Below are 288,358 nucleotides of genomic sequence, written 5' to 3' on the forward strand. Positions count from 1 at the left end.
ACCTGACCTGATTGTAACCTGCAAATTATTGACTTGAACATAACCCAACTTGAATCCGTGAATGATCCAACTTGGAAATGACCCAACCTGATTATAACCCGCAAATTATTGACTTGAACCGAACCCGGCTTGAACCCGAGAATGACCCGGCTTGAAAATGACCTTACCTGATTATAATCCGTAAATTATTGACTTGAACCGAACCCGACTCAAACCCGAGAATGACCTGACCTGATTCTAATCCGCAAATTATTGACTTGAACCGAACCTAACTCAAACCCGAGAATTCCCCTAACCCGTTTTAACCCGTGAAAACCCGAATTAAACCCGACCTATTGTTCACCCGACCCGAATGTAACCCGACCCAAACTCGATAAGAAGTATGACCCTACGTGACCCGACTGAAGCATGACCCAACCCAAACCCGACCCGCATAGGTTATGGAATTAATCTAAATTGACCCGACCCAATTACCCGAATTGACAGCTCTAATTGAGATCAATGGAATTGACTCCAATTTGAGGAGTTTCATATTATCTAACAAAATATTTGGAATAATTAATGGTAAATACTTCTATATATATAGAATGATAATAAGGGACATTGATATGGATTAGATTCGATTTTACATTTTTAAAATTTTTTTTAGCTGCGTAATTAGGGTTTATGCTATCATATGGATTTGTAAAATTTATTTTGTATAATTGTTTTTACACGGAGTACATGATATATTAATATGGCAAAATTATTAATTTGTTTTTTCTAGTATGCATTGATTCCTCCATATTTAAAACTATAATTTTTAATAGGAAAACATCAAAATGGTCGAAATTTTGCTCAATTGAACCTCGATTAGATTGTATATATAATAATGAAGTAATTGATTATTCAACCTGACCAAAGATTTGATCTTTTGATAAAAGAAGCAAATTGCCCCATTTATCCTTATTGTTTATTTGATTATGCAATAGATCCTACAAAGTTTAGTACGGAGTAATAGTTACACACTTTTATAGCCATTGTAATGTTTAAATTACAACCTTACATTTGTTTAATTAGTACTCCGTACTATGCATAAATCTACATCGTTCATCCAGATGATTAATTAATACTATAATTTTTTATTCAAAAAACTCTGTTAATCTTTACCTGTTTTCTTTTCAACCCAATATGTATTCCACTTCATATTCAAGAAATAAGAAAAAAAATCTCCATATTTCACATAAGATGTTTAAAAAATTGCAATTAAAGATTATTTTATGAAAGCTTTACGAAAACTGGATCGTAACAGTACACTAGTTATAGTCAATTGAGTTTGATTTAGAGCAAGGAGGTGTTGTACAATATCATCAAATTACTATTCAATTGTTTTAACTCTCTTAAGATAATACTTCATAAATTATAATATTTTAAACAGTTTAAAGCTAGTTTTTTACAAAGCTTGAGATGGAGACTCGAAAATTTAAAACCCAACTTAAGACCTAATATAATTAATAATTATAGATTTTATATTTTTTGAATGGTTCATGTTAATTAACCATTTCATTTAACTAATTCAAATATATTTGTGATCAAGGGATTTATTTATTTATGTGTTCAAAAAAAGGGATTATTTATTTATGATATGTCACATATGTGCCTCATGGAGTCATGGTGTCTCCCTCCTTAGAGGTTAGAGCGACGTAACTACTACGAACTTACGAAGTATAATAGTATTACTCTACTGGGATATTGGGCCAGAAAACAAGTAAAGATGAAGGCGAAGCTACGGGTTGGGCCTCTTTTGATTATATGTCATTGACCCTTAACAAGACCTCACTTATATAAGAAATTTATTCACATAGCACCCCAATTTTTTGGGATTGAGCCTTTACCAAGTAAGTGATGACAATATCTGTATTGATATATTAATACAAATACTCCCTCCGTTTTAAAATACTTGCTTCATTTCTTCATACGCGGAATTTTAGGAGAAATTGGAGAAAGTAATAAAATATGGAGATAGTGAAGTTAGTGGAAGAATAAAAAATTATAAAAACCCAAAAGTAGTGGAGAGAATTTCAGGAGAGAGAATAAGAAATTAATATTGTTGGGTCCACTTGGTGAGAGAGATTAATTAAATATTGTAAAAGCTTTTCAAATAAGAAAATGGAGCAAGTATTTAAAAATGACCGGAAAAGGAAAGTGGAGCAAGAATTTAAAAACGGAGGGAGTATTATATAGGGAAAAATATATATATATGGATTGTATTCCTGTAAATAAGAAGTTAAAAATGAAAAGAAAAAACAATAAATAAACATTTATTACACCAATTTACTCTTGAATTGTCGACAAATTCCCAACTTCATTCTACAAAATGAAGTATATTAAATACATATTTGCAGCCAGCATATAGCATTACCCAATTTTATATCATCAATAATTTTTATTGACAATCAGTAAATCAGTTTTTGCATATTTTGAAATGTTATCCATAAAATTATACTTCTAATTATACGGAGTAATTACTAATCTTATGGAGTGGGTGAAAATTTTTACATGTAATCAAGTTTACATAACGGTATATATGTACGATGTGTTTAGAGTTAGGTGTATCTAAACATACTGTTTTCTGCTCATTCAATAAATTTTCTCATTTTAAAACCTTCAACCAAGCAAAAAACATACGTTTAGATGTACCTATTTTTTTGTATAACTGGGTTTATAAATTGTAGAGTGGTTCTTCGTAGCTAAAGTATAAAATTATGATAGCTCAATTGGTTAGAGGCTTAGAGCTGCCCTCCTGATTTCAAGAGATAGTGGGATCGATTTTCATCACCCATCCTGTGGTTCTCTAAACACAAAAAAAAAAAAAAAAATTATCATCACACACCTTGATGGTAAACTGTTGGCTAAACCTATTTCCTTGCATTTTTGTACTACTCAGATATTTTAAAGCACAGATAATTATGTTATTTTATTTTACGTGGACTAACCATAGCCTGTTAGACTTAAAAATAAAATCGAAAATGGCACAGTAAACGTTAATTGGTTGCGCAAATTGTTATCTAGTCAACAGCCATTTTGGTTCACTATTTTAACTTATCAGTGTTATCACCTGATATAATTTATTTATTTATTTATAACTATAGAAATTCTAACTTATAAATGGGGTCTGACTCCTGATAAATGCACCAAAAAACACTGCACTTAGATAAAAAAAATTACTACCACTTATTTGACGTGCTCCAACAAGAAATTCTTGACACTGACCCACAAAATTAAAGGAAAATGTTGCTAATTGTCTATTATTAATCAACAAATTCATAATTTGTACACAATAATGTTGTTTTTGATGTTGGATATTCACACTAATCAGCCAATAACATTAACATATGGTTAATTTAGTCAAGTTCAACATTATAATCAAGTGTTTGATCATCACTTCTTGTTGAGAAAATATTCGTCAAGAAGAATTTTGTCATTTTGGTGCACGATTATTGTAGTGTAGTCGATAAATTTAAATAGGTCACCAATTAGGTTTATATATGTAGTCATGCATACTCTTTTCTAACATCAGCTCATAATTAAAATATTTAAATGAAAAATAGGATAAAGTATTTTTTTTATTTTTCAAATGACTAGTGAAAGTAGTGGGTTTTTTTTTTTTTTTTTTCTTTGGTTTAAATTTATTGTAAATTAATTTAATTTTGTTAAGGCAAAGTAGTGACAATTCATTGTATAGCTTTTAATATGAAAATCTGTATTAGTGGACATAGTTTGATTGTACTTCAGGCGATTTATGAGCTAGTACTTTTTTTAGTTAAAGGTTTGAGATATATTTGGAATCAAAGTTTGCATGTCTACTAAAGCTTGGTGTCCTTTGTGTTTCTAAGATCTCAGACAAAGAATTCAATTGACATATGCTCTTACCAAGCCTCTAGAATTGCTCGCTCATTTAATTTTAGCTTTGTATTTTTTAAGCAGTATTTTTTTTTATGTCGAAGGTTATTATACTTGTTATTTTATTTTCAAAAATTAAAAAAGCCAAATATCTTACACCATTGTACTATCATTCACGAATTTAAGACTTACTAAAATACAAATAACATATACAAGTATATACACAAATATTGGCCTTATTTACACAATTTTATGTAAAGGATCCATCCCCTCACAAAGAGTATGAGCCTTTGGAAATGGTCAACTTTGTTAGTTGAGGATGATTGGCTCAACACTCGTTAAGCCATGTGAAATATGAAAGGGTTTTTTGTTTTCTTAAATAGGGTTTTTTGTTTTCTTAAATTAGGCATGAATTTGGCACACTATTTCTCCTTTTTAGCAATAAACACTCTACATACACATGATATATGACACCAAGTATATCATTATATCCCTTCAATTCAAATTTTAAATCTTTAATTTCTTTTTCCTTACAATTTGTGTTTTATCTTTACTCGTAAGTGCCACAAGTCAGAACTTACCTTAAAATTTTACTCCAAAAACAAAATAAAATAAATTCTTACTAACACACTTATTGAAAAGGTTCTTGCTTACTATAGCTGAATAAAATAAGTCATCATGAAGATGAATATTTTATCAACTTCGGTTTGTTAATAATTTTAAAATAATACATACACTACGTACACTCTAATTAACATTGTCAATGGGATTATAGTGGTCACACACGCCCTAATCCATGCATAGTGTTAGTTTAGTATGGGTTTTGTATTTTTTTTTTCTAGAGCAAAAGCCATATAATGTCAATGAGATTAACATTTAAAGGAGTTATTAACAGAAAATTATGATTGAAGCAACATTGTTTCATTACAAATGCGAATTTCACGAGTAATTGTTTCTTGTTCAACAACAAGTCTTTTTTCCTTGTGGGTTTGTTCAACCTAAAGTAGTTGGCTTCAACTCCTATGTGTTTTTCTCTGGGTTTCCACAAATCGAAGCATATAAATTGCTTACTTTGAGAATGATTGCTTGATTAGAAGAATGACATTGCTTTATAAGCATTACTTATGTAATTTCTGTAAGATAAGACACATAAACAAACTCTGTCATAATTGTCATCTTTACTGTCTATGTACAATTTCTAAATACTGCAATAATTAATACTTGGTAAAAAGTGGTTTGACTAAAGTGAATTGCATCTATTAATAAATTCTACCAAAACAAACCACTTTAATTTGTGCATTCAGTGAGTATAACAAACAATATTATAGATGAGATTTGATTTCGAATCTTAAGTATTACACCTAAAACTTTAATCAAGAAAACTAGTTGACACCGGACAAACTTTAAAATTTGAGTCCTCAAATGCGAGTACTCACATTATTATTTTGTGTAAGCTTTGTTGATAAGTCAAAGAAGTACTCCATAAAAGAGATTCTTGATTTGAATGTGATTTCGTAGTGTAATTATATTGCATTGCTTGAAAATAATAAGTTTGTGTATCTAGCTACTCTATAGTACCTAGTGCCCTAACCCCTTATGGTATATTATCATTATAGGGTTTACCTAGATCGTTTTCTACACAGCTTAAAAAATGTTGAAACTACTACTTCTATACATAAACCATAAATATCATCCAAAAGATGATCATTGTAGAATTATTCTTCAACCACATATTGACAAATACTATACGATACCAAAAACACCATTAATAAGTTAGAATTAAATGATACTCCGGTAGTCCGGTAGTATTCCCATAGATTTTGTCCAAAACAATAGGGCGAGTACTTGATTTTTTTCATACATTAACGCTTATTATAGAGAGACGAGAGGATAAGAAGGCACGATATATAAAGTACAAGGAAGACTTAAGTTAAGAACTAAAATTGATTTGGTAAACTAAACATAAAGCCTAAACAAAATTTGACCCCACTTTCACCCTCCCACTCCACACCAATATGCACGTCCTTCTTCCACTCCACCCCCCCCCCCCCCCCCCCCCCAAAATAAACCCAACTCTTCAACTCCACTTTTTCTCTCTCCACTTTCCACACTTCACCTCAACATCACCAACACCCATTTCTCACCCCTTATATAACCCACCCAAAATCATTTTATAACACCCAAAAAAACCAAAAACATTTCACACACACCCAAAAGAAAAAAAAATAAATAAATAAAAATTCAAAACCCCAAAATGACTCCTTTAAGTTCATCAGAACGACGTATAAATGGTATCAGAGCAACCCTGACAATAGCATATACCGCCTCATGGTACTGTTCTATTATCATAGTCGTCCTAATCTTGTTCATAACCTTAAGGGAGGAGAATTTCAACCCTTACGACGACAACGATCATCATAACTATTACTCTACTAGTAGTAACAACTTAAAAGCGATGAAAGGTTCGAGCTTTCATGAACATCATCGACCGTGCGATGAAATATACGTTGTTGGTGAAGGTGAAACTCTTCATACTATTAGTGACAAGTGTGGTGATCCTTATATTGTTGAACGTAACCCTCATATTCATGATCCTGATGATGTTTTTCCTGGCCTTGTCATCAAGATTATGCCTTCTCCTTCTATCAATACAAACAGGAAACTTTTAAGTTAGATTTTTTTTTTTTTCTATGATAAAGTTTATAGGATTATACACAAGAAAACAGAGCACTCTGTTTCATAGATGTATACTTTACCCTTTTTTTTTTTTTTGGATTTTGCAGTGTTTATGTAAATAGCATTAGAAGGGTTAAAATATTATGTTCTGAACAAATAAAATTAAATACGGAGTATAATTTATTTGGAGTAATTTTTGAGATTCTCTTATCTCTTAAGGAGTACGTATTTGATTTGTTGCTCTGTTTGGAAAAGATATGATAATTCATAATTGGACCCCTTTGTCCATTATTTATTTATATAAATTTTTATTACCTCTTCGTATTTTAAAAAGTGTTATATTTTGACTAAATACGTATTTAGAGACACGATTTTGACCCTTAATTTATCAAATCATATTTTAATTAATCATATTTTAATTAATATTATGGAAAATTGATACAGTATCATGAAAATATACATTATAACAAATCCAACAATAATATCGGAGTATTATATAATAACATTTGTTTTTTTAATAATATATATATATATATATATATATATATATATATATATATATATATATATATATATATATATTAAGTCAAAACTATTATGTAAATAGTGAAAAAAGTCAAAGTACAACACTTATTAAAACACGAAGGGAGTATATTTTTATATAGTGTGAAAATAAAACTTATTTACTTCTTCAGTCGATACTTACGTCTTATATTCGATATGTGCTTTTTTTTTTTTTTTTTTTTTTATAAGTGTAAATGACTATGGGACAAGTAAATTGGATGAGAGTGTACATATAATTTTATTTCTCTTTTATTTGTCTCCCTTCCAAAATTGACAAACATTGCAAATGGCACCTTTACTTTTAGTTGCAAAAGTTGATCATGGTGTGTATTGTTTTGGTCACACAAACTCTGAACCGCTAAAAGAGGAATATTTTGGTTAACATAACAGTATTTTATGTATCTAATCAATTTTTATTTTTTTTTAATTAGATGACATAAGAAATTTCTATTAATATAATTCTAATGTCTTTTCTAACTTTAGTTTACCCCTTTTTTAAAGTTTGTCGCATGACTTTCATTTTCCATGCCTTAAGTATTGCAAGTAAGCATATAGAAATAATGAAATATAGAATGCTCCATAAGTCCATAACATAGAATAGGAAAGAATATGGTTATGACTAAGGGCTTGTTCACATTTACTAAAGTGAGATAAACTAAGCTAAAATGAATATATTATGAGAGATGGGAATTAAGAGCTGAACTGAATTGAACTGATTGGAGCTGAACTGGACTGAAATTAAGCTAAAGTGAGTAGACCCTAACCGTAGCCACATAATAAAGTTAATATTTTATGGAATAGAAGTGTTTTTTTTTTTTTTTTTCATTTTAAAAACTATTTTTCTAATTTTACATACTTTATTGCACTACATTGAAGAGTAAAGAGATGTTGAATTTTTAGATATCCGCTAACTCTTACTTCGTATTAGCTATTCGAAGTACTATTTTTTAAAAAATATACTTCGTATATTGTGACAACTGTCAGACCCTGTTTTCATCAGATTATTTTTAGTTCAGTTCAGTTCAGTTCATAATTTTCTTCTTTCATAAAATATTCATTTAAGTTCAGTTCAACTCTGTTAAGTTCATTTTAGTTCAGTTCAGCTCATTTTAGTCAGTGAAAACAGATCCTTAATTTAAGTTGAACAATCTATAACAGGTCAACTTAAGTCGTACTTTCTTTTTTTTTTGAAGAAAACTTGAGTCATACTCAATATTTGAGTAATGAGTTAGTTTTTTTATTTTCAATTATAAAGTTCGCGTAAAAATAATACTTCGTAAGAAATATAAGTTTATTTGAGTCCTATGTATACATACAATCTATATTCTATATCGATTACTACGATTTTAATATGAAATAATTGGTACACACAAAGACATTCATTGACGTGAATGTTATTCGAAGTATTGATTAATAAATTTCCATAACTGCCTCATTCAAATAATTTCAACACGAGAAGACTAAAGTATTATTTATACGAAGGTATATATTTTATGGATAACACTACTTAGATGCCTTGGATTAGTAGGATGGTCCTTGAGAGTGATGCACATGTCTTGGTATATTCCTGGTCAACTTTTTCAGACCCATATTCTTATATGATTAGTAAAAGTAGAATAATCTTTGTAGACTTGTAGAGGACAACGGTCCAATTCTTTAGTCCAACTGAACTTAAGAAAAATCATCATTTAATTTCGCAATAAACAAATAAGTACATTAACAATGGATAGAGTTGTGAGAGTTATAGATAACTCAAGCAGTTAGATCTTTTCTCTTGGTTCTAGAAAACATCTAGAAAACAACTTAAAATCGATTCTCATCTCCGTCCTTTATGAATCTCTTAACAACAAAAAAAAAAAAAAAAGTAGCGCTTTCAATTCAGAAGAAAATAAATAATATAAAAAGGCTCATGATTTTATCATTTTGGAATTATCATTGTGATAAAGTGGGCAAGCACTTCGTGAATGTTTTTCAATTATGATGCCATGAAAATTATTACTTCATACAAAATAAAATCATCATTTGCTTTTCAAAAGATCTTTTTGGGAAGGTGCCTCCTTGTTTGCATCTAAAAATAGATAAACAAAATGTATCTTGTGTGGGGAAATCAAACTATTCTAATGGAGTAGTACTATGTCTTTTTTATATATATATATATGAAACTAAAAATCATATACAAATATACAATATGTATGGAGTTGTCATATTTTGTTTTTTTTGGTGCAACGAGTTGTCATATTTTGTTGTTGCTATAAAAACAACTTTAAGATTAGAATTTTATGATACAAATATAAACTAATGTGGATTAATTAAAAGGAACACAAACACACAATTATCACTTCTTTAAGCCCATACTACTATACTATTATACTATTGTACACTATAATTGGAGTGACATGAAAAAGTTCATGTTTGGGCTCAAATTGTATATTTTAGCCTATATTAGGCTAGACTAGAAAAGGCATGCACCAGCCCAACTTGATATTAGCAATTTAGCATGCTTGAGTTTGACACACACTTTTCTACCCGAGAATCCGAAAATAGGCTCGCCCTGCTCCCTTGGCCCAAAATGGGACACTATATCGAAGGTTCAATCTGACTCGTGTTCACCTCTATATCATACTATCTCGAAATACTTCTTAAGAATTAATTTTAATTTGATAAATAAATACCCTTTGAGGAGAAATATCATACTATATCGAAGTACTTCTTAAGAATTAATTTTAATTTGATAAATAAATACCCCTTGAGGAGAAATAGCATATCATACTAAGTCATTTCTAAGAGTGTCGTTTATTCTCATGTATTTCACATAATAAAACTTTAAAAACTATTTTTATTGTAAATTGAACTAGACTAGTTTTTTTTTTTATCTCCTTTCCTTTCTAAATTTAGCTAATGGCCACTTATTTTCATAAAATATGATTTAAAAATAAGGTGAATATAAAGACCACCTAAACATGATCAAATTGACTGTATCTCATCACCCCAATCATAATATGCATTTGAAGACCCAAAAGTGAAACACAAGTAGTGATGATGTTGTTGAATCGATTTGCGATTTATTTCAAACCGAGTCGATCCCAACTTGATAATTGCTAGGCTCAACAATAAGATCAAGCAAATTAAGAGCACAGTGGTATTCCCTCCCGACAAACAAAACACCATTTGGGAACTCATCTACTGATTTCCTTTCACTAAAATGGGTCAACTTTTTTCATGAACTAATTATGTCCCAATCCACAAAATGAATGAGGCAAACCCAATTAATATTTTTTGTTGACAAAATTTGTCAATTTAATTGCAATATTGTAAATCAGTGAACTTTTTTTTAAAAACAACTGTTTATGAACAATATAGCTACTTAATCATAAAGATTAACTTGTATTTTCTCCAAAATAAAGTATACACATAAATATAATCCTCTGTTTAAATTTGTTTTTTTTTGAGAGATAATCCTCTGTATAATTAAGAAGGGGAATTCTTGTCCCTTTTAAATTTAGAAAATCTTGTCCAATTATGCTATACATAAGCATTAAATACAATCTTGAAAATTGTTTAAATTTAGAAGAAAAAAAAAAAAAAAACCACACACACACAAATTACACTGATTTACGCGTATTTTGTCATAAATTTCTAATTATATACCATTTTCAAAAGTATATTTAATACTTTTATGTAATCCTAAGCATTGTATTGTATATTCTTTCAAAAAAAATAAATAAAGAATTTTACTATATATAACATTTCTGGGGAATACGGCCGAAACCTCCAAAATTTCTCAAAATGTGAGGATATTAACATTTAATTTTAGAATTTTTTTGACTTTTTTTTCACCCGAAAATAAAAATTGCCAAAATGTTTACCGTTGTCCCTAATACCCTCCGGGAGTCCAATTGGCTGGCTGGAACCATCCAATTTGCCTTTAAACGACCAATTTACCGGTTTACAATTTGCACCAATTTCATTAAATCAAGCCTACCACGAACATTTATGACAACATAGAATGATCATATAAGGTTCCAAACGGAATTATATGACCCCCAGATGTATCCCCTAAAATCTCAATGTCTTTCGACACCGTGCCCCGAAACATTCGAAATTTCTCAAAAAGCGTGGATAGTAGACTTTAATTTTGAAATTTTTTGATTTTTTTTCGCCCAAAAATAAAAATTGCCGAAATATTTACCATGGTCCCTAATACCCTCTGGGAGTCCAATTGGGTGGGTGGAACCATCCAATTTGCCTTTGAACAACCAATTTGTCGGTTTACAACTTGCGCCGATTTCATTAATTACTCAAGCCTCCCACAATCATGTATTGACATCATATAATGATTATATATGGTTCCAAACGGCATTATATGACCCTGAGATGTATCCTATAGAATTTCAAGACTTTTCGACATCGGGCCCCAAAACCTCCAAAATTTCTCAAAAAACGTGTGGATATTAACCTTTTATTTTGGAATTTTTTGACTTTTTTTCGACCGAAAATAAAAATTGCCAAAATGTTTACCTTGGTACCTAATACCCTCCGTGAGTCCAATTGGGTGGGTGGAACCATCTTATTTGCCTTTAAACGACCAATTTACCGGTTTACAACTTGCTTCGATTTAATTAACTCAAGCCTAATACGAACATTTATGACAACATATAATGATCATATATGGTTCCAAACGACATTATATAACCCCGAGATGTATACCCTAAAATCTCAAAACTTTTTGACACCAGGCCTCGATACACCCCAAATTTCTCAAAAAGCGTGGATTTCAATTTTGGAAATTTATGACTTTTTTTCGCCCGGAAAAAAAAATTGCCGAAATGTTTACCATGGTCCCTAATATCCTCCAGGATTCCAATTGGGTGGGTGGAACCATCCAATTTGCCTTTAAACGACCAATTTACCAGTTTACAACTTGCACTGATTTCATTAACTCAAGTCAACCACGAACATTTATGACAACAAATAATGATCATATATGGTTCCAAACGACATTATATGATCCCAAGATATATCTCCATGAATTTCAAAACTTTTCGACACCGGACCCCGAAACTTCCAAAATTTCTAAAAAAGTGTGGATATTAGCCTTCAATTTTGGAATTTTTGACTTTTTTTTGCTCAGAAAGAAAAATTGTCGAAATATTTATCATGGTCCCTAATATCCTCCAGGATTCCAATTGGGTGGGTGGAACCATCCAATTGGCCTTTAAACGGCCATTTTATCGTTTTACAATTTCATCGATTTCATTAATTTAATCCTACCACGAACATATATTAAAACATATAATGATCATATATGGTTCCAAACGACATTATATGACCCCAAGATGTATCCCCCTAAAATCTCAAGCCTTTTCGACAGCGAGTCCCGAAATCTCCAAAATTTCTCAAAAAACGTGGATATTAGCTTTCAATTTTTTTTGACTTTTTTTCGCCTGTAAATGAAAATTACCGAAATGTTTACCATAGTCCCTAATACCCTCCGGGAGTCCAATTGGGTAGGTGGAACAATCAAATTTGCTTTTAAACGTCCAATTTACCGGTTTACAAACTTGCACCGATTTCATTAACTTAAGCCTACCACGAACATTTATCATAACATGTAATGATCATTTATGGTTCAAAACGGCATTATATGACCCCGAGATATATCCCCTAAAATCTCATTTCTTTTTGACATCGGGCCCCGAAACCTTCGAAATTTCTCAAAAAGCGTGGATAATTTAGCCTTCAATTTTGGAATTTTTTTGACCTTTTTTCGCCCGGAAATAAAAATTGTTGAAATGTTTACCATGGTCCCTAATATCCTCCGGGAGTCCAATTGGGTGGGTGGAACCATCCAATTTGCCTTTAAACGACCAATTTACCGGCTTACAACTTGCACTGATTTCATTAATTCAAGCCTACCACGAACATTTATGACAACAAAGAATGATCATATATGATTTCAAACGACATTATATGACCCAAGATGTATCCCATAGAATTTCAAGACTTTTCGACATCGGGCCCCGAAACCTCCAAAATTTCTCAAAAAGCGTGGATATTAGCCTTCAATTTTGGATTTATTTTTTGACTTTTTTTAGCTCGAAAATAAAAAATGCCGAAATGTTTAACATGGTCCCTAATACCCTCCGGGAGTCCAATTAGGTGTGTGGAACCATCTTACTTGCTTTTAAATGACTAATTTAACGGTTTACAACTTGCAACGATTTACCGGTTTACAATAGCCAATTTAATTAACTTGCACCGAACCCGACTTGAACCGAAATTGACCCAAACCCGTTTCAACCCGTCAAAACCCGAATTCAACCCGACTTGCATTGTTACTAATCTGAATTCAACTCGACCCATTCCTAGCCCGACCCGAATTTAACCCAACCTGTTACAAACCCGACCTGAAATCAATCCGACTTTTTATTGACCTGACCCAAATTCAACGTGACTTTTTATTGATCTGACATGAATTTTACCAGACCTATTACTTCCCGACTCAAAAATTCAACACGATCAGTTACTAAGCCGACTCGAAATTAACACGACTTATTATTGACCCGACTTAAATTCAACTCAAATTGTTCCTGACCCGATTTCAAATCACCTTAAATGCAATTTAGACCACGTTATTATTGTTGATTAAAGCATTTTGTCTAGGGAGACCATGTCGGTCCAGCCCAGTAAAAGAAAGGAGCATCATCCTCAAATTTAAGAGTTAAATATAATATATATTTGTTGTTTGGTCAATGGAGATAATTATCTTCCTAAATTATAGATGATAGTTTCCTAGTTTATTGCCATATATATTATAGTTAAAAGAAATAATTAGCTTGATAAAAATGATAATTATCTATTTGTAGTTAGTTGAACTCGAATATGACATGACTTGGAAATGACCCGACCGAATTGTAACCTGCAAATTATTGATCTGAACATAACGAACCCGACTTGAATTCGAGGATGATCCGACTTGGAAATGACCCAACCTGATTATAACCTGCAAATTATTGACTTGAACCGAACACGACTTGAATTCGAAAATGACCCTACTTGAAAATTACTTGACCTGATTATAATCCGCAAATTATTGACTTGAATGGAACTCGACTCAAACCCGAGAATGGCCCAACCTGATTCTAACCCGCAAATTATTGATTTGAATTGAACGCTACTCGAACCCGTTTCAACCCGAATTAAACCCGACCTATTGTTCACCCGACCCGAATGTAACTCGACCTAAACCCGAAAAGAAGTATGACCCGACCCAAGCATGACCCAAGCCAAACCTGACCCGCATAGGTTATGAATTTAATCCGACCCGACCCAAACCCGACCCGTTTTGACTATACAGAGCATATACGGTGAAAACCGTAAATTATACTCTGTATTGGTATTTCACTCTTCAATTTTGACTGCGTAACACTGTAATCCAGCCACCTTTGTTCAACTTTAAGAGCGTGACTTCCACACACACTCTCTCTCTCTCTTTCTTTCAACAGTCCTCTCAGTGGTGCTACCTTTGACGCCGATTCCTCAGCTTTTCTCTTCTACCATCGGAAACTTATATCCGGCGAAATTCCCGCCATTTGCGCCACCCTTGTAAGCCGCCTCTCCCTTCTCTCTTTATCAATTCTCCGCCTATTACAAACAAGAAAGAAAATTTGGATACCCAGATTTACGAATACATGTTCTAATATACTAAACTATGATTTCTGATATGAAGTTGTAATTATAACTATTTAGTATGGTTTGAAACATTTTGATTGTATGCCAATGTGGAAATTCTTCAATTTGATATGAATTTGATGTGATATGATTTTATTGAAGTATGATGATTATTTTTGAACAAATCATATTGGTAATTTAATTGTTTTAAGTGGTTAGATTGTTGTAAACCCAATAAGAATTATTGAAGGGTTTTTGAATTTAATTTATGTTGTGGTTTATGTATTTTAGTTCGTCTTAGATGTGATTTCACTTTCGGAACGTTATTCTTGTTCAGTGAGATTAGTGAAGTACATGAAATTAAAATTTAAGAGTGTCTATGGAAAGTTTGGGTTGAAATTGATTCTTATTTCGACATAGATATACAAGATCAGTTTTTAAGACGAGGGTAGTAAAAAGATAATTGAGAAATAGATTGAATTTGGGAAGCTGTTATGTTATTGAAATGTTGGTTATCTATCCACTATGGGTATTGAATCTAATCAATTGTAGAATGCAAATGGAATCTTGTGGTTATGTCGATCTTGGAATGTGACTCGATGCTGTAAAATTATGCCTTTGAATATGTTTATAAAGCAACAATGTGGTCATAATTCATTGGTATTGTGTAATGTGTTGTGATGTCTTAAGGAGGGAACTTTTGCTGGATGAACGTGTAGAGAGAGAAGAAAATCTAGGGGAAAGCGAAGGGATTAAGTGAAATGAGGTTGATGTGATAGATAGGGATGATTTGTATTTAACTTCATGGAAAAAGGAGAAAAAAATTTGGGACGTCCATATGAGAGAAGTGTGAAAACCATTGCTGATTGAAGTACATCATTGTAGATTGAATAATGAATATGGGTCATTGGTTGACTATTGTAGACTTGTGTCTGGCACTGGAAATGGAGATTGCGGCAATGCCAATGTTTGATCATAAATTGAGAAACAAAATTATATTCAGAAGCTAAATGTTCCTTATATTTTATTCATTTCATGCATAAATTGGGGTTTTAAAATTTCACTATTCAATTCAAGGGATTAATTTTCATTTTAAGTTTGGAATTAACAAAGTTTTGATATGAGCTTGGTTTGTTAAACAGGTACTGCAAAAGACCCCATTGTGCTATTATAAAAAAAAATGGAGGATGAAGTAGAGCAACAGAGTCAATTAGTAGGTACAGATTTTCCTATATTTAACCTTTTTTTTTTGGGATTAAGGCTTTGTTGCTGTTGTTGTTGCTATTGTTGGGATATGTTTATGCAAGACTGTTATGCATCTTCCAGTGTCCCTTTTGAAGTTTCTAGTGTTGCTTTCTTCTATGGGAATCAAATTCTCCTATTGCTATAACTTTTATGCCAATTTTGACTTATGTATGGGATTTCTGGAGAAGGGAGAAGGTCCATGTGACTTAGACAGACAGGGTTAGTGAAGCTTTGAGTTGAACCTTTGGGATTGGAGGTAGCATTTTGAGCTCTATGGAGTATATTTATTTTTATATATGTATTTTTTTTTCTATGGATTGTTGCATTATACTATAATGTCTGATTCAATAATTTTCAATTTTAAATTTGAGTCAATTCAACGTTGTTTTACTACCAGATTGAAAGTTTTATACTACCTGTGAAGTCATGCTAGGAAATTCTGTGGTACAGTCCTATGAATCATTGTCTTTTAGATTCTGGAGTTCTATCTTTTTAAACATCTCAGATTGCCGTTCTCCTATGTAGGTGAAGATGGAGAGAATGATATTGTTACTGAGAAGGCAGCATTTACTCACGAGGAGCCACATCAAGATGGTACTACCCCCCCAAAATCAGATGCTGAAATTGAGGTTCTTCATGAGAAAGTTACCAAGCAAATTATTAAGGAAGGCCATGGTGAAAAACCATCCAAATATTCCACATGCTTTGGTCAGTATTCTGTCACAGCCTTCCTTCTAAAAATGCTGATTTTGCTGAGCATTCAATTTGTTGGAAAATATTTTTCTTCATTGTTCGTATAGATGGCAATACTTTCACCTTTCATTGTCTTAAAGTACCATACCATGTCTATTATAACTTCATGACACTTGATGTTCTTCTTTTGAGGAAAACTTAAAACAATTTTACTGGTACTCTCCATTTTTTTAATCTATATATTTAGTAATCGTATTATTTTTTTTATGATACTCTTGGTCTTGAAATGCACCTGTGACATAAATTGATAAAATTTTGTTTGGCACATCTCCGTTGCTCTAAATCGTGATTTTATGTGTCATTTTTTTTTTTCACATGGCTATTTTACAGTTTCAAAATAAGGTTTTGGTAGTTACTTAGTACTGTACTTGCGGAGAGTAAAATCAGCTTCTCATTTCTCCCTTCATAGCCCTTATATGATTGTGTATTTCTCCCCTTCTGATAGTGCATTATAGGGCGTGGACTGAGAGCACACAACACAAGTTTGAAGACACATGGCTGGAGCAACGGCCAGTAGAACTAGTTCTGGGCAAAGGTATTTCTTTTTGTTTGGCTATGAGATGATATATTAACTTGTTACATACTAAATGCTGGTTTATCAACTATGCTTGCTTTGGCTCTGGTGTTTTCCAATCAGACTACACTTCTTTGATGAAGGTAAAGGTTACTTCAAATTTTTGTTTAATTAAGGCACCTAGAATATATTGCAGCCTCACTTTTTTACAACTGGATGCAAATTGAATTATATATTACAAAAAATCCTGCAACGCGTTATTGGACAATGTTCTGTTTTCTTGCTGAAAGTGAATTAAAGGTTCATGTAAGGACTTAAGGGGTCATTGAAAGATTTGAATGTATGACTTATGAGGCACTGACTTGAAGGTTTATAACACCTGCCACTGCTAGCTTGTCTATTACAGTATTACCTGACTATCTATAAGTGTATACCTGTATTGTGATATAAATTTCATCATCCTATTGTGGTTACCATCTCTCTTTTCCCACCTCACACCTGTGCTTATGTTACAAGCACATATCAAGAGCTGCTGCACCTGACTTCAGTGCATGTCCATGCATGTATTCTGGATTTAGACTCCATGAACTGTCCCAATTCCAAATGCTTAGTGTCGTGTCTCCCTGTCATCATTGAAATTTGTTGAAGAAAATGTTATCTGATGTGAACATTTGTGGCATTATCTCACTTGTCTTAAGCTATAAATGTAACAGAGTTTCTGAAAGCATTTTAGTTGCAAGTTTTTGTATTTAGTTGAGTAGTTGACCTTGATGATATTCTTCCACTCATCTGGACTGTAGATATACAATACTGAACAGGAATTATTGTTTTATTTTGACAGAGAAGAAAGAGATGGAAGGCTTAAGAATTGGTATCTCAAGCATGAAGTCTGGAGAACGTGCCCTTATACATGTTGGTTGGGAACTAGGCTATGGAAAAGAAGGAAGTTTCTCCTTTCCAAATGTTCCACCCATGGCAGATATTATTTATGAAGCTGAACTCATTGGTTTTGATGAAACCAAAGAAGTAAGTATGGAATTATCTGACAGATTTAATATTAATCGTGTTGTGTTATCTGGAAGTTGTTTATTTTTCCTTTTCATCTATATATATTAAATTAAACGGTAAATGTGATGTAGGGTAAACCACGCAGTGACATGACAGTTGAGGAAAGGATTGGTGCTGCAGATCGCAGAAGGATGGATGGCAATGCTTTATTCATGGAAGATAAACCGGAGGAAGCCATACAACAGTATGAAATGGTTACTTCCTTGATCCATATTATTGTCATGTCTTGTTTTTGCTTCATATTAGATCTTAAATATTTAATATAAATGTGTTATCTCCTGATGCATTAGGCAATAGCATATATGGGAGATGATTTCATGTTCCAGCTTTTTGGAAAGTACCATGATATGGCTTTGGCTGTCAAGAATCCTTGTCATCTCAACATGGCTGCATGTTTTATTAAGCTCAAGCAATATGAGGATGCCATTATGCAATGCGGCATTGTGAGTTACTTCTCTCACAATCTCATTAAAGAGTTCACCTTGTCTTTCCTGATTTGGTAATACAATGCTACTGCTAAGGCATTAAAAAGTTCTGGCATTACTAACAGCATTACAGAAAAGCTCTTTGGGGGTCCGTTATTTTAATATGTGAAAAATTCCTTTCATATGAACTATACAGCCTTGATTTCTGTACTTTTCCTCAATTTAGCTTCTCAGCATGATTGTCTATGCAGTACTAAGTATATGTCAGGTTCTGTTAATAAGCATATAAGTCCTGGATCTGTTTTGCTCTTCCTCGTGATAATATAAAGCATATTGCTAGCCTCAGATTAGGATATACATATATCCAGTGTTAATGGAGTCAGGACCTATATATATTTGTAATTTTGTATCATGCATTTGTGTTGGTGGTACCAAAGGCCTGTCTTTGAAAGTGAGGACCTATGTTTATGTATCATCCATACTTCCCTTCAAAAGTTTCTCATAGACCAAAAGCATTTTAGCAATTATCACATCATCTCTTTTTTTTTTTCCTTGTATATATCAAGTTTGAATCCTGAAGCAGTGTACAGAAGCTACTATATGACTTATTTTGTTTAGTAGTAAATCCGACAAACAATGTCAGTTTTGTTTTTTTTGGATGAACTTGGGTCTTCAACCCTTCATTACTACTACTACTACTGCTACTATGTGTTATATATGAAGTGTGAAGTAGACTTTATAATAGTTGGTAAGCTTCAGTTATCTACTTTCTGTGCCCCATCTATTGACACTGAATACTTGCTGGATGATTCACTCACTGTTAGGTCTTAGCTGAGGATGGAAACAATGTGAAAGCTCTGTATAGACGAGGAAAAGCAAGAGCAGAACTTGGGCAAACAGAAGCAGCAAGAGAAGATCTTCTTAAGGCTCGCAAATATGCTCCTACTGACAAAGCAATTGTGAGGGAGTTGCAGTTGCTTGCTGAGCATGAAAAGGTTGTCTATCAGAAGCAGAAAGAGATGTACAAAGGCATACTAGGACCAAGACCTGAACCCAAGCCCCAAAAAACCAATTGGTTAGCTTTCTTTTTTCAATGGTTAGTCTCGTTATTCTATAGGATTTTTAACCGAAAAACACAGAAAAATGAATAATTTAATATGTGGCTCCCAAAGATGGTCTGTAGCTAGCCTTGAACCAAGCCAGAATGGTTTTCGGCTGTCAAACTGTTATTGAATATCTAAATACTAGTTACTTTGTATGTTATGGAGTATTTTTGAAACTTGAATTGCTGTTCCATGTATCAGATACCTTTGCTGAATGAAGCTTGTTTTGTTATAATGTGACAAAGGGAGTAAGTTAAATTGAAAAACAATTCGACCCTTTATTGACCCAGACCACTATTTCATAGTACTTTCTAACCTAGTAAACCCGTCATAAATCGCCCAATAGCCAGGAGTATTAAGCATATGACCATCAAAGTCGCGACTCATTGTATGAACTGATTATAATTAAGTCTATGATGATGGACAAGAGCACATGATTATTTTTGACATATGATAATATAGTTCACTATTTGTGTGGCTAATATATAGGGGCCAGTTTGATACTTATTATTGGCTGCAATTTCTTTGTTGGAAGTTTTATTGTTACAAATACAATCGTACGTACCTCACATCACACAATTGCCACCTTCTTGCATTAAACCAAAAAATAAAATCCAGCCCCAATAAATAAATATGTTTCTGGACAGTTACTAATCAAACAATAAATACCTTGCTAGCCAAGAGCCCAAGACAAATTTACTCCATTCACATGATCAAAAAGTCAGCCATTAGGTTGAACTAGCTAGCTTTGCTTAAGGACCCATCAAATTATTACATGTGGCGAAACCGAAAAATGATTTCACATTTAACATTTATTAGTAAATTTATGAATTATTATTAAAATTAATTAGACGTATTAAAACTAAACAAACAGGTATTCATAAAATTAAATTGTATTGGTTTCTAAAAATGATAAATACTGTTATTGTCGCTGTCTTTAAACGTTATACATGTTGTGAAAATGGCATGCATGATTGACCTACTCCAATATCACTTGAATGAAAATTGCAAGAGCAGGATTGTGATGCGGAACATCGGCTTTAAATTCTTCCCCCAATAAGAATTAGTGATTTATGAAGTGGACAGAATCATTTGGACAAATCAATAACTAATCTTGTAAAATGATAAGATATTGTATAACAGTCAAGAACATTCTAGATATGGGCACTGATCCTATGTCCTGATTTTCATTTAATATTTCGTGCATTATTGTATACCTCTTTCTACCACTTTTTGGTTGGTATATGAGTTGTATAACATATTAAAATCCAAGAAGACCAAGATCTTGCAACATCAAAATTATTATCATAATTATTACTATTATTACGGATTATTATTAATATTTTTGCTATTATTATTATTATTATTATTAAAATTGGGAGATCGATTATAGTTAAGTAGTTGATGAATTTTCCTCATATACACATGCTAACATGATTACAAGTTTATTATTTTTCTCCGCCTACCACCCAATTGGGTAGGTGAGATTTTAACTATTAAATGTTGTTGTTTTAAGAGCACATATGACAATAATCATAATTAATTTGGGAGCCTCATATTTGAAACAATTCTAATATTCAATAACAAACTTTCATCAATGTACTTTTTCCCAAAGATTAATTTACTTAACTAGATACAATCATTATAAGTTCATAACTCATCCATCTTTTGAGAATTTGTTTGCCAATACTTTTTTTATACAAGCATAGTTAAATTAGCTTTTGATAATAACGTAAGAATTTGTAAATATAGCTTTTAAAACACAATTATACAGAGTATATTAAATATGAAGTATTAAGTTATATTTCAATTCATATTTATCATATTATAAAGGACTTGCTCTACATCTAATTGTCGTAATCCTAAATTCAGGACTTGCTCTACATCTAATTGTCGTAACCCATAATCCTATCGTGGTCCGTAGGAATCACAATCCAATTCTTGTCTTAGCATTATATTGACGTTTTTCTCCAATATATCTTGCACAACGCTTTCGCCTATACGGTTAAGGAAACGATCGGGTCAGTCTAAACATGAAGTAGTTAGCTATTAATGAAAAATAAATTTACTCAACGGTTCAAGATTTTCACTCATAAATTGCCTTCCCCACTAACTCCCATAGTCCCATGCATGAAAGGACCAAAATGCCCTCTAGTATCACAAAAATAGCTGGAGACCCAGAAAGTTTTCATCTAGAAAAACACAGTCAACTACTGTACTCTATTGGTCCCTTTTTATCTGCTCTAATTATAGGACCATGAAATTTAACTAGAATGTGAAACAATTTGAAAAGGACTAATATAAAATAGAAAAGGAAACTGTTAGAGGACTAATTCAACCAAAAGCTTAAGCTGATGGTTGAGACCCAAGAATAAGTTTTATAATCTATCAGAAGCAATATTTTAGAGAAAGAGGGGAAAAAATCATTGTCATTTTCGAGATTTTATATGCTTATTGGTAGGCTTGTTATAATTTCAAACCAATTTTTATGACTTCGGAATTGAAGCACCCTGCACATTCATGTTAAGTTTTGAATTATTATTATTTTTTTTCCTGGAATTGATCCAAAGTGTAGATTATAGCTTTAATTTTAGAGGAATTTCAACTTTTCATATTCAGAAATAATAGAGAAGAGTGGAAAAAGTAGGCTTGTTATGATTTCAAACTAATTTTAGGACTCCGGAATTAAAGCACCCTGCACATTCATTTTAAGTTTGGAATTTTTTTTTTTCTTGAAATTGATCCGAAAGTGTAGATTATAGCTTTAATTTTAGAGGAATTTCAACTTTTCATATTCAGAAATAATAGAGAAGAGTGGAAAAAAAAAATCCCATGATACCCTAGGAGACTACTTGGGTTGTAGGAACCATCCACTTTGCTACTTAGTTATCAATTTAACTTGTTACAAAAATGTCTTCCCATCAATGCCTTAACTTTTATGTGACTAATTAATAGACGTAGATGGTTCCAAATATGACTAATTGATAGACGTAGATTGTATGATGTATCCTTACTTGAATTTTAGACAACTCGTCCCAAGAATATTTTAAAATTATACAATTTCGTGAATTATAGCCATTATAAAGCCTCTAGACAACACTTTCACTCTTTCAGGTCATGCACCATCCATCATTCAAGATGATTCCCTATGCACCATGAGGGCCTCAGGGTGTTGGGTTGTTTATCCTAAGCCCCACATGTAAGAAATAAAGAAGAGATGACTTCCTTATGATTAGAAGAATATCTCATTAATATCATATGTGTCAAATGTGTGTTAGACTCAAAGCGGACAATATCATATGAATGTGGCGTGCAGCCCAACGAGGTGGGTGACCTAGGCCCAACATATACTTTACATGGCCTTGGCTTAGTGAACACTAGACCCTAGTGTAGGGTCTACTACCTACACCCCCATACAAAACGGTACCGTTTTACCCTTCCTCCTACTAACTCCTCACTTCTCATATACTATCCTCTTGCAAGTTGTTACAGTAACCATCTATACCCCACACACTACATTATGAAAAAGAAAAATTGAACCACCATTCAAATTTTCTCCCTTCATTCTTCTCATTTTATTTCTCCATTTTCTCTCTCATCAAAATCTTCAATATTTGCAAATAAATTTCAGTAAAAAGTTATAATTCTCTATAATAGTCAAGCACAATGTCTAATATATGAGATAAACTTACACAATCGCTGGATAAAAGTACCAAAACAAAGTCGAAAATCGAAATTGTAAGTGTTTTTGTTGATTTTGAAATGAAAACACAAGTTTAATGTCCTAGTTTTTTTTTACTGATTTTTGTTGGCAATTGTGTTTTCATGAAAATAAAATAAACATCCAGCTTGAAAATGTATAAAAGTAAGTATGATGATATAATTTTACTTATTTTTGTAAAAAAAAAATGGGGAAAAAAAAAGTAAATTTGTGGTGTGTTATTAGTTTATAAAATTGCTGAACTCAAAAAATTAAAAAAGAGTATAATTGTCGCAAATTTTTGGATGATTTAATCTATTTCGTATGAGTATAGATTTGTAAATTTAGTTCGCAGTGGAAAGTTCTATTTTTTATGAATGTTCATTTTCAATTTGGTAAATGTTCATTTATATATTAGTATGATGTTATTCACATGTTAATAGATTATTAATATAATTAATGTTCATTTATATATTAGCACATGATCTTTCACATATAAATGTTTGTTCTTTTTATATTTTGAAGTGGAAATTTCTTTGATAAATGTTCATTTTTAATTGGTAAATGTTCAATCACATAATATTATATAATCAAATGCATATTAAGATACATTTATTAGAATTTTGATATATGATAAACATATTTTTATACTACTAATTAAAGCACCCAATTATATCATGAAGTAGTTAATTTTACAAATTTAATTAGGAATTTCAATAAGAGTGTGTGTTATATAGCAGTTGTCATGGAAATGATTCTTACATACAATTACAATAAGGAGTGTGTGCTACCTTCAAAATTTTTCAATAACAAGTACAAAAATTATAATTTTTATACATTTTTCATCTATGATAATGCTCCTTAATTAAATGTTCAATTATAAATGATTGTATGTTCATTTACAACTATTACATAAATATGTTGAGTTTTGAAATATTATATGTTCAATTACAAATGTTAAATAAATATGTTCATTTCTGAAATATTATATGTTCAATTATAAATAATTGTATGTTCATTCACAACCATTAAATAAATATGTTCATTTTGGAAATATTATATGTTCAATTTTAAATAATTGTATGTTCATTTACGACAATTAAATAAATATGTTCATTTTAAAAATATTATATGTTTGTTTATAAAATTATACGAATATTTTGTTTATAAAAAAATTTAAAAATTATACACTTCTCATTAAAATCAGAAGCAAGCTTTTTATCAATGGTGATTTGAGCTTCTTTATATTTTCCCTGTTTCTTAATCCTTTGCGCTTTCCCCCTCTAACCCACTGAACTAATTAAGCCACAATAACCATTGTTGCCTCATTGCCCCATGACCACTGTTGTCTCGCTGCCGCCGCTATCACCGCTGCCACATAACCACCATCATCTCGCCACCACCGCTGTCATAGCAACTGCAATTTGTTTGTAATTGATTCGAATAGGCTTGCAATTTGCTTATTGAGTTGCTTTCTTGTGAGTTAGGATCATTAATTGCTTAGTTTTTTGAAACAAAGGATCATCAATTGCTTTATTATAATTGATACCATGGAAATCTCTTCACACTCTTTATTTTATACGAGTACAATAATTTTTACATGGAATTGAAACTCAAAATATTATATTAACTTGCAATGGTATATTACAAAAAAGAAAAAAAAAAAAGTAAACACAAAAAAGAACAAAATGACGTCACTTGGGGAGGGGGGGTGTAGGTAGCAGAAGCTACACCGGGGTGTAGTGTAAAATTTTCACCTTGGCTCATGTTCATGGGCTCAGCCTTACCTCTCCGAAATTGCCTCTAATAATTTTGCCACCTCGATGATAAATTGCTTGCTTAAATTCTTTAAATTTTACAAATTTGCTAGCCAACTCCTTTATACATTTCATTAGAAATGATCAAGATTATTAACTCGTTTGAGTTAAATCTTCACCAGATTTGGTACCGCCTTAAATATGCACTGCCTTATTCATTAAATTTGTGCCCCACAAAGACAGAGACTTGTCTATCTTTGTGGACAACCAATTATATGCATTGCTTCATTTTTATTATACATTTGCATTTTTCAAAAGCTAGCAACAATGTGCATTTAATTATATCACCCAATTGACATCTGAATTTTCATCACAAGTACTACTACTAGTTGTTATACTACTACTAGTTATTACTGTGTACATTATCTATATTTTAATTGGATTATTTGTGATTAATTTAACACGTAATAAAAGTAGCAATGTTTATTTCTGTGTTCTCGTACATATGTCAATCGCATATAAAAGTAAACGACAGCTTAAGGAGGGTACATATTATGATTTATAAGAACGAAAAAATTGTGTGAAAACATGTATGTACGATTATTTAATTTGCATGGAAAATAATTCTTCAAATCCAAACAATTTCACCGGCCTTATTAATGCTTACATCTTTATTACTCAACTAGTAACTACTTAGTTTCATGGAAAAAGTAATGTCAACATCGTATACAAGACTTTTAGTTTCAGCAAGATTATTGATAGTTTTAAGCTATGCTTCTCTTGTGTGAAAGTACACCATTTTTTGGCAGTACTAGCTTCTTGCAAATAGGGGTATAGATATAGATATATAAATTGGGAGAATAATGCAAAATTCAATCCCCAAAATATCAAAGCATGAAAAGAATAATTGTTAAACTACTTATCATAGTTTATGTGTTTCCTAAAAAAAAAAAAAGTTAAGGTGTGATATATAATATACCAACTAATGAAGACCTAGGTTCAAATCCAATATCAATATGGCATATATGCCTCTTAATACACCAAAGAAAAATGACAAAATTACTTCTATGAAAAGAATTAACTTCCTAATAAGGTTGTGATCTTGCAATTAGTGTTTAATGTCTCAACCAACTATTTGACAATTTGCATTTTTGTATCCTACATTCACGTACATATACTACGTATATATCATTATGAGAAGTTATATGATTTACCCCATCTTAGAGAGTGGATTCAAGATTTCATTCACTTTAGCCTGCACTATTCTCTCCCTATAATACCCTCCTTATTTTCAAAGCGTGTTGAAAATGCCCCTTCATATCCAATCCCTTGATGAACTACTCAAAAATTCCTGTCAATTACTCAATTGTACGTTTATCTGAATTTTCTAGAAGTAATAAAACAAACAATGAACTCTGTTTGGGTCCAATTTAGTCCAATTGGGCTTAGGCATTAAATGATCCAATTAAAAGCCCAAGGTCAAGGTTCATCTCTCCAATTGTGCTAAAGTCAAAGATCAGCCCTCAAGGCAAGCCAATTGGGCTAAGGCCCAACTTCTCCATGTATGAAGAGGTATAAAAGCCATCAATATTACATTTGTACATTCATTCAAGCAAAGCCTCAAGCAACTAATTCTCTTGCATAGTCTTCTCTTTCTACACACTGTACCGACTTTAGCATCGGAGGGGCCTTCCTCGGCAACACCCCCGAGGCTAGTTTACGTGTGTTTACTGTGCAGGAAACCTTCGGCCCAACATTTCTTGGATCGAATCTAGTCTTCTCCACTTCATCGGACCTTCGGCAAGGTCCCATTGTTTTCACCCGAAACAATTTGGCGCCGTCTGTGGGGAACACTTTCAAAAATCTTTAAGCCAAATTTCTAACCAAGATCATCTTGCAATAATCTTAGTAGCAATGGCTAAGAACCGCAAGAGCAAAGGCCTCCGTCAAGGAGCAGGCGAAAAGCCTAAAACCCCTACACCATCACCCTCGCCGGACCGGAACTCTCCCAAGGGTGCCAGCTCGGGGGGAGGATCATACAAGGAGGATTCCCTTTCTCCCGTAATTCATGACTCTCATCATAGGCCGAGTCACTCTCGGTCTAGCAGGGGTGAGTCCGATCATAGGACACATTCAGTGCCCCAAAGCCAACCATCGACTGTGCGCCCTCATTCCCATACTCGGCCGAGGACCCCTTTGACGGGGCCCAGCTCGGAGGAGGTGGCAAGAGCGCTGGCAGTGCTCATGGAGGCAATGAGGGCACAAAATATGCCACCACCTCGTGATCGAACTCCTCCGCATACCCGGCATCAACGGAGGAAGCTAGACCATGATGGTGGGAAGCTTCCTTCCTTCCGGGAACTGGAAGAGTGGGAAAGGATACCTGGAAAAATGATAAAGAGAGGAAAAAGAACCCTCAATTTTTGAAAGGATCCTCATCCTCCCGACCAGAAACGCATAAGAGCAGCAGCTCAGCTTCTCGGCCAGAATCTACTCACCGAGAACAACCTGAGACTGTTCGCGGAAGCGTCCTCGACCGACTCGGCGGTAAGGAACCGAGCGTGCGCAGTCGCCTCTCGTTCCCTGCGGCCAAGGCCCAGACTTCCCAGCCAGGGACGAAAACCACTCCTACCTCTCTAAGAGGGCGGAGCGCGGTCCCTTCGGCCAGGAACAAGGGCAAGGCCGTTATGCTACCCGCCAGTTCGCCATTCGAGCAATGGATACTGGAAGAGCACGTGCCCACGGTTAAAATACCGTCGCACATCACATATGACGGGACCTCGGATCCGAAGGACCACGTGGCCTCGTATGAGACTCATATGCATCTTTGCCCCAGATCCGAAGCGACTTGGGTGCAAATATTTCCCAACCACTCTCAAGGGGTTCGCGCAAGCGTGGATCTCCAAGGGAGTAAAGCAAGGCTCCATAACAGGGTGGGATGATCTGTCCTCCAAATTTAGGAGCAAGTTTTCCACGGCAAACCGCCGAGAGAAGACTACTGCAGAACTCATGAGTCTGCAACAGGGGGAAACCGAAAGCCTTTGAGACTATCTGACCCGTTTCAGTAACGAGTCATCCAGCGTCTCTCAGCTGGACCAGGGGCTAGCCGTTTTTGCAATGCAGAATGGCCTTCAGCCCGGGAAGTTCCTAGACTTCATGGTCATGCATACCCCGCAGACCTTGGAGGAAGCTCTGAATGCCTCGGATAAGTTCATCCGAGCCGAATAATGGAACAAAGCGAAAACCCAACCTCAATTTGGGGGAGGGAAACAAAGACAAATACCCTTGTCTGAAGGCCAAGGCCATAAGGCAAAGGGAAAGTCAAAGGCCTCGGAGCAATCTTCGGCCAGCGACCCAAAGAAGGAAAAATCTGCCTCATACACAGGCAGGTACGAGTCCTACACTCCGCTCTCTCTTCCACGCGCCAAAATTTACAGCGTGACGAAGGAGGAGCAGAGTTACCGAAATCCGAGACCACTCCCAGAGTGGTATCAGCGAAAAAATAAAAATCAGTGGTGCGAGTTCCACGAGTCTCCGGGACACAACACTGAGGAGTGTATCCAACTGAAGGACCAGATAGAGGACATGGTCCGGAAGGGATACTTGAAAAAATACATCGCGGATCACCGCGAGAAAAAAGAGTCCGAGAAGTCAGCAAAGGACTCTCGGCAAGACCTCGACTTCCCCCGGAAGAATAGTAAAAAGCCGGAGGGGAAATTCTCTCTGATCAATGTTATCTCGGGAGGAATATGCTCTCGGAGGGAGCACAAGCGACACCTTAGGGCTTTGACTCACCAGGTGAACAACGCTGACATTCAGTCTCCCCAATCGCCGGTGCCGAACATGACGTTCACAGCCGCCGACAACCGGGGGATAACGTTCCCTCACGAGGATCCGTTGGTGATCATCGCCACGGTGGCCAACCACGACGTCAGTAAGGTCCTTGTTGACGGTGGCAGCGGAGCAAACATTCTGTTCCGAAAGGCCTACAATCAAATCAAGCTGAAGCCCAAGCACCTTACGCCGGTACCCTACCCGGTATCCGGGTTCAACGGGGCTTCAACTTATCTAGATGGGAAGGTAACACTTCCTATCACCATCGGCTGCGATGAGGCAGCCAGGAACGTCATGATTGAATTTTTGGTCATTGATGCTCCTTCAGTGTACAACGTGATTTTGGGGAGACCCATAATTCATGAGATCCAAGGGGTCGTCTCAACTTATCATCAGCTGATGATTTACATCTCAGACGCCGGCTTCCCCGAAAGGATACAGGGCAACCAAAAGGACGCCCGAAGGTGCAACTACCTCAAGCCATCCAGTAGTCGCCCAGATGACGACAAGGATGAGGAGGAGAAAGAAAAAGAAAGAGAGCCAAGCACAAAAAAGCCGAAAGGCCTAAGTGCTTCGGCCCAGGGATCTGTACCCAGAGGTAAAGGGCCCGAAAGGGAAAAGGCTAGCTCTTCAGCTGAACAACAAGACTCAGGGAGCCAGCCGAAGAACAAAAAGACTGGGACACCTGCTGACATAGGCAGCAGGCCAGATTATGAAGAGTCCAGTCCATCAGCAATGGACATGGACCAACAGACTGAAACAGTTGAGTTGGCCGAAGGAGACGTTGAGAAATGCGTAACAATCGGGATGGACCTTGATCCGAACACCCGTTGTGAACTTATTCAGCTCCTTCGGGACAACAGAGATGTGTTTGCTTTCTCGGCAACTGATATGCCCGGGATAAGTCCAGACCTCATCTCCCATAAGCTTAATGCTGACCCAACGTATCGACCAATTAAGCAAAAGAAGCGGAATTACTCCGCTAATAAGAACCGAGACATCGCAGCCGAGGTAAAAAAATTGCTGGAGGCAGGCTTCATCGAGCCTTGCCAATATCCAGAATGGCTGGCAAATGTGGTGATGGTTCAGAAGGCCAATGGTACCTGGAGGATGTGCGTTGACTTCACGGACCTAAATAAGGCTTGTCCGAAGGATTTCTATCCCTTGCCGAGGATCGATCAGCTAGTCGATTCAACAAGTGGCCATGCCTTGCTTAGTTTCATGGACGCATTCTCGGGGTATCATCAGATCTTCATGAACCCCGACGATCGAGCAAAGACAACATTCGTCACGAGCGCTGGGGTGTACAATTACAAAATGATGCCCTTCGGATTGAAAAATGCTGGGGCAACCTATCAAAGGCTGGTGGATCAAGTTTTTGCCGATCAAAAGGGCCGAAACATGGAAGTCTATGTCGACGATTCGATCGTCAAAAGCAAAAAACCTGAGGACCATGTTAAGGACATGGCTGAAACTTTCCCCACCTTAAGAAAGCATCAAATGAAGCTGAATCCGAAGAAGTGTGTCTTCGGCGTGAAGTCAGGGAAATTCCTTGGGTTCATAGTCAGCAAAAGGGGGATTGATGCCAATCCCTCCAAAGTCAAAGCGGCGCTCGACCTTCCTGAGCCGAAAACAAAGCGGGATGTTCAGCGGCTCACCGGAAGAATGGCAGCCCTCTCGAGGTTCATTTCCAGAGCTTCGGATAAGGGGTTACCTTTCTTCAAAGCTTTGAAACTCCCGAAAACAAAAGAGCTCGTTTGGGAGGAAGAGCAAAAAGACGCCTTTAAACAGCTTCGGGAGCATCTGGCTCAACTCCCAACGCTGGCTAGCCCAGATGAAGGAGAAACTTTGTACCTGTATGTGGCCGTTAGCCCAGCCACCATCAGCGCAGTACTGCTGAAGGAAGAAAGTAAAAGTCAGCAACCGATCTACTTTGTCAGTCATACACTGACGGATGCCGAGACTCGCTACCCTCTACTCGAGAAATTCGCTTTCGCGGTAGTAGTAACTGCTCGGAAGCTGAGGCCCTATTTTGATTGCCATCAGATAGTGGTCTTAACTGATCAGCCGTTGGAAAAAGTTCTCGGCAAGGTTGAAAAATCTGGTAGGCTAGCCAAGTGGGCTTTTGAGCTCACCGAATTCAGCATCAGCTACCGTCCGAGGGCTGCCATTAAGGCTCAAGCTCTAGCGGATTTCTTGGCCGAATGCTCATAACAAGAAGCGCTAGACAATGAAAAGAAAGTCTGGACCGTGTTTACGGATGGATCTTCCACCGAAAACGGTTCGGGGGCAGGAGTAGTGATAACTTCTCCCGAAGGCAAATCCTTTGAGTATGCACTAAAATTTTCTTTTAAGGCCTCGAACAACGAAGCCGAATATGAGGCAGCAATCGCCGGCCTAGAATTGTGCATCTCCCTGGAAGTCGATCATGTCTGCCTGAAAACAGACTCTCAGCTAGTTGCATATCAGATTAGCGGCAGCTACGAGGCCAAAGAGCCCTCCATGATAGCTTATCTTGCCAAGACCAAGTCAGTCATTGCAGAGCTGAAAACTTTTGAGGTTCAGCTGATCCCAAGGGGTCAGAATACTCAAGCCGATGCACTCTCCAAACTTGCCAGTTCATCTCTTACCGAGCTGAACAGATCTGTATATGTAGAAGTGCGTCGAGAGAGAAGTGTCGACGAAGCACCTGAAGTGTGCTGCGCTGACCCAGAGCCTAGTTGGATGGACCCCATCCTAGCTTTCAAGCTTCGGGGAGAAACTCCCGAAGATAAAGCTTTGGCCTCCAAGATGAAGAGAACCAGCTCAAGGTTCATTGTCTTCAGGGGGGAACTTCTGAAAAAGTCCTTCTCAGCCCCATTGCTGAAATGCGTGGGACCAACAGATGCAGATTATATCCTACGGGAGATTCACCTCGGCGTCTGTGGGAACCACATTGGGGGAAGGACCTTAGCCCACAAGGCATTGAGGGCTGGATATTACTGGCCCACCATGATCGCAGATGCTAAGGAGCTGGTCCGGAAATGCGAAAAATGTCAAAAATACGCTCCAGTTATCCACCAGCCAGCAAGGGATCTTCAGTCGATCCTTAATCCACTCCCGTTTGCCCAATGGGGACTGGATATACTAGGACCATTTCCAGAGGCTGTGTACCAGAAAAAATGGCTGATAGTTGGTGTTAACTACTTCAGTAAATGGATCGAGGCCGAAGCAGCTTCGAACATTACAGAGCAAACTGTCAGAAAATTTATCTGGCAGAATGTCATTACATGTTTCTGCATCCCGAGAGTATTTGTCTTCGATCATGGGAGGCAATTTGATAACTTAACATTGAGGCGGTATACAGATCAGTTCGGCATCAAACTGGCATATTCAGCGGTATGCCACCCGCAAAGTAACGGACAAGCCGAAGCTGCAAATAAACAGATCCTAAATGCCCTCAAGAAGAGGGTGGAAGATCAAAAGTCCAAGTGGCTGGAGGAGCTCCCTGGAACCCTTTGGTCCCTTCGGACAACTGAAAAAGAGGCAACGGGCTATTCACCTTTTGAATTGGTGTATGGTGCCGAAGCCGTTCTTCCAGTGGAAATTGGCTCTGAGAGCCTACGAGTGCACCACTTCTCGGCTGAGAATGAGCGACTTATGAGGGAATCTCTCGATTTCCTCGACGAAGTAAGAGACTCAGCCTGAGACAGAATGGCCGCTTATAAGCAGAGAATCAGCAAATTTTATAACCGAAGGGTCCTTGCAAGGCCTCTTAAAATTGGAGACCTTGTCCTTCGGAATGCTGCTGCAGTTCAGAAAGGCCGAATCCATGGGAAACTCTCAGCATCATGGGAAGGCCCCAAATTGAGGTTGGGTTTCGGCATCCCGAGAGTATTTGTCTTCGATCATGGGAGGCAATTTGATAACTTACCATTGAGGCGGTATACAGATCAGTTCGGCATCAAACTGGCATATTCAGCGGTATGCCACCCGCAAAGTAACGGACAAGCCGAAGCTGCAAATAAACAGATCCTAAATGCCCTCAAGAAGAGGGTGGAAGATCAAAAGTCCAAGTGGCTGGAGGAGCTCCCTGGAACCCTTTGGTCCTTTCGGACAACTGAAAAAGAGGCAACGGGCTATTCACCTTTTGAATTGGTGTATGGTGCCGAAGCCGTTCTTCCAGTGGAAATTGGCTCTGAGAGCCTACGAGTGCACCACTTCTCGGCTGAGAATGAGCGACTTATGAGGGAATCTCTCGATTTCCTCGACGAAGTAAGAGACTCAGCCCGAGACAGAATGGCCGCTTATAAGCAGAGAATCAGCAAATTTTATAACCGAAGGGTCCATGCAAGGCCTCTTAAAATTGGAGACCTTGTCCTTCGGAATGCTGCTGCAGTTCAGAAAGGCCGAATCCATGGGAAACTCTCAGCAGCATGGGAAGGACCTTATGAAATCTGTGATGAGCTTCAGCTAGGGACATACCGAATTCGGCAGTTGGATGGAACTGAGTTGAAAAATCACTGGAACGCTGATGTACTGAAAAAATATCATGTGTAAACCCTTCGGGGCAGAACAATCTTTGTAAGTACATTTTGAACTAATGAAAGGCCTTGGAGCCACCATTTATATAAATATTTGCAACTTTTTATCCTTTCAAAGTTTTCTTCGTTCTATCTACTCTTTAAGGGTTTTTTATTCAGCCTCGTCTGAAACCTTCGCCTTCGGGTAACTGGGTTTCAGATTGCTGACAAAACTCGTCTTTTTAAAGAACACTGGTCTTTCAGCTGAAGTCAAACTTCAGTAAGACTTGTTCTCCAAAGACATGAGTCCATGGACAATTCTGGGATATTGCCTTAACTGAGCCTTGTATCCCAGAGAGCCATTATCCGAAACATTGCCTTCAGTTGGCTCTGTGTTTCGGATATCCATTTTTCAATGATAGACAGAAAATCAAGGATAACAGCAACAGTTGGAAATTGTTTATTCAGCCTCGTCTGAAACCTTCGCCTTCGGGTAACTGGGTTTCAGATTGCTGACAAAACTCGTCTTTTTAAAGAACACTGGTCTTTCAGCTGAAGTCAAACTTCAGTAAGACTTGTTCTCCAAAGACATGAGTCCATGGACAATTCTGGGATATTGCCTTAACTGAGCCTTGTATCCCAGAAAGCCATTATCCGAAACATTGCCTTCAGTTGGCCCTGTGTTTCGGATATCCATTTTTTAAAGAACTCTAGTCTTTCAGATGAAGTCAAGCTTCAGTAAGATTTGTTCTCCAAAGACATGAGACCATGGATAATTCTGGGATATTGCCTTAACTGAGCCTTGTATCCCAGAAAGCCATTATCCCGAAGCATTGCCTTCAGTTGGCCCTGTGTTTCGAATACCCATTTTTCAGAAATAAAGAAATTGTTTATTCAGCTGAAGCCATACTTCAATTTCTGGGGGGGCAAGAAGCACTACCAGTGCAAGTTTATGTTCAGCAGAATTGAAGAAACAGTAAAGCACTCAAAAACAAAGCAGCTGAAGAAAAGAACATCAAATTAATAATTTATGCTCAGAAATTGAGCTACAAGTTCAAATAAACTGTATCGGCAGCCGCCCACAAGCGGAAAATAACAGCTGCCGAAATACGTACAGAAGCAAAAAAATTAAACTGTTTTGTACGACAAGACAAGCTGAAGCAAAAAACAAGGCAAAAAATTCAGAAAGCGGCAAGTCTAAAGTTGAGCGCATGATGAACCGCAAGATTCTGAAGACGACTGCCCGAGTTCCTATGCTTCAGCCCGAGGATCAGACTGGTCAGCATTGTTGAGCCCCAGCAGCGGAAGAAGCAGGCTTTGCACTCTGCCGAGCCTCCCTTTCCCTCTGTTCAGCCTCCAACTCCATTCTCTCAGCTTCTTCTTCGGCTTCCTCAGCCTTAAGGATTTCAGCTTCGACTGGAGTTGCATACTTCATATGAGGGTCTTCGGGATTCTGGACCCATTCAGCACATTTGGACCAGTCCAGCTTCGGCTCAGCATGAAGGCAGACTCTTAGGCAGACTCTGAACCCGTTTCTGAAGCCCATTTCATATTCCTCCTGGGTATAGACACAGACTTTGAGTAGAGCCTCAGCATCAGCCAACTTCTTCTGGGTCTCCTCCAAGTCTTCCTTGGATTTCTTCAGCTCATCGGCGAGCTTGGAGGAGGAACCTTTCAGCTCATTCAACTCCTGCTGAACTTGGGAAGCCTCTGTCTGAGCCTGGGCCACTTTTTCCTTTTTGGCCATCAGCTGAACCTCAGCTTCTTGGAGCTTAGCTCTTTGAGCTTTAGCAGCAGCAGCAGCCTCTGAGAGTTGGACATCCCTGGCTTGGAGCATCTCTTCAGCAGCCATTCTGCTGGCTTCAAGAGCTTCTAGCCGTTGCTGCACTTCAGCTTGTGCAGCAGCTCCTTCCTGGATTCGGCTCTCAATGGTAGCCTTGAATTTGGAGATGTCCACTCCCATGTGCTCTTGGAGGAATTTTTCCCCTTCCATCAGTGGGGGAAAAACTTCCTTCTCCATAGCGTCGCAGAAGGTTTTGAGGGCTTCAGCAGCTTTTTTCTCGTATTCCTCACCCTTCTGCTGCTTCTCTTCAGCTGCTGATTGCTTTAGCTTAGCAAGCTTTAACTCCTCTTCGGCTACCTTTTTGTCGTGCTCGGCAGCGTCTACCCTATCTTGTAGGGTATCTATCAGCTCTACAGTGAGAGTCTGATTGTGCACGAACTGAAAACAGGAGTACAAGTTAAAAATAATAAAAAATAAAAATAGAGCTGAATTTTAGAGGAAATAAAGGCAAGGAAAATCACCTGCATCATCAGCAGTTGGTTAGACCTGGCTGGGTCAGGAACTGATCTGCTGGATTCGCCCATCCCAGCAGTGGCCTTCAGCAACCAGATTCTTGCCCTATCTACTTCGGACGTGCCAGCAAAATCGCCGAAGTAGGATGCAACACCTTCTCGGTTCTGACCCCATATGAGGTCCCAGATGTGATCTGGGATTGGAATTCGGGGGGCCGAGAAACCCATTTCTCCAGATTGCAGAGTCTGGAAGGAAGGAAAGGATGATGACGGAGCTTCTTTAACTTTGGATGGCTCAGCATCCTCCTTCTCAGAAGAGTCAATTATTATGACCTCTTCTTCTTCAGGGGTGAGGACGAAAGCCTCAACCTCTCTTGCAATGTCTGCTGTGAAACCCTCAGCACTGGGCATCACGGCATCCTCATTCTTGTGCTCAGCAACACTCTCCTGAACTTCTTTTTGGACCCCTCCCTTAGATTCGGGAGTTTTCTGATCCACCTCCATCTCAGGAGGTGGCGGAGGGGTCTTTGGAGGTGATTGAGGTGGTGGCCGGGGAACCCTCGGCGATCCATTGCCTTCCTCGGGTTCCCTTATTTCAACGGCGATGGTCATCGACCTCCGCTGAAAGTCATGCGGGCCGATGATGGCCATTCTTCGGCGCCTTTTCTGAAGCGGCTGCTCGTCCATGTCTGAGTCTGAAGACTCTTCTTGTATCTGGTCTTCGGGACGAACAGGGGCTTTCCCTTCTCTGTGTTTGTTACTCTCTTCAGACTGTAAAAGACAGGGGGGAGGAAGAATGTGAGTACAAAAAAAAAAAAAAAAAAAAAAAACAGAAACAGACAAAGTTAAGTCTGAAAGCTCACCGAGGTCTTCAGCAAAGCCTCGTCTTCTTCAGCTGCCCTAGCTGCAGCTTCTTCTTCAGCAGCCCTGGAGGACCCTTCTCCTCCTTCACAAGCTTCAATAACCCGTGCAACCTCTTCGGCCGTACGGGCAGCTTGAGCTTCTTCGTTCAGCAGCTGAAACCAGGGATCTCTCTTCTTCCACCAAGGCTTCTGCCTCTGATACAGAGCAACAGCCTCAATTTGGAAGTGGGAAGAGTCTAGATGAACTTCCCTATGCCTCGGTTCAGTGATAGAGGGGGCCCGATCAGTTACAACTCGTTCTCGGTTGACGCCAAGACGAGCGTAGTTAATGCCGACGTTGGTCTCGTCCCGCTCTGAAAAAGAAAAGGGGAAAGGTCAGTTCAGTTAGGTTGGCACAGCATAAAAAAGCGAAGTGAGAGGAGAAAAAGAGATAATTAAAAAGCCTCGGCCCCAGCCCCAGCCGAAGAAGCTTACCATCCTTAAACTTTCGGCTGAGGCCGACAGCTGCTAGCATGTTCTCTTGGAAAACATAATGCGTATCGGGGAGCCAAGTCTCCGGGATATGCTGCATTCGGCCGCTGCCCCCCCCCCCGGTTCGGCAGCTTGTCGAAGATACTTTGTTGATTAAGGTTTGGATCTGAGCCGTTATCTGCGGGGGGACCTAAACTTCCCATGTCTGGATCATGCTCAGCAAGGTACCGGGGAGCGCTGAAGACGCAAGGGTGGCCCGGGTCCGTGGGTGCCCTAACCTAAATCCATTGACCTCTCCAGTCCTTGTCTGAAGAGTCGTCGGCCACATGGTTAGGTACTGGGGTCGAGACTCAATCCGGTACCACCCAGAACCATGACTTCCGTGCCCACTTTGAATATTTGGCACTAGCCGATGAAGCTTTTTGAAGCAGTGCAGGTTCAGCACATACTTGAAGAACTTGCAGACCCATAAGTATGTCATCACCCTTCGGATGCTAGTAGGAGTTAGCTGACATAGGGAAATATTGTAATGGATCAGCAAGTCTCGGACGAATACGTCCAAAGGGAACCTCAGCCCATACTAAAGTTGTCTTGTGTACACCCCCACATACCCCGGGGGTGGACGATGGATTCTATCGGATGCCACGGGCATTCGGCACCAATACCCATCAGCTTCAAGGATGTCGTAATGAAACTCAATTTGTTCGGCAAACCGATACTGTTCGGAATTCTCCACCCACCAGGAGTAGGGGCGGTTCTTTATCATGGCCGAAGCTACTTCGGCATCCTCCCACTCTGAAAACCCAGGGAGGATATCCCAAAGGACAGCGGGAACTTCATCGCCCAGAAGCGCTCGGCCCCTCCGTTCTCTGAGGAGGAGCCGAGGAAATTGGAGTCGCCCTAATCCCTTCAGCAGGGTCAGACTCTGGTCTTTGTCCATTCCAGGTCCCAATCCTGTTCCTAGGATCGGGAATTGGCCTTGCTCTTCTTGGAGCACGGGCTCTACCCCTAACTCCTCTCGCCATTGATAATTTCGAAGAAAAAAGTCGAAAAAAGGGAAGGAGTTCGAATTCGAAGAAAAATAAACTAAAATCAAAGGAATTTACCTTAATCTGAAGCGAAAGTTGCCAATTTACGAATTCGTAGTGGCAAGTCTCAGTTTCTAAGCTTAATGCTCGGGGAATTTGCGAAGTTTTGATGCGGGTTCTTGGGTTCTCTCGAGAATTCTGGGTTTGTGTTGGTGGATAAGTGAGGAGAGATGACGCACCTCTGATTATATCTCCAGAAATGGGAATACGGGGAGTCCGCGTTTCAATTTCTCTTAAATACCCCACTAAGTAACCGTTAAACACACGAACTTGCGATTAAACTGCCCATTATCCGTCCAACTTCCACAATCATCCGCCTTAACCGTTGTTATCTCATTAATTACGGTTTAAATTCAAATTTTTGGATTAATTAAATCATTCACTTCCCTCCTTTTCTGATTAAATCAAACCCGACCCGTCATCCTTCCAAATCGGGTCTGGGGGGCAAGTTGTTTGGGTCCAATTTAGTCCAATTGGGCTTAGGCATTAAATGATCCAATTAAAAGCCCAAGGTCAAGGTTCATCTCTCCAATTGTGCTAAAGTCAAAGATCAGCCCTCAAGGCAAGCCAATTGGGCTAAGGCCCAACTTCTCCATGTATGAAGAGGTATAAAAGCCATCAATATTACATTTGTGCATTCATTCAAGCAAAGCCTCAAGCAACTAATTCTCTTGCATAGTCTTCTCTTTCTACACACTGTACTGACTTTAGCATCGGAGGGGCCTTCCTCGGCAACACCCCCGAGGCTAGTTTACGTGTGTTTACTGTGCAGGAAACCTTCGGCCCAACATTTCTTGGATCGAATCTAGTCTTCTCCACTTCATCGGACCTTCGGCAAGGTCCCATTGTTTTCACCCGAAACAAACTCAATGTACAAGAAGTTTAAAGCTAGGTCACTTACAAACAACCAAATAAAATTACACATACAAACAAAACACGTTCAAATTTTACCACCTCATGTGTCAACTTGCTTCAATAATACAACATTTATACATTAAACATGCATGCACATTTGATTGACCAAATTACTGGCTTAACTAAAATCATCAAAAAAAAAAAAAAAAGTCAGTCATAAATGTATCAAAAGTGATTGCCTTTTATTATCTTCTTCTGTCATATAATAACTGAGATTTCCATCAGAAAAATAACCAACCAAATTTATCGTTTATTACCGACAAGAAAAATAACATATAGTTTCTTCATTATTCTCTAAACCAATGTATATTGGTCATTCTAGTTCATATACCATGGAAAAAACAGAGGAAATAACAGCTTTTAATAATAAAGTCAAAAAAAATATTATTTTTGGACCTAAAAATGGACAAATATTAATTATATGTATAGAATAAAATACACATTTACTACTATGGTATCTCAAGGACAAGTTATGAATGGAGAACATTTGATCCACGTACTAAATATATGACCATTTCCCTAGAAAAAAAAATAAAATAATTTTACCAAAATTTTAAAAAAATGAAGAAAATGACAGGATGTAGGGGAGACAAGTCTAGCTCACAATGCAAGTGCAAGCTTTTTGAACCAACTTCAACAATTAACAACCCACAATCAATAGCCTCCAAGGATTTTGTGTAATCAAGTAGTGTTTAAAGTAATAATACGAGGCGATACCGAGAAATTATAAATATGAGGGGGAGAAGGGGAAGGAGAAGGAGATGAATGTGCATTTAGCATGCTTACTAGAATCTAGCTTGCAATAATCTTTAGATGAATGTGTCACAAAAAAAGCTAAATGTTGTTGAACAATAATTACCTTATTTTGTGACTAAGTGTAAGGGAAGATCTTTTTACCTCAAAGGAAAATGCACTAAAATTTCTTTGTGCTAGCTGCATTGGCGTTACGAGTTTATTTAAAGACGAGTAGTTGCCTCCCATTATATTTTGTTGCTTCTTCACAAAATTTATAACCTTCAGATTACCTTGCTCATGGATTCTGAGTGTCGTAAACTCGCCTTCATTTTCATCTTTGGAGTTTCTTTCTTTTATGCTTCTTTTGCTGAGAAAGGTAAAATAATTGTTGTGTGACGACTTAACTTTTTATTTAACAAAAACCATATAGTATATGGTTTATGTGACAAGAAACATGAATAATACTTGCTCATTTCATTTTTGTGATTACACAGATTTAAATTAATCTTTTGAGTTAATATGTTTTTTTTTTTTTTCTATGTTGCAGCCCCACATTTTTCCTTTGTGAAACCAGCAACATTGGCTCCTGCAGTTTCCTACTTTGATTACATAGTTGTTGGTGGAGGAACAGCAGGGTGTTCACTAGCAGCAACTCTCTCAGATGGTGCAACCGTGTTATTGTTAGAGCGAGGAGGAGTACCTTATGGAAACAAGAATGTTGAAGATATAGGCTCATTCGGAGCTAATCTTGCTAATGTTTCTCCATCTTCGCCGTCACAAGGATTTGTATCAGAAGACGGTGTCTTAAACGCCCGTGCTCGTGTTCTAGGTGGAGGATCTGCCATCAATGCCGGGTTCTACACGAGGGCTCCCCCTGAGTTTGTGGCTAAAGTTGGATGGGATTATGGGTTGGTGAATCAGTCGTATGCTTGGGTTGAGAGGAAGGTTGCATTTGAGCCACCAATGCTGCAGTTTCAGACCGCGGTTAAAGATGGATTGTTGCAGGCAGGTGTGCAGCCTTATAATGGATTTACCTATGACCATATTCATGGCACCAAATTTGGAGGGACTATATTTGATAACAATGGTCACAGACATACAGCTGCTGATTTGCTAGAGTATGCCGATCCTCGAAGAGCTACTGTTTATTTGTATGCTGTAGCTCAGAAAATCTTGTTCAGCAGGAGAGGTAAGACTGATGTGTTATTTTTTTTTTCAGTACGTATAAGAAATTGTTTGATTAATAATTGTACGATCTCTGCTAGCAGTTCTGTTTATTTTTCCTCCGTTTACTCGGGACTCTTCATTTCAGTTCAAGTACCCATGTTAGATCCTCAACCTTCTGACACTATGTCTTGGACCAAAATCAAGGAGTATTTCATAGAAAGTAGCCGAGTTTGGCACTTAAGTACATACCCGAGTCCAAGTAACAGAGTGTCTCCTTATATCTATGAGAAGCACATGAAGTTCGGGTTTAGCTCGGACAATAGTATAGATTTTTTTAATCCTTGACCCTGCAGTGTTGGAGAAGTCATTTTTATTACTTGGATAGAATTTCATGTTTACAGATCAACTGAGAAATTTTTTGCCTAGATCTAGATACAGAAAAATTCGAAGATTTAGAGACTGCAAGACTAAAACAGATATAATAGGCTATCAGAGTTTTAGAGAGGAGGTTTGACAAAATACTTTAGGCCTTATTTCAGTTTTCTAATCTCTTAGCAGAGCCAATAGATATATAAATGACCAGATAGAACCTTACTGATTGAAACTGCAATAGCAGTGACATATTTTGATTGTATTCATTGGTGTTGATGCAGAGCTTGGGAAGCCAAGAGCTTATGGAGTGATATTCAAGGATTCAGTCGGAATCGTGCACAAAGCATTTCTACGACCAGGGGCAGCAAATGAGGTGATTTTATCAGCAGGTGCACTAGGAAGTCCACAATTGCTGATGCTAAGTGGGGTTGGACCAGCTACTGAGCTTATGCTTCATGGTATCGAAGTGGTGTTGGACCAGCCTCAGGTGGGACAAGGAATGGCTGATAATCCCATGAATCTGTTGTTCATTCCTTCTCCTATTAGTGTGGAAACATCCCTGATTCAAGCTGTTGGCATCACTGAATTTGGTAGTTTCATTGAAGCAGCAAGTGGCTCAAGTAATGTACGAGCTTTCATGCAGAATCTTCCTTCAGCTGCTCAGATGCTGACTTCCCAGGTTTGAGGCCCCTAAACCTCCTGTATTCAATTGAAGTATTTGATCAATAGATATGATGATGTCGATATCTGACCTCGAGTTTATAAAATTAAGTAGATAAAGGTGAAATTACTAAGTTTCATATCCACATCATGTGAAGCAATGCCGTATTTCAACTTTTCAAGTATACATTAAAAGCATGAATATATGTCACAGCTCCATATCCATAATTAAAGGTCATATTTTATGTTGGAGGATAACATTTTTAAAAGCACAACAGATGACTAGCTACTAGTTGAAAATATCTTTTTTCATCATGTACTTGATTTATAAAGCAATTCTGAAACTGATGCAGAAGCAGGTAATAGTGAGATGTAAGGTATTTTTGTAAATTAAAATCATTTTGATTTTCGATAGACAATTGATAAGAGTGATCTAGAATTATAATCATCAGCGAGATGAAGAATAATTCATAAATGTCACAACATTCAAGGCTATACAATATTATAAAGTTCTTGTAAAAAAAAACAATATTATAAAGTTTATTGGATATATGGATACTAACAGAGGATATTGTTGAATATGTGCAGGCTAGCCAATCATCTGATGGACCTAATGTGATAACTACACAAGGAGACTTGGATACAGCAATTGAATACATGCATTCTCTATTGAACGGAACCATCAATAGTGGCTGTATCCTAGAAAAGATTGCTGGTCCGCGCTCTTCAGGATATTTGCATCTAGCAACCGTAGATCCAAATGACAATCCTGCTGTCAGATTCAACTATTTCCAAGATCCAGATGACCTACAAAGGTGTGTTATGGGAATGGAGACCATTATAAAGGTCATAGAATCAGAACCTTTCTCAAAGTTCCGTGTACCAGGAATGACTACACAAGCACTTATAAACATTGTTGTCAACTTCCCTCTAAACTTAAGGCCAAGGCATTTTTCCACTGCACTTTCTTTGGAACAGTTTTGCATTGATACAGTATTGAGTATATGGCATTATCATGGAGGTTGTCAAGTTAATAAAGTCGTCGATAAGGACTATAAGGTTCTTGGCACAGTAGGTTTAAGGGTTATCGATGGGTCTACATTCTATGACTCGCCAGGGACCAATCCTCAAGCTACTGTGATGATGCTCGGAAGGTATTTATGTTGCCAATGATCACCCTTACTCATTATCAGTTTTTAAGTTCTCCTATCTGGTAATTTCTCTTCCTGTTTTCTTACTATAATATCTTTGCATTGCAGATATATGGGACAAAGGATTTTAGCACAACGACGATAAGACTCAAAGGAAAGTAACCACAAGAAAACATGATTCTTTGTTAAAAGCAGCCAAAAGAATACATGATTCTTTGTTTTGTAAAACCTTACATTTGATTGTTTATATAATGTATGGTTTGAGCTAAATTAGCTCTTACAAAACATACGACCTACTTTTTTACCACAATAAATCATATTCGACGAACAAATATAGTCTGTATTTTGTAATATTAGATCACAGGATCAAGTACATGTAAATTCAATTCAAATGTTTGGCTAAATTAGACCCCATCTTGTAGCCTCCCTGGCAATCAATTTACGGAAATTGCTTATATTTGAGATGATGCATGATAAAAGTATAAACTTTTGTCTTTACTTAGCAACTTTTTTTGCAAGAACTAACAGAAATATTGGACTGATAGTATCATATATTCATAACTAATGTAATGCAGTACAACTATCATACTATATCTTCAACATACCTTACACCGAAACACCGCGAAACAGCAACAAGATTGATCTTCCACATCCAAGCACCTGCATAAACTATAATACATTATTAAGGAGTAAATTTATTTTAACCGAGGAAAAATTAAGACGATGATTAATAAATCAAATCAAATGCTTACTGTATGATTGCGTTTTTTTTTTTAATTGGTCTCTAGTATTTAATTGTTTAAGAAGTTAACACCTGACAGTTTGGCCGAGTGGTCTAAGGCGCCAGATTTAGGCTCTGGTCCGAAAGGGCGTGGGTTCAAATCCCACAGCTGTCATTTTTTTTTTGAAACTTTTTTTTTTAAAAGGAAATGTGCAGCTGTCAAAAGTTGACCCGAAATATCGACTTAAATCCGTTTATTAACCGACCCATCTGAACTCGAAAAAATGGTGACCCAAACCCGACCTGAAACCAATTCTAGACCCGTGTTGACCCGAGTACGTGAGACCCGAACATAAACCGACCTAGAGATGACACGACTCGAATGTAACCCGTAAGTTATTGGCCTGAACCGACCCCGACTTGAAACGAAATTGACCCAAACTCGTTTTAACCCCTCAAAACCCGAATTTAACCCGACTTGTTACTAACCTGACTTGAATTCAACCCGACCCGTTCCTAACCCGACCCAAATTTAACCTAACCTGTTACAAATCGGACCCGAAATTAACCCGACTTGTTATTGACCTGACTTAAATTCAGTCCGACTTGTTATTGACCCGACCCGAATTTTACCACACCTATTACTAACCCGACCCAAAAATTCAACCCGATATGTTACTAACCCGACTCGAAATCAACACGACTTGCTATTGACCCGACCTAAATTAAACCCAAATTGTTCCTGACCCGATTTCAAATCACCTTAAATGCAATTTAGACCACCTTATTATTGTTGATCAAAGCATTTTGTCTAGGGAGAACAAGTCGGTCCAAGCCAGCAAAAGAAAGGAATATCATCCTCAAATTTAAGAGTTAAATAATAAATATAGTATATATTTGTTGTATGGTCAAAGGAGAGAACTATCTTCCTAAATTATAAACTATAGTTCCCTAGTATATTCCTATATATATTATAGTCAAAGGAAATAATAAGCTTGAGAAAAATGATAATAATCTATTTATCGTTAGTTGAATTCGAATATGATCTGACTTGAAAATGACCTAACCTGATTTTAACCTGCAAATTATTGACTTGAACATAACCCGACATGACTCCGAGAATGACCCGACTTGGAAATGACCCAACTTGATTATAACCCGTAAATTATTGACTTGAGCTGAACCCAACTCAAAAGAGAATAACCCAACCTGATTCTAACCTGCAAATAATTGACTTGAACCGAACCCGACTCGAGCCCGAAAATTACCCTAACCCGTGAAAACCCGAATTAAACCCCGACCTATTGTTCACCCGACCCGAATGTTACCAAACCTGTTATCAATCCGACCTAAACCCGACCCATACCCGATAAGAAGTACAAACCGACGTAACCCAACTCAAGCATGACCCAACCATAACCCGACCCACATAGGTTATGGAATTAATCTGAATTGACCCAACCTGAGTTGACCCCCGACCAACTCTTACCGATCAAAACCTGACCCGTTTACCCGAATTAACAGCTCCACCCGAAACCTCCAAAATTTCTCAAAATGCGTGGATATTAGCCTTGAATTTTGGAACTTTTTGACTTTTTTTTTCACCCGGAAATAATAGTTGCCAAAGTGTTTACCATGGTCCCTAATACCCTCCGGGAGTACAATTGGCTGGGTGGAACCATCCAATTTGCCTTAAAACGACCAATTTACCGGTTTACAACTTGCACCGATGTCATTAACTCAAGCTTACCACGAACATTTATGACCGCATATAATGATCATATATGGATCCAAACGACATTATATGTCCCCGAGATTTATCCCCTAAAATCTCAATGCTTTTCCACACTGAGCCCCGAAACATTCGAAATTTCTCAAAAAGTGTGTATAATTAGCTTTCAATTTTGGAATTTTTTGACTTTTTTCGTACGGTTATTAAAATTTCCGAAATGTTTACCATGGTCCCGAATACCCTCCGGGGGTCTAGTTGGTTGCGTGGAACCATCCAATTTGCCTTTAAACTACCAATTTATCGGTTTACAACTTACACCGATTTCATTAATTCAAGCCTACCATGAATATTTATGACAAAAAATAATGATCATATATGGTTCCAAACGACATTATATGACCCCGAGATGTATTCCCTAGAATTTCAAGATTTTTCGACACCGGTCCCCGAAGACCCCAAAAATTCTCAAAAAGCGTAGATATTAGCCTTCAATTTAGGAATTTTTTGACTTTTTTTCGCCCGGAAATAAAAATTGCTGAAATGTTCACCATGGTCTCTAATACCCTCTGGGAGTCCAATTGGGTGGGTGGAACCATCCAATTTGCCTTTTAACGACCAATTTACCGATTTATAACTTGCACCGATTTCATTAACTCAAACCTACCACAAACATTTATGAAAACAAATAATGATCATTTATGGTTCCAAACGACATTATATGATCTGAGATGTTTCCCCTAAAATCTCATTTTCTTTTCGACACCCGGCCCCGAAACTATCGAAATTTCTAAAAAAGCACGGATAATAGTCTTCAATTTTGGAAATTTTTTTGACTTTTTTTTCACGGAAATAAAAATTGCCGTAATGTTGACCATGGTCCGTAATATCCCCCAAGGGTCCAATTGGGTAGGTGGAACATTCAATTTGCCTTTAAACACCCAATTTATTGGTTTACAACTTGCACCGGTTTCATTATCTCAACCCTACCACGAACATTTATGACAACAAATAATGATCATATATTGTTCCAAACGACATTATATGACCTTGACATGTATTCCCTATACTGTCAAGACTTTTAGACACCGGGCCCCGAATACTCCAAATTTCTCAAAAATCGTGGATATTCGCCTTCCATTTTTGAATTTTTTTTGACTTTTTTTCGCCCGAAAATAAAAATTGCCGAAATGTTTATCACGGTCCCTAATATCCTCCGGGAGTCCAATTGGGTTGATGGAACCATCGAATTTGCCTTTAAACAACCAATTTAATTATCGGTTTACAACTTGCACGAATTTCATTAACTCAAGCCTACTACGAACATTTATGACAACATATAATGATTATATATGATTCCAAACGGCATTATATGACCTCGAGATGTATCCCCTAAAATATTATTACTTTTTTACACCGGGCCCCGAAACCTCCAAAATTTCTCTAAAGCGTGGATATTAGCCTTTAATTTCGGAAATTTTAAACGTTTTTCGCCCAAAAATAATAATTTTCGAAATGTTTACCATGGTCGCTAATACCCTTTGGGAGTCCAATTGGGTGGGTGGAACCATCTAATTTGCCTTTAAACAGCTTATTTACTGGTTTATAACTTGCACCGATTTCATAACAATTACTCCCTGATAGGCTTCCTAAATCCACTTGTTGCCTTGAATCACAGTAGGAAGATACTTGAGAAGAAAATCAACAGTATCAAGATCAGCCACCCTGACCATCAACTTCCTATCAATCATCCTGCTCACCTCCGCAACCCTCTCTGGGGACTTGTTCACAAAATTTGATTCGAACAATAGTTCTTTGGCAGCAGCTAAATCATCCTCATCCATGGCCGTGAAGTCAAGCTTCTTGAGCTCCTCAGGTTCTAAAGCATTATCAGCAACGTCTAAATGGATCCCCCTGATCCCCAACCACTTAATGTCAAGATCAACGCAAACTAACTCAAACGGCATCTTCTCACTCTTCCATGTCTCCATAAGTAAAAATTATAAAAGTTATATATTATGATAGTACTTATTGAGACGAATCCAAAAAATCATTCATGAATATATTATTCCTTACATATTATTCACAAAAGACGGTCAAAGGAGGGGTGGTAAATAGTGTAAAAGTCAAAACGGGTTAAGTAATAAAGAACGGAGGAAGTACATTGTATGTTGAACTCGATTTTTTAGCTAGAGGCGTTGGTATCTGCACCTCATACATAACATCAATGAAGTACAAACCAAACGACCCCTACAAACCAAAGTGATAGCAAGTTTAAAGCATTAGGTGTGTACTTGTGTGGTAATGTAGCATCTGTATCATTACATTGTCACACTAAAATCGCGATTTCAAATAGAAATTGGTAAATATTACAGAGCAATGCACAATTTGCTTCAAGCTAAGCAAATTGGAAAGAATTTAGAATTTAAGGAGTATAGATAGCCTATAGTATAAGTTTACTGGCAGTAGCTAACTCACTATTAACTCGTTATAATTATATATACAGTTTTTTTTCCCCTAATTACTACTTCGTATTAAATAAGTAACCATACTACCACATTTAACTCTAATAACCTAAAAAGCTAAAACCTATTTCCTAATTACATCAACCAGAAGTAGCAACTACTATAGGACTTCTAACAAAGTGCTTGCCATCTGACCATAATAACTCTCCAAACTTGTAGTCTTCAGACTTCAGACCTTTTGATGTCAGAGTCACCTCAAACTTCTTTTTCTCTCCATTTTTCTCAAACTTCAATTCCTTTGGCTTCACGGTAATTGATACTCCAGATGGTTGGCGAACACGAGCAACATAGACTCCAGGAGATCCCACATTCGTTACAGTCCTAGTAACAGTTGTGGAGTCTGAAAGATTAGGAACTGTAATCGACGGGTAGTTCAGATTCAAAATAGTATTTATGCTAGAGGTTGAGTTTGAGCATTTGTATTGACCATTATATAAGGTTTCGATCTTAGTCTCATTGTATCCAAGTGCACATAAAAAGTGCAAGTAATCTGTTGTGGTTAGATCATAGATTAACCCAGGATTCATGGCGCGGTTTGGTCTGACATGTCCTGCACCATAACCAAATGGTGTAGCCTTACCGTAAACTTCATCTCCCATTGGGTTGATTGTGTTGTCTCTAGTTCTAGCTGTAAATGAAAAACAAACATAACATCACAACATACTGCGTTATAAATTATGAAAATGTACATACCATTAATAAGGTTGATCACAATTATAATAAGAATAGATAGGTTTACGGTTTACCAGTAGTCATTATAGCAGATTTGATAGCAGCAGGACTCCACGTAGGGTGCATCGTCCTAAGAAGGCCAGCGATACCAGATATATGAGGGCAAGACATAGATGTACCAGTGTCTATCATGAAAGAAACTTTCCGGTCATCATCAGGTATCCCGGTTAGACTCACTGCAGGACTGTATGCAGCAATGACATCAACACCTGGTGCTGTAATATCAGGCTGTAAAACACATAGAAAGAGATAGGCCTCAGTGTTATACATACATCTTTCAACTAATCTAGACCTGTAATTTTTTAAAAGACCTTCAAAATCTCTGGTGTAATTGGATTTGGGCCTCTTGAGGAGAATTCAGCAATGCGAGGAGCAGGTTTGACACCAAAACTTTGTTTTGGGGCAGTGAGGTAAGCTGTGGGCTTCCTATAAAAGACAAAGTTTGTAGAATAAATAAAAACCCAAAAACAGGAATTAAACAGAGGAATGACATATATAGTGTAGATAAAATTTATTACTGTGTGGAATTGATGTAATTGAGTAAAGCTAATCCATCTTGAAAATTGATATTTGTAGCAGGAAGGACTTGAAGATCAGCTGTGGTCTGATTCCCATGAGATTCGTCGTTACAAAGGATCATGCCAGCCGCTCCAGCACGTTTAGCTTGCAAGCCTTTGTCTAATCTCTCAGTGATTCCCCTAAGACAGACCAAGATCTTGTCTTTCACCTTTTTCTCATCTAATGTACCTTCCATGCAATAAAGGCTACATGTACACGAACAAATAAATCAGTCACTAAAAATGGTATGTGTATTAAAACTGTTAACATTGAAAAAAAAAAAAAATTGTCCTTACGCCGCATCATTAGCAGATGCATTGGCAAGTTTTGCATCAGCAGCAGAGATTAGTGGATATTGTGTATCTTTTGGCAATGCTTGTGATAGGCTTGAACCCTGCACAATGATGAAGCAAAAATTTAACTAGAATGAATCTATATGAATACATGTTTCAAATGAGGTAATCTAATCAATAATTATATTTATCCATTGGTACTATTAGACCTCATGTTGGTACAAGTGTTTTGTAAAAGTAACCTAATTCCACAATCCATGGAGCTAGTTTACCTTGAAACGGAGCCCGTTACCGAGTTCAACAAACACTGGACCTCTCTATCCATAGTACTTGCAGCGACAGTGATAATCCAAGGAGCAACATTTGTGACAGAGCCAGAGTAAGGCCCAGAATTTCCACCAGAGCACACCACAACAATACCTTTCTGAAATGCATGAAAGGCTCCAATGGCAGTTACATCATCAAAGTAGTCAGAACTTGTACCTCCAACCGATATGGAGACCACATCAACACCGTCCTGAATGGCCATGTCAAAACCTGCTAACAAGTCAGAAGTCAAACATCCAGCCCTTCCGTCGATTGAAGACCAACAGACTTTGTATGAAGCAACTCGTGCTCTTGGTGATCCGCCTTTTGCTGTCCCAAAAGGGATACCGTTTATGCTTACTCCGGGCACAAAATTGCCTCCGGCTGTTGAAAGGGTGTGTGACCCATGACCATTGTAGTCTCGTGCTGATTCCATTGATTTTGAAATACTTCCACCAGAAGCTTTGTATCCTTTGTTGAAACATTTCGCTCCAATCAATTTCCTAAGATGATTTAGGCATGCAAATACAATTGTTTTAACACATACTCCATAATTTGTACATTAGGTCCAAAGTATGATTTACAAGTCTTGAGCAAGAAATAGAAGCAGTGGACAATAATTAAACCTGTTGCAATGAACTCCAGCCGTGTTATTGGAGTTCTCACAAGAACCTTTCCATCTTGATGGAATCGGTCCATAGCCTACGTCACTGAAGCTCTCAGATTCGGGCCAAACACCTAACCAGTAGGCAGTAGTTAATCTAATGTAAGCATAGTTAAATAGTTTATAAAAGCTAGGCATGAGTATATTATATTTTCATATGAGTATATGAGAGTCACTTCTTATGTTTTAGTGACTACTCGTAATTGTCATTTCATACAAGCAAAATATACACATGAATGTGTATATCTATAGGAGTTACTCCATAATAGGTAGCTGAAGATAATACCAGTGTCGAGGTTGCCAATAATGGTATCTTCCCCAAATCGAGCTTCCTTTTTCCATGAAACACTAGGCAGATCATTATTTTCTAGTGACATGAAATCCCAAGAGTGTGTAGTGTGTAATTCCATCACTTTATCAGGAATCACTGAAATAACATCTTGATGTTCTGCATAGTTTAAATTAAAAACAAACTGTATAAGTTTTGATTAAAGAGAAGAAAATTGTAACATACACGCCAATAAAAATCATCATAGGCTAGACTTAATGTACCTGAGTATACTTTTATTTTATTGTAGTTTAAAAGTATATTCATAAATAAGATTTGAAATATCAAAAAATTTACTCAATGTTTACTAACTTGCTATTTCCGCTGCATGATGCTCTTCAAGGATAGCAGAGAAACCATTAATATGCATTGTATACGAGTAGATGATTGCATCCCTTGCCTCTTCAAGGCTGTTTACGCAAAAATAAATAAATAAATAATTACAAAGTATGAGTGTAAAATTTGTATATACTAACCATGAACCTATTTCCTATATACATGTACCTTCCAAGGAAAGTTGCTAGGAATTCGTGATGAGAATCTGTCACTCGATCAAAAACCTCCATTGTTGCATTTTCGGGATGTGAATGTGCTCCCATATACACTATGTATGACTATACAATTGATGCAAAATTTTAAGACAAGTACGCAAATTTAAGTTAAGTTGTCAAGTAGATAAGTACCATTACATAATTTCAAGAATTATAAAGAGAGAGTTATTTACCTGTTTTACAGCAATTGAGGATACATGCAGTAGAGAAAGCACAAGAAAAAACAAGGCGATCTTCATGGCTATGTGTGTATTATTTTCCAAGTAGAATTCAATGTAAAAATAGGGGAATGCTTTACAGCATTATACAAAGTATTAATTAGTGCTGAAGTCTAGCCTAGGTAGGTATCTGGTTTTTTTATCATTAAAAATTTTTATGGGATATAATTTTTATATTCGGAGTAATACATTATTCATCTTGTTTTAGTCGGTAAAAAAAGTTGAAATACACGTATGTTAACATAACCAATCAAGTGAAAAATCCTTCCTTAGGATAATTTTAGAATCTATACTTATGTTTAAATGGATAGAAGATAACTAATGACTAGTTGATATTTTTTTTATCTTGTATTAATTTTCGGAGAGGTATCGATCTTGTTGTATTATAAATGTCACATATAATACCATTAAATTTTAATCAATGGAAAATATAATTTAGATTTAAAAAAAAAAAAACAATGGCTGCATAAACAAAATTAATGCCATGTAAGTATAGAAGAATGATAAATTATAAAGTTGAAAAAAACTGACAAATGAATCTTGGATCACATACTTTTATATGCACCAGAAGACTTGTATTTCACATAACTTTAACGATATCCACCAATGTCGCGAGTTGAATATAATTGCATCTGCATTAAGCCATAACCCACTCCTTGCTAATGTCATCCATTAGTCAGGCATAAGAGTTGACTTCACTCTCTTTGGAGAATGCTTTGTCGCGATACCAAGTTGTACAAGGAAAACAGACAGGTAGAATTCCTTATATAAAGGAATGAAACCAAGTGTCTCATAGTTTTCGTTATGTACTTGTGTTCCTTTCACTTCGTAAACTCTCTTAAGCCTTCCCAATATGTTAAATGCATTCAAATCAAGGATCACCAATTTCGGGCTTTCTTTCTAAATTAGAATTTATCCTTCCTACCAATCTCCCATTACTCAAGCAATTGAAACCTTGTTCCACAAAAGGACACACCGAAGATGGTGAAGAATTATACAAAGGATAGTTGTAGTCCGATACCCATCTCCCATCAAAGACATCACACATACTCGAGGAAGCACCGAGCTCAAGACATACCAATCCGAACTTGGGAATAGTATTGAAATACCCACAAGATAAACACAAAGTAAAAGATGATTATCAATGGTCCTATAATGAAGAGAAACACACAAACGAGAGATCAAGCTATCTTGACGAAGGTCCATTGGAGTTTTCTGGCTTATCTCAATCGAAAAATACTTTTGGACTACCAATGGCAATGGCATTCTTCTTAATTCACTATATGAAGATGTTCTCCTACTAAAAGATTATCCAATTCGGAATTCTTCATAAATGGTCTTAATTGAGCACTAGAATTACACTTTACCAAAAGTCCAAAACCATAGAATCCAAAAAACCCTAAATCCCTATCTTCTATAGATTAGATTTATTTGACCATTATCATCAATCAAGTCAAAATTGCATCAAAAAATTCGAACCCCATAAACCTATTAATCCAAAAAACAAACAAACAATAATTTATAGTCTCGAAATCTTCTGGGTTTCAAAGCATCAAATTAAAATGCAAAGAACAACTGCAAACACAGAGCAACCAAAAATAAATTACATAAATATGAATTAATATCCAAAATTGCCAACATCAAAGAATAAAAACAGCAAATTAAAATTATACCCAATTCATTAATCATGCAGAAGTGCAAATGGTATCATTCAAAGCTCAAGAAATTTTTTTGATGCAGAATTATGATGTAAATTATAGAAAAATATAATGCATGAAAAAATTTACCGGTTAAGAAGTGCAAGAACGATCTTCAGGCATCAAGTAACGCAGAATTAATGAGTGACTTGAAGGGTTTGAATAGGCATTGTAAGAAGAAGAGAAGAAGTAAAGATGATTTTGCCAATTCATGATTCTTTCATAACACTCTCCATGACATGAAAGCCTTTTTTATGGTGCGAATTCCACTCTGAAAGGATGGTGGATGAGATTCGATCCCGTACCTTTATGTTATATTGGTTTCGATACCAATTTAGTGGACTAACTCAATCAAATGATTAAGCGGATGACTAAGGTTCAGGATTATGTTATATACTTAGAGTGATGGTTTAGGATAATGTTATATACTTAGTTAGAGTGATTTGAAGGGTTGTAACTTTGATTTATTAGTTAGGTGCAGTCTCTTTTCTAAAGCCGCTAATAGTGATAGTGGTTTTAAGCTGAACCAAAAGGGAAAAAACTTAAACACCAATCCTGTCTAAAAACGAGTAATCAAGTGTGATTAGTTGGGTGTAATAACCTCTATAGTGTAATAACCTCATTGATATGCCACACTTTAATTTATGCACTATTTACCAACCTTTTGAATCAAATTCAAAATCATTTATTGATCATGGAAAACAAAAATGAATGTCATTATATAAGTAATACTTGTAACATGCATGGATCGATCAATCAATAAGAAAAAATGTACTCCGTAATATGGTTCAAAAAAAGTCATGGAGTATACCCACAAGGCCACCATAGAGGCTATTACACTATAGAGGCAATTTATACTATATATACTAGCTATATTCCACTTGACCTCAAGCAAGGGTACCTTAGAAAATTCCCCTAAAATTATTGGTAACATAAGGAAATAAGTCACCCTTAAAATAGAAAAAATCACCTCAGTCATTATTTTCTACAAATTATAGTGATATCAATTATTACAGACAAAATCATGCCTCATTTAAAATATTGATTTTTTCCTAATATTACCAAATACTTTCCTAATAAAAACAATGGCTAGAATGTGTATATTCCATGAATTTGGAAATTTTTATATAACCTTCTCAATTAAAATGTTTCTTATATAAATATAATCAATAATCAGTAACATAAGCTAAGTTTCATTCTCATAAAATACTTTGTATGACCAAAAAAATAATAATAAACATGGTAGGCAGACTTAGGAATATTAATGTATGGGTTTTTATGAGAATTGTAGTTGTTTTTTTTTAGCTTTGATTTCGAAATTTGGTGAATGTGTTGAAGGTAGGAAGGAGATTAATTTATCCGATGAAGATTTAGAGCTTGAAACACGTCTTAAGACTTTGAACAAACCACCCATTCTAAGTTTTCAGGTACTTTGGAATATATTTTTTTTTTTTTAAACCTAATATAATAATAGTGGGAGTATTGGTTATTGATTGTTTATCAAATCTTGGTGTTTTGTTTTTATGGTGATGAAATAGTTTTTATCCTTTAAAGTTAATTTTTCTTGTTGGTGTAATTACTTTTGTTGATTTTCTTTGAAAAATTTCATGTTGAATTTATTTAAAATTGACTTTTTTATTAATTAAACATTAGTTTTCATATGATGTAGTGAATGTAGTCAGTGGGTAAGGAAAAGCCTTTAATTTGTAAAAAAAAAAAAAAAATGCCAATTATATTAATTTGAAAATTAGAAATTTCCAATATATATAAGACATAATTAAAGTATTTGTCAAAAAAAAAATTAAAATAAAATAAAGTAAAATAATAATAAAATTGATTTGATTATAAATTTGCAATACGGTAGATTGGTAGGTTGACTAATTTCTCAATTTTGGTTTCAATTATGTGAAATTTTTGGGCATTGTTAAAAGAAATTTATCCTTATAGCAAAAACATACGAAGTATATAATAAATTAGTTGTATGTACAATAATGTTTTACATCATATATGTACTTTTTAATCTTTGTGTAGAAAGAGGATGGAAGCATCATCGACTGCATTGATATATACAAACAACCTGCATTTGATCATCCAAAACTAAAAAATCACAGGATCCAGGTAAATTAATATTACTCCGTAACCTGTTAATTAATTAATAATTCACCATCTTCCTCCTAATAACTCACGGTAATATCCATTTGTTAATTAATAACTCACATTAATTTATTCTTTTTCAAAAACCCTACAGATTAAGTACCTGAAAAAAAATATTCCAAAGTACCTGAAAACTACAGATTAAAACCACCCATTCTTTTTCAGGTACATAAATTACCGTCCAAAGTCACACAATGTCCTCCAGGAACGGTACCCATTCGAAGAACACGAAAGGAGGATTTGGTCACGGCAAATGCGGTTTTAAGCCATTATCGTACAATGACCGGAGGACCACCATTTACTCCCTCACAAGGAAATTATGTATGTTGATTTTGTTTAATTTAATGTTACGTCGAAAAATTAAATTATGTACGTAAAAATAATTTTGTACTTGTATTTGTGTATATAGTATGCAGGAGCAGGAACTCCAAATGGGACGTCGGAAAAATACCTAGGAGCAAGGGCTGCAATAGCTCTTTTTAATTTGACAATCGCGATTCCTGCTCAAACTAGTGCAGCTTCCTTGCGAATTGGTAGTGGTGTTGACGGTCCATTTAACAACATCGAGTATGGATACACTGTAAGTCATTCACTTCAACTCCTACAATAAGACATTACTTACACAGTAACTAATAATAATTTACACGAAATTTAATCTCTCTCGAGTAGAGTTAATTGACTAGGCTAGTTTAACGAGTAAGATGATACACATTTACAGTACATGTTTTAATAGAAATCCCATATTATAGCTAATATAATACTCCGTACATTTATATGTACATGACTAATTCTAGATAATGTTATGTATTGATCTTCAACAGTTCAACCAACAATTATATGGAGATAGAAAAGCACGAACATTTAATTTGTGGACGGTAAGCTACTTATATCTTGTTACAAGTATTTGTTTTAGATTTTTCCGATTTAATAGGGAATTATATATATATATATATTTAAAAAATTATCTTTCTGTATTGGTCAGGCGGATGGATTCGGTAAGACAGGATGCTTTAACATGCTTTGCCCCGGGTTTGTTCAAGTAAACCAACTCCGTCATATGGGAGATGAATTGACCTATTTTTCGGAGTATGATAAAAGCACGAGATTTATGTTGCTTGGAATTATCAAGGTATGCCTCAACAAAGTACACACTTGGTTGTTTAGTTTATGTGAAATAATTAATGTATGACAATTAAAACACATAACTCAAAAGTCAAAATGCATGGGTTCTTATGAAACATTTAGGGTCTGTTTACATTTACTAAGCTGAACTTAACTGATTGGAGCTGAACTGAACTGAACTGAATTGAGGTGAAATGAATATTTTATGAGAGAGGAAAATTAAGAGCTGAACTGAACTTAACTGATTATAGCTGAACTGAACTGAACTGAAATTAAGTAAATGTGAACATGCCCTTAGTAAGTTGTAACAAAATACCTTTTGACATGATTAAGGGCCTGTTCACTTCAGCTTAATTTCACTTCTATTCAGTCCAGTTCAGTTGAGCTTCAATTAGTTCAGTTCAGTTCAGCTCCTAATTTACTTCTCTCATAAAATATTCATTTCATTTCAGTTCAGTAAATGTGAACAACCCCTAATTCAAAAGCTAATCTAAGTATCATTCATAAATGTCATATATTATATACATTCAGATCATGTAACATGACATTAAATTGGATTGTTGTTGAAATATAGGACCCAAAAACACAAAATTGGTGGATAGTGGAGAGCCTACCAGAAGCAACAAATCAATATATAGGATATTGGCCAAAGGAATTGTTGCCAGAAATGAGTGATTCTGCAACAAATGTTCAAGTTGGTGGTAAGGTGTATAATCCTTCTATTGAGCCTTCAAAGACTCCCATGGGTTCAGGTCATTTCGTGGCGGACGACTTGCTCAAAACATGCCAAGCTATAGTCCATGTTGTTAACTCAACCTATGGTCTAATCCCTGATGAATCTCTTAAAATGGATGTTTTCGCGAATTCACCTGATCTTTACAATGCTCAATTCTTGGATGGTGCCGAAGTTCTCTTTGGAGGACCTGATTTTACGACTTAAGAGTGTTTTTATTGTACCAGAAATTATTGGATGGTCCAAGATCAACAGCGTAATATTATGCATTCATAGATTGTAGCTTGGAATAATATTGTTCCTGTAATAATCAAGATAATTACTAGCTCATGGTGTGATATCATATATTTATATTAGCGAGTAATTAAGAGTTGGAAGGCCTTGTTATATAGAAATTGGAATTCTCTTTAACCAACATTAAGTATGAGTTTAACCTATTTTAAACGCATACCACATAGACACATACCTCATATTTAAAATATGTGAACCAACTATTTGGAAAAAAAAAATTAGAAAATTGGGATAAAGGGGGGTCGCGGGATTATTGAAACATGTGATCTATCACAAACTTTTAGTCTTAACCAACTTACAATTTTTTATTTATTTATTTTTTTTTTTTTTTTTTTGAAATTTAGTCTTAACCAATTTGGTAAACACCTCAATAAGACAATGATATTTTTCCACCCCTTAATGAGAAAACAAATTCATCTTAATTCAATTAGAAAAAAAAAAAAAAAAAAAAAAGTCAAATCTAGTTGAGACTTTTAGGTAGTACAGAGTAGTAAGTTTTTGGGGAACAATAAATAAAGTTTACACTTTCTATTTTTTTGGGAAAAAAAAAGCTCATTTTATATAGTCAACCAAACAATTTTCATAATACCATCAAACAACAACTAGTATTACGGAGTACCTCTAAATATGATGCTCTTTGTTTCATTGTTTGAAATATCCTCGTTTTTTTCCACCTTTATTTTAAAGTTGTTTAACAAAATCCGTGGAAGAATATCCTAGTGATAGCAATTGAAAATCCGCAATATAACTTAAATTAGTTTCAATTCTATACACTTAATCAGAATTTTATCCTAAAACGTAAAAACACTAAAAACTTAGTACGAGTAATTATAGTAAGGACTTATAATAGAGTTAGTTCACATACTTGAAGAATTATATATTGTAAAAAAACAGTGCAAATTATTACGTACATACTTAAAAGGTCATACATTGATACAAGCATAATCAACCAGATTCTTTAGTATTCTAAATAACAAGGATTTGTTTCATGAAATTTTGATTTACAAAAGCATATCAGAAAATAAGGATAGATACACATGAACTTTATATTATGCATTTAATGTATTGACAGCACAATTGTCATCATGCTGAGGTTATGAGATCAGAATTGATTTCTCTTTCAAAAAAAAAAAAAAAAAAAAAAAATCAGAATTGATTTCAATCTATGCTATATATATAGTTGTATGTAATAGTCCTATGCTCATAGTGCATATATATATTCATCAAATAATCAAAGTATCAAATAAAATAATAATAAAACAAATCAAAGTTTTTATTTGTTAGTTCAATAATGAAATTCTTTACCATTAGTGTTTTAGTTCTTACTTTGCTTAGTGTTGTAAGCCATGAAGTCGAAGGAGGAAGCCGAAAGTTTAGGTCAACAGAAGAAGATCAAGAACTTGAAAGGCAAGTCAATAGCTTGAATAAGACACCCATACAGAGCTTCAAGGTTTAAATTCTTCTTTAATTTATCCTCCTTGAATTCAAATTAAATCTTTACTACGTAGAATTACAAATTTACAATTAGAGATGAGAATGGGTCGGTTTGACCAGACCCAAACCCCGATCCTTATTAAGGTGGATCCAAATTCGACCCAGACTCACTAGGTCTAAAATTGTCATACCCAAACTCATTGAGCCTATTAGGTTTTGGGTCTAAAGTGGGTCCAATGGGATTTGTGTAAGAAAAAAGTTTGTCAAAATAAGTCTAAATACTTGATCTAACCACCTCAGTTTGTCAAAATAAGTCTAAATATTTAATCTGACCACCTCATTTTGAACTAATCTATTTATCATTTTTATTACTCCGTATTAAAATTACACAAAGATATCAATAAAAATACATATATCAAATAGAATACAAATATAAATTAAGATTATTTTCTTAAGGTGAATTGTATAGGGTCTAATATTATTACGAGTAGTAATTTTCTTTCCTCTTATAAACAGAACAAATTTGGTGAACTAATCGATTGCATCGATGTCTACAAGCAACCCGCTTTTGACCACCCTTTGCTTAAGGATCATAACCTCCAGGTACATTGTCCATTTATATATATTTTTCCCAACATAAAAAAGTTGGACTAATTGAAATTTGTACTGTTGCTCATCAAATAGATGAGACCAAGCTCCCTTCCCAAAGAATTGAAATTGAGAAGAGACGATAATAGAAAAATTAGTAGACAAAATAATCCAAGTGAATCTAAGGTGTGTCCTTATGGAACAGTCCCTTTCAAAAGAGTTACAAAGGAAGATTTGATAAGGGCTAAAGTTGCATTTCAACATGCACCAAACCCGCATGTAAGTACCCCGTATTATATTTTGTGACATATATAGCACGTACTTTAAGTGGCGCGCTACATACAATAACCTCCTAATTGTTCGAGTTGTTATTAATTAATACGACGTACTTGTAATGGCTTGTGCAGTATGCAGGGGTTACTACACCAAATGATCCCTCCAAACAGCTTTGGGGAGCTGCAACTGATATTAGTGTCTATAACATAACAGATCAAAAGGGCCAATATAGCCAGGCTCTACTATGGGTTGGAACTAGCATCAATGGTCCATATAACAGTATAGAATACGGGTGGACTGTAAGTCATTTTATGTTATATACATGCCTTTGTATCCGTTTTTATCAATAACATATAAAAAACAACTCGTGTATATGTAACCGCCAGTAATATGTTTTAAATCGTATCTCAATTTCAATTTATAGGTAAATGAAGGACTGTACGGAGATGGTCTATCGCGAACCTATAGTTTATGGACAGTAAGTATTTCTACATAGTTTAGAAATTTATTGGGCTAATTTAATTTATATCTCTAGTCTAATTTATGATTATATACGAAGTATCATAATTATGTTGGATATTTTATTTGACGTTGTTAGTCGGATGGTCTTCAAAACGCGGGATGTTACAATGCACTTTGCCCAGGATATGTGCAAGTGAGCCAAAAACGGATAATGGGCGAACCTAATCATCCAGTTACTATTCCGGGTGAAGACGTCTATTCAATGGAATTTCAGATTTTCAAGGTATAATTTCGGGAAAAAATAAATAAATCTGTCTGACAATACATAATCGTGTATTTAATTTAAAAATGGCCGTGCTACCAAGTAACAATGTATGTAAATATTTATATGTAACATACGTACTAAGCGTACAATCAAATAATGTAATGTAGGATCCAAATACAAGCAATTGGTGGCTTTTCGAGAACTTAGGCGATGTAGCTCATGAACCAGTAGGTTACTGGCCAAAGGAGATACTTCCGAAGATGTCAAGTTTTGCATCAGTGGTGCAATTAGGAGGGAAGGTTTCGAGTCCTAATGACGAGCCTAGCCCGGCTCGTATGGGTTCCGGTGTTTTTATGCCAGATGATTTTACAAGAACTTGTTACGCTTCTAATATCCAATTTGTTAATAATAATTACGAGTTTTACGATCCAAAAGACGAAAAAATGCTTGTGGTTGGTGATGCTCCTGATACTTACAAAGCTGCATACCTAGGAGATGCAAGTAAGGATCATCCTGGAAGAGGGTATACACTAGTGTTTGGAGGACCTGCCCTTAGGTAGATAGGGCTACAACATTAATTAAGTATGGTCTTTAAGCTAAATCAAGCTAATTATATTAATAGCTTTTGGTAAACAAGCTGAATTATCATTTATTTATGTTATAAGCTTTTCAAATGTTATAAAATGAAGAAGAGTATAAAAAAATTATGGATCATTTATGGTCTTTTAGATAATTAGTAAGCTAGTTTAATAAATAAGTTTTTTTGTAGACAAGCTGAATTTTCATCTACATCAAATGTTCAAATTGCATAGAATTTCTTCTTTAATGGGCCTATAAACATAATTGGACAACCATCCTCAATTTATTTAGAGTTGTCGGGCCCACTACGTTAAAGTAAAATCAGATTCAAATTAAATTAGACTTTCATAAAGTTTTTTTTATTGATTATTACAATCCGGGGCGATGGCCAAAATAGCTAAAAGTAGAAATATCAAATAAAATTGAAAATTAATTACACCGATCAACGCTTGATTTTGGCATATATTGCCAAACTAATATCACTTTAGAAATGTGTCAAAAAAATATGTGTCAAAAAAAATCACTTTAGGAAATGTTTTAAATGCTTATTCAGCTAACTAAAGGCGCTCGTTAGCAAGATCCTGACCATTATGGCCAAAACCTCCAAAATTTATCAAAAAGCGTGGATAATATCCTTCAATTTTGGAATTTTTTAACTTTTATTCACCCGAAAAAAAAAATTGCCGAAATGTTTACCATGGTCCCTAATACCCTCCGGTAGTCCAATTGGATGGGTGAAACCATCCGATTTGCCTTTAAACGACCAAGTTACCGGTTTACAATTTGCACCGATTCCATTAACTCAAGCCTACCACGAACATTTATGACAACATATAATGATCATATATGGTTCCAAACAGCATTATACAACCCCGAGATATATCCCCTAAAATCTAAATGCTTTTCGACACCGGGCCCCAAAACATTAGAAATTTCTCAAAAAGCGTAGATATTAGCCTTCAATTTTAGAATTTTTTTGACTTTTTTCGCCAGGAAATAAAAATTGCCGAAATGTTAACCATGATCCCTAATTCCCTCCGGTAGTCCAATTGGGTGGGTGGAAGTGTGGAACCATCCAATTTGCCTTTAAACGACCAATTTACCGGTTTACAACTTGCACCGATTTCATTAATTCAAGCCTACCACAAATTTTTATGACAACAAATAATGATCGTATAAGGTTCCAAGCGAAATTATATGACCCCAAGATATATTCCCTACAATTTCAAGACTTTTCGACATCGAGTCCCGAAACCTCCAAAATTTCTAAAAAAGCGTGGATATTAGCCATCAATTTTGGAATTTATTAACTTTTCTTCCCCGAAAATAAAAATTGCCGAAATGTTTACCAAGGCTCCTAATACCCCCCCGGGAGTCCAATTGAGTGGGTGGAATCATCATATCCAATTTGCCTTTAAACGACCAATTAACCGATTTACAACTTGCACCGATTTCATTAATTCAAGCCTACCACGAACAAATATGAAAACATATAATGATCATATCTGGTTCCAAACGGCATTATATGACCCCGCGACATATCCCATAAAATTTCAAGACTTTTCGACATCGGGCCCCGAAACATCCAAAATTTCTTAAAAACCTGGACATTAGCCTTCAATTTTCGAATTTTTTTACTTTTTTTCACCCGGAAATAAAAATTGCCGAAATGTTTACCACGGTCCCTAATATCCTTCAGGAGTCCAATTGGGTGGGTGGAACCATCCTATTTGTCTTTAAACGGTCAATTTACCAGTTTATAATTTGCGACGATTTAATTAACTCGAACCTAATACGAATATTTATGACAACATATAATGATCATAAATGGTTCCAAACGAAATTATATGACCCCGATATATATCTCCTAAAATCTCAAAACTTTTCGACAAAGGGCCTCAAACATCCCAAATTTCTCAAAAAGCGTGGATTTCAATTTTGGAATTTTTTACTTTTTTTTGCCCAAAAATAAAAATTGCCGAAGTGCTTACCATGATCCCTAATATCCTACGGGAGTCCAATTGGGTGGGTGGAACCATCCAATGTTCCTTTAAACGACCAATTTACTGGTTTACAACTTGCACCGATTTAATTAACTCAAGCCTAACACAATCATTTATGACACATAAAATGATCAAATATGGTTCCAAACGGCATTATATGATCTCGAGATGCATCCCATAGAATTTCAAGACTTTTCGACATCGGGTCCCGAAACCTCCAAAATTTCTAGAAAAGCGTGGGTGGAACCATCCAATTTTCCTTTAAACGACCAATTAACCGATTTACAACTTGCACCAATTCCATTAATTCAAGCCTACCACAAACATTTATGAAAACATATGATGATCATATATGGTTCCAAACGGCATCATATGACCCCGAGATATATCCCCTATAATTTCAAAAAAATTCGATACCGGACTCCAAAACCTCTAAAATTTCTCAAAAAGTGTGGATATTAGCATTCAATTTTGGAATTTTTTTGACTTTTTTCTCCCGAAAATAAAAATTGCCGAAATATTTACCAAGGTCCCTAATACCCCCTGGGAGTCCAATTGGATGGGTGGAACCATCCAATTTGCCTTTTAATGACCAATTAACCGATTTACGATTTGCACCGATTTCATTAATTCAAGCCTACCACGAATATTTATGACAACAAATAATGATCATATATGGTTCCAAACGCAATTATATGACCCCAAGATATATCCCTTAAAATCTCAAGCCTTTTCGACACTGAGCTTTGAAATCTCCAAAATTTCTCAAAAAACGTGGATATTAGCCTTCAATTTTGCAATTTTTTGACTTTTTTCGCCTAGAAATAAAAATTGCCGAAATGTTTACCATGGTCCCTAATATCCTCTGGGAGTCCAATTGGGTGAGTGGAACAATTTAATTTGCCTTTAAACGGCCAATTTACCGGTTGACAACTTGCATCGATTTCATTAATTCAAGTCTACCACGAACATTTATGACAACAAATAATGATCATATATGGTTCCAAACGGCATTATATGACCCCGAGATATATCTCCTATAATTTCAAAAAATTTCGATACCGGACTCCGAAACCTCCAAAATTTCTGAAAAAGGGTGGATATTAGCCTTCAATTTTGGAATTTTTTTGACTTTTTTTCGCCCGAAAATAAAAATTGGAGAAATGTTTACCAAGGTCCCTAATACCCCACGGGATTCCAATTGGGTGGGTGGAACCATCCAATTTGCCTTTTAACGACCAATTAACCGATTTACAACTTGCACCGATTTCATTAATTCAAGCCTACCACTAACATATATGAAAACATATAATGATCATATATGGTTCCAAACGGCATTATATGACCCCGAGATGTATCCCCTAAAATCTCAAGCCTTTTCGACACCGAGCGCCGAAATCTCTAAAATTTCTCAAAAAGCCTTCAATTTTGCAATTTTTTTGACTTTTTTAGCACGGAAATAAAAATTACCAAAATTTTTACCATGGTTCCTAATACCCCCCGGGAGTCCAATTGGGTGGGTGGAATCATCCAATTTGCCTTTAAACAACCAATTTACCTGTTTACAACTTGCACTGATTTCATTAATTCAAGCCTACCACGAATATTTATGACAACAAATAATGATCATATATGGTTTCAAACGGCATTATATGACCCTGAGATGTAACCCATAGAATTTCAAGACTTTTCGACATCGGCCCCAAAACCTTCAAAATTTCTCAAAAAGCGTGGATATTAGCTTTCAATTTAGAATTTTTTGACTTTTTTTGCTCGAAAATAAAAATATTCGAAATGTTTACCATGATCCTTAATATCTTCCGGGAGTCCAACTGGGTGTGTGGAACCATCTTAATTGCTTTTAAACTGCCAGTTACCGGTTTATAACTTGCGCCGATTTGCTGGTTTACAATGGCTAATTTAATTAACTTGCATTGAACCCGACTTGAACCGAAATCGACCCAAACCCCGTTTTAACCTGTCAAAACCCGAATTTAACCCGACTTGTTACTAACGTGACATGAATTCAACCCGGCCCGTTCCTAATCCGATCCGAATTTAACCCAACCTGTTACAAACCCGACTGAAATCAACCCGACTTGTTATTGACCACACCCAAATTCAACCGGACTTGTTATTGACCCGACCCGAATTTTACCAAACCTATTACTTACTAGACCCAAAAATTCAATCCGATCTATTACTAACCCGACTCCAAATTAACACGACTTGTTATTGACTCGACCTAAATTCAACCCAAATTGTTCCTGACCTGATTTCAAATCACTATAAATGCAATTTAGACCACCTTACTATTGGTGATCAAAGCATTTTGTCTAAGGAGACCAAGTCAGTCCAGGCCAACAAAAGAAAGGAGCATCATCCTCCAATTTAAGAGTTAATTATAGTAAATATTTGTTTTATGTTCAAAGAAGATAATTATCTTCTTAAATTATAGACTATAGTTCCCTAGTATATTGCCATATATATTATAGTCAAATGAAATAATTATCTTGATAAAAATGATAATTATCTATTTATAATTAGTTGAACCTGAATATGACCTGACTTGGAAATGACTCGATAACCTGCAAATTATTGACTTGAACATAACGAACCGACTTGAATCCGAGAATGACCCGACTTGGAAATGACCCAACCTGATTATAACCCGCAAATTATTGATTTGATCCGAACCCGACTTGAACCCGAGAATGACCCGACTTGAAAATGACCCAACCTGATTATAATCCGCAAATTATTGACTTGAACCGAACCTGACTCAAACCTGAGAATGACCCGACCTGATTCTAACCCGCAAATTATTGACTTGAACCGAACCCGACTAGAACCCAAGAATTACCCTAACCCGTTTTAACCCGTGAAAATCCGAATTAAACCCGACCTATTGTTTACCGACCCGAATGTAACCTGACCTAAACCCGACCCAAACCCGAAAAGAAGTATGACCCGACGTGACTTGACTCAAGCATGACCCAACCCAAACCCGCCCCGCATAGGTTATGAAATTAATCTGAACTAACCCGATCCAAGTTGACCCGACCTAAACCCGACCCGTTTACCCGAATTGACAGCTCTACCATTATGTACATAATTTAGCTTAGTTTCAAAATAAATTGGACGTTATCTAGATATATATTTCCATAATATGTTGATATCTCTCTTTAATTCAATCGATTGCCTACCAATAATGAAGATATTGCAATTGATTTTAATTGAATTAAATTTTAGATTATCATATAATTGGATTATAACGCACTAAATAATAAATTCACATTAGAAGTACTTTAGAAATGCCAAAATCATATTCATTCCTCATATACAGACGTTATAGTATTGAGAAGTCAATGTAAAAATATATTGCTATGCACCTGTACCAATATATCACATCAAATGCAAAAATATTCAAGAAATTATAATCATGGCCATGAAATTCTTAATCAATATTCTTTTACTCCTAATCTTTCTTATTACTGTGAGTCATGGTGCTGAAGAGGGAATCAGAAAATCAAGACTCAAAAAAGAAGATATAGAGCTCGATAAGCAACTCAACATCTTGAATAAGCCCCCCATTACAAGCTTCAAGGTGAAAAGCTAATACTCAATTCTATTAACTTTTTCACCAAACAAAGGTTCGGTCTAGTTGTTAGGATTGTTAGCCCTCATGACTCATACTCGTAAAAAATATTTCTGTTTACCTAGTTTACAATAGTATTATTGTACACTGAAAAGATTTAATGTAATTTTCAAGGTGATTTTGAACCTCCTTTGAATATAATTATAAATAAATAATAGAATGAGTTTATAAGATATAACATAACTAACTTTACATACTGGGATTTGTGGGTTTTTTTTTTAAAAAAAAAAAAATAAAATATCAAGGTAGCTTAAGTGCAAATGTACTACTTCTCCTGTACACCAAATTTATTTAAAAGTTTGTAATTAGCAATTTAATGATGACATTTTATTAAAATTTCTATGATTTGATGATAATGATAATAATTGTATAATGTGACAATATATGTGCATGAACAAGATTTTCATGCATGAAACTTACATTTCAATCAAGTAGCAATTGCCCCCATTATTCAAGATAATTTTATACCCGTAGTAACAATTTATTCGCCTTTATATATAATAGATCAAAGATGGTGAAATTATTGATTGCGTAGATATATACAAGCAACCTGCTTTTGATCACCCATTGCTCAAGAATCACAAGCTTCAGGTATATATACACATAATTCGTTTTTGTTGTTTCTTTCACTGATTAGCTAATAAAACTAATTTATATTCATGAATAAAAAGAGGAGACCTAGTTTTATACCAGAAGAAAAAAGAGTGAAAAGAGCAAGTTCGAGATTAAATAGACGACAATATAATCAAGGGGAATTTAAAGGGTGTTCTCATGGAACAGTCCCTTTTAGGAGGGTTCAGAAGGAAGATTTGATCAATGATAAAGCAATTCGTGATCTTCGTCGTCCAAGATCAGTAAATTTAACACAAGGGCTCACGCCTGAAATGCATGTAAGTATGTTCGACTGTACAATATCCATTAAATCAGATATTCAGATACAGAGTACTAACTTTGCTAGTGATTTTAACCTTATTGATTCGGGTACTCCGAAGTATGCAGCGTTGACAACTCCAGATGATAAATCCAGAAAGATAGAAGGAGCATCGACATTCATCACAGTATACAACTTATCAGTCCAAGCACCCCAATTAAGCGAGGCTCTACTATGGATTGGTTCCGGTGTTAGTGGTTCATATAGCAGTGTAGAGTATGGATGGACAGTAAGTTTCAATATCAATTAAATCTCTCTGCTGCAAACTTACATCAGGCAAATGATACTCTGTCCAATTTTCATTTACAATATTTTCTCTTGGTTTGCAGGTAAATCCACAATTGTATGGAGATAGTCAATCGCGAACTTATAGCCAGTGGACTGTAAGTTAGTTTATTAAAATGTTGAGGCACTCGCTAGAAAATCTCATTTAAAAATACTGTACAAATAGAAAGTGGTGCTAAGATATAGTAAGATTTAATCCCGTCTATATTATTTGCCCATTTATGTTCAAGAAAGAAGCAAAAACTGTTCACGACTATACTAACACTAACCATCAACATTCCATGATATATACAAGTATGTGATTATTGGAAAAAAATTTGTGTCGGATTTCAGGCAGATGGTTTCCAAAGCACAGGATGCTATAACTCACTTTGCCCAGGGTATGTGCAAATAAGTCCAAGATTGCCAATGGGTTCAACAAGTAATCCTGTTTCGACCGATGGAGGAAAGACCTATGGCATGGATATCAAGATCTACAGGGTAATATCTTCAAAATAATCTAACTTGTTTTCTACTACACATTTTACACATTTTTTAGTAGAATCTCATCCATTACCAAAATTGTCTTACAGGATCTAAAGACAAGCAATTGGTGGATTATTGAAAACTTTAGTGACTTAGAAAACGAACCAATAGGTTACTGGCCAAAAGAGTTATTTCCAACACTGGCGGATTCTACTACTGTACTGCAATTAGGAGGGAAGGTTTATAGCCCTTCAAACATCCCTAAACCAGCTCCAATGGGATCAGGAGTCTATTGCAGCACATGATCTCACCAGAAGTTGTTACGCTTCCAAACTCGCTTACATGGATACAGACGGAGAGTTTTACTTACCAAAAAATCTTCCCATTCAAGTGACTGCTGATAATCTTGATGTATACAAGGCAGATTACTTGGGGAAGATAGATGATGACAATGGATATACCCTGTTGTTTGGGGGACCTGACCACATTGGTTAGAATTTTATGTATGATCCCTTAACTAAACTTGTCTAGTCTATTGCCATGCTAGATTTAATCCTAAACCTGTATAAAAATAAGCCCTAATCGCTTTTACTCCAATATCAGAAATCTTCTCACAGGGCATATCCTCATATGTAAGCCTATTCAGTGTACGGACATAGGATGTATTCCCTTTATCCCTATATAATACTTGGTATGTTCCATAATCTCACATTTGATTGAGGATTATATTTATGTAAGCCTATTCAGTGTACGGACATAGGATTATATTGGTTGAAAGCCTATAGTTACAAGAGCGACCACTTCAGTCCTCAGGGATGGTAGAACCATCTACATCCCATTTAGTCATGCTTTTGAGTACAGTCAACCCCGCCCCCCACGACCATCCACCAGTGGGGTTCCCCAATTTTCCCCCAGGCCTGGACCTACAAGCACAAAGAAAGAAATCTTTTCAAAAACAAATTTTTAGTATCCTATAGCCAGTTGAAGTTAATCATCCACCATTCATTCTACCTCGGAATCCTTTTGGGATTAAAGCTTTGTGGTTATTGTTGTATTCTACCTTGGAAATATTTGACTATTTGTGTCACAGTGACAAGAGTGGTTGAGCTTAAGATACAACCCTAAGCCCCTAATGACCATACAACTATTACTATAACCTATCTCTAAGACCACTTTTAACCATGATAGTCAATAGCACAAGAACAAGTAGGATGGATGGAAATATTATTTTGACTAATCTTTCTAATTTGGCTTTCTTTAAAATCACATCCCTTGTTCGGTTGTCCCTACAAATAATTTCTCATTTATCTCTATCCCACAAAAGTTAACATTTCCAGAGGGCACATAGTTTTAATAGATAACTTTTCCATGTTACTCCCTTCGTCCCACAATAAAATTCTACTGCCAATACTCTCCTAAAACTATGGAGGGGGTAACATGAAAAACTATTTTTTCACTTTTTTTTTTTCCACTTTTTCCTTGACATACGCAACATCAATTCAAGTTCACATACATCTAATTACTATGTCAAGGAAAATTATAATCAATAGCTAAAAATCCTGACTTTAACACAAAGACTTGTTCAATGCTCCAAATCATATGATTGAAAAGGAGAAAAATGGAGAGATTTGGAAGATATTAAGCTACTCTATTAGTGATACTGCCGGCCACTATCAGCCTACAGTAATGCTTTTATTGTCTAGTTCCTGTCAATTTAGTGCAGCCTTGGCCCGGCCATCTTTATCAAGCCTGCGGTTATCAAAGTGCTACCACCACAACTTTAATGACTTACAATACCATTTTAATTGCGGAGTGCCTCTATTTCTGACTATATAATTTTTTTTCTTAAATCAGGCTAAATAGACTAATTGACTGTCACACTGTTACCACTGTCAATTACTCAAATATTTTTTAAGCAAACGATATCATCACTAATAATTACTCCCCCGAGATGTGATAGGTCAAACACTAAGGTTTGTAAATAATGTCGAAAGTGTGAAAACTAGATACGGCTTTTTTTATATACTTGGGTACGATTTAGAGAGCTCAACGATTAAGTTAAACTCTTACTTCCTCATCCTTAATACAGCTTATCTTGGCAGATTTATCAAGAGAACGAAAGTAGTGTGAACTGTGGATACATATAAAGTATACACAAGCAAAAAGATACCCAAAAAAAAAGTAATTACAGAGTATATTTGGTGTTTAGGGGATTGGCGGGACAGTTATGAGCAATTATTAGCCAAAAGTATATTCTTCAGAAATTCCAGCTCTTACTCATTTCAACAACAAAGTAATGGAACATTTTTTCATACTTATTCATTTCGTACACTTCACCCAAAATCTTAAAGTGTTCATTAAAAAAATTTAATGGTTATAGTATGAGATTCATGATCCTTTTCTAGGAAAATAGAAAAGATCCTAACCAGGTTCTAACAGGTCAGGTACACCTTTGACACTCCATTAGTAGGACCAATTAGGCAACCATGAATGATAAACTAAAAATCAAAGGCAGGGTCAAATAATCAAAGAATAGATAATCTTATTGCACTCTCATTTGATTCTTGACATGTTTACAAGAAAACTAAAAAGAACTATCCTTTCTTTTTCATTGTTCTTTATTAATTTTTGGGTGTAAAAAGAAGGGAATTGATGTTCTTTATAAATTTTTAGTGTAGAAAGAAAGGGAATTATCTACAATAACCTTGTATTAGATCATTTTCTTACTATTAAGTCTGATCATTTTGATAAATGGTCTTCGCTACAAAGTTACAATAGATAATTTCTCTCAAATGATCGTAATCATCAAAAGATTGGAATGAAAGGGATAATTGTAATACGACTAGTCAAATGTAAGATAGCCCACAAGTGTAGATTGAAAGACAAAAAGGGGGGGTCTTTAGTACTATGACCTGTTAAAAGTCACCACTATGGCTCCTTAATAAGTGCGTTTGTCCAAAAAATGCATTTAAAGTGGGGCTATGCTTTATAATACTTCCAAACTAAGCAATACCCTCAAAAAACTAAATAAACTCTTTAAGATATGAGTAATAAAAAGCAATAGTAGTAGGCAAATAATATGAAAGCAGAGCACAAAACCAAGACAGTTTGAAGAAGTTACCCAAAGAATGCAGTCAACTTCAACAAGGGAGGTCACAGAATTGTGCTTCCATGGCTGCTGCCCAACTCCTTTCTTCACTCTAAATGAAGCTGATAAATCCATCGCTGCTAAACCGAGAAATTCTTCAGCTGAAAACCGTCGCACTTTTGCTTCCACCACCTCTTCCTCTTTGTTCCCTAACACTGAGTTTAACAACCCTGACTCCCTTCCTTCCCTGCAAGAAGCATTTGATCAGTTCATCAGAACCTACCCAAACTACACTGAGACTTACCAAATTGATGAAATACGTGCTCAAGAGTACTACAATCTTTCCCTCTCTAACCATGTATGCCTTGATTACATTGGCATTGGCTTGTTCTCTTTTTCACAGCTTCACAATCAGCTTTCTCTCACATATCCTTCAACATCATCTTCACCGCCTCCATTGCGGCCCCACAGCTCGGAATTTCCGGTGTTCCACTTATCGTACAAGTCAGTAAATCTGAAGAACCACCTGCTTGAAGGAGGAAATGAATCGAGATTGGAGTCTGCGATCAAGAAAAGGATCAGGGAATTCCTCAACATTAGTGAAGATGATTATTCTGTAGTTCTGACAGCAAACAGAACATCAGCCTTCAGATTAGTTGCAGAGTCATATCCTTTTGGGTCTTGTAAGAAGCTCCTCACTGTCTATGATCATGATAGTGAGGCAGTAGATACAATGATTAATAGCTCAGAGAAGAGAGGAGCTCAAGCAATGGCAGCTGAGTTTACATGGCCAAGATTAAGGATTCAATCATCAAAATTGAGGAGTATGATTACCAGCAAGAGAATGATCAGCAAGAAAAGAGGGCTTTTTGTTTTCCAGCTTCAATCAAGAGTGACAGGTGCTAGATACTCTTACCAATGGATGAAAGTGGCACAAGAACATGGATGGCATATCCTTCTTGATGCCTGTGCTGTGGGACCAAAAGACATGGATAGTCTGGGACTGTCTCTCTTCCAGCCAGATTTCTTAATATGCTCTTTCTACAAGGTTTTTGGGGAGAACCCATCTGGATTTGGGTGTCTCTTTGTCAAGAAATCAGCCATTTCGATCCTGGAAACTTCAACTTCTGCTGGAATTGTAAGTATTGTCTCAGCAAGGAAGTTATTTTACCTGCCTGAAGAATCTTCTGGCACTGAAACAGAGTTTGAACAAGAGCTTGAGTTGGGCGGCTCATCATCATCAAATTCCTTCTCTGGTCCTATATCCATCCAAGCACCGACAATGGAAAAAGGAGAGTCCTCTACGTCAGTAAGGAATAAAGATACAAGAGTCAAGATCAATGGACAAAAAATCTCAGAAATTGAAGTGATAGATGAAGGTAGTGATCTTTTTGTTGAGCGACGAAGCACGGTAATCCGCAGAAAAAGGAATTCACTCGTTGAATGTAGGTGCTTGGATCATATTGATGCATTGGGGCTCTCACTGGTAAATAGTAGGAGCAGGTACCTTGTCAATTGGCTCATTAATGGTTTAACAAAGCTCCAGCACCCAAATGCAGAAAGGGCAGTTCCCTTGGTAAAAATATATGGGCCAAAGATAAAGTTTGATCGAGGACCAGCCTTGGCTTTCAATTTGTTTGATTGGAAAGGCGAAAAGGTTGAGCCTATTCTAATACAGAAACTTGCTGATAGGAAAAGCATATCATTAAGCTATGGTTTTCTGCATCATATTTGGTTTCCAGAAAAGTATGAACACCAAAAGTCTAGTGTTCTTGAGAAGAGAAGATGTGAAGCAAAGGAAAACCCAGGAAACAAAAAGAAAGGAAAAGAAAACCTAGGTATAAGAGTAGTTACAGCTGCATTCGGATTCATTGCCACATTTGCAGATGCTTACAAGCTTTGGGCTTTTGTTGCTCAGTTCTTGGATGCAGACTTTGTGGAGAAAGAGAGATGGCGATACACTGCCCTTAATCAGACAACCATTGAAATCTGAACGGCGGCAATTCTTAGTTCAATAATCAATTTTCCAGAGTTTTCGGAATCATGAGGTCACCAATGCTTACAGGTGAAGCATACCAAGGTTCATAGTGTGATTGAATCAAGGATCTGTTATCTCTTTACCTTTTTGACAGCATATTTTATACAAAGTATATGCCATTATTGTACATCTCACTTCACAATCTGGTAAAATTCCTTTTATTATACTCATAAAACAACAAAACGTACCTGCTGCTTCTAATAGCTCCTGATAAGCATATTCCCTTCAAATTGTCAGCATTTCAGGTAGAATTTTTGAGTTCTTTTGCAGAATTCCAGCCCAATCATTGCCCTTCAGTGTTTCAACATCAGTCTTATCTGATACAGTTTATGTCTTACATGACATTATTACAAATGAATAGCATGAAATCTTTGTTTATAGTATTTATACCATAAAAGCACTACCAGTGGTACAAACAAAAAATTTGCCAGCATTTTATGATGACTAAAATGATAATATCTAACTAGACATATAATGTAAACATATGCAAACACAACAAAGCTATGTCAGTATATGCCAGCACACTCTGCAAGAAAATGTCTGGTAAAGAGTGAATTGTAAGGAACAAGAGTAAATTAGACTCCAAGTAACAGCCTTGACGAGTCAATCTATGCTTTTGTAATATTTGGTTAAGGGTAAACCGTAAAAGTAGTGGAGATTAAACTACTCTCTTTGAAGGCATATTTTTGTAAGAGTCCGAAATACGTAATTAACCCATAAATATCTATTATTAACCTTATGGCTTATGCTACTTTATAAAGCAAAATGCACGCCTATCGTTCAGAACAATTTTTAAAAAAATCCATAGCTAGGTGTTAATCAACTGAACACTTTTACAGAATTTGTTATTTGCTCTGAGCTAGTTCCATGTCAAAAATACTAACAGAATCTACTTTTATAGAAATTGTTATATGCTATCTAATATCTGCTAACCCCAAACAACACCTGTACCATACACAGCATAGTTAGATGCAATGTTTAGGCTACAGTTAGTTGCTTATCAAAACTTTTGGATAGTGATGATGGTTGATGACTTTACAGAAGTTGCGGGAAAAATAATATGTTATAACTCATAACTCAATGACTGTTGCCCTCTAGCCAGAGAATAGATAAAATAGAAGCCATCTAATAAAACGACATCTAAAGCTTTATGTGCAACCTAATTGCTTGTAACTTTTGGATGGCTAACTGATAGTTTGGATGCAAAACCAGGGTAGGCAGTGGGCTGCTATAAATTCACCAAACCATGGAAGAATACTTCAATGTGGTATAATAAGCATACGAAAATAGAAGCTACGGTTTCCTTAAATGTGGCCTTCATGTTCTGTTCATGCTCTTCAATAAAGTCTCCTATGGATAAGCTCTTCATATTATTTGCCAATTGTACATTGCACTTCCTATGAAGCTAACATGATAAGGTTCTCTCTGTACTTCTCAGGAGTCAATAAGCTAATTAGTTGAGGTATCCCAAGAAATGATAAGAAAAGTAGGTACTATACATCGGCTAATCCAAAAAAAAAAAAAAAAAAAGCAATTACATCCCAAGTGAAAACTTTGAAAATTTTCCTTAATTTTTGCAGCTCTGGATAGAATACTTAGTGTGACAAGCAGAGTGACAGATAAACAGCCAAAGCTGCTAAGCAAAACTAGAACTTCATAACCGTATAACCCCAAGCCAACCGGGTGTTTGTTCTCAGAAGCTTCTTAGTGATACTAAGATCATAATAACGTTAATATAAGATTAATGATAAACACAGAACACAACTATAAATAGTTGATACCAGTGAGAAAAAGAGTTTTCCTGGCCACAGGTTTCCAGTAAGCACTAAGCAGCACATAATTGATGATAAACTGATACGGACTAATAGAGCTGTCAATAAGTCTATGCTAAGTAGAGCTGGAATTTCTAAAGCTTACCCTGAGATACACTATTGATGTTGTGTTACAAAAATCAGCAATTGGACACACCCAACTATTCGTACTTCTTAATTTTGTAAAGATGTTGGTAAGCTGTTTAAAAATAATCGGGAAATCCAGGATGTCAATGATATATGAGTGTTGAAAGCTTCAGTATGTGAGTATGTTCGGAAGCACTCCTCTTTTCCTCCAAAACACAAAAACTAGATATAGAACATAATGTTCAGTTGACAGGAGAAGGCACAAGAGTAACATAGCTGTCAAACATGATATATGACATAATGCTGAGGAAAGCAGCATAAGAAAAGGACTCTCGAAACAAAAACTAATAAGTACTAAAAAGCTCCAAACCTACCATAATGCCTACATAACAAAACAGTAACATAAAAGGATAAATCAACACAATAGAGATCAGGCTGCTTAAGACAAAAGAACTTGTGTAATGGTGGGTCTGGAACCAACGGACCAGTACGAACTGAATTATAAATTTCTGGCATGCTTCACTAAATTCCCATAAGATTTGACAAAGCACGAATAAAGCGACCTTTACACGATCTGCTGGTGTAAGATACCAGTCAGCCAATCAAACTACATGGTAGCAACTCTCATCAAACTGTGAATTCTAGTAGTCATGACTTCTTATAGTATCATCAATAACATAACTAGTCATATATTGGTCCAAATAATGTGTAATCTTTGAGAAACCCAGATACAAAAGGCGAACCTAGACTTATGAGCAACTTAAATCAATTTAGCAGCAGCAATAAGAGTTAGTTTCATTGACATAGGCCAGGGAAACAAGTGATTGCTAAACCAAGAACTTTTATATATGGTCTCATTATTCTCTCTGATTGTAACTTATAAGACTATCAAAAGAAAGGGTACCTTTCAAAAGTAACTTGCGAGTTATTTGGTCTCTTTACTCTCTCAAGCTGTAAGACAACTAGTATAGAAAGACGGGGTAACTTTCATGATTAACTTGCGAGTTATGAGAGGATAGTTTTCGAGAAATGAGGTGACATTTTCCGTCAAATGCTATAATTGCCTAGAATTTAAACACCAAATGATTATGACCAGGCAAAATGACCCTAATGCAAATTTTTGAAGAGGAAAACAACCACCTGATAGCATCAACAAATCAAAGATCCCATCTTTATTACTAACACTAATCTTCGGGTCCTTTGAAATGACAAAAAGAACAAGAAATCCACAATATCAATTAAACAACTTTTCATATAAACCACATTTCATCAAATTAAAAAATAAAGAAAAGAAAAACATTTGATAATCATAATAAAAGAGGAACATTATTACACCTACCCAATTACCTCATAATGCCAGCTGATTGTGAAACCCACTCTAAAAAAAAAACCCATGTGGCCCAACAGCAGAAAACTTCTCTCAGGCATTTTATCAAACAGTTGGAAGACTCTACCAAAAATTCCTTCAAAAAATCAAGTTCCAAAATGTAAATGCCACCAAAATAGTACAACAGTAGTTCAAATTAACTGCAATTGAAATTTCCATAATCTGGGTGTTGAAACATCAGCATTAATCCAGATTCTCTAAATTCATGCCCATCAAAAAAGACAGTAACGTTTTATAAATTTCTTCAAATGGGAAGAATTGGCATCACATCATTAGGTGATCACATTGAAGAATGACGTGATCATGTATTGGGAAGATAGTGGACAAAAATATGAGACAAATTGCACGAAATCTCAATTAATAAATCTGTGTAGTTTAGAACAATATGAAGTAAGAAGTGCATTTTAATTTTTGAGGGCAGACTGAAAAAACTGAAAATTAAGTGGAATCATAATTGTAGAGTTCTCACAATAGTGATGTGGACGGAATTTGATCACGAATTTATAACCTTTGTCCCTGGTGTGGTTCGGTGGATAATTTCATTCAACAAAACATGATTTGAGTAAAATAATGCATGTTTAAGAATTGCTAATTGTTGGGTCCTTGGGTAGATTTTAACATTCTATGCATTGACTAAACTAACCGACCTATGACTCAATTAGGCTCAGTTCTAATTAAAATTGAGCATGGGTCAGGTTATGTAGGCTTGTGTATCGTGCTACCGTGCCTGACGCTAAACCAAGTCATATTTGTGACAAACTAAATAGTCTTATTATATAGGATTTGTGATTGATAATTTAATATACTATCTTCGTTCTTATTATGTGCAACAAAAGAATTATGACATGTAATATTCATTGGTTGCACATAATATGTATTTATTTGGTTAATTGGAAGATATTTTCCTTGGAATTGGAACTTCTTAGACAATAGCTAAAATATGTTGTGTTTGATTAGAAAATTCCAAAGGAAAAATGAATTCTCACACAACATGAAAAATAACTCATAAGTGGGCTATAGTAGGAGGTACTCCTCTACCTTATAAAGTGAAACAATCTCTCCTCTTTCTCCAATGTGGGACACTCATAAGTGGGCTATAATGGGTTTCAACACTCCCCCTCACTTATGAGTGTCCTTAGAACTTCAAAGCTAACTGGATAAGGCCAGATCAATAATCCTCTTAGGGGCTGGACATCCTATCAAGGTAAATCCTTATCCAGTAGCGATTAAATACCCAGTTTAGAAGAGACCCACAACCTGGGCTCTGATACCTTGTTAAATTTCAAAACAATATGAAATGGGTCCGAGCAATCCGAACAAGGAGGAGGAGAGTTTGGTCCACAAACAAGGCTTTGGAGCTTCCATACTAAAACCAATTGGTAATAGTAGGAGGTACTCTTCTACCTTATAAAGTGAAACAATCTCTCATCTTTCTCCAATGTGGGACACTCATAAGTGGGCTATAATGGGTTTCAACATTGTATCATATGATCATATCTAATTAACTCTCGTATTAGCCTAACCCTATAACCAACTCTCTAGTCCAAATAATGGGACTACCTTAAAAATTCATATATTTCCTTTGTTGCTCGCCAATGCATTATTGTCCTAATAATTATTTTAATTGATATTTGTATGCTAATACTATAATTCATCTTGGTTTATTCTAATCTATATGTTATTTAGATAAGTCAACATGGTAAAATTTTGTGTAATAAGTCTATTAAAACCATTAGATAATGCTTAAAGCAATCCTCCTTAGGGCCTGTTCTCATACATACGTTGAAATTAAGTTCAGTTCAGCTCAGCTCAGTTCAATTCAGTTCAGCTCAGTTCAGTTCAATTCAGTTCAGTTCAGCTGAGTTCAGTCAATGAGAACAGGCCCTAAGCTTTATTTGTTGGGTGGCTCAAATTTTATAGGCTTCTTGTTTTGGTGGAGCATTTATACATATACTAGAAGCTTTTTTAAAAAAAAAAAAAAACACGCAAGGTTATTTATACTTATGATTTCTCTGAAATTACCTCTTAAACATTTTAATTAGAGAATTCTTGAAATTGAATTCACCTAAAAGATATGGTTTGTAAAAGTTCTAGGAAATCCTATATACGATGAAGGGAGTTCTTGAATATTTTGACCCTTTTTTTCAACCTACATCTACAACTATAAATTTTAGGGATAAGATTTTATACATACACAAGAAGCCATAAATATACATAAGCCTTTCTACCTTTATACTACATTTGCATATAGTGGATTTGAGGATCTTTCTCACCTTAAATAACATATCATTTGTGTGTCTTTTCTACTACTTGTCTTGCCTTTTTTATTCTCTCTATTAATACATAGTTCTCAATCTCTATATCTATTATACTCACCAATCTCTACAACTTTTATTTGCATCTCTATGGGCATTCACCAATCTTAACACTATAATTTATTCATATAACTTTTATTTTGACACAAATAATGAAGGATTTACTATGTAGGTGTTCAACTAAATCGAGTTTTGTATACAAAAATCACATAGAATTATACTATATAAAAAAGTAATAAAGTATTCATATAATCACAATGTGATACATCCTTAGTTTCTTTAAACTAAAACCAATTTTTTTTTTTTTGAGGAAAACTAAAACCAAATTTTGTTATATCTTTCAACTTCAATTCTTTTGTGGTGGGGCTTTAAACCACATGATAATGACAATGGAGCTAATTAATACTTTAATTTTCTACAAACTTTTATAAATATCTTAACATAAATGTTTACATGTGAAATTATTAGTAATAAAGTAGTAATAGCATAGGAAGTATAAAATTATTTGATCTCCACAGTAGAGTAATTTCAAATAATAGTAAATATTTACTACTTCTGTTACTTGTATTTTTATTTTTTAAAAAACTTGCCTTATTTTTCTTAAAAAAAAACAAGAAAACAGTATTTATTTATTTATTTTATCTACACTAATGTCATTTTTTTTTTTCAAACAATAGTGTCAATTTTGATGACAACTAAATTGACCAAATAAAGAGGGACCTATCTCTTCCTCCCTACATATATTGGTGGGTCCCAATTCTCCACAAAACTCATTCTTATCTTATGGACCCATTTTTGTTGTGGGGCCAAACTCTTCTACCGTTGATTTTCTCACCCTCTATTTATATGTAGTCCCCTCTATTAGCGGTGTGGAGACCCATTAAAATTAAAAATATTGATTATTTAATAAAAAAAAGTAATTAATTACAAAAAATTAAAAATTTTGGAGGGTCCCAATCTTTGAAGAAACCATCCACAGCGGATAAGTGGGGTTGCCTTTTCTAGGGTTTGTTTTCTCTCTCCTCTTCTCTCTTCCTATCTGATTTATTACTCTCTAATCACTATTTTTATTAATTAAGTATTTCATAAACAGTCTTCTATTAATCTGTTAACAGTACAATATAAATCCAATTCCAGTCAAAAAAAATTGACAAAAATTAAAGCTGTGTTCCCTCCTTCTTTTCCCCGCCCACCACCTGTTCGTTCTTATTCTCCAATGAAATTGTTTGTTCAATTCTTCATCTATTGATTTCTTGAGTTTTTTTTAATGGGTTTTCTTCAAATTAATTTGGGTAATTCCTGAATTTTTCTGGGCCATCTTAGATTTTTATCGGCATTAATTTCTTCAAACACAGAAAAACAAACAATGGAAGACGAAGGGAACAACAGTAGCAGCAACAACGACACTTACAGTAGAAACTCCGGCGATTTCCCGGCGACGGACCCATTACCGCCGGTGGACCACTCAGAATCGACGGCGATAATTCCGGCGGCGTTGAAGGTGGAACCCACTGACGCGGTTACACTCGCTTCACCTCCTCCTTTGGTGCGTAAACGGCCATCGAAGGACCGTCATACGAAGGTTGAAGGTCGAGGTCGGAGGATCCGAATGCCCGCAGCTTGCGCTGCTCGGATCTTCCAGCTGACCCGAGAACTCGGGCATAAATCTGATGGTGAAACAATCAAATGGCTTCTTGAACGAGCTGAACCGTCTATTATTGAAGCTACTGGTACGGGTACGATTCCTGCTATTGCTGTTTCTGTGAATGGGACTTTGAAGATTCCGACTACTTCGTCGGGAAAAGACGAGGATGATTATGGTGGGAAAAAGCGTAGAAGGACTAATAATAGTGATTTTGTTGATATGGCTGATGTTGGTGTTGGCGTTGGTAGTGGTGTTACGCTTTCGAGTGGGTTGGCGCCTATTATGCCTGCCACCGCGGCATTGGGCTTCACTACGGCACAAGCCCCTGGTCCGCCACCCCAGGGGCTTGTGCCGATTTGGCCAGCTAATTTTTTCATGATGCCCAATGCCGCCGGTGGAGGCCAGCAAGCTCAGTTCTGGGCTGCACCGGTGTTCGGGTTAGCCGCACGGCCTATAAATAATTTTGTGTCTGAGGTCGTTCCGGGGATGAGTCTAAGTGGTGGGCGGAATGAGACGGGTGTAGGGCCGAGTTCAGGTACTAACAATGGGAATGCTCCTACAACAACTAGTAGTAATAACAATACTGCTACTACTACATCATTATTGGATTTTTCACTAGAGATATATGATAAGAATCATCAAAAGAGGGAGTTACAATTGATGGGTAGTAGACCTATTAATGAGACTAATCATCATAATAATCATCAAGGAATGTCTCAAGAACAAGTTCAGCTTCAAGTACAAGCAGGAGGAAGTAGTAATAGTGCTACACCACCACCTTCATCTTCATCACAAGCAGTTTGACATTTTGGTGAAATTTTAGGAATGGATTAATGGATGATGATCATGATGTAATGTCATGTCATATAAGTTGTAAGTAAGATGAGTTTTGGTGGATTTTAATTTATTAAAATATTAGGGGGGTTCAATTTATGAGGCATACACAATTTGATCAAAGTACCAAACTCAAAGTGTTTGATATTGTTAACCCCATTACATTTTGTTGGGTGATTAAGGAGGTGGTTTGATTGGTGGTGGGTTTCTCTTTTTAGCCACTTTTAAGCTTTTTAATCTAGTTATTATGATGCTTAGCATGTTATTTTTAGCTTTTGGAGTGATTGTGCAAAAGTTTAGTTAGGTTTTAGAGGCTTTTAGCCGTTTTATGATGCAATTTATGAGGGATAGTTCTAACTTTTAAATTTTCTCTAAATTTAACACTTATGCTTCACTTTGTTATTGAAGATTCATCCTCACTTTGTTATCCTTTAAATTACTTTGTGTCTTGTATTCAAATGAATATCAATTTCATTGTCTGTAATAATGAACGTATTGATTTTACACGTGTCTACTTTTGACAATGCTTGGTTGATGTATATATGTGCACAACTGTATACACCTATATGTGCTTGTACTGATCACACTGGTTATGCACATCTTGATTTAGTGATTTTGTGTCATTGTGTGGCACATATGTTGTTGAATATACTCATATACATAGACTTTATACACCATGGTAATCAAGTATATAATGTAATCTACTCAATGTAGATAAATTTTATCTAATAAAGATATCGCACGGAAATTGTAAAGAATAGTCAATTTACAAATGGTAGGTTTGACCGTTTGAGAAGAGAAAAACAACCCTAAAGAATCTTTAACTTATGATCCATTCACATATTCTTTTTTTCTTTTTTTTTTTTTAAAAAAAAAAATGTATAAAATGAGCTCATTTATTCAACAAACAAAATTGAAAAGAGATAGGACCCATACAAAGATAATGAAAATGTGTTTGATTTTTGGTGGGATCCATTTCAAGTGTGTTGTGGTCCTTTTGGGGAAAGCAAAAAAGTTCGCACGTGAGGCTTCTTGAGTGATGCACGTGTGAGATGGTCCCCTCATACTCCACTTTGGGGATTGTGCTAGGTGTAGTGGGCCCCACTTTATGGTGGGTCAACAAGTTAAGGTGGTGGCCCGTGGACCTAGCAGAGTGGTAAATTTGTGGAATCACCTTTTTTGTGGGGATGTCATGTGATTTGTGGTCCGACTTATTACTATAATTTTTATTTTTTTTTACTAATGTTTTCTCCGTTTTATATTATTTGTAACTAATGAGTCCATACAAACTTTTATTGAATTATACTTGTTATTGTTGGAGGGAGAGAAAAATATAATGATACATATAACGATGATAGAGAGATATAACAATTTAAAAAATACTACTCCATAGAATCTATTTGTTGCATGTAATATCTAACAAATTAACAACCATCTTTTATATTTCCTATGCTCCATAAATATTACAACAATGATGAGATAACGCATACTAAAACACATAATGCTAAATATATATAATTAATTTTTTTTTGGTGACATATATAAAAATTTTAAAAGTAAAATTATATAAAGTTGATATTGTATAAGTGTTTTATGAGATGAATCTACCCTACATTACTATATTTTACTTTACATATAAATCATAATATGTGGTTAAACAAACATGATAAATAATTAGTGTAAGGGCCTGTTCATATTTACTGAACTGATTGGAGTTGAACTGAACTGAACTGATTGGAGCTGAACTGAACTGAACTGAACTGAACTGATTGGAGCTGAACTGAACTGAACTGATTGGAGTTGAACTGAACTGAACTGAAAATAAGTAAATATGAACAGGCCCTAAGTCCAATTGTTGCAATAGTACTAGAACAGAGGGAGGAAAAATTACACATAATATAAAATAGAGTTGGTATTTTATTTTGAATGTGAGTTAAGTATTGGCGCATAGCTGTTATTTATATGCCAAGTAAAGAGCAGCTATATGACAAAAGAGTGGTGAATTATTTTTTTCCAGTGATACAATATTTGTACTACTGTTACTATTAAAATAGCTTAAACTCTATTAGTACATTAGAAATTCCACTGTAAATATAATGGTACATTCAAAATACCACTGTAGCAATAAAAAAAATCTCAAAAACTAAGTAAATTTACCAATTAACTCTCCTATGTGTATTCTAAACATATAGATGATCGTGGGGCTAATTTTAGGCGGGTCCATTGATGTCGCACACCCTGCTTTTTTGGTGAGGTACTACCTCCTAATATCGACACGTGGTAATTTAGTAGCCGTTTGTGAGGTTTTCCTCCTACCACGGCGTGACACATGGATTTTTGGTTATAATTCTTTTTAATTAAATGGATTTAAGTGTGTGTTGATCCTTTTGTGTTGGCCCGTGAATTCTCACCGAAGGAAAAGATCATGAGCGTGAGTGAAAATCTGGCCTTGTGGTCTCTCCTCTCTTCTTGTTTTTGGCGGGGGCGCAATTTGTGCTCAACTTTAAATAATTTTGTGTTTATATTGCCTTTATTTATATAATTTTTTTTTGACAAGTGCCTTTATATAATTATATTTACATTTCCTTCACAAAAACATAATTATATTTAGTTATTTACTATTCCCATATCGTATTAGATGCCGGGAAATTAATTGTGAGATATAAATTTTTTTAAAGTGCATTAAGTACAATGTTTAAATTTTGATTATATTACTCCGTACCACATAACTTAGGGTATGTTCTCTTCAGATTTTTTTTAAGTTCAGTTTAGTTCATTTCAGTTCCAATAAGTTCAGTTCAGTTCAGTTCAATTCATTTCAGTTCAATTCAATTCAGTTCACTTCTTAATTTCCTTCTCTCGTAAAATATTCAATTCAGTTCAGCTCCAATAAGTTCAGTTCATTTCAGCTCTGTTCAATCAATCAGAACAAGCCCTTAGATTTTATTTTTTTATTTGCACCATTGAACCACTTTTTGTGAGTGTATTTTAAGTCAAATGATGCAAATAATAATGAACGGGAAGAGTATTAATTACTTGTATTATTTGATAGGTAAAAGGTGGTAAAGATATATATATCGCTTGCATATAGACTTGTGTAATAAATTTCAAATTTTCATTTTTTGTTATTTTACACTTTAATTTCTTATATATAGCCCTAAAACCAATGTTTTTTGTTTTTTGTTTTATTTTTTTTTGGTGACAAAGGTAAAAGCTATGAATTTCATTTTTTAACTACTATTATATTTGTATATAGTTACTATGTAAATATATACAAGTAACGAACATAACGATTTATGTACGTGGGCACGGAATTTCACACATAATATTGCTCATTTGTCCTAGTACACACACATGCAGGAACAATGTGGAAAAAACAAAGGATTTGGGGCTTAATGCCTGAGTCGATCTTTATCGATTTGGGCTTTTTCACTGGTTAGGCCCATCAATAAGACCCAGCCCACAAATTATCTGTACAAATATCGAGTTTCCAAGCAAGATTATTTATGAAACTTACCTTCTAATTTTTCTCTCATGTACAATTGTTGTTTTTTAGATTCAAAACTAGTTTTATACTAGTCTAGAACTCTAGAAGTTAATATTGATATTGTGAACTATGTAGAATCTAGTTCCTTTTTAAAACTACATCTTGACTCCCTATGCTTGTGTTTTGTTGGTATTAAGGAAATGAGGTATGTAGCCTATAGTGAGCAATAATGATTCATGATTGAGTAGTCCAATTGACCAATTGTAAAGATCATCGATATTAAAGGTTAAAATAATTATATCTTATATTCTTATGTACCAAGTATGAGTATATTTTAAAATAACATATACTAAAAGAAATACAAAAAGTAAAGAAAAAAAAAGACGTTATTTTTAAAACACAATCAATTTTTATGACAGATTAATGCCTAATTAAGTATTCACTTGTTCCCGTCAAAAAAAAGTATTCACTTATTAGGACTTTCTAGTAGTATTTAAAAAGATTTTCTAAGACTTCTTACCACAAATACACACATGAAATTTCATGTATTATGCATTTTTGGTAGGTAACAAAACGTGTACTTCGTATTTGGATATATAAATAAAGCACACCACAAATGGTTTTAGTTTTTGCAATTTGCTTCAAAGGAGCAACTCAAATTACACTTTATCTTACACAAGTAGATCTTATTAGTAAGAGTTTTTGGCCAAAATAATTATACACAATGTCGTATGACATTTATAGCATATAGTAGTACTCCAAATAAATAGCACTACCATCTTTATGATGAAATTTCAACAGTTTCACCTTTTAAGCTCCTAATTTCCTAGGTTAGTCCATACATACACCTATCAAATTATGTTGAGACTATCGCATGAATTCATTTTCTTTGTTTTTGCAATTTTGGTGGCTCAAACGAAAGCAAAGCAACTTGATAGTCATTACTATGAACAAACATGCCCCCACGTTGAGAGAATAATCAGAGATGTAGTTCATAAGGCAACGTTAAGTGATACCAAAGTTCCTCCTCGCATTCTACGTATGTTCTTCCATGATTGTTTCGTTAGGGTATGTATTCTAGTCTTCTAGCTTCCTCCACTCCTTTTTTAACTCCTTATATATGCTTACAACTTTTCAACTTTTGCACTATTTACATACTCTATAATTTTATTATTTATATTTACAGAAAAACATAGTCATATAAGATCTTTTCGTGTATAGAATGAATCTACACAATATATATGCTCCATTATGGTTATTATATATAAAAGTTAATAATAATCTTCACAATATATGGTTATGTGATGAACCTTTTTAATTAATATTGTATGCATGGAACAATTGTCTAGGGATGTGATGCTTCAGTTCTATTAGACTCTACGGATGATAACCTAGCAGAGAAAGATGGCCCTCCAAACATATCACTCCGCGCATATTATGTGATTGATAAAGCAAAAGCCAAGCTCGAAAAGGCTTGCCCTCAAACCGTCTCTTGTGCTGATATTATTGCTATTGCAGCTAGAGATGTAGTCAACTTGGTACGTTTTTACATTGCAAGCAAGTCTTTATAATAATATTAGTGTTCTATGCCAAGTAAAATATTGTCACATTTTGATTTGATGTTATTGGGTTTTATTAGGCTGGAGGACCATATTGGAATGTGTTGAAAGGGAGAAAGGATGGAAAAACATCAAGGGCAAATGAGACTCTAGACTTACCAACACCATCTTTTAATGCAACCAAACTTATAAAATTATTCTCAAAAAAAGGCCTTGGCATTAAAGATTTGGTAACCCTTTCGGGTGCACATACCCTAGGGTTCTCTCATTGTTCCTCCTTTAAATCTCGAATACATCGTTTTGATGACAACTTTGACATGGATCCTAGCATGGACATCATGTTCGCCAATACCCTAAAACAAAAGTGTGCTAGTAAGCATAATAGGGACAATAATAATTCAGGGTATTACTTGGACTCGACTTCATCAGTCTTCGACAATGAGTACTACAAGAGATTAGTAGCGCGAAAGGGTGTACTTGCTACGGATCAAGCTTTGTACAATGATTATAGGACTAAGTTTTTAGTCGAGTCTTATGCCAGATATGAGGCCTTGTTCTTTGTAGAATTTGCAGCTTCCATGGTAAAACTCGGAAATCTCGGTGTTAATGATCATCACCATGGAGAAGTTAGAGAAAAGTGCAGGTTTGTGAATTGAGTGTCATGCATGCATGCAAAGCAAGAATGAAGGAGAAAGAGATATGGGATAAAGAGTTTGTTAATTATGTAATGTATTTGTTAGTTGAGGTTAGTTATTATTGATTAAGTACTATAATTAAATTGTACTACGTATGAATTTAATTATCACTTGTATATTTATTTGTTTCTTTTTGTAATGAAGAATGCAAAAATTGCATGTAATCAGCTTAACAACTCCATGTATCACTCTCTTTGCATTAGAAGAACTTGTCTCTATGAATGACCAAAGCGATTATTTGGCTAAAAAAACGTGCATATGATTTTAAATTACCATTATTGTAGGATTAATTTTTTTTTTTCATGGTTGGTATATATAGTACTTCTTAATGTTTCTTATTAAGTACTCTGTATTAGTTTGTGACTTTATGCATGACTATTGACTAATTAGTACTGTACCATACCCCAAAAAAAAGAAAAAAAAGAAGGAAAAAAATAAATAAATTGTGAGAGGGTATTGTTGTACCATATAAAAAGTTCAAGTCTTTATGACCTTATGCATTTTGAAACATTAAGGGCCTGTTCCGATTGACTGAACTCAGCTGAACTGAACTGAACTCAGCTGAACTGAACTGAACTCAGCTGAACTGAACTGAACTGAAATGAACTGAAATGAATATTTTATAAGAGAAGGAAATTAGGAACTGAACTGAACTGAACTGAACTGAGCTGAGCTGAACTGAACTCAGCTGAACTGAACTGAATTTCAACGTAAGAGAACAGACCCTAATTCTTAGACTAAATTATAGAGCTTTGACTACCTCACTAACTTTTAGATTGAAAAAAAAAGAGAGAGTGAAATTTTCATGTATGTATATTTTGACATTCATAATAAAAAAAAAATCCCTATTTACTTATTTTGAACACAATATTTTTAAAATTATGTCACTATTTCAAAAATATCATACACTAAAGTATGGTGCAAATGTTTAAGTGGTGTAGTTAATATATAATTAAGGGTAATATACGTACAAAATTAAAACTCAAAGTAGGAACAAGGAACACAATGATATTAACCATATCTCAAAGTAGAAATTGAAGTGCAATCAGATCTTTGTAGCTCCTCCTAATTATAAACCTTTCTTTTATATGTAAAATATATACAAGTATATTTTTTTTAAAAAAAAAAAAAAGAAAGATTCGTTTTATAGTTAAAGGAAACAGAAAAAAAATGAATAACAAGTACGTTACATACATGTACAAGAGGTATAAATGAGAAATTGTACTCCACAGCTCACAGCCTCACACCAACAACCGTACTCCAAGAAATCCGAGTTGATAGATAAGTATGAACCAATAGTCTTACCTTTAATAACATTCTTAAGTTAACGTAATATTTCTTGCATTCAAAAGGATTTCAAAGCTTTTAAAAGTTTGGTATTCATTAGTCAAGGGTTAAGCAACTCTTTTTCAGTTCTATCTATAGAATGTACTAAACTTTATGTTTGGTGAAAAAGTGTTTTTATTGAGTATATCATTGCCAACCCTCCTAAAAGGAAGGAAGAGAGAGAGAATGTTATACTAGGAAGTAGTAATTTTTAGGGAAAAAAGACCTAATAATTAACAACTTTATAATCAATATTTCATCATGATTTTAATTCATGTATATTGAGTATTGCAATAGATACATTATACTATGAAAAATAATAAAATATAACTTAAGACCTATTCTCTTTAACTTAATTTCAGTTCAGTTCAATTCCTAATTTCCTTCTCTCATAAACAATTCATTTCAGCTCTATTCAATTCAGTTCAGTTCAGCTCAATTCAACTGTTTTAGTAAATCAAAAAGGCCCTTAAAAACTTCCCTCGAAAGAAAGGGCAACACTATATAGAGTTATAAAGAACGACGATGTATGTATGAAACAAGAATTATAAACCGAGAAGAGATATACTACATATAAATGAGTAGAAAGGAAAATACATTACTACTCCGTATTATATTATAGTTACATGTCACCTCCTTAACTAGCTAGAAATAAATTTTGCTCGACTTAATGATTTTTATAGTGCTCACGATGATGAAGATAAATGTAGACAAAACCAATATCCAAGTAGTTGTGCAATTACTTTGCAACTTTTCAAAAATAAATATGGACTTCATTTTTTTTACGGGAAAAAAAATAAAATTGAAATACATTACGATAAGCAAAATACATAGAAGGTGTACGATATATCAAATCGAAGACCACAAATTTGAAGACTTACCTTTTTCAAAAACACAACCATAATAATAGTAGTACAAGTTTTCTAGTAAGTACATGGCTTAAAATTTTCTCATAAGTTTAATCAGGAATTACTTGATCTTAAAGCACACTAAAGAGTTGGTCTATTTTTCCCAGAGTTTTTCAAGTTCAATGAGTGCCTTGAAAGCTCAATCCATTCTCTTACAGAACTATAAATACTTCTCCAAGTTTAAGGCATTTCCATCACCAAGCATCCCTTCAACACATCTCTTCAATCCTCTTAATTAAGACGACGAAAATGGCTACTCAATCAACCAAAGTCCTCTTCTTTGTTCTCTTCTCCTTCGCAATTTGCCGCACTCATGCAGCACTCAACGCTCACTATTATGATCAAACATGTCCACAAGCCGAGTTTATTGTATCACAAACGATTCGCAATGCTTCTATATATGATCCCAAAGTCCCAGCTCGTATCCTCCGTATGTTCTTCCACGACTGTTTCATCAGGGTAAGCATCTTCTCTATTATTATGGTAAGTCTAGAAATAATGCAATCACACGTTAGTACAACTAATAATGTTGAATCGTATTAGGGATGTGATGCATCAGTTTTACTCGATTCAACACCTGAGAACGAAGCAGAGAAGGACGGGCCTCCTAACATCTCAGTTAGAGCATTCTACGTAATTGACGATGCTAAGGCCAAGCTTGAGAAGGCATGTCCACACACAGTTTCTTGTGCTGATGTACTCGCCATGGCTGCTAGAGATGTTGTCGCTATGGTAACTTCATTCTTTAGAGATTGTTTTCCGATATTGATTACATCTCATATCTCCTAACATCAATTCTCTAATTTACGCTTTTTTTTTTTTTTTTTTTTTTTACCTCAGACTGGAGGACCAAGCTGGAACGTACTCAAAGGTAGAAAAGACGGAAGAGTATCAAAGGCTAATGATACTGCCAATCTCCCAGCTCCATTCTTAAACGCGACAGGACTGATTCAGGCCTTTGCTAGCAGAGGATTGAGTGTTAAGGATTTGGTTACTCTATCTGGTGGACACACTCTAGGCTTCTCACATTGTTCTTCCTTTGTAGCTCGCGTTCACAATTTCAGCACATTACACGCAACTGATCCTAGCATGAACACCGAATTTGCCAGCTTACTCAAGAACAAGTGCCCAAGTACAAACAACAACGGCGATGCAGGACAGTTCCTAGACTCAACTGCATCACAGTTTGATAATGACTACTTCAAACAAATCATTGCAGGAAAGGGTGTTTTCGGATCAGACCAAGCCATGTACAATGATCCAAGGACTAGACCGATCATTGAGGCATTCGCCAAAGACCAAAACATGTTCTTCAGAGAGTTTGCAGCCTCAATGATAAAGCTTGGAAATGTGGGGGTTAATGAAGTAGGAGAAGTGAGACTGAACTGCCGAAAACCAAACTAAGTTCCGGAACCAGATCGTGTACATACAACACACATGGAAGAGACGAAAGCGATTCCAAGAGAATGTGTAAAGAGAAAAGAAGACATTTCTAATGTAATAATGTTTGAGTGAGAAAAAAAATAAGCCATAACTAATTTGTTCCTCATGTTCTTGAAAGATGATGTTATACTGTAAAGATTTTTTTATATGTTTGTATACTCAACAAAATGGAGTGTGAATTATTATTTTCTTACTTATAATTCTCTGAATTGGTACATACATTAACTATTTGTTGGGAAATATTTATTGATTTTATGTATGGCAGTGAAGAATCTTCAGTAACAGCAGGAACATGAATTTTTTAAAAGATTAAAAATTAAAATTCTCACAAAATCTCCAGAATCATTGGAGAATGGACAGGTCAACTTATTAAATCATAAAATAAATAACTAAAAATCCAGGATCATTTTTAATATTGACAGCTCTACTTCTAGAAATTTTTTCTTAATTATAAAATGATGTTACCATCAATAAAATAAGAAATAAAAAAAGAAAAACTTGGACATAAATCACATAATGTACATTTTGGTTTTCAAATTTAAAAAATTCTCAATTGTAAATTACAATATGGAATCAAGTATGAACCGATACTGCCATGCACGAGTAGTCTGCTTTTGAACACAAGATGCATGAATATTTTAAAGTATGCTAGTCTATGCAGTATGCACATCATATTTCACGTGCATGTGTTATGTGATACGCGCATAGTATTAAATGGGCAAGCCATGCCAAGGCTAGCCCCCAAGATGTAGCCACTATACTATACAACATGGTTCGAGTCTTGCCAAGCCTAGGCGTGCTTTTGGACTTGTGCCTAACCCGACCCATTGCCAACATTTACTATTTATACAAGAATTATTGTATAAGAAAATTTGTATAAAATAATGGGTGGGTACAACAAAGCGATGGATAAAGTAAGAGACATCAAGTAAGAAAATAGTGGATAAAATAAGAAACGATGAGTAAATAAGTAGAAATGTGTAATTTTTGTGGGTGAGAGTAAGTGATAAAAGATGTTTGCCTGAAATAGAATATGTTAAGATTATTATGAAACAGAGATAGTACTCCATAATAATTACGGGGGTAGTAAACAAACTATATTCCAACACATACACGAACCTTAATTTCTAGCGTCAATTGTACGGAGTAAGTTCTTAAAACAGAATTGTTACCGTAGACCACTGCGGTACAAAATAGATTTCTTCAAATGAGGCTCTACCCCAACCTCTACAAAGTAAGGGTGATCAATACGTACAGTCAAATAAACAGCTCGAGTTATTGCTTTTTACAAGATCTGGTAGCATAACCAGACAATTTAGTGTATTCATCAAGAGTGTTTAACAGAACAACTACTTAAATGCATACGAGTAACCTAAAATCTTAGTGCATCCAACTGTTTTACAGAATACGGAGTAATTATTCAGTTTTTATACCACGCTTATCTGTCTGAAAATACTAGTCACATATATTACTTTTGGATCGAGAAATCCTAAAGCAAGTACGAGTAAATTTATTAATCATGATAGTGGTTAATGATTACTCCGTATATTCTAATCCATAGAATATGCAAATTTAACTAACTCGAAACAGAGGAGAATAAATGGTATGTTGACTGATCAATCATAGAGTTGGAATGACATTGCTTAACACATGCAGTACAAAAATACATGTACGTCTACTTTAAGGGTCACCAACCGTAGTCCTTTAACAGACCTGATTGATCAGTATGAACCAACACTTTGGGCTCATTTCTTAGAGTTTAAATCAAAGTTTTTAAAGTTTGGCTATTGATTAATCAAAACCAACAATATTAACACATAGAAGTATAGAACTCAAATTTAAGCTAAAACTAAAAAGTTAGCTCTAAAAAAACAAATATTTGGGATTAATATGTATAAACTCTAATAGAAATGCAAAAATTACATGAATTAACAAATGAGGCATTGATTTAGTGATCAAAATCAAAGTATGACGGTAATATGTAAACCTCTCAATAGATATTTTAATTCATAGGAAAAAGCATAAAAGACCATGCAAATAAAAATAAAATAAAAATTAAAAGGAATATGTTAAACGTAGCATTGCTTTAAATTTTGTCTTAAATTCACAATTTTCTACCAATTAGAGAAATATAAATATGTTAATGCATAAATGCTGTGATTAGAAAAACTTATAATATAAATTAGGACTTAGAATTTGAGTCAACAATCTAGAAAAGAAAAGGGTGTTAGTTTCGGCTGTTGGTACTATTCACAATCACGTTTCTGATTAGCTAAAAACTTGAAAATAACAGAGCTTAAAATCTTCTAAAATCACATAAAATTAAAAGGAATACTTGATCTTTAAAGTACAGTAAGAACAGGTGGTTTCAAAGGAATTTTGAGTCCAATGAGTGCCTTCAAAGCGCAGTCCTCTATTTTGTTCTAACACTGTGCTACATTAACTATAAATAGGGCTCTAAGTTTATGGTATTTCCATCACAACAAGCCTGCTTACAAGTATTAACACTTTAACTTGCCTCGAAAGTACGAAATGGCGGCTCAAGACACCAAAAACCTCTTCCTGTCAGCCTTATTACTTCTCTCCATTGCAGTTTTTAGCTGTCAGGCAGCACTCGATACTCACTATTACGATCAAACATGTCCACAGGCGGAGTATATTGTCGCACAGACAGTTCGTAATGCCTCCATATATGATTCCAAATCCCCTGCTCGCCTCCTTCGCATGTTCTTCCATGACTGCTTCATCAGGGTAAGAATCTTTCTTCCAATCCATGAAAGAATACACATGAAAGCATGCACCAAATAGGCTATATTTTTCTTTTCTTAATAATATCGAAACTTGGAAGTGGGTTAGAGGGAGCTTGGGCAATGCGAACAGTCTAGGTACAAAATCAATCAAACCAATCTAGGCTGATTTATATTCTATTATACATTAACTAAGATGTTGAATTATGCTAGGGATGTGATGCGTCAATTTTATTGGACTCGACTCCTGGGAACAAAGCTGAGAAGGATGGTCCACCAAACATCTCAGTCCGATCATTCTATGTCATTGACGATGCAAAGACTAAGCTTGAGAAGGCATGTCCACACACAGTTTCATGTGCGGACGTAATAGCTATGGCTGCCAGAGATGTTGTCACTATGGTAAGTTATTGCTATAGACATCAGTATTTCACTCTATAATACATAGTTGCATACTCGATGAATCTTCATTGTCTAACTCTCGATTTCTATTTCTAAGACTGGAGGACCTTACTGGAGTGTACTCAAAGGAAGAAAAGATGGAAGAGTGTCAAAAGCCAGTGATACTACAAATCTTCCACCCCCATTTCTGAATGCGAATCAACTAATTCAGACCTTTGCTAAAAGAGGATTAGGCATTAAGGATCTGGTCGCTCTATCCGGTGCCCACACTCTTGGCTTCTCACACTGATCTTCCTTTGTTGCTCGTGTCCATAATTTCAGCACAGTGCATGAAACTGATCCTAGCATGAACTCCGAATTTGCCAGCTTACTCAAGAACAAGTGTCCAAGATCAAACAACAACGGAGATGCAGGGCAGTTCCTAGATTCAACTGCATCACGATTTGATAATAACTACTACAAACAGATCATCGCCAGAAAGGATGTTTTTAATACAGACCAAGTCATGTATGATGACCAGAGGACTCGCCCAATGATTGAGGCATTTGCCAAAGACCAAAACTTGTTCTTCAGAGAGTTTGCAGCCTCAATGATAAAGCTCGGAAATGTGGGGGTTAATGAAGAAGGAGAAGTGCGACTAAACTGCCGAAGAATAAATTGAGTGTTGATAAAGGATTCATGTGTATATCAAAGGGAGAAACTTTGAAGAGAGAAAAGAAGCCATTTCTTGTATTGTAGAGAGATGTAATAATGTGAGAGTTTTATGTTTGTGTACTCTATCATAATGCAAATTTACTATTTTCATATACTCGGGCAAAATTAATCAAGTTTATCTGGAAATATCTTAAAGGAAAAACTACAAAAAATAAATTTGAATGCACAATACACAAGAAGCAGGATCATTCAGCATCCATCAACTAAGCCATTTCCATAGAAAGAAAACCAATTAGCTTTACAAACTTACATATCCCAAGTTACACAGGCAGGCGGTCAAAAGCTCAAATACACCAATATCTCCTCTCTACCCCGGGTCATGAGTTGAAAACTAATCAAATGCATGAACCCATGCCCAATGCCAACAATACTTGCTGACTTGATATTGTGAATGAACTCATCTGCTCAAATTTATATAGTAGCACCTAATATACTGTTCTTAGACCTTTATCATAATGCACTATAATGACATGGCTTGTTAAACAGATTATGCCTCATTCTTACGGTGAAAAAGCAACATCTCTGGTCAAGAGTTGACTGGAATCCACTCCAATATTGCAGGGAAAGACTAAGCTCATTCAACCCCCTTCTCTAAAACAAGAGGCTTTTAACGGTATAAGGGCAATTGTTATTGGCTTAAAATACTTTGTAATAGGATTGATAACATCCAATTCTGCCTTCCCATACATTCTGAACTTAGACCTTTATGATAATATACCTTAAATTTCATCTACACCTTTTTGAGACATATCTATAATAGCAGTTCATCAATACAACCATATCAGCAAACCACCCAGCCAGAATACGGCAGCAAGCATGAGCTACAGCTCTACTTCCTCTTCCTCTTCTTTCCTTTCAGTTTGTAATAATACCTTCTAGGACTAATTGTCATGATGAATCAACCCTTTCAAAAATTTCAACATTTTTGTTCTCTCTTCAACATCGAATTTCATATGGGTTACCTTGAGACATCACACTCTAGTAATCTACTATTTAAATCACAAATATGTTGGGAAAAATTACTTCTCACAAATCAGAAAATCCCAAATTGGTACATGTTTTTCTAATGCTATTGCTTGTTTCTAAGAAGCTAAATTTCTAACGATCAGAGAGCTTAAAGATGATAAGTTTTATCACGACAGGAGGAAATGCAACAAAGCCTCATATATTGGGAAAGCTGTAAGGACTGAATTGAATTTTGGTTTCCAAGTTAGTAAGTACAAGAGGAAAAGGTATAACAAGAAAATCATTTGGATCTTCCAATACAGGATGCTTTGAGCTCAGAACAGTATGGATGCTACTTCAACTAGGAATACCCTTATCTGAATTATACCTCAAATAAACACAGAGATCTTCTGTCAAAAAAGAAAAAGGTAAAAAAAAACCACTCACAGACAGAGATCTTTTTCCATATAATATTGAGCATTGATGTCAACCAAAATTCACAATTAATAACTTAGGATTAAAAAAATTTACAACATCATTATATACGTTGCAGATCATATTTAAGAATGAAATGCAGAAGGTAATAGCTGGCCTTCACATTATGTGATGGTAAAATAGCGATGATAAATGCAGAAGGCAATAAATGGCTCTGGCATTGTGTTATAGTAAAAATAATGATGATACTTAGCTCGATCAAGCAAAAACTACATCTGAACGAAAAACATACTTGACCCCTTTGGTTACATTCCGAGCTTCATGCAACATACACTTGTCACCATGGATATGAACGAGTGCCATCCCCGCTGCAGGAGCCACCTGCATATGCAGCCTTTTAGTTAGCCATATATACTCTCAAAGATTCACAGCAATAAGATTACTTCTCTTTGAGAAAAATAACACAAAGAAGTCAGAAAAAGTGGAAAAAGAGCACACCTCAGCCACCACTTTGCTTCTTGAACCATAAAATACTGTTTCACCTCCAACTAAGGGATCTGTGTTACCTAGGCTCTTGACATCACTTTTGCTTTTGGATTGAGAACTGCCACTAAGATATATTAATAGTGTATAGTGTGTGTGCTTTCCATCACCAAGATCAACACTTTCATCAATATGACGCCCGAAACGCTGACCAACCTTGTATCTGCGAAACCAAGAGACCAATTTCAATTTCAGAATCACCTTCACTTAATGAATGAATAAATCCCAAGAGCTTATTACATAAGTTCCTAAATCATATATAGCTAGAGTCGGTGACAAAACATAAACCACACTGCCACCATCCCCAGAAAAAAACAAAGGCAAGGAAAGCAGGAGAAACTAAAAAATCCATGGGCAAGGGCTCTCGGATAGCTCATCAATACTCCGTATGACTTAATGTAGCAAAACTACAAAAGACATCCCCCAAAGGCAGTAACAACTTCTCATTCATGGGGTAAATAAATATTAAACAAACAAGTCATTAATGTCATAATTCAACAGTGATAAATTTGCAAGTTAAGAATTAAGATATAATAGAGGAGAACATTTTGCAATCATCAAGCGGACCTATCTCATACAAGAAATTATCTTAAGGCCAGGTCTCATCAATTAGAAAATAACCACCCATGCCCTAGAAAGTACGATAGAAGGTGAGTATTAGTGGAATGAGGAAAAGCAGGGATGGAGAGTTTATGGACAAGGGATCTCAGACTAATCATCAATAAAATTCGAAGTGGCAAAATTACAAAGGACATTTTCCAGAGGCAAAATCAGTTTTTTGTTCATAGGGTCAATAAATTGAAATAGAGAAACCTTTATTGTGACAATTTCACGATAATAGAGCTGCAAGTTGATTATAAGTTACAGCTCGACTAATCAGATAAAAACCTGAATTAATACTAGTAGAGTGGAAAGCAATACGTGATCATAACATGGACCTATCACATAGATCAATGAATCTCAGAGCCAAGTCTCAGCGATTAGGAAAAGTTTACACATGCCCTGAAAAGAATGGTAATAGATGAATGACGCCATGGATACAAATCATACAATAATTACAAACCAAATAGCAAGAAAACCTGTAGAATCTGATGTTTGGATTAAGCCCGACAGCAGCTTTCCCGCGTATTTTGATATCTCTAAACAATTTGTTAAGACCTGACTCCCAAATTATGCCAGCAAGTTGAGGATCATTCACAGAGACCCGGTCATTGTCTCTATAAGCTTCACCTTTAGCTGGCCCAAGACTCCCTTGGTGCACAAAACCAAGTGACTCTGCAGCTTTGACAAATGCCTCAGATTCAAAAGGCGTCAAAAAATTAGGTACCTGAACATCTTAAACGAGATTTCAGATATTAGACATATCACCCTTCTAAAAATTTTAATTCTTCTAACATGTGCAATTCCAAATTACCAGGTAATACCAATAAGGCAATAAAGACATCATCTATACATATAGCAAATTCAATTATCACGGCAACGTACATACATAAATCATGACTTCATGAACAACGACATCCATAATTGTACTGTAATAGGCATCATTATATTTCAATTACCTCAAAAAAAAAAAAAAAAAATGGAAACACAATTCATTTTTAGTACTTTATAGACATCTTTATAGGTGCCTATAGTTTCAAATCATCTTATATGACCCTAGGAGTCGCCCCACGCATTCAGTTCATTTTTTGAAAAAATGTCAAAAATTGACCTAAAATCGTGTATTATAACCTTCAATTTTGGACAATTTTGCACTTTTTTGGACCTGGAAAAAAAATTGTCGAGATGCTTCCCATGGACCCTAATACACCCCAGGAGTCCATTTGGGTGGGTGAAACCATCTGATATGCCTTTCAACTGTCAATTTACCCGTTTACAACTTGCACCGATTTCATAAACTCAAAGCTACCACGGACATTTATGACAACATATAATGATCAGATATGGTTCCAAATGATATTATATAACCCCGGGATGTATCCCTTGAATCTCGAGATTTTTCAACACCGGGTCCCGAAACCTTCGAAATTGCTCAAAAGCGTGAATTATAGCCTTTGATTTTGAACAATTTTTGACTTTTTTAACCCGAAAAAAAAAATTGCCAAGATGCTTCCTGTAGACCTCAATACTCTTAGGGAGTCAAATTGGGTGGGTGGAATCATCCAATTTGTCTTTAAGCATCCAATATACCCATTTTCGTAAAACCCTCTTTTATTGGCTATAAGCTTTCACGAGGCCTTAGTGTAGCCGACTAATGGTTGTATATGGGTCTAAACTAAGTGTCGTGATTTTTTTTCACTGGGTCCCAAAACCTCCTAAATTGCTCCGATTTCATGTATTATAGCCTTCAAATTTGGCTTCCATACATCATTTTTTCAACAGCCACCCAAAGGGCCTTCAAAGTGCCCGAATCAGCTTGTATGCCTTGTCCTTGAGTACATCTCTTAAGGCAAAGAAAAAGTACTCTAAAATGACAAAAAAAAATCTTTGTATGCCTTGTCCTTGGATGCACATGTCTTGTGCACATGCCACACGCCCCCTTGCAACATCCAACATCCCAACACTTAGGCTTTGTGACTTGTCCCAATCTCATACTAAACATTTTAGCACCTATTATAATACAATAATGGATGTCTTTGTTCATTCCTTATGAAGAACACATTCCTTCATCCTTCAAAGATATTACTATGAAGAACCTACCCTAGTTCCATCCCATCCTCACAAAAGCCGTGTTTTACCTCTTTCTGAATGTTGAGCGGTCTATGAGCATCTTAAAACAGAAAATTTTATGATTGAATCACTAATTTGATTAATAAAACATACAAGGTATGACTTAATCCCAAAAAGACTACTACTTTCACCTCCAACATAATTCCCTGAATCCCTGATCATCCCCTGAACTACAAAAACAATTAACATGTAAAATCAACTTCACAGTCTTTTTGTTTAATCCATCAAATGGGAATTCTCCAAATTTGAAAAGGCAAATTTCCCCAAATATTTATTAACACACTAAATTTAGCACAACCCCAGAAAAATGCAACCTAGAAATACAAGTAATTTGCACCCAAATACAATAAATCCCAATATCAATTAGGCATTAAAAATAACACCAATTTTAACATATAATACGAAGTATATTTTATATATTCAGCAAAAATTTAACAAGCACTAAATAAATTGCAAAGAAAGAGAGGAAGCAAGATAATTACAGTGATAAGATCGTTTCCTTTGAGAAAATTGATTTGGAGCTTGTGCTTAGGTTTGATAACTGGGAATTCCACCTTTTGATCTCCCATTTTCCAGATTTCTTCTACTTGCACTTTGCTTTCCTCAACTCTCTTCCTCTTTTTCTCTCTCTCCTCTAGTTTTCTATGTCGAATCAGCTCTTCCATGATTTGGACCTTCGCAAAAATCTGGACCAACTCGTATTTTGACCGAATCCGAACATTTGCAAAGAATGTGTCAGGGATATTGGTTTGGGCCTCTCTAATATTATGATTTCGTCCTTTGGTCCAAAAGTTTCTTATAATAACAGATGGACATGGACTGTGCCGTGCCGTGTAGCCTGTAGGTACATGTGTCATGTCAACGTACTTCGTACTCGTACTCTAATGCCGAGTGTTTAGATTAGGAAGAAATAGTTGTGCTATGGTGATGTGTATTAATTTATCATAAATGAATAGAAATCACGTTTAGCTTGACTTACTACCTCCGTTTTCTATTATGTGCAACAAAGGAATATTTTATGTCTCACAAATAATACCCCTTTGTTGCACATGATAAGAAGCGGAGGTAGTATATTGACTGTCGTGTTAGTAAACCCCTTTTAAAAAATATTATTGATAGATTGGTAAAAAAAAGTGTGCAAACACACTCGTCGTGCTCGTGCTGCTATCATCGTACCTCTCGTCTCGTGTCGTGTCGGACTTGTGATAGGCTTAAAGTTTGTGCCATGTTGGGCCTTTCTGGTGCTTGCTCAACCATGTCCATCTCAAATTCTCAAGTGATATTCTTCCTCATGCAATGTGTTGGGGTCTTTTTTTTCTTCAATAGATAAAATAAATATATAGGGTTGCATTTAAAACTTAAAAGCACTTCTAAAAAATGTTACTGAATTTCCATTAAAACTAATGATTAGTTATTCTTAATCTATCATTCCTTAAACTTCTTACATGTAGACCTTAGGGTCACATTAATCATTTTCCTTAATCATAAATTAATATAACATTCATAAATAAATTAGATTTAGAAAACATGAATGTTTAATATTACGAACTAGTTATTGACCCGGGCGATGCCCTGAATCATCATAAAGTATAAGTTTGATTAAATTAATTTAGAAGAGTTAATATTGAACAATATTTATAAGTAATAACTAAATGAAAATGTAATAAGAGGTCAATATGAAGAGTTTTTCAATTAAATTAAACACAATTATTTATTATTAAAGTTATACCAATGAAGAGTTTTTGTTAAAAGACTAAACATTAATACAATTCAATATGGTGAAAGAGGAAAGATGACACATAGGATGACATGCAGTGCACATGTGGCATAAGGATGACACATGTTGTTAGTATGTTGCTCCCATGAGTTTTAATAATACTAGATGAAGCCCGTGCGATGCACGGTTTGTTAGTTATTTTTTTTAAAAAATATTTTTCATATTTATGTGATTTTTGTTACTACGTATTATATTAGCTTTAAAATATTAGATAAAATTTCTAATCTTAAAAGATAATATTTTGTATTTAATTAATTTAAACTTTAAAATTTCATTCGTCAATTTTGCTAACGTGGCATTTGAATTATTTAATTGTAAAATAAATTAATAATCTCTTATTTAATTGGCTACAACTTAAATTCATAATCCTACATGGCACGCTAAGAAAAATAAATCGTATGTGCCTCTCTAAAAACTCGGGGAAAAACTCCCCTTTATATATATATATATATATATATATATATATATATATATATATATATATATATATATATATATATATATATATATATATATATATATATTAGATTATAGATTTATTAGTAATACAAATTTGCTATTAAATTAACTACAATAAATAATATTACACTGGGCTACGGCTTGTCTTCATATATATATTTAAATTAACATAAAACTTTAAACTTCTATTGTAAACATTTGAATTATATATATTAATTAGGTAAATTATTTCCAATCAAAAGATAAATTGCAACAATACTCTTAACAGTATATCAGTACAAGTTGAAGTAACATTGTAACAATAATATTGTCACGTTTCAAATGACACGTTATATTCTATAGACAGTTGTTTCTGTCTGGATCTGATTTCCCAAGAATTCGGACCTGAGATCCTGATACTCCTATCGGCAAGCCGAGAACCTACACAATGAGAAGAAGTTAGCTAACCCCGGGGTGGTCCGGGGATAACTACTCCGATGACAAAGTCAGAAAGTGTTCCAGAGAAGAAGATAAATATGAGAGAGAAAGTAGAGAGAGAGAGAGAGAGAAAGAGTAATTCATGCCCCCATAAATGAGGTCTTACCTACTATTTATAATGATCCACTTTGACAGGTGGCTCTCATCCATGCAAAGCCTCCTGCGCCAAGTGTCGAGCTTCTGTTGCCACGTGCCGAATTCCGACAAGCCAATATGTCTGCTTTCTGGTGCATATCGGCGCCTTTTCACAATTATTCAGAGTTTGGTCACGTGCTTTTACAAGATATCGGTCCTACCTAGATATCATCCCATACAATTAGCCCCCCAAGTGAGGACGCATTATCACACATCATCGTTCTCAGTTAATGTAGCCGACAAACTTAACCTAACCAAACAAACTTTGGGTTCCACTTCTCATTCTTCGAATTTTACCTCACCTTGGAAGTTTCATGTGATAACGTTTCTTGTACTCTGTCAAGCACTGTTGAGTGGTTATTCCCGGACCACCCCGGGGTTAGCTAACTTCTTCTCGTTGTGTAGGTTCTCGGCTTGCCGATAGGAGTATCAGGATCTCAGGTCCGAATTCTTGGGAAATCAGATCCAGACAGAAACAACAGTTTAACAGTATTTATAGCAACAAATTTTAGAATGAAATGAAAATAATAAATGGAACATGCATGATATTCAGAATGAAAATAATTGCGACAACTGACTAACATTATTCACTTATTCAGTTCTTCTTTTTTTTTTTAATTACTTAGCTTTCTTCACCTCAATAATGACTCACATATGACCATATAGTCGACCCATACATGATAATGATAATAATAATTTTGACGAATGATAATAATAATAATAATTTTGTTTCTTATTTTTCTGTAGCCTATGTTTCAAACACACGCTCCTAACTCTTGTCATCTTCCCCACATTATTCTATTATTTGTAATGATCATCCTTAACTATAATATTATTATGTATGATCCATTACTCAGTTTTTAGTTTATATAAAAGCTAAAATATATAAACTAGCTTAATTGATTAAAATAATTATTAAAAATACATTTGATAGCTAGTGTAACTTGAAACCGATCAATGATCAAATTCCACATGCATGAAGGACAAAATGTCAATTAGATTAAGATATTAATTACATACACTCTATGTTTCTTCAAGTATTATAACTCTCTTTGTCAAAAAAAATAAAATAAAGTATTACAACTCTCTTAATCGTTTTTTTTTAAAGTGTCACATTTTCATTTTTGGAAATTTATTCCATCTTTTACACTATGTATCATGTATTTCTTCTCTATCATCATTATCTGTCTTTGTACGTAACTCTCTAAACATTAAAAAAATAGAAAAAGAGAGTATATATTCTTTTATTCTTTTATTTTTTTATTCCCTTATATTAATACTTTTCTTTCACATAATTTGATTTTCAATAAATTATTTTACTTAATATTAACTAAGGCAGCTAACACGCGTGATACGTGCGCTATATTCAAAATTTCTTTTGATTTGACTTTACACAACAAATTAAATTGTAAGAGCTGAGTATATCAATTAATTGTTGTACTCCTTATCAAATTGAAAAAAATCAGTTATCAAATTACATCTACATACATTATTGCATATTTTATGGAACCTGACTTATATCTTCACCATTTAATTTTTTAATTATTCTTTAGTCAAAATGAGACATTATCCTTGTAACATTATGGTATTCTTTTCAATAATTTATGCTTCCTATAACTTCAAAATTTGAAACAGTTCCATCTTTCTTTCTCTCTCTCTAGCTGGGGTTTGTCAGTGTTGAAGGGGCCTTGATTTTAGTGAAGATGGTCAGGAATATCATACATGTTGAGAGGAATCTTCAATGTTTTGAGCGTTAATATTATAACTTTAGAATCTAATAATCTGATGTCATGTTAAAAATCTAGCCGTTGCACCGAAAATAACTTAACAACTGTTATAATAATAACCAACTAAATCAATGAGTGAATAAAAAGTGTGATTGTACGTGAATATGTATGTAATAAAGTTTAACATTTTCAGTTCTTTTGGTGTTGGTTTGTCGTCCTCTTTTGGTGAAGAAAGAAATCTTCTCTATAGTTTGTAATTTTACTGTTTGGAATCTGTTTTTTTTTTTTTTTTTTTTTTTTTGCTGCTTTATTTTTCTTCTTTTCACTTTTGATCCACTTTTTTGTTTCTAATGCATGGCCTTTGCTCGTCGATAATTAGTAAAGGTGCATGTTTACATGAAAAAAAGGACATAAAAATTGCGGTTTTTGAGTTAAGAGTATTGGTAATGGTAATAGAAAATCAGAAAGAGTCCTCAATCGTTTTTTATTAATTGTATTATAATCAAGCAAGTAATATGCATGGCAATAGCGCAATGAACTTAACACGAGTTTGATTATTGAATTAGAATTTTACGTATAGTCATTTTTTATAAGTTGTCTAACTTGTTAGACAAATTGACTTTTTGTGTCAAAAAATAAGCTATGGAGTAGTAAATATCGAGAAAACTAATGCGAAGTACTTGGAACACTATTTGATGATCCAATAAGGTAGTAAAACAAATTAAGACCTGATCAACTCAAGAATTTAGTGTACGAGTCTTACCAAGTGAGTCAAGTTCTTACTTGCTATATGACTTAAGCATGTAGTTTTTTCAACCACAAATATCATGTTGTATGAATTTAAAAGATCAGACATGTGCCACACCTTAGGCACATCATGCACCCAGGCGCACATACAAAGCATTATCACCATGTCATATACGTATGTAGTAACCAACATGATTAGATATGTACAAGTACTTTGTAGTGATCGTGATCCTATCTTTAAATTAATTCATTAATTATAAGCTAGTGACTCCGTACTTATACTATTAGCTACGACAATAAATGTATATGAATGCTATTTGAATTAGGTCGCAAATGTGCCATAGTGATCCGAACTAAAATCTTTTGAAAGAAACAATGTATGTAATTTGGAATTGAAGGTATTATTGCTTTACCTTTCTGAATTCCTTTCTAGAGACTACAGTATTATTTATTCCTTGCATTATTTGGGTCCAAATGAAGTTGTGCAGCAAAATAGCAAATATATATACTACCAAGTATAAATAGTTCACATGCCAATATGCCATCCATGGCCTACAAGAGTACCTTTGGTGTAACTTTTTAACATGCAATGGTTAGTACGGAAGAACCACATAGTATAAGATATACTTCGTATGTACTCATAAAGTCCTAGTTTATAGAAAGGTGTAATCAATTACAATACTATTAAGTTACAATACTATTATAATATACATAGGTATAAACTGATTTTAGAAGGGAGGGAAATAAAAAGATTTTAGAAGATCAATAAAATTGAGTAATAATGGAATTTAATCCCTATAGTGGTAGTTAGTAAGTAATGGTAAATCAACTTTAACAAAATTTGACTAGAGCTTAAGAAACAAATGTTGTTCACTACAGTCTACCGAGTATCTCTTTGAATAATAATTTTTACTCGCATATGTTAATGAAACAGGTCATACACAAAGTTATGCCATAGAAAATTTAGAAGGTATCAAAAAATCAGTGAAAAATCTTGAACACTATAATTAGTACGTGTTATACAAAACAATAACTGTAGCGGATCATGTATATGTTGTCATTCCAACTCTTTACAATTTTTGTTTATGAATCTAAATTTTATAATAACTATCATTTTATGTGTATGATATGGTATTTACGTTCATTTTCAAGCCTGCAATATACCATGTAGTGTCATAAGTGAAATGGATAGTAAAGTTTGTAACTTGGGGGAAAAAAATGGAATATTTAAGTTGAGGACCATTATATAAAGATGAATTGGACCCATCAACAAACAATTTAGACAGTTTACGTTGTTTAGTAGCGGCTAGCGGGCCATATGCATAGAACTATAAACATGTATATTTCTTCAAAATAAATAAACATGCAGCAAATTATTACTTGTAAGTAAATAAACCTGCATGAATATTATGTGTGCTAGTAGTAGTACTAATACGACGTAACAAATTCCACAGACTAGCAACTAAAAAGTACAGTACCAAATCACCAACAGAGTTTTATAGGTGTTTATGCTATACTCATAAGTGGAGTTAGTTGTTTTTGAGCCCTTGCTTACTTTGATGTTTATCATCAATGTATGTGCTTATGTAGGAATGTGTGCATGCTGATTGTTTTTAATTAAACGTGTTAAAATATGTCTTAAATCAGTTAAACCCCATCAAACGACCATTCTTGGATTGGGGTTCAGGGGGAACGCCTCTAAGCGTACAATCTTCGTTATATATGGGGCTACAGTCAAGATCAATAAAACTCTATCTTACATGTTTGTGGGTGTAATTTATACATTGTTAGCAAATCACATAAATATGTGTTTTTTATGTCTATTTTTATTCTCGCATTTTTCTCAATAAATTGAAAATAAGAAACTAATTTAATCCATTCTTAAAGGATACCAAAAGATAAATTAGGTCCTAACTACTTCAACTCGCTACCTTACTCATAAAATAAACCTTTAATATTAAGTATCAATAGTCATGAAAGATCAGTGTGATTTTATTCTTTTCCTACCATTCAAATTGAATTACAAAAAAATTATACTTGTATAATATATATAGATAAGATTCAATCACAAGAGCTTAAAACTATATTAAATTACTAATATATACGGGTATATTAATATAGACGGAATTCAATCACAGGAGCTTTAACATTTTTGGGAGGGGAACAAAGAAGGGCACAATGAAGCTAGAGGGGGAGAGACAAGAAGTTTGGTTGCACAAACACAAAGATGACACCTAGCAAGCAAAAATCAGTTATCATATGCAAATTTACACTCTGCTCGATCAGCTGCTACACCTGAAATAATCTTATATGGCCTTCCCCTTTTCCCAAGAGGAATACCTTCAATTTTATCTTGCGTCACCCATGATTTTTATCAACAACAACAAACAACAACTAACGGATATAATTTTTGATTTTACCAATACAATTTCTATACTATTATATGGTACTATTAATATGCAAAATCTTACTTAGATCATGATTATATTTATTTAATCTATAAGACTTTTTAAAAAATTAAGGGATAATTAGTACTTGATAGGATGTCACATGAGCGTAATGGTTGAATTAATTTTTGCAGATCCCTAATAAACATATCCACACCACACCACCACCTTGTGTTTTAAATCTTTTAATGATTTATTTATTTTATTATTACTCTAGAAAAATTTGGAGGGATTTTTATCTTATTGTTGAAAGAGCTCAAATTTTGAACTAAAGTTGTGTATTTTAATGGGGTATGTTGAATGTATAGTACAATTTATAAATTTCCCAAAATATTTCTACTATAGGGTTTTTGATCTTGACTTAACATAACAAAAAAAGGGAGCAAAAATACACAAACAATATTCTTATATCACCTTTTTCTTTTTGGGGATGAAAACAAATGAAACGAGTGTAAAGATTAGTTATATTGAGTTGGACAATTAATTGTGGTTCAATCAATTTTTTCTTTAATCGAAGGGACTTAGAAACATTTCTTTTCACTTAGAGATTGTAAAACGACTACACAGGTTTAATATAGTTCAATTATTTTATAAGAGATATTTTATTATTCATATGTAATTCTGTCTTATTGATAGGAAAATACTTTATTTTCCCTTGATGTGGTTGTGTTAGGAATAGTCTTTTCAATCAACTAGTCTCAAACAAGTTAGTACTATTAGAAATATATAAAATCATTGACTGGACCTCAATAAATTTAAATTTGTGATCGAATGGTCTCATGAAGTGTGGAGGTAAAAGGACCCACATGCAAAGGACATTTCAATGATTGAATAATTATGCAAATGCAAGTCAATGCAACTTACTTAACGAGTTAAACTACTAGAGAGTAGAGACCTATAATCCCAAGACTTCTAATCAAATCTCTCATCTTCTTTAATTAACTTTTTACATGCTTGTACCTTTCTCAACACCAAAATTAAATCTAACCAACAATTCAAGTATTAAATCTTTTACTAGATATATGAATTAGGTTGTGGGAAAAAGGTAGAAAGTTGGTAATTATTCTCTAATTTTAGAAGTATGAAAGCAAAGAAATACTCTGTGCTCCGTATTAATTTTCTCCTACATATGCGCAAGGTTTTGACCAAAAACAAATTTTGAAAACTAGGAACGTACTGATTGCTCATTTATTATACTTCGTGTAACAAAATGTGAAAAATTCTATCAACTATATCTTAATTAGCTAAATAAGGAATAAGAAAATGGTGAAAACTACGACTAGAAAAGTTATATGAAAAGACACCACTAGATCGATTGAAAACCAAATAGGAGTATTAGCCAACTACAACTATGGATGGTTCTCTTGTAATTGCTCCGTACAACATAATCAATGGTGCATTTGGTTTCAAAACTTGTTGACAAGATGTGACAAGTTTTCTGTAGCAAAATACTTAAACATAGTTCTCTTCTTCTATTTAATCCAAAAAAAAAAAAAAAGCTTAGAAAGATTAATTTAGCAACCAAACCTAGTCCATAGACAAATCAATTTGATAGTGACATGGAAACAATTTTGTCAAAGTAGGCATAAATAGACAAATATAGAGAAATCAATTAGATTAAATTCATTCAAATAATATTTATGACAAGCAGTGGCGGAGCCAGGATTTATAATTCGGGGGGACAAATTTTGGAGGTTAAAGTTTCGGCAAAAATCTCAAGAAAAAAATTGATAACCTAAATTGTTTAATATTTATTTGAAATCACATATGCCAATTATTTCTATATGGAAAAAGAGGGGTAAAAAAGTTTTATTGTATATTAAGAAAATTATCCAACAAAAATGAATAAATTTATATTTGTAAATCCTGTTATGTAATCACATAATTGATAAATACGAATTAATTACCTTATCATAAAGTCAAATAATTATCGTTAAAACAAATTGATGGTAGATATGAAGGGCCAGGGTTTGAGTTACATTCGAAAAAATAAACTCAACTTTTTCAAATCAATCATATTATTAATATGTATTTCGTTAAAACACAGTTACAAACAATTAATTAATAGTAATCTATTTATTAGAAATGTAAAAAAAAAAATTGAGTTTAAGCACACTTAGTTAAGCGATAATTAAAAACAAGAAGTAGGAAATAAGAAATAACATTAAAAATCCTAAAACAAGAAATAGGAAATAAAAAATCAAATTAAAAAGGTTGTTGAAAATTAGAGTATGTAATAAAAAAAACAAGAAGTAGGGGAAAAAAAAAAACAAAAAAGCTGAAAAACAGTAGAGTAGGGAATCGAACCTAGGACCAAAACACAACCTTACTAAGGACTCAACCACCAAACCATATTCAATATTGTGATATCTACTGTAAGTATATGTTATTTATAGCCTTTTACTGTATTTTCTTGATTTTTTTTTTTTTAAAAAAACTTTTTTTCCGAAAATGGGGGGACAACTGTCCCCCCTTGTTCTAATGTGGCTCCGCCACTGATGACAAGCTAGCCATAAATCCAAAAAAAAGTCTAGATTAAATTCATGTACAATAGCATATTTCATAGTTTAAGTCATAGCTAGAAAATATATATAGTGTGGTCCATGTAACACCAATTAAACAATCTTAATTACTAACATACCAAATCCAATTAAATATATTAGTCCCCCCAAACTTTTTGAATGTAAAACCTCATGGACTGTCAGTAGTCTAAGCTAAGCTATAATAGATCATATAATAAAATTAATAACAATAACAATTTAATTTCTAATAATAATAATAATTTCAATATTTATAAATTCAAATTCCCAATGAAAGAAAATAAGGTTGGTCTTTTTCCCGGTCTTTGCTGCTGTAAGCACTTGGGAGTGAGTGCTCTCATATAAAAACAACATACAGTTTCAGACACACACACTCATATATTCACCCTTTTCTTTGTACATTTACTTCTTCTAACACCCTTTATTTTTATTTTTTTGAACACCAACTAAATTGATAGAGGAGGAAAAAATAAATATTGCTAGCCTATTTGTTATGGGTAGAGAATGGTACCTAAACTGGGGTACCAAGTCCTCCTCTAAGAAAGGAAAGACGAGCGGTAGTGGTAGTGGTAATGGTAATGGTCGTAGTGGTGGTAGTAGTCGAGGAGTAGAAAGAAAACCGACTACGCCACCAACGGCTACGGTGGCGGCTGCTGCTGCATCTGCAGGAGGATGCATGAATGCTGTACTTCATCTGTTTGATTTTCAGCATTTTCAGTTGTGCTTACATCCTCAAGATGGTTCTTTTCTTCCAGATGACCCCACCCCTCTAAAAGGTAGAACTAGTAGTAACAGTCTTACAAAAGAATCATACTTTTTCTTTTGTTTTTTTAAACCACATTTTCAAATTTTGATTTTTCTTTTTTGGTTCTCAATGTTCAGGTGTAGAAGCGCCAAGAAACAGCTTGGAATCAGTCACAGAAGAAGATAAGGATGATCATTTACACATTTCTGTAAGATTTTCCACCCTCTTTCAAAAAAAATCATTATTAATGGTTTCTTAATCTTCTTATTCTATATATGATAAAAATAATGTTATGCTTTTCAGAAGGATATTAAGAGGAAAACGAATCGAAGAGACACAGCGCTGAAACTAGTCCAAGTGCCAAGAGGTAAAATAGAAGATTTGTCATCAGAAAGCAGTTGTTCTCCTGCAAGTGCAAGGACACCAACCCTTGTAGCAAGGCTAATGGGCTTAGATATTCTCCCAGAATCAAACACAACAACACCAAGATCATCACATTCTCAAGCATTTTCTCCACACATAAGATCCTCAACCCCTCCCATTTCCACCAAAACAAGAAAATCTTGTAGTGCTTGTAGTACTCCTGGTACTAGAGCCTCCTACAGTGACAACGGCCCCGGCCCCCGGTCCTCGCCCGAGACACCAAGATCATTGCAATCAACAAGAAGACGGTCCATGGATGTTGTTGATCACCATCGATTATCTCTCCAGATCAACAAGGAGAACAACATTCAGAGGGAGATGGAGTTATCGCGGCCTTCATGTTCCGCGATAACTACCAAGAGAAGAGATGGGAAAAACTATGATGCTGAAGAAGTTGCTAAGAGTCCTAGCTATTATGCTAGGCAGATTATGAAACAAGTTAAGGAAACTGTTAGTAGAAGAGTTGGTGTTGATATTACTAACACAATTGGTAGAGAACATAGAAGAGATGAACATCTTTTGTCATCTTCAACAACAAAAGCAGCAACAACAATAAAACCCAAGAAGTCCAAAAAAGATCAGTCTTCGCCGAGGTATAAAACTTACAGTGACGAAAACCATAAGCATACGAACTCGAAAAATTCGGAACAGCTCCCACCAGCTGTTCCTGAAGTAGTGCCTCCGCCAAAGACGGTCACATTGCAAGCGAAACCAGTCGAAAGCGGGGATGAAAGCTTAAAGAAGCATGTTCAACCTACGACAACGACGCCAAGCAAGAAGCCTTTGAAGTCCTACAATTCAATAAGGAATAAGAAAGAGGAACAATTTGTTCACCCTTCAACAACGACGACAACGAGCAAGAAATGCAAGAAGAATATGTTGTCTAGTGATCTTCTTCACGGGACAGTCCCTTCACTTGTCTCCCTCAAGAAGGATTCTTCTCCAATACCTTCTCCTACAAAATTACTTGACAATCAGGTAACTTTTTTTTTTTTTCTAGCCCAAGTTTCCGTACTATATAACGGTTGCATTGGATATTTTAATTCTTATTATTATGATTATATATGAATCTACTTTCTTTTGAGTTTGTATTGGTTTCTTCATAGTCAAAAGATAGTCATACTAATCAAAAGTTTTAAAAAATTATTCATAGGGAGTTTCATCAGAAGCTCAGCTTTCAAAGCGGCTTATCATCAACAACACCACCAGCACCACCACCACGGCACGGTTATCTCGTTATCCGAGACAACGGATAGACGAAAAGAGACAAGAAGAAGCGACGCATACACCCACCGACCGCTGGAGGAGTGGTAGGAAGGATGCAGGTACAGGTACAGGTACTTCCGTAATGGAGTTTCAGTACATCAGTAGAATACTGAAATGTACTGGAATTGACAGAGATACCCCTGTTTCATTTATGAGGTGGTATTTACCATCACACCCTTTAGACCCATCAATTTACCACACTTTAGAAGCTACTCACTATATTACAACTAGTGACAGATTTTGTGAACAGTTAAATCTTTCAATTAACAGAAAGCTAATATTTCATTTAGTTGATGAAATGTTAGCTGATATGTTAAAACCTTATGTTAAACTCAAGAATCATTATCATCGTCGTCGTCATCAGAAAAATCATCATGATACACAGATGAATGGGTTTCAATTAGTGAAGACGTTGTGCTCGAAAATTCGAAGTTTTCCTAGTGCAGATTGTCAAACACTACAAGATATTGATGCACTTGTTGAGAAAGACATGCCAAGAATTGGAGCAACGAGTGATATGATTGTTTACCACGACCAAGGCGAAGGCGACGACATTGTTACAGAGATTGAACGTTATATTATGGACTCACTAGTCCAGGAAATGTGCTACATTGGTTAGTAGAAGTAGCAGTTTCCATGCAAATTACTATTAGATTAGGGAAGATTGATGTTAGTGAATAATAATGATGATGTAAATAAAATGTTTGTTTTAGTTAGTTGAGATTTTTCTTGTTGTTTGATTCAAAAATAGGATTTAGGAAATGATGAGTGGGACCATGTAAATGTTAGTCAAATGGGTTCTAATTAGTGATTTTTGTTAGTCGTTGGCTTTTGTTGGTTGCTTCTGTTAGTATATCCATTAACCTTATTAATACCACAAATATAGAAATAATAAAATTTGAATTGAGCTTAATACTTTGAATAATGTTTCTCCAATGATATGATGAAGGTGATCAGAGGCTTAATCTCGGACATTTAGGACCGCGATTATTTTTTACATTATTAATTTGCGAAAATCTATGTGTATTAGAGTAGTTATGGTCCTTTTGGAGTACATGGTCCTCAGCTATAAGGGTCTATTTTGGATTATTTACTCAAGTCACACCTTCTTGGACAAATCCCATTTCCTAGAAGGTAAGGTGCTAATGAGTAATTTAATCTCTTTGAAAAATGTGAGCCATAAAAGTTGAATTCTATGTTATGTTGTAATGTTGAACTTATTCAAGATTAGAGTTTAAACTTGGTTTGATTAAGCATATATTCTCTGTATATTTTAATTGTATAGTTAACTAAAAGTTGAAAATGGAAACTAGTGATTCTGCAAATATAGCTGTTGAATAAGTTCAAAATGATGAACTTGCGTGATGAACATGTTTGGGTTAGATGAATATATTGATAGTTGGTTTTAAGACAAAGGGGAATATTTATTGAATATAGATTACATTTGTTAGCTTCTCAATTCAACTCCATTTCAATGAGTTTTATCTTTAATTTCAAAAAAGTTATCATCCATGTTAAAACTTTAGGTTAAAATTCTAAAATGACATATTATATATATAATGTACTCCCTTCATCATTTAAATTTTTTTTTATGAGGGTACAATCATCATTCAAATAAGAACTATTAAGATGGATTAAAAAGTTTACAATTTAAAGAAAATCTAGAGACTTTTTTTTAAAAAAAAAAAAAAAAAAAAAAAAAAACCAAGGGTATGTTCACTTCAGCTTAATTTCAGGTCACTTCAGCTCTAATAAATTCAGTTTCTAATTTCCTTCTCATAAAATATTTAGTTCAGTTAATCAGTTTAGCTTAAGTATGAAATGAAACACTTAAGTAACTAACCTCATGGTATGGTTGAAAGATGAAGACAATGCTAATTGTATCATGTTTCTTAACAATAATATCCTAACTAGTAAGAAAAAAAGTAGGAATCATAAATTCATAATAATATGGTCTAAAAATGATGGCACAAGACAAAGTGGGAGGAGTCAGAAAGAAGAGTGAATACACCTGAATGAAAGGGAGAGTAAGAGAAAATTGGGCATAAAAAATAGCACATGGGCCATTCACGTGACGAGCTACTGCAATATTTTGTTGGTAATGGTCCCAAGCCCATGCTTGGAACCTTGCCCATTTGGAGACTCATATATTTTCGAACTTACACGTGGGATGGTTGGAATTTTCTTTCGAAAAAAAATAAAAAAAAACTTTCAATTTTTTTTTTTTTTTTTTATGAAAACTTAAAATTCTTTTTGAATGCTAAAACTTTGGGGACAGTAACTGTTTTGGCAAAGGCTAGCCAACAATAACTGTTGTTATTGGCAAGCAAAAACATAACAAATGGCAGTAAAAATTAAATAAAAGGATGATTCCTTCATTTTTGGTGGTTTGTTAGTTTTGCCTTTTCCTATGGTTTGCTCCTCAATATTCTCTCCATGCAAAATTGATGATATACATTAGCAAATAGGGTATTTTGTTTTATAATGTAAGTTGATTTTCAATATTACTTATATAGGTACGGAGTACAAACTACTGAAGTTTAATGTTGTCCGACTCTCCTCCTAATACGAGTTTAGAACTTTGGGGTATGCCTAATAAGATAAGCGGATCCTATAAAATGGTTTATTATATTATATGTTGTTGACAACACATAAGGCGGATCGAACCAAAGGGTTATCATAGAAGTACAAGGTTAATATTGAAGGGTGAAAAATGTAACTTCTACAAGTTTTAGAAGAGAAACAAAGATAGGTTAATGCTATAAATAAAAAATACAAGTACTGAAGAAGGAAAGAGTCAACAAGTCACAGAATTTTCGGGAGTTTTGAGCATTGGCATTATTACAATTGCCATACTATAAAAGCAGACGTACAAGTAGTTAATACATGGTGTTATGAATTGTCATTTCATAGAATTCAATGAGAAAAATGGAAGACAAAGATGTATAGTGAAAATAATATTCAATAAATTAAACTATAGGGACAAAACTGCAGAGTTTCTTACATGTATTTACCTATTAATTACTATTGTATCAGAAAGAACACTCTAATTTTGCAGATGTCAGTACAAATATAAAGAGGTAAAATTAAAGGAAAACTTTACTACTACTCCGTAGTACTCTGTATTTTTGGTATATTATAATGCTACTATGAGTTTTACAGAGTAATTTTTAGGAGTAAAAGAGAGCTTTTTTGTACAGTAGTACTCTTTACAATTTTACAGATGTTTAGCAGCAGATCCTGTTTTGTTTTGTTTTCCTTTTAACTTTATTTTGCAAGAATTACCTTCAATTTTGTGTGATTTTGTCCGAAAACAAAAATAAACAAACTCTGCCAGGATAATTAAGTATTGTGAAACAGGTATTGTGAAGCTGGTAACTTTTTCTAATACAATGTCGATTTCAGTTTTTTTATCTAGCTCGGTTCATTAAGTGTTACAAGTGGAACTCGTGTCCAAGTCGGCTCATTAACACCCCTACTCTGATGCCCTTTGCCCCTGTGCGGCTGTGCCCTAAGACAAATGAACTGTTTTCTTGAGGCTAATAATGTGAGATCACTAAAAGAAAGGGAAAGATGGGATAAAAGTGACACTTCCCTTTTCTCTCTTCTTAGGTGGAACTGACTCTTCTATGAAACCGAAAGTGATGATAAACCTGTCAGTAAGAAGTGCCATAACTTTTTTTTTTTTTTTAATGAAGATGATATTGGTGGGATTTTTATTTATTTATTTTTTGATTAGTTTTTTTTAGTAGAGAAAAGTTGGAAGTTAAATGGGTAAGATAGTGGCTTCAACGTGTTGCAGAGGTACAGAATGCAGTAAATACACTCAGACGAGCTTCAGTAAATTACATTTTAATATGAAAGTGGAGAATTCAAAAGAATATAAAGATTTAGAAAACATGGAAAAATAAATCAAGAAAAACGGAGTGATAAAGTGATTGATTAATAGAAGGAGAAAAAAAAAAAATCGGTGTTGCTCGAATTCTCAGAGTTTATGCTTATAATTTAAAATAAAAGTTTTAAAAATTTAGTTTAAAAAAAATCGACAGTAAGATATTGATATTTTTGACTGACCATATATTGGGATTGCCATTCAATTAAAGCGGGTTCGCATTAATTGCTCGACAAGTAGGATAATGCAGCTCATGATCGAACTCAAATTCAAAGAAAGTTGTTGAAATCACTATTCTCAACTTAGAAGTCAATTAATTTTTTATACTGAATCAAGAGAAGATTTATTTACAGCTACCAAGAGCTTTGCCCTTTCCCATGTTTGTGTTGAAGATATTAAGTTGAACAAAATATTGCAAAATAACCAAGATTCCTATTTTGACCAATGAAAATCATGTAGGTAATGATAAGAAAATCAACATATAGATACTTTGATCTTTGTCATTGACTAATGATGAATTCACGATGAAGGTGATCATAAGTCATAATGACCCCGAAAATTGAAAATGCACCAATTCACAATCACCGATAAAGGAGCTAGCCTTGGGTGGTAAAGTCTAGGCGAGGGATGTGCATTATACATTTATACTACACTTAGAATCGAATACCGTCTACATTATTGTCCACAATTACTACCAAGTAAGGAAATCAAACGGGGTAAAAATGCATAACGGAAAAAAGGTGAATCTTAGGAGCCCAAAAAAGGGGAATTCAGGTGTGTAATTGTCAGCAAAAAAAATGAGTGTGGCATGCATGAAGAGAAACAACTATCACTCTCAAGATGTGAAGTGCAGTAATTACGTCTAACTTATTTTGAATTGGTAACTTATTATGCATTCATTCAAGCAGCAGAAAATGCAGAGATTCTACTTGGTCAATTTAATTGGCGCATCAAGATGAAAAAACTTCTGAAAATGCAAAAAAGTGAATGAAGGTTTTTTAGGAAAATATTCTACTTTGCATCTTCCACATTCACTCACACTCTTTCATCAATTTGTCCTCCTGCATCCTCAGTTCAATATTACCCTCACGATATTTTTTCAGGATCATTTATAGGCTGAGTTTTGGACTGTTCATTGCCACACCGTACAAGTCATTCAATTTTAACCCACATAACTCCTTTTAAATTGCTAAATGAAAGTGCAGAACTCAATAGACAACTTTCCCTATTTTGTAGGTAGTCGAACTTATGGAGTATTAGGAAGTGCAAATTGTTTTTGTCAACCAAATTTCAATGTAAATCAAACGATCACGTACGAAAAACTAGTTTACCAACCAGCCCACCCTAGCTGTAGCCTAGTTCAAAAGCCGTCTCTCAACTTGAAACCCTAAATGTAAAATCGATCCAGAAAATCAACCCAAAACAACCTGGCCTAAACATGAAATTACCTACTCGAACCAAACCATTAGACAAATCTACTTTCTATACCCCTAAGCTTCTCAAAACAGAAAAGTACCAACAGGATACAACATTAACCCATAGAAACAAGAATAGATAGTAAAACTGTGAAGGTAATGGTAATTGCCTGAAAATTGAATGTTGACTAGCTGTTTAAAAACAGAATCTGGGTTCCAAATAAAATAACTATCACATTCAACCCTCTATCTAATGTCCTTTAAGGATATTGCAGTCCTGTGAATTTTATAGCTGGTGGTGGACCTTTTGCGTCAGCTTGATATAAACTGCCAAAAATTGAATGCGATGAAAACAGAAAAATATGATCCAGTACTTGTACTACATTCAGAGCTCCATCATTATATCATCAGTCATTTTCCACTCTGGAATTTTCTTTATTTTTTTTTGGTGGTGGTGGTGGTGGGGCGTTAGGGTTTTAATTTCACTCAGATCTTTCTAATTTCTGGATATATTTCCGTATTTATAATGGGGAAGGCTTGGCTGGTAAGAGTACAATTTCTTCCAGGTTTTGACGTGATTGTTGAATGTTGATATTCAGCCATGACTATACCTGGAGATTTGTCTTTCTTTTGCCTCACTCCCCCTTCCTGTGAGGACAAACAAAGGGATCTATTCCAGCCTTAACTCTTGTTTCTCCCCATTTTCCTCATGCCTCCTATACCTCATATCTAGATGAGAGAATTGATAAAACTGATCATCTTAATTCAGCTCAGGCATTGTTAACTCATCTTAGCGATTAGGGCTTTTAAAGAGCACAACATTATAATTTTTTTTAAGTATTAATAAGACCCAGGATCCAGATCATCTTAATATCATGTACTGGTTTTTTTTTTTTTTTTTTTTTTTTTAATCTTGTTTATCCTGCTGCCAAAAAAAAAAAAAAAAAAAAAAGATCCTAAGACTCCTAATACAGTTTGCTCCAGATATAGAAAGTTCAAAAGTCTCACAAGTTACTATGCTCTTAAGTGACTATATGTATTTACTAAATTCTACAGGTTTGAAGGATGGCCGTGAGGGTTTTGCTGCAATGAGGCCTACATCTTACGAATGAACTATACAACTAACTAAGTTGAAAACTTCAGTACCACCCAAGAACAAATTGCAAAATCCCCCCTATTTGGAGAAAAAGAAAGATTTAAAATCAAGGCCATCAAGCACACATGAAGTTTAAGATGAAATCACAAAAACATCCTACAAACATGATGCTGATCAAAAGTGAGAACAAATTAGTCCAGCTGGCCAGCCTAAATGTCTCTCTTGTAAGTTGCTACCCATTCCATGTGCAACTTTATGAGCTAAAGGAGGAGATATACACAAATGATCATTTGGATTTAAAAAGTAGTAAAAAGGTTTATATAGACCTAAAGGCGGAGATATACAGACAACGCGGTGATAGCAAAGCTCATGAGAAAAGCACCAAAATTAGAGAAAAAGAAATATTATTGATCTGAAGTATCAAGGTGAATTCATCCCAAGATAAGTCTGACCAGCAGAAAAGCACAATTTACAAATGAACTACAGCCAACAATAAACACGACTCACAAGACAAATTGCTTAAGCAGCTAACTTTATTGATATGAGTTTGAACTGCAATCAGATATTCTAACATCTAAAATCTAATGTAAATGAGACAATCACTATTCACAAATGAAGATCTAATCCAAACTATAACAGGATGTAAAGAATCTAAAATAAATAAGAGTACCTTTTGCACATAATCTGAGACACTTTTCTCATCACAAACCTTGACATGCCACTGAGATCCACTCAACTTCTAGTATCCACGTCAAACCCAGAACCAGTCCAGCCAGTCACAGACCCTCTCCCTTTTGACAATGCCCCAACTCCTCTTCCTTTTCCTTGTAATAGGTTTTTCTTCTTCCCTCTTCCTTCTCCATCAGCACTAGGTGGTTGATTATGAGCAGTAACAGTGGGTACACTTTCATGAGTTTCATCATTTCCTTGACTTGGAGTGTTTGAAACCACCCCATTTACTTCTTGCGTCAAAGCAGCAGCTGATGCATTATTTGGCGTGCTATCCTGCAAAATTTCATTACAACATCAAACAGAAACTCAGTCTTAGCACCCATAAATCATCCATCTTTGTCAGCACAAGTAGAACATATATACTGCTTCCTCATCCAAAACCTACACCACATATATCAGTTGTTTTAAATTTTTAATAAAACTAATATCGATTTCTGCTATTATTTACTACTTATACGACTCTTTCTCCTTCAAAAGTCCTGTTAAAATGGATGACTCTACATATGGGGAGGTGAAAAGTCAAGAGTGAAGAGTGCACACACTCTCCCTGCATCCCATAAATCTAACCTCAATAGGTTGATGCGATCAATAATTCCACAATACTGATTTGTTGCATGCAGTCTACCCTATATATCTTCTAGAGAAGTAGTTTAATCACTTTAATGGCTCTAATAAAGAACGTTCAACAATTCATTGCGAAACTCAGACAAAGAACATATAACCAGTATAATTACACAAAAGGAGTCATTATAGAAGCAAAGCCAGATTTCCACCTTCTCCAACCACTCCCCCCGGCCCCCAAAATTATTAAATAAAAAATATATTGAAGCAGAAATAGAGTGGGAGCAGCTTCATGCTTACTAGGACAGCAAGCTAATGAAAAACAATCCCGTTGATATTGATTGTGTGAAAGGAAACACATTTATCTAAATTCTTGCAATATCCTCAAAAAGAATAGAACAGAGTGCTGCAGAACAAAGACCGTGAACAGATTCCATTTTGATAACCTTTAACCAACAAAGAAAACAACATCTCCAAACAACGTGCATATCGGAAACAACATACAGGCATAGTAGATGTTGACGCTCTTCCTGGATTCAAAGCTTCTAGCCGCCTTTTCAACTGCTCGAGTCTTGCATACTGGGAGTTACTGCTTTCTTGGACCTAGTATAGATAGCGGCATCAGAAAACAGCACATACATACAAGTAATCAAGCACATAAAACACGAGGTATATGGATATACCAATTGGTTCAGGTCCTCACATAGCTTCTGCTTAACTAATTCTTCATCCTGCACAACTTTTAAAGCAGCCTCCCATACCTGGCATTCAGAAAATATTCGGCCAACACAATTTGTAAAATTGAATATAACAAATCAAACGCATTGATACAGAAACATGGTATATATATTCCAAAATATGGTGCATTTGGTACACAAATCTAGTAATAAAAAGGACAGAGATAACAATCCAGTATACCGGCGGAATTTCACAGGATTCTTAAAAAACTTGTTATTGCTCTTGAGAAAAGACACAAAAGGAGTCGTATGAAAATTGTAAAAACTTACTCCCCACCCCCCCCCCCCCCCTCCAACACACACACACATATTCCCTTGAGATAAATGTCTCCTTAATTAGAAAAGGCTATACTTTTGGTATCATCTTTGTTTAACTTTTGATCGCAAGGTCGAGGTATCCCACCCTACTAAAACTTTAACTATAAGTAGGCATTTTTTTCAACACAGCCAGAAGCTTTAAATAACTTTGTGATTCTAATGTTTTTTTCTTATTCTTTTCAAAATTCCTAACTTATCATAAACACTCTTCCCATTTTATCCACCCAAACTGCGTTGTCACAAAATAGCATACAATAATCCACTCTCTTCCTCATATTGCTTTGGTAAACCCATAGATACACAAGTATGCAACCATGGTGCAAAAGGAATGAATTTGAGAGACATAAAAGCAATAAAATTGCAACAATTTTAGATGACAAAAGATCAATCTAAAGAAGATGTAGATATGTTCTCCGATGGTAGTCCAACATGATTTCAAATTGAAGCAATATCTATCAGAGTCTAAGTTCCAAACTAATGTCTAGTCACAACTCACAAATAAACAGACTAATACAGTACTTCACAGATAACAATTGAACGATCTTATCCTTCTTTCACAAATTAACAGGGGGGAAAAAAATTGATTTAATAATTTAAAAAGGGTCACTTACTGACTCTAAAAACAATAATACCAAACCAATGAGGTGGTAGGATCTGAAGAACATCTAACAGTGTAACTGCCAACAAAAAATGCCAACTCAAGTAAAGAAGCAAGAACCTTTTTTGCTTGTTCTTCCTTGATCTTAGCCGCTTTAATTTGCTCATTTTGAAGCTCAATCTTCTTTCTCAAGTGTTCAAATGCTGCAGATATCAGCAAATGAATTTCTTTTTAGACATTCCCCAAAAAAATCCGCCTCTATTCAACAACGTTTGTTCTTTTTACCACTTTCATATATTCCAAGTTGATTGGTGTAAAAAGTTGGTAGATGCACAAGCTTACATTGTTTTACTTCGGCATCCTCCTCGATTCTTAACCATTGATTTAATGCAATCTCTTAAACTAATTCCATTCTAAACATGTATAGAGATAGGAGGAAGGCTAGTCAAAATAATTAAGGTCAACAGTATATGTAGCAAAGCTAACCTGCATGCTTTGATCCTGCCGTAAGTTTCAGCTCCAAATTGAGGTTGGCAAATTCACGTTCAACATCACGAATTTTTGAATAATTTTCCTCTATATATCTGACAAATGCAGCAAAAAGAAGATCCAATAAGACCAGCATCCATGCAAGGATGTAGCAATATACAACACACTACAATCACAAAGTAAAACAATGACATATATGATCAATGCAATACATGTCTGGTTAATGCTATTCCTCTTTTCATAAATATAATTAATAGCGAAAAGGCAATTGTTCCACACATTCGGTCAACAAACGTGATTCCTCATGCTGAGATAGACCATGAAGCAATGAAGCCTACAGCTTCTTATGAACAAAAAAAGGTCCTTTAAACGCAAGAGTTTGATACCAGCTCAATGACTTCTCTCATTAGAGTTTGATACTTGCAAGTAATACTGCACATATATAAGCCTCACAACAACATACTTCGTATGAAGTATAACTGTATAAGCAAATGCTTTATAGTAGTAATAAGCTTCAGGATTTCAACTGTCACCGTCTTTAACATGACTTCCACTCATTTGCAAGCACAAATTCACTGGTTTTATAATACAAGAATGATCAAAAACCTTTAGCACACTATATTCTTATCTTATGGTGGTTATAAAAGACAAAGATGATGCTAGCTCAATGGCTTGTCTTGGCTTTCTTCATAACTCAACATCGGATACTCAAGAGTCAACGACACAGTAAGCCAATGCCAATCCCCTGTAGTAATCCAACAAACTTCGGCTTTTCAATTCTCACAGCCTTCAGCACAAGTTTTACTGGTTTTGCAATGCAAATTTAAAAAGAAGTTTGGTCGACAGTGTAATAAGCCAAACCTCTATAGTAGTCGTGTAGTCGCAAGCTTAATAATTGATGATTTCAATTTTACAGCAATTCAGCACAAATTTCACTCATTTCACAAAATGTTCAAAAGAAAATTGATCACTAGCATAATCAAAGTCATTAATCAAAGCAACACTGCACAAATCTTGAATAGTAGGATCACTACTCAAATCTTGATCACTCAATTCAACGAACGCTAGCAAATTTAGAACAATCAAACTACAAGTGCGCAATTTTTTCACAAATTCCTGATCAATTTGCACTCATTTCACAAATGCAACTTGAATTATGCTCAATAACGCAACTAATTAAGTTAAAATCAACCAAAAAAAAGAATAAAAACTTACTTCTGGAGTTGAACTTTTTCCTGCTCGATAATCTATCATGAACGCCAAAAACCTAACATTAGAAAATGAGATTAAAAAAACCGGAAGAAAAAAAGAGGAGAGAGAAACCTTTTCAGTGTAAGCGATGACAGGAGCTTCACGAAAGAGACCATCGGGGCCAATCTCCGACATTAGCGAGGGATTAGCATTGTTCGCCATTGTTGAATTGTTGGATCTTCAGGAAGAACACATAAATGGAGGTAGATCTGGTGATAAATTATGATTAATGGAAAGGGATGAAGAATGAATGAAGATTGTAAAAATGTTGGCGTAAGAAAGATCAAGTGGGATAGATTAGTGTGATGCAGCAATTGGATTGTTAATGGGGATTTGAGAAATACAACTGCTTTTAGACTTCACGTGGATCATTACATCAAATCCGGATGGTCAATGGCCAAACCTTTTTAAAAAAAAAAAAAAATTATACACGGAGTACTCTACGTTAGTAACTTCTGACGCTTGTCAATGTACGAACTTATTGTTAACATCTCTAATTATCGAATAGAATCTTGCTAACTCGCTATAACGTTAGCAATTTACTACTCCATATATAACATTTTTTGTATGGTGAAAATACTTCTTCCCCTATAGGGCTATAGGCTAGCAATTCATATTTGGGTTTCAACTATTACATGATCATGATCTAATGTGATTTTAAGAAGTTCATGAAAGTTTTGAAAATGTCTAACTTGTCAAAGTGTCCCAACACAATTACTGAATTACATTGTTGTAATACTTTCATAAGGTAAGAAAGTAAGATAATACTCCAGTATAGTCGTATAGGACTGAGTATCATACAAAACAGCAAATTTCATTGGCGCCCAATTGCATTAACAGCACTCTCCTAGAGTCTCCTACAGTCCTACCCATACTGTTTTCGTAAAATGAAATTTTACGAAACATATAATACAAGAATAATACCTTTTATTCAGAAAATAATGGTGCAATACAATCATACACCAACATCAAACAAGCTAAAAGAATTAACTTGGCGATGATACAGCTTCTGCTTAGTCTGAAATAGGATTAACCTATCAACTTAAAACCGAAAAAAACTATAGTAATTTGAAACAAAAAGAACTACTGTATATATTTTGCACCCTAAAAGGGGTATACTATCAACCTAGAATTACATCAAATACACAATATTACTCAAAAAAGAATGTGCCTAGAATTTGTATCACACTTGTTGTAAGATTTCAAGGACTTCATCTCTTGTTGGCAAACCAGGAATGGCTCCTCTCTTCGTAACCGTAACAGCACCACATGCATTTGCAAAATACAAAGCATCCCTTAACCGCTTTTCATCCTGCAAGAAGAGCTAAAACTGAACTTTCCAATACAAATTGCCAAACTAATTGCACAGAACTGCATATTTATATTCAATCAAGGCATCAAGCTAATTTAACTGAAAAACCAAGGCTACCAAGTCGAAGAGAAAAAGAATAGAGATGTGATCACGGACAAGCTACAATAGGGCTTGGTTGGGACAGACTAGATAAAAAGGGACTGGTCACCAATTGGCTCATAAGCCAGGTTGGGTTGGTCTCAATCAACCTACAGGCTACCTCCAATGTAAATACTCAGCTAGGCCCAAGACCAAGAGGGAGATAGACAAACGAGAATAAACCTTAAATCCTTAATCAGCAACTGGACGTTTCAGTGGCTATAAAGTTTGATTTAAACAGGTAGGACTTATAGCACTAAAATTTAAGAGAGCAAGATCATCTAGGAGAATAACATAGGCTGCAAGTGATCATCTCTGCATCTTCCATCAACTAAATGTGTCATAGGCAATCCAGAAGAAAATCAATGTCTTAAAGCAAAAACACCTGTCCTTATTCACATTATTATTTTATTATGTTGTCATTGACTACATTACATCACATTTGCATATATAGGAAGGTCCATATAGCTTCTTTTATACTGTACAAGTGTATGTTTTGTGTGGTAGTAAGAATAAATAAATCGTTCTAGTTATCCCATCCAGCAGCCTGCTCCATCCATATGTCCACTATGAGCAGTTGCATCATCATCATTAATTTATTGAGCATCAGAATATACTGATATGCCCGGCACATGATTATACATATATATTCAGCACAAAATGCATTAAAAATTAAACACAGTACACGAAAGCCCTAATGGGCAAATTGAAGCATGATAAAAGTATTTTTCATGCCCTGCAATTAATTACCTTCAATAATTTCAAGTCAGAGGCTAAAATGTTTAGAAATCCTCCCACAAATGCATCGCCTGCACCGGTTGTGTCCACAGGTTTAACTTTCACACTACCAACCCTACCCTTAAACGTCTGCAAAATAAGGGCATAGTTAAAATTCTTGTCAGTTTGAAATATTGTTAAGAAGCTGAAGATTCCATAATCATTTCACCAAGAGTAACATTAACTACATGCATTTCACTAGCTTAAAGATGAAGCAGCAATTACCAGACAAGAAGATATCTCAAGAGAATTATTGGACAAATACAGTACTAGGTATAGAATGCCCTAATCAACTTGCTTACCTGAGTGTAGTATCTGCAACCTTCTGACCCTTCAGTCACAATCAAGAGCTTAAGATTGGAATGAAAGAGCTTCATAACAACATTATCGTCGTATGGGTCCTCACCACCAGTCAAGAATGTGATTTCGTCTTCACTTACCTGCCGCAAAAATAACAGTCTTAAAATCACATGTGCACAGTTAAACATGATTAGCAGATTAGTATTTTCAGCTCATATAAAATTCAAGATTTTTCCTCCCGAAATTTATACCTTAATCATATCAGCTTGTTCCCATATGCTCATTATGCCAACCCTAGCAGCTTCCTCTGATGACCATAATTGCTTTCGCAAATTGGGATCATAAGAAAGGAAACCACCTGCCTTCTTCACAATTTTCATCGCAGCAAGATGAGCTGATCTGCAAGGTTCCTCTATCAAGCTAATTGAACCATAGTGCAAGATCCTTGCCTACATTAAGATTACAGTCACAGTAAGAGTTCAATTCCCAAGCAGCCACAGAAGAAACAAGCAAGTTTCTAGAGGGAAATAAAATATAAAAAATTCAATCATCAATAACACACCTTCTCAAGTAGGTCTTTATCGAGCTCAGATTCTTGAAGGAGCATGTCAGCACTTGGATTGCGGAAAAAGAGAAATTCACGCTCTCCATCAGCTCTCAAAGTAACAAAAGCCAGTGCTGTCCTTGCCCCAGGATCAAATCTCATTCCTGAATTATTTACTTTATTTTGCTTCAAAATGTCAGCTAACATGAAGCCAAACTCATCCTTTCCCACCTAATCAAAATTTAAAAACAATCAGAAAAGCATAAACACAGAGAGCAGTAGAAATATATTTTGCTTCGTGAGCATAGATTATGTTCAATCAATATACAAGGTGGCAATAATCCTAAAAACAATCAGAAAAGAATAAACATAGAGAGCAGCAGCCAGCTCATCAGATATCATTGGAAACCACACATAGCCACACTGGAATCAACTTAAAAACAAGTGCAGAGAACCAAAGAGTAATATGTTAGTTGATTATCCTAAATTACTTCTGATTACCAACATTTCCCTGTAAGATACTTGGACAAATAACATAAAGCAATCTTTTAGCGGCTTCTTCCACAGTGATTAAAACATGGACAAATTACATCTGCTTTTGCTCAAATAAGGCAAAGCTTAGAAAGTTATTCTGATTAACAGAACTTTAGCCTCTAAATATATTCCTCCGAGTGCTCTAAAAATGAACATCAAACACAGTTAACAATGTGGATATATCAGCAATGAACTCTTCACTCATTATGTTTCATAATAGCATTAAACTAGGTTCCAAAAACTGAAACATCCAGAATTAGTACACAAAGGACCAAATTGAAGTAATTCTACCTTTCCAACAAAAGCCGAGGAACCTCCTAATCGCGATACTCCAACAGCAACATTAGCAGGAGCACCACCAGCAGCTTTAGCAAATGCAGGTGCCTCAGCAAGCGACACTCCGGCAGCCGTGGGCACAAAATCAATCAGCATTTCCCCAAAGCAAACCACCAGTGGTTTATCATCCTTCATTTTACCATTTGTACCTACCAAAAGAACCCATATACTCCAACTCATAAACGATCATAATAATCATTCATCTATGAGCTATAACATAAATCTTTCTATACAAACATCATATTTGACTCATGTTCTTTAGATTCTTGATTTGTAACAAACTCAAATAGCAGAATTTGGTGGAATTAACACATTTAAACAGCATTTTAGCTGTAATAAACAGAGATTTTCTGATCATTGAACTGAAAAACTAATAACCCAGATCATCATATAACCAAATTCTCTTAAAATCATTACAACTAATTACAACAAACATAATGATGATCTGATCTAGAATCAAACATCATATTCAAACTAAATAAAACCCATATCAAAGTTGTCAAAATCATCATTTAAAACAGTCAAAATCACGAGTATATTCAACATGCAAATTAAGATACCAAAAAGATTAGGAGGAAAACCCCACTTCACAGTAGCAAAACTAAACAATAATTAATAACAAAACAATCAAATTAAGCAGAAAAATGCAGGAAAAAAACAAGAAGAAATAAAAAAGAAAACCAACCAGAAGAAGGGTTATGAGCCATGAAAAATTGTTAGCAATAAAACCCTTGTAGTTGAGAAAAAATTGGTGAAGAAAGAGAGAGAAAAAAGAAGAAGGTACGCTATTGGTACAGCAAAGAGGAGACAGAGAGAAAGAGAAGGTTGTTGGATCTTTGGAGAGTCGTAAGAAACAAATCTGGGTTGTGTATGAATTTATGATGATTCATGAAATTAGAAATGTAATAGTAATACCAATACCCCGTTAATGTTGCATTCTTTATTGACCAAACCAAACCCCTTAATTTTATTCTATTTTATTTATTTCGATTTTATTTCAGGGGAAAGAGTAATTTGCTGACCAACAAAACAGCGGCGTGCTAGTTTGTGCATGTACCACACTTCTATTTTGCTTTTGTTTTTTATTCTTTACTCCATGGTTTGTATGATTGATTGTATCATTTGCGATTTTGTAGTATTTGTGGAAAAACGGTTTTCAATTGGAAAATATTTTTTTTAAAAATGTCTTCAAAAGAAATGTGTTATTGATGATTGATTATTACCCTTGTCATAGCATCGGCTTCATTTCGTAATCATTATAATAATACAAAAGTCACATAATTGTTCGTCTAATTAATCAAATTAAAGCAGTCACATGAGGTTTGTCTTTACAAATGACTTCTTCATGTTGCGTCACTTGTGTTTCATATACATTATTGCTGTCAAAATCATGATTTAGATCGTTCATTTTTGCAATTCCAAACTAGCTAAATGATCCAAATTGAAAACATGATTATAGCCACGTAGGACTTCGTATAATCATAGCAAGATCATACAAATGAGCTTAAAATCGTAGCTAAATTGTACAAAATTGCAATATCATAGCAAAACTGTACATGATCGTATAAATTAGAATATAATCACATATGATCGAACAATCATATATACTGTTTTCATTATTAAAAAAAAAAAAAAAAAAAAACTCAATAATTATTATCCCTATTTCAAATCTCGAAAATTAACAATTCAACTTAAATGAAATTTTACAATATGTTCCTAAATAGTTTGAGTTATTGTTGTATGAAAAATACTTCTAAATCTCATTTCAAGTGTGTATTATCAATTTTTATGTCAGCAATAACCCTCTATATTATTACTAAGTATCAATCTCGTTGCTTAAATATTAAGGAAATTGATAAACACAGCCCTAAGGGCTATGTATAAGGAGCTAAAAAAGGAAATATTAAAGATAGATTAATGCGTGATTTTGTCATGAATTTTCAACTTAATTCCATTTTAGAAGGTATATTTAATGCTTATGCATAGACTATATATAGATATATATATATATATATATATCACTACCCAAAAATTAATTAGTCATTTTTCAGCTTATCAAAATTAGACAAAAACAAACTACACCAAACCATATAAAAAAAAATTTCAAGTCAAAGTAGACTAAATAAATACATATCAGACCTCAACGATCATACATTAATCACCAAATTCATAACAATTGTTACTTTGTGTATTAAAAAGTGATCAAATAAACACTCTTGAATCTCTAAAGTCCAGATGTATAGCCTATTCTCTTCAGTTTGATTCAGTTCAGTTTCCAATTTTCTTCTCTTATAAACAATTTAATTTAGCTTAATTTAATCAATCACAACAGACCCGTAATCCGGTGTTAAATGGAGAATATATAAAGTGACTTCTTCATAGTCCCAAACACGTTATGCAAAAATCTACAAAGGACTAAAAGTGTACCCACCAGCCACCTAAGCTGCTAAGCAATCACCATGCACTTCCACCGCATTAAAGTTGTTAACAAACTCATACACCAAAAAATCACATTGGAAAACACAAATAAATTCACCGACTCACGTGATAACTTATCGAACCAAGGGCAAATCTTAATACACGTGGTGTTAATACATTCCGTCAAAATACCGTCATTCAATTTGTCCTTGGATATTCCCCAGCCCAGCCCAATACAGCCCAGAATCTCAGCCCAATTGTTTTTTTTTTAAGAAGGGATAAAAAAAAGTACGGAGTATAAAAAAATCTGCAAAATTATTTCCCACATTTCCTCTCACCCTCTCATTCTCTAAGCTCTGTAACAATGGCGTTTTCTGTAAAAATTGAACCTTCATTCTCTCTCTACTCTCGTAAAACACCTATCAAAATTTTCTCTCTTCCTCTTCGCTCTTTCTCTCTCCCTCTTCCTTCTCACAATTTCATCTCTCTTACTAAAATGTCGTCGCATTCTCATTCCCCCATTAAAGCTTCTTCATCATCTCCTTCTACCTCCAGTATCCTCGAATCTCAGAATTTCTCGGTATTCATCTTATTTCAATTTAATTAATTTTAAATCTGTATATTTTTATAATTTGTGTTTTCATTTGATTTGAATGATGAATTGTAAGTTGAGAATTTGTATCAGCGCATTCTTGTTGTGAATTATTGATTCAATGTATAAATATATACTTCCTCCGTTCTTTTAATATCGCATCACTTGCCTTTTAGGGAAGTTTACAAAATATTGCATCAATTCCATTTTAGGATAAAAAATATCTATGTTCATCTATGTTCACACTGCAAATACCCAACATATTCTTACTTTTTCACACTTACTTTTTATTTTATGTTACATTACATGGACAATTTTGTATTTTTACGTTTCTCTCTCTTACTTTTTCTCACTACCAAATTTTGCCTCCAAAACCCACTATGATGCAATAAAAAAAACGGAGGAAGTATATTTAATTTCCTTTTATTATCATGAATACTCATAATTTGATGTGAATTGTATCTTTGTTTGTTGCTAATTATTGCATTTTGTCAATAAATTATTGTATCTATAGAAATTTGGATTGCCGTAGCAATACATTGCTTATTTGATCATTATTATAATGTCTTGAAATTTGCAATTTTTTTATTTGATGGAAGCAGTGTAATTAGAGTGGCATTTTGTATTGATTGTCGTCTGATTATTTTAATTGAGTTCAACAGATAAAAATGGTGCCGACGAAACCTTATGATGGTCAGAAAACTGGCACTAGCGGTCTCCGGAAGAAGGTTTAATTCGTTTTTCGTGTTTGTAAGTAATATGGATTAATGGTTTTTGTTAATTTGATGTGGAAACTAACTGTTTTCTTAAAAAATTGGTTTGCTCTTAGGTTAAAGTATTTATGCAAGAGAATTACCTTGCCAATTGGATACAGGTTCAAAACACATTGCTCAAAAAGCATAGTTTGTTTACTTGAGATGTTGGTGGCATTGTGATTACGGCATTGATTAGTGTGTGGTTTTATGAATGAGCAGGCATTGTTTAATTCACTGCCAACAGAGGACTATGTGAATGGGGTGTTAGTTCTTGGTGGCGATGGTCGGTACTTTAACAAAGAGGCTGCACAGGTATACTCATCTTTAGTTATGAAATCTGCATAATCTATGTATGGACATTAATTTGTGCATCTTGGTTTGCTATTCAGACAATTATCAAAATCGCGGCAGCCAATGGGGTTGCAAAAATACTAGTTGGGCAGTGAGTATCCTGTTTATAAATATATTTTTTCCTTCTTATGTGTTATGTTGTTATATAGTTTGATATCATGAATGAGTATTATTTTTGAAAGGATTTTGAATATTTAACACCATTTACATACGTGTGTTTTGTAAGAATGTATGATCATCCTCTTTGTAAGCCTAAGTTAGGTCTGTCAAGAACTGAAACCTTCCTCATTGAAATTTCACTCTCCTAATTGAGCCAGTCGAACTCCATATACCACCTTAAGGACTTGAGGTTAGATAATCACTAATTAAGACCTGTTTGTTGTATAGTGCGCTTGCATTGGTTGTTTTCTTTGCCTAACAATAAGTTCTAGATTCTAGAAATGCACATATTCTTTAGGTTTCATGAACATAATCACATTCAATTTTGGGATAAGGAGGTGTTTTTTACGCATCAATGCATTCAGTTTTCCGTGAGTCGAGCCAAGCCAAGCATTGAACTATGTGAGCTAAGCTTGATAAGAACTACTCAAGCTCAATCCCAAAACCTCAAGAGCTCAATTATTAAATCACATGTTCAACAGTTCAAGATTGGCTTGTTTATATTTTTTAACTGTAAAACGCTTGGGCTGAGCAAAATCAAGTTTGAAGGGGAATGCTTCTAAACAAGCTTCATACATGCTTCTATATATGCTAGTCAATCAATCAATCAAAGGCTTAATCTCATTAGTGGGGTTGGCTATATGAACCAAAAATAATTATTCCGCATAGTCATTCACAAAAATCTTCCTCCACTCCTTACAATCAAATACCTCATTCTCATGCAAATCCATATGCTTCATATCAACTCCTTAAACCAAGACATTTTCGGTCCCTGTCCATGATCCCACTCTTCCCTTCTTCAATGCAGGCGATTTTTCCTTAGTTTGTCTGCAATCCCCCCAACACCCACTTTCTTGCGAATGACTTTATTTCTGACTCTATCTCTTAAAAAGTTCTTGCACACCCATCTTAACAAGTGTATTTTCGTAACCTCCATCTTTTTAGCCCAACACTCTATACCCTATAGCAACACTGGTCTTATATCAAGGCATAAGTGTGTAATTAAAATTTGTTGAATCTACTAATAATGTCAATAATTTCAATTTTTGTTTTTGGTTCTATTTTTTGGGATATTATTTGTTTTTCCCCTATATTAGGCGTTGGCCATATTCAAGATTGAATGGGTATTTGAGTGAACTTGAATGAGCTTATAATCATTTGCGGACAATTTGTTTGTGAGCTTAAACGAGATGAACACTTTTTCGTTGAGCTAGGCTTCTTTAATATACATGCCCTTAAATTTTGTTCAAGCTCATTTGTTTACCAAATGAGAATGATCTTTGACCGCGAGTTGTTCACAGTTGTATTGGTTCATTGATACTACTATGATAGTGCGTATTCCCCTAGATATTTCCTAGAATCAGTTCATTACTCTTAGATTCTGATGTACACTACAATTTTCATCAACATTGTACCTGCTTATCTTCAAACTAAGCTATTTAGTATTTCTCTGTAACCTTCCTTCAGTGCTAAAACTATGTACTTTTCTTTTGGTACCCATTACTACATGTCTATGTCTGCATTCACTTTCTCGTTATTCAATCTGTTCGTGTAACTCATATGACCTGCAACATCATGATAAAAGTTGAGACTGGTTAGCAAAGTGTGTAAAGAACCATAAATGTTTATGATAACTAGGCACTGTCTAATTTATGCGAGTTTGACAAAGTTGTATGATTGTAGGGATGGTATTTTGTCAACACCAGCAGTTTCTGCTGTGATTAGAAAGAGGAAGGCAAGCTTCTGTATCTCTTTCCCTGTTTTTCTTATGTATTTATACAACATAAATGCTAATTAATTTGAAAGCTGATATCACACTTCTGCAGGCCAATGGTGGTTTTATAATGAGTGCAAGTCATAATCCTGGTGGACCCGATTATGATTGGGGAATCAAGGTAATGTTATGTACATTCATGTACTTGGTAAAGAATTTATGTTCTTCACCTTATTCCTTTTTCTTTGCTCCATTTCTTCATCTTTTTGCACATTGTTTGGGTGCATGTTGAGCAAAATTAGCCATTACTGCACAATGATTTTCTTAAAGGCTGGAAAGTGCTGATAGAGGTTCTGTTTGCCTCAGCACTATTACTACATATATGTTGATGCCTATTTTATTTTTACTTATACACTTTATCAATAATGGTTAAATCATTTTCCCTGGATAAGAATTGCTTGTGCTATCTACACTGGTCGATCCTTATTGAGGCTATTGATGTCTTAAAAGGAAAAAAGTTTCATGAATAATGACTGCTAGCACCAGCAGAAGACATTCTGGATTGCAATTGCTACTATACATCATGTGGATGTTCTCATATTAGATGTTGTTGGCATCAGATTTAAGCATATGCATGTAATATTTCTACTTTTTTATGCTTTCCAACTCCAAATGTCTAACTGTTATGCATACTTTTTCATATAAAAATGGCTGTGTAGATTGTAGTTGTTGAACCCTTTTTTGTAGTTATTGCAGCCGCTGAGCCGTGAAGTTGCTATTATCTAGTCATTTATTTTGGTGAAGATTTTTGTAAAATTCTAATGGATCTTAGAAAGTACTTTAATTTTTCCAGCCCTTCTAGTTTTTCCTACTCTTTAAGTCCTGGCAAGCTTGCCATCTTATGTAAAGTGGGTGCTGTGAAACAAGACACTCCCAAGGGGCTCAAGATGTTATTTGCTTAACATGTGACATGGCAGTCAGTTTTTGTTTTGTTATGTTCTTTGATTTTCTTAATTAAGGGTGACAAATTTGTATTAATGTTTCAGTTCAACTACAGCAGTGGGCAACCTGCACCTGAATCCATAACTGACAAGATATACGGCAACACACTTTCTGTATGTGCCTGATCTTCTGTAAATGCTTCACCTGTGTGCATTTCTGCCACCCTTTTCCTGTGTTTGAAACATCTGTTGATTCTGTTTTCTAGAGCTTAGTGTCCATTATCCTTGTATTATTAGCTGTCTGATTCAGAACATCATTGGGCTTCCGCCACCAAGTCACTAACGCAGGGCGTCTGCAGGATTTCCCTGAGCTAATACCTTTGTTTTTCGGGTGTATGATGAGGTGGTAAAATCATAAAAGCTTCTTATGCCAAATCTTCCTTCACAAATGCAGGGTTTTTTTTGTTTTGTGTGTGTGTGTGGAAATATTTTCTTTGCAAGGGAATGCTCAGTATATAAATAGCTCCATACCCCTTCCGAATTTCCACGCATTATCTGCTTGAAGCAAATAAATTATCTATACATCTCCAGGCTTTTTTAGAAAAAACTTTTTATAAGAATTTCAATTATTCATCCCAAAATGTTAGCTTATTTGGAAGTATGGAAGTCAAATGAACATATTATGTTATAATTATTCTTGCTTGAATCATCATTTTTTATTTATTTTTTTGTGGGGGTGGGGGGTGAGGAGGGGGGGGGGGGGATAACATCATATATCTAAAATTTTCTTATACTACAAAAGGTAATGGTCAGTTTGGGGATAGACTGTAGATTACAAATTTGTACACAAAAGGATTTAATTATGTTTGTGGCCTTGGAAGCACAAACTCACCATTTGCTGCAAATGTCCTGCAAATATTTGAAGCAACAATCCTTTTCATCCATTTTGTCTTTTTATCTCTCTGGATGTTTAAAGAGCACATGACATTCAACTTTCTTTTCTTTGTTTCCCTTCAAATTCATAAACTTTGGATGTGCTTCATCCTCATCTAACATTCTAAATTTCGGAATATACAGTCAGTTATGTTAACTTCTTGTGGTCAATTGCTTTCTTCATGGTTACTGTGACCTACAAATAGAGTGCATCTTTATCTCATAAAATTCACATTTTTCTAATGCCCAAAGCTAGAATCTAAACAGAATCTTTCTGGAATTTTGGTTATAATTTGCCTAATCTTTTCTCCTAAGTCCCAAATATGACTCTGTTCCTGTTTTCCACTAGAGATTTTGGGGACATCTATATTCATCTGTACTAGAAATCTGAGTAATACCTACATGGGACTATTTATGCAGATATCTGAAATTAAGATGGCAACCATTCCTGATGTAGATCTTTCTTGTGTTGGAGTTACGAAATTTGGCAACTTTGTTGTTGAAGTAGTTGACCCAGTTGCGGACTATATGGAGCTGTTGGAGGTAGAAGCACTATTTGGAGATCTAATTACTTGGTCATCTTATTACTTCTTGTTTTGGACAAGATAATCCAAATACTCTATTGTATTTTAATTTTTACAAAATTTGTCTGCTATGCACAGAGTGTTTTTGATTTTCAGCTTATCAGAAGTCTTCTATCACGGTCAGATTTCAGGTGTGAACCCATATTTTTTGACAAATTCTTTGTCTTTTGATAAATTTTCCCGGTTTTCTGTTTGTCTTTTGATTAAATTTTCCCGATTTTTTTTTTTACTGCATGCTTCATTTGCTTCAAATCTTTATTATGTGACCCTCTTTCTGAGAGTAGGTGGTGGGTCAAACGCATTCATCTTTGTATCCAACGTTGACATATGTACCTTAATTTATTCAACTCTCAACTATTTTATTGTGCCTGTGACTGACACTTATCTGACCCAAACTGATTAGTATACTTGGGTTCTGATCCTTAATATATGATGCATAGAAATTTTTGTAAATTTTTGTATGGATAGAGAGGATAATTAACCGCATATTAGTTTGTCGGAGTATGGGATTTTAATTGTTTCATTACATCTGTTTTCATTTTATATGAATTTGGATCTTGCTCGTTGGTTTTCTGTGTTTATGCATGATCTATCCCAGTGATGGTTTCATTTATGTATCATCTTTTTTTATTTTTATTTTACCTTCTACTAAGTTTGTCATGTAAATTCCGTTTATAATTTCTCAGGTTCACATTTGATGCCATGCATGCAGTTACCGGAGCATATGCGAAACCAATCTTCGTGGAAAAGCTGGGTGCCAGTCCGGTATACTTTTTTTTTATCTGAGTTAACAGAATTATGATTAAATTATAACTCTTTTGCTATGTTGATTACATTTCTTGAGGCCTTCATTAGGAATCAATAACAAATGGGGTTCCTCTGGAAGACTTTGGCCATGGCCATCCAGACCCTAACCTCACGTAAGAATATATTCACATCTTACGGTGGATACTTTTTATGCATGATATGTTCTGACTGGTGATTGGAACAGTTATGCTAAGGATTTGGTTGACATAATGTACGGTGAGAATGGACCGGACTTTGGGGCTGCTAGTGATGGTATAACTTCTATCCCCCCTTGCCTTTCCAGCCATTGTTTTAGCTCAATGTCAGTTCCTCATGGCCCTTTTGGCGGGCAGTATTATTTGGAAGTAATAATTATAAGTTTTTGTGTAATTTGTGATGAAAGATCCATGAAATGTCCATGGTAACCCAACTCTATCTCCAAATGTTTGTTTTAATTCAAAATTTTATTGCTGTCATTCTGACAATGGTATTGGAAATTTATGGGAGAAACATGTACTTGGAAGTAGAGTTGCCTACTTGCATTACCTTGGACATTGATAAGAAACACGCATTCTCTTTTTTAAAAATTTATTGCCACCATATATTACTGCCTATCTAGTATCTACTGCACCGGAAATTGCTAGGAAATTTTTTAAAGATCCATCTCACATTCTCAATCTTTTGCAAAATGCATTCTGAGATTATAAAAAAGAAGACGACCTCTTAAAAGGTTTTCTAGAACCTTTTTGACCGGGTAAATTGTGGTTGGCTGTTATTTGACTTATTTCACCCCCAGACTATTTTGGACTATGGAAGTGTTGCCTAGGGCTGTCCTTTCCTTATCTTTTTTTTTTTTAAAAAAAAGAGCAAGGTATACATGAATCAGGTTTTAATAGTCTTTACAAATTTACATTGTGTCGTTCTGCTTGGATTTTTTCCAAAGAATGATATTGAACTCATTGAAGCCTTAAAGCTAACACTCCACCAAGGAAAAAGAAAAAGAAGGAAATTGTATTTTTTTTTTAACTTACCATATTTTTAGTTTCTCGCAAGTGTTCATTATATGGGTTTGCATGTTTATCAAACTTTTATGAAGGTTCTAGCAGTACAGTTAATTTTCATTAGCAGTGTGAAATTTTAGCAATCTCTTTGTTCACAAGGTTTTTTTTTTTAATGGCCCAGGTGATGGGGATAGAAATATGATTCTGGGTAGAAGTTTCTTTGTTACACCTTCAGATTCAGTTGCTATTATTGCAGCAAATGCTCTAGAAGCAATTCCATACTTCCGTGATGGAATTAAGGTAAAACCTGTGCACATTTTGGTCTGCATATCAACTATCTTTTTATACTTCGTATTTGTTTCTGGTAACTCATCCAGTGCTTGTTGTATGTGCTCTGCAGGGTTTGGCTCGATCCATGCCTACAAGTGGTGCACTTGATCGTGTTGCTGAAAAATTGAAACTTCCCTTTTTTGAGGTTTCTATTCTTCACTTGTGATCAGATATTCAGGGTTTCAGATTTTAATGTCAGTTTTGATTGCAACATTGATCACACATTATGTAACCAAGCTTGTGATGCTGATTGAGGGGTCATATTGGTGTGATAATCGTGTCCCATGATCTTTGTGTCAGCAATAAAACCCTTTATTGGCCTGAATCAGCCTTGCATTAGTTGTTCATGCTCTATAGAGGCCAATACATATTGGCCCTTTACAACTCACTTATTGGGATATGAAGCTGAAAAACTGATTTAGATCAGCATACATCATGTATCAGCTTATTTTCATGAAATCACTTGTAGTTAGTTGAAATTTGGTATCATCTAAAATTGGCTGACAATGCATGGTTCTCTTGTTTCAGGTTCCCACTGGCTGGAAGTTCTTTGGTAATCTCATGGATTCTGGGAAATTGTCAATCTGTGGTGAAGAGAGTTTTGGTACTGGTTCTGATCACATCCGTGAAAAGGATGGCATATGGTAAGCCTTATGACTAGTTTTTATGAACTGTCTGTGTGTGGCTGTGTGGCCAAGGCAGTGCCTTCTATCTCAGTGCAATGATTGTCTGTTTTGCATTTAATGGCCATCAGTTACTCTGAGGTTATGAGCTTGGTTTGGTTTGCCTCACCTTGTTCTGATATGCAACTAAAAGCCATCAATCTTTTTTTCTTGAATGAGCTCATTTAGATTTGTCTGTTTTGCATTTAATGGCCATCAGTTACTCTGAGGTTATGAGCTTGGTTTGGTTTGCCTCACCTTGTTCTGATATGCAACTAAAAGCCATCAATCTTTTTTTCTTGAATGAGCTCATTTAGATTTGTCCCTCCTTGTTCTTGTTACCTTTAGCCTTTCAACTGAAGGCTGCAGAATCCATTTCAAGAACATGCTGCAGCTGCCTACTGTGTTGATCCTACGAATAAATATGTGAATTATTCTTCTAGATTTGTTGTTTGTTCCCAAAAATGGATGACTTTGCCGATAGGACAAGTCTCTTGCAGCTTAGTTGCCGATGCCTAATTTTACTAAGGGTGCTGTATCCACTTATCCATCTCACCCTGAACACACTCCTATAACTGGATTGAGTACGGCAGCATAGATTTGTGTTTGGTGGTGTGCTAACTTTGTGCACAGAGCACCAGATTATTGAAATTCACTCCACACATTTGAGAATGTAGTTGCTAAGGAGAAGAGGGGGGGGGGGGTGGGGGAGTGAATAGTGCCCATTCTCTACTTTTTCCATGTTACTTAGCAAAAATCTACAATTAAAGCTGCCCAGTTACTGTATTATGTGAATTATGTAGTATATAGGAACCTTTTGCAGAAACTCTCAGAGTCTGCTTTTCTGACCAATATTTCTGTAATGGACTAAAGCATAGACCAAGATTTAAGACGTTGATATGTGTGAAAGTGTACTGTTGATTATCCATGTTTTTGTGTTTTAGCCAATGCCAGAGGTAACGAGCTTCTGATATCTGTGTAATTAAAATATTATCTTTAATGTGGTTTGACTTAAAAGATTTATTATTGCAGGGCTGTTTTAGCCTGGATGTCAATCATCGCTTACAGAAACAAGGAGACAAAATCTGGGGAAAGACTTGTTTCCGTCTCAGATGTAGTCAAAGAATATTGGGCAACTTATGGGAGGAATTTTTTCTCCAGATATGATTATGAAGTGAGCATCAGATCTGCTGTTGTCTGAAACTCTGAATTCATTAGCTTGTTCATGTTTAAGATAGAAAATTTGATTTTTATCACTAACCAAATCATTCCCTCTGTCCGCAAATAATCTTCCTATTAGGTTTGACACGCATATTAAGGAATTTAGTAGGGTGAAGTGAGAATGTGAGAGAAAGAAAGTTACTGGAGGGATCCACATCACATGGTTTCAGCGAAATTTATTTATTTATTTTTATTATATGTAACAAGACGATTCTTTTGTGTTCATCCTAAAATGGAACACATGAAGATTATTTGAGGATGGAGGAAGTATTTTTTTTTCCTGTGGGATTTATGGTCTATTTTAACCAACCTTTGTAGTGCTAGTGACTAGTATCAATTAGATGCAAGACTGCATATGTCTTGGCAACTTGACCTCATTACCTCTTCTGAGGTGAGATACATACTGGTAGTGGTGTTGTAGAACTTTGATATTGATGCTCATTTTAACAGGAGTGTGAATCTGAAGGTGCTAATAAGATGGTTGACCATCTCAGAGACTTGATATCAAAGAGCAGGGAAGGAGATAGATATGGTAAGTTCTGCTTTGCTGTTAGAAATTTAGATCAGAGGCTTCTGTCAAAGTGCAGGTATTAACGTAACTCTCAAAACAGGGGAATATGTCCTTCGATTTGCAGATGACTTCAGCTACACAGATCCTGTAAGTTCTAGTTTTAATGCTTTTATTGGCGGTGTTTTTTCTAAAAGATACGGAATATGAATGTTTTTACAAATATATTTAGTAGCCTTATTTTGGATATTGGTCTTAGGTTGATGGAAGTGTGGCATCAAAGCAAGGTGTTCACTTTGTGTTTACTGATGGGTCACGAATAATATTTCGTTTATCGGTATGTGCAAACTTAAGCTTTTCATTATTCTTTTAACATTTTGCAGGGTGAAAAAATCATTAGAAGCCCTCTTTTCAATCTTACGTCTCAGTCCATGTCATTTATAAGCTTGCCACATCACCATTGTCAATTGAACTAGATATCTTAAGCACAATCTTTTCATAAGTAATCTATTTATGGTTTTTTTTGGCTGTGGTAGATTTTTTTGGTAGATGGAGGGAAACAGAAATAATAAAATTCGATTGAATAATAGTGTGTGTGAGAATTCAAATTGTATAAGTTTTGAACCATGATTGGGACTTAGAATGAATACTCTCTTTTTTTGCAGGGTACTGGTTCTGCAGGTGCAACAATCAGAGTATACATTGAGCAATTTGAGCCTGATGCCTCTAAACACGATTTGGATGCCCAAATAGCATTAAAACCATTGATAGGTTTGTTACTTTCCCTTCTATGCTGTACATAACATGACCTGATTTGTGTTTGGAAATCTTATTTGCTACCTACAATGTTCAGATCTTGCATTATCTATATCGAAGCTGAAGGACTTCACCGGAAGGGAGAAGCCTACTGTTATCACATAACCAAAAGGTATAGGCAAGTCCGCAAGTATAGATTCATTCCTGATTCCCCATCATTCAGGTATCCTAGCTAAGTTAGGCTTTCCACTCCCCCCCCCCCAACACAAACAAAATAGTTTAAAATATATTGCGAAGTATAATTTTATTTGAATTGGAATAAAACATAACTGAATGTGTTCAGATAATCTCAAGAATAAGCTATTCCATGTATAATTATGTAGGCTGTTTTTGTAAAATATTCACAATTGAAGAATCAATGAATTTAACGTTCAATAGCTTTGCAAACTGAGGTATTACATGCCTGGTGGATGTGCATTTTGTGTTTCTTAATTCATTCATTTATACCTTTCCATCTAGGTGAACTTGGATGAAATATTATGGTAATTTTTTTTTTTTTTTTTTTTTTTGACAGCAATGCAACTTTCATTATTTACCAGTATATTGCTTTATTTATATTTATTTTGAAACAGAAAGATGCAGAGTGGTTAAACACACTCACTACCTCTCTGGTCCTTGCATCTAATTGAAAAGGAGAAGGGAAATACATCACTCATCCTACATCGTACACTTTATTCATAATGCCGTCAAGCTACCATATCACTCACCAGTCATCACTTAAAACAATCCAGTTAGCTTCAAGAAGAAAGCTAGTATAGTGGGGCGGCCAAACGTCTCTGTGTAGCGCCTGCCTCTTCCTTCCTGCCCTTGGTACTCTTTCTGGCACCTCCTCTGGCATTCAATTCTTTGACTTTGCCCTTGCCTCTGGCATCTCTGCTGGCACTGCTTGAAACTCTGTTGTGGGTCACGGTGGTGGTTTCCGGATACCTCTAAGTCACCTTCCTCGTAGCGCCCACCTTGACGTTCCTCTCTTTGCCGTTGTAGCTCTTCCTGGCACCTCTTCTGGCACTCGATTCTTTGCCCTTTCCTCTGGCATCTCTGCTGGCATTGCTTGAAGCGTTGTTGTGGGTCACGCTGGGGATTCTCGGATACCTCTAAGCCATCCTCCTCAAAACGCCGGCTTTGGTGTTCCTCTTTTTGCCTTCGCAGCTCTTCCTGGCACATCCTTTGGCATTCCATTATTTGTCCATGCCTCCTGCATCTCTGCTGGCACTGCTCGAAGCGCTGTTGTGGGTCACGTCGACTGTATGGGTCACGACCCTGGCTGATCTCCTCTACTTCATCATCCCTATCTCCATAACGACGACCACCTCTATCACTCTCCCTCTCCTGATACTTCTCCTGACACCTCCTTTGGCATTGCCATTGTTCGCTTTGACCACGCTGGCCTTGCCTTTGGCATTTACGACGACATTGCTCAAACTGGTGCTCACGGTCATGGTGTGGGTTGATCATTATGTCGACCAACTCATCATCGCCTTCAGAGACCCATTCCCCACTCCCTCCCTTACCTTCACACTCATCGATACATTCTAACAGGCCGCCACGCTGACTTCTGCAACGCTGCAGGCATTGCCAATGCTCATCACTCGATGCTTCATACTGGTTAGGAAAGCGGACTGCCAAACTGGAGGTTAAGAAAACTGAAAAAAAACAGCAATAACAAAGGTAGCTTGAATTTCAAATTCATGATATCTTTTTAGTTGCTGAACAAGTGCGAATGATGAGGCAGATTGTTTGATGTGTTGGTAAAAGATGAATTTTATAGGCAGTGTGATAGTACGAAAATGCTAACAGTTGGTGCAAGAGTTGCCATGCAATGTGACTAGTGTTCTAGGGTTATACATCACGTGTCTTGCTCACTACTTCACACGGCGGCGAATTGGAGCTGCTACCTTGCTTCATTACACTGATGCTGTTTCGTTCACTTGAATCACATGACACGCGTCGCTGGAAGTCTGTTTGGAGAGAAACTTGATCCAAACACACAAACAAAATTGAATCTACATGTACTGATCCTAGGATTTGTTCAGCATAAAACTCGTAAATATGCTGCAACTCTTATACATACTAGCATACGTAGTACTGCATCGCTTAGTTTTAGGCGAGGCGGACTTGTGATAGCTCATTTTGCGACATCCCCAATTAAATTACAGCTCACCCATAAATATATACTCCGTACGTAGTATTAGCCATGTAATTTCACTATAATCAAGTTATTTTTAGAGGTAGTGTACGTAATATGTTACATTCTTTTGCCGATTTTCATTCATCAATGAACTCTTTTTCAAGTAATGGCAGTTAAAAACCTTAATCTTCTTCCCATTATCTCCCATCAACTTCGGGTTTACAGTATTTGAATACTATATACTCCGTAAATTTTATGGTTCTCTGTATTAAACTTTCAAACTCAGTAGCAGAAGTAATACTCTTCCGACACATTTTTTCTATTACGGGAATTTGTGAAGTTTTGTGACTCATCTAGTATAATTTTTGTATGAATTATGTGTTACTTTACTAAAAAAATATAGTATAAAAAATCTTGTGCATTACTCTGTACCTTTTGCCACGAGCTTAGGATATTTTAGAGGAGAGTTTTGTTCTTCAGATAGGTTGAGTTATTTTGGGTCGGGAAATGTGTATGTCAATATGTGATGCTTGGTTCGAGTTGGTTTCGGATTTAAGTCATTGGGGTTAGATTGGGTTAGGTTGGGTCATATTCTATATATTGCTAATATTCTTGTCATTATTAAACATTTAACATTTTAGATTTCCCTCAAAAAAAAAAAAAAAAAAAAAGACATTTTAGGTCGATCTAAATCATGTGATTGCGATAAAAGTTTGATTGTAAATTGGGCGTGTATGAATCAGTTTTCTATATCTTTAACTCTATGTTTTAGGTTGAATGTAAAATTTGATTATTCACTATTCATGCATTATACGTTTATAAGTACTTTGTTCATAAGATATTCTATATTTATCTCAATGTACGGAGTATTTTTTTTTTCTCAACTTTTACATGAGAATTACATTTTCTGAGTAAATTAAAACATACCCAAAGTCTCAAATTTAAGCCTCTCAAATATTCTAGACATCCCTTCTTTTTTTAAAAAAATAAAAATAAATGTATTTCCTCCTTTTTTTTTTTTAGTTGTATCACTTTTCATAAAAATAAGTTTTAATCTAGTTGCGACTTGCATAACTTTCCAACGTAGCTACATAGTAATAAATTCTCTCTCTCTTACCACATGGGCCCGTTTAATTTGTCTCTCTACCTCTCTTTACTCCAAAAATTAACTAAGAGTCTCTAAAAAAAAAATAATACATTAAAAAAAATGCAATTCAAACTATCTCCACAAAAAGGTACAGTATCAAAATCTAATTATTTTAATTATTGATGCAAATCATGCACCAGATGTTGCTATTCGAGAATTAATATTAAAATCTATTCGACCCCAAAAGAGGAGACAGAATACATAACTTGATGTCTTCATCTTTTGATCCTCTCATAGCACCAAAGAACCACCTGCCTCTGACCCAATCTAATGCTTTGAGAGTGTGAGCTTATCCATCAACTTTGTCAGCTCTCATTCAACTCCATCTGCGACTGTAATAATACTTCGCATCATTTATTATTTTTATGGTACGCATTATTATTCATGTCTATTAGTCTAGAGCATTATTTTGAATTATTAACGTGGTGTAAATGTTACTCTCTATAAATATATAATCCATCTCGTCTCATCTCATCTCATCTCAATTCTCATGTATGTATATACGGTATACAGTGTACATATTAAAATACAACATTATTTTGATTTATTTATTTGAATCCTATGTGGGATAACTAGTAAAGGTTCTTGATTCCCCTTTTCACATCAAAGTTCTTATTTGTGATTTGCAACCACAATATTGAAAATTTACCGTGGTTTTCCGTACTTTATCATAATTGAATCTTTTAAGAAAGTTTACATATCCTAAGAATCGTTGTATAGTACGAGTACTCGGTAACACTTTTTTTTTGTTTTTTTGTGGCGTCAAGTAATTGTCCCTCAATAATATTCACGAGTCATGATTTTATTCATGTTTCTTCTATTATTTGTTTATGGACTAAGAATCGCAACTTAGCTATATTCTCAATATCCACAATTGAATATATACCATTAATCGAATCCATAAAATATCTAATCTCAATATGAATCTAAACGATGAGGGATTTGAAAAACCGACATCATACTATATTGATGTATATGTGCCACAAAATGTGTAATTTGTTAATTACTTTATAAACGACACCTGGTTTTAACTTGAAAACGTCATGACCACTTGTCAGAATTGATCTAATGCTTTGAATAAGTGAATATTTAAGCATTATTCTACTAGTATAATTATTTAGCATGAAAATTTCACTTCTTATGTTCAACCAAAATGTTGAATTTTAAATTGAAACTACCCATGCAGCCATGCATGACTATATGGACTCCCAAGTCGAGACCAAAAATCATCCAAAGACATTGATTAAAAATTTGTCCCCTTACAATAGGTACAAGTTAAAATTAATTTGAATGGGTCAAAACTAGGACCTAGCTAGTAAAAAAAACTTGATTGATTAAAGAGAGCATATATAATTTTTGAAGAAAAAACAATGAATAATCAAGACAAACTTTTTTCTTTCTAAAGGATCCAAGAGCAATATCAAATCGTATCATCTTTGTTCCCCACATCCTAATTAAGCTTTGAAGATAAAAATAAATTTACACAAAAAATAAAAAGGCAAATAAACTTTTTGTGGATTATTAGGAAAGGATGAAAAGAATGGGTGTCCTGAAAAAATAGAAAAAATATTCTTTTATAATCTAAGATTAGAAAGTAGTACAGATCATCCAACCTAGTTGGGTCTAACATTGTCGATGTCAAGGATGAAGGATATGTTCTTTGCCTTCAAACAAGGGACCTTATTTGCCCCACCTTTTATAATTAATTACACTTTAATTTGCTTTACTATTTTAATTTGTTTATTTATTTTTCTTCAATCTACTCATCATGTTACTTGCCTCTACTAACACAACTCTTTCTTTTGTCTTCTCCTTCTCAATCAATATTTTTCTTGTCCTTTTTTAATTTAGCATGTGTTCATTATTTTATCTTAAATTATTTTCTTCCTCGTAATATTTAAATATTAAAAGGAATAGCATAATAATGTATATTATTGTTAATAGTTTTAATGTCAATTTATTACACTACCGGGAATTCAAGTGAGGTTGAATCGACACAAACCTTATTTATACTACCATTAAGAAAAAAAAAATATGAAATACAAACCTTGTCATTTTATCTAGTTTTTACGAGTAAATTATTTTTAACATAAACCTCACTCAGACTTGTAATATTGATATTTCTTCTTCTTTTTCATTACGCGCTAGTACACTTTAATTTCTCCAGCATGTCCTTCTTAGTCTTTGTGCATAACTAAGGAAACCAACGCAACTACGCGTAGGTAGCTTAGTATACTATTATCATATTATGCATGTTTGGGCCGGGCCTCTGCCAGCCCCCTTGTGACTACGCCCTTGTGCTTGTGTATCCGTGTATGTACTGTGATTCCCTATATGTTAGCAAGTTATAAGGTTTTACTAAGTAGGTTTGATGTGATTATTATACAATTAAATTAATGTTATACTCTATTTATCCTACGTTCAGATCAATCAGTATACTCTCAAAAAATCAAAGTACGATCTCCATAATGTGTGCCATGCATAATTGCATATAGCCTACGGAAGTACGGTGTAACATAAGAAATTGAACCGTACAGACGTACTGTGGAAAGTATTACTAAAAGGACGGTTCTTAATGCAGCATGGTGCCATGGTGGTATAGTGGTATGTGATGGACTGATGGATGTTTGTTGTATGTTCCGTTTTCGGATCTAGCTCTTCGTTTGAAGATCGTGCAAGCTCTTTGAAATATGTATCTTTCTTAACAAGACTGAGGGCTTACTCTGATTTACAGAAAACAGCTAAACTGAAATGAATGGGGCTGAACAGCATAAAGATGAAATGAATTGTTTATAAGAGAGCTGAGGGAAATTAAGAACTGAACTCAAAAAATTAAGCTAAACAGATAGGCTCTAAGTCTAGTAATGTAATACTCCAATCTGTATTTTAAATTGTTTGTTGAACCAATCAAGATTTATCTTTCCGATCTACATACATATGCAAGTATCAAGTATGCGTGCAACACCAAAATTCATGTTATCATTGTTATGTACGTAACTACGTAAGTACGTTAGATAAGATTTGAGGAGCTAAATCATCATCTGTATGTTTCTTAATTACGTATCATCTAGCTAGCTGATAGCAATGAGATATAACATGGGAAGTTAAAATAGTTGGAGCAATTCAAGCAAGTACTAACTACTAATGTAGCTGTCTTAGTGCTCACGTAATTGTTTAGCTAGCTAGCCTTTAATATAAGCTACGAGTAGCATATTTATAGATTCCGTCATGGCGTCATGTACGTACATGACTTGTTCAATTCCGTCTAGAATATATGTTTGTGATCGAATTCGTCTCACAGTATATATATATATATTCCTGTTTTCAACATTTACTTTTTGACAAATATAAGTTGTATAACCATCAAGCTAAGATTGGTTTAGTGGTAAAGATTGTACCTTTTAACTTTGAGTCTGGGGTTCATTCCCCACTAAATTACTTTGAGGGTGGGGATCCCTTATCCTTTCCCCTCACTTTTAAAGTGCTTGACCCGTAAATATCGGATGTATAACAAAACTATATAATTATTTTTCCTACTTTTTATATATATTGGTATGTTATGATTAATTATACCATAATGCTCCGTAACTAGACGTGTCAATAATAATTAAAAAGGATTAAATCAAGATTTCAAACAATGTAAACAAATTGATCCTAAGTTGGTATGTTATGATAAATTGATGATAATGAGCAGATATTAGAATTCCATTAACATTCATAATATTTTATTATGCGTTTACATTGTCCATATATAATTAAGTCCTTACTTTATTTATTTAAGCTCTTAGTGGATGAAACACTATAATAATATTGTTGTCCATTGTTTTGTTCATTAATATGGAGAATTAAATTGCATTGTTGCATGTCACATCGTACACAAGAGTTCCAGAAACAACGTGTTACTCTAGATAGGAAAAGCATTTTTAATATTGCCTCACTTAGCTAAGTAATGTTTCCAAAAGAGGAATTTGGTACATTACAAGGCTTAAATTATTTTTAACTAGTGGATGTTATTCATCAACATATAACATTTTAGATTTTATTTCTCATGATAAGAAATGGATTTTTGTCTTCTCGTGTGATTGATAATGCTACTTTATATTAAAATAGCACTTTTTATTTTTGATAATGTATGTGTAAAAGATAAATTAAAAAATAAATAAATAATAATAATAAAAAAAAAAAAAAAGGATCACACATTTTTAGGGCCAATTCAAATGCATTGGAGTACACAAGAATAAAAATCATTAATCATGGATTGATTATTTACACCTTCATAATATAAAGTCAATTTGATACATAATTTGCTTCAAGAAAAATATTTCTAATTTCTTTCACAAAAAAATATGTCTAATTTTTCAACATTTAGAGGATTCTAGTAATATATATATGAATGTCATCAATGATGTCTTAAATTAATTTTTACGTTTCAACTCTCAAGCAATCCAATTCTAAATTAAACAACCCTATCGATCCAAAGTATCTCAATTCTAACAACTTTGGTTGCCAAGAGTCGATCTTAGGCAATTAGTGGTAGCACTTTGTCACTTTTCTCTAAGCTTTACAAAAATCCTAATCCACATTATGCCAAACATAGTCACCTAGCTATGAAATATACATGACAAAGTCATCTTAATCTAGCATTATTTCTTCTTCTTTGGGTTTTCCTCTTTTTTCAACTTTATCTATTTCTTCATATATATAAGTTATTTTTGTCACAAAATAAGTAAACTGCTTTTACACGAATGTTAAAGTATTCGAAGTTAAAAAAAAAAACTTGTTGCCTTGTTGGAGAAACAAAAAAATTTGCCCCTTATTAAAAAATTTAGATGCCAATTGTTTTGGAAATTATGTAGGCACAAAAACTAACATCACGAATATTTATACAAATGAAGAACTCGAACTTTTAAATTATGCAAATAATCGATCAGATACTGCGTGTTGGAGTTGAGTAAGCCTTATAAGGGTTTTGTCAATGATGTTGTCTAAACCTTATGCGCAACATTGATAGTAACAAAATCGTTGACATATGAATGAATATGGCTATATTATTACTCGTATTTCATGACAAAGTTATGTGATTTTTCGTTAATGACAAATAACAGACATTTTAGAGCTCAAAATTTGGGACTTGAGCATAATTTGGTGACTCCAATAGCCATCAAACAGAAGGTGACAGTGGTAAATGACAGTTAAATTATTAAGAAATTCGAGTCGGACACATCAATGATGCCCCTTAGAAGGCATAGAAGTCGATAAATTTTGTTGTTTATAAAAGTCAGCTTAATTTGGTGTATTTCTGAATTACTATCAGATTGACATTGTTTTTATAAATCATTGTTTTTGGTTATGTGATCATTAACAATACTCTTACTGAAATAAACAAAAATAATAAATGGTCTGATCCATTTGGAGTGAGGCCAAAGCTAATCATATCTTGGTAATTGTTGTTATGGCTTATCATGCGTCCAAAGATTGATGGCAACAACCTGCAAATTAAATTGTGGATCTTGGAGCATCATATCATATCATATATATCTAGGAAACTACATTATTTTCTAATTTACATGAATTGTAATCCAAAACTTGCATGGGCATGTGTGTCGTTTTTGTAGTACGTGGGGATCAAAGTTTAGGACATACATGCATATACTTCCTCAGTTTTTTTTATTATTGCACCATAGGGGTTGCTGGGTTGGGTACAAATATTTTGATGGTGGAAAAAAGTAAGAGAAAAAAAGGTAAAAATACAAAATTACCCATGTGACATATTGATAAACTAAAAACTAAGTGTGAAAAAAGCAAGGGTATGTTGGGTATTTGTAATGTGAACACAAATAATTTTTTTCCTAAAGAGGAAATGGTGCATTATTTGTAAAACTTCCTAAAAAGGCAAGTGGTGCAATAATAAAATAACGGAGGAAGTATATATATTTTTATATTTTAATTATTGGGTAATGCTATATGTAGCTAGCCCTAAGGGCTATAAGCATTTAATATACTTCCTTTTTTAGTATTAAGTTGGGAATTTATCGACAATTCATGAGTAAATCGGTGTAATAAATGTTTATTAATTGTCAATTCTTTCCATTTTTAGCTAAGGGCTGCATATATTTTTTTTTCCTTAATTATTATATCAATACACCAATTATATAAGTTTGCATAATTAAAATATAAGTTTGCACAAATAATTAAAATAGAGTACATGGTTTTATTAATTCTGAAAATTCATTGAAAAAGCGCATAATTTGAATACACATACAATATACCCATTGATTACTGATGCCATTTTTGCAGATTACACGAGTTATTGCTGAGAGCAAGACACAACATTCATTGGAGATTACGGAGTATTTTTTTTGTTTGTTTTCAGTCTGTATTCTACACAAAATGATTTGATGTTGTAAGCAGTGAGCTCATGTTTGGTAAATTATCAACATACAACCCGTTGGTTCTTTTGTTTATTTGTTCGATTAAGTAATTTAAAAGACCCTGATTAGACTTTTTATCCTCATGATTTTTTTAATATATTACGTATCATTCACAACTAATACACTTAAAAGTGCAAGAGAAGGATTAAAGATCCTTATCTTCAAGAACTAGTAGATCAGTAGTTTAAGGTCATAAGGTCGAATCCTCAACCTAATAGCAGGCCATTTTAAGTCTTAGATATTTTGTTCGGTTTATTGGGACGTCCAAACTGTACAATATTACATGTTTGTAAACACTTAACATACTACTATTGAGCTTAGTGCCTTTAGCTATATGGGGTATGCTTTGAGAATAAATTTGCAAAGGATCACGTGTCAAAATAAATCCATTAGGCCTAGACATATAAGTATATTCATGAAATAAATAAAATAGGCTGGTTCAATAGAAACTTTTTTAGGTCATATTTAGGCTACATTTTTACTTGAATTAAGGTATATTGATGTATGAATTTATAGTGTTTTTTCTTTGATTTGTTTGCTCCAAATTATTTTGGTTTGTGCTAGTATAATTTGATTGAATTTTAAATGTATTATATGCACACCAATATATAAGGGCAAATAAATCATTATATACGTAATAATATTTCTAAGAAATACATAATACAACTTTAACAATAGATTAAAAGAGAAATTCTTCATTAGGTTAGAACCTTATATGTATAAAAGAATAATAATTAGGAAGCAATTTTTAACCTTTTTTTTACGTATAATTTAAGTAAGGATGGAGTTAAAAGTATTTTTTTTATTATAAATTAAACATTTATGACACCGATTGCTTTATTAATATGTATATTTTAAACTAATATTTCGATACTATACTTAATACATTAAATGCTTATATAAAACCGCTATCTGGTAAAATTATGATGATCATATTTTTTTGAATGAAGTTTTGAAGTGGCCCATGAGGATTGCCGCACTTTGAATGGGCAAACAACATTGACAGATTATTGCACATGCCAACGAACAAAATCTCTCCTTTAGGTTGTTCATCATCTGGGCCCAGAATCTTTTACCTTGCTATGAAGCCTTAGATAGTGTGTCACAATTTCATTGGACATTGGCATAGCTTTCTAGGGAGAGATTAGACCATATAGAATCTCGTGTAAAGCTATTGTATAACCAATTACTCTATTAGTAATAGGTGAATTGTAATGAAGGTTTTTTCCGCATTTAGGTTCAAAATTCAAATGAAAGGGGAGATACAATGTATGACCTACTCCATCTCAACCTTTCAATAACGATATCGATTTTGTTCATTTTAAGTTAAAATAGCGTAATACAAAATCTAAATTTATGATTCAGTTCAATTAAACTGATGCAAATAATTTAAAATAGAGAGAGTAACACATAATAAACCACCTGACAAGGACTAATAGAGTCATAATCGATATAGTATGAATTCATAGAGAGCATAATTATACGGTCTACTCCTATCATAGAAGGTAATTAATCACTAATCTTGGTCATTTCAAATGGCAAAAAGTTTCTTTTGCCTCCTCATTGAATCAAGTGGAGCAAAACTAACTAGTGGTAAGCATGGATACAAATCACCCATAAACAAAATTATGGGCCATTATTATCACATTTTTATTCGAATCTTTTTACCAAACTGTCTTTTAAATGTCAATGAATAAATCTCATCAGCATCCATAAATTGATTTCCTCTCGAGTAGAAACTATTATTTGATCTAGTACCTTAGGCTAATGTGCCAATTACTTCACATGAAGCATGAAATGCATCAGACCCACCATGAAATTTTGCCAGCAATATATCTTCTAGTGTCTAGTATACATCGGAAACTTTTAAATGATAGAAATAATATGTGTCCACCATATGTCACTTCTATTAAATCGGTAATGGCCCTAATAAGGCCTCTAATGCATATATACAGACTGCTGACCACTTATCTAAATTGGACTCCGATTGTGAGAATCAATGAATTATAAATGAGATAGCTCAATAGACTTATATTCTAATCATTTCTTTTTACACTTTTTAAAACACAATATATGTTTTTTCTAGATATAGGTCTCATCACAACATTTCAGTGGGATGAACTATTCGTGAATTGACTTCTTTTATATACGAGTATATTTTTTAGAAGTTCTTGAGATATTAATTTTAGAGGGGTGATTAATATTAAGATGGTATGATCTTTAGAAGAATCGCATAATTAAATCACATTAGTGGCTTCTTTATTTCCTTGGTGCATGTACCATTAATATATATCCTACCCATATTTGTCTAACTACATCCTCTAATATCAAGAAAATATGAAGATTGATATGTTTTGTCAATCAATCCAATTTAAGTCAAAGATTTTAACAGTATGACATTTTGGATATTCCTTTCATTGAAAAGCAACGTTTTATTCTATGAAATTTTGTGAACTTTGATCGTTATCATGTCCACTTTCACAGTTTCACTAATTTAATGTCATGCATTAGTATTATGAATTGATAATTCTTTTCAAACTTTGTTTTCTAGGTAATAAAATATCAACTCCTCTATCTATCATTATCATTTTCACTTTCATTGATGTCATGTATAATGTTTGTACTTGAATATTACAAACTGATAATATTTTACAAAGTTTAAGTTTGAGGTAATAATTGTAAGCTAGAATTCTTAAATATTAATCCAATAGAAGTAATGATAGGATCATTTCTAACTAGAGTTAGATTTGGATACTCAATATGAGTAGACACATTTTGTGAAAGTGTATTAGATTTCATTGTTAAGTGTAACTGTGTGATTATTATGCTCCCTATTTTTTTATTTATTTATTTTTTTATTATTATTTTTTTTTTAAATAAGAGCTTCACTTTATAACCCAAGTGTTTTAATATGACATCTCAATTTGGGCTTTGTTAGTGGGCTTCCTTACCTTATATGTTTGACAATAACTTTTAGTGATTTAATGTTTTGATCAGTACAAAATACGTAGTATGAAAATACTTTCTAATGTAAATGTTAGTGTTAGGCCAAATGATGGTACATACTTATTAACTTTTGAATTATTGCTTTCCAAAAGCTAACAAAACTAACTTTTGGAGTGGTGTTTGTCAAATGTCAACTAATAAATTTACCATTTAAAAATTTAATTATATCAACAATTAGTTTGTAATGAACACTTTTACCAAAAATATAGTTTTTTTTTTTTTTTTTTTTTTTTTTTTGAAGAATACCAAATAGCTACTTTGACGTTACTTCTAAAAGCTAAAATGTACACCTATGGAAAAAAAAGACATAGTCGACATAGTCACATTTATCATTTACTCCCTCCGTTTTAAAATACTTGGTCCACTTTTCTTTTTCGGCCGTTTTTAAAAACTTACTCTATTTTCTTATTTAGAAAACTTTTACAATATTTAATTTATTTTTCTCACCTCGTGGGCCCACCATTAATAATATTTTATAAATTTAATGTTCTCTCTCCTCCAATTCTCTCCACTACTTTTACTTTTTACAATTTTTTTATTCTTCCACCTATCCCAATACCTCAATATTTTATTACTTTCTTCAATTTCTCTTAAATTAACGAAAAATGAACTTCCGTTATTGTTAAACATAAGAAACCTTGATTTTTTTATTTATACTAGTTTTATACCCGAACGATGCCCAAAAGGTTGATAAAATTTAAGATAACATTTTTACTTGAATGTTAAATATGGTCAAATAATAATTCGTTCTATAATGTAGGATATTTAGATATACGATATTAGAGTGTACTTTTTGTGTCGTGATGCCTAGGTTGATAAAATTTGAAGATAATATTTCGACTTGAAAGTTAAATACGGTCAAATAATTAATTAATACCGACAAGATTTATTAATTATTATAGTTTTCTAAAATAATAATTAATTAATTATTGTATTTCCAAGAATTGGAAGCTATATAAACATCCAAATGAAGAGAGATTAAATATTGAAAAGGTTATCAATGTAGTAGTCCGTACAAAATTAGGCCTAGAGTTTCATGTTAGCGGTGAAGTTAATATTTGGGGCAGAGCCCGATAGCCATATAGTAAGAATTGTGGGCCGGTGGTGGCCCATGTCATGGTAACATCGCTATACTACTTAATACTCCCACATAATATGTAAACTTTTTGGCACTCTCTTGTATTTAAGTGCAATGTACAAAACCTCTCTTTTATATTTTTATCCTAAGTTTGCAATCGAAATTAAAACTAGTCTAACGGGTTAAATTCCTCAAAAGGATATACTCCGTATAAGATTGAATCTGGTTTAAATCATTACACTTACGATTTTTACTACGCCTAAAAAAACAAAATTAAACAATTGAAAACTAAAAGTGTACCGTGCTTGTTTTTTGTGTCTTTAGCCTTAACCTTATTTTCTTATTATTACAGATTTTTTTGGTCTTATATCATTATTTTCTGTATCTTTTCTTCTGTCAAAAACAGATGGTTGATTAGAGTATCGTTTTTGGTTTCAACGCCATATTGCTTTAGCTCATTTCATTTTGAAATTTTGATGTTCCAAAATGTGTAAGAGGTAGAAATCCCTTAGCATGAGAAATGAGAAGTCATCATCATCGTCCTCGGAGTCCTCTGAGTCAGTGGCGGACTTGGGCTTAGACCTGGTGGGTCAAGTGACTCACCAGGCCCAAAAAAAAATTTTAAGTTATTTTTTGAAAAAAAAAAAAAAAACTGACATTTGCTTTCGAAATCCCGAGTTTCTGTCTTCTTCAAACAATCAAACCCTAGCCTTCTTCTCTTCGCGACTTCGCCTCATCTCCATTCTTCAGTTCGCCTCTTCGCTTCGTCCCAGCCAGGCAGCCACCGTTCTCTTTGCCTGGTGGTCGGTGGTCGTGGACTCCGTCCTCTTCGTGGCTTCTCGCATAGTCGCATAATCGCATTTCGAAATCGCTACTCGCTAGTAAGTTGATTTCTAATCTTTATTTTTAATTTCTAATCTTCAAATTAATTCAGTCTAATTAGTTAATTTTATTAAACTTTGGTTTAAACTTTGGTTGATTTGTTAATTTGTAGTTGGTTGTGCTGCTGAATTGGCGAATTGCTGTCTTGCTGAGTGCGTGCCTAAGACTTGAGTGCTGCCGACTGCCGTGCTGCGGTGCTGGCCGACTGGCCGTGGCCCTACTGCAGTGCTGCTCCGCCTGCTCAGCTGCTCGTCTCCGCCTGCTCCGCTGCTCGCCTCCGCCTAGCAAGGTAGGTAATCAACTAATCATCAATTGATTCTTTTTTTTTTTTGTGAATTTTTTATCAAATTTGCATTACTTGTCTCTTGAACTTATGTGAAATCTGTTTTGTGTAATTGTGTTTTGTGTAATATGTTTATGTGATTATGTCATTATGTGAAATTGCTTGATTTAGTTGAATATTTATTCAAATAATTTTTCTGGGGAATATTGCTTGATTTAGTTCAATATTTATTCAAATTTCAGAATGAAGAGAAAACGTACTCCAAATGAAATGCAAAACATTACTAGCTTCTTTGCTAAAAAGAATCCTACTCCAACTTCTCTTCCACATCCAACACAAAATGAACAAACTATAACTCCACCTCAAGAAAGTGAACAACTTTCATCTCCATCTCATTATTCAACTCAAAATTCCCCTCAAAATGAACAAGACCAATGTTCTCCTAATACCCCAATTTTTGGAGAAAGATTAAGTGAACATGAATTTGCTAATCTTCCACAAGATCCAGGAAAGAGGAGAAAAATGAGTCAATTTCATAAAGATGTTAGAGATTTAGTGAGAAGAATTTACATTCAAAGAAAGCCTTGTCAGCCCAAAGACTTTACATTTACTCAAACTTCTATTTTTGGCAAAAATCGTCGCTTTTGTGCTAAGTGGTTTGATACTTGGACTTGGCTTGATTATAGTGTGGAAAAGGATGCTGCCTATTGCTTCCCTTGTTATCTATTCAAGGATGAAAATGCCTTTGGAGGTGATGCTTTTGTTAGTGATGGTTTCAAATCATGGAATCGATCGGATTTAATAAGAAAACATGTCGGTAAACACTTGAGTGCACATAATAATGCTGTTTTAGCTATGGATTTGTTCAAGAAACAAAATTCAAGCATCACACAAGCCTTGACAAAACAAACCGCCGAGAGTACAAATGCATATAGGACGCGACTTGAAGCTTCAATTGAATCTATCCAATGGCTTTTACTCCAAGGGTTGCCTTTCCGTGGTCATGATGAAAAAGAAAGTTCCTTAAGAAGAGGTAACTTTCTTTCACTTTTATCCCTTATTTCCAAAGGTAATCCTGAATATTCTAAAGTTGTTTTCAAAAATTCTCCTAGTAATTGTCAACTTACTTCTCCTAAAGTCCAAAAAGATATCATAAATGCATGTGCAAAAGAGACCACTAAAGCAATGCTTGAAGATATTGATGGTGGTTTGTTTTCTATCCTTGCTGATGAGTCCGCTGATGTTTCTGACAAGGAACAATTGGCTCTTTGTTTGAGATATGTTAATAGAAAGGGAGAAGTGTATGAGCGTTTACTTGGTATTGTGCATGTTGTAAACACTGCTTCTTTGACTCTCAAAACTGCTATTGAATCCTTATTAATGGAGCATTCTTTGTCTTTCTCTCAAGTACGGGGTCAGGGTTATGATGGGGCAAGTAATATGCAAGGTTCTATTAATGGCCTTAGGACTCTTATAGAGAATGAGTGTAAAGAAGCTTATTTTGTCCACTGCTTTGCTCACCAACTTCAATTAACTCAAGTTGCACTTGCTAAAAAGAATTCAGATTGTGCTTGGTTATTTGTTGATGTACTTGCACCTCTCTTGAATTTTGTCGGGGGTTCACCAAAAAGGAAAGAGTTTCTTCGTGAAAATCAAGCTCAAAGAGTGGTGGATGCATTGTCTCTAGGTGAACTTGAAACGGGTTCAGGTTTAAATCAAGAACGTGGATTAGGTAGACCTTGTGATACTCGTTGGGGATCTCACTTCAAGACAATCTTGAATGTACTTGATTTATTCCCTATAATCCTTGGTTCTCTTGAGGATATTGCAAAAGTATCTGATACAATAGATTCTAATAGAGCTTAAACACTTACAAATCTTCTGATGTCCTTTGATTTTGTGTTCGTGGCACACTTGATGGTTAGTATATTTGCGATAACAAATGCTTTGAATGTGGCCTTACAAAAGCACGATCAAGACATTGTGAATGCAATGGCCATGGTTAATGTAACCAAGACTAATTTGCAAAAAATGAGATATGAAGGATGGGATTCTCATATGGAAAAGGTAATTTCTTTTATTGGTGACTATGACATTGCAGTTCCAGATATGGAGGCTAAATATGTTGTTCCTGGGAGGAGGTTGTTTAGAGGTAAATGCCCACAAGTGTCTAATCTACATCATTTTCGAGTTGAAGTTTTTTTTGGTGTCATTGATCTTCAATTGCAAGAACTTGAAAATCGATTTCCCGAAATAACTAAAGAACTACTTGTGTGTATGTCTTGTTTGAGTCCTGTGGATCGTTTTTCTAAGTTTGATAAGGAAAAATTGATTAAGCTTGCAAAATTCTGTCCTAATGAATTTCCAAGTTCAGAATTGATAGTCTTTGGTCATACACTTGAGAGTTACATTTGTTCTGTTAGAGGAGATGAAAGGTTTTGGAATTTGAAGGGTCTTAGTGATCTTTCAATCAAATTGGTTGAAACGGGATTGTCTGAAACTCATGATAGGGTCTATTTACTTTTGAAGTTGGTGTTGCTTCTTCCTGTCGCAACGGCAAGTGTGGAAAGGGTATTTTCTGGCATGAAGCAAGTGAAAGACAAACTACGAAATAGCATGGGAGATCAAATGTTGAATGATTGTTTAATTACTTATTTGGAGAATGATTTGTTTTTGAATGTTAGCATGGAAGATATCATGAATCGATATCAAAACATGAAAACTCGTCGAGAACTATTGTAATAAGTTTGCATTACTATTTAGTTGTCTTTTGTAGTATTATATGAACATTTGGTTGTATTTTGTACTGTTTGAATATTTGGATGTATTTTTTAGTACTATTATTTGGTTGTTCGGTAATTTTTTTTTTTTACATACTTGATTATCGATTGTGACCCACCAGTCGGAAGTTCCTAGGTCCGCCACTGCTCTGAGTCACGATATAATTATATTAGAGACCGAAAAATTGTCTGATTTTAAAAAATTTATGATATACGAAATATTTATTTTAAAATCATATTTTATTTTTATTGTTCAACATAAGTATTTTGGCTTTTATATTTACCAATGTACAACTTCCACTACTATTATATCTAATTTTCTACAAATAATTCATTTTATAACCAAAAAAAGTATCTAGAGATAAATTTATAAAATAATTATATTTTTTAAAAAATAACCCAATAATAAAAAATAAAAATATGAAGTATTGTTTTAGGTCAAAATAAACATGTAATAAGGCTTTGTTCACTCACCTTAATACTGAAAGGGATATATAATATATACTCCGTAATCTCGTAATAGAGCATTATTTTGTTTTCATAGGACTGGGCTGGTTTGCTTTATATTTAGTAAAAAAAGATCTAGATATTATCATCATTTCATCATGTATGGGTCTAATTTAGAAAAAAAAAAAGAGAGCCAACAAAACACATTCTTGTCTATAAAAAATCACTTTAACTTATACCCACGATTGATTAAAACTTTTTCTTTATTCAATTCCTTTTCTTTTCTAAGGTTTTTTTTTAAGATTTTTTTTACTTAACTTTAAATTCAAATTTACACACAATCAATCAGTACATATATTTTACACTTATGATATTATGATTAAAAGTTTTACTACCTCCGTTAATTATTATGTACAACTTTTGAATTTTATTATATCTTACAAATAATACCCCAAATTGCATATAATAATTAACGGAGATAGTTATTTTTTCTTGTTAATTTAGCGTTTTTAGTAAATGTTAGTTACATATTTATATACTCCATATCTAACAACTTAATGTATATTATAGGTTTATCTAAAAATGAAAATCATAATATTATAATCCTAAAGGCAAATCTGCATGATCTTGTGGCATATTCAATCTTTAGAGTACAAGTGCACTCATATGTTTGAGTAATTATAAAAAAGAAACAACTTTTTTTTTGAAGCCATAAAAAAGAAGCAACTCATTAGTCATTACTTATATTTATCATCAATTGAAGATAACTTAGTGCTTAATACGTGTCACAATTAAGTTTACGTGACACGTATTAAGGATTTAAGGAGCCCTTATTACCAACTATTTGGTGCACTTAAATATCAAAACAAGGCCAAAAAGTTTTATCATTTTTAGATTTTTCACTATCATTTTATTTGTTAACATCTTTTTTGTATTTGGTGCGAATACTAGAATTTTTGCTGGATCTTGGTTTAATGCAAAATTAAGAATAGCTTACCTAACTATTAATTGAAAATCAATTAAGAATAGTACTTGTACTTTGTATTAACTATCGTTTTAAATAACAACGGATTTTGCAAACACTTTTAATACCCACAAAACAAGAAATGTGTTAGCATTAATTAAGAATATAGATGAAAATTTGATTATTATTTGATTTTTTAACTTGAACAAATTAAAAGATGTTCATAATACAATTGAGTACATCATATGCACATGATACACCCACACCTTTATACAAGTACTTAGTTGCTGGTGATTTGATCCTCTTCCAAATCATGAGCAACTAAATAAAAATATTGTATTAGGTAGTGTACGATATACACCCAGATGTAAAATAAAAATTAACATATCGATAGCAAAGACAAAGTAATGCATAGATAGTTGATCAATCATACAACTCAATTTAGAGTTTTTTTTACTAATTTGTTAATTTGATGGACCTATGAATTTGCTGACAATCAATTGCCTTACTTCAAGGCTGTCCATTGAAAGATTGGATTGTATAGCTAAAATAAATTTAGGTCTGACACATTTCACTAGATACTAAAATGATAATGAGAGTATTGCTTAGCTATATTTTGTTACTCACTCAATTATATTAGTAAGAAGTAATAATAAATTAATTAATAATTTCTCTTTCTTAAAGAGACGCCAAATTCCATTGGGAAAAGCTTCTCTGTCAATCTCCACACACGACAAAACAACTTGGGCCATTCCCTACTTTGTTCACTTTATAACCCCTATTGCAAATACACAATTTTATAAGCCCCTTTTTGCAAATTACTTACCTTTTTTAGAGCTATATAATCCCTCAACATTTCTCCTTCATTACTCATTGAAAAACATACGCCTTTTTCCCTTTTACCTTTCCATCTATTGTCTAATATAATTTTTAAGGGTACTTTCTTTCCCTTGAGCTCATAAGAAAATATAAATATATTTATACATATTCATAAAGTTTCATGCAAAAATGGCTATTGATTGCATGAGAAACATACCTCATACTACCACAAAAACCTACCAAAACTCAAAAGATGACACACAACTTGTATTTGATTCCTCAATTCTTAGCCACCAACATAGCATACCACAACAATTTATATGGCCTGATGATGAGAAGCCAAGCATCATTGACCCGGAAGAGCTACCAGTTCCCCTCATCGACCTCCAGGGTTTCCTATCAGGGGATTCCCAGGAAACCCTGGAGGTTTCAAAGCTAGTGGGTGAGGCTTGCCTCAAGCACGGGTTTTTCCTAGTTGTGAATCACGGTGTTGATTCCAAGTTGGTTAGGGATGCCCATAACTTGATGGATGATTTCTTCGACCAACCCTTGGCTCAGAAAGAGAAGGCTCAAAGGAAGTTTGGTGAGCATTGTGGCTATGCTAGTAGCTTCACCGGTAGATTTTCTTCTAGTCTTCCTTGGAAGGAGACTCTCTCCTTCCAATTCTCTCCTCCCTCTTCTAATGATGAGTGTTCATCCTCTTCCAACAAAGTTGTCCAAGAATACTTCAACAATAAATTGGGTGATGATTTCAATCACTTAGGGTAAGCTAATTTAATAACCTAAACATTTTTTTTTTTTTGGTTATTAATATTCTTTAAGATCATTCAAAGGTGGAATATTATAGTTAACTCATTTGCTTACAACATATACTTGAATGAATACACAGGAAGGTGTACCAAGACTATTGCGAGGCGATGAGCAAGCTATCCCTAGGAATCATGGAGTTGCTAGGACTAAGCATGGGAGTAGGAAGAAAATCATTTAGAGATTTTTATGAAGACAATGAATCAGTGATGAGATTGAATTACTATCCACCATGTCAAAGACCGGACCTTACACTCGGTACCGGGCCTCATTGTGATCCAACATCATTAACAATCCTTCATCAAGATCAAGTTGGAGGTCTTCAAGTGTTTGCAGATGGAAAATGGCGTTCCATTTCACCCAATTTCAACGCTTTTGTCGTCAACATTGGTGACACTTTCATGGTACGTGTATGGAGCGTCCAATAATATGTCATTAATATCTTATCCTAACTCTTCCTTTGTCCTAAAATTGATCACCTTATATATACTTGTTTTATACTTTTATGTGAAATGTCACTCTCATATCTTCAGTGAATTAAAACTTTCTAGGGAGATTTTTTTATACATATTTTTTTTGGTTGATTTGAATTGAAAAAATTAAATCTTTGTTACTTTTGATATTACAACTTTGTGTCTCTAATCATATCATTGTGATTAAATTAGATTTTTTTTTTTCATAATTTTTTTTTATTATTATTTTTAAGTAGCTCCTCTAAAGTTTCAATAAATAAATACAAGGATATATAGATCCCACAACAAAAACCCAAAATAAAATAAAATTAATTAGGTATTTCACTTTTTAACTTCACTAACTTATAAAGGAAAGTACAATTTTTTTTAGGACACCTTTTTATAGCAAAATGTGAAAATATAATATCTGATATGTTATGAATTTATGATACGTGGTTGACCTTTTGTTATCAATATCATTCATTTCAGCTGATGGTGCCATAATATACTAATTAAGTTTTTGCAAATTATAAGGATTATGGATAATAAGCACTAAATAAAATTTTGAATTGCATGGTATAAATAATAAATTATGTGTTACTCTATCTTATGTTATGAAGTATTATAATATGCAACTATTTTTTAACTGTTTATCCATAACCCTAAAATTAAAACTACGTACGTTTCTCACGTTTGTTTTTGATGCTATTGCAGGCTCAATCGAATGGAATATATAAGAGTTGCCTGCATAGAGCAGTGGTGAATAGTGAGAAACCAAGGAAATCACTAGCATTTTTTCTATGCCCAAGCAAGGACAAAGTGGTAAAACCACCAAGAGAACTTGTAGACAATGAGAACAACCAAAGGAAATATCCTGATTTCACATGGCCTATGTTGCTAGAATTTACACAAAAGCATTATAGAGCTGATATGAATACTTTGAAAGTGTTCTCTAAATGGGTTCAACAACAAAGAGCCTAGGTGGTGGAAATATAATATAAATGTGACCTATGTTGGAAGTTAGCCCTTATTTAGTAAACTCCTTAATTTGGAAAAAAAACAAGACATTGGAAATTGAAGGAAAGAGGAGATAGAAATGGTGCATGATCATAGTAAAAAGGAAAGTTTCCATGATAGTTTGGAGATTGAAATTATGAAGCTATGCAAGTTTTATTTCTTTCCTTGCTTTATTATTTAGAAGATAAGTAGTATTAGTAGTAGTAGTTAGAGTTAGGTTGAGGTATTGAGTGATATAATGTGAGAGTAGTGATAGATAATCAAATTTTGGCTTTTATTTCATGTATAAAATTCAATGGAATAATATATCAATCTTGTGATTCTCGAGTGATGAATACAAACCTTTAAATTGTTCGTTGATGATTATTAGTGTTTAATCAAAGTAGATTGATAACAATATTAATGCATGTGGCTGTAAAAGAGTAAAGATTCCAAATTTAACTACTACATAAGAGAACAATGCATGATGACAAATTATCATTTTGATACAAACTTCGTCCATATGAAATGAACGTAATTAATTAACTCTATCATTCTAAACTCTGATCAACCATCTTCATTTTTAAGCTACATTGGAATGTTACAGCCCAGTTTTGGACATGTTTTTCCTCACCCACATAACAGGCCCCTAAAATCCACGTGATCATAATTTAAAAAAAAAGCGCTGACCCTATTAAAAAAAATCTTAACCTTACCTTTTCACCTTCTTCCCTTTAAATTAAAACTAAAAGACCACCATTTCCAAATTAAAACCAAAAATTCATCCTAAATCTTTGATTTTGCCTTTTAATTTACAAAACAAAATTAAATTCCCTTTAAAAATTCATCCAAAACCTTTTAAAAATAACCGTTTAAAAATTTAAGGGCCCAATTTTTATAGTTAGAACAGGGCTATCTAATTGCCAGAGACGGCCTTGGAATGTCAAAAGTGAGATATATAAAATAAAATAAAGTATCCACTAAGTGTGTGATAAGTCCTTTCACTCCTTCTCTTAGCTTCTCTTATAGATAAAGAGTAATTTGACATGTCCTTAATGAGTATTCCATTCGATGTTGCCCCAATAGATGCGGCTTTCCAATACTGAATAGGTAAAAGACTCCCATTAGATATTAAGGCCAAGTTTGGGTTGGCTGAATTCGAATAGCACTAACGTATGTCCAATTTTCATGTGCTCACCAATATCAAATATGACACTCTGAAAATATTAGCATCTAATTAATATATACTATATACTATATGTTCTCCCATTTTTATGCATAAATAATAGTATCTTTTTAAGCCCTCCTACCTAAAGCCACTACCCTACCAATGCAAGATCATGAGTTGGATAAACTCATCTAATTAAGTTCAAGCTCACCAACTCACATGACTTTATAAATATACAATCAAGCCTAAATGTACTTCCCATCGATCCAAATATATATGTGTACTATTGTGAAGATACATGGTATAGATCTAAAGCTTAGATATATATAAAAATATCTTATTATTTTCATTAGCTTCACCACCGTTCACAAAAAACATACCCTATAAATTGAAAAAGTTATGCAACAAGACTGATCACGATGAGTCAACTATGGAAAAAGATATGTGTATTACTCAGTAAGTTTAGCTACTTTTTAACCCTTAATATAATTATATAGGAATCATGGAGAATAAGACAAAGATGCAATAAAAGGGACTAAAAGGTTGAATATATTCTTTCTTTTATACAAGTATAATATTTTGGAGGTTTTACAACCTATAAATTTGTTAGGTAAAACTATAACAATATATATATTTAATTGATAGTTTTTATAAAAACTTTAAGGAAAAATTAACTACTTTATTAATACAAATTTAATAAATGCCACCTTAAAAAAATATAGATGCTTAATTAACATTATCAAACAGTGGGAGTGGTAACTAACACCTTAAAGGTTAGTATACTCACAAAGAATTTAGGTATTACACATACATACTCATATATAGTGAATTGTAATTGGGTGAATAAAAATGATGTAATGGTGGCAGAATCTACGTCATATTATTTGGCATATAACCAATGAAAATTTATTATTTAGTTGGATTTACATGGGCAGGAGGTAAAAGACACTTTAGTATATACTTCCAAGTAAATGGCCCCCACAAAATTAATTGAATGATTCAAAAGAGAAGCTAAAATCCATTAGAAATTAATAATAGACTCAATTAAATTAGCTGCAAAATAATGTTGGTCATTTGGATTTATTGAGGTTTGTATATTTTTATATCTGAAGATTTGGAAGGTTGTGACAATATAGTATGTCAAGGAATACTTGCAACATTTGTCGTGGTGCTTGTCTTTAAACACTGCAACATTCTTCTGTTGATGTTAATTTATGAATATGCAGTACATTATGAAAATCAAGCATAGAGTTAAAATTCTTCAAGTCCCCACGAATTGAAAGAACACTATTTTCCCCACTATTAAGTAATAGTACCATAAATGATTAATTACCATTCTAGCTAGCTAGCGTACATATGAATTTAAATTAACCCACCTTTACTTTTCAATGGGTAGGTTTTTTTAAACATCGCAAATATTTATAGGTGATACTCGTATTTGAACGAGCACATAGTACACTTTAACTTACCTATGTCGAATGTGATTTATATGTTTGTGGTAGTACGTGGATCAGTGGATGAATGTAGTTATCTCATGCAGAGAAAATTTGATATAGTTTTTTTTTTTATCGTCTCACGTATTGTATATATACTCTATATAAATTATCAATTTATTAGACATTGCAAACATGTATAGGACAATGTATTTACTGTACTAATTTTAATCTTGTTTAGCAAGCAAATCAAAAACTTTATTCTTTTTTTTTTTTCAATTAACCACCAGTTTCAGATATACATGATCCAACCTCATATAGGCCAACTCTATATTGAGTACTAAATTTATCCCGGATTTTGGGAGATAATGAGCCCTAAACCCGGCCCTAGCTCTTTCTTTTCAATACATGGTCACTGGTGGAGGAAAAACATGTTTCAGCCGATAGAATTGAACATAATATGAGATTAGAAAGAGATTTGGACTTGTTCTCTTCACCTGAAACAAGTAGATCTGATCTGAATTTTTTAAGGTCTGATCTGAATTTTTCTGGTCTGATCTGGTCTGATTTGATCTGATTTAACAATTTGACTAAACTTTGATCGCATTTTAATACTAATCTATAAAGAAAAATATCATCAAAATGGATCTTGTTAGATTCGTCTCATTATGAACTTTTTAAATATATAATTTTTATAAAAAAAAATTAATACGCGATTAACGATATTTAGCAATAAGTAAATAATAATAAAAAGTTCTGATCTGGTTTGATCTGAATCTTTCTAATTTGATCTGAATTTATTAAGGAATAAGTAATAAGTACCTGAAATAAGTTGAAGAGAACAAGTCATAATTAATGTCTTATTAAAACTCCCTTAGCTATCCAATTTCTTAGAAAGGTTTATTGTCAATTTCTATTATTATACAACTAGTTACATCATGTGGATGGTACAACTATATACTTCAATTCGTATATATTATCTTAGCAAATATCTTCAATGTGGAAAGTGCATGTCTTTGATGAAGATGAGAAAAGACTTACACATGCATACCTTGAAAAAAAATTAAAAGAAGTCCATGTGATAAATGAAGGCTATAGTTAGATATAAGTCAATTAGTTGTAAATTGTATGTTGTTCGATTTCCATGTTTTAATTGACATCTTTGAGTTACTTAAAACATAATGTCAAATTTGGTTTGATCTAATTTTGACAAGAAAAATAGGCTATCTTTAGAAGACCTTACATGTTTACACTATTACGGATTTACAGTAGGCATGAAATAGGAAGATCCAATGCACACACTTTTATTTTAAATAGTAAATAAAAGCTTTTAGTCTTTGTACACATGATTCACATTTTTTTCATTCCACGACTTTTTCATAGATCGAACCTTGACTAAAATCAAGTAATACGCAACTAAATCATATTGTAATAAATACCTAAAGTATACAATGATAGAGAATCTGTTTTTTTTGTTTATTTATTTATTTAATTAATTTATTTATTTGGTTTCTATCTCGCTAGAGAGAGAAGTTGTAAGAAGAATGAGATATTTTTTTTAGAGGTTTTGATCCCTCAATCTTAACAATGTGAGATAGGAGCTGAAGCCATTAACCCATCACCTTAACTTCATATAAGATTTTATTATACGAAAATAAAATAACTATGGATTAAAATTGTATAAAAGCTAAAACCATATACTAATATATAATATTCCGAATGAGTCACAAAGACAACATAATGCAAAATTCAAAAGAAGATGATGGGATTTGAACCTATAACCTGTCATACACAGATGTGTGATTATTATCATTCCGTATGTCTCTGTCTAGGTATACGCAACGTATAAATACAATAATCAATTGTACCATAAATAAAGGAGCCATTAATATGGAAAGTGCATACAAATGAAGAAAAGGACACATAGGTAGGAATTGAAGGCTATGAAATAAATAGTAGTAGACTAGTAGCTAGGGTAAGCTAGTGTTACTAAAACTGCCCTTGTTCCAAAAGGCCCGCAATCACGTGGAAACCTTGTGGTTTATTCCCCCTTCTCATCTGGCTTTAACTTGACAACCCTAGAATAATTACAAATTCAAGTTGTCGTTACTCTTTTTCATCCCACATATAAGGACACTTGCTAAGATTGCACCATGGATTTCACCAGCCTCATTTGACATGTCCTAGTCTTTACATTTTTTGCTGGCCATATTCTCATTGCACTAGTGAACAACCTAAGTTTGTTCTTCTCATACTATCATGACCCCCCCTCTCTCTATAATTTTTATTCAATTCCTCCTTTCAAGTTAAGAAAAGGTATGTATATGCATGCATGTATAACTCATTAGACATTTAACATGATCGAGTTGCCCCGGTGTCGATCTCTAATCATGCTATAAGATTATTCTATCTATATACAGTAGTAATAATTTAAATTGTGCACGCAATAATCTTGTCTGCTCTAGATATATCAGGGATATACAGTTACAAATTGTTTTTAGTAGCCGACCTTTAATTAACCAACTATTAGAAAACAATTATTTGATGAACAGTGATTCACAAAGAGTAAAGAATGATATATCTTTTATCACCTAAATTCAAACTTGAATAAAAAATATTACTTCCTTCAATCACTCCATCTTTAATTCACAAAATATACAGGTGTTTAAACTATATATATCCCGTTCACCACTTCTTTACTATTATAATAATTTTGAGTCAACACACACTAATTACCTCATGTATGTAATATGTTATACGCAGTATCATAATTTAAGAGCTCAGATACCATAAGAGACAAGCGTGTATGTATAAATAATATACTACGATGTCCATTATACCTTTGAGTCTACATACATACATAACTATGCTCAAGTGATAGATATGTATTTGGAAGTTGGACGTTAAGAGATTAGTCTGAAAGCAAGCCTCAGCTTAAATTCTCACCAACAAATTCCTTAAATCCTATCCAATCCATGTAAATGTTGTATGTATTTTTCAATTACCCCACAAAACTTTTGAAACAGAAATAGTTAACAACATACAAGTTGGCTTTATAAGAGTTCAAAAACAACAAAAAGTTGGCTTATATAAGAGTTTTAATTAATGAATATATTTGTTATTTTATAAAAGAAAAATTATACAAGTTAATGAATATATTTGTTATTTTATAAAAGAAAAATACAAGTTACCTTACTGTATATTCGTAATCAATTGTCGCAATTAATAAATAAGCACCACGACTTGATTTTGAAAGTTTTCCATACATGTAGACAACTAGACATGTTGTGATAGCTTTGATTTCTTCTGTTAATTAATTTGGGACCTAATTTCAATTTTTTAATTTATGTTTTAGCAACCTTGTTTAGTACACGTGGAAAGTCTCAAAGCTTTTTGCATTAGCTTTTGCTTCTACCAAATCTTAGTTGCCAAAAACAAACAAAAATTTAAAGCTTGTTCTTATTTCATAATTTTGCTTTATTATTATCTTTAATTTATTTTTTAAAGCAAAATTTTAGTCCTAAATATATATACATTGCAGAAAGATCAATAGTCTATAAAGAAAAATACAGTCTAGCTCGCTACCTTCTTTTTTAATTACCTCCAAGTGTTGTTTTATGCATAGGAGAATGGAAAGTCGAGTAGGATCTACCTTCTTAATTATGGATAACTTTTTTCCCTTATCGACTACTACATAACATATATGTAGAATTAATATTAATTGCTCTCTAAATATTATTCTATGGTTACATATGTATATTATCTTATTAACATGCAATACCAATTTTATATCGTTCAAATTCAATGTTAAAGCTAATGTCTATTATGCATGTAATTTTAGTAAATTAAAATAAATCAAAATCCAAATGTACGTGATTGCAAGCTAAAACAACTTTAATTTTGGATTATGGGGGGTAAGATAGATGATAGAATTGAATAAAGTAGATCATTAAAAACTACTTGCATTGTATATAGCTAATTAATTAATTAATACTAATTGTATAGCTAAAGACAATTGCATATTTATATTAATTACTACTAGTTGTATAGCTAAAAACAATTGCATACTTATATGATTGGTTGTGTAGCTCCAAAATTGCGATCTAGAAAGTTAAACAAGGCACATTTTAAAAGCAAAAGGTAAAATGGAAGATTAATATTCAACAAATTGATTTTATCATAAACGACAAAAATCAATAATTTTTTTTGGTGGCTATGGACTACTTTCTACAAAACTTATCATTGAGCTAAAATTAATAAAAAAATTGACCAAAGCAATACTTTAATTAGTTGATATTGAGCTATATAATGACAAAAATCATGCATATAATTATTATTATCAAATTTGTTTAGGATCGGATACCTCGTCGTGCTTTGCAATTATTATTAATCAAGAATAACTCCATGCAAATATATTAATTAATTGTATAACCTAAGATCCGGATTCCTAATTATCAATCATTTTTAAAATTATATTTAGTACGTGCCACGGTGCCAGCATGTCATACACAAACGTATATACATATAACGGTTATTCAAGGTTTATTAGATCAGATATATTGTTGTTTGTTTCTAAATGTGCATCTGTCGTTTACTTTGTTGGTTAATTTGTGATTGATAGTGAAATCTTTAGTCATAGATATCATTTTAATATTTTATTAGAATAACAAGACAAGATCCATTTCTTTTAATCGCTCTCTTTTATGAAATTGAACCATTTAATTTTGTTTTTCTCTCCTCTATCTTTCTCAATCTCTCTTTTTCTAGTTTTTGTAGTCGGCTAGTCGAGGTACGATTATGTGCCACTTGCAACTGAACAAAGTTTCAATCAACTTCAAATTTTAACTAACTCTAGTGTTTAACGGGATGAACTGTCAAACTCTTAAAGGTGGTGACGTGAAGCTGATGAGTTTAATTTCTAGTCTATATTATTGTCATTTGTGAACTGTACACAGAGAATGATACAAAAATCTAAATTACTCCGTAATATTTTTACGTCATTCGTCGTAATGTGTAATTTTCATTTTACGAATTAAAGTGTTTTTTCATAATTTATATTAATATGAATAATTCTAATTATTTGACAATAATCAAGCAAATATTATTTTGTCACTTCTCAAAACATGCATTTTTTATCTTTCAATTATCCTATCTATATACTAATTAATTTTGATCACATTTTAAACCGAGTCCAATTTGTAAAATTTAATGTCATTATTTTTTTAATTTTCGTTGGATTGATCACTATGTATGTTATCTAAAGGTTAAAATTTAGTGATTTTTTAAAATAATATTTATATTAATGGTCAAAGTTATTGAATTGAAAATTATCATATTCAAATTAATACAAGTTAAAATAAAGAAATAATTCCGAATACATTTATATACCATATTAAGCCACAGAGTGTATAAAATTTGGAAATCGAGATATTATTGTAAACACGTAGGGTTTGGTCCTTATTAACTTTTAGTATGGTACGTACTATACAAGAATTCAAGGGTAATAAAAACAGGGGGAAAAACTCAATCTTGGAAATTAATTATTATTTTTTTCCCTTTTAAAATGTTTTTGCATGTATTATAAATTCATTTAATTTTTGTATTTATGTAGTTTTTCGATCAATCCTGATCTACAAAGGACCACATCATGGCGGGCTTAATATTACAGCATAGTCTTATCAAGACTCAACTAATTTTTTTGGGATGAAGCTCTTGTTTTATTTTGTATTTTTATTTTTATTTTTTGGCCAAATAAAAGTTGGTTTTTTGAATAATTAATCTGTCGATTGCATGCATCAAAACGACAAATTTTATGGGAACTTCATGTCAAATTTGAGTGGAATTCATGTTATAGATAAATCCAAGTTCCATTATTTCTTTTTACTTTTTTTTTTTTAAGAAAGCTCCATTATTTCTGGTATTTATTTTACAAGTTTTAATTTTTAATTTAAATCATAGGTTTGTCATTTTCTCCTTTCTATTTTTATGCATTTTAATTAGTTTATTGATTGCCAAGTGTTCCTGATTTTTTTGATGTTTAGTCATTTTTATTATAGTTTTCTTTAAACTCTTTCTAATAGTTTGCCAGTGATAATTTATTTTTTCTATGGCATGCATTGGATTCTTATAACCAAAAAATTCTTTGACTTTTGTCTTTTTGTGGGTGTTACTAATCAAATGCTTTTACTCATGTTAATTAGGATTTTAAATGTGGATATCAACTAGCTTAGTTTAAATGATTCTATCATGAAATTTTTTGTCTTTTGAAAGAAATCATGAAACTTATATTATATACTCTAAAATAATTTAATTTTTATTGTCATAATAATAATAATAATAATAATAATAATAATAATAATTGAATTCTTACTTCTGTGTTTGACTTGTTTAAATAAGAATTATTGTTTTACAAAAGAACAGGAGCATATATAATATTATGAGTCTCAAATTGATCGATGTAGATGTAATTTAATCTCAACCTATTATATTTATATCTAAGTACTTTTTTGAAAGGCCGGCCTAATTAAGCCTTGACATCCAAAAAATTATCTTATGTGTAGCGGGGAAAGTTTATAGGGTAGATGAGATTTGGCACCTCCACAAACTGTTTTTATAAATGTAACATTATAATATTCTATCCTTTAAATTCATCTTAAAATATATTATCACAATGATTAAAACATGTGATACTTTAAAGTTCAAACCTTGTCTTGTATAGTTGTATTAACTTCCTTAGTAGTGTACGATTGAGAAGTTTACATTTCAAGCTTAATAGTAAAGAACGATAATGATCCGATTTTATTGACATTATATACTAGTAGGATTTTAATTTAGGCTCTTTCAATTTCTCCTCAATATTTAAATTTAAGTTTTAGAAGTAATATGTTGATTATAACTCATTAAAATTCAGCAATTCAAGTTCGGTAAAAATGATGTTGGTTAAACAAAATTTCATCAAAGATAAGTTCAGATAAAATATTTAAGTTGCGTTAAATAAAATATCTGTCACACCACTAATTCAAATTAGACTATTAATTTCAACAAAAAGAGTACATTTTGCTTATTGCTTTGAGATTTATGGTCTTACTTGGCCCTTTGTAATGATTTAGGTGCAGTGAACTCAATCACATTAGTGGTTAGTACACATCATGTTGTCAACAAAAGTATAATATAGTTTTGTATAAAATCTTTGAAATTGGTTTTCGTGGTAAGATCTAGTGAACAAAAATCATCTCCTATTCCTCTCGTGGGTACTATATTTCCTGCAACATCGTACTTAATTTTTCCATCATGCAATATTGTTACTTATTGTATGATTTAATTGACCATTGATTCTGGCGGATTTTACGCCAAGAACATTATGATGTTGTTCTTCGAATAATAATGTTGTGGAAAATGAGTCGTGATCTAGCTATATAATTATACGTATACTTTTTTTTCCTAATATATATATGTTTACTTTTATTTTGACTTTAAAATTTGTTATTCGTTGAAGGTTGTTTACTCGTGTTTTTGTAAGACTTAGAAGTTAGAATCATAGTATAATCGTGTAATTGATTGTCAATCGTTTTGAACTTCTAACTAATTACTAATTTTGAGTTGACGTGGTTGAAGGTTTTACATTTTCTAACGTGAGGGGGAAGTATTAATAGTATTTTGTATTAGAGCCGGTTCATATTTACTGAACTGAGTTGAACTAAACTGAACTGATTGGAGCTGAACTGAACTGAACTGAATTGAGCTGAAATAAATATTTTATGAGAGAGGGAAATTAGGAGCTGAACTGAACTGAACTGATTGGAGCTGAAATGAACTGAACTGATTAGAGCTGAATTGAACTGAACTGAAATTAAGTAAATGTGAACAGACCCTAAGTGTGAAAGTTTTAATTTTATTGGTATTGTAATTTTTTTTTTTATTTATGTAAATCACGTCTAACTAATTAATGATGCACATAGTATAAACCTTAAATCTTTAGCATTTAGGGTCTGTTCCGATTGACTGAACTGAACTGAACTGAACTGAACTGAACCGAGCTGAACTGAACTGAACTTATTAATTAGTGATTTTTAACTACGGATTAGTGATCTTTGATTATTTATTGATATTTATTACTATACTTATGTGTATATAAAAATGTACATATTAAAATATTTACGAAAAAATACTATATATTTATAATTATAAAATGTATGGAAAATATATTAAAAACTTAAAACCTCTAAACATTTTAAACACATATACTATTTAATTTAAAAATAAAATAGTATTAGGACAAAAGAACACAAAACACTTACATGTATCTAACCCATTTAAACAAATTTTAAATAAAATAATATACTAAAAAAAACATTATTATTATTATTATTGTTGTTGTTGTTAATGTTAATATTATTATTATTATTATTATTATTATTATTATTATTATTATTATTGTTGTTGTTGTTGTTGTTGTTGTTGTTGTTGTTGTTGTTGTTGTTGTTGTTGTTGTTGTTGTTAATGTTAATATTATTATTATTATTATTATTATTATTATTATTATTATTATTATTATTATTATTATTATTATTATTATTATTATTATTATTATTGTTGTTGTTGTTGTTGTCGTCGTTGTAATAAGAGCTTAAAATAATGAAATTTGGCTTTAAATCATTAGCAATATCATTAGACATAAATTAAGAGCTGAGCTGAGCTGAACTGAACTGAACTGAACTGAATTGAATTTCAACGGAACAGAACAGGCCCTTAGTCTATAGTTGGTCAATATAAGCAAAAATATTCGAACTGAACCCAGTGTAAAGCATTATAGTGAAGCCATTTTATTGACGAATACAACAAAACATTTTATGTAATGTAGGTGTTTCGTAAACCTTAATTTCGGATACCAATCAAATTTTCTCTCTCTAAAAGGTTGTTTGGCTTACAAAATTAATGTACGAGGCATAATTTTAATATGATTACTTGGATAAAATGCAAAGGCAAGTGAGAGCAATACGTAATTAAAAATTACTTACTCCTTAGTATTAATTTTTTATATTCCGATGTTATTTTCCAAACATATCAAGATATTCAGCATTAACACTACTTAATCAAATTGTTCCATATTAACTTATACTACATATTACTCCGAAATTATGTCTATATCATGCATTCATGCAACGCCAAGCTCATGTACCATGGCTGGCCTGACTATATCTAGCCTATAGCTTAAAATACTAATTAATTATCGTGTCGTGTAGTGTCATAATATTTTAAAGAGCAAGCTCAAGCATAACTAATACCACATGGCCAGTTAACCACCATGCCATGCTTTCCTCGTGAGGCTCATGTGTGTGTTGAATTCTGCTAGTGTCATTTTAACCATAGACCTATGATACTTGTATAGTTGTATTAAATATTTTCATGGAAAACATTACAAAGTGCTAATTGTTCTCATGAGCCATGAGCCCAATTCTAATTGTCTTTCACCTGACATTGGGCCACTATTACTAAAGCCCATATTGATTTCTTCGTGGCCCAAAATTCTAGGAAAAAAAATTGGACAACTTAGCTCAGTTAGCTGTGCAATGACTTGAGGACTCGTGATTTTATGAGGAAAGAACATACATATTTATCAATGGATATTGGAAAATGAATGTAGACTTAAGTATAAAATAATACGAGTACTTTGTAAGAAGATAAAAGTAGAATTATAAATTATTACATTAATAACACCAATTGATGTCTTATTGTGTTATAAATTCTAAAGTACATGTGTTTTTATTTTGTGGTAACAACTTCAAAGAAAATTCTAATATGCTAAATTAGGCGATTCAATAAAAAGTACAGTAAAAAAAGACTTGAATCGCAATGTTTTATCAACACGCAACATTCTCAAGCATTCAAGCAGGAGTTGATAAAATCATGAATAACTACAAGCAATTCTTTGCACTTTTTTTGGTCCAAAATATCTACTCCATGATAATCTCCTTCAGTAAAATGCCCCTTCACATTAACTCCAATATTTTCCAACACCGTAACAAACTCGGAGATACGGTCCACAAGGGGGTCACCACTACACTCCGTGACCAACACACGCAAACCCATCTTCTTGATTCTTTCTATTCGACCCAATCCATCACCCGCTAACCCTGATAAAGGATTGCAAAACTCATGGTCACGACTCGCCCCTTCGGGCAAAGAGAGCTCCCAAAACAAATCGTTACCCGACAATGGCAAATATGGATCATTAATCAACCTCAATTCCGATCCGGTACGCTGGGGCCCACCAAAATATGGATGATGCAAAATTGCACCTTTAAATTTCAAGGGGTGGAGATCGTCAATGAGATAAGATGCCCTTAATGCTGTTTGATAAGCTATGTTCCCTCCAGCACTTGTTCCCATCAAAAAACAGTTACTAATGTCTCCATATTTGGACAACCATTCATCCTACACAATACACATAATAAATCAAACAATATATTTTTAGAAAACAAAAAATTTCACAGGATAATCTAATTAAATTAGTTTTAAGAAACGTTACTATAAAACGTACAGAGTACTCTATAATGTAAGAGCATCTCCAATGGTTTAATTGTAAGGACTTGCTTGCAATATAAATAAAATTTCTAGCTACATGCTTACCATTGGAGAATAAAAAATTGAGCACCATGCTAGCAATTGTAGCCCAAACAAGCTACATGCTTGATTGAAAAAGAAACAAATAAAATCCACTTATATTTTAACATGTGTATAATTATTTATTTATTTATTAAAATTTATTTTTCACAAACTAAAAAATGTTGTAGCTTACCATTGGAACACTTTGTTGCTAAAAAGTGTTGTAGCTTAAAAATTAATATAGAAAAGCAAGCTATAAAGCATTGTAACTTGTCATTGAAGATGCTCTAAATCTTTTGTTTCTCAATACATACTACAAGTTGACTTTTAGTGTGTGTAAAATAAAGCTAATATTTTTGTATATAATAAAAATATTTCAGATGTTTACTTCCCGTATTAAATTTACTGAAAAAACACTTTACCTCAATTTTGATAGACATTGCCTCTTTGAGTATAACTAAGTTAATTATGTCACATACTCGGTTTGATTGTCAGTTTGTCACATATACTTTAATTTGTATTCTAACCTGATGTCTACTATAATATTTTTATCATTCGATTCAGATTTTTGAGCAATCAATTAAATTTCACCTTTGTTTATTTCAAAATAATTTACCTCAGATAAAAAACTCTTACAAAATTACTTTGATAGATTGTTGTTAATCATTAAGAAATATTTGTATGAATGTACGTTGTATGATATACCATAGAATTATCAATTCGGATAAACGGGTCGGGTTAGAGTGGTCGGGTCAATTCGGGTCGGGTCAATTAAGATTAATTCCATAACCTATGTGGGTCGGGTTTGGGTTGGGTCATGCTTGACTCAGTCACGTCGGGTCATACTTCTTATCGGGTTTGAGTCGGGTTTAGGTCGGGTTAATAACAGGTCGGGTTACATTCGAGTCGGGTGAACAATAGGTCGGGTTTAATTCGGGTTAAAACTGGTTAGGGTAATTCTCGGGTTCGAGTTGGGTTCAGTTCAAGTCAAAAATTTGCGGGTTAGAATTAGGTTGGGTCATTCTCGGATTTGAGTCGGGTTCGGTTCAAGTCAATAATTTGCGGATTATAATCAGGTCGGGTCATTTTCAAGTCAGGTCATTCTCGGGTTCAAGTCGGGTTCGGCTAAAGTCAATAATTTGCGGGTTATAATCAGGTTGGGTCATTTCCAAGTCGGGTTAGTCTCGGATTCAAGTCGGATTATGTTAAATCAATAATTTGCAGTTTACAATCAAGTCGGGTCATTTCCAACTCAGGTCATATTTGGGTTCAACTAACTATAAATAGATAATTCTCATTTTTATCAAGATAATTATTTCCTTTGACTATAATATATATGGAAATATACTAGGGAATTATAGTCTATAATTTAGGAAGATAATTATCTCCTTTGACCATACAACAAATATATACTATATTTAACTCTTAAATTTGAGAATGATGCTCCTTTCTTTTGCTGGCCTGGACCGACTTAGTCTCCCAAGACAAAATGCTACGACCAACAATAATAAAGTGGTCTAAATTGCATTTAAGGTGATTTAAAATCGGATCAGGAACAATTTGGGTTGAATTTAGGTCTGGTCAATAAAAAGTCGTGTTAATTTCTAGTCGGGTTAATAATAGATCGGGTTGAATTTTTGGGTTGGGTAAGTAATAGGTATGGTGAAATTTGGGTTAAGTCAATAACTAGTTGGGTTGAATTTGGATCAGGTCAATAACAAGTCGGGTTGATTTCGGGTCGGGTTTGTAACAAGTTGGGTTACTTTTGAGTCGGGTTAGGAACGGGTCGGGTAGAGTTCAGGTCTGGTTAGTAACAAGTCGGGTTAAATTCGGGTTTTGATCGGTTAAAATGGGTTAAGGTAAATTTCGGTTCAAGTCGGGTTCAGTGCAAGTTAATTAAATTGGCCGTTGTAAACCGGTAAATTGGCCGTTTAAAAGCAAATTGAATGGTTCCACACACCCAATTGGACTCCCGGAGGATATTATGGACCATGGTAAACATTTCGGCAATTTTAATTTTCGGGCGAAAAAAAAGTCAAAAATTTACAAAATTGAAGGCTAATATCCACGCTTTTTAAGAAATTTTGAAGGTTTCAAAGCCCGGTGTCGAAAAGTCTTGAAATTTTATGGGATACATCTCGGGGTCATATAATGCCATTTGGAACCATATATGATCATTATTTGTTGTCATAAATGTTCGTGGTAGGCTTGAATTAATGAAATCAGTGCAAGTTGTAAATCGGTAAATTAAAAGACAAATTGGATGGTTCCATCCACCCAATTGGACCCCCGGAGGGTATTAGGGACCATGATAAATATTACGGCAATTTTTATTTCCGGGTGAAAAAAAGTCAAAAAATTCCTAAATTGAAGGCTAATATCCATGTTTTTTGAGAAATTTCGAAGGTTTCAGAGCCCGGTGTCGAAAATAAATGAGATTTTATTAGATACATCTCGAAGTAATATAATGACTTTTGAAACCATAAACGACCATTATATGTTGTCATAAATGTTTGTGGTAGGCTTGAGTTAATGGAATTAGTGTAAGTTGTAAACCGGTAAATTGGTCGTTTAAATGCAAATTGAATGGTTCCACCCACTAAATTGGACTATCAAAGGGTATTAAGGACCATGATAAACATTTCGGCAATTTTTATTTTCGGGCGAAAAAAAGTTAAAAAATTCCAAAATTGAAAGCTAATATCCACGCGTTTTGAGACATTTTTTAGGTTTCGAGGCCCAATGTCGAAAAGATTTGAGATTTTAGGGGATACATATCGGGGTCATATAATACTGTTTTAAACCATAAATGATCATTATATGTTGTCATAAATGTTCGTGGTAGGCTTGAGTTAATGAAATTAGTGTAAGTTATAAACCGGTAAATTCGCCATTTAAAGGCAAATTGGATGGTTCCACCTACCTAATTGGACTTCTGGATTGTATTAGGGACCACGATAAACAATTCATCAATTTTTATTTACAGGCAAAAAAAGTAAAAAAAATTCAAAAATTTAAGGCTAATATCCACGTATTTCGAGAAAATTTTGGAGGTTTCGAGGCCTAGTATAAAAAATCCTTAAGATTTTAGGAGATACAACTCGTGGTCATATAATGCCATTTGGAACCATATATGATCATTATATGTTGTCATAAATGTTCGTGGTAGGCTTGAGTTAATGAAATCGGTGCAAGTTGTAATCTAGTAAATTGATCATTTAAAGGCAAATTTGATGGTTAGTTCCACCCGCCCAAATGGACTCCCGAAGGATATTAGGGACCATAGTAAACATTTTGGAAAATTTTATTTCCGAGCGAAAAAAGTTAAAAAATTCCAATCTTGAAGACTAATTTCCACGCATTTTGCAAAATTTTTATGGTTTCGAGACTCGGTGTCGAAAAGTCTTGAAATTTCAGGGAATACTTCTTGGTGTAATATAATGTCGTTTGGAATCATATATGATTATTATATGCTGTCATAAATGTTCGTGGTAGACTTGAGTTAATAAAATCGGTGCAAGGTTTAAATCGGTAAATTTGTCGTTTAAAGGCAAATTGGATGGTTCCACCCTCCCAACGGGACTCCCGGAAGGTATTAGGGACCATGGTAAATATTTCGTCAATTTTTATTTTCGGGCGAAAAAAAGTATATTTTGAGAAATTTTGGAGGTTTTGGGGCCGGTGTCAAAAATGCTTGAGATTTTAGGGGAAACATCTTGGAGTCATATAATATCGTTTGGAACCATATATGGTTATTATATGTTGTCATAAATGTTCGTGGTAGGCTTGAATTAATGAAATCGGTGCAAGTTGTAAATAGGAAAATTGGTCGTTTAAAGGTGAATTGGATGGTTCCACTCAACCAATTGGACTTCCAGAGGGTATTAGGGACCATGGTAAACATTTCGGCAATTTTTTATTTCCGAGCAAAAAAAAGTCAAAAAATTCCAAAATTGAAGGCTAATATCCACGCTTTTTGAGAAATTTTGGAGGTATCGGGGCCTTGTGTCGAAAAGTCTTGAAATTCTATGGGATACATCTCGGGGTCATATAATGTCGTTTGGAACCATATATGATTATTATATGTTGTCATAAATGTTCGTGGTAGGCTTGAATTAATGAAATCGGTGCAAGTTGTAAATAGGTAAATTGGTCGTTTAAAGGCGAATTGGATGGTTCCACTCAACCAATTGGACTTCCAGAGGGTATTAGGGACCATGGTAAACATTTCGGCAATTTTTATTTCCGAGGAAAAAAAAGTCAAAAAATTCCAAAATTGAAGGCTAATATTCACGCTTTTTGAGAAATTTTGGAGGTTTCGGGGCCCGGTGTCGAAAAGTCTTGAGATTTTATGGGATCCATATCGAGGTCATATAATTCCGTTTGGAATCATGTATGATCATTATTTGTTGTCATAAATGTTCGTGTTAGGCTTGAATTAATGAAATCTGTGCAAGTTGTAAATCGGTAAATTAGCTGTTTAAAGGCAAATTTGATGGTTCTGCCCACCCAATTGAATTCTCTTAGAGTATTAAGGACCGTTGTAAACATTTCGGTAATTTTTATTTTCGGGCGAAAAAAAGTAAAAAAATTCCAAAATTGAAGGCTAATATATCCACGCTTTTTGAAAAATTTTGGAGGTGTCGGGGCCCGATGTCGAAAAGTCTTGAAATTATATGGGATACATCTAGAGGTCATATAATGCCGTTTGGAACCATGTATGATCGATTATTTGTTGTCATAAATGTTCGTGGTAAGTTTTAATTAATGAAATCGGTTCAAGTTGTAAACCGTTAAATTAGTCGTTTAAAGGCAAATTGGATGATTCCACCCATCCAATTGGACTCCTGTAGTGTATTAGAGACTATGGTAAACATTTCGGTAATCATAATTTCCGAATGCAAAAAATACAAAAAATTCCAAAATTGAAGGTTAATATCCACGATTTTTGAGAAATTTTGGAGGTTTCAGGTAGAGCTGTTAATTCGGGTAAACGGGTCGGGTTTGGGTCGGTAAGTGTGGGTTGGGTCAACTCGGGTTGGGTCTATTCGGATTAATTCCATAACCTATGCGGGTCGGGTTTGGGTTGGGTTATTCTTGAGTCGGGTCACGTCAGGTCATACTTCTTATCGGGTTTGGGTCGGGTTTAGGTCGAGTTAATAACAGGTCGGTTCAACAATATGTCGGGTTTAATACGGGTTTTCACGGGTAGGATAATTTTCGGGTTCGAGTCAGGTTCGGTTCAAGTCAATAATTTGTGGGTTAGAATCAGGTCGGGTTATTCTCGGGTTTGAGTTTAGGTTGGGTCAATAGAAAGTCGTGTTGATTTCGAGTCGGGTTAATAATAGATCGGGTTGAATTTTGGGTTGGGTTAGTAATAGGTCTGGTAAAATTCGGGTCGGGTCAATTATAAGTCGGGTTGATTTCGGGTTGGGTTTGTAACAGGTTGGGTTAGTAACAAGTGGGGTTAAATTCGGGTTTTGACGGGTTAAAACCGGTTTGGGTCAATTTCGATTCTAGTCGGGTTCGGTTCAGGTCAATAATTTATGGGTTACATTCGGGTCGGGTCATCTCCAGGTCAGTTCATGTTCGGGTTCGGGTCTCACATACTCGGGTCAAATCGGGTCTAGGGTTGGTTTCTTGTCGGGTTTGGGTCACCATTTTTTCGGGTTCAGATGGTTTGGTTAATAATCGGGTTTGAGTCGGTATTTCGGATCGGGTCAACTTTTGATAGCTCTTATATATCACTTGCTATATTTGACTTTTCAAAGTCAAAGACTCAATGTTCATTAATTTTGACTACAATTTATAGTTAAACAAATTATACCATCATTTGAAATATTGTTAGATTATTATTATAAAAATTGTAGCAAATTAATTAAAATAGCAAAATACCAACCATGTTAATGTTCGTAACACTAAAGAACTAAAATGAATAACTTTTTTATGACTTGACAAATACGGAGTATTTCTTAAGTCAAATAACTACCAATGAAAAAGACTAAAGACTAGACTGAAGTTGTGGAAGAACTTACAGTTGGATCAGAAGTGCTATGCTCCTTGTTAACCACCGAAGCACGAACCCACTTCACAGCATCCATAGCATCATCATAAGCAGCTGGAAGGCGATGCTCAGGCGCCAACCGATACTCAACAGACACAACAATCACCGACGCATATAATGCAAGCGCACAACAAATATCATGATTATAGAAAGAATCGACATGTAAAAGAACAAAACCACCCCCGTGGTAGTACACCACGATGGGGAGCTTCCTAGAAGGATCCGATAACGCAGATTTGGGGAGGAAAACACGAACATAAGTATTGTAAGTCGAGTTTAGAGTAAAATCTTTGGTAAGAACAGAGGAAGAAGAGTTGGGATCTGGTGTGGCAGGAGTAGATGGAACATCAAGGTATCTAGTAAGTGTACCATCTGGGTTAAGTTTAGATTGGAGGTATTGGTATGGATCAACGGTGCAGATTGGAGTTGACTTTTCTTCTTCACTAGCCATGGTTGGATCTGAGTCGTTGACTGGTTTTTTTTTTTCTCTCTTTCTCTGTTTTTTTTTTTTTTTTTTTTTTTTTTTTTTTGGTAGTTTTATAAGAAGTAGAATTTGTGGTTTGGAGGATTATAATGTGGGTATAGCGTTTGATTTCTATTTTTCATTGCATGAAATTTTTGCCACCACATAAGGAATATTATTATTGCATAAACTTCAACTTGTTATTTTTTGTTTAAAAGTCAAAAGTTTCATTAATGGACTATGTGTAGTCCAATTTACTACGAGTAAGTAGTAGATGTTTCTATTTTTTTTTTAATTATTTATTTATTTATTTATTCCAATACAAACAAATATGACTAACAAATTTAGCTATTAATTAATCGTTAAGCCTTACATTCAAGTGTCTTGTCGATCTCTTGTGCCAATACTATGTTTGTTGAGATTTTTTTTTTATTATTATTTTTTTTAAAACAAACATTTTTTAAATACTGGTAATGAAAATCTTTTGGTCCTCTCTTATACTCAAAATATTGTCTTCATAAAAACACATATCAACTTAATAACTTATAAATTAGAATTCTAAAGTCAATAATGCGTACATTATTAATTAGGATAAAAAAAAAAATGTAGTTAATTCTGATAGAAAGGCCCAAGGAATATGGGCTCAAGTTTGTGAGTCTGCATTATTGGGCCATATATCATTTTTTTTTTGGTTAAAGGCCATATATCACTCGATATATTGAAATGCAACAAAAAGATAACATGCGCAATTAAGGATGAGTACATAATTAATGCAAGCTTGAGTATAAAAGCATTAAAAACATTTACCAAGTTATGTAAGGTGAAAAAACATTGCGCACAAATTGGTAGAGCTCTTGAGCTTTAGTACTATTGCCAATAAAAACACCATGGTAAAATCCTTTGCCAAAATTTCTAATGACATTCACACCTTGTTTCTTAAAAAATTCGAACACTTCCACTTGCCTGTCGAAAATAAAATCCCCATCACAACCTGCAATTGCAATTCGCCAACCCAAACTTTTAATATTATCCAAATTTCTGGATCCGCCACCGAACATTGGGTTAAAATAAGGGTTGTTCAAGTTAGCACCAAGGGGCAAAGACAAATGCCACAAAAAATCAATCATTTTTTGTAAATTACCGTACTTGACACGATTCGGATTTGATCCTCCAAAGAACGGTTGGATTAGTACCAAACCTCGGATAACTAAGGGTTGAAGCTCACGGGTTAGAACAGACGCTCGTAATCCTACGTTGTAAGCAATGTTACCCCCTACACTCTCCCCCATTAAAATGCACCTTGAAGCATCCCCATAATTACTCACCCACTCATCTTTGTTTTCTTTTACCCAATACAAGGCATCCAAAACGTCGTCGTAGGCAGCAGGAAGGCGATGCTCGGGGGCAAGCCGGTACTCAACGGAGACAACTAACACGTTAAGTTTATTCGCGGTGTTTGAGAGAAATGAGTCAACACTAGGGGTGGCAGTGCTAAGTATAATGAACCCACCACCATGGGCGAAAACAATTATTGGAAGGTTAAAGTCATGTTCTGACTTATTGGGTAAGTAGAGTCGAACCCACGTTTTTTTAACGGGGTCTAGAGGGACATCTCTAGAGAAGGCAATAGTAGAGGAAGTGTTGGGTGGAACGGTCGGGTAGAACTCCTTAATTCGAGTGATTGAGCCATCCGGATTCGGAATAATGTGGAAAAATGAGTAAGGATCAATTAGAGGAGGTTGAGCATTGGATAAAGAAATTTGGATTGATACAAAACTTGTAATTAGGAACAACAATGCTAGTAGTTTGGTTAGTTTTTTCATTTTTAGCTTAGTATAAATTTTATGTTAGAATCTAGGCTGATAAGTAAAGAAAGTTGAGATAAAAGTTGGTTACATTTCATTATTGCTCAACTGTGAAAAAGGATTAATCATTGAAAATGATGAGATATGAGTTTGAAAAAAATACCATATAGCCCATGCTTGTTGACAGTAATGGGTCCATTTTTGTCTGTTAAAGTTGTTTGTCATATTGTTAAGACTTGCGCCATTAATTACGGAGTACATTAAAATAGAATAGAGGGTAGATTTAATTTGTGTACCATTATCTAGAGTATAATGGACATGACGGCTGGTGATGAACAATGTAGCGGAATTAACCTTTAAATAGGCTACTCTATACAAAGTACTCTCTTTAATTTATTTAAGTACCTCACTTTTTAAAAACGGTTGTTTTTTTTAGTGTCCCATCACCAAAAGTGTACAATTAATAAGAATTAACAGTATGGTTTATATTGTTAGATTTTTCTCAGACGCGAGCTTAATTTTAAGGCCCTATGAGCTTCATCTAGCCCATTTTGATACCCATAAAAAGAGGACTTAGTGCTTTGAAGCTTTCAATAATTAATCTATCCTAATGCGTTACTCCAATAATTGCACTATTACCTTAATTAAATGGAATGTATATTATGACTGATAAAACTATATTGTCCATTGTCCATCAAATTTGAGGATGTCTATTACTAGCTTATCCAAATTATTGAGCGATTCAAATCAAATAAGCCGGATATAGTTTTTTTTTTAATAAATAGGGTCATACAAGTTGTGAGTAATCAATACTAGTACTTGGGTAATTGAATATGTTTTCTGTTATGAGTATCCTAGATCAAATCATTGTTAACAAATGCGTATGCAATGTGAATTCATCAACTTTGCGTAGACTAGTAACTTATTAACCAGAAACCACATTAATGGACTCCACATGATTTGATATATTTGATCGAGTCATGACATACGTATAGTACTACAATAAGACAATAACATGCACAATTATGAATGCATTTTCACATTCAAGAAGTTACATAAGGTGAAAAAACACCCCTTACAAATTGATATAGCTGTTGAGCTTTAGTAGCATCACCAATAAAAACACCGTGATAAAACCCTCTAGTAAAATTACCAGTCACATTCACCCCTCGTCTCTCAAGAAATTTAAACACCTCCAATTGTCTGTAAAAAATGAAATCCCCATCACAACCCGCAATTGCAATCCTCCAACCCAAACCTTTGATTCTATCCAAATTATGCGATCCACCACCGTACATAGGGTTAAAATAAGGATTGTTCCAATTAGCTCCAATGGGTAGAGACATATGCCACAATAAATCATCCACTGCTTGAAAATTACCATCATTGGCACTCTTAGGACTTGATCCTCCAAAAAATGGTTGGATTAGAACCAAACCTCGGATAACCAACGGCCTTAGCTCGCGGGTTAGAACCGACGCGCGTAATCCTACGTTGTACACAATGTTGCCCCCCGCACTCTCGCCCATCAAAATGCACTTAGAAGCATCCCCATATTTTCTAACCCACTCATCCTTTTTATCCTTCACCCAATACAAGGCATCTAAAACGTCGTCGTAGGCAGCAGGAAGGCGATGCTCGGGGGCTAGCCGGTACTCAACCGAGACAACTAGCACGTGGAGTTGGTTCGCCGTGTTGGATAGAAATGAGTCAAATTGAGGGGTGGCAGTGCTCAATAGAATGAACTGACCACCATGAGCAAAAACCACTATTGGAAGGTTATAGTCATTGGACTTGTTGGGTAAGTAGAGTCGAATCCACGTCTTTTTAGCAGGGTTAAGAGGGACATCCCTAGAGAAGGCAATATTAGAGGATGTGTTGGGTGGAACGATCGGGTAAAACTCTTTGATTCGAGTGATTGAGCCATCCGGGTTCGGAATTATGTGGAAAAATGCATAAGGATCAATTAAGGGAGGTTGAGCATTGGATAAAGTAATTTGGATTGATACTAAACTTGCAATTAGGAACAAGAATACTAGTAGTTTTGTTGGGTTTTTCATTTTTTTAGCTTAGCTTAGTACAAGTAGAGTATAATTTTTGTGATTTGAATCTAAGCTAATAAGTATAGGCAGATTGAGAAAAGTTGGTTGCATTTCATTAATGCTCAAGTGTGAAAGAGAATCAATTATCGAAAATGATGGGACATAAATTTGAAAAATTCATCTTTGGTGACAGTATTGGGTCCATTGTGTTTGTTAAAGTTTTTTGTCACTTCTTGTGCTACACTTTTGAATTAAAATTGAATAGGTAATTTTAGTACCGTTATTAGATGGGACTTTAATTAAATTAATGAGGAGCAAAAAGGTACAAGTATTCAATAACGAAGGTAAGAAAATACACTTCTCACAAACTCAAACAGCTTTAGTGATTTAGCGAGTTCAGTAACAAAAACACCATGGTAATCTCCTTTACTAAAATTACCAACAACATCTACGCCTTGTTTTTTTAAAAACATAAATACCTCTACTTGTTTGTCATAAAGTCGATCTCCATCACAACCCGCTATTGCAACCCGCCAGCCCAACTCTTTAATTTTATCTAAATTACTTGACCCGCCTCCAAACATCGGGTCACAATACGGGTGGTTCCTACTACCTCCGAGTGGTAGAGATAAATTCCACATAAAATCCGTAATCACCAAGGGTAAGCCAGCCGAATCGGGTAGTTTCAACTCGGATTCGGTACGATTTAACCCGCCAAAAAATGGTTGGATCAAAACCAAACCCTTAATAACTAACGGCTTAAGCTTATGGTTTAAAATAGACGCTCCTAATCCCACGTTGTAGGCTATGTTACCCCCTGCACTCTCCCCCATCAAAATACACCTTGTAACATCCGCATACTTGTTCACCCACACGTCTTTTTTTTCTTTAACCCAATGCAAGGCCTCTAAAACGTCGTCGTAAGCCGCAGGAAGGCGGTGTTCGGGTGCGAGCCGGTACTCAACCGAGACAACCAACACGGTGAGGTTACTCGCCGTGTTGGAGAGAAACCAGTCGAAGTTAGGGGTGGCAGTGCTAAGGATAATAAATCCGCCCCCATGGGCGTATACTGTGATTGGTAGGTTAACGAGGTCGGACTTATTGGGTAAGTAGAGTCGAATCCACGTTTTTTTATCGTGGTTAAGAGGGACATCCCTAGAGAATGCAACAGAAGAAGTGTTGGGTGGTACGGTAGGATAGAATTCCTTAATTCGAGTGATTGAACCGTCGGGGTTTGGAATAAGGTGGAGTAATTTGTAAGGATCAACGGTGGAATTTTGTGCTTGATTAAGGATTGGTAGGATTGCTAAGATTGTAAATAGAAGTAATTTTGTAGCATCCATTGTTGTTTAGATTAATGTTGAAGGTAAGTAAAATACTTGATTTTAATAGGAAAAGTATGATTTGGATAAGCCAAAAAAAGGACTGTACTGTTATTGTCGTTGGTGTAATTACAGCTGTCCCAATTACTCGAAATTTACGACCCATTTGTTTAGAGTGATAAGAGATGGGATCAAGATTTATAAATTTGATGCCTTTTTCATTGTTTGTTTAGGAGGATTTGATGTAAATCATTCCAATTCTATGGAGAAGTATTTTATGCTTCATTTTGATCTCACGTTATTCTAATGAGTGGCAGCTAGTAATTAATTTAGCAACCTAAATAAGCTTGTATGATATCGCGGTTTTAAAAGCTAATTGAGCATATATATTACCTCCCTCTATTAATATGCATAATTATTGGGTATTATTTGTAAGATTTATAAAAAAAAATTTCAAAAGTTACACATACTAATCAACATAGCCCTATTAGTATATCGTGAAAAATTTAAATGTAGGTAAAAATTAATTTAAATTATAAGCATAATAATTAACAGGGGAAGTATTTCGACAAATGTACAATAAGAGTTTACAACTTGAATATCATTATCCAAAGATTATCATTGATCGCTAAACAGGAAAAAAACTGTTAACAAAATCAAACAATTCTTTTGTCTTAGGAGGATTGGATAAAAACATACCATGATGACCACCTTTATCAAACAAAGACCTTACACCAACTCCTTTTTGCTCCAACAATTTACCCAACTTAACATTCCGATCAAAAAGCGGGTCACCATCACAACCCGTCACCCCGATTTTCCAACCCAAATCCCGAACCCGGTCCCATAACTTTAACCCATCACCTACAAACGGGTCACAATACTCGTGACTCCGGTTCGACCCGACGGGCAAAGAGAGGTCCCACAACAAATCATTAACAACTAAACTCAAGTCTTCATCATTAACCAACCTAATCTCGGATTTAGTACGCTCAACACCTCCAAAAAACGGTTGGATCAAAATTAACCCCTTAATAATCAACGGCTTAAAATCATCGATCTGATTAGCTACCTTTAATCCAACATGATAGACTATATTACCCCCTGCACTCTCACCCATCATAACACACCTCGTTAAATCCCCGTAATTTTTTAACCACTCATCTTTTCCTTCTTTAACCCAATTCAACGCCTCCAAAACGTCGTCGTATTGAGCAGGAAGACGATGTTCGGGTGCGAGTCTGTACTCAACCGAGACAACTAACGCGCCGAGTTGACTCGCTGATTCGGAACAGAACTCGTGAACAACAGGGGTGGCTACACTGCAGAGGACGAATCCACCTCCATGAACAAAGACTAGTATTGGGAGTTTCTTTGAGGTTTTTTCGTGGTTCGAAACGTTTTTTGGAAGGAAGATTCGAACCGAGGTGTTGTGATCTGAGTTTAGAATGACATCTTTGGAGAGAGAAGGAGCGGAGGTGTCAGTGGTGGAAGGAGGGATGGTGGGGTAGAACTCCGGGAGGCGTGTTAGTGTACCGTCGGAGTTTTGGATGATGTGGAGGCGGTTATAAGGATTTATCGGGTTTGAATACTGTAACTGTGACATTATTTTTTGGGACGGAGTTAATTTTTGGATGTGGAGGTAAAGGAGTATGAGAAATAGTAAGACGGTGGTTGTAGCGGCGGTGGTAGCGGAAGTCGTGGTGAGATTTCTCATTCCTTCTTTGTATAGAGATCTAAAATCAAAGTATAATTAAGATAAATTAAATAAGATAAAAGACCAAATCACCCTTTAAGTAATTTGACCTTGATTCCTTGAACTACTTCTTCCTATCGTCCCATCATCTTTTTGAAACAAGGGTAGTACGTTACGATACTATATATTTGGTGTTAGACAACTTGATTAAAAAGGCAATTGGAAACTTGACATTGTGACGCTTAAACAGGCTTCAGAAATAGATGATGATTATGTAGTTATCATTAAAAAAATTATTTAGCCAAATTGCTACATGAGTACGTGCTATTACCATATACTCGTATCTTATTAACTAAGTGTTCGATATAGGTCACGAACTCATGACATGACATGAAGCTTTTTACTTAGACGAAAAATGATTCAAGTAATGGTAAATGACTTGAAATTTCAATTACAATAGAATTATATCATACTCTCTCTCTTTTTTTCACTCAAATGATACTTATTTTGAAGACAAATAAATGACTAATAATTTAAGAGAAAAAGCCTTTAACAAAATTCAACAATTCATCTGCCTTATATTTAGAAGGACTACCCACAAACATCCCATGCTCACCACCTTCACGAAACTTAGACTTAACATCCAACCCTCTTTTCTCCATTAACTTCACCAACTCTACACTCCGATCAAAAAGTGGGTCACCATCACAACTCACCACCCAAACCCGCCACCCCAACTCTCGAACCCGGTCTAATAAACTCGAACCACCATCTTTAACCGAGTCACAATACTCATGACTCCGGTCAGCCCCAATCGGCAAAGAGGCTTCCCAACACAAGTCGTTACATTTAAGATTTAAAATTTTATCATTTTCCAAGCGGAGCTCTGACTCAGTCCGAACCAAGCCGCTAAAATACGGTTGGATCAAAACCAAACCCTTTATCTGTAACGGTTTTAATTCATCCACTCGAGCTGCGGCCATTAATCCAGTATGATAAACTATATTACCTCCTGCACTATCACCCATCATAACACAACTAGACAAATCTCCGTACTCTTGTATCCACTCATCTTTACCTTCTTTCACCCAAGTCAAAGCCTCTAGAACATCGTCATACGCTGCAGGAAGACGATGTTCAGGGGCGAGTCTATACTCAACAGAAACAACCAACGCAGCGAGCTGGCTCGCTGCGTAGGAGCAGAAGTCATGGAAATTAGGGTGTGCGACACTGGCAACAACAAAGCCGCTGCCATGAACGTACACAATAATAGGATGTTTCTTCCTAGGAGAAGATGACGACAATGAGCTAAGGAATAGTCTGGGTAAGAAGACTCGAACCCAAGTCGATTTTTCGGAGTTGAGAGTTACATCTTTGGAAAGAGAAGGAGAATCTAGGTCATCAATGGAAGGAGGGACGATAGGGTAAATGTCTACGGGACGAGTGAAGGTTCCATCAGGGTTTGGGGTAATGTGGAGGGTTTCTTTAAGGTTTGGGATTATTTTGTGTGTTTCAGTCATTTTGAAGTAGGTAAAATAAAATGAGAAGAATAGATGTAGTGTTAATTCTTGTTAAATGATTTAAATGACTACTGAGAAATGATTTTATGGTTTTTTATTTATTTAATATTGGGTGATCGCTTCTTGGTCCCCAAGGTTCAATTCATGTGGTATAAAGGCAAGCAATTCAAGTAGGGTAAGGTCATCTTTGGCGGGCGCTGAAATTTCAATTAATAAATTACCTCGTATATTCATAGACTTTTACAATTTGATGTCAAAAACTTATTATTGTGAAAATTAGATCGACTTAGGCTAAATACACCATAGCTAAATAGTTTCTACTAACACAAACTTTTAAAAAAATCGGGTGTATAATAATTATTGTACATCCATTATAAAAATAACCTAAAGTGATTAAAAGTTATCCCTGAAATGAATAAAAGTTACCCTAATATGAGTCAAAGTAACCCAATTCAAATAAAAATTATCTTTTTCTTTATTAGTAAAGAATCAAATTTTAAATGACTAAAAATCAATTATTAGTGATTGAATGTAATTAAATTACCTTTATAAAACTTTTCTTGTTGTTGATTTATATAAAAATTGTATTATGTTTGAAGTTACCCAAAAAAAGACAAAAAGTTACCCTAAAATTAGCTAAAAGTTACCCTTATACTGCTCGATGTACACTAATATTAGTGTAAACCGGATGTATATAAAAAATTTTGTTCTACTAATGTTCATAGACTAATTGTAGAGTGAATCATGCGTTTCAATCATCGAGGAATTCTTAAGCTCTAATAACTAGAGTTTATGGGATTTTAATAATGTTCGTTGGTATCAAGACGGTATCATTTTGTAATACCAACATAGAATTATCTTAATACCACTAAAAAATTTTGCGCTTTTAATACCGTTAAACATGTATTTTGGTATCCTAGTTATACTTATACCTGGAGCTGTCAATTCGGGTAAATCGGTCGGATTTAGGTTGGTAAGAGTGGGTCGGGTCAATTTGCATTAATTCCATAACTTATACGGGTCGAGTTATGGGCCATGCTTGAATCGGGTCACGTTCGGTCATACTTCTTTTCGGATTTGGGTCGGGTTTAGGTAGGGTTAATAACAGGTCGGGTTACATTCGGGCCGAGTGAACAATAGGTCGGGTTTAATTCAGGTTTTCACGGGTTAAAACGGGTTAGGGTAATTCTCGGGTTCAAGTCGGGTTCGGTTCAAGTCAATAATTTGGGGGTTAGAATCAAGTCGGATCATTCTCGGGTTTGAGTCGGGTTCGGTTCAAGTCAATAATTTGCAGATTATAATCAGGTCGGGTCATTTTAAAGTCGGGTTTGGTTCAAGTCAATAATTTGCGGGTTATAATCGGGTTGGGTCATTTCCAAGTCGGATTATTCTCGGATTCAAGTTGGGTTAGGTTCAAGTCCATAATTTGCAGGTTACAATCAAGTCGGGTCATTTCCAAGTAAGGTCATATTCGGGTTCAACTAACTATAAATAGATACTCCCTCCGTTTTTAAATACTTGCTCCATTTCTATTTTTCACACTATTCATTTGTCCTACTTTGACTAATGTTTGTGATTTATACATAAGAAAAAATATAGTCTTGTGGGTACTTATTAGAATCATCTCAATGAATAGATTATTAATTTTCAATTGTTAGATATATACTTATTGATAATTAAAGATATGAGTGATCAAAGATCATCGGCATGCGTGTCCAAGAGAAATGGAGCAAGTATTTAAAAACGGAGGGAGTAATTATCATTTTTATCAAGCTAATTATTTCCTTTGACTATAATATATATGGCAATACTAGGGAACTATAGTCTATAATTTAGGAGGATAATTATCTCCTTTGACCATACAACAAATATATACTATATTTAACTCTTAAATTTGAGGATGATGCTCCTTTCTTTTGCTGGTCTAGACCGACTTGGTCTCCCTAGACAAACTGCTTTGATGACCAATAACAAGGTGGTCTAAATTGCATTTAAGGTGATTTGAAATCAGGTCAGGAATAATTTGGGTTGAATTTAAGTCGAGTTAATAACAAATCGTGTTAATTTTGAGTCGAGTTAGTAACAAATCGGGTTGAATTTTTGGGTCGGGTAATTAACAGGTCTAGTAAAATTCGGGGCGGGTCAATAACAAGTCGGGTTTATTTTGGGTCGGGTATAAAAAGTTTCAGGTCGGGTTTGTAACAGGTTGGATTAAATTCGGGTCGGGTTAGGAATGGGTCGGGTTGAATTCAGGTCAGGTTAGTAAAAAGTCGGGTAAAATTCGGCTTTGACAGGTTAAAACGGGTTTGGGTCAATTTCGGTTCAAATCGGGTTCAGTATAAGTTAATTAAATTGGTCATTTGTAGATTGGTAAATCGGTGCAAGTTTTAAACCGGTAAATTGGTCGTTTAAAGACAAATTGGATGGTTCCAACCACCCAATTGGACTCCTAGAGAGAACTAGGGACCATGATAAACATTTCGGAAATTTTTATTCCAGGCGAGAAAAAGTCAATATTTTCCAAAATTGAAGGCTAATGATCATTATATGTTGTCATAGATGTTCGTGGTAGGCTTGAGTTAATGAAATCGATGCAAGTTGTAAACCAGTAAATTGGTCGTTTAAAGGCAAATTGGATGGTTCCGCCCACCCATTTGGACTCCAAGAGGGCATTAGGACCATGGTAAATATTTCGGAAATTTTTATTTCCGCGCAAAAAAAAGTCAAAAATTTCCAAAAATGAAGGCAAATTAAATTATTCATGCTTTTTTAGAAATTTAGAAGGTGTTGGAGCCCGGTGTCAAAAAGTAATGAGATTTTAGGGGATACATCTCGGGACATACAACGACGTTTGAAACCATATATGATCATTATATGTTAACATAAATGTTCATGGTTTTGAATTAATGAAATAGATGCAAGTTGTAAACCGTTAAATTGGCCGTTTAAAGGCAAATTGGATAGTGCCACACTGCCACCCAGCCAATTGGACTGGAGGGAGTATTAGGGACCATGGTAAATTTTTCGGAAATTTTTATTTTCGAGCGAAAAAAAAAGTCAAAATATTCCAAAATTGAAAGCTAAAATCATTGCTTTTTGAGAAAGTTTGGAGATCTCGAGGCCTGTTGTCAAAAAGCCTTGAATGTTTAGGGGATACATCTCGAGTTCATATAATTCCGTTTAGAACCATATATGATCATTATATGTTGTCATAAATGTTCGTGGTAGGCTTAAGTTATTGAAATTGGTGCAAGTTATAAACCGGTAAATTGGATATTTAAAGGCGAATTGGAAGGTTCCACCATGCCAATTTAACTCCCGTAGTTATTAAGGACCACGATAAACATTTTGACAATTTTTATTTACGGTCAAACAAAGTCAAAAAATTCCAAAATTAAAGCCGCCTAATGTCCACGTTTTTTGAGAAATTTTGGGGGTTTAAAGGCTCAGTGTCAAAAAGACTTGAGATTTTAAGGGATAAATGATCATTATCTGTTGTCATAAATGTTCGTTGTAAGCTTGAGTTAACAATTCGGGACCATGTTAAACAATTCGGCAATTTTTATTTTCGGGCGAAAAAAAAAGTCAAAAAAATTTAAAAATTGAATGCTAATATCCACGCTTTTTGATAAATTTTGGAGGATTCAAGACCCGATGTCGAAAAAGGCTTAAGATTTTTGGGGATACATCTCGGGGTCATATAATGTTGTTGGAACCATATATGATCATTATATGTTGTGATAAAAGTTCATGGTAGGCTTGAATTAATAAAATCGGTGCAACTTGTAAATCTAAAAATTAACCTTTTAAAAGAAAATTGGATGGTTCCAACAGACTAATTGGACTCCCAGAGGGTATTAGAGACCATGGTAAAATTTTTGGCAATTTTCATCATCGTGCGAAAAAAGACAAAAAAATCAAAAATTGAAGGCTTATATCCACGTTTTTGAGAAATCTTGGAGTCTTCGAGGCCCAGTGTCTAAAAAGTCTAGAAATTCCAGGGAATACATCTCGTGGTCATATAATGTCATTTGGAATCATAAATTATCATTATCTATTGTCATAAATGTTCGTGGTGAACTTGAGTTAATGAAATCAGTGCAAGTTGTAAACTGGTAAATTGGCCGTTAAAAGGCAAATTGGATGGTTCCACCCACCCAATGGGACTCCTAGGGAATATTAGGGACCAAGGTAAACATTTCGGCAATTTTTATTTCCTTGCCAAAAAGTCAAAAAATTCCAAAATTGAAGGCTTAATATCCATGATTTTTGAGAAATTTCGAAGGTTTCGGGCCCCGGTTTTGAAAAGAAATAAGATTTTAGAGGATACATCTCGGGGTCATATAACGCCGTTTGGAACCATAAACATTCATTATATGTTGTCATAAATGTTCGTGGTAAGCTTGAAATCGGTGCAAGGTTTAAACCGGTATATTGGTCGTTTCAAGGAAAATTGGATGGTTCCACCCACCCAATTAGACTCCTTGAGGATATTAGGGATCATAGTAAATATTTCAGCAATTTTTATTTTTAGGCGAAAAAAGTAAAAAAAATTCAAAAATTGAAGGCTATTATCCATGCTTTTTAAGAAATTTTGGAGTTTTCGAGACCCAGTGTCTAAAAGTCTTGAAATACTGGGGAATACATCTCATGGTCATAAAATGTCGTTTGGAACCATAAATGATCATTATTTGTTGTCATAAATGTTCGTGATAGGCTTGAGTTAACGAAATTGGTGCAAGTTGTAAACCGGTAAATTGGTCGTTTAAAGGCAAATTGGATGGTTCCACCCAACCAATGGGGCTCCCGGAGAATATTATGGAGCATGCTATACTTTTCGGCAACTTTTATTTCCGTGCGTAAAAAGTCAAAAAATTCCAAAATTGGAGGCAATATCCATTGTTTTTTGAGAAATTTCGAATGTTTCGGGGCCCAGTGTCGAAAAGTTGTAAAATTCTAGGGAATATATCTCTGGGTCATATAATGCCGTTTGGAACCATAAATATTCATTATATGTTGTCATAAGTGTTCATGGTAGACTTGACTTAATGAAATCGGTGCAAGATATAAACTGGTAAATTGGCCGTTTAAAGGCAAATTGGATGTTCCATGCAACCAATTGGACTCCCGGAGGATATTAGGGACCATGGTAAAAATTTCGGCAATATTATTTCCGGCCGAAAAAGGAGTTAAAAAATTTTAAAATTGAAGGCTAACGTTCACGTTTTTGAGAAATTTTGGAGGTTTCGAGACCCGGTGTCGAAAAGGTTTAAGGTTTTAGGGGATACATCTGGAGGTCATATACTGTTGTTTGGAATCTTATATGATCTTTATATGTTGTCATAAATGTTCGTGGTAGGTTTGAATAATAAAATCGGTGCTAGTTGTAAATCGGTAAATTAACCATTTATAAGCAAATTGGATGGTTCCACCCACCCAATTAGACTCTCAGAGGTCATTATGGACCATTGTAAACTTTTCGACAATTTTTATTTTTGGGCGAACAAAGTCTAAAAATTCAAAAATTGAAGGCTAAGATCCACGCTTTTTGAGAAATTTTGGAGTCTTCTTGGCCTGGTATCTAAAAGTATTGAAATACTAGGGAATACATCTCGGGGTCATATAATGTCGTTTGGAATCATAAATGATCATTATTTGTTGTCATAAATGTTTGTGATAGGCTCGAGTTAATGAAATTGGTGCAAGTTGTAAACCGGTAAATTGGTCGTTTAAAGGCTAATTGGATGGTTCCACCCACCCAATGGGACTTCCGGAGAATATTATGGACCATGGTAAACTTTTCGGCAATTTTTATTTCCGTGCGAAAAAGTAAAAAAAATTCCAAAATTGAAGGCTTTAATATCCATGATTTTTGAAAAATTTCGAAGGTTTCGAGACCAGGTGTCGAAAAGTTTTGAAATTCTAGGGAATACATCTCGGGGTCATATAATGCCGTTTGGAACCATAAATATTCATTATATGTTGTCATAAATGTTCGTGGTAGACTTGACTTAATGAAATCGGTGCAAGTTGTAAACCGGTAAATTGGTCGTTTATAGGCAAATTGAATGGTTCCATCCACCCAATTGGACTCCATGAGGGTATTAGGAACCATGGTAAACATTTCGGCAATTTTTATTTCCGGCCGAAAAAAGTGAAAAAATTTTAAAATTGAAGGCTAACATTCACGCTTTTTGAGAAATTTTGGAGGTTTCGAGACCCGGTGTCGAAAAGGTTTAAGATTTTAGATGATACATTTCGGGTTTATATAATGTCGTATGGAACCATACATGAACATTATATGTTGTCATAAATGTTCGTGGTAGGCTTGAATTAATGAAATCGGTGCAAGTTGTAAATCGGAAAATTAACATTTTAAAAGAAAATTGGATGGTTCCACCCACCCAATTATTCTATCAGAGGTTATTATGGACTATGGTAAACATTTCGGCAATTTTTATTTTTGGGCGAAAAAGTCAAAAAATTCAAAAATTGAAGGCTAATATCCACGCTTTTTGAGAAATTTTGGAGTTTTCGAGACCCAGTGTCTAAAAGTCTTGAAATACTGGGGAATACATCTCATGGTCATAAAATGTCGTTTGGAACCATAAATGATCATTATTTGTTGTCATAAATGTTCGTGATAGGCTTGAGTTCACGAAATTTGTGCAAGTTGTTAACCGGTAAATTGGTCGTTTAAAGGAAAATTGGATGGTTCCACCCAACCAATGGGGCTCCCGGAGAATATTATGGACCATGCTATACTTTTCGGCAATTTTTATTTCCGTGCGTTAAAAGTAAAAAAATTCCATTGTTTTTTTGAGAAATTTCGAATGTTTCGGGGCCCAGTGTCGAAAAGTTGTAAAATTCTAGGGAATATATCTCTGGGTCATATAATGCCGTTTGGAACCATAAATATTCATTATATGTTGTCATAAGTGTTCGTGGTAGACTTGACTTAATGAAATCGGTGCATGTTGTAAACCGGTAAATTGGCCGTTTAAAGGCAAATTGGATAGTTCCACCCACCCAATTGGACTCTATAAGAGTATTAGGGATCATGGTAAACATTTTGATAATTTTTATTTCTGGCTTAAAAAAGTCAAAAAATTTCAATATTGAAGGCTAATATTCACGCATTTTGAGAAATTTTGGAGGTTTCGAAACCCGGTGTCGAAAAGGCTTAAGATTTTAGGGGATACATCTCGGGGTCATATACTGTTGTTTGGAATATTATATGATCATTATATGTTGTCTTAAATGTTCGTGGTAGGTTTGAATAATAAAATCGGTGCAAGTTGTAAATCGGTAAATCACTACTACAAAAAACCCTTAATAAGTCGGATGTTTAGAGTCACCTGTACATAAGGTGCGACTTATAAACCTATCGAGTCGCCTCATATTTATTAGGCGACTTGTTAAGTTGGGGTTAAAATCAACAAAGCACCTAATGAGTCGCCTAATATATATGAGGTGACTTGATAAGTTAACAAGTTGCCTCATATATGCATGCCACTCTATAATCCGACTTATTTGGTGGTTTAAATTAGATTTTCAAGGTCACCTGTACATAAGGTGCGACTCGAAACCCTTTCGATTCGCCTTATAAATATTAGGCGACTCAATAGGTTAGTTTTCTTATCTACGACTCTCACCTAATGAGTCGCCTGATATTTATAAGGCGACTCGATAGGTTAAAAAGTCGCACCTTATATACAGGTGACTTTAAAAATCTAATTTAAGCCACCTAATAAGTCGGGTTATAGAGTCACATGCATATATGGTGCGACTTGTAAACCTATCAAGTCACCTCATGTATATTAGGCGACTCATTAGGTGCTTTGTTGATTTTAACCCCAACATAACAAGTCGCCTAATAAGTATGAGGCGACTCGATATGTTTACAAGTCGCACCTTATATATAGGAGACTCTAAAAGTCCGACTTGTTAGGTGCTTTATTATATGACCACTACCTAATAAGTCTCCTAATACGTAAGACGCGACTCGATAGGTTAATTCTAAAAATGTATATAAAATAGTTACAATATCATATATATATGAAAAGTAACTTTGGCATAATGGCAAGAACTTCAACCTTCCATGCAAAGAAATAGAGATCAAGCATGCTGAGTGTCATAAACACTGACATTATATGAGCTAATAAAAATAGTTGGAAAAAATGTTGATTTTTTACGTGTCGCCTCTTTCAACACAAGCGACACAATAGATTAACCTATGGAGTCGCCTCTTTCAACACAAGCGACACAATAGCTTAACAAATAGAGTCGCCTCTTTCAACACAAGCGACACAATAGCTTAACAAATAGAGTCGCCTAACAACTAATAGGCGACTTATATCAAAGCTATCAAGTCGCCTCAGAGGCGACTCCTAAAGTTGGAAGCTATTGCGTCGGTGGCTGTGGAGTCGCCTTTAAAGCGACTTGTTAGGTCATTTACAGGCGACTCGATAGGGGTTTTTTTGTAGTAGTGAATTAACCGCTTATAAGCAAATTGGATATTTGGATGGTTCCACCCACCCAATTAGACTCTCAGAGGTTATTATACACCATGGTAAACTTTTCGACAATTTTGGTTTTTGGGTGAAAAAAGTCAAAAAAATTCAAAAATTCAAAAATTGGTCGTTTGAAGACAAATTGGATGGTTTCACCCACCCGGACTTCCGGAGGGTATTGGGAATCATGGTAAACATTTCGGCAATTTTTATTTAAAAATTCCAAAAATGAAATCCACGCTTTTTGAGAAATTTGGGATGTTTCGAGGCTCGGTGTCAAAAAGTTTTGAGATTTTAGGGGATATATCTCAAGGTCATATAATTCCGTTTGGAACCATATATGATCATTATATGTTGTCATAAATGTTCGTAATAGCTTAGGTTTAAGTTAATGAAATCTGTGCAAGTTGTAAACCGGTAAATTGGTCTTTTAAAGGCAAAATGGATGGTTCTACCCACCCAATTGGACTCCCGGAGGTTATTAGGGACCATGGTAAACATTTCGGCAATTTTTATATCCGTGCGAAAAAACGTCAAAAAGTTCCAAAATTGAAGGCTAATCCACGCTTTTGAAAAATTTCGAATGTTTCTGGGCCCGATGTTGAAAAGCATTGAGATTTTAGGGGATACATCTCGGAGTCATATAATGCCGTTTGGAACCATATATGATCATTATATATTGTCATAAATGTTTGTGGTAGGTGTTTCGGGGTTTTCTGATGTCCTGCGGGAGAGTTACAATTCCGAGACTGGAACCGGACGCCTGTACCTGCAAAATAACGGAGACTCCTGAGAGCTCCGCCTCCAACGGTCAAGTTAGTACCCGATTAAGGAGTAATCAATACAGAAATTAAAGTAATGAGATCTCTCTAGGTGAGAGTGCTTAGTGTTGGTAATCTGCGTTGTTAGCGAGATTAGCCGGTTGTTAATAACTCTGTTCTTCTCTGCTTGATCTCTTGATTATTCGATTCCCTGATTAATGAGGATTAATCGAGTATTTATAGCCTTGGGAAGCGTGCAACTCTCTAGGTTTAAGGTAAACCTAGGGCTGACCGGGCCTCTAGACTGGACTGGGCCTTGATGGCCGGTTTTCCCATTTGGCATGGGCGGACACGTGGCGTGTCTTAAGTGGTCCGTGGAGGACGTATCTGTGATTGACACGTGGCAGGTTCCTGTTGGCCTTCGTGAAGAACACGTGGCGGAACCTGGTTGGTCCACTTGTCAGACGGTGATTGGTGGATAAAAATCCCCTAATCATTTGCCCCTCACAGGTGGCACGCGACTGGTCACGTGTCGCCTGTGACAGGTGTCGCACGGTGACAGGCGACGGCCTGTTACAGGTGTCACCTTGCAGACGGCCGAGAGATTTTCCCGCCCAAATTTTGAATTTGGAAGCGACCCTTCGTCTTCTCACTTTGCCTATAAAAAGAAGTGCTGACTTCGGTCATTTTCACATTTGAGAACTTTGCGAGAACATTCGGACCCCTGAACTTGCTCTGATATTTTGGACTTTTTCTGCCTACCGCCTGTTCTGACAAGCCGACTGACCCGAACTTCCAGGACTTCATCAACCGTCACTCGTTCAGGTAACTCAGTTCTCTTACTCTTAATTTTCTTTTTATTTTTTGAAATGGCACCATGGAAGCACACGACACGCCCTAAGTTAGTGATCAGCCGGTCACCGGGGACGGCTGAATCTAGGACTAGGAGTGCCGCCTGCCCTTTTCTGGACCCATCTTTGCCCTTTATACAAAGTCCGACTGTATCTGTGTCTATGCAGAACGTGATGGCCAGAACAAAAAAGACTGCTATGATATCAAACTCAGACGGCTCCTCCCAAAGGGTGCTCCTTAGTGAAACATCTGACCAGGCGCCAGATGTAGAACGAGGCGACTGTCAAGCGGACAGTTCTGAGAGAGGGACCAAGGTGTTCCCTTCCCATCTTACCGTGGACATGTCTAATTTTCCTTCTGCTCCTTCTAAGGGAGAGGAGGCGGGCCCCTCTAGGAGAGGGGAGGAGTCGTCCTCTTCGGACTCGTCAGGGGACGAGTCCGAATCCAGTTCTTCTGGCCACAGTTCTTCTGGCTCAGAAGAAAAACATAGCCGCCTACAAGAGGCGAGACGTTCTCATGCAGTTGAGAAGGGGGATAATTGGGCAGAGCCGTCCGCCTCTTACAGAGAGGAAAACGCCCCCTACTACTGCAGGGTACCCCGGGGCCGGATTGCAACCATGCGAGACAACGTGGCGAGCTTTATTGCTAACCACAAAATGGGCCCGGAGTTTTTACTGTTTGTGCCGGATCCAGAAGATACTGTCGTCTGGCCGGCTGGTACCAGCTATGGTGACGGCTGCTTTGGCTGCTATGTGGCGGCCATCAAAGCTGGACTGCGCTTCCCATTACATCCGGCTGTTCAGCGGATTTTAGATGGGTATGATCTGGGGTTATGGCAGTTAGCCCCCAACTCTTGGGTAAACGTACTCGGCTATGTGGCCGGGTGCGAACTGAACGGGGTGGAGCCAAGTTTTGAGGCTTTCGCCCACATGAACTATCTCAGTCGGACCCCTAAGTCGGGAGGTACCGGCTGGTATCAATTAACAAGCCATAGGGGTTACCTCATGACGAGAGGTAAGGCAAACAAATGGAAGGATTGGCGGAACACCTTTCTTATTATCGAGAGTTCAGACACGGAGCTGAACAAACGCTTTAACAAGTGGAATAGGGATCCGCCTCTTCTCGCAGGCGGCCGCAGCATGCCGCCTGTTCCCCCAAAGGCTAAAAAAGAGATCCTAGACAAAGGACTCTTCAAAGTAGAGACTAGGGTGAACTCTACTTCAGGGGTACGAGAGCAAGTACCCCTAAACTGCGTCCCGAGCTTCAAGTGGCTCTATGACGAGTACTTCTTGGCCGCCTGTGGCCTCAGCAGTCGGTGCTCTAGAGGTAGCCGGCCTGACGAATACTCTGTTTTTTCACGCCTTGTTTACTTGGGATTTTTACTAACTTTGCTGTTTATTTCTTTCAGCCGACGCCATGAGTAAAATAACAGCATCTAAGACTGCGGCGGCCATGCTGCGGGTCTCGCTAATGAAGCAGTCGTATGCCGACTCCCCCAGCAAGGAGGCACCATTGGTAAGCTTTGAAAACTCTTCTCCTTTTAGTTGTATTATGCATATACTAACTCTTTTTGTTTTCAGTCTGGCACTCCAAGGGCTTCTTCCTCGCAACAGCCGGACCCCAAGGCCCGGAGGACGACTGTTGCAAGCTCTCCTGGGTCTTCCAGGAAAACAGTGGTGGCTGAGAAGCAGCCGGCCACTTCTTCAAAAACCCAGGCGGGGCCGCCTAGATGTATGGACACTTGCTTGTAAAAACTCACCCTTGCTTCCTTCTTGATTAGGTCTAACTTGTTTTTTTTTTTTTTTTTTTCTTTCGCTTAATGCAGCCGGCCCCCAGGGACTAGACTTGGTTGAGGTAGCCAAGTCTATGGTTAAAGTAGTTCCTCCATCTGACAGGGAGGCGGTCAAGGGTGCCGGCACCCTTGACCTTGATGGAATTTCAGGGGTCCTAGCTGAGGTATACTCAGCACCTTATACTCAGCACCTTTTTGAGCTTTTGAGTTCCAGGACGCCTGTTAACTCTTTTGATTGGAAACTGACGCCTGTTTTTCTTTGTACTTAGGCCCTGCTCCGAGTCAACAGCCTTGCAAGCCGATTGATCGGAAAAACAAAGAGGTAAAGGCCGCAAAGGCTATGGCCGCCTCCAGCTGTGATAAGGCAATGTTTCAAATTGCCCAAAATGAAGTACTGACCATTGATCTTCTTTATTATCAGGCGCAGGCGACCGCCGCTGTTCGGGCTCAGCTAGAGGCGGCCCAAAAGAAGGTTGACGAGCTGGAGGGGACCGTCACCAACCTTAAAGCCGAGCTGAAACCCTTCGCCAAAAAATGCACTCTTACGAAGCCATGGAGAAATCTTTGGCTAACGTAAAAGAACGCCTGGTGAACCAGGAGAAGAGTCTTACCCAAGAGCTCTCGGATAAGGCCGAGCAAGAGAAACAAGAGCTCGTCCGGGAGATGGTGGAAGACTCCGCCCAAATCCAACGCATGACCTGGAACGACTGTTCCCCAGTGCCGACTTTGCCTCATGGGAAAGAACATACCGCCAGTGTTCGGAAATATATAATCAACAAATCCTGGCGGCTGCTGAAGAAGAGGCGTTGGACGGTGCGTTGGAGGAGGAAGAGCCGGTTGTGGCGCTTGTGCCACTTGGGGTAAGCATCAAAAGATGGTGCAGCTAAGGCCGAGTCCAGCAAGAAGAGTGCTGACCAGGCGGCTGCTGCTGATACTGAACTGCCCCCTTCTTAAGCTTTAAGTATTTTTTCTTTTCACGGCCTGCGTGCCGTTTGCTTTGTAATTACCCGGCCAGGGGCCGGGGTTTTGAATATTCTGCTGGTCTTTTATGGCCGGCTCATTTTAATCAAATTTTTTGTTTTGGTTCAAATTTGTCTAAGTATTTGAAATTTTCTCACTAGACCGACTGTTGTGTATGGCCGAACGTTAAGACAGGTACAAATAGTAAGTATGCCGCCTATGCCCCTGGACGACTGGTTGTCTGTTTCCAGGATAGATGATCAGTCGGCCATTTAATTCAATCGGTATTTGAACTCTTTATTCAATTTGACCAAGTAAATAGAATTACCTAGTAGCCAAGGAATTAAGTAGGAAAACAAGCGGCGGGTACCGGTTGTTTCCCTTTATTGCCAATGTTGGCTTTTAATTCGTTATTTGTTAACCTAGCAAGAGTATTGGTTGAGAGCCTTTGTTTATTAAAAACAAGTGGACGACTCATACCTTTTAGGCTCCATACTAAGTTTGAGTGACTATTAAGTTAACATAGGAGTTACTTAGTCTTTGTCACAATCTTGATTGAGTAGTAGAGGTATCAGGCGGCGTAGGCCGGCTAGACCCCTTGATTCACCAATGTTTGTTGGCTATTAACTCAATAGGTTATCCAGTAGGAATAGGGGTTCGAGTGCCCTTGTTTGTTTAAAACAGGCGGACGACTCAAACTTTTTGGATTCCATACCAAATTTGAAGGAGTGACTATGAGTTAACTTTGGAGTTACTCAGTCGCCGTCACTTTTGTTTGAGAAGTAGAGGTACCAGGCGGCGTAGGCCGGCTAGACCCCTTGATTCGCCAATGTTTGTTGGCTATTAACTCAATAGGTACCCCCTGCATTTATCCCAAGTAATACAGGCGGTTATCTGACTCAGATGTCAACTGCTACCATTGGTTTGGTTAGTGATAGAGTTATCCTTGTCTCAAAAACGGCTACGTGGTTGCCCTTGGGGACAGTCGTATAGGTGCCGTGTAATTAGTTTATAGAACAATGTTCCACCCAAAAGGGAGCTGCTCTCTGCGACGAATTTCATCCGGAGGGATGCCGTCGGACGCCTGCTATGATGTTGGGACAAGTCGAATTAGTTTTGTAGTTTTGATCAGGTGGCTTGGCGCCTGGTCTGATCATTCGGCCGGTGGCCTTGGTAAGTTCTTGGTGAACGTAGGTGCTAAGTAAAAGAAGGGTAGCCGCCTGTTAGTTACAGGATCGGCCAGGCCCTAATCTTTTTAGCTAAGTATTGTGAGTAAAATACTCGGTGGAGAGTAGCCGACTGTAAAGGAACAGACGGCATGCCCCTCTAAAGAGTGAAACTCAATGGAGAGTAGCCGACTGTAAAGGTACAGACGGCATGCCCCTCGTAATACAAAATTGAATAGTAAGTGCAAACTTTATTAAGTAGCTCTTTACTTTACATCATTCAGAAAAAATATTTTTTAAGGTTATCTACATTCCAGGTTCGAGGCAACGGTTGTCCGTCTGGTGTTTCCAGACGGTAGGTACCGTCCCTGACTTCCGCATAGATTCGGTAGGGTTCTTCCCAGTTGGGAGTTAGTTTGCCAGACTCATTAGCCCTACCAACTGCTTCCATTTTTCTAAGTACAAAGTCCCCTACTTTGAGTGGACGCCTGTGTACTTTTTTGTTGTATGATCTAGTCATTCTCAGGCGATAGATCTCATGGCGCAAAACAGCATTGCCCCTCTTTTCAGGAAGTGAGTCTAATGCCAGGCGCATAGCTTCCCAGTTTGCCTCTTCGTCATATAGCATTACTCGAAGAGTCGGCTCGTAGTGTTCTATTGGAAGAACAGCTTCTGCACCATAAGTTAGGAGGAAGGGAGTTTCTCCAGTCGCCCCTTTTTCAGTCGTCCTAATGGCCCAAAGAACATGTGGTAGTTCATCTGCCCATAGGCCGCCTGCTCGTTCAATCTTTTTCTTGAGACCGTCTGAGATGATTTTATTAAAGGCTTCTACCTGGCCGTTTGCTTGTGGACGGCCGACAGATGCAAAGTAACGTGCAATTCCTTGGTCTCCCAACCAGCTTTTGAGAACAGGCGTCTCAAATTGGGGACCATTATAAAAAACCATAGACATGGGAACCCCGAACCGAGTGATGACGTTTTTCCAAATGAATGAAATTACATCTTTCGTCTTGATTCCCTTTACAGCCTCCGCCTCTACCCATTTAGTGAAGTAGTCAACGGCAACAAGTATATACCTTCTGCCGCCTGTAGCAGGCGTATATGGACCCAGAATGTCCATGCCCCACTTAGCAAACGGTAGTGGGCTGTGAATGGTAGTGAGGTCAGTAGCCGGACGGTGAATTAATTTGCCAAACCTTTGGCACTTGTCACATTTTTTTCACCATCTCCATTGCATCTGCTTCCAAAGTAGGCCAAAAGTAGCCCTGCCGCCTTGCCCTTTGAGCAAGCATCCTACCACCTATATGGGAAGCACAGAAACCAGAGTGAAGATCATCTAGTATCTCTCGTCCCTTTTCAGGAGTAACACACTTTAAGAAGGGTTGAAGGTGCCCCCTCTTGTGAAGTTCTCCCTGTATCATTTCAAAACAGGAGGCTCGTTTTTTCAGTGCTGCCGCCTGTTGAGGATCATCCGGCAGTGTACCGTTTGTCAGATATGCCCTGATTGAATCCATCCAGGTTGAGCTTCTGTCTAGGATTCCAATAGGATTTTCCTCGATGCTTCTCTTCTCCATTACTTCCCAAAACACAGTTCGAGGAGTATCGGAGGAAGCGGATGATGCTAATTTCGAAAGTGCATCTGCCTGGTTGTTTTCTGATCTCGGCACTTGGATCAGATGGAAATCCTCAAGGGAGCCGACTGCTTGTCGGACCGCCTGTAAATACTTGATCATGGCCGGATGTGTTGCTTCGTATTCGCCATTGTACTGACTCACTATCAATTGTGAATCAGAACAGGCGTCTATTTTTCTTGCCCCTGCCGCCTTACACATGCGGATCCCGGCTAGTAAAGCTTCATATTCTGCCTCATTGTTTGAAGCCTGGAAACTGAAGCGTAGAGCATACTCGAACCTGTCGCCCTCTGGAGATTGACATACGACGCCTGCTCCACAACCGTTTGAAGTAGAGCTTCCGTCCACATATACCTTCCAGACTTGGTCTGGAACTTGAGAGTCAGGAGGACGAGTCATCTCTACAATAAAGTCAGCAAAGGCTTGCCCCTTCACTGCTTTTCTAGGCTCGAAAGTAACTTCGAGACTCTGCATTTCTATGGCCCATTTGATCATTCGTCCGGAGGACTCCATGGTGGTAAGGGGCCGCTTGATCGGTTGGTCGGTATACACGACGACTGCATGTGCCAGAAAGTAGGGCTTCAATTTTTTAACAGCCATGAAGAGTGCAAGACCAAATTTCTCCACTAGGGGATACCTCAACTCGGCATTTTTCAGTACGTGACTGACAAAGTAGACCGGAAGTTGACAGCCTTCCCTTTCAGCAAGGAGCACCGCGCTTAACGCATGATCAGAGACGGCCAGGTACATGTAGAGATTTTCTTTGGGCAAAGGGCTGACCAGCCTCGGCAAGGAATGCAAGTGAACCTTTAATTTCTGGAAGGCGGCCTCAGCATCCGGCCCCCATTCAAACCTTGCCTTTTTCTTAATTGCCTGGAAAAAGTATAGGCATTTGTCGCCTGATCGGCTTAGGAATCTTCCCAAGGCCGCCAGACAACCTGTTAACTTCTGAACCTCTCGGACGGTACGAGGCGACTGCATGTCAATGACCGCCTGTACCTTCTCAGGGTTCGCCTCTATTCCTCTCTGGTTGATAAGGAATCCGAGAAATTTCCCAGACTCAACTCCAAATACACATTTCTTGGGATTGAGCATGACACGGTGCCGCCTGAGTGTGGCGAAAGTTTCTCGGAGGTCCGTCAGATGATCTTCCTGAAGTTTAGTCTTGACAATCATATCATCAATGTATGCCTCGACGTTTCTCCCAATCTGATCAAAGAACACTGTGTTTATCATTCGTTGGAAGGTAGCCGGGGCATTCTTAAGACCAAACGGCATGACCGTGTAACAGTATAATCCCTGATCAGTGACGAAGGCCGTCTTCTCCTGATCTTTCTTCCATAAAGGAATTTGATGAAAACCAGAATAGGCGTCCATAAAACTCATCAAGGCATGGCCGGCTGTTGAGTCGACCAGGTTATCAATTTTAGGCAGAGGGTAACTGTCTTTGGGGCACGCCTTGTTCAAGTCTGTGTAGTCTACACACATTCGCCAGGTGCCATTCGGCTTTTTAACAAGCACCACATTTGCAACCCAATCTGGGAAGTAACATTGCCGAATGAACCCTGCATCAAGTAATTTTTTGACTTCGGCGGCTGCCGCCTGACCTCTTTCTTCACCATGGTTCCGCTTCTTTTGTCGTACCGGCTTCTTTTTCGGATCCACAGCGAGTTTGTGTACCGCCAGATCAGGACTAATGCCTGGCATTTCATGGACTTCAAATGCAAAGATGTCCTTGTATTCCTTCAACAGGTTGTGAAAGTCGTCACCAAGGTTTCTCAGAGCAGTCGTCCCTACTTTGACTGTTCGGTCAGGATGGGAGTCGTCTAATATCAGGTCCGCATGCTCACCAGCCGGCTGAGGGCGGAACTCATCCGGCCGGTCCTCTGCCAATGATTGCTATTTTCTTGCCTTTCTTGCGGACTCTGTCTGGGTCGCCTTTCTTTTTCTGTCGCCTGTTTCTTGAACAGGCGCACTCTCCTTGACATTGTCAAGGTCTGTTTTTTCTCCACTTGACCCAGTGGCCATAACAGTGGGCTTGACATCCGAGAGATAGCACTCTCGGGCCATCCTCTGATCTCCCCTTAGGGAGCCGACTGTTCCATTATCCCTTTCAAACTTAAGCAGCATAAGTGACGGGATTATAACAGCCTTGGAATTATTCAGGGTTGGTCGACCCAGAATCATGTTGTAGGCCGAGAGTTCCTCTACCACTAGGAACCGGACTACCATGTGTCGTCCTTCCCCTTTTTCGCCCAGGCGAATGGGTAGATCCACTCGTCCCAGTGGGTGGACGACTCCTCCTCCAAAACCTATTAAAGGGTGGGAGGCCGGATGTATGCAGTCCGTCTGATATTTCAGTTTTGACAGACATTTGCTGCTGATGAGATCTGAAGAGCTCCCGGTGTCTATGAGGATTCGGCCAACTTTCTGGTTGGCCACTTTACATTCAATAACGAGAGGGTCGTCATGCGGTCCCCTTATTCCTCCTAGATCCTCTTCAGTGATGACAATCTCAGGAAATGTATATTTGGACGGCCGTTCTTGGTGAACGGAATTTACATCTAACCGCCTTATATTATCTTTGTTGCCCCTAATAGTGGGGCCGCCTCCTGAGAAGCCGCCTGCAATGGTGTAGACGACTGCATCATCTGTATCGGAACTGTCGGCCTGTTGATTCTTTTTGGCCGACTGCTTTTTTGAGGAAGTATTCCCCGTAGATTTCTTGACATAAGTGTCAAGATCACCTTGATCAGCCAAGCGGTCTAGGTACCGCATGAGACTGATGCAGTCATTGGTGTGATGACCAATGTCATCATGATAAGCACAGATTTTGTCTTGGTTCCGGTTGCTCGCAGAACCCTTCATGGGGAGCGGCTTCTCAATTGAGAGCCGTCCCTTTATTTCTTTTAGGATAAACTGGTTATCCTTGTTAAACACATACTTTGGGGAGTATGGTTTGAATTCTTTTTTCTTTTTCTGGGCCGGCTGTTTAGAGGAATCAGCCGCCCAGACCTCTTTTCTTTTTTCATCTTTGTTGGACGACTGTTTCTGTCGTCCCTCTCTTTTGTCGAACCTCTTCCCGTCCGACTGTTTCATCGTACACAGATCAATCGCCTGTATATAGGCTTCTGCTTCAATCAAGGCCTCTTGAAGAGTCGCCACCCTTTTTCGAACTAAATCAAATTTGAAGGTAGACCCGTCTTTGAGACCTCTAAAAAAGTCAGTATAAGCTACCTCATCCGGTAACCCCTGAATCTGTATTCTCATCAGGTTGAACCGCCTGATGTAGGAACGAAGCCCCTCTTTCTCGCCCTGCTGAATTGTTCCCAAATCAAGAGTCGTTTTCTTCGCAGGGATGTTCATTGCGAAGTTGGAGGCAAATAAGTAAGCAAGCGTCCTGAAGCTGTTTACACAACCAGTCGGCAGGTTGCCGAACCATTGCTGTGCAATTCCCTTGAGAGTCGCTGGGAAACACTTGCACCAAGTGGGATCATCCAACCCTTGAAGGTACATCAGGTTGGTGAATGCCATCAGATGGTCTTCTGGGTTAGTAGTGCCGTCATAGGCGCCTACTAGAACATTTTTTACTTTGGCCGGCTGAGCGGCTTCAGTAATTTCCTTGGAGAAGGCCGACGGCTGTTCACCAAGTCTAAGCAGCCGTAGCTGCCAGTCCATAGGTTGGACGTTTTTTGCTGCAGGTCCACCAAATGGAGGTGGCTGCATAAAATACTGTTGTTGCGGCACAAATGGTAAGTTTGGTACCGCCTGGGCACTATGAAAGCCGGACTGACGGGAGGTGCCGCCTGACTGACTCTCATGGTACGACTGAGTTGGCCTCATCGAGGCATTTCGCAAACTGTCCTGAAAATTTGAAGTAGAAGCCGACTCTGATAATCGGTCACTCTTCTTCTGCTCTAGCAGGTGCCGAGCATCTGTGAACGTTTGCTTTGACCCGTCCGCCTGAATATGACGAACCAGTTTCCTATTTCCCGTAGGATAACGGAGTTTTGTGAAATCAAGAGCAGATGGCTCCCGCTTCTTGGATTTAGGATGGGGAGTCATCTCTCGCCCTTGAACTGGCTTCCTCTTCAGTGAAGTGGAAGGTTTCTTGGCCGACTGCTCTTTGACTGAAGCAGGCGGTTTTTTGTTGATCAACTCTTGGATCTCTCCCTTGAAGTCCCTCATGAAGGTCATGAGTTCGTTCCTTGTGATGGGAGCCGACCCATCAGTCGGCTGTTGCCGAGCAAGCGGTGCGCCTGCTGGCTCGCTTCCTGTTTGAAGATACTCCCGTTCCCTCATTTCGGTATGACGGGTACGTCGGGCCCTTAGGGTCCCGTCTGGAGCTGTATGAGTTTCAACTTCAAATTCACTTTCGGTATCATGGTCCGACTGAACTTGAGGGTCGTCTAGGGGACGCCTCTCTTCTGGAGTCGGTACAGACTTGGATGCCATCTCTGAAGTACTCTCCCCATAGACGGCGCCAAATGTTTCGGGGTTTTCTGATGTCCTGCGGGAGAGTTACAATTCCGAGACTGGAACCGGACGCCTGTACCTGCAAAATAACGGAGACTCCTGAGAGCTCCGCCTCCAACGGTCAAGTTAGTACCCGATTAAGGAGTAATCAATACAGAAATTAAAGTAATGAGATCTCTCTAGGTGAGAGTGCTTAGTGTTGGTAATCTGCGTTGTTAGCGAGATTAGCCGGTTGTTAATAACTCTGTTCTTCTCTGCTTGATCTCTTGATTATTCGATTCCCTGATTAATGAGGATTAATCGAGTATTTATAGCCTTGGGAAGCGTGCAACTCTCTAGGTTTAAGGTAAACCTAGGGCTGACCGGGCCTCTAGACTGGACTGGGCCTTGATGGCCGGTTTTCCCATTTGGCATGGGCGGACACGTGGCGTGTCTTAAGTGGTCCGTGGAGGACGTATCTGTGATTGACACGTGGCAGGTTCCTGTTGGCCTTCGTGAAGAACACGTGGCGGAACCTGGTTGGTCCACTTGTCAGACGGTGATTGGTGGATAAAAATCCCCTAATCAGTAGGCTTGAGTTGATGAAATCTGTGCAAGTTGTAAACCGGTAAATTAGTCGTTTAATGACAAATTGGATGGTTCCACTAAGCCAATTGGACTCCCAGAGGGTATTAAGGACCATGGTAAATATTTCGACAATTTTTATTTCCGAGTGAAAAAAGTTAAAAAATTCCAAAATTAAAGGCTTATATCCACGTTTTTTTAGAAATTTTTGAGGTTTCGGCCTTATACCAACAGACTTTGATTATTACATTCCTTTTGAACTCAAGCTATTTGAACCCAAGAAATTCTCGCAATTGGGATCTAAATGGGCATTAGAAAAAAGATCTAACAAATAATAAAGGATTTGGTTTGTCTTATGTTTTATGTGCATGCTGGTGAAGTGGTGATGGACTGATAGCACAAGTGGTTGTAGATTGAAGTACACATGGATTTTGGGTGCATGACTAAGGCTAAGTGAAAATTGTATGTGGCAATGAAGTATGCGTGGCTATTTTATTGGGCCAATGTAGGTTTGAATTTTAAGTAGGTCTAAGAAAAGATTTTTTACAAAAATGTGGGCTGGGCTTGGTCTTCAAAGCAAAAAAATAAAAATAAATTGCCATACTTCATATATATTTATAAATAAAAAGGATTTTAAATTAGAGTAATGTAAAATTATAGTCCTCTTATATACTATCCTAATTTTATATTGTTTGTAATTTAAAAATATTTTATGTCTCATAAAAATTATCTTAAAGTTATAAATAATATGAGACGGAGGTAATAATTTGGGTTAAAAATGTTAATTAAACATACATTATTATGTGTAATTAAAATTACTATGTGAACATAAATTATATATGCAAAAGGTAGTATTCCCTTTGCCACTCTAATCTTACCCCATCCTAGTAGTGTAACTAGGTAAATAAAGAGTGAAAGAGATACAACAAGACTAAAAATAATATATGTAAGAGTAAAGTTGTGGTCCTTTATTTTAGCTTAAATAATAATACTTATCTTAAAAGATAAAAAAACTACGAGTAATAACTTAAGAAAAAAAGCCTTTAACAAAATCTAACAATTCATCAGCCTTATACTTAGAAGGATGACCCACAAACATCCCATGCTCACCACCTTCACGAAGCTTAGACTTAACATTTAACCCTTTCTTCTCCATCAACTTCACCAACTCCACACTCCGATCAAAAAGCGGGTCACCATCACAACTCACCACCCAAACCCGCTACCCCAACTCTCGAACCCGATCCAACAAACTCGAACCACCATCTTTAACGGGGTCACAATACTCATGACTCCGGTTCGCTCCAATCGGCAAAGAGACTTCCCAACACAAGTCAATACATTCAAGTTTCAAAACTGAATCATTTTCGGAACGGAGCTCGGACTCGGTTCATTCCACGCCGCTAAAATACGGTTGGATCAAAATCAAACCATTTATCATCAACGGTTTTAATTCATCCACTTGAGCTGCGGCCATTAGTCCAGTATGGTAGACAATATTACCTCCTGCACTATCACCCATCATAACACAACTCGATAAATCTCCGTACTCTTGTATCCACTCATCCTTGCCCTCTTTCACCCATTTCAAAGCCTCCAGAACATCGTCGTACGCTGCAGGTAGACGATGTTCAGGGGCGAGCCTGTACTCGACAGAGACAACCAACGCAGCGAGCTTTGTCGCTGCGTAGGAGCAGAAATCATGGTAGTTCGGGTGTGCGGCACCAGCAACAACAAAGCCGCCACCATGAACGTACACTAGGATAGGATGTTTCTTGTTAGAAGAAGAGGAGGTTGATGATGAGTTAAGGAAAAGTCGAGGCAAGAAAACTCGAACCCAAGTGGATTTTTGGGAGTTGAGTGTTACATCTTTTGAAAGAGAAGGAGAATTGGGGTCATCGGTGGAAGGAGGGACGGTAGGGTAGATGTCAAAGGGACGAGTGAAGGTTCCATCAGGATTTGGGGTAATAAGGAGGGTTTCTTTAAGGTTTGGGATTTTGCTAATTTCAGTCATTTTGTAGTAAAATGAGTAGAATAGCTAGATGTAGTAATAGTTATTGGGTTAAATAACCAAAATGTTAATTTTAAATTTGAAATGTAATCTAATAGAAAAGGCCTAAAGGAGCAAAAGAAGGGGGTTAAATGAGATGAGAAATGATATTGTGAGGTTTTTTATAGTAGTGGGAGATTAGGTGATTTGCTTCTTCTCCAAGGTTCAATAATTCATTTGATATGGAGTGGAGGCAAGCAAGTGGGGGTAAGATCTTCTTTGGCGGGCGCTCAAGTCTCCGATAATATATTATACAATTTAATTATGACTTATCTCCGTTGTTAATAGTAAGTTAGGTTGATAGTTTTAAACTTGTAGCATTTACTAAATTTTTACTTACTCGTAATACTCTGTAGTTAGACTAAGGGTCTGTTCTCATTGACTGAACTTAATTGATTTGAACTGAACTGAACTAAATTGAGCTGAACTAAACTGAACTGAATTGAATAAAACTGAACTGAAATGAATATTTTATAAGAGAAGGAAATTAGGAGCTGAATTGAAATGAACTGAACTAAACTGAACTGAATTTCAACGTAAGAGAACATATCTTAATTATATTTCTATATCTCTCTATTATGTGAGGAATAAATGTTAGAAGTTGAAATTTAATTAAGGGACAGAGAGAATAGCATTTACTAAATTATTACTCAATACTCTGTAGTTAGACTAGTTGTAAAGTGGATCATGTGTTTCAATGATATTTGAGATCTAAGTGGGCATAATAATAATTAAAAATTAAAAAGAATTTGGTTTGTTTTATCTTTAGGTTTATGTGCATGCTAGTGAATGTGGTGATGGATTGATATAATACAAGTGGCTGTAGAATATAATAGGCACATGGATTTGAGCCTTTGACCAAGGCCAACAAAACTTTTGTCCGAGGCAATGTTGGGCCAATATCGTTTTAAGTAGGTTCAATACAGATGAAAAAAAGCTTGATCTTCAAGCCCAAAAAAAGCTTGAAAAATAGCGCTTGAATAAGGTAGAAAACATTAATACTTGGTATTAGTTTTACGTATGGATTGAAGCTAGGAACCTCGTGCTTTGTTTAAAACAAGATCCTAAGATTCATGGGCGTTCTCCATGTACGCAACTAAAAAGGAGCTAAGAAAACTGTGAAATGGTTTGATAGTGTGCATCTAGGTTGCACAAGAACGGGTACGGACACGGATACGGTAAAACGTCTATCTCAAAATAAGGGACACGGGTACGGGATGTTAATATTCATAAAATATACTTTAAAAAAAAAAGAATTTGACCATATATTTGTCATTTCGTCCTCTCATAAGATTATAGAGTATCATATAACAATATGAAGGCACCCATATCATTTAACAATTGCCTTATTTATCGTACTCTACTTAAAACTTCTCAATAAAAAAAGTTGAACAACCTATATCATAGTAGGATATGGTCCGAGACGTGTCGTCGTGTATCCCACGAGTATCGGTGTTTGACACGGTGTCCGACACGGACACGACAGTTGGATGAAGTGTCATGCATCCTAAGTGTGCATCAACCAGTAGAAACTAGAAAGACTCCATCCACTTTAAAGGCCTAGCAAATATTCTTTTGATCCAACCTAGCACGTATCAGCCCACTCTATAACCATGCCTTTCACTCTTTGAGAACTTTTAAAAATAATAATAATAATAATAAAATAATAATAATAATAATAATAAAATTAATAAAGGTTGATTTGACCTTGTTGTCTTCTTAATTTCAAATTTTCAATCCAACTTTTTCTTTTACCTTTTATAACTAGTAATCAGAATTACGAGTAACTTAATAATCAAATTCATGTCTTTCAAAAAAAAAAAAAAATCAAATTCATAAACTTATTAATATGAACATAAGTTTTATGTATTTCATCATGTAAAAAAATAAAATAAAAAAGCTAATAGCAATGAGTTTAAGACTATAGAGCATGCATAATTTCAATTTAAAAGTAGACATGTGAAAATCATCAGGGCCTAATTTAAAAATAGGCAAATAGACCTTAAATTGTTTGAGACGATCTTGAATTTCTTGTTTATTTTAGTAGACAAATTTATTTTATCACATTTGCCAACGGACAATTTCACGATTAGTATCTCTACATAACAACATGTAAAAAATTTAGAACGTTATTATCAATAAAATTAATATCGAGGTGATTCAAATAAGATCTCAAATGACTATACTTTCTCATAGCTATATATAAACAAGGTACCCATGTACATTTAGGTTGTCAACAATATTTTATGTTTTTTTTTTCAGGTGTTTTCCTTGAAAATAGTGTGTTAAAAAACTCTCACAATAATAGGGTACATGGTGCACCTTAAAAAAAAGGGGGGAACAAAGAAAGTATAAATTTTGTAAAAATTCAACTAGGATTTGAGCCCGGACTTCGAGTCTTAACGTGGGGTTAACCATTAGTATTTTTCAATTTATAACTCAATCTTGTCATAATTAAATTTGTTATCAAAAGAAAACGTAAAGTATGACATAACTTGGTAGTAAGCTAGTAACTGGTAAGACATTTACTCAATCTTCTCATAACTAGTTGAACAAAGCTCCTTTATATGAAATGATATTGTAATTCATTGCGAGAAATTTAGTGTTAAGGGTCGTATGTAAGGTTACGATATCCGATCGACAAAGCACACAGAAGGAGCATTGTGAAAATTAATTTCAAGATCAAGATTTGTATTTGTACAATGAATATGCTTCATTTTTGTAAAAGAACGAATTTGTTCTAAGCAACCACAATAAACAAATTTAAGCATGATATGGAGCTGAGTATTTTATGAATCAATACTCCTTAATTAAATTAGTTCCTACAATTTGAGTTTCATACTAATCCATAAAATTTTGACCATCCTTCTGTGAGCTAGCTTAGGTCTAAGGTTGCTATTTTTCTCATCTCTTTAGAGAGAAATCGATATGAACCCATAATCATTAGGTTTCGAGGGTAGGTGATGAATGGAAAGGAGTTCGGGATCATCTCACATCTAAATTTGCTTCTTTTGGGAAAGGAGCAAGATAAAGAACAAACATATTTGATTATGTATTAGTAAAAAATGGCCAAGGTTACTATATGATTAGTAAAAAATGTAAAAACATGTTGATCATAATAACACAATTATGGTAGTTAATGTAATCTTGGAAGTAAGACGGCTAATACTCTCTCTTGATCTCTTCTGTATGATAATTTAAATCTGCTCCCTTTAACCAAAAATAAAATAAAATATTAACACAAAGTAAGTATTAGTTCAGCAGCAATTACAAAATCATACATTATTGATCTTAATATTATAGCATCTCATTGTTTAGTTTGTCCATCCTATATTTCTCATCTAAGGGTTTGTTCACATTTACTGAATTAAGCTGAACTGAACTGATTGGAGATGAACTAAAATGAATATTTTATGAGAGAAGGAAATTGGAGCTGAACTAAACTGAACTGAAATTAAGCTGAACTTAACTGAACTGAAATTAAGCTGAACTAAATAGGCTCTAATTGGTTTCAATCTAGAAAGATTTGATTAATTATAATTAAAGGGATGACCTTAGTTGTTGTTCAAAGTTCAGACATTCAGTCCTCATTTTCTATAAATACCAGAATGCCACAAATTAAACAAGTCCAAAAATTAATCAACCACTAGAAATTTAGGGTTTCATAAGAGGGACATAATATACTATTTAAAAACTTATTTATTCGTTGGTGAATAAAAATTTAAAAGCTATTAGATTTAAAAATTAAAACTTTTACACCTCACAATAAGAAGAAAATTATATAGTAACTACCTTTAAATTTGCAATTTTCTTTATAATAATCAATAGTCTAATTAGCTAGGGGAATAATAAAGAATATGTAGTCAATTAGCCGCAAGGGTATAAATGTGAAGTAAAGCATGCTAATGAAGATGAGGCCAATAAATTTATTAGTATGAAAATCTAAGTACAATAGCTTAAATAATTATCAAATTAAGTAGGGTAATTTGAACTAATAGAGTACAGTGTTTTAGACTATTGTACCGGAAAGGAAAATACTTGATAATGGAGTTTAAAGAGTATTTGGAGCTATTTTAATACCATAAAAGCCTTAAGAATAAAATTAGGTCACGGAAAAGTTTAGATAATCATCGCACTTCCCATAATTCAATTGATTACTTACTAAAATATGCAACTACTAATCTTTTCAAAAGAAAGCATATTGTAAAGTTGTAATATAACACAAAGAAGTATATATCTAGAATCTAGATGGTCAAGACATATTTTATGAATGAATTGATTTGTTTAAAAAAAGATGATCAAGAAATATAATGTACCTTGAAGGAAATGATAGGGAAAGCCACAAAAATGGAAGAAAAGTTCACTAACAAAACTTTAGTAAGACGTGACTCTAATAGGCACAGTAATTGATCACTTGACTTATAAAGACATGATTCTAATAGGCACATTAACTTATCACTTGACTTAAAAAGACGTGACTCTAATAGGCAGTGTAACTCACTTGACTTAAAATAAAAACGTGATTCTAATAGGCAGTGTAACTCACTTGACTTATAATAAAAATGTAATTTTAATAGGCATAGTAACTCACTTGACTTATAAGTTAGATGTTTCGTGCTTCTAATACTTTTAATATGAAACAAGCCAACTAATCTAACACTCACGTACAAGTGCACCAAATTATTAATAACCTCCTTCATTGGAAAAGACTTTATCCACATCACATTCAACCGTATACAAAGCACACCAAGTAAGAAGATTAGAAACAAGAAAAAAAGAAACAGTTGTCATTAATCTTCCTTCAGCTTTATAATATGAAATTAATTACACTAGTTATATATCTGTAAAAACCCAGCCAAGTGTAAATGATTTTTTTATGGTGAAAATGATAATATATAGTCACTCCTATTTTAATTTGATTTTACATCTCAAGTACCAGTGTATGATCTCTAGCTTGCAGTAATTATTACATGTCTGAATTACTACATGAACAAGCTTTGATTTACATATACTGTATGTGTCAGCTACAAACAATGTGCTTGAATATTTAATTATAATTTATGAAGGTAACATCTAATGTCATACTAATCTCCAAACACCAACAATGCTAGATGGGTTAGTCTGACAATTTCATCCTATATATACTTGTTAGAATACGTCTTGAATTAATTAATCATATTCAAGTCAACATAATTCGTATAATGTACTTTAAGCTAATAATATGACAACTAGATCTAACCTACAAAGTAATAATATTACTTATAATTTTAGGTTTGAAAGATCTCTCTCGTACTACCGTTCTCCGAACTCACTAAATAAAAAAGGCTCAAAATATTCAAGCAAAATTTAATAGCACATTCTCAAATAAAACACACATCCCAAACCAAAAAATGCACAAAAGAAAAAAAAAAAAAAAAAAAAGTCAATTGACACACAAGTAGTAATAATCCAAACAAGTAATAATAAAATTAATTAACAAGTCTAGCCTAAAATGGTAGAACACATATATTGATTCACAAATTAGTAGAGTACTACTGTAATAATTATTAGTACCAAAAAAAAAAAAAAATTCCTTATTGAACAGTCACAATCACTGACTCACGTCATTTCTCCTACACTTAAATTCTAGCTTCAATTATCCAATTAATTACCTCCCAATAATTCCTTTTTTTTTTTGGAAAAAAAAAGGGTATCCCAATAAATTTCTGAAGAAAACCCCTCAAAAAATAAAACCCTAGCATAAAAAGTACCCTAAATACCCCCAACAATGAACAGGCAATTTTATAGGAGTATTTCCTCTTTCTACCACATACCCTGACAAATGGCACAAACCCACATAAACATTTTTCCCCAAATATAGATATCAATAAATAAAATTAAAAATAAAAATACTCTAATAAAAAAAAAACCTGTAATATTTTAGAATTAAATTTGTTGCAGAAATCAATTGCAACGAGCAGAGGCGGCGGATGAAAGCGACGACTGAATCTGCAACAAGTGATGGTAACAGTCAGCTGCTGTTGGTCGTTGTTCTGGGTTTTGCTCCATGCATTTTCCTTCCAACTCTTTTAGCTGTTTTCCTACTATTCCTTCTGATTTCACTTCACTTGTCTTTATCAAATTCCCTATTCCATAAACATCCACTTTCACCCCATGCACTCCTCTCCCCATCTCCGGTGCCACCGCTGTCGCCGTTTCCGATACGTTGTATGGATTTATCTGTGGTGCCCCTACCGCCTCCTCGAACCCCGCCACGAACCACTCCTCCGCCTTGGATTGCATTACCATTAGGACTTTTTCCCATGACAAACCTCTATGCATGAAACTTAGGTCATGTAATGCTACTAGTGCTTTTGCTACTTGTTTTAGGGCTAGTACTAGTTGTTGTGTGTTTTTTGGCTTTGTCTTTACTCCTCTTGGTTTGAACACAAGGGCTAATTCTTCTTCGTCGTAGGAGATCACGTGTTCCGCGTGTGGGACTACTCGTTGGTCTAGGACCGAGTAGATTTCCTTGCTTGTTTGCCATCTTCTTTTGCTAGGGTAGAATCTTGTCGTCGTCGTCATTGTCATTTCAATTATGTTACCATCCCCTTGATCAAGTCGTTCATAGTCGCTTTGGGAACAATTCTTGGTGCACCTCTCGGCTAAGGAGGCTAATAGGATGCCAATTCTCCAACATGGGACTAGTAACTTGACTCTCTCTGAAGGATTTGTTAGGTCTAGGGAGTAGAGATCGGTTCGGGTTATGATCGAGTCTTGAGATGATGATGAGGGTGAAGATGAGGGTAGGCTTAATGCACAAAATGTAACATTGTGTCCAAGGGCATAGTACCCTAACACATAAGGAAGGTCATTGTAGGTCCATGAAATTTTTTGTGTAATACTTGAAGAAGGATCAATAAAAGGTTGTGATTCTCTAAGTTGATCAATTTCCTCACCTCTCCAAAGACAAAAATTCTTCACCATTCCTGTTAAATTCGGCCATTGATCTCGAATTGACTCGGAAGATATTGCCTTGGTGAGTTGCTTCCTTGTAAAGACCATCTCATATGGACAAAATTTTGACACAACTCGGTTGATACAATCATCCCATAGGGAAATGTAGGAGTCCCGGCTAGATGAGGTCGAGGCGGTTATGCTTGGGATTGATCGAATGAGCGAGCTTAGGACGTCAATGGTGAAAGACTTACAATCTAGTGGCTCGTTTGAGGATGTGGTGAAGAAGAGCTCTCTCCCTTGAGGCAAATCGCGGTATATGTCCTTACGAAGGGGAAGCCGAAACTCCTCCGGTGGAGGCTCTTGTATGTACCATGATAGCTCAAATAAGGTTGGTAGTGTTGTCGGTGGTGATCTTAGGCAGCCAAGATAATACTCTGTAGGGTCTTGGAATTCCCCTATAATTAATTAAGAAGTAATAATAAATCACTAAGTTACTTCATGTAATAAACTTTAACAATTCCATCAAAATGTAATGCTATTAAACAAAAAATGAAACCAATAATTTATAGAATTGTATAAATTTGATCAAGAACTTACATCTTATAGAGGGTTCAGCTGCTATTGCAAAAGGGAGTCTCTCATTAAAATCTACATATAATAAAAACATGATCAAATACTCACATTATAATGTATGCAACATTGAAGTAAACAAATAACACTATTATGAAGTAGTTTTAGTAAGTGTTGAAGTATGTTATTACCGGCTGATGACATAGAAGGAGAAGGCGAAGAGGAGTGCTTTCGTCTTCCTAACACCTTGAGCTGTTGACCGGGGGCGAACCGGTCAACGGAGAAGCCCTTTAGAGGGCCATCTTCAAAGGCTTCCAAAGAGGAAGCCACCATAGAATCATCAAAGTAAATAAGTTCATCTGCATTCAACAAATTGTTAGACCCTTGTACTTTTACTCTTCCTCTATGGTACTCACCTTCCTCCGCCCACAAGCTCACCCACTCTTCCCATATCATCCTCATTCTTCCGATTCTTCGGAGCTCGACTCGAGGCGATCCACTCGTTGTTGACAAGGGTGACATTCCTACGTTTGATGATGAATGTGGCTCGAACCCAAGAAAGGAATTCCTTGGGTTATGCATCAAGTAAGATTGCATTTGCATTGCCCTTTCTATAAAAAAACAAAAAATGTAAAGTTATTATTAACTTTATTCCGATTTAGTTATCACATTACTAGTTCGTTATTCATAGAGAATATTACTCTTTTCGAAATCCATGATATGATGAGTATATTTGAGTAATATTCTCTATCAATTTCAAATTACAGTATCTACAACACATGATAATAATAATAAATAATTAAATAATATGAGACGGAGAGAATAAACAGACACAAACATACCTGAAAACATGCTAGAAAGAGGAAAAGTATCATCCCTAAAAGGGTGAGGAGGAGGCAAAGCTTTAAGACTAAGATCACAAGGATTAGTAGTTCTAGTAGAAAATGATCTAGAACAAGTTTGAAGAGAAGTAAGATGAGAAGAATGTCTCATTTTAGGGCCCATAAATTGAGACAATTCTTCAAAAACTTCTTCATCAAAAGAAGCAGGTAATCTATGAATCTTTCTTTCATAAGGTGAAAGTCTAAAATAACTCTTTCCAACTTGTTCTCTTTCACTACCTCTTTCCCATTCATAAACCTTCCTAAACTCTCCCAACATATTGTCCCACTTTGTCCCTGCTGTTTTTGCATCCCTATTTACTCCATACTTGTTTAAGAATTCTGCCACTTCTCTATCTTTTTCAGCTCTTGTTTTCCCTCTCCCTCCACTTCCTCCTACGCTTTCGTACCCGAAACCGGAACCGGAACCTGAACCCGAACCATCTCCTTGATACTGAGCCCTCCAAGCCTTAGCTAGCCAAAGCATTTCATGGGGTTTCCAAACTGGACTTACATACTTCCCTTTCCTAAACTGTTGCTGTTGTTGTTGTTGTTGTTGTTGGTTTTCTTGTTTGTTGGTGAGTTCTTGACCAGTTGAAGAAGATGGGATAGGAGAAAGTGAAGGTGAAGAAGATGAATCAGGGGAAGTTAATTGGGCTTGTGGGTTTGAAGGAGATGGGCTTGATTCTGGGTTTTGAAGGCCCAATGGGCTTTGTTGCTTCCATTGATGATGCTGATGAACATATCTTGGCCTTTTTGATTGTTCAAAATCAAAGCTTGAAGGAAGAAACAGAGGAGGTGGTGGAGGTCCCCTGATTTTCTGGGTTGTTGCTGAATCTCTCTCTTCTTTCTGATGATGTGGGGAATTTTCTCTCTCTTCTTTGTTTTCACTCATTTCATGGAATTTTAAATTAAATTGGAAATAAAAAAATTCCACTGTTTTTGGTATGAAAGAGCAGGGGACTCTGTAAAATTAACAGGGGAAAATAGATGGGTTTTGCTAATTTTTCTGGTTGAATTTGAGAGAAAAATGGGAGCTTTAAGAAAAAAAAAAAAAAAACAGAAACTAGGGTTTTGGAGGGGTTTGAATAAGGAAGATTTATGTACTGTACTTAATATTATTATTACAGTGAATATTAATATTTATTAGTAAATGTTTGAAAGTGAAAGTAATTGAAAAAAAACAGAGGAAGAAGGAGGGAAAAAAGTGGGAGAGAGATTTGTGGAAACTAACTGTACTAATGAATGTGACTGTTCAGTTTTGGCATTTTTTTCAATTCAAAACCCTGTAAAAAGAAAAGTTTTATGAATTTTTTTTATATTTTTTGAAAAATTGATGGGTCATTAGAGTTGAGAGCGAAAGTACGAAACAAATTTGCATGATTAATTGGAGAATAGGGGGAGTAATGATTGTACTCAGGTCTGAAATACGCGGCTCTTATCAGTTTTTTCATGCTGTAAATTTCAGTTATGTTAAAGTATGTTATGTAATGCAATGCTATGCTATGCTTTTGTTGTAGAGATTAGATGTTTAGGCTGTTTTTCGGTAATGAAATTAATAATCATGTATACTATTTTACGATATCTTCTTGTTGAATGGGAACGATTTACTACACTTGTATGTGCATGGCAGCATGGTTATACGGAGCATATGTATGTACAAAGCTCTAGTTAGAAGAAGTCTAGAAGGATTATGGTGTATTCAGCGTCACTGCCACAAGTGCCCCAATGTTGAATTGTATTGCAAGTAGTTTAGATGAGAAATAGGAAGGAGAAACAAACACATTTCAATGAGCAAAAACATTGGTCGATCGAAATAGATTAATACCAATATGGCAATAAGTAATAATCAATGCTACCAATGAGACATGGCTTAGTAACTAAGACCGAGGTTCAGTAAAAAAAAAAAAAAAAAAAACATGAAGTTATAATCAGTAGTAATATGCAAAAGTCAATTTTAATAGCTTAGTGAAAAAGGCCGACCTAATTCAAACAACTAGCTTAGCTATCTTAGACCTGTTAAAAAAATAGCAAGGTTAAAGAGTGGCCGAAGTATGACTTGAGTAGTTGGTTGACGTAGTTACGTGTCATGTCATGTTTCAACGTGTTTGTGTTTAAATCAAATCTTATACCTTGTGATCATGTTTTTTCCAATAAAAATATAGATCAATTAAAATTATCGACTCGAACATTGTAACGTAAATGAGTAATGCATAGTGCCGTATTATCCAAGTAGTGTATTTTGGTCGTTCCATGCCTTGATGAGCAGGTCCGAATTGATGCAATCGTTAGAGCATAATATTATACGAATGAAAATGAGGCAGAGAAAGCCGAAAGGTGATAGGAGATAGGAGATCTCCGACTTTTATTGAGCTTTCTATCTATTTGGGTCTATTTTCCAGGGTGGGTTCTTTATTTTTAGGGATGTGGACTACACAAATTCAATGACTACTCAAGAATTTGGAGTTGACAAACACAAATTATATACATACAGAAATTGGAAAATAAATTTATTTATTTATTTTATTAGGAAAGGAAAAATAATATTTTTGGATTTGCATTACAATTTTTATTTTTTTTGGCAAATAAATGAATAATGTTGTGGGTTTTGATATTGTGAAAACTGGGCAAATTTCTTTTTTTCACAAGAAATTTTTGAAATCTTTTTTTTTTTTTTGACAAATGAAATTGTAAATAATTTTCAACAATAATACAAATATAAATAATTTAAAGATTTTTAGGAATAATAATTTTTTTATAAATTGATTTATTGGGAGACAGTCAATATTAATTAGTTAATTAATTAATAAAATAATATGTGGGATAGTCCTTGATTTCCACATATTTTAATCTTTTAATTTAACTATCTCAATCACTTTTTCTACTGTATAACAAAACAGAAGCATGCAGAGATATCGACAGTGAACTACAAAATATCATCATCACGATCAGATATACCCCGAAATAATAGAGGGAAAAGAAAAGGAGAAAATGGAAAATATACAACATTGTTTTTGTTTTTAAGTGGTAATGTATGCAGCTCCACCACTAGGATGGGGATAAGGAACCATTCAATTTTATTACTTAGACAAATAATTTTTTTTTTTAAAACAACTTAGACAAATAGATTAATCAAATATTCAAAGGACTGAATTAATATACGTAATGGATTGTTTAGATTAATTTCCAAAATCCACTATAATAATAGAAAATTCAATTTCCAAATTCTTTTAACCTTACATATAACTATTGTATATAAGCTCGCGATTCGTAAACAAACAATTAGTGAATTTAGATTGCTAATAGATTCAAAGAAAGGGAAATGAAGTAGTCTGGCCTTACATAAATGTGGGCTTGATGTTTCCCCTTTATAAATACTCGTATTAAGGTTTATACATATATATATATATATATATGCATTTTTTTTATATATAGAAAGACACAAAGAGCAATTGGCATAAACAATTAGGGCATTAGGCTCTATTTTGATTTACTGAACTGAACTAAATTGATTGGAGCTGAAATGAACTAAAATTGAACTCAATGTTTTATGAGAAAAGGAAATTTATGAGAAAAGGAAATTAGAAACTAAAATGAATTGATTGGAGCTGAACTAAACTGAATTGAAAATAAGCTGAAGAGAATAGGTTCTTAGCTACATTTTCAATCAAGATATTGGAATCGAATGAAGGTAGTCATAGAGGTATTTATTGCTCATTTCAAACTAAATTAAATCTAACATTTATTTTTGTCTATTTTTTAAATAAGCATAGTGAATGAGCTCAAGTGTAGCTTTTCTCTAGAGGTAGATACATGTGGTTGTATAAATTATTGAATGAGCATTTGATGATGAAACATTGGGGATGGACAGACCAGATACGAGACATTATACCTTCTAAAATTTGAAATTATTTTTGAAGTTAAGATTAAAATTTATTTTGAAATAAAGTTAATTTTATTTAATTGAAACCTCTTCAAAATGAAAATTTTAATCTCACAACTCACCTCAACAACGATTCTATGTATGAAGTACAAAGGTGATAGAGAATATACTTAAATGTTCTCTTCTAATAAGGCCACTTAAAATACGTGCTTATAAAAAATAATCACTAGTGGACTTATGATTAAAAAGGTTATGGTTCAAGAATTTAGGCCCATATTATGGTATGTTTAGTAGTCTCAGTCAAGAGATTAATCCTCCAATAGCCTACATAATCATGTGATAATGTCCCTACTACCAGGGACTTGTTGTACTCTACAAAATGCGATGGATCAAGCCCATCAAACTATAGCACATGAATTTCCTAAAATATTGTACTTCTCCCTACGTGGTCATATAATACACCAAAGAACTCCTAACGTCGCTATTTCACATAATACCGTTTTGATTATATATGTTTTGTTATTTTCACTCGAATTTTCCTACTTGTTTTAAAGCTCGGAAACTCAATTCAGAACTTACTGACTTTCTACTTGAACTTATTTTCCCAAAAATTACTTTCATTTAGATAAAATGAACAAAGTCATACGGACTACATTCGATACAGTACATCTCGACGATGAATTCAAAGCTCTTACTTATAAATGAGACTTGAAAAGTAGTACAGAAACATTTGCACTATCACTATCAAACAGCATTGACTCTGATGTTTGCAAAATGTGTAGAGATGATCAACATAAATTTCGGGTCTATCTTGGATGCTATATATAGTTTTGTCATTTTGTCTCATCAACAAAACTTAAAAGTTCCTTTTATCCTTGTCCTTGTATAATGCATGCTTATAACTTAAATAAACTTTTCTTGTATGACTTTTATCCTTAGCACAGAAAAAACTCCATAAAATTCAGAAACCGTTAGCTTTTGCATATTCAATATTCATGTAATATAATTAATAAACCTAAGGTCTGATAATATAGACTGTTATGTTATACTATAGTATTAATTATAAATATAAGTAGGTATATAGGGTTAGCACTTAGGTCATAGCTAGGGTGGCGTCTCTCACTTTATACATGCATATAATTGCATGCGTCTGAGAAATATGCAGCAAATAAACCAAACCATGCATAAATAAGCTAGCTTCATTTCATTATTGCTCATTCACGAGTTTATGTTTTAGGACTTTTTAGTAAGAAAGAGATTGTTCAATTATTTTATTTTATTTTATTCTATTTATTTATCTTGTCAAATAAAAATAATGTATTTATTTATTTATTTAAGTCACTGATTTTTCACAAGTCCTACCTAAGCTTTAATGTCGGACATAAATTAATGAGGAAATGAGTAGGGAACATTATAGCTGTTTGTGGCTGCTTTTGTTATTTCTAAAATTAGTAGTGCACTAAATTATATTTATAATTTGTAGGCAATGTCACTTCAAAATAAAGATTAATTGCTTTGTAAATTATTTCAATAATTATGTTGTATTGTCATTATAAATCACAATAAATTGGTTAGACCTAAAATATACGAGCATCTAGCCTTTCTGGCCTGGCTATTGTTCTAACTGGCTTAAGTATTGTTGAGCCATTGAGCCTAGTGTATATAATTAGTGTAAATAATTACAGATGTTATTTTATGATGTTTTGCAATTAGACCCGAACGTATATGTTCAATCATTAAACATGGATGTACTGTGTTGGGTGGTCGTATGTAGAGCTGTCAATTCGAGTAAATGGGTTGGGTTTGGGTCGGATAAGAGTGGGTCGGGTCAACTCGGGTCAGATTAATTAAGATTAATTTCATAACCTAAGCGGGTCGGGTTTGGGTTGGTCATGCTTGGGTCGGGTCACGTCGAGTCATACTTCTTATAAGGTTTAGGTCGGGTTCAAAACAGATCGGGTTAAATTCGGGTCGGGTGAACAATAGGTCGGGTTTAATTCGGGTTTTCACGGGTTAAAACGGGTTAGGGTAATTCTCGGGTTTGAGTCAGGTTCGGTTCAAGTCAATAATTTGTGGGTTAGAATCACGTCGGGTCATTCTCGAGTTTGAGTCGGAGTCGGTTCAAGTCAATAATTTGCGGATTATAATCAAGTCAGGTCATTCTCGGGTTCAAGACGGGTTAGGTTCAAGTCAATAATTTGCGGGTTATAATCAGGTTGGGTCATTTCCAAGTCAAGTCATTATCAGATTCAAGTCGAGTTATGTTCTAGTCAATAATTTGCAGGTTACAATCAGGTCGGGTCATTTCCATGTTAGGTCATATTCGGGTTCAACTAATTATAAATAGATAATTATCATTTTTATCAAACTAATTATTTCCTTTGACTATAATAAATATGGAAAATACTAGGGAACTATATAGTCTATAATTTAGGAAGACAATTATCTCCTTTAACCACACAACAAATACATATTATATTTAACACTTAAATTTGAGGATAGTGCTCCTTTCTTTTGCTAGCCTGGACCGACTTGGTCTCCCTAGACAAAATGCTTTGATCAACAATAATAAGGTGGTCTAAATTGCATTTAAGGTGATGCTTGGGTTTGGGTTGGTCATGCTTGGGTCGAGTCACGTCGAGTCATACATCTTATATGGTTCAGGTCGGGTTAAAAACAGATCGGGTTAAATTCGTGTAGGGTGAACAATAGGTCGGGTTTAATTCGGGTTTTCACGGGTTAAAACGGGTTAGGGTAATTCTTGGGTTTGAGTCAGGTTCAGTTCAAGTCAATACTTTGCGGGTTAAAATTAGGTCGGGTCATTCTCGAGTTTGAGTCAAACCGGTAAATTGGTCGTTTAAAGGCAAATTGTATGGTTCCACCCACCCAATTGGACTCCCAGAGGATATTAGGGAGCATGGTAAACATTTCGACAATATTTATTTCCGGGCGAAAAAAAAATCAAAAAATTTCAAAATTGAAGGCTAATATCCACGATTTTTGAGAAATTTTGGAGGTTTCGGGGCCCGATGTAGAAAAGTAATAATATTTTAGAGGATACATCTCGAGGTCATATAATGCCGTTTGGAACCATATATGATCATGATATGTTGTCATAAATATTCGTAGTAGCCTTGAGTTAATGAAATCCGTGAAAGTTGTAAAACGGTAATTAAATTGGTCGTTTAAAGGCAAATTGTATGGTTCCACCAACCTAATTGGACTCCCGGAGGATATTAGGGACCATGGTAAACATTTCGGCAATTTTTATATCCGGGTGACAAAAAGTCAAAAAATTCCAAAATTGAAGACTATATATATATCCACGCTTTTTAAAAAAATTTAGAGGTTTCTAGGCCCGGTGTCGAAAAGTCTTGAAATTTTAGGGGATATATCACGGGGTCATATAATGATGTTGGGAACCTTATATGATCATTATTTTTTGTCATAAATGTCCGTGGTAGGCTTGAGTTAATGAAATCGGTGCAAGTTGCATGTAAAACGGTAAATTGGTTGTTTAAAAGCAAATTGGATGGTTCCACCAATCCAATGGGACTCCAAGACGGTATTAGGGACCATGGTAAACATTTCGGCAATTTTTATTTTCGGACGAAAAAAAAGTCAAAAAATTTCAAAATTGAAGGCTAATATCCACGCTTGTTGAGAAATTTTGGAGGATTCGAGACCCGATGTCGAAAAGTCTTATAATTCTAGGGGATACATCTCGGGGTCATTTATTGTCGTTTGGAACCATGTATGATCATTATTTGTTGTCATAAATATTCGTGGTAGGTTTGATTTAATAAAATTAGTGCAAGTTATAAACCGGTAAATAGGCTGTTTAAAGACAATTTGGATGGTTCCACCCACACAATTGGACTTCCGATGGGTAGTAGGGACCATGGTAAATATTTCTGCAATTATTATTTCTGGCCGAAAAAAGTGTAAAAATTCCAAAATTAAAGGCTAATATCCACGCTTTTTGAGAAATATTGGAGGTTTCGGGGCCTGGTGTCGAAAAGTCTTGAGATTTTAGGGAATACATCTTGGGGTCATATAATGTGGTTTGGAACCATATACGATCACTATTTGTTGTCATAAATGTTTTTTGTTAGGCTTGAGTTAATGAAATCGGTGCAAGTTGTAAATCAGTAAATTGGCCGTTTAAAAACAAATTGGATGGTTCTACCCACCTAATTGGACTACCGGAGGGTATTAGGGATCATGGTAAACATTAGGCTAATGTCCATGCCTTTTGGAAAAAATTTGGAGGTTTCGGGTCCCGATGTCGCAGAGTTTAGAGAATTTAGGGAATAAATTTGGGGGTCATATAATGCCGTTTGGAACCATATATGATCATTATATGTTGTCGTAGATGTTAGTGGTAGGCTTGAGTAAATGAAATCGATGCATGTAGTAAACCGGTAAATTGGTTGTTTAAAGGCAAATTGGATGGTTCCACCCACCCAATTGGACACCCGGAGGGTATAAGGATCATGGTAAACATTTCAGCAATTTTTATTTTTGAGTGAAAAAAAGTCAAAAAATTCCAAAATTGAAGGCTAATATCAATTTTTTTTTAGAAATTTTGGAGGATTCGAGATCCAGAGTCGAAAATCCTTGAAATTTTAGGTGATGCATCTTGGGGTCATATAATGCCGTTTGGAACCATTTATGATCATTAGACGTTGTTATAAATGTTCGTGGTAGGCTTGATTTAATGAAATCAATGCATGTTGTAAACCGATAAATTGGCCGTTTAAAGGCAAATTGGATGGAAATACCCACCTAATTGGACTCCCGGAGGGTATTAGGAACCATGGTAAAATTTCGGCAATTTTTATTTTCGAGCGAAAAAAAGTCAAAAAATTCCAAAATTGAAGGCTAATATCCATGCTTTTTGAGAATTTGCGAGTGATTCGGGGCCCGGTGTCGAAAAGCATTGAGATTTTAGGGGATACATTTCGGGGTCATATAATGTCGTTTGGATCCCTATATGATCATTATATGTGTCATAAATGTTCGTGGTAAGCTTGAGTTAATGAAATCGGTGCAAGTTGTAAACCGATAAATTGGTCGTTTAAAGGCAAATTGGATGGTTCTATCCACCCAATTGGACTCCCAGAGGGTATTAGGGACCATGATAAATATTTCGACAATTTTTATTTCCGGGTGAAAAAAAGTCAAAAAAATTCCAAAATTGAAGGCTAATATATATCCAAGCTTTTTGAGAAATTTTGGAGGTTTCGGGTAGAGCTGTAAATTCAGGTAAACGGGTCGGGTTTGGGTCGATAAGAGTGGGTCGGGTCAACTCGGATTAATTCCATAACCTATGCGGGTCGGGTTTGGGTTGGGTCATGCTTGAGTCGGGTCACGTCGGGTCATAATTCTTATTGGGTTTGGGTCGAGTTTATGTCGGGTTAATAACAGGTTGGGTGAATAATAGGTCGGGTTTAATTCCGATTTTCATGGGTTAAATTAGGTTAGGGTAACTCTTGGGTTCGAGTCGGGTTTGGTTTAAATCAATAATATGCAGGTTAGAATCAGGTTGGGTCATTCTCGGATTTGAGTCGGGTTCGGTTCAAGTCAATAATTTGCGGGTTATAATCAGGTCGTGTCATTTTCAAGTCGGGTCATTCTTGGGTTCAAGTTAATAATTTGCGGATTATAATTAGGTTGAGGCATTTTCTAGGGGATTTGTTAAACATCGCCCGCAAATCTCCACATAAAGCCCACAAAATTCACTTGATTTGACAATATTGCCCTTGACCTAAAAAAAAACACTCACACTCTCATCACTCACACTCTCATCGCTCATCTTCTTTCAACATCTCAAAAAAAAAAATATTCAAACAACGGCAATGTCGAGGCGGCAAGGCAAGGAATTGGCGGCGGCGGCGGAGGGAAGGAGGTCTCAAGGAGGCAAGGTACAATTTGTTAAAAAAAAAAAAAGGGAAAACCGCCGTGACGGTGGAGGGGCGCCTTGGCCGGACGCCCAGCCAGCGGTGGTGGCGCCAGCTGCAGACGCCGCAACCAGTAGGCTGGCGCCGGGGCTAGACGCCATAGCCACGGTTGTGGCGTTTATTCAAAGCGCCGCAGCCGTGGCTATGGCGTCCAGCCCATGCGACAACCCAGTGGTTGCGGCGTCTGCAGCTGGCGCCACCACCGCTGGCTGGGCGTCCAGCCAAGGCGCCCCCCCCCTTGTTTTTATATTTGTATTAAAATATTGTTTTTTTTTTTGTGTGTAATATCTTTTTCAATTGTTTTTATATTTTGTTGTTTATTTTTATAAATTTTATCAATTTTGTTGTATTTTTCTATGTTTATATTTTGTTTACAATTATTTGTTTGTTTTATTTGTACATTTTAAAAATACAACTATTTTTTCTATGTTTATATTTTTTCTATGTTTATATTTTGTTTACAATTATTTGTTTGTTTTATTTGTACATTTTTATTTTTATTCTCAATTTCAATTTGTTAGTACATTTTTTTGTTCATTTGATATTGTTTTTGGTTAGTTAATTTATTTTAATTTTTTTTTATTGATATTGTTTTTGGTTAGTTAATTTATTTTAATTGGGAATGAATTATTTATGTTTATATATATTCTTATGTGTTGGTTTTATTTCCTTTCTTAGTGTATTTTTTATTCTATTATTTTTATTTAAGTGTTTTGTTAATTTCTTTATTATGTTAATTTGTTAGTATGTTTTTAGTTTATTTGATTTGGGTAGTGGTAGCTATTTTTCGTATAATTTTTTGTATGTTTATATATTTTTAATTTTTTTGTAGAATTCACTGCGTCGTCATGGTGCGGGGAAGAATGTAGAGCTTTTTAGTAGAAGCTATTCAGTGGAGAGGTCGGGGCATAGACATGTTAGATCCCGTGGTATTTCGGCCTCGGCTCGTAGAGAACGAATCCACCGTCGGGATGAGGATGACGATGACGATGATGATGCTGAGGAGGGTGACCAAGAGGAGGAGCAGGAGGAGGGCGCGGATGAGGATGAGGATGTGGACGATGGCAGTGGACCGTATAATGATTACGGTCCATTCAGTCAGAGGGTTGATGACATGTACGAGACACATATGGTGGAGGTGCGTAAGGGTAGGGGTGGTAGGTTTGTTAGTAGATCTGGCACTTCATCTGCGTCCACTGTATCTGGGGCAAGCAGGAAACGGTCGAGGGTTGTTAATGATTCTTGGGTTGTTAGGAGTGAGGTGCCCGGTGGGCCTGTTGACGGGAGTGTGATTCCTAGCTTTCTAGGACACATAGCTGCCCGTATTTGGGAGGACCAGGAGAGGCCTTCAGTTACGGGGTTGTTGAAATGTCATACCCGGGAAAAGACTTGTAGCTTTTTGCGTACATGGGCTGAGGCTTGGCCGGCGGAGAGCGAGATGTTCGAGCGACTGGAGGGCACTGGGGTGAATCACGTTCCTGCCACCATGCACGATAAGATTGACAGTACGCTGATCACGACTTTCATTGAGCGATGGCAGCCGGATACAAACTCTTTCCACCTTCCGTTCGGTGAGATGACGATCATGTTACATGACGTCGAGGCCATTCTGGGGATTCGTGTTGAGGGTAAACGAATTTGTGCTGTGGCTGATGCGGATCAGGCAGATTTGCTGGCGGAGTTGTTGGCGGTGGACAGGGCTGCACTGTACACCGAGGCGCTTGGTGTTTGGGAACACGGTGGTGTGAATATCGCATCCGTGTTGCAGCGGTGTTTGTACCCCAGTGCACGTAGGACGCACGACGCACAACTGAGTGCTTATGTTTTTCTACTCCTCGGATGTACCTTGTTTCCGGATAAGAGCGGCGGAAACAAGCTCAGGCCACGCGGCATAGTAGAGGCGTGTGACCCCAAAGGTGTAGGCCAGTTTTCCTGGGGATCGGCTACGTTGGCGTATTTGTATCGCCAACTAGGATTTGCGAGTCGGGCTGACGCGGCAGGTATCACTGGGTGTCTGACTCTATTGCAGACCTGGATATACGAGTACTTTCCTGCATTGCGACCACATCGTGACCCGGTTCCTATCGATGAGGGGATGTCGCATGCTTGTGCGTGGAGTCCGCGTTCGGAGAAGAAGTCCGTTGAATGCCTCCGATCGATACGGTTATTGCTGGACAGGCTGTCCCCCTTAGAGGTAACGTTTATAAATTGTTTCTACATTTTATTATTTGCACATATTATATTCATGTTATTAAATTTTAAAACTATGTGCAGGTGAACTGGATGTCTTTCGGCCCGAACCCTAGTGTTAGGGTACCCAGGACCCTATACACGGGACTCATTCAGTATCGTGAGATCGTCGAGGCGTACATGCCCCAGCGTTGTCTTCGCCAGCTTGGATTTGTCCAAGTTGTCCCTCCTCCCCCGGCATGCCCGATGAAGGCGGTCCGACCTGCATCGTCGAGGGACTACGTCGTGCAATGGTCGGATATCATGACCGGGACGTGGGACCAGTTTCCGTTGGTGGCCCGCTTATGGACTGCGGAGTTGCAGCGGCCGCCCTCTGGGGTTCCTCCCATGTGTGACCATTATTACATGGAATGGTTCAACCGGTATTCGCACCCGAGGTTGATCGTAGATCTCGACCACAGCGATGATGATTATGTGCCACCGCCTACTGCCATGGAAGCGGTATGTCTCATATTATATTTATCGTTGTCTTTTAATTAAGTTTTATATGTTGTTATTGTATTTCATCTTTTATTTTTTGTTGTATGCAGTGGATGGGAAAGATAATGCAGGACGTACAGAAACTCTCTCTTGAGAAGGACAGCATGAGTGCAACAGTGAGAGCTGTTGTTGATAGTCTGGAACAGACCCTTGCGCAGTGGGAGTCGTCGTCGAGGAGGGATTACTGATGGTTTTGTCATTTTATTTATAGAGCACTTTAAATATTATCGTTTTAATTTATTAAATTGGACATTATGTTGTAAGTTTGTAACATTTTAGATTGTTCTTTTAGCTTCCAACTTAAACATATTATCATTGCTGTTTTTAAATTTTGATATAACCGTTCGTGGATCCGCGCAACTTACCCATGCAACATATAGAATGCAGTAAGCAATACAATATAAAAGATTAATGTTCTCATTAAAAGAGCAACGTACAAATAAGATTACATAGGAAGAATATAAACATGAAAAACTAAAATGCAGCTAGGGTGTTCCATTCGTGGATCCGGTCATGATATAGCGCATCCCAACCCTCTACGCTCGCTGTGCGAATGGTGTACCACCGAGGTATAATCGGTGGCACTGGAAAATCGGATGACATGTCTAGTCGGATGAAATGTCTGTATGACGACCCAAGAAACGCAATAGCTACCTCTCTGACCGGTGTGGTGACCCGATGTAGTTTCTCAGCTTCTCCAACACCCAATAATAACTTGGAGCCGTCTCATCCTTGATGATTGCATGACCAATCAGAAAGTTCTGGTTCGTTGGAGTCATCCCCATGATCTCAACCAGTGGGAACTTGTACTTGTTTGTCTTGTACGTTGAGTCGATCAAAATCACAAATGGCCAAGACTTGATCATATCAGCACAATCAGGATGCACAAGGAAAAGATGAGTCACCTCCGCTGTATCTTCATCAGAATCAAACCAGAACAGGTAACCACGTGATTGTGCCTGGTGTAGCAGCTGCTGTATAGGGTTCCTTCCCTCTGACTGTTCAAACCTGAGTTGCTGTCTGACGTTGTAGATGTGTCTTCGGTTTGGATGGTCTTCTGGAAATTTCTCTAACACAGATGCTAATATTTTAGCAGGCTTGACTTGAGCATCACTCATTTCTTTCACAACTAGTTTCGCAGCAGGACTTAAGCCGCTCAGCTGTCGATGGCCCTCTTCATATACTATCATCTCATGGTTGTGATACCCCCATTTAGAGTAACCAATCACTTCCCAACCGTCACGACTCCGTAGTTGTCGAACCTTTACTCTGAACTCACACCCACAACCTTTCCGCTTTGTATCAAACCGAGTGGCTGTACGAAAATCTCTTTCTTCTCTTTTGCGATAACGGTCACATCTCAAAATGCGATCCATTCTACCATCCCGTTGAGATTTATGAGTTACTACTACCAAGCAAAATCCAGCTACAATTGCAACCTGTTTTGCCCAATCAATCGCCTGTTGAGCTTCTTCGAATGGACCATCATGTCCAAATATCCCACTGTAATCATTTCCGTCTCCACCATAAACCTGCATCAATTATATATTATAATAAATACATTTAACGGATAATACATTTAATTTCTATATTTACACAGAATTAACACAAAAAAAGCATAATTATGTATAATCAAACTTAATTTTTATAAAAACCGAATTCGAATTTTCAAACTAAATTTAAAAATATACCATTTCGAATTTTCAAACTTAATTTTAAAAAAACCTATTTCGAATTTTCAAAATTAATTTTAAAAAAATCCATTTCGAATTTTTTTAAAAAATCATTTTCGATTTTTTTTTTAAAAATAAATAAATAAATAAAAAACAACAACAAAATCAAAAAAGAAAAAAAAAATTTAATATATAAAGGTGGCGTCTGCCAGGGCTGCCACAGCCACTGGACTGGCGCCTGGCAGGGCCGCCTCAGCCAGTAGAGTGGCGCCTGGCCAGGACGCCAGTCTGGTGGTCTGGGCTGGACGCCACTGTGGTGGTTCTGGCGTCTGGCTTGGACGTCCAGGCTACGGTTTGGGCGTCCATCCTAGGCGCCAGAGCCACTCCGACGGTAAACCGTGAATTTTAACGATGACTTACCTCGTTTTCCGTCGACGACGACGTACCTCCGGCGTCCCCCGCATCTCCGGCCTGCCCTCCGGTCTCCCGCGGCGAGCCAGTACGGCTCCACATTTTTTAAACCGAGATTATTTCAATTTTAGAAAATGGGCATAATGGTCACACCAAGTCATATTTGTGGGCTTTATATGGTAATTTGCGGGCGATGTTTAGCGATTCACTTTTCTAGTCGGGTCATTCTTGGAGTCATATCGGGTATGTTCAAGTCAATAATTTGCAGGTTACAATCAGGTCGGGTCATTTCCAAGTCGGGTCATATTCGGGTTCAACTAATTATAAACAGATAATTATCATTTTTTATCAAGCTAATTATTTCCTTTGAGTATAATATATATGGCAATATACAAGAGAACTATAATTTATAATTTAGGAAGATAATTATCTCCTTTGACCATACAACAAATATATACTATATTTAACTCTTAAATTTGAGGATGATGCTTCTTTCTTTTGGTGGCCTTGACTGACTTGGTCTTCCTAGACAAAATGCTTTAATCAACAATAATAAGGTGGTCTAAATTGCATTTAAGGTGATTTGAAATCGGGACAGGAATAATTTGGGTTGAATTTAGGTAGGGTTAGTATAAATAAGCTATTATATTCTGCTGACAATTGTTCTACTCTGATCAGCTCAGAAGCATAAAAGAACAGGAGGCAAAAGCTCAAAAAAACAGGGCTGAGGTAGCAGTGGTGTTCCTAGAAGGTAAGCTCGCCTAAGAGTTGTATACATACGTAGTACTTGAACTTTATGCCAATACAAGTTATACAACTATACAAGCAGTACGTTATCTTAATTCAATCAAATTAAATGATCGTAATTGCTAATTAAATACAACAATAAAGAGTTGTACTAAGCCCAAGTATTTTACTTCGTTCCTACTAATATTCAACACCCATATCATGCCAAACACAAGAGGACGAAGTTTAAAGCAGCAAGCTAAGGTCAAACAAATAAGCCCATACATTTAAGATATCGGATTTGATTCAATTCACATTCATTCATATACAAAATCACCACATTCTGAATCTTAGCAATGAATGAAAATACTTGTATAATTTTATTTTTTTTGTATATATATAAACATTATGTAAAAGATTTAATTGTACTAACAAAGAATGAGGTCGGTGTTGATGCACACAAAATGGCCAACTAGAAAAAGTTGAATATTAATAAAGTCTCCTGGGGCTCTCTATAATATGAATCATCAACCACTTCTGGCAATTTGAAGGCATATTTCTCTTTCAATACTAGTACTATTCGTACCCACCAGTCATATCTTCACAAAAGAATAGTGCATTCTAGTACAAATACTTCAAATCTCGATCATACATATCAGTATACTCGGAAAACAACTTATACAACGGTTGTATATCCTACATGAAATGAAATAACCCGTGCAATATATGAAGTAATATTGTGATTGCCTAAATAATTATAATAATAAAATTATTAGTTAAAAGAATTTTCCATAATTTAAAAAAAAAAAATTGATGGAGCATCCATTAGAGGAAGTGTAGGAAATCTTATAGTGGGGTCCTCAAATGGTATTATTCCTCCAATTGCCTAAACATGTGGGGTACAACTGTTGGATGATTTGTGCTAGGATTTCCACTATTCTTTTGGGGCACCAAATCCCTGACTTTGCAATTTGCAATCATAATTTACTGTTTGGAAAGATACCACTTATACTTGGTGATGCACTTTCTTTTAGGACTTTCATCCACATCATATAATTATACTAGTGCAATAATTTTTATAAGTTTTGATTTCTTCAAATATGTTATATCTATTTTTAGAGGCAGGTTGAACATAAGCATATTGGCCAACCATTCATGCATGTATATTAGGGACAGGGCAAAAACATAAAGGACTCTCTACAAGATTATAAGATTCATCATAAGTCATAACATTGGATCTTTGTTTCATATATAGTTCAAAGGCTGTGCGAAGTAATACTTTGATTAATTTGGTGTTAACACTCTTTAAAGAATGCAACTTGAGCTGTCCTATAATTACAAAATAATAGAACTTATAATTCAGGGCCTTCAAATTTAAGTCCTGAAGTATATGTTGATAGTAACATGGAGTAATGTTTTTCTTGCTTTATGTGGGACAATTTATCCCAAACCGTTTTCTACTAATGGTGCGTTTGGTTAGTGGGAATTCGAAGTCGGGAATAGGATCAGGAATTTATGGTTGAAAATTCAATAAAATATTGTCAATTGCTTGTTTGGGCTGTAAAGAGAATTGATTGAGAATAAATTTCTATTTACAATCACCCCCTTACCAATGTAACATCCTTATGCTTTTATTAATGACAAATTGGTCTTTTCTTCTTTATTTCCAATTCTCATCTCTATTACTTGCCCCCCCTCCTCCTCCCACTAGGTACGGTAGGTAATAAAATCATGAGAATGGTGCAATTTTATTCCCATTTTCAATCCCAACTACAATCCCCCTTCCCACAAAACAATAAACAAGGCAATATATACTCCCACCTCCTCAATTCCCATTCCAAGCCCCACTTCCCACATACAAAACACCCCCTATATGGCTTAATTTTAGGCCCAATCAACATACACTCGTAGTAGTTCACAATACCCCCTTTTTTCATAACACTGTACATGGCTTAGACTCCGTATAACTCATGCATGTTTTATTAAGGGTCTGTTCACATTTACTTAATTTCAGTTCAGTTCAGTTTAGTTCAGCTCCAATCAGTTCAGTTCAGTTCAGCTCCTAATTTCCTTATCTCATAAAATATTCATTTCAGCTCGGTTCAGTTCAGTTCAGTTCAGTTTAGTTCAGCTCCAATCAGTTAAGTTCAGTTCAATTCAGCTCAGTTCAGTAAATGTGAACATACCCTAAATCTTGTTATAGGCTAAATAAAGTATAGTTAAAGTTGAATGATTCTTAAGGAAAATACAAATTACAAATAAAGTTAGGGTAGGGGATTTAAACTTGTAACCAAACGTATAAATACCCCAAATGTTAACCAACAAATAGAATAATCGGACAAGACCAAGCTAATATTTTAGCATTGTTGAGCTTTAAAAAGATTATAGCATTGTTGAGCTTTAAAGCCTGTTCACATTTACTGAATTGAGCTGAACTGAACTAAACTGATTGGAGCTGAACTGAACTGAGCTGAAAATGAATATTTTATAAGAGAAGGAAATTAGGAACTGAACTAAAGTGAAGATAACTGATTGAATCTGAAATAAACTGAATTGAATCGAACTGAACTGAAATTAAGCTAAAGTGAACAAGCCCTTAATTTCACATCATCTTGACAACAATTTTACACAAGGTCAACCCATTTATTTTTATTTTTTTTAAGAAATAAACCTTTTTTTTTTTAACAATATGGAGCAATCCCCACTATTTATTGACTTATTTTGACTGGAATCTGCCACTATCAGCAAGTAATATTTTGTTGTTATTGTTGACGCATGTGGAGGCATATTGCATATCCACCAATCAATATATGGATGATTTAAATCCAGGTTATGGGTATAATTATCCTCCTAAAAGATTTACCAACTTTTTTTTAAATAAGGGGGCACAAAAGGTGATTGATGCCTGATGTGTAGAGACTTTGCAATGCAAGCTTAACAAGGTACAAAAGTGTTTGATGGTGGATTAACTTTTTTCATCGAAATTGAAAGTTAGAGCTATTTCAGTCTTTCAGAGAAATATAAACTTTATGAAGTTATAATTTTTGTAATTAACAGTCATTTCACATGATTAAGGGTAAAGATCAAGTCATGTTTACTAAAAGTTAATTATTAGGTTTTTAAAGGTTTTCATGTATGAATATCACCTTATTAGGGATTTTTATGTTTTTGTTTTTTTTGAAAGGTTTTCAAAAAAAAAAAAAAAAAAAAAAAAAAAAATAGGGATATCTATGTAAGACTGTAAGAGACTAAGAGATCATATTTTATGTAGAACTCAACCTGCACTTGAAGATACCAGTCTTGTTCAAGCAACCTGCACTCTCCAAATTGAAATCAATTTTTTTGTCAAGTACTTATACTTTAATAAAACAAACTTTTACTACGGAGTAAATAAAACTAATTACTACCTAACTATTTTATATATATGACTACTAATAAAAATTAAAAACTAATTGAAAAGGGTCATACTCAAATTCTCATCTTATCCATTGATTTTATGGCCTATCTATAATAAACCATTTCCAATTTGGTACATTTAATTTGTCACTCAATAACATCTATTTATTTCATTCTATAAACCCTTGAATACAAAAGCCTGGCCATCAATAATTAAACAAACGACTTTCTCTTGAAATAAAAAAAATATCTCTATCAATATAATATTCACTTGGAATGCAAATGACTTACCATCTAATCTATATTATGACTTTGTGATTATTACTCCGATCCGTAATAAATAGTACGGAGTACTCGTTGCAAACAAATTGATCTAGACACTAGTCATGAGTTAGCACATAATCATTGTTTCCTTTCATTTACAACCTATTATCATCAATTGTGTTAAGTAAAACAAAAATATCATTCTCTTCTTAAGGCATTGTTAAACAGCAGCACTTGCATATAAGTGTCTACTCCTGTAATGACGCACCATAGAGTGTAGAGAAACAGCAGCACTTGCATAGAGCCACTAATCATACAACGTCGAAATATGAGTTTAAGTTGGTGTGTCAAGCATTATATTGTTGTACGAATAATTGCTTGATTGCACGGATTGATTATATTCATGCTGCTATTGGCATAAAATGAACATTGAGCATACACTTGAGATGCAAAGAAGTCTAATGTACTCTAAGAGCACTTTCCATAAATATTAGTGATCTTTCTTCTAGAATCTTGTACTACTAGTACTAATGTACTGCTGTGTTGGAGAAATGAGTTTTCCATAACAATAGTCTTAAGCACCAATCTGTTTATTGGTAATTTATGTAGCTATTTGAAGAATTGGAGAGGTATGTACTTGTTTGATATTATGCCCAAACCAACATCTTTGTTTGAAATTATGTTGTTGTATTTGATGGGCTTCAAATGTGCATAATCAGCTTGACTATAGTGGGCTTAGTTGTGTCAAGTACTTTTACTCTTTAGGTGTTTTATTCACTGAATTGCACCCATACTTTGGAAATGTTACAACATTTTTGTGTTATGGAGTTGATAACTCGGGTTCGCCACGTAACTTTTTCGACTACCTTGTGAGTTGTAACACATACACCCATAAAATGTTGAGCTAATCTGATAGTCATATTAAATGTGTAATAACGCACATAATTTTATTTACCCATTTATATGATTTATTCATTAGCAACCAATTATATACTTTTGTAAAGAATATCCTAGTAGTTGTAAAATACATATCAAAAGCTAATTTTATTGCATTCACAATTCATGATAGATGTATTAAAAATAAAGGTCCAAATTTAATTTTATTGTATACGTACACCATCCATGATAGATGTATAAATAATTTTAAATAGTATATTGAGAAGAAAATCGAAATTTCTATCTTTCAATTATCATATTTCACTTAAAATAACACATCTTCCAATAATCATTACAACTAATAAAGCATCAAATGAGGTATTAAAATCTTTTAAAGATACCCAACTAAACCATTATCAAGATTTTGTCATCCTATTTTCTGGAAAAAATCTTCTTTGATCCTCTTCCCATGGTTGCATATTTGTTAATTACACCCGCTGTTTCATACTTGTGTTTATAATATTATATTTGATTTAGAACGAGGATCAATATCGTATAAATCGAATCCCATGATTTGTTAGCAACACACACTTATAAACAAATAGTAAGGACATCCAATGGAATTAATCAATGATTAATCATAGTGTCATATAGAATAAAAAAACTAATAAGGGTACATTGTTTTGTGACATCTCTTTTATGCATGGTTTAGAAACAACATTACCTTAAAAACAAAGTACTCTTTTTTGTTATTTAGTCTAAAAGTAAGATATAAAGGCATCTAAATTAATCAGCAAAATCAAAACATGATTGTATGCTAATCATGTTCTTTGAACTTATACATATGGATTATGGTTACTCGTATAAACTATGATGAAGGAAAAAGTTGATAGGATACTTATATACTACGTATATAAAAAGTTAGAATCATATATTGTAATAATAAAGAAAATGCCACATACATTTATATTATACATTTGTACAACATTATAATATACTTCGTAAGTTCGTAGTATATTGTATTAAGTATATGATAAATTGATGCATGCACTCGGGAGAAATGTAAATGTTACACCAAACACTAGCATTGAAGTAAATGTTACATATATATAAATGAAGTATCAGCTAATAACTTGTTGTACTACATAACATACTATCGTTTATATGCAGATGTTGCATATTTATATTAATTATATATATGAATCATTGTTGGATAAGTATTATGATTGAATTAAACAAAAAATGTACATCAAAATTACAATCAAATGATTAATACCCTAAGCAAGCTCAAAAAACATATGACACAAGCTGCACTACTAGATATACAAGCTAGCAATAATGGCAGATAACTCTCCAAGAGCTAGTACCATATATATATTTTACCTCTCATCTAATATCACATACATTTACGAACACTACTACATATACAAGGTACGTACGAGTGCATAACACCACGATTATCCAAAGTACCACCATAAACATAAATCCCCGTACTTATATATATGAGATACAAGATACAACCATATGTATCCGTTCAAAAAACTACCACAGCCACTACATTTTCTGTTCACCTATATCGGATTTTTTATCCACCTCCAATGGCTAAAAAGATTAACCATACATTTCTCCAAAACATATCATTATATCAATATATATAAGATCACACTCTAGCTTAAGTACTGACTAGAAGTTCTCTCCAGTGAGAATTCAGGCAGTGTAACATCAAAAAGATCAAGTGGTAAAATAAAGAATGCAAAACCTGGATGAAGGTGAAGCAACACACGATAATGCAAGGTAATAAGACCGATTATTTGCTTAGGAAACTAGATTGACCAATCTCTGATGAAGCCGCTGGAAATCTATGCATGTTACGTCTGTCACCTACAATATTGCAACAAAATTATTAGCATCATTGATAAATATATACTTCATAATTACCATACTCTAATTAACATACATTATATAACATCTAACAAATAGTTATTTAAGTGTGAATGAGCCACAAGGATAGTACAAGTTACAATTGAGTATATGGGGGAATTGAACCTGTAACTGTGTAACATGTCGTATACATGCCCTCAATCTTAAGAAGTAGGCCAAGACATCATTGAGTAACATCTTGCAAATGTTACTACGGAGTATATGATATATAGTCTCATTATATACTGCTCATAGTTTGCCTTAGACGACTAGGGATCAAAATTCTATCTACTGACTAGATGTTCTAGTTACTTGGATACTAGGGAATTTCGGAGACAACTCTTGATGATCAAGTTATAATTTGAGAAAATCCTCTACTATACACAACTACTTTAATAAGTCAATTGAAGTAAAATCATACTACCTTGAAAAAAAAAGAGTTGCATTTTACCTCACATACTATCTTATGAATTATTCTTTGGTTAACTTTGGTTGATGAGCAGCTTGTAACACTAAGCCCTTCCTCAAAAATAACTTGGAGAGCACTTGATAGAGTAAAACTTTGGTCTTCATAGCCTGCATTGATGTCTATATCGAGCCCGCCTAGGCATGGACTTATCTCTACACTTCCAAGGGATGCTCTTGGATGACTCGAACTGCCCACTTGATACGTTGAAGTATGACTTTCCGGGGCGGCTTTTAGCTGATCTCTCTTATCAGAAAGCTCTTGTATGTTCTTTTCCAAGTCTTTGATGTAATTCACTGCTTCAGTTAAGTGATCACTTGTAGACCTCTTTCCCTGAATTTATATTTCATACAAGTATAAATTACTCCGTATATCATAAACTCTCTAAGAATTTACGTTACCATTTTATTCAATTCCACTTTCTTCAATTAAATTATTTTTAAAAAAAAAAATTCACTAGCGGTAGTTGAGCTTCATTTAGGCCTAGTCGCCAATTTTGTGTGAAGTAGAACACATATAATCAAATGATAACCAAATAATTTGCATATTTTCTACTTTTGATTAATTTCGATCGATATCAAACAAATAATGAGTTATAATTTTATAAAATTACCAGATATATTGTCACATTACATTTAATGCACAATTCTTCAATTAATCTGTATTATTAGCCCCCGTTTTTAGTTATATATACATATGTATGTGTTTATTTTTGTAACTAGTAAAGTCAACAAAATAAAGTAGGTTTTGGTGGGAATGATTTTAGTAAAGTCCGACAAACCCTAAATAACAAAAAAAGCCAAAAACCCTAATTCAACATCAGAAGCCAAACAAAATAATTTGAATCAACATTTTACACTTCAAAAATAGAAACTAAAAACTTAATTTGTTGAATATAATTTGCTTATTTTCTTTAAAAAAAATAATCAATTTGATAAATACCTTAATATATTCCGGAGGAAGGGTAGAGCGTAGAGAAGAATAAAGATTAGACATTTCCAATCTTCTTTGTCGCTCAACTTCTTTGTGGATAGCCTTCTTTTGCTCATCATCATTATTCTCATTACAATTATTACTAGTATTGTTAGAGGATACTCGACCTCGACCCCGGCCTCGACCTCGACTTCTTCCTCTATTGTTATTAGGGCCAAGGCTAACATTTGTTGTGTTCATATCTCCTATGTTCACCGGTGCACCATCCAACCAATAAATCTGATTCTCCGCGTCTATTTGTTCTTCCTCCGCAACAAATTCAGTGGTTTGGAAGGAAAGCTCACCAGATCTTTGGAAAGGAAACATTTTTATGGTTTTTTTTTTTTTTGAGTGAAAATAATTGAGAGAAAAATCTACAACTTTATAATACTATATTTAAATATTTTTTTCCTGGGGAGATTTGAAGGAAAAGGCAAGAAGATTGTGGTTTTTTTACTATTGTAGCCGTTGGCCTTGTGATATCTAACATATATCTTCACTTATTTATACGAAGTAGAATATATAGATATAAGAAGAAAGGTTGTGCTACCTATTTGTCACACTACATAAAATATACGACGATTGTATTATTAGAGCCGAAACCCTATAAGTATATGTATATCGTAGGAGTAAACATGAAGCTGCGTGTATCCTTTTTGCGGGGTCCATGATTTTGTACATATGCTTTGATCTAGAATATTTTCTGTCCCTTCTATGATTTGATGATGAGGAAATGAGCATTCTGCATTTACTATGATTATGGAAAGATCTCGACTGTCTATTATCTATTTGATTTGATGCATTATTGGATGAAATTTTTAGGTGTAGGAATTGTTTCTTTTAATGAAAATTTTTATTAAAATATCCTTTTTATGTTCATTTGTTTAATATTGGAGCATTACACATTTAACTTTTGGAAAATGATAGATGTAGTTCTAAAATAAACTCCCGTCAAAAAAATATGTACGATAAACTGTTCCATATAGTAGGAACTATTAATTTTAATGCAATACAAAGTACTGATCAAAATAACTAGTAACATCAAACAACTTATAATTTTGCAATATGTCTTTAAATAATTCATCTGTGTTCATAAAATGGTTACACTTTATCTTTTCACTCTTCATGATCACAATAATATCTCTAATTATGTATTTTAAGATAATTCTATTATGTATTTTACAAATAATCTTATTCAATAAAAAAAATCAAGACAAAATCCAATGAAAATGATTATATATTTATATTTTGTTTCTAGTGTCTTTATAACACCAATAATAGTCAAAGCAAAGCTAGTAATAAATGCCAAAATCCAAATTAGTATAAACCATGTGTTGAAATGAAGGTGCTCCCTCTATTCCTTTATTAGATGCCTATTTCTAGTATTTAAAACTCACGTAATAAAAAGAACTAGGCATTTAATTAAGGGAGGGAGGGAGTAGTACAAAGTAGTAATAGAGATTGGACTAAACACTATTTTAGGACTCCCTTAGTCCCTTATTTTTTGTTACATTGTATACATTTGGTCAAACTTTTAAAGTTTTGACCATAAATTGTGGTTGAGATACAGTCATACAGACATACAATGATACTATAATCATAGGGAATCTTATCGAAATCGTCTCATTATATGATTTATAATATCAAGTTTTTACAAGATTTATGCGTATAGTTGAAAAAAAATATATAATTAAAACGCTTCTTAAAAACCGTAAAAAGTCAAATAAAGGGAAAAAAAAGTCGGAGCTGGGAGGTAGTAACCACTTCTTCATCATGTCATGTAATTGTGTACAAGTAATCTAGTGTACAAACTTAAAATTAATCAAAGTCGAAATATAATAACTTTGAAATTAATGTCACATCGTATACTTTTGAGTTTTGACTGAAACAATCACACCGTACTCCTAATTAACACATGTCTTTAAAACCTCTTTAACCTAAATCGGCTTAATATAAATGGGCGGCACCTCTTTAATGATTTGGTTTCTCGCCGATTAATGAACAGTTTAATGAATTAGCAAGCTCGTGATAAATTATTTCAACAAATTAAAGTAGATTATAATATTTTTAATTCGTGTCAATCTCGAGGGTAGACTTTTAAAAAGGTTTATTGATGCTTGTAATCGAGGTTTAAGAGTATGATTCACGATGTTTAAATAAAGTTTATTAAATATTTAAATCTTGACAAGAAAATATTATTGTTTGATTAACTAGAAAAGTTAATACAAAACGTTTGATTGAGCTGCTTGTCAACATTCTACAATGTAAGTGATTCTTGATATATACATAAAATAAGAATTGAAAGAAAAGAAAGCAATGAAAAGGATGTAAGTGATGCAAATGGTTGGACTTAAAAGTTAAGTTGTGATGAAGGACTATACTTAACCGACATCTCTCACGGATTTAGCCAGCTCAGCTCTGCAGGTCATCGCTTGAGAGCAGTGTGGGGAGGTAAGAGAATCCCCATAGTCCCAAACATTTTGTAGTTGTAGGGCTTAAACTTGTGACCTCCAAGTCATAAGGTGAGTTTTCCACCAAGTACACTTAGCTTGGTTATGTAAATGTTAAATATATATATATATATGTGAGTTATAAGAACAAATGATGTAGAAGATTGAGATTAACCACCTCCCACAAAATATTAACCAACCAATAATTTAATACAAGCTGAATTAATGATCAGATATTCGTATTATATGTGAGTAAATGAGTAATGTGACAAATGGAATTGATCTTAGTAGGTACCCAACCATCTTATCAATCATGCAATCGTACGTGCACAAATATTGCAGGATTTGCAAGATTAAAAACATGCACATATATACACATGTAAGGTCTAAAATATAATAATATTCTAATAGAAAGTTCAAATATAACAATAATAACAAATACGGAGTATATTTTATACAACAATATGCATCTAACTACTTGATTGTCCCTAGTACTTAATTGCCACACAACATTTTCCATGTCAAATGTCAAGAAAGTCGACAGGGCGGCAGGCAGCAAATTATACAGTGCAGTATAATGAGGGATATGCCAAAACCAAGACTGTTGGATTGCACTTTGCTAATAGTCTTACCATCTTTTCATTACATATTACTCCCTCCGTTTTTTTTATATGCATCACTTGCAAATGCACATAGTTTTAGGAGATAAATATAATATTGTGAGTGGATGAATAAATTATTATAATAAAAGTATGATGAGGACCATGAAAGAGAAAATATGTGAGAGAGAATAGATATTTTATTATTTAAGTAAGGACATAGAAGAGAGAGAAATGATAAAATAATTTGAGTGGGTTTTAAAGTAAGAGAGAGAAATAATAAAATATAGTATAACTTTATCAAATATAAAAGTGATGCATATAAAAAAAAAAGACACCCATAAAAGGAAAGTGATGCATATAAAAAAAAAAAACTGAGGGAGTAGTAAGCTTTACTGACCATGTCCAAAATATTATTTGGGCCACACCTATGAAAATTTTACTTTGTTCATTTTGACATCATTCTTAAAAGAAATAGTCTACCTACTCGGTGTCGCTGATATCGATTGGTCTATTAAAAAGGACGACATATATATCCTAAATGCCTTAATTAAAGTAAATTGTATACAATTCACCCTTATTTATAATATAGTTGCGTTAGTTTTAGACATCTAATCATATATACCTTTTTAAGGAACAATTATCTTTTCAAATCTTATTCGTTTTATATATCGTTAAATAAACCACATTATTTGATTGATTTGTGGTCAAAGAAGCTGTTAAATGCTCTACATCTACCACTTGAATAAGGCCGTTGCATGAGTACGTCCTTATGACAACTGATATGATCACGTGATTGTTGAATTAACTCAATATGGACACATGCTAGAAAATAAATCATTATCATTAAAATGTTGAAATTATCAAGCAAACATCCTAACCACAACAAAGTTATGTTTTTTCTATGAAGTATGAGGTTGAAATAATGAAATTCTTAAAGTAGTATAGGGCCAATTTTTTCCAACATTGATGAAAATCTCTTGGGTTATATTTACATCAAATTCATTTAAGTATATCTTTTGCACATATATAGATGATTTTTAGTTGGAACATTATCAAAGCTTTGTTATATATATAGCTACCTTCATGCACATAAATCAGTACAATCTTAGAATATACAAGTTTTTCAAGCATAATGTATCATAATTTTCTTGCTATTATATATTTTACTTCCCTTAAAGAATAAACAAATTTCTCTCAAACATTTATAATATACAAGAATACAACTACACTTTGTTCATACACCCTCACTGCTCTAGCAATATTCGATTGCCTAATTAATAGAAGAACAACCAAATGATCGATTGTTCATCTACACTCAGTAACTTGTTTCATACATACACCCTTCCTGCTCTAGCAATGCATTTGATTGCCTACATAATAAATGAAGAATCAAATGAACATATATGTCTACTTTCGTAACTTGTTTCATACACACTCCCTCCATTTCAAAAACATCAATAACCTAGAATTGGATCAAGTCACACCATAACAAGCTATGTATTAACTATAAAGGTAATAATGATAGTATATATAATCAGCAAAGGAGGTCGTTTAATTTCTGTTGTAGTTGATTCAAATCAATGCATGCTGTGTTTCCTACCTGCATCATAAACAAATTGTGTGTCAAACTAATTTTTATCACAAAAATGTATCGTATATATAAAAATTGCTCTCCTTCGATTTACAAAATTATCAAAACTCACATAAAACATCTGATAACCAACATTAATATCAACATAAACATTTCCCCAATATCGTTAAAGAGATATACTCACGGCCTTAATAGGCTAGGGAGTCGGATGTAAGTATGTGAGTTGCCTTACCCATAAGATAACATAAAAAATATTGCTATTTCACAATAAAATGATATACATCAAGTTAAATGTGACATTTGAATGTATAGTTCATTTTACAAAACAAATATGCATGCACATGTTAGTTCAAACTGGTACATCTATATTCTTTTTTCTCTGAATTGGTTGAACCAAGTAGCATGAAATTAAACCTCTTCCAAAAGTAAACTGCTTAAACTACCTTAATATAGAAAATAAATAGGGTCTTACAGGTTACAACATACTTGTTAATCAAAGAACATAACAAATCTACACTTGAGGATGACAGAGTAATATGCATGACTCATTGACTCAAGGCTCTACATATATACTTACATGATCCTAGCTTAGACTCCATGAGTAGCTATTTCGTACGTACTATTAGCTAATCATACCGAAGATCTAATTAAAATAACAAGCATAATCTTATATAAAGAGAATGAAAATTGTAGACCATATGATTGAATTGATAGACAATAATGATGTTATATGTGAAGTATAACATCTACAAATATATGATTTTCTTCAGATAAATCCATTATTATGTCCCTCAATAATACCAAATACATATAAAAAGGCTAATAGAATTTTACGCATTAATATGATACAACTTGGCAAAGAACTTTTCTTGCAAAATGAACACAAATTATTACCACCTACCAAATGGATGGTAGAATAATTACCATTAGAAAAAGGCGGTTATAATTTTAAAAAAGCCTAATTTTAAGATAAAAACCTCACATGAAATTTAGATTATCCATGTATTGTAGTATCTCTGTTAATTTTACCATGTTTTCATGATAGCAACAACGACAATGACATCAAACCAGATAGAATCTTGTGATCCTAGATGTTGGGAATGTAATCGGCATCCTACATAACACCCAAATGTATGTAATTTTACACCCCTTCACATTCTCTTTTTCGTGTACTCTATCTATGATATGAATTACACTCGAGTGTCTAGATGGACAATTGGACACCCTAAGGTGTAGTGAGATCGAAAATTTTAACCAACTTAGCTTCAATTCAAGATATATAGTACTAATCAAGCTCCACACATCAACTATATATACATGTAAAAAACAAAGGTACATTTACCTGACATTGCAAATGGTGAATTAGTCTATCATTGAACTTGGTTGAAGTGCAACTCACAACTTCAAGTCCTTCATCAAAAATTACTTGTATAGCGCTTGATAGCGAAAATCGGTCTTCATCTTCACATCCAACACTAATTTCTACTTCAAAACCAACTACAGATTGTCTAATTGTTACAGATGAGTTGCTGGATCCACCTAATTCAGAAGTCGAACTCGTCGATTCTTGTTGTTCTACTGATTGTTTAAGCTGATCTCTTCTCTCTTCAAGCTCCTTTACATTCTTTTTCAAGTGTTGTATGTAATTTACAGCTTCCCCTATATGCTCACTTGTTGATCTCTTTCCCTGAAACTCCATAATTAGTAACAACCCTTAAATTAAACCTAATTAATTACCTCAAATGTTTCTAATTAAACTCATTATAACCCTAATAAAAAACTACAAACTAAATCAAAAATAATATATACCCATCAAATTAAACAAACCAATAAAAAAGAAAAAAAACACCAATATTCATAAATCAAAAATTAAAGTAACCTAAGAAATTAAATGAAATTAAACCTGAATAGATTCAGAAGGAAGAGTTAAACGAAGGGAATTATAAAGATCAGCCATTTCTTGCCTCCTTTGACGTTCATATTCTCTATGCATAACCTTTCTTTCATCATCATCAATATTAGTAGTAGTATTAGTATTAGTATTACTACTACTAGCTAACAATGATGATGATTTACGACCTCGGCCTCGACCACGACCACCTCTACCTCGGCCTCGGCCAGGATTAGTACTAGTTGTATTATTGACTAGGCCAACAGAAACATTATTATTATCATTCAACATAATCTCATCTTCTTCTTCAAATTGGTCCCCCTCATCACTAATTTTGAACGACAGCTCACAACTTCGTTGGAAAGGGAACATGATTTTTTCTTTGTTTCTCTTAATTTAGGAGAGAGAAAATCAAACGGATCAAATCAAGATCATTTCACACTAACTAGAAGAAATAATTAGGGAGAAATAAGGGTAGAGATTTAATAATTCTTTCTAAAAGAGTTTTTAATTATTTATTTATTTTAAGACAAGAAAACATAATTAAATAATAAAAGGGCATTATTTAATCTAAGGGTAATCCATAATTTGATGGAATAAAAATCTTTGTGGGACTACCCTAGAGTTGTCGTACACTCTTATGATGAGCTCGCTTTTAATAATAGCCGCTTGATCTGATGATATGATTTGATGATGTATTATGATCAAGGAAAGATATAGGAAGATCATGATGATTAAGGAAAGATCTACAGTATCTAATTAATTATCGTAAGCACGTATTATAGTATTGGGTGTAGACGCACCAACTAAGTAATATAGTGTAGTCTACTCAATAAAGACCAAGACTTTGTTTAGGATACATAGAATCTACTAGATTAATTATTTTATGTTGAGTTGATCCAATAATAGGTGTTGATTAATGTTAATGATGTAATAATAATTATCAAGAAATTGCATTATGTTTGGAATGTATGTGTGTTTTTTAATAAGAGGGAATGTATAGCTAGGTAACTCTTTTTAGGGTATTTTTAGCTTTTATTATGCTGCAAAGTCTGCAATTTATGTCTTTTGCTACTCATGACTTCATGAGTATGAATTTGTTTTGTAATGTGAGATTAAGGGGAGAAAATTATTCAAGTACAATTAAGTGTAATTCAATCTGAAAATGCTATACTTAAACTTAATTTTTCATTACATTTTTAAAGAAAATTTCATTTATTTTCTGAATTTTCAAATTTTTTATTTTCGTAATTAATTTCTGATTTTTTTTTTTATAAAATGCATTTTTTTAATAATTTGACCAGCAAAAAAATAAATCAGAGATCGGCCAATGAAAATTAAGGGTTTGTCCTCATTGACTGAACTAAACTGAACTTATTAGAGCTGAACTTAACTGAACTGAACTTATTAGAGCTGAACTAAATAGAAGTGAACTGAACTGAACTGAATTGATTAGAGCTGAAATGAACTGAACTTAATATTTTATAAGAGAAGGAAATTAGGAGCTAAACCGAACTGAACTGAACTTATTAGAGTTGGACTGAACTGAACTGAAAATAATCGCATCAGAAAAGGGCTTTAATATAGTGGCAGTATAGGAAGACTACCATAACAACATATCATTCAATCCAAACTAAACTAAATCTTTAAATGTATTTATTATATTTATTTTTGAATGGATGTGGATTGGTTTAAATTTCATTTTTTTTAATTTTAAAATTACTTACATATTGGATCGAATTTAATGTATTTCAAATTTCCAAATAAAATTTAATTTTTCGTTTCTTTGCTTCAAACAAGGGCTTACTGTTAAACATAAAAACAACTCAATAACTAGAAATAAAACTGCTACATTTTTCACGTAATGACGTTCTAATACTCCAAAAATATAGAGTATTAGTAAACATAGCCCTTAGGGATACATATAAGCATTAAATTTACACTTGAAAATCGTAAAAATGAAAGAAATCATCAAAATATAAACACTAATAACACTGATTTCCGCGTGGTTTTGTCATAAATTCCTAATTTTATACAATTTCCAAGAGTACATTTAATGCTTATATAAAACCCTTAGGCCTACATATAACATTACACATAATAAATTAAAACTTGGTACAGTTATTCTTGCTACATTTTCGTGCAGTGTACTCTAATATAATATAGTTCGATGATTTTTTTCCACGCCTTTAGAAGCACTAATGACTAGCTAGTATGTTACTGTAATACTTAACCGGCATAATGCTTCAATTTGGGGCGTTTGATATGAATATTGAAAATCAAATGAAAATGAAACAAATAAGAGAGGGGAAAGGAAGCATCTTGCATTACCTTTTTCATATGTTTGGTTTAACCATGAAAAGGAATTACTTAAACATAACTTCCTCTCTTTTTATTTGAGGGGGGTAAGTGAAATTATTACCTTAGATTTAAGAGAGGTAACAATTAGGTGAAAACCATTACCCCTAGGTAATGATAACTGTTACCTAAAACTTCTAATCAACCACTAAGTAACGGTAATAGTTTAGTTGAATCGGTTTATTCCAACCCAGGCCAATAAACACTCTTACCAAACCCGATTTCTTTTCTACGAAGCGAAAGAACGTAAACAGCCCATAAGAATCGCCATTCTGTCATGCCAAAAGAGCAGCTGGTCATCCATTAAAAGCATTAGACGTTGGACTATACTACTCCTCCAAAGCTATTGCAACTGCCCTCATCATCTCGACACGAAAAGGCCTTAAAAAGGTAAGAACCCACTATCTAATGTTTACAAGACCGTCATCTCAAACGTCTTCTCAAAAGAATACTATAAACAACATTTACCTTAATAAATATATAAGAATAACACCTAATGTTTACAAGTTCATAATGTTGTAGGTAAAGGTATCAAAAGTTGAACTAACGCGAAATAGCGACTCAAACTCGATTATTAACCGATCCATCTGAAGCCGAAAAAATAGTGACCCAAACCCGACCTGACCCAACCTGAAACCAACATAGGCCCGAGTTAACCCTAGTTTGTGAGACCCGAACATGAATTGACCTGGAGATGTCCCGACCTGAATGTAACCCGTTAATTATTGACCTGAACCGAACACGTCTTGAACCGAAATTGACCCAAATCCGTTTTAATCCGTCAAAACCCAAATTTAACCCGACTTGTTACTAACCTGACCTGAATTCAACCCGACTCGTTCCTAACCCGACCATAATTTAACCCAACCTGTTACAAACCCGACCCGAAATAAACCCGACTTGTTATTGACCTGACCCAAATTCAACCTGACTTGTTATTGATCTAACCCGAATTATACCAGACCTATTACTAACCTGGCCCAAAAATTCAACCAGATCTGTTACTAATCCGACTCGAAATCAACACGACTTGTTATTTACCCGACCTAAATTCAACTTAAATTGTTCCTGACCCAATTTCAAATCACCTTAAATGCACTTTAGACCACATTATTATTGTTGATCAAAGCATTTTGTCTAGGAAGACTAAGTCGGTCAAGGCCAACAAAAGAAAGGAGGATTATCCTCTCATTTAAGAGTTAAATATAGTATATATTTGTTGTATGGTCAAAGGAGATAATTATCTTCCTAAATTATAAACTATAGTTCCCTATTATATTGTCATATATATTATAGTCAAAGGGAAATAATTAGCTTGATAAAAATGATAATTATCTATTTATAGTTAGTTGAACCCGAATATGACTTGACCTGATTGTAACTACAAATCATTGACTTGAACATAACCCGACTTGACTCCGAGAATGACTCGACTTGGAAATGACCCAACCTGATTATAACCCGCAAATTATTGACTTGAACCGAACCCGACTTGAACCAGAGAATGACCCGACTTGAAAATGACCCGACCTGATTATAACCCACAAATTAATGACTTGAATCGAACCCGACTCAAACACGAGAACGACCCGACCTAATTCTAACCCGCAAATTATTGACTTGAACCGAACCCGACTCGAACCCGATGATTACCCTAACCCATTTTAACCCATGAAAAATCGAATTAAACCCGACCTATTGTTCACCTGACCCGAATGTAACCTGACTTATTATTAACCCGACCCAAAACTGATAAGAAGTATGACCCGACTCAAGCATGACCGAACCCAAACCCGAGCCGCATAGGTTATGGAATTCATCCAAATTGACCCGACCCGAGTTGACCCGACCCATTTACCCGAATTGACAGCTCTACCTGAAACCTTTAAAATTTCTCAAAAAACGTAAATATTAGCCTTCAGTTTTGGAATTTTTTGACTTTTTTTTCACCAGGAAATAAAATTGCCGAAATGTTTATCATGGTCCCTAATACCCTCTGGGAGTCAACTGGTTGGGTGGAACCATCCAATTTGCCTTTAAACTACCAATTTACCGGTTTACAAATTGCGCCGATTTCATTAACTCAAGCTTACCACGAACATTTATGACAACATATAATAATCATGTATGGATCCAAAAGGCATTATATGACCCCGAGATGTATCCCCTAAAATCTCAATGCTTTTCGACACCAGGCCCCGAAACATTCGAAATTTCTCAAAAAGCGTGGATATTAGCCTTTAATTTTGGAATCTTTTTTTTTTCGCCCGGATATAAAAATTTTCGAAATGTTTACCATGGTCCCAAATACTCTCCGGAAGTCCAATTGAGTGGGGTGGAACCATCAAATTTGCTTTTAAACAACCAATTTAGCGGTTTACAACTTACACCGATTTGATTAATTCAAGCCTGTCACAAACATTTATGACAACAAATAATGATCATATACAATTCCAAACGACATTATATAACCCCGAGATGTATTCCCTACAATTTCACGACTTTTTGACACCAGGACCGAAGACTCGAAAAATTCTCAAAAAGCATGGATAAACCCCTTCAATTTTTTTAATTTTTCGACTTTTTTTCGCCCGGAAATAAAAATTGCCGAAACGTTTACCATGGTTTGTAATATCCTCCGATAGTCCAATTGGGTAGGTAGAATCATCCAATTGGGTAGGTAGAATCATCCAATTGAATTTTTTTTTTTTTTTTTTTTTTTTTTTTCCAATTGAAGGAATGGATATTAGCATTCAATTTTTAAATTTTTTCGCATGGAAATAAAAATTGCCGAAATGTTTATCGTGGTCCATAATACCCTCTCGGAGTCCAATTGGGTAGGTGGAACCATCCAATTTGCCTTTAAACAATCAATTTATCAATTTACAACTTGTACCGATTTCATTTATTAAAGTCTGCCACGAACAATTATGACAACATATAATGATCATATATGGTTCCAAACGACATTATATGACCCCGAGATATATGCACTAAAATCTTATAACTTTTCGACAACGGGCCCCGAAACCTCTAAAATTTCTCAAAAAGCGTGGATATTGGCCTTCAATTTTGGAATTTTTTTTACCTTTTTCGCCAAAAATAAAAATTGACGAAATATTTTCCATGATCCCTAATACCCTCTGGGAATCCCATTGAGTGGGTGGAACCATCCAACTTGCTTGTAAACGACAAATTTACCGATTTACAATTTGCACAAATTTTATTAATCAAGTCTACCACGAACATTTATGAAAACATATAATAATCATATATGGTTCCAAATGGCATTATATGACACCAAGAAGTATTTCTTGGTATTTTAAGACTTTTCGACACCGAATTTCGAAACTTTCAAAATTTCGCAAAATGCATGGATATTAGTGTTCAATTTTTGAATTTTTTGACTTCTTTGCCTCGGAAATAAAAATTTCTAAAATGTATACCACCCTAATACCCTCCAAGACTCCAATTGGCTAGGTGGAACCATCCAATTTTCCTTTAAACGACCAAATTAGTGGTTTACAACTTGTACCGATTTCATTAATTCAAGCCTACCACGAACATTTATGACAACATATAATGATCATAGATGGTTCCAAAAGGTATTATATGACCCCGAGATGTGTCCCCCAAAATATCATGGATTTTCGATACCGGGCCTCGAAACCTCCAAAATTTCTCAAAAAGCGTGGATATAAGCCTTCAATATTGGAATTTTTTGACTTTTTTCGCCTGTAAATAAAAATTGCCAAAATGTTTACCGTGGTCCCTAATACAATCCGAGAGTCCAATTAGATGGGTGGAACTATCCAATTTGCCTTTAGATGGCGAATTTACTGAATTACAACTTACACCGATTTCATTAACTCAAGGCTACCACGAACATTTATGACAACATATAATGATCATTTATGATTTAAAACAATATTATATGACCTTGAGATGTATCCCCTAAAATCTCAAACCTTTTCGACACCGGGCCCCGTAACCCAAAAAAAATTTCAAAACGCGTGGATATTAGCCTTCAATTTTGGAATTTTTTAACTTTTTTTTGCCCGAAAATTAAAATTGCCGAAATGTTTACCATGGTCCCTAATACCCTCCAGTAGTCCAATTGGGTGGGTCGAACCATCCAATTTGCATTTAAATGACCAATTTACTGGTTTACCACTTGCATTTATTTCATTAACTCAAGCATACCATGAACATTTATGACAACATATAATGGTCATTTATGGTTTCAAATGTCATTATATAACCCCGAGATGTATCTAATAAAATCTCATTTATTTTCGATACCTTGCCCCGAAACCTTTGAAATTTCTCAAAAAACGTGGATATATTAGCCTTCAATTTAGGAATTTTTTGACTTTTTTCGTCCAAAAATAAAAAATTTCTAATTGTTTACTATGGTCCCTAATACCTTTCGGGAGTCCAATTGGGTTGGTGGAACCATCCAATTTGCCTTTAAACGACCAATTTACCAGTTTCTAACTTATACCGATTTCATTAATTTAAGCCTACCACGAACATTTATGACAAAAAATAATGATCATATATGGTTCCAAACGGCATTATATGACCCCGAGATGTATCCCATAGAATTTCAAGACTTTTTGACACCATACCCCGAAACCTCCAAAATTTCTCAAAAAGCGTGGATATTAGCCTTCAATTTTGGAATTTTTTTTAACATTTTTTCGCGAGAAAAGAAAAATTGCCGAAATATTTACCATGGTCCCTAATACCCTCCGGGAGTCCAACTGGGTGTGTGGAACCATTCAATTTTCTTTTAAACGGCCAATTTACCTGTTTACAACTTGCACCGATTTACTGGTTTACAACGACAAATTTAATTAACTGGCACTTAACAACCGAAATTGACCCAAACCCGTTTTACCCCGTCAAAACCCGAATTTAAACCGAATTGCTACTAGCTTGACCTGCATTCAACCCCACCCGTTCCTAACCCGACCCGAATTTAACCCAACCAATTACAAACCCGACCCGAAATCAACCTGACTTGTTATTGACCTGATTATTGATCCGACCCGAATTTTACCATACCTATTACTTACCTAACCCAAAAATTCAACCCAATTTGTTACTAACCCGACTCGAAATAAACACGACTTGTTATTGACCTGACCTAAATTCTACCCAAATTGTTCTTGACCCAATTTCAAATCACCTTAAATGCAATTTAGACCACTTTATTTTGGTTTATCAAAGCATTTTGTCTTGGGAGACCAAGTCGGTCCTCGCCGGCAAAAGAAAGGAGTATCATCCTCAAATTTAAGAGTTAAATATAATATGTATATGTAGTATGGTCAAAGGAGATAATTATCTTCCTAAATTATAGACTATAGTTCCTTATTATATTGCTATATATATTATAGTTAAAGGGAAATAATTAGCTTGATAAAAATGATAATCATATATTTATAGTTAGTTGAACCCGAATATGACCTAACTTGGAAATGACCTGTTCTGATTGTAACCTGCAAATTATTGACTCGACATAGCCCGACTTGAATTCGAGAATGACCCAACCTGATTATTACTCGCAAATTATTGACTTGAACCGAACCCGACTTATTGAACCCGAGAATGACCCGACTTGAAAATGACCCGACCTGATTATAACCCACAAATTATTGACTTGAACCGAACCCGACTTAAAACCGATGATTACCATAACCCATTTTAACCCGTGAAAATCCGAATTAAACCTGACCTATTGTTCACCCGACCCGAATGTAACCTGACCTAAACCTGACCCAAACCCGATATGATGTATGCCTGACCCGACCCGACTCAAGCATGACCCAATTCAAACCCGACCCGCATAGGTTATGGAATTAATCTTAATTGACCCGACCCACTCTTACCCGACCCATTTACCTGAATTAACAACTCTAGTTGTATGTATCACTGTATCAATCTTGATGTCTTTTAATTTCTCCATTTATCTTGTTAAAATATTAAAAAGTTGTTAAAAACTTAAAATGATGCTTTGTTGTACATTTTCTATTAAATTAGAATTGTTTAAATTTTGATAAAAAGTAGTCCGTAATTAGTAAATTTTTTTTTTTTTTTAGGGAACCGTAATTAGTACTTTATATTGCGAAATATTGGAGATTATGGATGATGAATGTATTTACATATCATATACCTATACTAAAGGCGAAATTAGAAATGACACTTGTCATAACCTGGTTAAAAAATTTTCCTCCAAAATGTCTTTTTTTTTTTTTTTTTTTTTTGGCCAAAGCTTCTTAGAGAAGTATTTAATTTAATACTTACTTTACAATAATATTTCTTCTCTATTTGGCAAGTATATTCATTTTTACACATCCAACAAAGATTTATATATTTATTTATTTTATGACGGGAACAAAGTCATGTAATACAATAATGTAATATTATCTATAACTTTGTAATGTAATCCATAGTTATTTTTATTAGTCGTGCATGCATTTCTTTCTCTGTTTTTTTTAAGATTCAAAAAAATTGTAATTACAGAACTTTCATCCTATTTTACAATTTGATATTATTTTTTATAGTCTAATAATTGTATTAAACAAATGATAAATATTGAAATTACCGTATATGGCACAGGATTTAACCTAGTTATAGGCAAAAATATGTTAAATTTAACACATCGCACAACCCAAACAACAAACTTGATTATGAATAACCTTTTTCTGAACCCAAAACATCAAAAGTAAATGGTTCCTTTTTAAAAAATAAAATAAAAAATTAAAATGATTTCACTCATCGAGTTGATATATAAAATTATAAAAGTGTAATAATGCCTAGAGAGATTAATGGGCTAGTGATTTATGGGCTGACCACCTTAGCCAGAGCCTGATTCTTATCAGTTTACAAGAATAAACAAGTCCTTTTATGTACAGTAATTTTTATGCAAAGTATTGTGAACAAATAAACAAAACCACACTTTAGTAATACTACTTTCATTCCATAATACGAGAGTGAGGGATAGCTCAATTGGTTAGAGCTTTCCTCCCGATTTTAGGAGATCTTGGGATCGATTCTCACCCCACCCTTGTGGTTCTCTAAACACCAAAAAAAAAAAAAAAACTTTCAATTCGTTCCATAATATACTACTCATTAATAAGAAAGATTTTGTTAGATTTATCATAAACATAATGATACTTTTATAATTAAAGTTACGACGGTGTTAAATATTCAAAAATGGTGCTAGATAGGGAATTACCGAATTAGGGATAGTTTTAAAGTTCATTTAAGTGACTCTTTTTTAATATTGAAAAAAAAAAAAAAACTCCACTTGATTGGTAGTAACACCAATTTTTTATTGTGAAACCTTTATCCGTTAAAGTAACCTAACTTGATCATTACCATAACCCTCATTATTTAATTAATTGCATATGAAATAGTCACAACATCATGTAACTAGTCACATATAAAAATGTGTGATTTACACATACAATCAATTTATCAATTTAATAATTGTTATTTTTCAATCCGTCATATATGGAAAATGGTCATTTTACACCAAACTTTTTTTTTTAATTTATTTATTTATTTATTATGTGAAAGAACACCCAACTTCTTAAAAAGACTGAAGTACAACAAACCAAAAACATGTGGAATATTAATTTGTGGTGGAACTTAAAATATCAAAGTAAATCGACAAGACCACTAATCAACAACACGTACGGACAGTGGCGGATCCAGGATTTTCAATTCGGGGGGACAAAATGCTTAACTTACAAAAAGCTTAACAAAAAATAAAAACAAAAAAAAACTCAAACACACAAATTGGTTAATACTTAGTATTAAAATTTCAAATGGTACATTACAAGTACTTGAACCACCCATTTCCATATCATCTTCTTGACTTTGAGGGGAGCTTAATGAAGGGGAGTTATTGGACTCATTTTCATGGAGTTTCTTTCTTTTAAACATGAATTGTCGAAGATCGGGTTGTTTTCTAGTAGCCTTGGATTGTTTGAATTAGGTGAATCATTTGACATTTCCTAATTAAATTGAAAAATATATATCAATTTCCACAATTCACATCATTGCATACTAATAAAACGGTAAAACCTAAGATTAAAATTGCAATTAAAATTAAAATTCAACAAAGCTTGCAATTAAAATTAACAATAATTAAAGAAAAATCTGGAAATTAGGGTTAACAATTGTCAATTGGAGATTTCAAATTGGGAATTTCGAATTAGGGTTAGCAAATAGCAAGACATACCATTGATGTTGATGAAGCGAAGACGGCCGAGGCTCGACGGTCAGACGGTGGTTGCCTGGTTGCACGCAGGCGGTGCCGGTGCACGCAGCTAGTGAAGAGGTTGCCGAACTGCCGATTTGCCGAAGACCGAAGTGGTGCTGTGGTGACTTGGTGAACTGGTGAGTGGTGAGGAACTGAGAGCAGTGATGTAGCAGGGCGGTGGTTGCCTGGTTGGTGGAGCAGCGACGCACGCCTCGACGGTCGATCTCAGTGGATGCAATGGCGAATTGGAGGAGTGAAGACTGAGTGTTGTTGGCTGTTCTTCATTCTGTAGCAGTGTCGCGTTTTGCTTTTTTTTTGTTTTTTTTCACTTTTTTTTTTTTTTAATTTTTTTTTTTTTAAAATGAGGGGACAGCTGTCCCCCCATGTCACTTAATTGGGTCCGCCACTGCGTACGGAAAACGACTACGAGTATTAATATTATATTATATTTTATTATATTATTCATACAGATAATTGGTCTGTAGTCCGTAATTATCCTGAGTGGAAAATCAAAAAGGGTCGCAGCAAAATGAACAGTGTATCAAACAGGATAATCTTCCAGCGAATAATATGATAACATGATGTAGGTGGCCCCCACTTTTTTTTAATCACGAACACTTACCATTTGTTGACCATGACTTGGACACACTTTATATTATACTCCATATTTATTATTTTATTACTAGGATTAGTAATCTAATACACTACTACTTTATACTTGTATCTTCATATAATATGGCTTTATTTGAATCTGGCCTTAAATATAATGACATAAAGAGAAAGATGGTCTAGTAACTTATAGGTAGGGCTAATTGTGTTACTTAACTTGATTAATCGACAATTTCTAATGAAATTATTAGATCGTATAAATTTAAACCAAGAAAACCAATATAAGTTTTAAGTAACATGAAAAATTCGCTGAAACTAGCTAGTACATCGTGTAAGCAAATATGTCATTGAGACATACAAACATAAATCATAATTATTATAGTTCAGCACAAAATAGACACGATGATTAAGAATTATTATTCAAGGGTCTAAATACACAAATTTAAGTAATCATCCAGCTCTAAGCATTACCTTAAATTGTTGATGGTCATCTAAGATAGTTGATGTTAAGTGACATCAACAATATTTCAAAATTAGGTTATTGTCTTCTAAATCAGAATACTACTATAGTACAAAATACAATTAGTAAGAGGATTGATATTATCAACATATAGTAGGTTTGTTGATAAGGTCGATGTCCATGTCCTAGTGTTAGGACCCTTTAACTAATGGGAGCTAATCAAAAAAATTTATTTTATTTATTAATCTTGGGACATTTGATCTATATCTATTATAAATATGTATATCTTGATTAACAGAATCCAACAAGATGATTACATTTTGTCAAACAGTCTTTGGTAGAGCCAGAAGATCAATTGATCAATGAAGTTTTGGAATAGGTTGGTAGGACGGGTCTCTTACATGCTAAACCCATTTATAATTTCTAAATATAGAGTACAATATATTCAAATCATTTTTTCTTCCTCAAGATTGATCTCTAAGAAAAAAATATGTTTCATGAAAGGTGCATGTTTGTTAAGAGTAGGTCCTCGTAAGACTATATATTCTGAACTCTATTTGACTCTTAATAAATGTGCTATAATTTGATTGTAAAAAGTCTAAAAACCAAATTTCTGGACTAGGTTTGTTGTTTGTATCATCCATGATACTCTAGACGCATTTACATATGCCTTGTAAAAAAATTAATAACAATGGGATTATCATATCATTCTAAAAATAGTTCTCAATGTTAAGATGGATTCAAAAGCACACCATTGTGAAGGGGTATTGCAACATTAATCTATATTGAACTGTTATCCATTCCCTTATAATATGTCATTTTTTTTTTTTTTTTTATTTCGAACATTATAGAAGAGAACAGGTCACAATAATTATCGGCTCACAATTCTTTTAACTCGTGATATTCTATATATAGTCAGTAATAGAAAAATTGCCGCCTTTGGTAAATACTAAAATTCCAAAAAATGGATGCAAGTTTGGTGACCTGTAGAGATTCTGTTGGTCATGCTAGAGATCTTAAATCATGTAATAGAATTAACCTGTATATTATGGTCTCTCTTTATAAAAATAATTATAGAAAAAAAGCAGAATATAAAAATTACATGCAGGTATTAAAAATGAAATTAATATAAGTTGAATAGGTCATGAAATAAGGCTTTTGAGGTGCTTAGAAGAGAAGTTGACCTTAACAAAGCAAAGAATATTCAGTCAAAAGATATTCACTGTAGTCACAGTCACACAGCACACATGTTAATTAAATGGAAAATTTTTGTATTTGGTGGGAATGCTACTGTGTTTAATTGTTGATTTTTTTTTTTAATTTTTTTTTATTTATATATTTTTTTATATCTGTTTTTTGAGGGAATTTGTTGATTATTGAATTAGGTGAGATATCTAATGTGTTGGGTTATTGTCTATTGATGCCTAAACTTGGTCGGCCTTCATTCCTCCCTACAAAGTAGTGAAGTACTAAAAATAATCTCAATTTTGACAGATTTTTTTTTTTTTTTTTTTTTTTTTTTTTTTTTTTTTTTTAATAATCTCAATTCTGAAATCAATCAATTAGAAAAACACGCACGCTCAGGTTAGCATTATTTCAAGACTACCAAAAGTCGAAATTATTTAAAAAAAATTAGCCAAAATTGGGAAAATCAAAACCAAATTTTCCTTAGTATAATTAGCAAATTCTTAAAAAGATAAGACAATTTTAAACTGGATACATAAATTTTGTAGCCACCGTAATTTTTAAATCATGGTAATTTTTAAAACTAATATATATAGTGACCACAATTGTTATGTAACTATTGAATAGTCATCCTACAAGTACAAACTAACTTGACATGACCAACCTCACATGATGATAAATATTTTTTTTTTTTTTTTTTTGGACAAAGATACACAACTTTACAATTATATGATTTACAAATAATTAAGTCCAACCTGATCATATGATAACAATAATATGTGCACCTCCATCAATTCCAGAATTCTCATCTTCCCTTTCATCCTTTATTTGAAATCATTGGACTTGAGAATATATCCAACTTCAGTTTTTAATTAAAAAAAAAAAACCTTGGACAACATAAATATTTCCAAAAAAAATAAAAGTGATAGTAATAATTACCATAGCTATTACCTTAATTAATGTCTCTAAGAAAAATAGGTCTATCATTCGATCTATCAAAGAAGAGTTTTTTCTATCCATACAATTATACAAATTTCCAAAAAAATAATCAAAATAATGTGGCCTCTTGCATTAATTCTATCTGCCAAAATGTTGCTGATTTAATTTATTTGTAAAGCTGATCTGATTGGAGCCTTGAAGTTGTAGTCATGTCATGGCATAACTGCAAAGATCACCAAGGCCAACTACACAATATAATGCAGTGCACTATTTATGCAAAAGGATCGGACCTGTATCAACAGTAACACATTAAATTCATGGCATTAGATTTCATGTGCATTTGTATTTGTTAGCGATTTCAAACTAACTGATCATGCATGATACGTTCGTTAAGAATTATTAAGGTAATTAAAAGGAATAATTAACTGTACGTGTATTAATATACTACTTTTACGTCTGATCTATTTGCTACAACTAAATAGATACGGAGTAATAAAGGTTCCATATATACATAGTAATGCAACCCTATCAAAAAGGAAATATGTATTTATCCAAGCTTACCACATTTAATTAAGATGAGTAGCACATAATACGGAGTATGGAGTATATAGCAAAAGAAATCACTACTCCATATAATTTAGGTCTCCTATTCATCAATGGTCATAGTTCATCAATGAGTAGAAGGATCAAACTCAGAAATTAAACATGCCATGAATTATAACATCTGAAAAAAGAAAAAAGTACTCGTAGTGGAAAGTACAAATCAAATAAGTTTAAGTAACAATATTATTTTTAGTTGGGAGAAGGGAGTCCAGGCAGATTTATGACATTTCATGCAGGTAGGACTTAGCATTAGTAAATGTAAGGGCAGATGCATGAGCCACTGGATTTTATGAGAGATTGAGAGGTACTACGTACCCTAACATACACCACTTAAGCCCTGTTCACATCACTTTGTTTTTACTGAACCGAAACTATTTTTACTGAATTGAAATTATTTTTACTTAATATAATTTTTTAAGGTGAAGTAAATAGGGTCTTATATATATTGTATGAAATGTTGAAAGTCGGATATTATACTTGATATGATTAAGTATACTTTATTGAACTAATTATCACGTTAATGGTATAAGTTAAGGACTTTAATCTAATTTTCTCAAAAAAAAAAGGACTTTAATCTAATGATATGTGATAAAAATGAACTGGGAGATCTAAATTGAGGTAATAAATTTTAGGGTATTTTCATTTTTACCACCTTCAAATAATGACTTTGTCGAATTTACCACCTCAAAAAAAAAACATTTACTTTACCACCTCATAAAAAAATTAAACATCAGTTTTACCACCTCATTTGAGCTCAGGTGACGGAAAACGCTTGTGGGGCCCAGTTAACTGTCACTTCCCTCCAATTTAATTCTTTTAAAATCGATTTCCCTCTGTCTCCTCCTTTTCTCACCTTCCACCTTCCATAATCAATGTCTCACCAAATTTCTCACTTCCTCATCAATTTTCGTCTCTCTTTCCTTTGATTTTTCTTGATTCTCACTGTAACTGCTTCTCTCTCCTTTGAATTTTCTCTTTCTCTCTGTAAAAACTGAAACCCTAGATCAATTTGGGTGGTTGAAATCGAGCTGGAACCACAAAATTGCAACACATCAGCTTCTCTTGTCATCTTCCACAGGGTGAGGGGACCAAAAGCTTGGTAATTTGCTGACAGAAATCGAGATTCCTGACTACAAGAGGTACTTTAAACCCTTTATTAGTACATTTCGTTGGATTTATGGTTGTCAATTGGGGTAAAGTATGCCTTTTTGGGGAATCTGTGAATTAAAGTATTATAAACCCTAATTATGCGAATCTTTGACTGAATTAGAGTGTGCATTTGTTAAATAATTAGTTAATTAGATTTACTTGGTTACTGTTAATTTAGTGCATAGTCAATGTGAATTGCTTTTACTTGCTGTAATTGGTGAATTGGTTTTTGTTGTTTACTGTAATTACTGAAATTGGTTATTGTTGTGTGTGCTTTTGTTGGTGTTGTTACAGAATGGACACAGTGGACTTAAAAATTACAGTAGGGGGTGCCTTTATACCTTCTTTAGCTGGTAAAAATAGGAGGGTGTTAACTTGGGATGGTGGGTGGGTTTATTGGATGAGAAAGGTGGAAAAAAATAAGATAGATGTACACTTTTTGAGGCAAGCAGCTATACATGGGTTTGTGTATGTGAATGTGAAGGTTCCTAGGGGGTTTAGTTGCTGGTATAAACAAAAGGGCAAGTCTTGGGTGAATGGTAAAAGGGAGCTTGTTGATGGTGAGGTGAATGGTTTCCTAGAGTCGGTGAACAAAGAGGGGGCATGTGAGATGTATGTTACCAGTCATGAGCCAATTGAAGGGACTAACAAAACACCCTTCAAATGTATATCTGGGAATGAGCTAACCCCTGCACAAAGGAAGGAACTGAAAAAGAGGTTTGGTGGGCCTAAAGTATACAAACCCAGCCCAGAACTTAGTAAGCCCACTGAAGAAGAGCCATTTAGGAGAATCCCTAGGTTAAAAGGCATTGTTATACATGACAGAGAGGCTGAGGAGAGGCTTCCTAGGGCAGAGAAAGTGAATGCTAATACACATAAAGGGAAGGGTAAACTCACTGCTGCAGATAAGGGTAAGGCTAAGGTTGGGGATGAGACTGGAAATTTTGCTAATTTAGTGAGAAAAATAAAAGAAAGAGTGAGGAGCTTAAGGGATGACAGTGATGTGTTTAGTGATGAGGATGGTGATACAGAGTCTTCTGATTCTGAGTTGAGTGATTTTGAGTTAGAAGTTGATGAGGGAGAGGAGGACTTATACTCTGATGATGATGAACAGTGGTTGAAGAAAAATGTAGACCATATTAACAGTGAGGTGAAAGGCAGTTTGAGGGGAGTTACTGAAGGAGGGGATCAAAGTGATGATGAGGACACAGGGTTTGACATAGAAAGAAATCTACAGAACATTGAAGTGAGGGTTGAAGAGGAGGAAACTTGTGATTCTGATGAGCTAAAGAGTGTGGAAGGTGATTCAGATGATGATCAGGGTAGTGTTACTTGGTTTAACCCTGAGACAGACTTTGAAAGGGCTATCAAATTTGTAGTTGGTCAAAGGTTCAGTGATGTGCAAACAATGAGAAAAGCTTTGAGACAACATGCAATTGAAAATAGGTATGAGTATTACCTTCTTCACAATGATTCAAAGAGGCTAACAACATATTGCAAAAGGAAATGCAAGTGTGTGTATAACAAGAACAGTTTTAGGATAGTGAAGTGTACATGTAGTAAGGGTGTTAGGTGTAGGTTCAAGTTTTATGCAACAAGGCTTGTGAAATCAGAGGCTTGGCAAATTAAGACACTAAGGCTGAAGCATAGGTGTGTTAGGAGTAAAATGAACAACAAGGTGACAGTAGAGTTCCTTGCTGACAGGTACTTGGAGGAGTTCAGGGGCAACCCCAGATGGAAGATTAAACAGATTCAGGACAGGGCCTTGAATGACTTGGGGATCAAAATTACATACTCCAAGGCTTGGTTGGCTAGAAGCAGGGCAAAGCTTATAATATATGGCTCTTCATCAGAGCAATACTCAAAGGTTTGGGACTATGGGAAGGCACTGCTAAAATGGAACCCAGGGAGTGAGTGTAATGTGGTGGTGGATGATATTAATCAAATTGAAAGACCAATTTTTATGAGGATGTTTGTGTGCTTAGCTGCACTTAGGGATGGATTCATTTCTGGTTGCAGACCAGTAATTGGGGTGGATGGGTGCCATCTAAAAGGGGCATACCCTGGGCAGATCTTGGTTGCAGTTGGAAAAGATGGCAATAATTCCATCTTCCCAATTGCTTGGGCAACTGCAGAGATTGAGAACAAGGACAACTGGTGCTGGTTTCTGGAGAGCTTGCTCAAGGCACTTTGTGTGTATGACCAAGGAGATGGCTTGACTTTTATGTCTGACAGACAGAAAGTAAGTGGGTTGTGTTTGTGTTTAAATTACTTTGCTTTATTTGAATTTTCTGTACACTAACTTGTTAGTTTTGCCTTGTGTGTAGGGTCTCATAGAAGCATTTGCAGATGTGGCCCCCAAAGCTGAGCTCAGATTTTGTGTGAGGCATATTTGGTCAAATTTCAAACTGAAATTTCATGGTGCAACTTTCAAGGAATTGTTCTGGGCTGCTGCTAGGGAAGCACTCTGGTAAGCTTCTATTTAGGTTCTTTTATGTCAGTTTTATGGTGAACTATAATGTATGCTAGGAACATTTAGTTTTGCACATATTTACATGTCTTTCTATTTTGTGAAAAATGTATGCCATGTGTCTATGTTGTGTTGAATGGTTGTCATGTGTGTGGTTGTATCAGTTTGAGTTTGAAGTTGCTATGGAAAGTATCAATTTTTTGGATGAAGAAGCATACCAGTGGTTGTCAAACATTGACCCCAGCACTGGTCAAGGCATGCTTTCTCTACAAACTGCAAGTCTAACATGTTGTTAAACAACATGTGTGAGAAATTTAATGCAGTGATTAGAGATGCCAGAGACAAGCCTATTCTAACTCAAATGGAATGGCTTAGAAGATATATGATGAAGAGGAGTAATGACAAATGGGAGGCAGCAAAGTCTTGGGAAGGTTTACTAACCCCATTTGTCAACAAAGTCTTTGATGGGTTGGAGAAGTATGCCATGACATGTGAGGTTACAGCTTCAAGGGATGAAATTTATGAGGTGAAATACAAGGATGATCAGTGCATTGTGGATCTGCAAGAGAGAAAATGCACTTGTTATAGATGGGAGTTGACAGGAATACCTTGTGTCCATGCATTTGCTTGCATAATGGACAAAAGGGATGATCCTGAGTTGTATGTGCACCCACATTACTATAGGGTGACATACTTGGCTGCATATGAGAACCCAATACAGCCAATGCCTGGCCCTAAGAATTGGGAAAAGGTCAAGCTCAGACAGCCTTTGCCACCTATGCTGAAAGTGCAGCCAGGAAGACCTAAGGCAAATAAGAGAAAGCTTGAACCAGGGGAGGGCACTTCTGCAGCACCTGAGGGCAAGAAGCCAAAGGTGATGAAACAATGCAAGAACTGTGGTGGGTTTGGCCACTTTGCCAAAACATGCAAGGCTGAAGCAGCACCAGAACAGCCTAACCCACCTGCAACAAATCCAAAGGGTGGGAGGCCACAGATGCAGACTCCTTGGCTTAAGGAACAGAGAAAGAAAAGTGAAGAGAAAGCAGCAAGACAGGTATTTTGTGTATTTTGTGACTTGAGTGTATTTAGTGGCTTTGTTTCTGAGTCTTGTCATACTGTGATTGCAGGCTGCACTGAAGTTGCCACAATATCAGCCTCCAACAACATCACAGGCTGGGTCAAGTAATGCTGCACCTGCAACTGCTGTGTCAAGCCAGCCTGCAACAAGAACAGAGCCTTTGCCAACTCAGCCTGTTACCAGGAGCAACAGGAGCCTGAGTCAGCCCACAAGAGTGCCAACAACTACTCCTCCCAAAGTCAAAATACAGACCAGGTCCAAGCTTCATGTAATGACAAGCAAGAAGGACAAGGATCTCAATCAACTGTGACCCTAGGTCTACTCATTAGTATTTTGTAATAGACAACCAAGTTTATTTGGTAGTTGAACAATGATAGTTGAACAATGATTTTGCACAAAGGTGCCTTAACTTTTGTCTCAGCCAATGTAAAACAATTTCAAACATTGTGTTGCAAGTACTAATACGAATTGTGATATGTTTCTACCAAAAAGTTCCATTTCTCATTGATTTTGTTAAAAGTAGTACAAGAAATGTCATCCCAACATCCACACATAATAATTCAACAAAACACAACATAAGTTGGGGATTTTTTTTGTTTCTAAGCATTCCTAAATGAACCTAAGATCTAAAATACATAGCCAGTACCAAACCAAAACAACAAAACACAACAATAGCATGTACTGTGAGCATTTTCTTTGTTGTTGCATTACTGCCATGCACTTCCTTGATCATCTTCTTCCTGTCTGAGCTAAGAGCTTTGCATTTCATCTTCAAGCTGTCAATCTCATTGAGCAAGCACCTCCTTTGTCCACTAACATCATCAACTTCCCTCTTCATGTCATTCAGCTCTCCCTTCATTAGTTTCTTGTCCAGCAGCAAGTTGTTAATCACCTCTGTTTGCCAAGGTGTTCCATCTGGTTGATCCACCCACTCAAAAGCTTTACACCCCCTTGACTCAGTCACAGGATCATAGAATTTGCAGGTCCTAAACTTGCGTCCTGGGTTCTCCCTAGTCCAAGCAGTCAGCCTAGACATTGGAACTCCACATTGGCATTTTTTCTCCTTTGAGGGTGACATACTAACTGAAGACATTCCCTTCTGAAATTCAGTAAGAACAAGAATGAAATTAATTGTATTTGAACACAATCACCATAATATAACCCTAATTTCAGTAGCCAATTCACATAACAAAAACCCCCAATCTAATTTAATCTTACATGAACCCTAAGTATTTTAATTCAAATTGGGGTTTAATTGACCTCACAAAACGCCCAATTTCAATTACTCTTAGCAAATGCAACATAATCACGCAACGAATTGCCAAAAAATTACAACAGAAATCACGAAAATTGCTAGAGAATTAACGACAATGGCTTACCTATTTGATGCTTGTTGTCGAGGAGTTCAATTGATTGTTTGATAATTAGAGGGTTTGGGATTGTTAAGGTTGCCCAAAAATACTGATTTGTGAAGAAAATCGCAAAAATTAATCTCCAATCTACAAGAATTTGGTGTACAAATGAAGAACTAGGTTTAAATAAAAGGGAAATCGAGAGAAATTTGGGAAAAAATCAAAAACTAGCCGTTATGCTGGGCCCCACAAGCGTTTTCCGTCACCTGAGCTCAGATGAGGTGGTAAAACTGATGTTTAATTTTTTTATGAGGTGGTAAAGTAAATGTTTTTTTTTTGGAGGTGGTAAATTCGACAAAGTCATTATTTGAAGGTGGTAAAAATGAAAAAACCCTAAATTTTATTTCATTCAATCAAATGATCGAACAAGCTCACTCTTATAGAATAGTATTATTGTTACTCCATATCTTTTTTTACATATTGAGTACGTACTTTCTATGTCTACCAAACAATCACAGAAAATATCAAGAAAGCGATATTAATATCCGATCCACTTGCTTGTTTGGATCACGTGCAGAAATTCTAGTTAGTGAATTCCTGTCAAACACTTAACAGCATTGATGATCTGGGTCATCAAACAACTTTCATGCATTATATAAGCAGTTAGCTGTATATACAATACTTTTATAGTCGTCATGTCTAACATATAAATATCTACAAACAAAAGTTTTTTCTTTTCCGTTTTTCTCTTTTACTTCACTAATTCACTTGCATGCTTTAATTTATTTAACAGCTTATCTATGGTACAGTTCTCGTAATAATGTACGATTTTTTTTTTTTTTCTATATATAATATTACATCAATCTAGTGTAAAAGTCATTGAGATGGAAATTAAAATGCAAAATGAAATAAATATAGGAGGAAAAATACAAAAAATAATGTCTATTTTTCCCTTTCATTTAAGATTGAATATATAAAGGGTAAGAAAGAAGGGAGAAAAATCAAAATAACTTTAATTTGGAAAGTAACAACTGAAGCCAAAGTTATTTATTAAGCCAAATAAATTAATTAATAAAAGTAAATAAACACTTAATTGAAAATATCTACACACTATCCTATAAAATTAAACTAAAATACTAGAGTACACAAGTAAAATAAAGAGCTATCTCTATCATTTTGTCATTGCTTAAGAATCTGTCAAGCACAATAATAAACCATGTTCAAATTGACTAATCAAAATCAATTAGCTAATAATGATGTTTGATTTCTACCTAAGCTAATTATTAGAGGAGATCAAATGATGTTTGTCAACCCTCAAGTAACACTTAAGGACACTTGAGAAAATGTGTACTACTCCAGGCCAGCAAACAGTCATTTGACAATATTTCAAATGATGAGTGACACATTAGTTGATCGTGAAGGTTGAAATATGATCGATAATGTACAAGTTGACACATTATTGTAGATGTTGTGTTTATATATATGTCCTACGTAAATCTGCACTCTTTCTTTGTAAAATTGTAAACTATATATATATACCATAAATCTATATCATTCCAATTCATGTAGGAAGCTAATCTAAGGTGTATCACTTAGGAACTAGGAGAACTTTCAGTCGTTCCAAAGGCTTAGGCTCGATGCCACTCCAGCCTTCCTCGGTTGCTCTAAGATAAACTGTGGAGTATGCATGCTATCTAACATATACATTACATTTTTACAACAAAATCGTTTCATCTCCAATTAATTGTATATAAACTTATTAATAGGTTACTATCAAAAGGCCATAACATGCCAGCAAGTAACAACAATAATCCTTGAAGGAAGACTACGCTATATTATATCCTCTTATTATTTCCACGTCCACCACCAATTGATTTTGAGATAAAACCTCAATAATATGGATCATACATGTAACATCATATCATTAGTCTCTTTCCAACACGTTGAATTTCTTGGAGCCTACGAGTAATTTCTCCATCCATTTGAGTTTTACACTTGTTATGGTGGACTGTTTGGGGTCGTCACACTCAAAACTCCTAGAACTTTTCAACGTAGTTAAGGAAAGCTAGCCATTGATTTTTCGATTATTGATACTTTATATAGTATCAACATCAAAAATTATTGTAACTCTGGACCTTGTTGACAATGACATAGTATGCTCTCTTTAACGGTATGTAGCTAATTATGGTGTGTCATCCTATATCTCAAGCCACTATTTTTGTGTTGAGAAAGAGACATACAACAACAGATGACATGTTTGTGGATGTGGAATTTTCTTAGAGTACAGGAAACTAAGATTTCATGCAAGAAAAAGATCAGATCTTTAGCATATGGTAATTAATAAGTATCCCTCCATAGGTCAAGGTCTATCTAGCTATCTCATTTACGTACAAATTAGATGAATTTTCAAAAATCCGTGAATATTTATGGTTCTTAATAACTTAAGGTTTAAAAGTGTAAAAGAAGATTAAGATATAAACAATCTTCTTTCACAATATTATGAAATACATATTAGTACTAAAAATCTCTATATAAAAAGAGTACGAGAATAGCCTATAAATAAGCAGGGGAAAGTTAAAGACATAAGTCTACACATGTAGAGCACATTCAAATTTCAAATAAGGGACAAAATCAATATTGCCAGAAATGTTAGCACAAAACAAGTTAAGGTTTGCAAGTGTAAAACCACTTCATTTGCAACACCCGTAACATCGTAAATCTACAACAACAACAATGGTGATAACCTAATTATTAATTGATCTCACAACAACCAAATTATTCTTCCAACCTTTACTTGTAAATTTGTAATCTTTTTCTAACTAACATTAAGCATAAATTGTGATTTTAAGCAAAATAGGTCATTCTGCTGACTTGGTAAATAAAGTAATTGAATTAGTGATTCAAAGAAAGCTTATGCAAGGTAAAAATAAAGAGATCAAGAACAAACCTGCGTATGAAAGGGCCACTTCTCATACATCACTTGAAGAAACAACTACACTCATCAATTTCTCTCGCAAATGACACGAATCGACGGCTGTTTCTTCAGTAACCTACAACAACAACAACAACAGCAACAACAACAACACAATACTGATCAAATTGATATAATACAAAAAAATGATTCCAAAGTTTATAACCTACAATAACAAAACTTATATATATACCTCACAATAAATCACATAAATCCACCTCTGATTAACTTTATTAGAAACACAACTAACAACATCAAGGCCTTCTTGAGCTAACACTTTGAGAGTTTTCGATATAGGACATGGATCATCCTCTTCAACCCCGGCTGTTATCTCAATCTGAAGTGTTTTAGAAAATTTATGAATGTTGACATTATAATCTCTAGTACTACAACTACTACTACTTCTTGAAGTAGTAGATGTTGTACTACTTGATGATGAACATCCAACATTGTTATTCTCTCTTTTATTATTTCGTCGATTTTCTAATGAAGAAAATGTGTCTTTAAGACTATCCCTTTTCTCTCCTAGCTCCTTTACATTCTTCTCCAAGTCTTTGATGTACCTTGTAGCCTCGGTTATGTGTTCCGATACCGATCTTTTTCCCTGAAAACCCCATCACTAGATAATCAACATACATCAACCTAAAACTTCCAAAACACATTTTTTCAAGCTTTAACAAATTTAATCTTGAACATAACAAAAAAAAAAAAAACATGAGCATGATTGATTGCCAAATGCTTAATAGTATTCAACTTCAACAACAAATGTATGAAAGTAAATTACTATATTGTCCTTAACCAAAAACCCCCAAAATTGTTATTTTTTTGTTACTATTCTAGGTAATTAAGACTTTTATTACATTTATTATTTTCAAAAAGAAAAAGAAAGATTTATAGAATTTACCTTAACATACTCTACCGGAAGGAGGGAGCGAAGGGAAGAATAAAGATTGGACATTTCTTGCCTTCGTTGTCGTTCGACTTCTCGATGAATAACCTTCTTGTTAGTAATATCATTTCCTTTGATCTCATCTTCATTATTAATCTTATTATCCTGGACAGACTTCCCGGATCGCAGTTTTCGTGTTTTTGGGCTCTTGAGTTTAGAATCAACACCATAATGAGGTTGATGAACGGGGTCAATATTCGTAGTAGTAGTACCAGCTGCAACTGCAGCATTAGTACTACTAATATGGTGCTCAAAAAGAAAATTAGTATTTGTATTAGTAGTAATATTATTGTTATTATTATTGTTTTCTAAATCATTGGAAATTTGAAAAGATAACTCACCACTTTGAAATGGAAACATGGAGGAGATCAAAAAAGTTTTATTTCAAGAAGATTTGGTTCGGTAAATAAGAAAAAAATAATTAAAAGAAGAAGATTTGGTAGTTAGGGTTAGGGGATTTGAGAGATCTTTTTGAATAAGTGGCAAATCCCAATTAACAAGCAAAAAGAAATTGTGATTAATTAATTGGGTTTGGATTAATTATTGATTATAAGATTAAGAAATGATGCAAATTGCAAAGAGAAAGAAGAATGGGCACCATAAAAATGCTGTAAAAGAAGGAAGAGAAAGAAGAGAAGAAGAAAGAAAAGAAGGTGTATTGTATATTTGTATATTGTACAGTTTTTAATAATATAACAAAAAAAAAAAATGTTCATCCATTTATATATCAAACTTTATGGACGGTGGACCAAGAGCTGTCTAAATAAGGGTATCATTTAAATGGGTAAAGGAAAGGGTTATCATTTAATTAATATAATTTGTAGTAATAATTGACTAATTATATTTTAAACACACTAGCAAGATCTGATTTGGTCACTAAAGAGATTTTCTTGTTGTTAATCATTTTTTTTATTTGGGTTTTGGTACTTCATTAAGTTTATGTCCTTACCTACTATATGTGTAATGTGTTAAAGATACTTCGACATTATTTTCAATAGAGAATAAATTTTCATAACTTTTTACACACAAAAAAATTCTCAAATTTAAATGCAAATGGACTTTGTCAAATGGGCATTTTATAATTTGTTTAAAATTGATTCAAAATATAAGGAGTACAAATCATTCTTACATAAAGGTACTAATGTACTGCACAAAAGTACATTTTAATCAACTACAAAACCGAGTCTTTATCCGTATAGTATTGAGGTAGTATTAATTGGAAATTCAAATTTTAATCGAAAAAAATGGGGTGAGTCGGACTCACAGTGAGTCCAATATCTCTAACATTAATAATCTATTATCTTATATTAATTTAGTTTCTCAAGCTCATGTCGAGTTACAAATCTGTACATGAAAAAATATGACTCCTCATTCACAAATTAAAATCGTTATTCTAAGAATTGAATAACTTAATAAGCTCATTCAACAGAACCATTAAAAATTAAAACTTTTATTTCATATATATATAAAGCAAAGGAGGGCATAACAAACCCAAAACAAGACACCATAAATTAACTAACAAAACGAGGTGAGGTCACTAACTAAGTCCTCTCAGATAAGATTTTTATTTCGATGGGAGAATAATCAAAATAAAACTAGCTAAGAAAAGAAGTGTTAAAGAGAGCACTTTGCCACATATATAATTTTTTTATCACAAATTCACAATGGCCAAAATGGGATCCAAATGATGAAATGCAAAGCAAACCCTATCTCAACCAAAGTGGAAAGTGAAGTGACCATCTTCAATTTCTCTGTGCTTTTATTCCGGCATATTTCCGTGGTAAATGGTCTGTCCTATGTAGAGTGTTTATATCAACCAAAAGTCAATAATTCACATCCCAATGTTTATGGAGAGTACACCATAAATTACTCAATAATAATACTACTCTTTTTTTAATTAAAATTAATTTTTAAAAAAGGAACAATCAATTTTTTTGGTTATTGCTTTCCATAATCCATTAATAAAATTGCATTGTCAAACCTCACGTGGTTGATATCCATCCAGAGCAGCAGCAATTGGTACAGGGACCACCCCCATTTAACTGTTTATCTCATTTTGTTCACCCATTTTGCAACAAATCACTGTTAGTAATTAAATGGCCCCAATGTTGAAGTAAATTAAATTATTTAGTCTCAATTAAATGGCCCCAATGTTGAAGTAAATTAAATTATTTAGTCTCTAAAGGCCTGTTCTGATTTAATGAATTGAACTGAACTAATTGAACCTGAACTGGACTGAATAGAGTTAAAATGAATTGTTTATGAGAGAAAAAATTAGGAGTTGAACTGAATTGATTGAAGCTGAACTAAATTGAACTTAACTTAAGCAGAAGAGTGCAAACCCTAAATATGGTGTAAATTATTAAGTCAAAGTTTTGTCAAATATGAAAATCAGATCAAATTAGAAAAATTCATATTAGGTTAAATCATATGAGCTAAACACAAGTCTCCTTATTTTAGTTTTAGTTTTTGTCAAAATAATAAATGCTGATTATACTCATTATATATATGCTAGAAAAGATACTTCAAATTAATTAGTACGAGTATATGAGATTTTGTTAGGCTAAATACAATTTTAATGTGTCAAATTTTCTTACTATACTCTAAAACGAGCAGTAAAACCATTTTAGATTCTCTTAGTCATTAGTAAAAATCAACTTTATCAAATTTAAAGCCATAATTTATATTCCTAATTCCTTTTTCTCTCAAACTTTTTGAAATGACTCAAAATTTAATGTGAATTGAATTCTCGAAAACAGTGTGAGTATACTTTCACAACATATACCCTACTTGTATAAATTATTTAATTTTAGTGAGGTCATTTTAAAATATGAAAGTGGTCTAACATAGAAAATAGGAATGGCAAGGGTAAAGATGCTCGAAAAAGAAAGATTGTGGGTATGATTAAATAAAAATTAAAACCCTTTCCATTTTTAAGATACTTTTATATTTTTCAACACAATAAATTCGTATTGAGACATAAGTTTTATACTTAAATGATTAAAAATAATTATACGGAGTATTATTTATAACTCGTAATTAAATTAAAGATATTTAATGATTAAATAAATTGAGATGAATTAAAGAATAAAGAATATGTGTAATCAAAGAATAGTACATATGTAACAAGTGATAAACAAGTGGGGGATGGCACATTTGACGACGAAGTACTTAATATGGTGGATGTTTTGAAGCCGCAGATAGTATAAACCTATCATCACCTTCAGAATAAGAGATGCGATGCATGTAGTTGATGTTAAACTACTCTTGTTACATCATTGTCTAGTGTTGCTTTCACTAGGACTTTCCCTTTTACTGCTGTATTAATTACAAACGTGCCTAATAGGCAAAATGACAAATTCCGTCTTGAATTGTAATTAGACAAGATTTTACACAATTCAATATTGAGATCCCATGAATAACTCACATATAAGCGAATATGTTGTGTTTTACAGGTGAAACCGAGAAAACTAGATGTTGATAGGTTAATAGCTTTATAGATTTATTCAACATGGTCCAAATTTCCTGTTTGTTAATTGTCGGAGTGTAATCTATACCTATTTAGTTGATCTCTTAAGACATTGTCTTGTGTAAAATGTTAGAACGAATTTATTCTAGACCCTAGCTATAACATAAATAAATTTAAACCATCATTCATGTATCTACTTGATTGATATTTGTTCACATTGAACAACTCCAATTTTTTCTTCCTTTTTTCTTCTGACTCTTAATCAGAGTTATGACTTATGAGCTTTTGACTTATTAAGTCCAATATTGTTAAAATCAATTTTTTTGAGAGTGGATTTAAAACTTTTAAACATAACAAGAAACTTTTTTTTATGTTTTTGTAATATGAGAGAGATCGAGTTTTTTTAGCCACATGCTAAAACAAAGTAGATTTTGTACTCCGTCCATATTTGAATTTTGATGTTAAGAACATTTGAAGTCCTGACATATCAAAATTGATTCAATTTGAACACATATGCTTATATTGTATGTTTAAAAAGATTGAAATTATTTATTTTCTTTTTCATATCCTTATCATACCCACAATTATGTCTACATCTATCTTCAGACAAATCAGATTTGAGCCTAAAAAAATGTCAATATAAAGATCACTTTGTACACCCTAATGTCCCGTTATGATTCACTCCAACATGGATCTCTTTTGTTTACCTACAAATTTAAAAGGAAAGCTAATTAGCGTTGTTAAACTTTATATACTTTACATGTTAGTCGTTCTTTTTCATAGCTCTACTTGTTTACCTATCGTACAATCATCGAGTAGTTGATTTTTTTCCGCCTTTTTTTTATGTAGAAGATGATACCTAAAATCCGTGATCAAATTTTATGCCAATCATTCTTCTTCGTTACTCCCAACTAATTAAAACAATATCAAAATTAAGTTAGTAGTATTATTGAAGATCGATTTGGTATCCACAACTCACAACTTCACAAAATGTGTACAATTAATAATTTAAAAGGCCATAAAAAAATGTTAGAAGACAGAGAAGAAGAATCTTATATTACAGAGAAACAAGAGAGTATGGTACATACTACGTAGTCAGGATTTCATTAAGAATTTGATCGAAATCATACTTTATTTGATTGAAGATCATACTTTATTTGATTGAAAATCTCTGCAGAAATATTTATGTAGAAACAATTGATCGAAGAAGATATGGTTGTCAGGATTTTCTTTGGTTTTGTGAACCAAAATTCTTTGAATTCTTCTCACATTGAAAACCAAAAATCACCTAATATGGTCAGGTTACATGAATATACGTTCTGATCTTAGTATTAAAATGGTCAGTATGTGTCTACTTGAAGGAAGAATCTATTTTAAACAATGTGCACACAAAAGGCAATAATATTTCTACCATAAGTTTATATTTATCAAATGCATATGTCGATTAATTAAAGTTTGTACAAAACTATGATATTATAAATCAATTTATATATTTGCAATTGTACAACGAGCTTTTCCAAACAATAATGTTGTACTTATGAGCTACGACAAACACTGCCCTCATGTCCTAACCAAAGGTTGTTAATACGGTAAAATGTTTTTCTTATATACGAAGTATAAATATTGAGGATGTGGTGTTATTTATTCAATATTATGATATCCAACAAATAATATATTAATTTTATTATCCATATATTATTTAAATATCTTCCTCTACCCATCAAAAATATATACCATACATTTAATATATATAAAAATAAAGTAAAACATATAGTAGTATGAGTGACTATGAAGTGAACAAAAAATTTGGAGATATATTCTAGAGTTTGATTGTTATTGGTGAATGTAAACACAGTGGGCTCTTCAAACTAATAATCCAGCCCATGAGCCCAAGAATATAATAGTTGGCCTCAAAAGTTTTGGAGATCCAAGGTCAAAAAAAATTAAGCCCTTGCAGTTCATTTACACTTGTGTAGCTGAAACACTGAAATATTAGACCGAAATACAATATTTAAAACACATTAACCAATTTTCATAGCCTTATAAACAAGGGTACAAGGTACAACTCTAATCTTCATTCATACTTCATATAGTAGTTCTCTTAATTTGCAGGACATGCATCCCAACCTGATTGTAACCTGTAATTTATTGACTTGAACATAACCCGACTTGACTCCGAGAATGATCCGACTTGGAAATGACCCAACCTGATTATAACCCGCAAATTATTGACTTGAACCGAACCCGACTTGAACCCGAGAATGATCCGACTTGAAAATGAACCGACCTGATTAAAACCAACAAATTATTGACTTGTATCGAACCCGACTCAAACCAGAGAATGACTCAACCTGATTCTATCCCGTTAATTATTGAGTTGAACCGAACCCGACTCGAACCCGAGAATTACCCTAACCCGTTTTAACCCGTGAAAACCCGAATTAAACCTGACCTATTGTTCACCCGACCCGAAGGTAACCCGACCTAAACCCGATAAGAAGTATGACCCAACGTGTCCCCATTCAAGCATGACCCTACCCGCATAGGTTATAAAATTAATCCGAATTGACCCATCCCGAGTTGAGCCGACCCAAACCCGACCCGTTTACCCAAATTGAAAACTATAATAGAAACCTCCAAAAAATCTCAAAAAACATGGATATTATCCTTCTTTTTTTTTTTTTTTTTTTTTTTTACTATTGTTCGCCCGGATATAAAATTGCCGATATGTTTACTATGGTCCCAAATACCCTCCGAGAGTCCAATAGGATGGGTGGAACTATCCAATTTGCCTTTAAACGACCAATTTACCGGTTTAATACTTACACCGATTTCATTAATTCAAGCCTACCACGAATATTTATGACAACAAATAATGATCATATATGGTTCCAAACGACATTATATGACCCCAGGATGTATTTCCTAGAATTTTAAGACTTTTCGACACCGGGTCCCGAAAACTCTAAAATTTCTCAAAAAGCGTGGATATTAGCATTCAATTTTGGAATTTTTGACTTTTTTTCGCCCGAAAATAAAAATTGCCGAAATGTTTACCGTGGTCTCTAATATCCTCCGGGAGTTCAATTGGGTGGGTAGAACCATCCAATTTGCCTTTAAACGACCAATTTACCGGTTTACAACTTGCATCGATTTCATTAATTCAAGCCCACCACGTACATTAATGACAACAAATAATGATCATATATGGTTCCAAATGAAATTATATGACCCGAGATGTATCCCCTAAAATCTCATTTCTTTTCGACACCGAGATCCAAAACCTCCAAAATTTCTCAAAAAGCGTGCATATTAGCCTTCAATTTTGGAATTTTTTGAATTTTTTTCGCCCGGAAATAATATTGTTGAAATGTTTACCATGGTCCCTAATACCCTCCAAGAGTCCAATTGGGTGGGTGGAAACATTCAATTTTCCTTTAAACGGCCAACTTACTGGTTTACAACTTGCACCGATTTCATTAACTCAAACCTACGACGAACATTTATGAAAACAAATAATGATCATATAAGGTTCCAAACATAATTATATGACCTCAAGATGTATCCCCTAAAATTTAAAGACTTTTCGACACCGGGCTCCGAAACCTCCAAAATTACTCAAAAAGCATGATGTATTCTTCAATTTTTGGAATTTTTTGACTTTTTTCGCCTTGAAATAATAATTTCCGAAATATTTACTATGTTCCCTAATACCCTCAAGAAGTCCAATTGGGTTGGTGGAACCATCCAATTTTCCTTTAAATGACCAATTTGATTACCGGTTTACAACTTGCACGAATTTTATTAACTCAAGCCTATTACGAACATTTATGACAACACATAATTACCATATAGTTCCATACGGCATTATATGACCCTGAAATATGTCACCTAAAATATTAAAAATTTCAACACCGGGCTCTGAAGCCTCCAAAATTTCTCAAAAAGCGTGGGCATTAGCTTTCAATTTTGGAAATTTTTGACTTTTTTTCGCAAGAAAATTGCCGAAATGTTTACCATGGTTCCTAATACCCTCTAGTAGTCCAATTGGGTGGGTGGAATCATCCAATTTACTTTTAAAAGGTCAATTTACCGATTTACAACTTGTTTCATTAACTCAAGCCTAACACGAACATTTATGACAACAAATAGTAATCACATATGGTTCCAAATGACATTATATGACCTCGAGATATATTCCCTCGAATCTCAAGGATTTTCGATACCGGGACCTAAAACCTCAAAAAATTCTCAAAAAGCGTGGATATTAGTCTTTAATTTTTGAATTTTTAGACTTTTTTCGCTCGAAAATAATAATTGCCAAAATATTTACCATGATCCCTAATACACTTCGGGAATCCAATTGGGTGGGTGAAACTATCCAATTTGCCTTTAAACAGCCTATTTAACGGTTTATAACTTGCACCGATTTCATTAACTCAAGGCCACCACGAACATTTATGAAAACAATTAATGATCATATATGGTTCCAAACGACATTAAATGACCCCGAGATGCATCGCCTAAAATATTTAGACTTTTCGACACCAGGCTCTGAATCCTCTAAAATTTCTCAAAAAACGTGGATATTAACCTTCAATTTTGAAATATTTGAATTTTTTTTCGCCGGAAAATAAAAACTGACAAAATTTTTACCATAGTCCCTAATACTGTCTGGGAGTCCCACTGGATTGAATTGGTTGAACCATCCAATTTGCCTTTAAACGACCAATTTACCGAATTACAACTTGCAACGATTTTATTAACTCAAGCCTACCATGAACATTTCTGACAACAAATAAACAACATTATATGACCCCGATATGTATCCCCTTAAATTTCAAGACTTTTCGACACCGGGCCCGAAACCTCCAAAATTTCTCAAAAAACGTGGATATTAGCCTTCAAATTTTAAATTTTTTGAATTTATTTCGCCCGAAAATAAAAATTGACGAAATGTTTACCATGGTCACTAATATCCTCCGGGAGTTCAATTGGGTGGGTGGAACCATCCAATTTTCCTTTAAACGACCAATTTACCGGTTTACAACTTACATCGATTTCATTAATTCAAGCCTACCACGAACATTTATGACAACAAAAAATGATCATATATTGTAATCCCCCATATTTTAAAATATATTATAAATGAAATTATATATTATTTATAATATTTACTTGTATTTTTCCGGAATTTAATTTCAAAAGTTTCAAATTATTTTTGGGGTTGATAAACGATTTTATTACAAAGAACTTTTTATGAACCTTCCTTCTATAATTTATGTCCAACAAACAAAAACCCAGTTTACTTTCTTAATTGACCCATTAATTTAATGAGGCCCAATATCCCTACTTACCCTACTACCCTCTCTCCTATAAATACCCCATACATCCCCAAAAATTTCCCCACACAAAGGTTAGTCTTATTTTCTTTCTCCTTTGTTTTATTAATTTCTGTAATTATAATTATTGATTATGAGTTTTGATTTTATTGTTTGAAATTAATTTAATTAGTATCAAATTGTATTTTGATGATTAAACTTTATAATTTCAGATTTTATAAATGTTATAATTTTCAGATTTTGTAAATTTAATAACCTAGGGTTTTTAATCATTGAAAATCATGATTTTAGGGTTTTTATGAACAATCGATTTAGGGCTTTTATAGTAATGATGTTTTGAAATTTTGGTGATTATACTACTAATTAGTTTAACTTAATTCCAGATTATTTTGAACACGTAAATTCGTGTTTTAATGTTTAGATTTTGGTTCGTTAATATTAATCCCGTTTAATCCCGATTAGGTTCTGAACTCATCCGATTTTGACAAAAAAGTAGTGTTTTCCATGTGAAAACAATGTTTTAAGAAATACTCACTACTTCTTGTAGTGAGCACCACTCTTTCGTGGCCAAATTCAGCCTCTAAATATGATTTTCGGGCAGTTTTTGATTTTTAACGAAGTTTTTTTTATGCTTAATGTTTATGATTAGTTTTGGGTTTTGATTTTATAGTATAAAGTTTATATTTTTAGTATCAAAATCATGTTTTTATGTTTTAAACTAATAATTTCATATTATAATTGTTGTTATAATTTTCAGATTTTGGAAGTTTAAAAACCTAGGGTTTCAATTTATTTAAATTGGGATTTTAGGGTTCTTATGACTAATTAAATTGGGGCTTTTGTTCCTATAGTATTTATAATTCATAATTAACCATAAAAACATGTTTTTAATGAATTTTTAAGGAGTTTTAATCTAAATTATATTGCTGGAAATTTGGTTAAGTATTAATTTATTATTGTTGCTTGTTTTCTAGGAAGTAATTATTTCTTAGGAGACTTTTAAGTGATTAAAAGTGGCACAAAGGATTGTTTATACGAGGTACGTACATGTCTACTTCGTTGTAAGTAGTATCATGTTTAGGTACCAAAGAAAAGAACTTAGTTTCATGATTAGAGAACACTTGGATGAAAATTGTTTGGTTATACATTTAATTAATTCATGTGCTTATGTTTATGAGACAAGTTTTGGTGAATTGATTATGTTTGTATGGAATTATGGATGCAAACATGTTGAATTATATTGGATTAATTGTTTGTATGGAATGTTGATACAGGCATATTTTTATTGGATCGGTTTGTTAACCACATTTGGATTATTAAAGGATTGAAATTGAATGGTTTAAGTGGAGTGAATTTATTAATTATTCCACAAGGTTGTTAATTATTTTATTACTCGAGCATGACTTGTTAGTATGTTGAGTAAAAGTGGATTAAGCCGAAATGGCTAGGTGGGTTGACTATGTTCAACAATTTTGAATAATTTGGAAGTTTAATGGAATTAAAGGTCAACTTGTGATGTGATCACCATTGTCCTAAATAAGATTAAAAGTGAATTGATGTATGATTGTTATGTATGGTCTTCTTGAATGAGTCGGCTATTAATTAAAATTGTAATCACGTAAAGTGAAACATGGATGAGCAATAAAACTCTGGAAAGCGTGCACTTCTAGAGTATTGACAATTATGAGTTGGGGTACACGGTGGTAGCCCGTGGCTTTTCGAGGCTTGTTTGATCAACATGTCCTCTTTTCTTTTTGTATTTACATTTTTATTTAGAATGAAAGTTAGATGGGATCCTAGACTAACTTTGTGAGAATGGAGTCGCGCCCATTCTTGCATCGCGCTAAACTTTTATTTTAAATGGTCATTTGTGACCAAAATGATTTGGTGGATTGGACAACCTCGTCTATTGCTTACTCCAACTAAATTAATTAAATTAAATATAAAGAGTCAAGTGTTTGGAATTGATTAGCAAGTATGTTGAGTCGATTGAATTGTTTAAGTGTGGAGTATTGATTAATGAATTTATGTTGTATGTTTATTTACTTTAATTAGTTGAGCATGCTAGGCTTGGTACGTTGTAGCTTGTATGTACTCAGCTTTGCTGATTGCGTGCTTTTGTGTGTTTTCTTTTGGTCATGGCCTTCGCCTTTCAATGACCCTGTGATGATCCAATTATT

The 288,358-nt window shown here is 34.7% G+C and overlaps 31 protein-coding genes, 1 non-coding gene and 3 pseudogenes across 32 annotated transcripts; 19 read left to right on the forward strand and 16 right to left on the reverse strand.

The window, feature by feature from the left end:
• Positions 1–6,136: 6,136 nt before the first annotated feature.
• On the forward strand, positions 6,137–6,556 carry LOC110729501. Its single transcript, XM_021909232.1, has one exon. It carries the CDS (start codon positions 6,137–6,139, stop codon positions 6,554–6,556), a length of 420 nt encoding a protein of 139 aa, XP_021764924.1.
• Positions 6,557–14,565: 8,009 nt separating this feature from the next.
• On the forward strand, positions 14,566–20,167 carry LOC110729729 (peptidyl-prolyl cis-trans isomerase FKBP42-like). Its single transcript, XM_021909515.1, has 8 exons — positions 14,566–14,727; positions 15,936–16,010; positions 16,564–16,746; positions 17,237–17,326; positions 18,147–18,331; positions 18,445–18,567; positions 18,664–18,816; positions 19,623–20,167. Exons 2-8 carry the CDS (start codon positions 15,974–15,976, stop codon positions 19,947–19,949), a joined length of 1,098 nt encoding a protein of 365 aa, XP_021765207.1. The 5' UTR covers positions 14,566–14,727; positions 15,936–15,973; the 3' UTR covers positions 19,950–20,167.
• Positions 20,168–39,722: 19,555 nt separating this feature from the next.
• LOC110729730 (protein HOTHEAD-like) lies at positions 39,723–43,882 on the forward strand. The gene is made up of 5 exons (XM_021909516.1): positions 39,723–40,437; positions 40,609–41,250; positions 41,882–42,279; positions 42,849–43,414; positions 43,520–43,882. The coding sequence occupies exons 1-5, from the start codon at positions 40,359–40,361 to the stop codon at positions 43,554–43,556; spliced, it is 1,722 nt and encodes a 573-aa protein (XP_021765208.1). The 5' UTR covers positions 39,723–40,358; the 3' UTR covers positions 43,557–43,882.
• Positions 43,883–44,227: 345 nt separating this feature from the next.
• On the forward strand, positions 44,228–44,307 carry TRNAL-UAG. Its single transcript has one exon. It is a non-coding gene; the product is annotated as a tRNA-Leu (tRNA).
• A 3,843-nt stretch (positions 44,308–48,150) lies between these two features.
• LOC110729731 lies at positions 48,151–53,996 on the reverse strand (annotated as a pseudogene).
• Positions 53,997–54,818: 822 nt separating this feature from the next.
• Positions 54,819–57,949, forward strand: LOC110729502. Its single transcript, XM_021909233.1, has 8 exons — positions 54,819–54,831; positions 55,039–55,160; positions 55,765–55,851; positions 56,053–56,208; positions 56,297–56,467; positions 56,709–56,762; positions 56,870–57,016; positions 57,584–57,949. The coding sequence occupies exons 1-8, from the start codon at positions 54,819–54,821 to the stop codon at positions 57,947–57,949; spliced, it is 1,116 nt and encodes a 371-aa protein (XP_021764925.1).
• Positions 57,950–59,285: 1,336 nt separating this feature from the next.
• LOC110729458 lies at positions 59,286–61,789 on the forward strand. The gene is made up of 6 exons (XM_021909191.1): positions 59,286–59,483; positions 59,984–60,334; positions 60,463–60,630; positions 60,756–60,809; positions 60,930–61,076; positions 61,226–61,789. The coding sequence occupies exons 2-6, from the start codon at positions 60,152–60,154 to the stop codon at positions 61,616–61,618; spliced, it is 945 nt and encodes a 314-aa protein (XP_021764883.1). The 5' UTR covers positions 59,286–59,483; positions 59,984–60,151; the 3' UTR covers positions 61,619–61,789.
• Positions 61,790–67,957: 6,168 nt separating this feature from the next.
• LOC110729503 lies at positions 67,958–69,474 on the forward strand. Its single transcript, XM_021909234.1, has 5 exons — positions 67,958–68,458; positions 68,559–68,612; positions 68,848–68,994; positions 69,087–69,218; positions 69,265–69,474. Exons 1-5 carry the CDS (start codon positions 67,958–67,960, stop codon positions 69,472–69,474), a joined length of 1,044 nt encoding a protein of 347 aa, XP_021764926.1.
• LOC110729732 (molybdenum cofactor sulfurase-like) lies at positions 67,990–74,764 on the forward strand. Its single transcript, XM_021909517.1, has one exon. The coding sequence runs from the start codon at positions 72,108–72,110 to the stop codon at positions 74,058–74,060; it is 1,953 nt and encodes a 650-aa protein (XP_021765209.1). The 5' UTR covers positions 67,990–72,107; the 3' UTR covers positions 74,061–74,764.
• A 5,812-nt stretch (positions 74,765–80,576) lies between these two features.
• Positions 80,577–82,690, forward strand: LOC110729733 (transcription factor TCP19-like). Its single transcript, XM_021909518.1, has one exon. The coding sequence runs from the start codon at positions 81,072–81,074 to the stop codon at positions 82,152–82,154; it is 1,083 nt and encodes a 360-aa protein (XP_021765210.1). The 5' UTR covers positions 80,577–81,071; the 3' UTR covers positions 82,155–82,690.
• A 3,613-nt stretch (positions 82,691–86,303) lies between these two features.
• On the forward strand, positions 86,304–88,448 carry LOC110729459 (peroxidase 66-like). The gene is made up of 3 exons (XM_021909192.1): positions 86,304–86,739; positions 87,021–87,209; positions 87,311–88,448. Exons 1-3 carry the CDS (start codon positions 86,530–86,532, stop codon positions 87,884–87,886), a joined length of 975 nt encoding a protein of 324 aa, XP_021764884.1. The 5' UTR covers positions 86,304–86,529; the 3' UTR covers positions 87,887–88,448.
• A 1,741-nt stretch (positions 88,449–90,189) lies between these two features.
• On the forward strand, positions 90,190–91,799 carry LOC110729735 (peroxidase 66-like). Its single transcript, XM_021909520.1, has 3 exons — positions 90,190–90,618; positions 90,703–90,891; positions 91,000–91,799. Exons 1-3 carry the CDS (start codon positions 90,409–90,411, stop codon positions 91,561–91,563), a joined length of 963 nt encoding a protein of 320 aa, XP_021765212.1. The 5' UTR covers positions 90,190–90,408; the 3' UTR covers positions 91,564–91,799.
• Positions 91,800–93,746: 1,947 nt separating this feature from the next.
• LOC110729737 (peroxidase 66-like) lies at positions 93,747–96,750 on the forward strand. The gene is made up of 3 exons (XM_021909522.1): positions 93,747–94,353; positions 94,563–94,751; positions 94,849–96,750. Exons 1-3 carry the CDS (start codon positions 94,135–94,137, stop codon positions 95,038–95,040), a joined length of 600 nt encoding a protein of 199 aa, XP_021765214.1. The 5' UTR covers positions 93,747–94,134; the 3' UTR covers positions 95,041–96,750.
• Positions 96,751–96,878: 128 nt separating this feature from the next.
• LOC110729736 lies at positions 96,879–100,854 on the reverse strand. Its single transcript, XM_021909521.1, has 4 exons — positions 100,601–100,854; positions 98,468–98,715; positions 97,344–97,551; positions 96,879–97,226 (listed from the first exon to the last, which is right to left on the reverse strand). The coding sequence occupies exons 1-4, from the start codon at positions 100,781–100,783 to the stop codon at positions 97,104–97,106; spliced, it is 762 nt and encodes a 253-aa protein (XP_021765213.1). The 5' UTR covers positions 100,784–100,854; the 3' UTR covers positions 96,879–97,103.
• Positions 100,855–110,718: 9,864 nt separating this feature from the next.
• Positions 110,719–113,801, forward strand: LOC110729738. The gene is made up of 4 exons (XM_021909524.1): positions 110,719–111,203; positions 111,310–111,380; positions 111,476–112,573; positions 112,749–113,801. The coding sequence occupies exons 1-4, from the start codon at positions 110,921–110,923 to the stop codon at positions 113,478–113,480; spliced, it is 2,184 nt and encodes a 727-aa protein (XP_021765216.1). The 5' UTR covers positions 110,719–110,920; the 3' UTR covers positions 113,481–113,801.
• Positions 113,802–119,651: 5,850 nt separating this feature from the next.
• Positions 119,652–124,378, reverse strand: LOC110729739. Its single transcript, XM_021909525.1, has 7 exons — positions 124,023–124,378; positions 123,915–123,946; positions 122,697–122,794; positions 122,331–122,413; positions 121,241–121,318; positions 121,062–121,160; positions 119,652–120,269 (listed from the first exon to the last, which is right to left on the reverse strand). Exons 1-7 carry the CDS (start codon positions 124,110–124,112, stop codon positions 119,997–119,999), a joined length of 753 nt encoding a protein of 250 aa, XP_021765217.1. The 5' UTR covers positions 124,113–124,378; the 3' UTR covers positions 119,652–119,996.
• Positions 124,379–124,750: 372 nt separating this feature from the next.
• LOC110729740 (probable fructokinase-7) lies at positions 124,751–128,834 on the reverse strand. The gene is made up of 7 exons (XM_021909526.1): positions 128,577–128,834; positions 127,847–128,040; positions 127,040–127,252; positions 126,729–126,926; positions 126,480–126,617; positions 126,151–126,267; positions 124,751–125,262 (listed from the first exon to the last, which is right to left on the reverse strand). Exons 1-7 carry the CDS (start codon positions 128,596–128,598, stop codon positions 125,134–125,136), a joined length of 1,011 nt encoding a protein of 336 aa, XP_021765218.1. The 5' UTR covers positions 128,599–128,834; the 3' UTR covers positions 124,751–125,133.
• A 1,675-nt stretch (positions 128,835–130,509) lies between these two features.
• Positions 130,510–142,049, forward strand: LOC110729741 (phosphoglucomutase, chloroplastic-like). Its single transcript, XM_021909527.1, has 22 exons — positions 130,510–130,889; positions 131,564–131,629; positions 131,731–131,775; positions 131,876–131,968; positions 132,046–132,098; positions 133,850–133,901; positions 133,993–134,061; positions 134,927–134,995; positions 136,175–136,297; positions 136,417–136,469; positions 137,025–137,103; positions 137,194–137,258; positions 137,330–137,397; positions 138,307–138,425; positions 138,526–138,600; positions 138,984–139,099; positions 140,150–140,291; positions 140,789–140,870; positions 140,950–140,996; positions 141,106–141,183; positions 141,512–141,617; positions 141,700–142,049. The coding sequence occupies exons 1-22, from the start codon at positions 130,674–130,676 to the stop codon at positions 141,765–141,767; spliced, it is 1,884 nt and encodes a 627-aa protein (XP_021765219.1). The 5' UTR covers positions 130,510–130,673; the 3' UTR covers positions 141,768–142,049.
• Positions 142,050–142,190: 141 nt separating this feature from the next.
• Positions 142,191–143,934, reverse strand: LOC110729742 (annotated as a pseudogene).
• Positions 143,935–156,860: 12,926 nt separating this feature from the next.
• Positions 156,861–158,483, forward strand: LOC110729504 (zinc finger MYM-type protein 1-like). Its single transcript, XM_021909236.1, has one exon. It carries the CDS (start codon positions 156,861–156,863, stop codon positions 158,481–158,483), a length of 1,623 nt encoding a protein of 540 aa, XP_021764928.1.
• A 126-nt stretch (positions 158,484–158,609) lies between these two features.
• LOC110729505 lies at positions 158,610–159,359 on the forward strand. Its single transcript, XM_021909237.1, has 2 exons — positions 158,610–159,188; positions 159,279–159,359. The coding sequence occupies exons 1-2, from the start codon at positions 158,610–158,612 to the stop codon at positions 159,357–159,359; spliced, it is 660 nt and encodes a 219-aa protein (XP_021764929.1).
• A 2,323-nt stretch (positions 159,360–161,682) lies between these two features.
• On the forward strand, positions 161,683–164,238 carry LOC110729743 (gibberellin 20 oxidase 2-like). Its single transcript, XM_021909528.1, has 3 exons — positions 161,683–162,391; positions 162,517–162,838; positions 163,601–164,238. Exons 1-3 carry the CDS (start codon positions 161,817–161,819, stop codon positions 163,865–163,867), a joined length of 1,164 nt encoding a protein of 387 aa, XP_021765220.1. The 5' UTR covers positions 161,683–161,816; the 3' UTR covers positions 163,868–164,238.
• An 11,907-nt stretch (positions 164,239–176,145) lies between these two features.
• LOC110729744 (carboxylesterase 1-like) lies at positions 176,146–183,640 on the reverse strand. The gene is made up of 2 exons (XM_021909529.1): positions 183,124–183,640; positions 176,146–176,917 (listed from the first exon to the last, which is right to left on the reverse strand). Exons 1-2 carry the CDS (start codon positions 183,601–183,603, stop codon positions 176,360–176,362), a joined length of 1,038 nt encoding a protein of 345 aa, XP_021765221.1. The 5' UTR covers positions 183,604–183,640; the 3' UTR covers positions 176,146–176,359.
• Positions 183,641–183,651: 11 nt separating this feature from the next.
• On the reverse strand, positions 183,652–185,541 carry LOC110729746 (probable carboxylesterase 120). The gene has a single exon (XM_021909530.1). The coding sequence runs from the start codon at positions 185,436–185,438 to the stop codon at positions 184,419–184,421; it is 1,020 nt and encodes a 339-aa protein (XP_021765222.1). The 5' UTR covers positions 185,439–185,541; the 3' UTR covers positions 183,652–184,418.
• Positions 185,542–186,342: 801 nt separating this feature from the next.
• On the reverse strand, positions 186,343–187,567 carry LOC110729748 (probable carboxylesterase 120). The gene has a single exon (XM_021909532.1). The coding sequence runs from the start codon at positions 187,478–187,480 to the stop codon at positions 186,464–186,466; it is 1,017 nt and encodes a 338-aa protein (XP_021765224.1). The 5' UTR covers positions 187,481–187,567; the 3' UTR covers positions 186,343–186,463.
• A 62-nt stretch (positions 187,568–187,629) lies between these two features.
• Positions 187,630–189,176, reverse strand: LOC110729749 (probable carboxylesterase 120). The gene has a single exon (XM_021909534.1). The coding sequence runs from the start codon at positions 188,803–188,805 to the stop codon at positions 187,795–187,797; it is 1,011 nt and encodes a 336-aa protein (XP_021765226.1). The 5' UTR covers positions 188,806–189,176; the 3' UTR covers positions 187,630–187,794.
• A 156-nt stretch (positions 189,177–189,332) lies between these two features.
• LOC110729747 (carboxylesterase 1-like) lies at positions 189,333–190,784 on the reverse strand. Its single transcript, XM_021909531.1, has one exon. The coding sequence runs from the start codon at positions 190,499–190,501 to the stop codon at positions 189,413–189,415; it is 1,089 nt and encodes a 362-aa protein (XP_021765223.1). The 5' UTR covers positions 190,502–190,784; the 3' UTR covers positions 189,333–189,412.
• Positions 190,785–190,899: 115 nt separating this feature from the next.
• LOC110729750 (carboxylesterase 1-like) lies at positions 190,900–192,199 on the reverse strand. Its single transcript, XM_021909535.1, has one exon. The coding sequence runs from the start codon at positions 191,998–192,000 to the stop codon at positions 191,014–191,016; it is 987 nt and encodes a 328-aa protein (XP_021765227.1). The 5' UTR covers positions 192,001–192,199; the 3' UTR covers positions 190,900–191,013.
• Positions 192,200–213,653: 21,454 nt separating this feature from the next.
• LOC110729751 lies at positions 213,654–214,915 on the reverse strand (annotated as a pseudogene).
• Positions 214,916–219,830: 4,915 nt separating this feature from the next.
• On the reverse strand, positions 219,831–225,165 carry LOC110729506. The gene is made up of 4 exons (XM_021909238.1): positions 223,117–225,165; positions 222,466–222,885; positions 222,302–222,352; positions 219,831–222,159 (listed from the first exon to the last, which is right to left on the reverse strand). Exons 1-4 carry the CDS (start codon positions 224,048–224,050, stop codon positions 220,709–220,711), a joined length of 2,856 nt encoding a protein of 951 aa, XP_021764930.1. The 5' UTR covers positions 224,051–225,165; the 3' UTR covers positions 219,831–220,708.
• Positions 225,166–244,892: 19,727 nt separating this feature from the next.
• On the reverse strand, positions 244,893–247,092 carry LOC110729507 (transcription factor bHLH120-like). Its single transcript, XM_021909239.1, has 3 exons — positions 246,406–247,092; positions 245,449–245,796; positions 244,893–244,958 (listed from the first exon to the last, which is right to left on the reverse strand). Exons 1-3 carry the CDS (start codon positions 246,760–246,762, stop codon positions 244,893–244,895), a joined length of 771 nt encoding a protein of 256 aa, XP_021764931.1. The 5' UTR covers positions 246,763–247,092.
• Positions 247,093–250,667: 3,575 nt separating this feature from the next.
• Positions 250,668–253,502, reverse strand: LOC110729752 (transcription factor bHLH118-like). Its single transcript, XM_021909536.1, has 3 exons — positions 252,982–253,502; positions 252,421–252,765; positions 250,668–251,087 (listed from the first exon to the last, which is right to left on the reverse strand). Exons 1-3 carry the CDS (start codon positions 253,339–253,341, stop codon positions 251,022–251,024), a joined length of 771 nt encoding a protein of 256 aa, XP_021765228.1. The 5' UTR covers positions 253,342–253,502; the 3' UTR covers positions 250,668–251,021.
• Positions 253,503–267,864: 14,362 nt separating this feature from the next.
• Positions 267,865–271,021, forward strand: LOC110729508. The gene is made up of 3 exons (XM_021909240.1): positions 267,865–268,537; positions 268,842–270,789; positions 270,875–271,021. The coding sequence occupies exons 2-3, from the start codon at positions 268,843–268,845 to the stop codon at positions 271,019–271,021; spliced, it is 2,094 nt and encodes a 697-aa protein (XP_021764932.1). The 5' UTR covers positions 267,865–268,537; position 268,842.
• Positions 271,022–271,264: 243 nt separating this feature from the next.
• LOC110729509 lies at positions 271,265–272,405 on the forward strand. The gene is made up of 2 exons (XM_021909241.1): positions 271,265–272,071; positions 272,145–272,405. The coding sequence occupies exons 1-2, from the start codon at positions 271,304–271,306 to the stop codon at positions 272,403–272,405; spliced, it is 1,029 nt and encodes a 342-aa protein (XP_021764933.1). The 5' UTR covers positions 271,265–271,303.
• A 25-nt stretch (positions 272,406–272,430) lies between these two features.
• LOC110729753 (transcription factor bHLH126-like) lies at positions 272,431–278,019 on the reverse strand. Its single transcript, XM_021909537.1, has 4 exons — positions 277,323–278,019; positions 276,612–277,022; positions 276,395–276,497; positions 272,431–273,194 (listed from the first exon to the last, which is right to left on the reverse strand). The coding sequence occupies exons 1-3, from the start codon at positions 277,725–277,727 to the stop codon at positions 276,417–276,419; spliced, it is 897 nt and encodes a 298-aa protein (XP_021765229.1). The 5' UTR covers positions 277,728–278,019; the 3' UTR covers positions 272,431–273,194; positions 276,395–276,416.
• Positions 278,020–288,358: the final 10,339 nt, after the last annotated feature.

This window comes from Chenopodium quinoa, unplaced genomic scaffold (genome assembly GCF_001683475.1).
Source record: "Chenopodium quinoa cultivar QQ74 unplaced genomic scaffold, ASM168347v1, whole genome shotgun sequence".
NCBI classification, from domain to species: domain Eukaryota; kingdom Viridiplantae; phylum Streptophyta; class Magnoliopsida; order Caryophyllales; family Amaranthaceae; genus Chenopodium; species Chenopodium quinoa.

Excerpts from the sequence above, each read along its gene's own strand:
- LOC110729753 (XM_021909537.1), bottom strand. The coding sequence starts at position 277,727 with ATGTTTCCATTTCAAAGTGGTGAGTTATCTTTTCAAATTTCCAATGAT. Across the intron at positions 277,023-277,322 it reads TTCCGGTAGAGTATGTTAAG|GGAAAAAGATCGGTATCGGA; the intron begins GTAAATTCTATA and ends TGGGGTTTTCAG. Across the intron at positions 276,498-276,611 it reads TTTATGTGATTTATTGTGAG|GTTACTGAAGAAACAGCCGT; the intron begins GTATATATATAA and ends TTGTTGTTGTAG.
- LOC110729501 (XM_021909232.1), top strand. The coding sequence starts at position 6,137 with ATGACTCCTTTAAGTTCATCAGAACGACGTATAAATGGTATCAGAGCA.
- LOC110729458 (XM_021909191.1), top strand. The coding sequence starts at position 60,152 with ATGAGACCAAGCTCCCTTCCCAAAGAATTGAAATTGAGAAGAGACGAT. Across the intron at positions 60,335-60,462 it reads AACATGCACCAAACCCGCAT|TATGCAGGGGTTACTACACC; the intron begins GTAAGTACCCCG and ends TGGCTTGTGCAG. Across the intron at positions 61,077-61,225 it reads TGGAATTTCAGATTTTCAAG|GATCCAAATACAAGCAATTG; the intron begins GTATAATTTCGG and ends AATGTAATGTAG.
- LOC110729459 (XM_021909192.1), top strand. The coding sequence starts at position 86,530 with ATGTTGAGACTATCGCATGAATTCATTTTCTTTGTTTTTGCAATTTTG. Across the intron at positions 86,740-87,020 it reads TCCATGATTGTTTCGTTAGG|GGATGTGATGCTTCAGTTCT; the intron begins GTATGTATTCTA and ends ACAATTGTCTAG. Across the intron at positions 87,210-87,310 it reads CTAGAGATGTAGTCAACTTG|GCTGGAGGACCATATTGGAA; the intron begins GTACGTTTTTAC and ends GGGTTTTATTAG.
- LOC110729748 (XM_021909532.1), bottom strand. The coding sequence starts at position 187,480 with ATGAAAAACCCAACAAAACTACTAGTATTCTTGTTCCTAATTGCAAGT.
- LOC110729506 (XM_021909238.1), bottom strand. The coding sequence starts at position 224,050 with ATGAGTGAAAACAAAGAAGAGAGAGAAAATTCCCCACATCATCAGAAA. Across the intron at positions 222,353-222,465 it reads TCCTTCTATGTCATCAGCCG|ATTTTAATGAGAGACTCCCT; the intron begins GTAATAACATAC and ends TATTATATGTAG. Across the intron at positions 222,160-222,301 it reads AGCTGAACCCTCTATAAGAT|GGGAATTCCAAGACCCTACA; the intron begins GTAAGTTCTTGA and ends AATTAATTATAG.
- LOC110729743 (XM_021909528.1), top strand. The coding sequence starts at position 161,817 with ATGGCTATTGATTGCATGAGAAACATACCTCATACTACCACAAAAACC. Across the intron at positions 162,392-162,516 it reads GATGATTTCAATCACTTAGG|GAAGGTGTACCAAGACTATT; the intron begins GTAAGCTAATTT and ends ATGAATACACAG. Across the intron at positions 162,839-163,600 it reads ACATTGGTGACACTTTCATG|GCTCAATCGAATGGAATATA; the intron begins GTACGTGTATGG and ends ATGCTATTGCAG.
- LOC110729736 (XM_021909521.1), bottom strand. The coding sequence starts at position 100,783 with ATGGAAGAGCTGATTCGACATAGAAAACTAGAGGAGAGAGAGAAAAAG. Across the intron at positions 98,716-100,600 it reads AAGGAAACGATCTTATCACT|GTACCTAATTTTTTGACGCC; the intron begins GTAATTATCTTG and ends TAAGATGTTCAG. Across the intron at positions 97,552-98,467 it reads CCAAACATCAGATTCTACAG|ATACAAGGTTGGTCAGCGTT; the intron begins GTTTTCTTGCTA and ends TTGGTTTCGCAG.
- LOC110729752 (XM_021909536.1), bottom strand. The coding sequence starts at position 253,341 with ATGTTCCCTTTCCAACGAAGTTGTGAGCTGTCGTTCAAAATTAGTGAT. Across the intron at positions 252,766-252,981 it reads TTCCTTCTGAATCTATTCAG|GGAAAGAGATCAACAAGTGA; the intron begins GTTTAATTTCAT and ends ATGGAGTTTCAG. Across the intron at positions 251,088-252,420 it reads TTCACCATTTGCAATGTCAG|GTAGGAAACACAGCATGCAT; the intron begins GTAAATGTACCT and ends TTTATGATGCAG.
- LOC110729729 (XM_021909515.1), top strand. The coding sequence starts at position 15,974 with ATGGAGGATGAAGTAGAGCAACAGAGTCAATTAGTAG. Across the intron at positions 18,568-18,663 it reads CCATACAACAGTATGAAATG|GCAATAGCATATATGGGAGA; the intron begins GTTACTTCCTTG and ends CTGATGCATTAG. Across the intron at positions 18,817-19,622 it reads CCATTATGCAATGCGGCATT|GTCTTAGCTGAGGATGGAAA; the intron begins GTGAGTTACTTC and ends ACTCACTGTTAG.
- LOC110729749 (XM_021909534.1), bottom strand. The coding sequence starts at position 188,805 with ATGGATGCTACAAAATTACTTCTATTTACAATCTTAGCAATCCTACCA.
- LOC110729503 (XM_021909234.1), top strand. The coding sequence starts at position 67,958 with ATGAATAAAAAGAGGAGACCTAGTTTTATACCAGAAGAAAAAAGAGTG. Across the intron at positions 68,459-68,558 it reads GTGTAGAGTATGGATGGACA|GTAAATCCACAATTGTATGG; the intron begins GTAAGTTTCAAT and ends CTTGGTTTGCAG. Across the intron at positions 69,219-69,264 it reads TACTGCAATTAGGAGGGAAG|GAGTCTATTGCAGCACATGA; the intron begins GTTTATAGCCCT and ends CAATGGGATCAG.
- LOC110729733 (XM_021909518.1), top strand. The coding sequence starts at position 81,072 with ATGGAAGACGAAGGGAACAACAGTAGCAGCAACAACGACACTTACAGT.
- LOC110729505 (XM_021909237.1), top strand. The coding sequence starts at position 158,610 with ATGGCCATGGTTAATGTAACCAAGACTAATTTGCAAAAAATGAGATAT. Across the intron at positions 159,189-159,278 it reads CAACGGCAAGTGTGGAAAGG|AATGATTTGTTTTTGAATGT; the intron begins GTATTTTCTGGC and ends ACTTATTTGGAG.
- LOC110729737 (XM_021909522.1), top strand. The coding sequence starts at position 94,135 with ATGGCGGCTCAAGACACCAAAAACCTCTTCCTGTCAGCCTTATTACTT. Across the intron at positions 94,354-94,562 it reads TCCATGACTGCTTCATCAGG|GGATGTGATGCGTCAATTTT; the intron begins GTAAGAATCTTT and ends GAATTATGCTAG. Across the intron at positions 94,752-94,848 it reads CCAGAGATGTTGTCACTATG|ACTGGAGGACCTTACTGGAG; the intron begins GTAAGTTATTGC and ends TCTATTTCTAAG.
- LOC110729744 (XM_021909529.1), bottom strand. The coding sequence starts at position 183,603 with ATGGCTAGTGAAGAAGAAAAGTCAACTCCAATCTGCACCGTTGATCCA. Across the intron at positions 176,918-183,123 it reads ATAGCACTTCTGATCCAACT|GATGAATGGTTGTCCAAATA; the intron begins GTAAGTTCTTCC and ends TGTATTGTGTAG.
- LOC110729504 (XM_021909236.1), top strand. The coding sequence starts at position 156,861 with ATGAAGAGAAAACGTACTCCAAATGAAATGCAAAACATTACTAGCTTC.
- LOC110729730 (XM_021909516.1), top strand. The coding sequence starts at position 40,359 with ATGGATTCTGAGTGTCGTAAACTCGCCTTCATTTTCATCTTTGGAGTT. Across the intron at positions 42,280-42,848 it reads CTCAGATGCTGACTTCCCAG|GCTAGCCAATCATCTGATGG; the intron begins GTTTGAGGCCCC and ends GAATATGTGCAG. Across the intron at positions 43,415-43,519 it reads ACTGTGATGATGCTCGGAAG|ATATATGGGACAAAGGATTT; the intron begins GTATTTATGTTG and ends TTTGCATTGCAG.
- LOC110729508 (XM_021909240.1), top strand. The coding sequence starts at position 268,843 with ATGGACACAGTGGACTTAAAAATTACAGTAGGGGGTGCCTTTATACCT. Across the intron at positions 270,790-270,874 it reads TTATGTCTGACAGACAGAAA|GGTCTCATAGAAGCATTTGC; the intron begins GTAAGTGGGTTG and ends CCTTGTGTGTAG.
- LOC110729502 (XM_021909233.1), top strand. Across the intron at positions 55,852-56,052 it reads TAAAAAATCACAGGATCCAG|GTACATAAATTACCGTCCAA; the intron begins GTAAATTAATAT and ends ATTCTTTTTCAG. Across the intron at positions 56,468-56,708 it reads ACATCGAGTATGGATACACT|TTCAACCAACAATTATATGG; the intron begins GTAAGTCATTCA and ends GATCTTCAACAG.
- LOC110729740 (XM_021909526.1), bottom strand. The coding sequence starts at position 128,598 with ATGGCTCATAACCCTTCTTCTG. Across the intron at positions 128,041-128,576 it reads GGCTCATAACCCTTCTTCTG|GTACAAATGGTAAAATGAAG; the intron begins GTTGGTTTTCTT and ends TTCTTTTGGTAG. Across the intron at positions 127,253-127,846 it reads CCTCGGCTTTTGTTGGAAAG|GTGGGAAAGGATGAGTTTGG; the intron begins GTAGAATTACTT and ends AATTTTGATTAG.
- LOC110729750 (XM_021909535.1), bottom strand. The coding sequence starts at position 192,000 with ATGACTGAAACACACAAAATAATCCCAAACCTTAAAGAAACCCTCCAC.
- LOC110729507 (XM_021909239.1), bottom strand. The coding sequence starts at position 246,762 with ATGTTTCCTTTCCAAAGATCTGGTGAGCTTTCCTTCCAAACCACTGAA. Across the intron at positions 245,797-246,405 it reads TTCCTCCGGAATATATTAAG|GGAAAGAGGTCTACAAGTGA; the intron begins GTATTTATCAAA and ends ATATAAATTCAG. Across the intron at positions 244,959-245,448 it reads TTCATAAGATAGTATGTGAG|GTGACAGACGTAACATGCAT; the intron begins GTAAAATGCAAC and ends GCAATATTGTAG.
- LOC110729735 (XM_021909520.1), top strand. The coding sequence starts at position 90,409 with ATGGCTACTCAATCAACCAAAGTCCTCTTCTTTGTTCTCTTCTCCTTC. Across the intron at positions 90,619-90,702 it reads TCCACGACTGTTTCATCAGG|GGATGTGATGCATCAGTTTT; the intron begins GTAAGCATCTTC and ends GAATCGTATTAG. Across the intron at positions 90,892-90,999 it reads CTAGAGATGTTGTCGCTATG|ACTGGAGGACCAAGCTGGAA; the intron begins GTAACTTCATTC and ends TTTTTACCTCAG.
- LOC110729747 (XM_021909531.1), bottom strand. The coding sequence starts at position 190,501 with ATGAGAAATCTCACCACGACTTCCGCTACCACCGCCGCTACAACCACC.
- LOC110729741 (XM_021909527.1), top strand. The coding sequence starts at position 130,674 with ATGGCGTTTTCTGTAAAAATTGAACCTTCATTCTCTCTCTACTCTCGT. Across the intron at positions 136,470-137,024 it reads CTATCACGGTCAGATTTCAG|GTTCACATTTGATGCCATGC; the intron begins GTGTGAACCCAT and ends ATAATTTCTCAG. Across the intron at positions 138,426-138,525 it reads ACTTCCGTGATGGAATTAAG|GGTTTGGCTCGATCCATGCC; the intron begins GTAAAACCTGTG and ends TGTGCTCTGCAG.
- LOC110729746 (XM_021909530.1), bottom strand. The coding sequence starts at position 185,438 with ATGAAAAAACTAACCAAACTACTAGCATTGTTGTTCCTAATTACAAGT.
- LOC110729738 (XM_021909524.1), top strand. The coding sequence starts at position 110,921 with ATGGGTAGAGAATGGTACCTAAACTGGGGTACCAAGTCCTCCTCTAAG. Across the intron at positions 111,381-111,475 it reads ATGATCATTTACACATTTCT|AAGGATATTAAGAGGAAAAC; the intron begins GTAAGATTTTCC and ends TATGCTTTTCAG. Across the intron at positions 112,574-112,748 it reads CAAAATTACTTGACAATCAG|GGAGTTTCATCAGAAGCTCA; the intron begins GTAACTTTTTTT and ends AATTATTCATAG.
- LOC110729732 (XM_021909517.1), top strand. The coding sequence starts at position 72,108 with ATGCAGTCAACTTCAACAAGGGAGGTCACAGAATTGTGCTTCCATGGC.
- LOC110729739 (XM_021909525.1), bottom strand. The coding sequence starts at position 124,112 with ATGGCGAACAATGCTAATCCCTCGCTAATGTCGGAGATTGGCCCCGAT. Across the intron at positions 123,947-124,022 it reads TCATCGCTTACACTGAAAAG|ATTATCGAGCAGGAAAAAGT; the intron begins GTTTCTCTCTCC and ends CGTTCATGATAG. Across the intron at positions 122,414-122,696 it reads GGCAGGATCAAAGCATGCAG|CATTTGAACACTTGAGAAAG; the intron begins GTTAGCTTTGCT and ends TGATATCTGCAG.
- LOC110729509 (XM_021909241.1), top strand. The coding sequence starts at position 271,304 with ATGTTGTTAAACAACATGTGTGAGAAATTTAATGCAGTGATTAGAGAT. Across the intron at positions 272,072-272,144 it reads AAGAGAAAGCAGCAAGACAG|GCTGCACTGAAGTTGCCACA; the intron begins GTATTTTGTGTA and ends CTGTGATTGCAG.